We start from the raw sequence: 288,358 nt of genomic DNA on the forward strand, positions 1-288,358 counted from the left end.
ATATATATATATATATATATATATATATATATATATATATATATATATATATATATATATATATATATATATATATAAACCTTCAAATATATGAAGGGACTTCATAAAATAGAAAAGCATTTTTCACAAAAAAATAAATGCCAAAACAAGGGGTCACAATCTAAAGTTAAAAGGTAGCAGGTTCAGGAGAAATTTATGGAAGAATTTTTTTACAGGGTGGTGGATTCATGGAATAAACTTTCATTTGAGGTGGTCAACACAAAGACTGTATGGACATGCATAAGGCTATCCTAAGGTAAAAGTAACATGTAATATGGGTAGACTTGATGGGCCTTTTTGGTTCTTATCTACCGTCAAATTCTATGTTTATATATATATATGTATATATATATATATATATACATATATATATTTATATATATTTATCTACAGTGTTATGTATAATCATGTTAAGTAAGAGCATAGAAATCACCTACAGAGGGTTATTAGAATAAATATTACACAACAAAAGAAACAGGATGTAAGACTGCTAAACCCTTTGTTTTTATTAAATTATTATTACTTTTCCCTGTAATCTTCATCTTTGTGTACTGTTTTATGATTTGCTCCAGGTTTGTTTGCTTTAAAACTGTTTTTTAGACAGGGAACAGGAAACAAATTCCAATGCCAGGAAGTCTTTTTCACTGCCTTGGAATAAGATGTACTCTCACTTCTGAGAAACTTGTCTCTAAGTACAGATAATGAGTAATTTGCTCTTACTTAATGTTACATGTTTGCAACTCTCCGTTTTGCTATTATGTTGGAATAGGAAAGTAAACTTAATAAAATTGCATTTCATAACAATCTGTCATTGCTAAGACAAAAGTACACTAATGATAGTGACAGGTTTAGGTGTGATTTTTTTTTTAGCGCTTATTAGTTCATTAATTATGATTATGATTTAATTCCTTAAGATAGTTAATGACAGAGAAATATGAAATGCGCAGCCAAAGAGATATTCAACTAAAAGATGGCTGTGCATCATGCAGGTGAAAGAATACTATTTCATTTTGTTAAAATATGTTTTGCATATAAAATATCAAAGATGTTTAACTGGTATTGAAACTAGAATTTTGATGCACAACTTACTTGAGTCAGCTTCTCAATGGCTAGTAGATACAACACAGGACTATTAGGGGTATAATTATTAATGTGCGAGAGTACATGATACAATGTAGCGTATCATGTCCGACGCACATCAATAAATACCGACAGCATACGCTGTCTGCATTTATCATTGCACCAGCAGTTCGGTGCAATGACCGCTGCTTCATAACTTCTTTAGACCGCTGCCTCATAACTTCAGACCGCTGCTTCATAACTTTAGACCGCTGCTTCATAACTTCTTTTTCCGGCGAGTTTAGCACATCAATTTCACAAGAAAAACTCAAAATTTGTTATTTGGAAATAGCCTGTTAATATGCAACAAATAAAAAAATAACTGACAAAATAAATGATCCAACTGCAATTATACAAAGCTATTAACTGTAAATTGTGTATGTGAAAAGCAAAAAAAAACCAAAAAACAACAACAAAAAAAATAATTAATTAAACAATATTAAAGCAATATTTGGCCTTAATTTACGTTTGATTTGCCTTCAAAGATTATGCATGGTTTTTATATAAACCAGACACTATATTATATATTATATATTGTTAATTTTCAACAGTCATTATATTACTAATTACCTATATGTATTTACTATTGTTACCTTGTCCATTTCTAGACTGAATATTTTGTACTGGGAGCGAACATAATTTGATACAAATCAATAAATTTGAATCCAGATATTACAACTGCTTTGTATTTTTGGTTTTAAAAAAAATAATAATACAACAACACATTTATAGATCTGAGTTACATCAGAGGGTTACACATCAGTCTATCACTAGACAACACATTAGTATAACTGAGAAGGCATTCAACTCATGCCACAGTCAGGAAAATATAATAAATGATAATAATAATAAAAATCCTTGTGTTAAGATCTAGTGTACATTACATAGATGTTGTTTTTCTGAACTGATTTTTGTATGTGCATTCTGTGTATTCCTGTAGGTTGTATCTTAAGAGTGAGATTAAACTTTTGAGGAATACAAAATAAAGTCAACAACAAATGAACTTCCATGTAGTCAAATATAAACCATGTTGTTTCTATTAGCCATGGCTCATAGTAACATATAACAACATAATTATATATGATGAGTCATGTGATTGGAAAGAAAGGAGAGAAAAAGTGAAAGTTAATATTAGAAGAAGAAGGGGGAGAGAGAGGGAAGGGTTGGGGAAAAAGGGGGAGAGGAGATGGGTACTAGGGAAAGAAATGAGAGTGGAGAGGAAGACACCTGTGGAAGAGGAAGGGAGGATTAGAGGGTCCTATTATATACCTACATCTTTCCTTCAATCATTGGTGTGGGGTTTCCAGAGAGCAAGCATAAACTGATATACTCATATAGTACCGAAATCTCTCTAACTTCTTAGGTTTATCCTTTAGTTTGGGAAGGTTGTGGAAAAGTAGGAGGTTAGGCGATCTGTAAATTGTCATATGTAGTCTGGATTCAATAATCTCTAGTACTGCCCATTGGAAAGATTCTATTAGTTTACACTCCCACCATATATGAAGGAACGATCCCTGTTCACCTGCATCCCCTCCAGCACTTCCCGTCCATTCTTCTATACATTTTTGAAATCTTATCTGGAGTATGATACCACCTAGAAAATTTATTAGATTCTAAGACCCTCGCTGAGATAGAGGCTTTTATATGGTTGTGGAAAATGTTACTCCAATCCTTATCGATAGGCGGGTCCGAGAGTTCTCTGTTCACTGTCTAGTAAAGCTTGAGGAAGTGGCATCGCTGCAAAGTAATAACAGGCGATAAATGATGGATATTAAATGTTTTGGTGACTTAGGAAGTAAACAGAGTGTCTCCAATAATGTTAGAGTTCCAGTTAAGAGACTTAGCATATTTATGTGTATATAGATAATTCCGCAGTTGCAAGTATGAGTACCAAGTGAAAGGAAGACCCATGTCTACCAAGTCTTCTATCGGCTTAAATGTTGTGTCTGTGTGTTATCATTGAAATGCTACTTGTGTTAATTGGGTCTTGTTAATATCAAATTGTTGGAGATTAAAGAAAGAGGTATCGGCATTGTCTATCTGAGGGGAAAGCGGTGATGGGATAGAGGATATATAGGGGTGATCTAAAAGGGTTCTGTCCCATCCTATATAATAAAAGGCCAAGTGTGTTTGTCCAAAGCTGTCATGCGCAGTAGAGACAGCACGAGGACAAACACACCTGGTCTTTGAGTCCCTAGCTGAAGATCTGTGCCGCGGCAGAAGTGGGTGTGACCGGGCGTGGCCGGGCGTGAAGGGGCGTGACCGGCCGTGAAGGGGCATGGCCGGGCGATAGATGGAAGATGGGAGAGAGATAGAGAGAGGGGAGAGAGATAGAGAGAGGGGAGAGAGATAGAGAGAGGGGAGAGAGATAGAGAGAGGGGAGAGAGATAGAGAGGGGGGAGAGAGATAGAGAGGGGGGAGAGAGACAGCAAAAGACAGGGGGGAGAGAGACAGCAAAAGAGAGGGGGGGGGAGAGACAGCAAAAGAGAGGGGGGAGAGAGACAGCAAAAAAGAGGGGGGAGAGAGACAGCAAAAGAGAGGGGGGAGAGAGACAGCAAAAGAGAGAGGGGGAGAGAGACAGCAAAATAGAGAGGGGAGAGAGACAGCAAAAGAGAGAGGGGGAGAGAGACAGTAAAAGAGAGAGGGGGAGAGAGACAGCAAAAGAGAGGGGGAGAGAGACAGCAAAAGAGAGGGGGAGAGAGACAGCAAAAGAGAGGGGGGGGGAGAGCGCAAAAGAGAGGGGGGAGAGAGAGCGCAAAAGAGAGGGGGGAAGAGAGAGCGCAAAAGAGAGGGGGAGAGAGAGTGCAAAAGAAAGGGGGAAGAGAGAGCGCAAAAGAGCGGGGGGAAGAGAGAGCGCAAAAGAGGGGGGAGAGAGAGAGAGCAAAAGAGAGGGGTGGGAAGAGCGCAAAAGAGAGGGGGAGAGAGCACAAAAGAGAGGGGGAGAGACAGCAAAAGAGAGAGGGGGAGAGAGACAGCAAAAGAGAGGGGGGAGAGACAGCAAAATAGAGGGGGGAGAGAGACAGCAAAAGAGAGGGGGGATAGAGACAGCAAAAGAGAGAGGGGGAGAGAGAGCACAAAAGAGAGGGGGGAAGAGAGCGCAAAAGAGGGGGGAGAGAGAGAGCGCAAAAGAGAGGGGGGAGAGAGAGCGCAAAAGAGAGGGGAGAGAGAGGGGGAGAGAGAGCGCAAAAGAGAAGGGGGAGAGAGAGAGAGAGAGAGAGCGCAAAAGAGATGGGGGGAGAGAGAGAGCAAAAGAGAGAGGGAGAGAGAGAGAGCACAAAAGAGAGAGGGAGAGAGAGAGCGCAAAAGAGAGAGGGAGAGAGAGCGCAAAAGAGAGAGGGAGAGAGAGCGCAAAAGAGAGAGGGAGAGAGAGAGCGCAAAAGAGAGGGGGAGAGAGCGCAAAAGAGAGGGAGAGAGAGCGCAAAAGAGAGGGGGAGAGAGAGAGCGCAAAAGAGAGGGGGAGAGAGAGCGCGCAAAAGAGAGGGGGAGAGAGAGAGCACAAAAGAGAGGGGGAGAGAGAGAGAGCAAAAGAGAGGGGGAGAGAGAGAGCACAAAAGAGAGGGGGAGAGAGAGCGCAAAAGAGAGGGGAGAGAGAGCGCAAAAGAGAGGGGAGAGAGAGAGCGCAAAAGAGAGGGGAGAGAGAGAGCGCAAAAGAGAGGGGGAGAGAGAGAGCGCAAAATAGAGGGGGGGAGAGAGAGAGAGCAAAATAGAGGGGGGAGAGAGAGAGCGCAAAATAGAGGGGGGAGAGAGGGAGCGCAAAATAGAGGGGGGAGAGAGGGAGCGCAAAAGAGAGGGGGGAGAGAGAACGCAAAAGAGAGAGGGAGAGAGAGCACAAAAGAGAGGGGGGAAGAGAGAGAGCTCAAAAGAGAGGGGGGAGAGAGAAAGCTCAAAAGAGAGGGGGACAGAGAGAGCAAAAGAGAGGGGGAGGGAGAGAGCGCAAGAGGTGGGACCGCTGTACTGCTAAAAATGGCCCGTGTGAACGGGCTTTAGGACTAGTTGTTTAAATAATTCACAAATGAGTGAATATTTATTTACTGTAGTGGGGCGGGATTTATAGGTAGTCCAGCTAAGGGACCTAAGATTATGATCATGCAGAATTGTTCTGCCCACTTGAACTTTTAAATGGCAAGTTAGTTCAACATCCCCAGTTAAGAGGTTTTATCAATTTTTCTCTCACTTAATTAAGTTTTTGTTTTAAATTATTACAAAAAAAGGTATAGCCATTTCAGTTTATTTATAATTACTTATATTACTCAAACTTTTTATATTATGCATTTAAAGAGAGCAGCATTTATGCAGGTTATTTTATTTATTATTGTTTTACAAAACAACTTTATTAGAAAAAATTTAAAAAATGTATGGATATGCAAGAAAGCAAGGTTAGCTGGCCTGACGCATTTCACGCCCCTAGTGGCGCTTAGTCTTAAGATACATGCTCAGAAGGTGTCAGCTCAAGCTTAAAGGGATGCCCAACCAATCAGTGTTCTGAATCAGACCACGCATGGGAACGCCTCCTTCCAGCATGAAGTGGCATCTGCAAAAGATAAAATAACAATATATAATAAAACAACAATAAAAAATCCTTGTTAATCTGCTGACAGGTGCTTATGTATATAAATAAAGGCAAGCACATAACAGTGAATTTCAAGTACAAATCCATAGAATATTCAACAATTGAATCCACCTAGGACGTTTATGTCTCTAATTCACTAATTATATGGCTGATTATGATAACAAAATTTTAATTTGCAATTTAATTAACATAATGATCTGGAATAGTTTAATGTAATGTTTAAACAGTTTTTAGTACATTCTTCAGTACACAAGAAGCGCTCAATATAGGTTATAGAAAATGAATTATATTGGTGATAAATCAATTTATAAAATAAGAAACATCCCATTCTAGCTTGATACCATTTGGGTGTCTCGTGTCTAGTTTCAAGATCAAAAAAAGTTCTCTTTTGGTAAGAGATTTATGTCTATCCCCCCCCCCCCCCGGGACTCCTGTGAATAATTTCAATGATCTGTGCTCCAAAACTGGGAACACCGGTAAGATGCAGGTCATTGAAATGTTGGGCTATGGCTGAATCTTTGTTGAAGTTCTCTACATCCCTGAGATGCTCTCTAACCCTATCACGAAATTCGTGAGAGGTCTGGCCAACATATTGTTGTTGGCAATGTTTACAGGTTATGAGGTATACTACCCATTTGGTTCTACAACAAAAGTTTTTAAAATTTGAATGTGGTACTAACATAAAGTGCATGATTGTGTATAACTTAAAGGGACAGTCTACACCAAAATTCTTATTGTTTAAAAAGAAAGATAACAACTTTACTACCCAACATTGTTATATTAATATACTTTATAACATTTAAACTTCTAAATTTCTGCCTGTTTCTAAGCTACTATAGACACAACAAGAGAATGGTAATTCATGTGTGCCATATAGATAACGTGCTCTCTCCCATGGAGTTGTGCAGGACACAGCACTAATTGGCTCAAATGGAAGTCAATAAATAATAAATAGCAATGAGATAAGAGGGCAGTCTGCAAGTGTATTAATATAACACTGGGTAATAGGTAATAAAAGGATTATCTAACTTTTAAAACAATGAAAATTAAACTTGCATGATTCAGATAGGACATGCAAATTTAAACAACTTCTTAATTTAATTTTATTATCAAATTAGCTTTGTTCCCTTAGTGGTATTTTTGAAAAGCTAAACCTAGGTAGGTCTTAAACTGATTTCTAAAACCATTGAAAACCGCTTAGCTCAGAGCATGTTGAACGTTTTTCACAGTTAGACAGTACTAGTTCATGTGTGTAATATAGATAACATTGTGCTCACTCCTGTGGAGTTATTTAGGAGTCTGCTTCATGTCTGTCAAAAGCACTGAGATAAGGGGCAGTCTGCAGAGGCTTAGATAAAAAGTTATCACAGAGGTAACAAGTGTATTAAAATAACTGTGTTGGTTATGCAAAACTGGGGAATGGGTAATAAAGGGATTATCTATCTTTTTAAACAATAAAAATTCTGGAGTAGACTGTCTCTTTAAAGTTAGGACTAACATTTAAAGAGACAGTCAAGTCAAAATTAAACTTTTATGATTCAGATAGGGCACTCAATTTTAAACAATTTTCCAATTTACTTTTCATCAATTTCTTTTTGTTCCCTTGATATTCTTAGTTGAAAGCTAAACCCAGGTAGGCTCATATGCTAATTTCTAAGTCCTTGAAGGCTGTCTCTAATCTCAGTGCATTTAGACAGGTTTTCACAGCTAGATGACATTTATGTGTGCCATATAGATAACATTGTGCTCACACCCGTGGAGTTACCTAGGAGTCAGCACTGATTGGCTAAAATGCATGTTTGACAAAAAACTGAAATAAGGGGGAAGTCTGCAGAGGTTTAGATTCAAGGTAATTACAGAGGTAAAAAGTTTATTAATATAAGTGTGTTGGTTATGCAAAACTGGGGAATGGGTAATAAATGGGTAATAAAGGGATTATGCGGTAGATTTATCATAGTGCGAGCGGACATGATACAATGTAGCTGGTGCAATGCCTCCCCCTGCAGATTCGCGGCCGCTAGCAGGGGGTGTCAATCAACCCGATCGTATTCGATCGGGTTAATTTCTGTCCGCGGCCTAGGAGCAGGCGCTGCTTCATAACTTCTGTTTCCGGCGAGCCTGAAGGCTCATGCGGAAACAGGGGCATCAAGCTCCATACAGAGCTTGATAAATCGGGCCCTATCTATCTTTTTAAGCAATAAAAATTCTTGGGTAGATTATCCTTTTTAAACAAGATTTCTCCATAAAAGAGGGTACACACAATGCACAAAAAAATAGGAAAAAGAAAGACCAGTACAATCAGCAAAATGCCTGAAAGACACAATGGCCGAATTGCCCACATTCCAGAAGGGGCTGACATACGCTGACTCCTATGCCTGCAGCATCCAAAAAGCTATACTTCTTTGTTCCCCATTGAAATGAGCTATGATAACTGCCAGGGGCGTATTTAGGTTTTGTGCTGCCCTAGGCACTCAAAATTCTGCTGCCCCCCCACCCCAGGTTTAAGGCCTTTTTTTAGACATAATATTTTTGGGGCAGGGTGTAAAAATGTAAACAAATTATGTCTTTTTAAGTAGATGTTCACCAGGGCTTGCATTCACTCTGGTAACACACACACACACACACACACACACACACACACACATATATATATATATATATATATATATATATATATATATATATATATAGGAACAGACGTTTGCACTCTCAGGTCTTTTTTCAATTTTTATTGTGGAACGTTTTCGGGGTATTATAACCCCATCATCAGCATACAACAGTGATAATAATCAAACATTTTATAGTGTTTTACAACAAAAGTGTACCAATCACAAACCTCACATCTCCCCCAGCTTTCGCGGCGAAATTATCGGCAGTGGAACGCATAATGCGTTCCACCGTCTTGGCTAATACCGGAAGTTCAAAAAACTTCACTTCCGGGTTAGTGCAATTTACGAATTTTGTGCAGTTATTTCACAAATCTCAAAATGAACAAAAAACACACAAAAACCTGTTTAGCTTCCAGGTAATACACATCATGTGTCAGTGTGGAGTGATTAGTGCTTAAAACTAACAATCTTGTTAATATACTCCATTTATCGTGTCAAGCTGTGTGGTGTGTGTATCTATTGTTGTCGCAACCGTTACCATAGAGACAACACTAGACGGCTGCTGAAATACATACATACATGTAAAGTGAATACTACAAACTCTATATATTTAAAATTTGAGATGGGATATAGTAAATCCCTAATCCCCAAGGTGAAACATATCTGAGAAAATTAAAAACAAAATCGAATAGGATTACATTGTTGTGCCATTAGTATTCCCTCCCCAATATTTATAATGTATTAATGGATAATTCCAAACTTCGTTATAGACTTACAAGTGATGGATATGAGCTGGGATAAAGCTGAACTAACTACAAGCACTGGGATAAATGGGAGGGCTAATGTGACGGATTTAAACCTATGTATGCAGTGCACACCTCTGTCCACCTTGGGACCAGGTGTGATATCGCCGTCTATACATTATATCTATATTGTATCTAAGGATAAGTACTTTGTAAGATAGATGATATATATAGACCATATCAATGGCTAAATGTACTCATAAGTTTGACGGCAGATAGGCTACCTAAGAAACTGGACTGGTTATGTCTGTCATTTAATATATTAGTTAGATCGAGTATAGACATGTTATCTGTCCAATATATCTAATAGATGTTAGGTAGCTAATATCCCGATGTAGATTGTGGGGTTAATTCGAGGATATATGCCTAACCCACATCAGGATCGTATGTCTATGATAGAAAGTATGACTCGCACTTAATATCAATTTAATAAATACTTTTCAAGCATAATGAAGAATTGTAAATGTAAGGTAAAGGCTACATGCAGCAATTATTATCGTATATTTTACACAGAGTTCCATATTGCCCAGACTTATTAAGATTTTAGGTGCAGATGTGAGTAATTAACACAGGTAGGCCAGGCTTCCACATCATGTACTGGAATCATAACGATCCCAATCCACAGTGTTGAGAGAACAATGCGGGGAACCCCCCACAACAAGAGGGGACACTGCGAAGTGCAACTCAGAGCCACCATGCCACCCCGGTTGTACCCCAAGTTGGTAGCACACTATACTAGATTTTTAAAGTCTGGCATGGAATTCAAGCCACCAGGTATAATGGTCCCTAAGCGGAACATCCACTGTGCTTCACATTTCAGAAGCTGTTTGTTGCGGTCTCCACCTCGTTCCAACGGAGGTATATGGTCTATCAATATATACCGTATCGAGGAGACCGAATGTCCCACATTCGCGCAATGTCGCGCCACAGGCTGCTCAGAAGTTCCTTCCTTGATGGCGGTCCTTATGGCATGTCGGTGGTTAGCCATCCTTTCGCGTAATGTTCCTGACGTCTTGCCAACATAGAACCTCGAGCATGGGCAAAACAGAAGATACACTACGTGCGTCGTAGAGCATGTTATGGAGTGTCTAATCTTGAAGGACCGATTAGTATGTGGATGGTGGAAAACCTTAGTGCCAATAAGGCCACTGCATGTAGTGCAACCTAAACATCGGTATGATCCCCTGATGTTTCTTTTAGTGCCTGTGTCGTAGCTTGCTTTAGGATCAGTCCTCATTAACAGATCTTTGAGGTTAGTGCCCCTCTTGAAACCCACCATGGGACTTAGGTTATGAGTGAACGTAAGTTTTGGATCTGAAGCCAAAATGGGCCAGTGTTGGCGTAGAATCCTGCCAGTGCCCTTCGTTGTAGGAGTAAATGTGGTCGACATAATCAACTTATCTGTAGTATCACGTCTAGGTTTTGGTTGTATCAGTTCCGCTTGTGTCAAGGTAGATACAGCTTCCACGGATTCTTGAATCACGGCTGCCTTGTACCCTCTCGAGCGGAACCTCTCACCCACTCCAATCAGTTGGGAGACCCCTGTTTCAATGTTAGAATTATTTCTCATAGTTCTAATACATTGTGACTTGACAATACCCTTCAACAATGCCGGGGGATGGCAGCTGTCTGCCCTGAGTAGCGAATTCCGATCAGTGGGCTTATGATACAGTGTAGTCCCCAGTTTATCTGTGTCTTTAAAGACAGTCAAATCAAAAAAATTGATGGATTGTTCATCCACCGTCATTTTGAATTTTACATTGTCTGTGCAGTTATTGTAACGATTGTACCAAGCCTGGAGTCCCTCCATGCCCCCTCGCCATACCAAAAAGATATCATCTATATATCTGTAATAACAGATAATAGATGAGTCAGTATGAGACCATAAGTGCATGTTATCAAAATACGACATATAAATGTTGGCGTAGGCAGGGGCCATGGAGGAACCCATGGCGGTACCGGCCACCTGCAGATAGAATTTCTTTTCAAATCTGAAATAGTTTTTAAATAAACAATATTCAATCAGAGAAGATAGATACTCTATCGGGGGACCATTATAACTAGGGTTGTCAATAAGGTGCTCTTGTACTGCCTTTAATCCCTCATGATGAGGTATAATGGTATACAGACTGTTGACATCCAGACTCACGAGTAAATCGTTATGCTGGATGTCAACAGACCGTATCTTCCTAATGAAATCATTGGTGTCCATGATATAGGAACGTATCCCCTTAACCACTGGTTGCAGCAACACATCCACAAACTGGGCTACAGGCTGTGTTAATGACTCACGTGCCGAAACTATCGGACGGCCCGGTGGATGGTCCAGAGTTTTGTGGATTTTGGGGATAGAGTACAGAATAGGTACTCTGGGAAATTTGGTGGTACAAAATTCCCAAATGTGTTCTGATAGAAAGCCTTGTTCCAATCCCAATGTTAAAATGGTATCTAATTGGGTTTTGTACATGTGAGTGGGGACATTAGTTAATGATTTGTATGTATTCATATCAGATAGTTGATCCAAAATGTCATTTCTATAATCAGTATAGTTAAGTAACACTATGGCCCCGCCCTTATCGGCGGGTTTAATTACAATGGAGGAATCAGCTTGAAGGGTTTGAATAGCCCTCTGTTCATCCCTAGACAAATTGTGTTTCCACAGTGTTTCTGTTTGTTCAGTGTCAAGGTCTTGAGAGACCAATCTTAGAAAAGTTTTAGTACTGGAGCTACAATTAACAGGCTCAAATGTTGTTGGTAACTTGCATTTGAGTTCAACCTGGGTTTTAGTACAGGAAGTTTCTTTATTCTGAAAAAATTTCCTGATTTTAAGGGATCTATTTAGTTTATATAGATCAAATTTCAAATCAAAATCAGAGACGGGTGCACTAGGGACAAAAGAGAGGCCTTTGTTAAGTACTGCCCGCTCACTCACAGTGAGTGTGTGTGTACTGAGATTAATGATTATGTCCTCTGGCGTGGACGTCTTGGGGGCCTGTGTCTGATGCCCCGCCCTCCTAATGTGGGGTCTGTTGTGTCTCCCCCTCCCCGTGATCGTGTAGTTACCCCTAAAAAATGTGTCGGAGTGGATTGTGATCTTGGCTCATATTGAGGATATTGGTTGCGTTGTCTAAATGTACTGGGCGGGGTGAAAAGTGTTCCTGATGAATTCCTATTTGTATCTGTGGAATCCCCCCCACTGGTATCAATAGTATCAAAATGTACTCTCCTATTTCTTTGTCTCCTCCTAGGTTGTTGGCTAGTAGTGGTAGTGAGCCACTTATAGACTTTGCCCTGTGTATAATCATTGTTTACTGTCTCTAATTTTCTATTTTTGAAAACAATTAAATCACTCTGATATTTGTCTATTTGGGTTTTTAACTTGGGTAACCAATTCTCCTGGGGGTCATTAATGAGAGTGGTATTGTGTACTGATTCAAATATTTGTATTTCTACTCTTACCTTGCCTAGAATAATGGTAACCTCCTCTATGACTAGCAATATAAGGTCTAGGGAGCATTTGTTCAATATGAAACACCATTTTTTTCTGAATTCAGGGTTATCTCTTCCAATTGTGGGTATATTGTGCACCCTAAAGCCCCTTGGTATATGGCCTACCCTGTAATAATCTGATAAGTAGCTCCCATGTAGGGCTAGATCTACTTCCCTTTTCTTTAATTTCAGCAAACTGTAGTATAGATTAACAGGAGTCTCACCCACCGATTTAGAGATGGGTGCAAATAGGATCCGATTTGCATCATCTGTGGTATATGAAGCGGTACCTGTCTATGCAGCCATTGCCTGAGTAGTTATGTCTTCCACTTGGATATCCAATTCGGGAGGGGAACTCCCATCCTGCACCAGTTGTGACATCTTGTTGCTGTGGAGGAATGTAACTGAAAGATAATGTTAAAGACAATGGTAAAGTCCCAACTCAGGTAGCTACGAATCAATCAAAGCAAGAAAAGGCACTAACAGTTGTAATCCCCAATGTAGTTAGGAGATGGTAAAGTCCCAGTTCACTTAGCTGTAAGTTAAACTGTTTGGAAGTTTGTATGGAGAAGAGTGATGGCACAAACAAAGGTAATCCCAAAAGAAGTTAGAGATGCAGGATCAACAGGTCAACAGTGGGGGTTGTCGTCTGGTCATACGAACATAATACACATTTTCCAGCTTAACCCACCAATTGCCAACAGCCTGGGTGTAAAGATATGGCAAAATACAGGAACAGACGTTTGCACTCTCAGGTCTTTTTTCAATTTTTATTGTGGAACGTTTTCGGGGTATTATAACCCCATCATCAGCATACAACAGTGATAATAATCAAACATTTTATAGTGTTTTACAACAAAAGTGTACCAATCACAAACCTCACATCTCCCCCAGCTTTCGCGGCGAAATTATCGGCAGTGGAACGCATAATGCGTTCCACCGTCTTGGCTAATACCGGAAGTTCAAAAAACTTCACTTCCAGTTTAGTGCAATTTACGAATTTTGTGCAGTTATTTCACAAATCTCAAAATGAACAAAAAACACACAAAAACCTGCAGTGGCCTTATTGGCACTAAGGTTTTCCACCATCCACATACTAATCGGTCCTTCAAGATTAGACACTCCATAACATGCACTACGACGCACGTAGTGTATCTTCTGTTTTGCCCATGCTCGAGGTTCTATGTTGGCAAGACGTCAGGAACATTACGCGAAAGGATGGCTAACCACCGACATGCCATAAGGACCGCCATCAAGGAAGGAACTTCTGAGCAGCCTGTGGCGCGACATTGCGCGAATGTGGGACATTCGGTCTCCTTGATACGGTATATATTGATAGACCATATACCTCCGTTGGAACGAGGTGGAGACCGCAACAAACAGCTTCTGAAATGTGAAGCACAGTGGATGTTCCACTTAGGGACCATTATACCTGGTGGCTTGAATTCCATGCCAGACTTTAAAAATCTAGTATAGTGTGCTACCAACTTGGGGTACAACCGGGGTGGCATGGTGGCTCTGAGTTGCACTTCGCGGTGTCACCTCTTGTTGTGGGGGGTTCCCCGCATTGTTCTCTCAGCACTGTGGATTGGGATCGTTATGATTCCAGTACATGATGTGGAAGCATGGCCTACCTGTGTTAATTACTCACATCTGCACCTAAAATCTTAATAAGTCTGGGCAATATGGAACTCTGTGTAAAATATACGATAATAATTGCTGCATGTAGCCTTTACCTTACATTTACAATTCTTCATTATGCTTGAAAAGTATTTATTAAATTGATATTAAGTGTGAGTCATACTTTCTATCATAGACATACGATCCTGATGTGGGTTAGGCATATATCCTTGAATGAACCCCATAATCTACATCGGGATATTAGCTACCTAACATCTATTAGATATATTGGACAGATAACATGTCTATACTCGATCTAACTAATATATTAAATGACAGACATAACCAGTCCAGTTTCTTAGGTAGCCTATCTGCCGTCAAACTTATGAGTACATTTAGCCATTGATATGGTCTATATATATCATCTATCTTACAAAGTACTTATCCTTAGATACAATATAGATATAATGTATAGACGGCGATATCACACCTGGTCCCAAGGTGGACAGAGGTGTGCACTGCATACATAGGTTTAAATCCGTCACATTAGCCCTCCCATTTATCCCAGTGCTTGTAGTTAGTTCAGCTTTATCCCAGCTCATATCCATCACTTGTAAGTCTATAACGAAGTTTGGAATTATCCATTAATACATTATAAATATTGGGGAGGGAATACTAATGGCACAACAATGTAATCCTATTCGATTTTGTTTTTAATTTTCTCAGATATGTTTCACCTTGGGGATTAGGGATTTACTATATCCCATCTCAAATTTTAAATATATAGTTTGTAGTATTCACTTTACATGTATGTATGTATTTCAGCAGCCGTCTAGTGTTGTCTCTATGGTAACGGTTGCGACAACAATAGATACATACACCACACAGCTTGACACGATAAATGGAGTATATTAACAAGATTGTTAGTTTTAAGCACTAATCACTCCACACTGACACATGATGTGTATTACCTGGAAGCTAAACAGGTTTTTGTGTGTTTTTTGTTCATTTTGAGATTTGTGAAATAACTGCACAAAATTCGTAAATTGCACTAAACCGGAAGTGAAGTTTTTTGAACTTCCGGTATTAGCCAAGACGGTGGAACGCATTATGCGTTCCACTGCCGATAATTTCGCCGCGAAAGCTGGGGGAGATGTGAGGTTTGTGATTGGTACACTTTTGTTGTAAAACACTATAAAATGTTTGATTATTATCACTGTTGTATGCTGATGATGGGGTTATAATACCCCGAAAACGTTCCACAATAAAAATTGAAAAAAGACCTGAGAGTGCAAACGTCTGTTCCTGTATTTTGCCATATCTTTGCACCCAGGCTGTTGGCAATTGGTGGGTTAAGCTGGAAAATGTGTATTATATATATATATATATATATATAAAGACATTATTTTGCAAGTCAGGTGATTAAAGTGTTTATATCAGAAAAAAATATCCTTCACTGTATAATAGTTTGTCAGTAGGTAGTTGTTTAACCTTAAACATCTTCTTTGGTGATTGACAGTTATTTAAGCAAAATATCTGCTTGGATAAATATGTAATGAATATACAAACTGGCCTTTAAAAGTACTTAAAAAATACAACAGTAGTTATGATAGGTTTAGGAATTGTATCCTAGGGGATAAAGTCACATGATACAATCATAATAAAGTATATACTTGTATTGTTTCTGAATGTATTAAATGCATACGACATATTTTTAGTTGTGTTTTAAGTCACATGGTTGTATAGATTCAGCAATAAATACTTATTCTTTGCAGGTATGACAGATAGACAAACAGTAAATGTATTTAGTGACTAATCCGTTTAAGTATTTTGATGCCTAATGAAGATGTATTGAAGGTTAAAAGGCATATGCTGTTTCACAGTGGTCACAGTGTAGTGCACACTGCACTGTGTAGTCTGTGTGAGTCTCAATCACGCGGTGGAGCCAGGAAGAAAACCGCATTCACTCTCAGTCCAGGCCAGGCTGCGCAAGTGAGCTCCGCCTCCACTGTCACGTCAGGTGCACCCACATACAATCCCGTAGGATAGCAATAGCCGGGCCCTGGTTGATTTAGCCACCTGGCCCTGAGTTCAGTAGAGTGGCCCTAGGGACTCAAAATTCTGCTGCCCCTTAAAAATCTGCTGCGCTAGGCACCGACCTTGTTGGCCTATGCCTTAATACGCCCCTGATAACTGCACATCATTTTCTGAGGGCCCCTGAAACGGATATGACAAATTTTTTTTTTTTTTTTAAAGAACATTAGATTTTACTAAAATGTATAAAAACTATCCAAATTTTGTATTACAAATTATACGGTTTGTTTTGTACTGCAGTAAATGCATTTTCCCTAAACTATTGTCTCTCAAAACTACTTTGCATTTTTATGAAGTGGTTGCAAATTCTTTCTCTAGATTTCGCTTTGCATAATTCAAGACCAATAGCTTTTTAGTTGTATTATGTTTCATTTGGAAACAGCTTTGCTGATTTTATTATCACACATCTTAAAGGGACACTGAACCCAATTTTTTTCCCCATGATTCAGATAGAGCATGCAATTTTAAGCAACTTTCTAATTTACACCTATTATCAATTTTTCTTCGTTCTCTTGCTTTCTTTATTTGAAAAAGAAGGCATCTAAGCTATTTTTTTTAATTCAGAACCATGGAAAGCACTTGTTTATTGGGGGGTGAATTTATCCACCAATCAGCAAGAACAACCCAGTTTGTTCACCAAAAATGGCCCGGCATTTAAACTTACATTTTTACATTTCAAATAAAGATACCAAGAGAATGAAGCCAATTTGATAATAGGAGTCAATTAGAAAGTTGCTTAAAATTGCATGCTCTATCTGAATCACAAAAGAAAAAATGTGGATACAGTGTCCCTTTAAATTAATTTGAAATAGTTCATGTTTTCTATCCAATTATACTGTTTTATTATTATTATTGATTGCATATTATAATTGATTGCATATTTATATATATATATATATATATATATATATATATATATATATATATATATATATATATATATATGTGTGTGATGGTATTTTGGTACAATATATATCTATACCTATATATATATATATATATATTCACAGCAATTAGTGTGTATGCACTCACACTATCTTGTAACAACTGCCAGGGTGCTCTTGTGGATAATGCAAGATTCGTGAAAAAAGCACTAACTGGTCCAGCGACGTCTGTGACAACAAAAAACTTTTATTAATGTTCTGGCCCGAAACGTCACATTAATAAAAGTTTTTTGTTGTCACAGATGTCGCTGAACCAGTGAGTGATTTTTTCACGAATCTTATATATATATATATATATATATATATATATATATGCACACATGATTATATACAGTTGCAATCAAAATTATTCAATCCCCATTGAAAATCAGGTTTATTGTCAAAATTTACAGACGTCCAGCTGTTTGCAATAAATAAATCAAACAAAAGCAATTGAAATAGAGCGACACAACTAATGCTTCAAGTGGTTTCCCCAAATTCAACTTAAAATGCAACTTTAAAAGAATTCTGGAGTCTCATAATTATTCAACCCCATGAATAGAATCCCTCACAACAGCACAAATATGCAAATCAGGTGTTGTCTCTAGCACACCTGATGAAACTAATCAAGGGCTTCATTAGTTGCACCAGGTGTGCTTGAGCTAGAACACATGAAATACCTTAATTGGCTAGGGGTTTGTTGAGTGTCACGTTTAACTGCATGTTAGACATATGGTCCAAAGAATGGTCCAAAAAGTTAAGAGCAGAGATCATCGCCCTTTACAAACAAGTAACAGGATACAAAAAGCTAGTGAAGGCACTGAATGTTCCTAGATACACTGATGGAACAATGTTATGCAGTACATTGGCTATTGTCAGAGCTGCAGGAAGCTCTAACAGTCTCGGCTGTTAAGTTACAGCCAAGAGCTGGAGTTCCTGAGCTCCAGGTATCTGCCGACTTATGGAACCGGAGCACAATCGGTGCTCTGCTTCCATAGCCAGATGCCAGATCGTTACAGACGGTGATCATCTGCTAGTGCCGGCGGGAGGTGTGGGAGGGAATCCGGGAGGCGGGTAGGTGGCCCAGCAGTGATTGGGGGAGGGAGTGGGAGGGCCCTACACTGCAGAAAATAAAGGGAGAAGGAGGGAAAGGGTGCTTCGCAACAGAAAAAATGTGGGGTGTGGGGTTTCCCTAACTAATGATTGTGGGAGGGGGGAACCACTGCACTAAAGAAAATGTAAAAAAAAAAATATATAAAAAATTATTTAAAAAAGGTGTTCAATAGGTACTGGCAGACAGATGGCGGATACTAGCTGGGGGGGGGGGGTTAAAGGGATCAGGGAGGTTCGAGGGTAAGGGGGATTCTACACTGCAGAATTTTTATTTTTTTTCATATTTGCAGACTGCCAGTACCTAAGATGGGGGTGACCAGTGGGGGGTGAGGGAGGAAAGAGGGATCAGGTAGTGATCAGGGGGTGGTAGGTATCAGGTGGCGGTTAATCTTCACACAAAAGCTAAAATTAACCTTACAAACTACCTGCTTAACCCCTTTACTACCGGCAATAATAGAAGTGTGGTGCGCAGCTGCAGTTAGCAGCTTTCTAATTACCAAAAAGCAATGGCAAAGTCATGCATGTCTGCTATTTCTTAACAAAGGGGATCCCAGAGAAGCTTTTAGAATCATTTGTGCCATGATTGAACAAGCAGTATGTAAATAATTTCAGTGAGAAACCCAAAGTTTTTAATAAAGATAAAAAAAAAATTATATGATCGCATTTTGCGATGAAATGGTGGCATGAAATATACCAAAATGGGCCTAGATCAATACCTTCGGTTGTCTACTTAAAAAATATATAGTTTTGACAGGTAAATAGAAAAAAAACAAGGCTCTGTTTCTTTTTAAATGGAGTGATGATAGCAAAAATGTTAAAAAAAATCTTTATTATTTTGGGCAAGTTTTTTTCTGAAAGTCCTGGTAGTGAAGGGGCTAATGCTAGGCTATTTAATACTTTTCATTTCAGATCTTTTTCTGTGAGGTACCTACACAGGTTATAAAAAAAATGTTATTTCATTAAACCAAGTATATCAATCGGCTAGATTACGAGTTTTGCGTTATGAGTAAAAAAGCAGCGTTATGGGTTATAACGCTGCTTTTTCACTACCGCTGCTATTACGAGTCTTGTAGGTACAGCTGTCCCGCACACTTTTTTGGCCGTACCGCAAATGAACTTACGAAATTTGCGTAAAGTCTTTTTTCAATGGGACTTTCATAGCGCCGATATTACAAGCTTTTTTTGGACGCCAAAAAGTGAGCGGTACAGCCTATCCCGCAAGATTCGTAACGCAATCTAAAGTCAGTAGTTATGAGTTTTACGCTACAAAGCTGTAGCATAAAACTCATAACTAAAGTGGTAAAAAGTACACTAACACCCATAAACTACCTATTAACCCCTAAACCGGGGCCCTGCCGAATCGCAAACACTAAAACAAAATTATTAACCCCTAATCTGCCGCTCCCGATATTGCCCCCACTATAATAAACATATTAACCCCTAAAACCCACTAAATTTATTAACCCCTAAACCTAACCCTAACACCCCCTAACTTAAATATAATTCAAATAAATCTAAATAAAAATTACTATCGTTACCTAAATAATTCCTATTTAAAACTCAATACTTACCTATAAAATAAAACCCCTAGCTACAATATAACTAATAGTTTAGGGTTTATTTTTATTTTACTGGCAAGTTTGTATTTATTTTAACTAGGTAGAATAGTAACTAAATAGTTATTAACTATTTACTAGCTACCTAGCTAAAATAAATACAAATTTACCTGTAACATAAAACCTAACCTGAGTTACACTAACACCTAACATTACACAACAATTAAATAAATTACATAAATTAAATACAATTACCTAAATTACAAAAAAAACAAAACACTAAATTACAAAAAATAAAAAACAAATGATCAGATATTTAAACTAATTACACCTAATCTAATAGCTCTATCAAAATAAAAAAATTCCCCCAATCGGAATTAAAGGGGAAAAATTCCTATTTGCTGATGCAATCATTCAATAGGATTGAGCTCGCATTCTATTGGCTGATTGGAACAGCCAATAGAATGCAAGCTCAATCCTATTGGCTGATTGCATCAGCCAATAGGATTGAAGCTGAATCCTATTGGCTGATTGCATCAGCCAATAGGAATTTTTCACCTTTAATTCATTGAGGACTTCTCCCGGCTTCGTTGAGGATGGATGTCCGGTACTCAAAACTGTAAGTGGATCTTCGGGGGTTAGTGTTAGGTTTTTTTAAGGGTTTATTGGGTGGGTTTTATTTTTAGGTTAGGGTTTGGGCAGCAAAAGAGCTAAATGCCCTTTTAAGGGCAATGCCCATCCAAATGCCCTTTCAGGTCAATGGGGAGCTTAGTTTTTTTTTAGTTAGGATTTTATTTGGGGGGTTGTTTGTATTTTTTTTTACAGGTAAAAGAGCTTATTTCTTTGGGGCAATGCCCCGCAAAAGGCCCTTTTAAGGGCTATTGGTAGTTTAGTTTAGGCTAGGGTTTTTTTTTTATTTTGAGGGGGCTTTTTTATTTTGATAGGGCTATTAGATTAGGTGTAATTAGTTTAAATATCTGATCATTTGTTTTTTATTTTGTGTAATTTAGTGGGGTTTTTTTGTAATTTAGGTAATTGTATTTAATTTATGTAATTTATTTAATTGTTGTGTAATGTTAGGTGTTAGTGTAACTCAGGTTAGGTTTTATTTTACAGGTAAATTTGTATTTATTTTAGCTAAGTAGTTAGTAAATAGTTAATAACTATTTAGTAACTATTCTACCTAGGTAAAATAAATACAAACTTGCCTGTAAAATAAAAATAAACCCTAAGCTAGCTATAATGTAACTATTAGTTATATTGTAGCTAGCTTAGGGTTTATTTTATAGGTAAGTATTTAGTTTTAAATAGGAATTATTTAGGTAATGATAGTAGGTTTTATTTAGATTTATTTTAATTATGTTTAAGTTAGGGGGTGTTAGGGTTAGGGTTATACTTAGGTTTAGAGGTTAATAAATTTAGTATATTGGCAGCAACGTTGGGGGTGGCAGATTAGGGGTTAATAAATGTAGGTAGGTGGCGGCAATGTTAGGGGTGGCAGATTAAGGGTTAATAATATTTAACTAGTGTTTGCGATGCAGGAGTGCGGCGGTTTAGGGGTTAATATGTTTATTATAGTGTCAGCGACGTTGGGGGCGGCAGATTGAGGTTAATAAGTGTAGGTAGGTTGCGGCGACATTGGGGACGGGATATTAGGGGTTAATAAATATAATGTAGGTGTCTGCGATGTTGGGGGCAGCAGATTAGGGGTTAATAAGTATAATGTAGGTGTCGGCGATGTCCAGAGCGGCAGATTAGGGGTTAATAAATATAATGTAGGTGTTGGCGATGTCGGGGGGCGGCAGATTAGGGGTTAATTAGTGTAAGATTAGGGGTGTTTAGACTCGGGTTCATGTTAGGGTGTTAGGTGTAAACATAAATTTTGTTTCCCCATAGGAATCAATGGGGCTGCGTTACGGAGCTTTATGCTGCTTTATTGCAGGTGTTAGGCTTTTTTCAGTCGGCTCTCCCCATTGATGTCTATGGGGAAATCGTTCAAGAGCACGTAAAACCAGCTCACAGCTGCCTTAAGCAGCGCTGGTATTGGAGTGCAGTATGGAGCTTAATTTTGCTCTACGCTCACTTCTTGCCTAATAATGCCGGGTTTAGAAAAACCTGTAATACCAGCACTGTAGGTAAGTGAGCTGTGCCAATAACGTGCAAGTTAGCACCTCACCTCTCATAACGCAAAACTCGTAATTTAGCCGAATATTTTTTAATAAGGCACATGATAAACAACACCACTTGAGTAATTTCTTAAAATTTTAAACACACCGGTTATGGTTACACATTTAGCATGAGTTCAACTTCACAAAACACTAGATTCCAGCGTTCTATAGTCATATCATTCAACAGCCGAGCTAACAACGGTACTTGCAACTGACAATAATAAATGCAGATCACTGAAATCAAATATGGGTTTATGGGGTAAGAGTTCATATGTGTGTTTTCCAATTTGACAGAATGCCTTTTGTATCTGACCATGCTGGGTATACTGAGCATGTTTGATCAATAATTTTTTTTTAAAACTTAATATAAAAAAAAAAAAATAATAATAAAAAAATAAAATAAAGAAAACCACATTCATGTTGAATCTTATGATCACAAATACCTGTTTACTGATAGAAATCCTATTTAATAAAATTACATTACTGTAGCTTGTAATCACAAAAATGTGATTATGAAAAAGAAAAAAAAACAAGAATGCAAATGCTGATTAGCATTTTTAGATGATACTATAAAATCAATAGAACAGCACAACACAGAGGCTCTTAAAAAGTTTGCAAAGACAAATGAAACGCGTAGTAGAACACCAGAGAAACATTGAAGCCTCGCGACTGTGACAAGGAGTTTCAAAGTAGACCTGAAAGCCACCAAAGCCGAAAGGATAAAAGAGAGGAACCGGCTATGAGGGTGAGGAGCTCTGAGCAGTCAAGATGGATGTTGATCCATACGGCGCAGACTGGTATTCTGTACGCAAGCATTATTTGACTTCTTGTAAGTGTTTTAAATAGGGTGACCATATTGTCGCTTTAAAAAGGGACACAAATGAAAAATACATGTGTCAGAGTTCTTATAATTGAACTTATTCAAAATAATAGTACATACAGGACACCAGAGTCCTAAGGAGGTGCGCTGGCGTGAGATGAGATATCGAACCAAAGAAAGCGGGCCGCACTCTTGATGGAGGAGGTGGTAATCTGAAAATTCCTATTCGAGGAATAAAAAGGAGACGCCTCATACGGTAATAGTGACTGGACTAGCCAATAATACAGAGGTGTGTTGAAAGTACCCTTCAGGGTTGCTACTCACAAGCGTAACTGCACAACCGGAGTGCCTGGCTGGGCAGTACGGGACCAGCAGAGTCGCCCGTAAGACTCACACAGGATTCCGGAGTTTCGTGCGACAGGTAACGTAGCGGATCAAGCCAATCACAGAGCGGACAACCCAAGGCAGCAGTAAGAGACGTCACAGTGGTTGTGGGAGATCAGATAGGCAGATACAGATCATCCAGTGAAATAAAAATGAAGATCCGAGGAAGTAGAATAAAAAGTGTGTAAACGTTATTGTGAACAACACTAACACAGCAACGCATTTCTCAGAAACAAATATGCCGTTTCATCACGCTGTATGAGAATAGACAACTACTTTCTCAATAAAATAATGCTGACCAATCAGAGGCCGATAACGAACCACACCTTCCTATGTCAGGGTAATAAAATACACCTCTAAAAGGTAAAGACTGCAATAGCCGAAAGTGGTTCAGCAGCGGCCCTAAGACAGGAAGCATTAAACACATAGATAGATAACAATATTCATAAGAACAAATAAGAATAAACTCTAAAAATACATACACATAATAAAAACATAATAAGATCATGGTGGTGTAATGTTAATAAATCTAAAACATTCAATGTCATTCATTGGATAGAAACAATGAAAAAAGAGCATAAAGCACACGTAGAGTACAATGAACAATTAAAAATTAAATGTACCAGTAAATGAAGGTAGACATTTACAACTGTAACATCCATAAATACTAAAATGAACAAACTTGATATAAATGAAACTAGAACAATCTGATATTGCAGATAATAATAAGGGTAATGAACAACCTAAATAATATAAATAAATATTCACAAAGTTGTTCAACTAAAGAATCAGATTAAAAAATTAGAACATCTTGTCCATTTAGTCTACTGCCCATACTGTCTGTTAGAATGTGGCATCTAGTGTTGTCTTTTAGACGTTTTTCTGCAAAATACTTCTGCATTGATCATTTTTGTGTGAAACGATTAAGGTCTACAAATAAAGAGAACATATTGTGCCTGTTGGTAGGGCTAAATGAAAGTCCTTTACCAAGGACTCTAACCTCATCATCTGTTAGTACATGTGAGGATAAATTAAAAATTCCCTTCTTCAGCGTCTGTAATTTTGCCTTTTTGATGGCTCTTCCTCTACACCCTTGTGACCTCATGGTCTTCTTCCCTTTTGTGGGGTTGTCAGGGAGACTACAGCCTTCTAACACTAATAGAGACTTTTCACGACATGAACGTAATTTTGAATCCAGTAATAATTTTAATACTTATTATAGATCTGCACAACCTAATAATATTGGAGCACCACATCATGATAATAATTCACCGTCAGTTTCCAACTCAGGGCCATCAAATGCCAACCAGACCCTAGTGCAGCCTTTTTTAGAGTCAGGTCCATGCCAATCAGCTTGGAAACAGAAAACCATAGCGAGCTATTTGGAGGCTGTAGTCTCCCTGACAACCCCCCAAAAGGGAAAAAGACCATACGGTTACGAGGGTGGAAGAGTTATCAGTACGACTCACTTCAAATCGGTAGATTGTAACAGTTACCTTGATTTTACCAGCAATCATCATCTTCCTTGGAAACAAAACGTCCCCTATGGTCAATTCAGGTGTGTACGCCATAACTGCAGTACACTTGCAGATTACGAAACACAAAGCCTGATCCTTAGGGAACTTTTCGCTGAAAAGAAATATCCCTTTCATATTATTGATGATGGATATTTAAGAGCGAAATCTGACGATAGGGATAATTATTTTTTGTAAAAATAAAAATAACAAAAAGGAAAAAATTGAGTCTGATGAGCTAGAAAAATCCAGTCTTTTCATCACCCAATATAATAGCAATCATGAATTAATAAAAAAATAACATCACAAAACATTGAGGTATTCTTACCAAAGACCCTATTTTGGGTAATATAATAGGTACTAAACCAAAGATTGTCTACAAAAGAGCTCCTAACCTCAAGACCATCTTAGCCCCTAGTAAGATTGTTAGGAACAAAAGAAACCTGACTTGTGCTAGCCCTAAGTCTTCTTTGATTTCTTATTGTAGTTTTGTAGTGTTAGATGTCAAATATGTGATCACATCACACATAATAAAAAAACGTTCAAGTCCAATGTCACGGGTTGCAATTACTCTATTATAGGTCGTATATCTTGTGCCTCTCAATATGTTGTGTACCTCCTATCCTGTTTTTGTGGGGTACAATACATTGGTCGCACCTGTAGAAGACCTAGCATCAGATGGTCTAAACACCAACGCAACATGAGAAATAATCATGAAGACCACAGTGTATCCAGACACTGTAACCTCAAACACAATGGTAACACCAACTGTTTTTCTATTACACCTATAGAATTCATTCCAAAATCACATCTTTATAATTGTTTGTTCAGGCTGAGACAGAGGGAGACCTTATGGATCCATGTGTTAAAGAGTATGCATCCTGGCAGTCTTAATCTTAATATCGACCTGGCAGCTTTCCATTAATTGACTGTGACTGGCATCTTTGGATCCATGTTGGTCTCCCACTGACTCTGCTGCTACTAACTATACTTTAACTAATGTCCATATGAGATTACATATTATATTAGTATCACTTTTGCTGTCACTAATCATACACATTAATTAATATCCATATGATAATATTGTTATCCAATCAATATCCTTTTAATTTCTACAATATTAATAATATCTTATCCTTATGCCACCTATTATCTAATGTAGTAGTCTCTTCCATTATTAGTGGTTATTCTTCTGTATTTGTAGATTATATATTGTTTCTCTGCAATGCCATCTTTTTCAGTGTTGAGTTGTTCTAAACACACACTAGTTGAGCACCCCTAGTGGGTATTGAGCAGCGGACAACAAGTTTAGCGCTTATGGGGCTGTTTAATATAGAGAGTTCTGTTTACAGGGATACATATTTTTATATCTATCTGCCTTACAGTGATATTCCCAGACGACTTTTAGGCCATTTAAATAATTGTTAGTTGTGGGTCCATCTCATAGCTGTTGGGAGTTGGTTAATAGCTTCACAGCAACGTAATTTCTATTGTTGTTAGGAGTTGTACACTAGCCTATCAGCGACCCCATAGAGCTGCAGGCTCCTCCCACTGCCATTAAGAGTTGTCCACTAGCTATCAGCGACCCCATAGAGATTGGTCCCTTTTAGTACAAGTAAGGGTTGTTTTGCTATCTACTGGATAGAGATGATTTAAATGTATTTGTATTATTTAGGTTGTTCATTACCCTTATTATTATCTGCAATATCAGATATTGTTCTAGTTTCATTTATATCAAGTTTGTTCATTTTAGTATTTATGGATGTTACAGTTGTAAATGTCTACCTTCATTTACTGGTACATTTAATTTTTAATTGATAATTGTACTCTATGTGTGCTTTATACTCTTTTTTGATTGTTTGTCTATCAAATGAATGACATTGAATGTTTTAGATTTATTAACATTGCACCACCATGATCTTATTATGTTTTTATTATGTGTATGTATTTTTAGAGTTTATTGTTATTTGTTCTTATGAATATTTTTATCTATCTATCTATGTGTTTAATGCTTCCCGTCTTAGGGCCGCTGCTGAACCACTTTCAACTATTGCAGTCTTTACCTTTTAGAGGTGTATTTTATTACCCTGATGTAGGAAGGTGTGGTTCATTATCGGCCTCTGATTGGTCAGCATTATTTTATTTATTGAGCAAGTAGTTGTCTATTCTCATACAGCCTAATGAAACGGCATTTGTGTTGCTGAGAAACGCGTTGCTGTGTTAGTGTTGTTCACAATCAAGTTTACACACTTTTATTCTACTTGCTCGGATCTTCATTTTTATTTCACTGGATGATCGGTATCTGCCTATCTGATTTCCCTCAACCACTGTGATGTCTCTTACTGCTGCCTTGGGTTGTCCGCTCTGTGATTGGCTTGACCCGCTACGTTACCTGACGCACGAAACTCCGGCATCCTGTGTGAGTCTTACGGGCGACTCTGCTGGTCCCGTACTGCCCAGCCAGGCACTCCGGTTGTGCCGCTACGCTTGTGAGTAGCCACCCTGAAGGGTACTTTCAACACACCTCTGTATTATTGGCTAGTCCAGTTACTATTACCCTATGTGGGGCCTCTTTTTGTTCCCCAAATAGGAATTTTCCAATTTATTCAAAACAATTCTTTAAACAGCCCTGACATATGTATTTTCCATATGTGTCACTTTTTAAAGCGGCAATATGGTCACCCTAATTTTAAGTGACTTGTGTAGTTTTATACCATTAAAAGTTTCCACTTGAATCAGGGTTATGCTGTTCTATTGATCTTACATTGCTATAAAAGACCTAGAACACACTGGGAGAAGGGAACGCCTGCTAGAGGAATTCAGTGACTTTAAACAGAGAACTATTGTGGCTAGACTATTGAAGAGACTCAGACTTTTAAAGATTGTGGTGCCATAAATTTGGGATGTTTGTTTTAAATTGTTATCTCTTATTTGTGAGTGTGCTCATTTATAGCAGATATTGGCGCCCATTTAACAAGCTCCGTAGTGAGCTTCTGGGCACGTGTTTCTGGCGAGCCTTCAGACTCACCAGAAACAGCAGTTATGAAGCAGCGGTCACAAAGACCACTGCTCCATAACCTGTCCGTCTGCTCTGAGCAGGCGGACAGACATCGCCGGAAATCAACCCGATCGAGTACGGGTTGATTTCCGCACTGTCGGATCAGGTCCGGCAGACTTTGTTAAATACAGGCCATTGTATTTTTAGATGTTGCAGTCATGATTTCCATTTTCCTGCAGATCTCGTTAGCTGTAACGAATATCAATATTATCAGTGTATTAAATACATATACATATATAAATGTATGGTAAGGAAAGATCAATCAATAATAGTAAGATGGCGCTCTGCTATAGTATATTTTTCTGGTATATATAAAAAAACGTTTAGTCTTATTAGAAAGAAAACAGTTCTTTGATGGTAATAGGACACAGTTTGTGTTGGTTTCTTGTTGTGGATAGTGTATTAAATAAGGATGTAAAAGTAAGACTTCCTGCTTACTAGATAGGACCTCAATCCATATGAGGTAAGTAGTCTGCTCTATGTGGGTAAAGGTGGTTCAGTCTTTGACCTCCAGAGAGTACTATTTTCTGAGTGCTTTGTCCACGTCTTGTTTAGGTGTGGGGAAGAGATCTTTATAATCAATGGTATCCCTGGACTCTCTGTTGATCTTTCAAGCAATGGTGAGAATCTCAACCGCCTCAGGAGTATGGAGAGTAGTTGGCAGTGTTCCCCAGATTCATGCAAGAATGCAAGAAAGAAAGATACACACATAGCATAATACTGTATAGAATAGTGTAAAAATGTATTATATACAAGAGGTATTATGCTTACATTAATTAACCTCAATCCATAATGAGGTAGGATAAAAAGCTTAGACACATAAATGTTGTACTCCAAACTTGTACCCGTAGGATGAACTGTTGTAGTGCAAAAAAGTGTCTCTAATTTTTAACTCACATAACCCTATATGGGGTTTGGAGCTTACTTGTTCACAAATAAAAAGATTACAAAAGAATGTACAATAAATATACAATAATAATTGCTGCTGTCCCTTATAAATAGATTTCGTGTGACCAGGTGTTAATCTAACAGCGTAGTTGTGCTTCTGGTTTCTGGCTGCAAAGTGTTTGAAGTAAAATACATGCTATATTGTCAAATGACAAGTGTTAAAAAGAAACAGTTTGTGGCTGCCGGTAACAAAGTACCCTGTCCGCCCACTGTGCAAAGATCCTTACGCGTTTCAGAGTTGTCTCAAACTTCTTTGTCAGAGGAGTGTGGAGAAGAAGTTTGAGACAACTTCAAAAACGCATAAGGATCTTTGCAGTGGGCGGACAGGGTCCTTTCTTACCGGCAGCCACAAACTGTTTGTTTTTAACACTTGTCATTTGGCAATATAGCATGTATTTTACTTCAAAAACACTTTGCAGCCAGAAACCAGAAGCGCAACTATGGTTCATTTAGAAGCTGTGAGGGTTTAAATAGGAGCCTGACTGAGGCCTAGGAGAGAGTTACTACCCAGCTAGAGAAGCTGGTGTGTGTGTTTAAAGACTTTTGTTCCTGTGAACTGTTAAGGACATTATTTTGACAAAGCACTTGTGAAATGCTGTGAAGTGCTGGGACATGCTTGAAAGTACTGCCATTTACAAAATGTACTTAACATTGCTGCAGAGGAAGGTTTATCCTGTTTTGAAACTGAACTACCTGTTTGTTGTTGCTATGAAAAATAAAACCCTTTTAAACTACAGTGGACTGTCCTGTGCTGCATGTGTGCCCTAGAAGACTGTTAAAAGTGTTCCTGTTACAATATATATAAATATATATATTTGTGATCTAAAAAAACAAGCACACAAAGAAACTCCTATTAGATATATAGAAGTAAGTTGGGTCTCTAAGAAGCCTCTGACTGAGGCCACGCTCACCTTACGTGCCGGTGACACTGACGCCGACTTTCTCACAATGCTGCATCTCGGTGTGTTGTGTTTCTGGAATTGGGTTCTTGCTGTTTTCTGGGGGTTATTGGAACGCTTTTTTGGGGGCAGACCTTTGCATGTCCAGTATTTGTATTAAGTGGAAACTGCCAGAGTTAGACATCTAGTGTTATCCTCCTCATTTCAAATGAGGTTAGAATCTGTGAGTACCCATTGCTATGGGACTGTTCATTTTATTGTTTTTATTGTGAAATATTAAATGTATTGCACTATGAGGAGTTTCTTTGTGCGCTTGTTTTTTTAGATCACATTTGGGACTCTTTTTTTGGAACCTGATTATTTTTTTTACAAGCAGTCGATTCTCCTTGTGGAAAAAAGACAAAAAGAAAAGGACTCTCTTTCGCAGTCAAGATAAGACTCTTAGTCCTACCTATAATTATTTGATATTGTTCAGTTATATTTTATTTGTATTATTGACGCTGGTATTTTTATTAGCTCCATTTTAAATATATATCTTTATGTCACATAGAAAGTCTAGCACTCATATATATATATATATATATATATATATATATATATATCCTATAATATAAAAGGCCTAGTGTGTTTGTCCGAAGCTGTCATGTGCAGTGGAGACAGCACGAGGACAAACACACCTGGCCTTAGAGTCCATACCTGATCTGCGGTGGGGCGTGAGTGGGGGCGTGGCTGGGCAGGAAGGGGTGTGGTCGGTCGTTAAGGGCGTGGCCTGTCACGGTCGCGCACGCGAGATAGAGGGGAGAGAGATAGAGATGGGGGAGAGATAGAAAAAGGGGGAGAGAACAAAAGAGATGGGAAAGAGCTAAAGATAGGATAAGAGAGGGTAAAGAGCAAGAGAGGGGGGAGAGAGAGCAAAATAGAGGGGGAGAGAGAAAATAAAAGAGGAAAAGAGAGAGAGCAAAAGAGAGGGGAAGAGAGAGAGAGCAAAAGAAAAGGAGGAGAGAGAGCAAAAGAAGAGAGAGGGGAGAGAGAGAGAGAGAGAGAGAGAGAGAGGGGGGGAGAGAGAGAGGGGAAAGAGAGAGGGGGAGAGAGAGAGGGGGGAGAGAGAGAGAGGGGAGAGAGAGAGGGGGGAGAGAGAGATGGGAGGGAGAGAGAAATGTGGGGATAGAGAGGGGGAAAGAAGGGAGAGAGAGAGAAAGAGGGGAGAGAGGGGAGATAGAGGGGGGAGGGAGAGGGGGGGGGAGGGAGAGGGGGGAGAGAGAGGGGGGAGAGGAGGGGGGAGAGAGGGGAGAGAGAGAGGGGGAGAGGAGGGGTGAGAGAGAGGGTGAGAGAGAGAGAGAGGGGAGAGAGAGCGCAGAAGAGAGGGGGGAGAGAGAGAGCACAAAAGAGAGGGGGAGAGAGCGCAAAAGAGAGGGGGGAGAGAGAGCTCAAAAGAGAGGGGGGGACAGAGCGCAAAAGAGAGGGGGGAGAAAGAGCGCAAAAGAGAGGGGAGAGAGAGAGCGCAAAAGAGAGGGGGAGAGAGAGAGCCCAAAAGAGAGGGGGGGAGAGAGAGCGCAAAAGAGACGGGGAGAGCGCAAAAGAGAGGGGGGGGGAGAGAGCGGACTAGTATATATATATATATATATATATATATCTAAAAAATGAATGACATTCCCCCTACTAGCTAATGTGAAAGTTTTAGTACTATTTACATAGATGAAAGCACAATTGTTATGAAAAAAAGCAAAGAAGGCTCTGATTATGAAATTAACAATATCTGTCTGTCTGTATAATATGTATGCCAAAATATACACAATGGATTACTCTGCACAATGTAAAATTTCCGTGTGAGAAATTGCTACTTGGTGTGTGTGAGTGTGTGTTGTTGTGAAACCTGTTTTTTTCAGGCAAAGTGATGTGTATATAAACCTGAGGTTGCCAATGGGTGAAGATATCTTCAGAGAAGCAATTACAGAATTAAGTAAGCTATATTAGCAATGGCAATGTTTGGAGCTGCACTTCTATTTGTAGGACTGATGAGCTGCCATGTTTTGGGTAAGTCGTTATTTTTGTCATAGTCAAAATATTTATTTAACACATTTATTTAGACATAATGTAATTAAGTTTTGTGAAGCACCATAGGTAAATACTAGTCTATAAAAATAATTCCATGAAGGAAATATGCTAGGAAAGCTTGCCGCAATCTCTTTCTGTTCTGCAAGTTATTTTTTATGTGTAAATGAAGAGTTGTTTGTTGCATAAGGGGTTGCAAGGTTTTAAACTTTATATTTAACAGTTTTATAAACCTTTTTATTGTGTTTTTTTCCCTCTTCAACGGTTTCCTATTTTATTTTCTCCTACCTTCATCATTGTGTGTGAGTAATTAAGAGAAGGATTATTTTCATATGTGTGGGTCCTATTTAGCACTATCAGTTTAACAGAATAACTTAACTGAGCTGTCTCAGGAAAGCTTTGTTGCAAATTGTTTCTCTGTTGAGAGTTTCTCTGTGCAAGATAAGAGTTTGAGAATTAAGGGAGATCAAGCATCTAAGGTGTGGAAGTAACCCACTGTAAATATAAACTTTTTCTATTTGTTAGTTTAAACCTTTATAAGCATGTGTGAGAATCTCATTCAGTGCACAGCTTGCCTTATGTTTGATGCACTGGAGCAGCCACTACAGGGATCAAACGTGAAAGGGAATAAGATATGACTGAAAAAGGCTGTTAATGGTTCTAGCAGTAGGGATGGAGTTGATTCAGGCGGTATACACAGAGAAGCATCTGAGTCACAGTTAGAAGGGGAGGTAAAAGTAAGCGCAAGATACAGGTCCGTTTTGAGCTGATACACCCCAATAGATTTGCCAGATTGAGTGAAGATGTTGAGGATATTGGTTCAGGTGTGGCAATGTGAGAGAGGGCTGTTCTGCCTAACAATCTAGTGAATAGTCCTACAGTAACAGAATACAGAGCCATACAAGTCCAGTTAGGAATATTGTGGAGCGTATTGATACATTGTTAGAGGGATCTGGGTCTGATCCAGCAGTCATGGTGCATATTGATACTAATGACAAAGTCAGCGGGAGATGGAGTGTCCAAAAAAATTACTTCAGGGAGTAAGGTAGCAAGGGTAAAGCAACATCCAAGGTAGTATTTTTTTTAAGATATTACCAGTGCCATGTGCTAACCAGGTAGGGCAGAAGGAGCTAAGGGTAGTAAATTCCTGGTGGCCGATTTATTAATGTCTGGCGGACATGATACGCTGTATAGTCTCATGTCCACCAGACATCGTTGAATGCCGACAGCATACGCTGTCAGCATTTAGCGTTACACAAGCAGTTCTAGTGAACTGCTTGTGCAATGCCGCCCCCTGCAGATTTGCCGCCAATCGGCCGCTAGCAGAGGGTGTCAATCAACCAGATTGTAAAGGATCGGGTTGATTGCTGTCCACCGCTCAGAGCAGGCAGACCAGTTAAGGAGCAGCGGTCTTAATGTTATTTACAGTTTTCGAATGTCACATTCAAATTCGAATGTCACATTCGAATTCGAATGTTACATTCGAATATCACATTCAAATTAGAATATTACATTTATAAAACACAATTGTAGACTAGAAACACTATTTTGAATGTCACATTCAAATCGAATATCACATTCGAATCAAATGTCACATTCGAATTCGAATATTACATTTATAAAACACAGTATTAGACTAGAAATACTAATTCGAATTCGAATGTCACATTCAAAACACAGTATTAGACTAGAAATACTATTTCAAATTTGAATGTGACATTCAAATTCGAATGTAGCATTCGAATTCGAATATTACATTTATTAAACACAGTTGTAGACTAGAAATACTATTTCAAATTTGAATGTCACATTCGAATTCGAATGTCACATTCAAATTTGAATATTACATTTCAAAATTGAATGAATACATAGCTAAACATTCTATTATTCGAACGAATATTTTCGAATTTTATTGAAAAATTCTTTTTAGAAACATTCGCCCATCCCTATCTATCTATCTATCTATCTATCTATCTATCTATCTATATATATATATATATATATATATATATATATATTAGAATAAATAGAACATATTATTTTATGTGTAGAATATTGAATTGTGAAATATTAATATTTCATGTCAGGTTATCATGCGAGTAAGCATGGGAGTGCCGCCCACTAGGCCACCAATGATCCCAGGCCTGCAGTACTGGGGATCACCAAAAAGAGTGTTTGATTGGTGATCCCACTGCGATACGAAAAGAGCTTTTCATGCTCCCACAAGTCATAATGCACATAATAAGCTATTCTTCGAAGCGGATAACTACCATGAAATAATTTGGGTCAATGAAACTATCAATACAACTAAGGGGGGAGGATTTTTAAATATGCTAAAAGATAACTTCAAATCACAATTAATAGAGGAGACAACTAGAAATAAAGCTATTCTGGATTTAGTGCTATAAAAAATACAGAACTATTATCAAAAATAGAAGTCAAAGAACATTTAGGTAACAGTGATCGACAAACCCATTTTTTTTAATTAAGTATTAAAATGTGAGAAGGGTTAACAGTGACCGGGGAAAGGCTGAGGTGCTAAACTATTTCTTTTCTTCAGTATACACAAGAGAGGAACCAATGGGGAAGTCACTGAAACAAACTCGAACATACAAGCCCATAACAATAACTGAGTTCTCTCGAGATGACATTAGGAAAAAACGGAATAATATCAAATTAAATAAAGCTCCAGGTCCAAAGGGAAAACACACAAGAGGTCTAAGGGAGCTTAGCTCTGTCATAGCCAAACCTCTGTTCTTTTTTCAAGACTCGTTATTCTCAGGCATAGTAACCCAGGAATGGCATAAAGATAATGTGGTGCCACTTTTTAAAAAGAGAAGCAGGGCTGATACAGGAAACTATAGACCAGTAAGCCTGACATCAGTAGTGGGGAAGTTACTGGAAGGGATTATATTTAAGTCTATGTTCAGGAAAACAAGATTGAGTTTGAATCAGCATGATTTTATGATTAATAGATCATGTCAAAGAAAAATAAAGATAAAGGTGGATCAGGTAATGCAATTTACTTGGATTTTGTGAAGGCTTTTGATACAATGCCACATGAAAGATTATTGTACTGAATTAAGGGACTCAAAATAGCTGAAAATGTTAGCTCATGGATAAATAACAAGAAAATGACTGTAAGCAACATGTTATAGTAAATGGATTATACTCAAATTGGTCAAAAGTAATAAGTGGGGTCCCCCAGGGAACAGTGCTGGGCCCTGTTCTTTTTAATATTTTTTATAAATGACTTGGAAGAAAGATTAAATAGCAACTCTGTTTTGCAGATGATACAAAATTGTGTAAGGTAATTAGGTCAGTGCAAGATGTAATTGCTTTGCAAGGGGATTTACAAAAATGGAGGAATGGGCTTGAAAATGGTAAATTAGATTTAATATTGATAAATGTAAGGTTTTAAATTTTGGACAAAAAAAATATACAGGCTACCTATTGTTTAAATGGGACTAGACTTAGCAAAACAAAGGAGGAAAAGGATTTAGGCATACTTATAGATAACAATCTAAAATGAGTGTTCAATACAAGGCAGCGGCTTCTAAGGCTTATAAGATACTAGCATGTACTAAAAGAGGTATAAATGCAAGGGAAGAAAGCATAATTATGTCACTGTATAAATCCCTGGTAAGACCTCACCTTGAGTAATGAGTGCAGTTCTAGGAAAAAGTTCAGAGAAGGGCCACAAAACTAATAAGGGAAATAAAGGATTTAAACTATGAAGAGAGGTTGGCTAATTTTTACTCTAGAAAAAGGGTGCTTGAGAGGTCATATGATTAATTTATATAAATGTATACAGAGTTGGCAGAGGTGCTGTTTATTCCAAGGTAGTTGTTGTGACACAAGGTCACATTTTAAGGTTAGAGGAAAGGCGATTTAATTTCCATCAATCTAAATGTTTTTTTCACGGCAATAGCAATCAAATTGTGGAACACCTTGCCTAAGGAGGTAGTAACTGCCAATACCTTAGATAAATCTAAAAATGGCTTATTTATATTTCTGGCTAAAAACAAAATTCAGGGATATGTATAGGTTGAACTGTTTTCTGTCAGCTTCATCTACTAAGCTGCTATGTATAGAGAGCTTAAAAGAGTCTGTCAAAGTATTATTCTTTATTTTTTGTACAGAGAGTTTTGTGAAAAAATATTTTTCTTATACCTGAACTCCATTTAAGCATTTAGAGAAAAAAAACATTTGCTGTTGAGGGCAGATCCTGAATGTTTTTTGAGAATAATTTCTCATTGATGGCAATTCATGAAAATAGTTAGTTACATAATAACTTGTGGAGTGGATTCTACAAAAACATATGAAAACACTTTGTCTAGGGAGGTGATTTTATTTCTATTTTTAGAAAAGAAAAACCCTTGGAGGTGGTTCTAGAAAACCACATTAAAGGTTAAGGAGACAAATCATTCCCTAGGAATCATTCCATGAAGGTAAATCACATATTCTATGGAGAGATCCCACTGTGGCAGATTATAGAAATATAAGTACTTAGGTTAAACCAACTGATAGAAATAGAATAATATATGTTTGTTATGAACCATTTACATTTTTAGGAAGTTTGAGCCAGCAGAAAGATAGTAAAAGACCATTTGGGGTCTATTTATTATTGTGTGGATGGACATGATACAATGTAGCGTATCATGTCCGCCGCACATCGATAAATGCCGACAGCATATGCTGTCGGCATTTATCATCGCACCAGTAGTTCTTGTGAGCTGCTGGTGCAATGCCGCCCCCTGCAGATTTGCGGAGGGGGTGTCAATTAACCCGATCGCATGAGATCGGGTTGATTTCTGTCCGACGCCTCAGAGCAGGTGGACGAGTTATGGAGCAGCGGTCTTTAGACATGGGGCATCGACCTCCGTATGGAGCTTGATAAATTTAACCCTTTAAATCAACCTTTGTGAAACTACCATGTGACCCCTCATTTTAAAGATGGCAATATCCTTTTCCTAAACTGGGGGAGTCAGTTGGCCCTGTTTTTATGTGAAAATTGCGGTTTAAAGATGAAGGGACTTTAGTCAGAAATAAACCCAAACAAGCCAAAAACATTGGCTTCTCTAAATAGTATGTGATCTATGTAAAAAGTGCTATTTAACACATTATATACTAAATTTAAAGTAATTAAAGAAGGAGAATGATAAAACAGTGTTCCTTTTTCTGAAACTATCCAATGTGAATGAGAAGATATTTCTTTAAAATAATCGATAACAAGACCCTTTATTTTCACATTGTTTTTTTGTTTTTTTTTAAATTGTAAATATTCAATCCACTACTAAATAATTTCAGAGAACTTAAAGGACCAGTCAACACAGTAGATTTGCATAATCAATAAATGCAAGATAACAAGACAATGCAATAGCACTTAGTCTGAACTTCAAATGAGTAGTAGATTTTTTTCTGACAATTTTAAAAGTTATGTTTTTTTCCACTCCCCCTGTACCATGTGACAGCCATTAGCCAATCACAAATGCATACACATACCATGTGACAGCCATCAGCCATTTACAAATGCATACACACTTATTCTTGCACATGCTCAGTAGGAGCTGGTGACTCAAAAAGTTTAAATATAAAAAGACTGTGCACATTTTGTTAATGGAAGTGAATTGGAAAGTTGTTTAAAATGGCATGCTCTATCTGAATAATGAAAGTTTGATTTTGATTGAGTGTCCCTTTAAATAGATAACTAAATTAATTAACACAATGTTTAAACCTTATATGATTATTGAAATTTCAGCAGTCACCAGTGTTTATATGGCATATATTTTATCAATAATTTAGAAAAGAAAAACTGAATTTCATGCAGCCACGGATAGAAAATATGTTATTGATAGATGGAAATGAAAGAGACGTTTTGCATTAACCAATAGAAACATTTCCTTTTTTTACCATGTGACCTGCCAAATCAGCTTACCAAACTATGATGTTTAAATGGATATTTATTTTACTAGCAATATTACATTTCATAAATCGATTTTCTTTTTTTTATCTTGATTGCAGCAGTAAATGCTATATACTACAGAAAAATTGTGCTATTTTTCTTACTCACTAACTATTGTAAATTTAAATGCCAAAGATTTAATCTCTTCTAAGATAATAAGTTTAAGGCTATGCAAGTTGGAGACTTTATTAACCATAAATAATTAGGAGGAAATATATTTTTATTAAGAAACTGACAGAAATTATCTACAGCAATACTGTTTTTGTTAAAATATAGTGTTAAAGCATTTTTTTATGTTCTTTTATTTATTTTACTAGCAATATACTTTACATTTCATAAATACATTTTCTTTTTTTATCTTGATTGCAGCAGTCAATTCTATTTACTACAGAAAATGAAATTGCTAACTATTGTAGATGTAACTATTGTAGATTTAAATGCTAAGGGCTCGATCCGATAAAAATCGTCGCCCGCAAAAGCTGGCGACGCCAATATTTGCGCTGGTTTGGTATCCTATATACGGCGTAACCTAGAAGTTACACGCGTATATTTCTGCTGTCGCCCGTAGTTTTTTGGGCCATAGGCAGGTATACCAAACCAGCGCAGTTTGGTATCCAATATACAGCGTAAGGACTTACGTGGCGAAAATGGAGAAATCTTACTCCATTTTCACCTCGCCACAAAAAGCAGCCGTAAGAAGCCATACGCTGACTATTGGAGCCCCGTAACTTAACGCATGCGCAATGTCTATCTACCTGTCAACCGCGATCCCCCGCCGCAATCCCTAATAAAGTGTTTAACCCCTAAACCGCCGCTCACGGACCCCACCGCCATCTACATAAACTAACCCCCTACTGTGAGCCCCTAAAACCGCCACCATCTAACTGATCTATCCCCTAATGTGAACCCCTAAAACCGCCGCCATCTACCTGATCTATCCCCTAATGTGAACCCCTTACACCGCCGCCATCTACCTTATCTATCCCCTAATCTGACCCCTTACACCGCCGCCACCTATATAAAAATTATTAACCCCTAATCTAATCCCCCTATACCGCCGCCAGCTATATTAATATTATTAACCCCTAATCTAATCCCCCTAAAATAATTATCTCTATTACCAGCCCTTAAAAGGGCCTTTTGCTGGGCTTTGCCCCAAAGTAAACAGCTCTTTTGCCCTATAACCTGCCCTCCCTACACCGCCGCCACCTATATTAATAGTATTAACCCCTAATGTAAGCCCCTTACACCGCCGCCATCTATATTAAAATTATTAACCCCTAATTTAATCTACCTACCCCGCCGCCAGCTATATTATCTATATTAACCCTAAGTATATTATAGTTAATATAGTTATTACATTATATATATTAACTATATTAACCCTAATTATATTAGGGTTAATATAGTTACTATATTATTTATATTAACTATATTAACTCTATCTAACCCTAACACCCCTTACTTAATTCTTATTAAATAAATCTAATTCATATTATAAACTAAAATATTCCTATTTAAATCTAAATACTTACCTATAAAATAAACCCTAAGATAGCTACAATATAATTAATAATTACATTATAGCTACGTTAGGGTTTATATTTATTTTACAGGTAAATTGTTAATTATTTTAACTAGGTATAATAACTATTAAATAGTTATTAACTATTTAATAGCTACCTAGTTAAAATAATTACCCAATTACCTGTAAAATAAATCCTAACCTAAGTTACAAATACACCTACACTATCAATAAATTAAATAAACTACAAATATCTATCTAAAAATACAATTAAATAAACTAAACTAAATTACCAAAAAAAAAACAACACTAAATTACAAAAAATTAAAAAAAAAGATTACAAGATTTTTAAGCTAATTACACCTATTCTAAGCCCCCTAATAAAATAATAAAGCCCCCCAAAATAAAAAAATTCCCTACCCTATTCTAAATTAAAAAAAGTTCAAAGCTCTTTTACCTTACCAGCCCTTAAAAGGGCCTTTAGCGGGGCATGCCCCAAAGAAAACTGCTCTTTTGCCTGAAAAAAAAACACAATACCACCCCCCAACATTACAACCCACCACCCACATATCCCTAATCTAACCCAAACCCCCCTTAAATAAACCTAACACTACCCCCCTGAAGATCTCCCTACCTTATCTTCACCACGTCGGGCCGAACTCCTCATCCGATCCGGGCGATGTCTATCCAAGCGGCAAAGAAGAGGTCTTCATCCCGGCGATGTCTTTATCCAAGCGGCAAAGAAGAAGTCTTCATCCCGGCGATGTCTTTATCCAAGCGGCAGCAAAGTCTTCTTCCATCCGGCAGCATCTTCCATCAAGCGGCATCTTCAATCTTCTTTCTTCGCTCCACTGACGCGGAGCATCCACCCCGGCCGACGACTGAACGACGAATGAGGTACCTTTAAATGACGTCATCCAAGATGGCGTCCGTCGAATTCCGATTGGCTGATATGATTCTATCAGCCAATCGGAATTAAGGTAGAAAAATCTGATTGGCTGATTGAATCAGCCAATCAGATTCAAGTTCAATCGGATTGGCTGAACCAATCAGCCAATCAGATTGAGCTTGCGTTCTATTGGCTGTTACGATCAGCCAATAGAACGCAAGCTCAATCTGATTGGCTGATTCAATCAGCCAATCAGATTTTTCTACCTTAATTCCGATTGGCTGATAGAATCCTATCAGCCAATCGGAATTCGACGGACGCCATCTTGGATGACGTCATTTAAAGGTACCTCATTCGTCGTTCAGTCGTCGGCCGGGGTGGATGCTCCGCGTCGGTGGAGCGAAGAAAGAAGATTGAAGATGCCGCTTGATGGAAGATGCTGCCGGATAGAAGAAGACTTTGCTGCCGCTTGGATAAAGACATCGCCGGGATGAAGACTTCTTCTTTGTCGCTTGGATAAAGACATCGCCGGGATAAAGACCTCTTCTTTGCCGCTTGGATAGACATCGCCCGGATCGGATGAGGAGTTCGGCCCGGCGTGGTGAAGATAAGGTAGGGAGATCTTCAGGGGGGTAGTGTTAGGTTTATTTAAGGGGGGTTTGGGTTAGATTAGGGGTATGTGGGTGGTGGGTTGTAATGTTGGGGGGTGGTATTGTGTTTTTTTTTTCAGGCAAAAGAGCAGTTTTCTTTGGGGCATGCCCCGCTAAAGGCCCTTTTAAGGGCTGGTAAGGTAAAAGAGCTTTGAACTTTTTTTAATTTAGAATAGGGTAGGGAATTTTTTTTATTTTGGGGGGCTTTATTATTTTATTAGGGGGCTTAAAATAGGTGTAATTAGCTTAAAAATCTTGTAATCTTTTTTTTATTTTTTGTAATTTAGTGTTTTGTTTTTTTTTGGTAATTTAGTTTAGTTTATTTAATTGTATTTTTAGATAGATATTTGTAGTTTATTTAATTTATTGATAGTGTAGGTGTATTTGTAACTTAGGTTAGGATTTATTTTACAGGTAATTGGGTAATTATTTTAACTAGGTAGCTATTAAATAGTTAATAACTATTTAATAGCTATTATACCTAGTTAAAATAATTAACAATTTACCTGTAAAATAAATATAAACCCTAACATAGCTATAATGTAATTATTAATTATATTGTAGCTATCTTAGGGTTTATTTTATAGGTAAGTATTTAGATTTAAATAGGAATATTTTAATTAATAATATAATATTAATTAGATTTATTTTAATAAGAATTTAGTTTGGGATGTTAGAGTTAGATAGGGTTATTATACTTAATATATAAATAATATAATAACAATATTAACCCTAATATAATTAGGGTTAATATAGTTAATATATATAATATAATAACTATATTAACCCTAGTTTAGTATTTTAGGGGTTAAATAATTTAATATAGATGGCGGCGGGGTAGGGGGATTAAATTAGGGGTTAATAATTTTTAAAATAGATGGTGGCGGGGTAGGGGCTCACTTTAGCGGGTAGGTAAGGTAGATGGCGGCGGGGTAGGGGCTCACTTTAGGGGGTTATAGATTTAATATAACTGGCGGCGGGGTCCGGGAGCGGCGGTTTAGGGGTTAATAACTTTATTAGGTAGCGGCGGGGTCCAGGAGCGGCGGTTTAGGGGTTAATAATTTTTTTATTGTTAGGATAGTGAGGGGGATAGCGGATAGAGGGTTAGACGTGTCGGGCTATGTTAGGGAGGTGTGTTAGACGTGTCGGGCTATGTTAGGGAGGCGTGTTAGACAGTGCGGGTGATTTAGACTTTAGTCAGGTTTTGTAGGCGCCGGCAGTTTCTAACGTGGAGTAAGTCACTGGCGACGCCAGAAATTTGTACTTGCGCAGATTTCTGGACATCGCTGGTTTATCCGACTTAGGGCATGCTAGCAACTGACGGCGCCGTATATTGGATAGCTCGAGATGCGAGCTGAAACTGCGGGCGACGCGGGTTCCCTCGCTTGCGCCTCAAACTACGCCGTATATCGGATCGCGCCCTAAGGATTTAATCTCTTCTAAGGTAATTAGTTTAGGATTTTCTTCTCTGATGCCCATAAGCTATGCAAGTTAGAAAATTTATTAACCATAAATAATTAGAAGGAAATATATTTTTATTAAGAAACTGACAGAAATAATCTACAGCAATACTGTTTTTGTTAAAATATAGTGTTAAAGCATTTAAATCTGCCAAGTCTTTTGTCCAGCAAATTACACCTGTGGAAGAAACCTGGCAATATTAAAATATTGTGTTATTTCTACATAGACAATTAAACATTTAATTATGACTCACTTTTGTTAGTTTATTAACAAAATACGTTTCCTCATAGGAAGGCAATAAAATCCTAAGTGCAGTCATAAATTTTGCTTGGCAGTCAAGTGCACAAAATATAATAAAATAAATAGTAGATTGTAAAGATAGAACACTTGAACTGGATTCTTTCCAGTGAAGTTGCCTAAAGGCAGCCCCCTATTATGTTCTATAACAAATTCATCCCGGAAGGCACCTATAAAACTATTATGTAAGCATTGTGCATTGTTCTGTACAATATCTATTCTACAAATATTGTTATTGTTTTCTTTTGTTTGTAATACTTATTTACATGGATTAAAGATGTGTAAATAAGGATACAGTGCTTACTCTTTCTAATCCTCAAAAATAAAGCCATGGGCCCCTGCTATTTGATAGTAACTCCAAACTTTCCAACATGCATTTATTAGTGTTTAAACATTGCAAATATTCCCTGTAGCATTTGCAAATGATCCTGCTGTACACACATTCTTCTACAAGTAATTGCCAAAAATGCACTTAAAGGGACATGAAACCCATTTTTTTTTTCATGATTTAGAAAGAACATGCAATTTTAAACAACTTTCTAATTACTTACTAATTACTTCTGTTATCTATTTTGCGTCATTCTCTTGATATCCTTTGTTGAAAAGCATATCTAGATAGGCTCAGTAGCTGCTGATTTGTGGAAAACACCGCAATTTCCCTGTGTTTTTAAGGCGTTCTTTCTGTGTGTATGTGAAACATTAAATCATTTTTAAATAGTTCCTATTAAAGATTAAATTTTAATTATATATACTCTTCCCCTGCCTCATTTCCCCTACCTCTATCTATCCAACTAGGCCTGAAAGGAATGTGAGTGCTTCATATATGTACATTTGTGTCAGTCCACGACTGATTCATCTTTGAGCTGCTGATTTGTGGCTGCACATAGATGCCTCATGTGATTGGCTCACCAATGTGCATTGCTATTTCTTCAGCAAAGGTTATCTAAAGAATGAAGCAAATTAGATAATAGAAGTAAGTTGGAATGTTGTTTAAAATTGTATTCTCTATCTGAATCATGAAAGAAAACTTTTGGGTTTAGTGTCCCTTTAATATAATACTTTATTATAGATTTAAGCTGGCAGCAAGAAACTATATTTATAAATACCACCCCTCTAAAACCTTGTGTATATATATATATATATATTTTTTTTTTAGAAAAACAAACAAACACTTTTTGGTGAGATAACATGATTTTTTTTCCAGTATTGGGGTGATTAAAAAGTCCAAGAAAAAATATTATGGTAAAGAATGGCATGGAACTGCACAAATATTATTAAAACTATAATTGAAATCCTTATAAATAAAAGTTAAATTAAATATTTTTTTAATTTGTTATATAGAGATTTCAACAGAAACCACCTGAAAAAATGATTATGGATTTGAATTCCAGGTCTATAGTTTGTATTCTTGGTTTGAGAGGCCAAGATATACTTTCAAAAATAATATAATACCCTTAATTTACTGTATATGTGACTATGATTTTCCAGGGGCTCCATTAATATAATGCAATACAATAAAAAGAAGTTGAGAAAAAAATAAAAATCTTACTATTTTAAGTGAGAAGTGTGGTTGTGGAAGTAAAACTCTGAGTTCTATGTCCCTTTCATTTTGACTCTTATATGCTTTTTTTTGGTGACAGCATATCTAGGTAGGTTTAGAACTGTGAACGTGTCTTGAGCAATATATGGCAGTATTTTTTCCCCAACAATGTTGCAACAATGTTATCCCTATAGTACTAAAGCTACATACTTTCTTCTGGGCCTACTTCAGTATGCTGTCTTATAAATGAACCAAATAACAACAAAGGATACCAAAAGAAAGAGGTTGATATATAATAATAGAAATATATATATATATATATATATATATATATATATATATATATATATATATAATTCCAAAAGTAGACAATGGCAACAGCACTTTTCTTTAAAACACTTCTTCTTTATTAAAGTAACATTAGGATAAAAACACAGCGACGTTTCGAGCCTTCGCTGTGTTTTTATCCTAATGTTACTTTAATAAAGAAGAAGTGTTTTAAAGAAAAGTGCTGTTGCCATTGTCTACTTTTGGAATTATATGGGAGCATGGCAGGCCTCCCAGGCAAACGTACACTGCAAAGGTAAACCTGCTAGAAGCTATACCCAGTGAAGGGTTTCCCAAGAAAGTGCTGGACTTACTATTACATTTGGTTATATATATATATATATATATAAACCGAGATCAAAAGAAAAGGCACTCCATAAATAATAGCAGCTCCCAGGGTGCACTTCAAAAAATATCAAAAAATCTCCAGCATAAAAAGGCACTCACTGGTTAGGTAAAACATAACATTTAATTAGTTACATTTAAAAGACATGACGTTTCGGAAGCATTTCGCCCCCTTTATCAAATGTATGATACAGCTTGAAAGTGTTACAAAAGCAGTATATCCCCTCATTAATCCCATCACCTTATATACCCATGTGTTGTTCCATTAGACGCCGAGCCACAAGTGCGGCCCGTGTGCCATGCCAGGCGGAAGTGACGTCATCAGCGTGAGTTACGCTCAGACGTCCGTTGCCTAGGGGATATACAGACGCGGTGAGAACGGCCAATAGCATGGCTCAGATACCTGTTAGTAAATAAAAATATAACCATCAGTTTAGGTGCCGCATTAGATCTGTATATACCCGGTGGCGCATAATGGACACAAACATTAAAAACATATACGATTTACAATGTAAAATTAAGAATTTAAAACAGATCAATCGATCCAACTATACAAATGGAGGACAGAAACAGGATATGAATAGGTTGACGTGTACTCTGTCATCAAATAACAATTATTGCTGGAATTAAAGCTAGCATGTCTAATATAGCATATACAACATATTCAGCTATGAGACAATAAATATGCATAGCTGCTCCACTAGTACACATCCACAATAGTCATGTATCCCAAAGTATGGCAGAAACCTTGATACCAAAGGACATGTATCAGAGACCTATAGGACATATCAATTTGAGGCATACAGTAAGCACGGTTATAGGCATCAGGTCAGTGTCAGAAGTCCAAAGTCACATTAATGGGACATTTAAGATTCCATATAAAATGGTGAAAAATCCAGCATGGTGTTCAACCCCTTCGGTGCCAGGGTATCCAGCATGTAAATCCACCTGGTCTCCAGTCTGAGCAGTCGATTGCCCCTATTGCCCCCCCTTGTCAATGGTGGCACATGGTCTATAAGCATAGTTCTAAGACTTGAGACACTATGCTTACAACGGGCAAAGTGGCGCGCAACTGGCTGATCGGAGTTACCCTTATCGAGGGCATCTCTAATCGCACAGCGGTGATTGGCCATCCGTTCCCGAAAAGTAGTGACCGTTTTGCCTATATAAACAAGGGAGCATGGGCAAATCAACATGTAAATTACATAAGTGCTCATACACGACAGTCTATAGTTGATTTTATATCGCTTGTTGGTATGTGGGTGTTGGAATGTTTCTCCTTTCAACATGCTGTCACAGGTTACACAGTCCCCACATTTAAAGCAACCCTTCTTATTTGATTTCAACCAGGTGGTCCCTTCATAACACCTAATGGGGTCAGTTTTAACCAATAGGTCTCTCAAATTTTTTGCTCGACGATACACAACCCTAGGGGGCTGTTTATGCAAAAATGGTAATGTTTTATCAGTGTTAATCAAGTCCCAGTGTTTGGAAACCATATTTTTTACATCTTGGTGCATAGGATCAAAGGTGGTGATAAAATTTAGACTCTCATCTGGTATGGTATTGTTCTTCATAGTGACTACTGCACCCTCTGAGCGTTTCACCACTTTCTCCTTAATCTCCTTAACCAGCTCATCATCATATCCGCGTGCAATTAGCTTATTTGACATCTCGTCCAATTGTGTCTCTCTATAGCATGCCTCGGTATTGTTGCGTAGGACTCGAGTGAGCTGAGAGGCGATTATCCCATTTTTTTGATGTGTTGGGTGGTAGCTATGAGCTTCCAATAGGGAGTTTCTGTCCGTAGGCTTGGTATATAAAGATGTACCAAATCTACAGACCCCTTCACTGGTCACTTTGAAGATGTTGAGGTCCAAAAAATGGACCAAATCAACATCATATTCCATTTTAAATTTGATTGGAAGTGTCAAGCTATTAAGTCCATCCACCCAAGATCTCAAACTGTCAGCAGTGCCCCGCCAGATAAGGAAAACATCATCTATATATCTGGTGTAATATGCCACCTCTACCATGTCCTGGGGTCGCATAACAAACCGTTCGTACCAGGACATGTACAGGTTGGCATATGTAGGGGCCATATTAGACCCCATAGCGGTCCCTGAGATCTGCAGGTAAAAATCCTTTTCAAATTTAAAATAATTTTTCTCCAAACAAATTTGTAAGAGTTCCAAAAGAAACTCAATGGGGGGGCCATCATAATGCTGGGATCCCACCACCATAGACCTGACAGCCTGCACACCTCCCACATGAGGAATGGAGGTATACAGACTGTCAACATCCTGGTAACCAGGATGTCGCCAACCTGTAACTGATCAAATGTGGTGAGAACTTTAATGAGACTAGGTGAATCTTTCAAATATGCAAAAGTATCCTTTACCACTGGCTGTAAGTGATGATCAATGTATTTAGCAATATTTGAAAACAATGAACCCCTAGCAGAAACAATTGGTCTGCCAGGGGGATTAATTAGTGTCTTATGAACCTTGGGCAACAAATACAGAACTGGTGTTATTGGAAAATCAACCGTAAGGAATGCTACTTCATTCTCATTCAGAATGCAGGCTTCACCTGCAGATCTCAGGGACTGATCAACTAGTTTTTTAAACATTATGGTAGGATTACCTCTAAGGCGTGTGTATACATTCTTGTCAGCAAGTTGGCGTTTGGCTTCTTGACGGTAATCGTCATAATTCATAATGACGATTCCGCCACCTTTATCCGCAGGACGTATGATGATAGTTTGATCATCACTGAGGTCCTTGATAGCCCTGACTTCTTTAGGTGTCAAATTGGGAAAGTGGGGTTTATCATTATCCTTATCGATATCATGGCAAATCATACGGGTATATCCTTTAATAGAAGAGTGTGTGGTGGCAGGTTCAAAAGTGGATTTAGGTCTAAACGTATGTTCAGTGGGATTGTCCAGTACTCTATCTTTGAAAAAATCTTTCAATTTCAACTTCCTCTGTAGATTGTGAACATCAACAATCTTATGAAATTTGTCATGGTTAGGAGTTGGTATGAAGGACAGACCACGATTGAGTACACTATGTTCAATCTCAGTGAGACGCCTATCACTGAGGTTGAACACAATGTCTATTTCCTCTTGTAATTTCGCTTTTTTGTTGTACCCACCCCTTCTGATATGGGGTCTCTTATTTCTCTGTCTACATTTGGCATCAGTGGTGGTTTTGCGGCTGCTCTGGTCATAACCCCAGAAAAAGAAGCCGTATTAGACTTGGGGGCCTGTGTGATGTTTACATCATCAACTGCGTCCCCTTCAGAGGAATCCCCACCACTGGTGTCAATAGTACCAGCGATATTTTTTGGTTTAATGTATCTGCGTCTAGTTCTAGGTGCATCCTGATCCTTGCCATAGAGCCATCTATAGACCCGTTTTTCTCTGTAATCACACTCCACAGAAGCCAGTTTTCTATTTTTAAAGGAAATAAGATCATTCTTGTATTTTTTGACTTGTGTGTCCAGCTTGGTGACCCAATCCTGAGTTTTGTCATCAACCATGGTCTCATAACCACGAGATTCAATGATCTCAATCTCTACTTTCATTTTGTTCTCTAGCCTGGTAACCTCTTCAATAACCAATAAAACCAAATCGTATGAACATTTATTGAGTATTGAGCACCATTTGCGACAGAACTCAGGATTGGATCGCCCAATAGTGGGAATATTTTTCACCCTAAAACCCCTGGGGATCTGTTTACCTCTATAGTAGTTAGATAGGTATACTGCATGTAAGTGGAAGTCAATCTCCCTTTTTTTTAGATTAAGTAGTTTATGGTACACATTAATGGGGGTATCAAACACTGGGACTTGATTAACACTGATAAAACATTACCATTTTTGCATAAACAGCCCCCTAGGGTTGTGTATCGTCGAGCAAAAAATTTGAGAGACCTATTGGTTAAAACTGACCCCATTAGGTGTTATGAAGGGACCACCTGGTTGAAATCAAATAAGAAGGGTTGCTTTAAATGTGGGGACTGTGTAACCTGTGACAGCATGTTGAAAGGAGAAACATTCCAACACCCACATACCAACAAGCGATATAAAATCAACTATAGACTGTCGTGTATGAGCACTTATGTAATTTACATGTTGATTTGCCCATGCTCCCTTGTTTATATAGGCAAAACGGTCACTACTTTTCGGGAACGGATGGCCAATCACCGCTGTGCGATTAGAGATGCCCTCGATAAGGGTAACTCCGATCAGCCAGTTGCGCGCCACTTTGCCCGTTGTAAGCATAGTGTCTCAAGTCTTAGAACTATGCTTATAGACCATGTGCCACCATTGACAAGGGGGGGCAATAGGGGCAATCGACTGCTCAGACTGGAGACCAGGTGGATTTACATGCTGGATACCCTGGCACCGAAGGGGTTGAACACCATGCTGGATTTTTCACCATTTTATATGGAATCTTAAATGTCCCATTAATGTGACTTTGGACTTCTGACACTGACCTGATGCCTATAACCGTGCTTACTGTATGCCTCAAATTGATATGTCCTATAGGTCTCTGATACATGTCCTTTGGTATCAAGGTTTCTGCCATACTTTGGGATACATGACTATTGTGGATGTGTACTAGTGGAGCAGCTATGCATATTTATTGTCTCATAGCTGAATATGTTGTATATGCTATATTAGACATGCTAGCTTTAATTCCAGCAATAATTGTTATTTGATGACAGAGTACACGTCAACCTATTCATATCCTGTTTCTGTCCTCCATTTGTATAGTTGGATCGATTGATCTGTTTAAAATTCTTAATTTTACATTGTAAATCGTATATGTTTTTAATGTTTGTGTCCATTATGCGCCACCGGGTATATACAGATCTAATGCGGCACCTAAACTGATGGTTATATTTTTATTTACTAACAGGTATCTGAGCCATGCTATTGGCCGTTCTCACCGCGTCTGTATATCCCCTAGGCAACGGACGTCTGAGCGTAACTCACGCTGATGACGTCACTTCCGCCTGGCATGGCACACGGGCCGCACTTGTGGCTCGGCGTCTAATGGAACAACACATGGGTATATAAGATGATGGGATTAATGAGGGGATATACTGCTTTTGTAACACTTTCAAGCTGTATCATACATTTGATAAAGGGGGCGAAATGCTTCCGAAACGTCATGTCTTTTAAATGTAACTAATTAAATGTTATGTTTTACCTAACCAGTGAGTGCCTTTTTATGCTGGAGATTTTTTTATATATATATATATATATATATATATATATATAAGCATCAATATTAGGTAAAGCACTCCAGTAACCTTTTAACTGTTCAGTGCCCAGGGTGCTCAGTAACAGTTCATATATGCATCAAAAACAAAACTGCACTCGCTGAGTCTTAAATGACAAGATATTTAATATAACGTTTCGGGGTCTCCCCCTTTGTCAAATATACAAACAAACACCCACATAAAGTGAACTTACCCCTCTTATGTACATACGAACAGACAAGGTGTGAGCACGACGCTGCCGACAGCGTCCGGAAGTGTCTCCTCCCCACCGGGGTTACGCTACGTCACTCACGTAGTCATAGCAACCAGACGCCTGTTCGGCAGCGTCTGCCTATACAAGAAAATAAAATTGAACAAGTTATGGCTTAGCAATTTAGTACACAGTGATAGCACCATATTATGCATTCTATAATAAGTTTTTGTCATATACATTTTTATTCTAAGGAATCCTATATGCCTCTATATTTCCTTATTGGCCGTTATGTACTACCTGCAGTAACAATTATTTTTATATATACTTCAAAGATATACTTAAGAATCAGATTCTCTAAGGGGGAATGATTTACCAATAACATTATACAAACATATTGTTATATATTGTTATTGTTCTTAACGAGTACTCCCAGGAAAAAGGATGGGCTAACAAGATGTTCCAATTTAATATTATAAAGAACCCTAAAATGACATATATCTATATCCATTTGTACTGATATGGAGATAGGAAGCAATGCCAGTCTAGGTTGACGTTAAGACCTTGTGGGATCATCGTGCCTAAAGTGTGGATCCACCTAGCTTCACGTTGGAGCAACAGCTTCGCTCTATCTCCTCCTCGTGTGAGTGGTGGTATATGGTCTATTATAATATATTTAAGGTCTTTGATGGTATGTTTTGCCTGCGCAAAATGCCTTGCCACCGGCTGTTCCGAATCTCTTTTCTCTATAGCTTTCTTGATTGCAGATCGGTGGTTGGCCATTCTGGTCCTGAGGTCATCTACCGTCTTCCCAACATAAAAAAGACCACAAATGCAATGTAAAAGATAGATGACAAATTTAGTGGTACAGGTTACTCTGAATTTTATGGGAAATTTTCTTGTTCGGTAGGGATGATTGAATGTACTTCCAGTAGTCAACCCATTGCAGGTTGTACAGCCCAAACACCTAAAGCAGCCTGGTTTATTGCGTAGCCACGTATCCTTTGTGTAACAGTTCCTTGGGTCTGTTTTTATCAATTTATCCCTTAGAGATTGGGCTCTCCGATAACCCACTCTTTTGAAAGGGTAGATCTTTGTCTGACGATAATAGTGTCCAATTTTCTCTGAGTTCTTGCACAAAATCATTTTTACCCAGGGTAAATGTAGTAATAAAAGTCATTTTCTCATCCTCTTTGGAGTATTCTTTAGTTACCAAGGTATCTTGTTGAGTCAAGTGGGAGACTTTTTCTTTGCATTCCTTAAGTATATCCTTTTGATAACCTCTCAATCTGAATTTTTCTTCCATCTCCATAAGTTGTTTAGTTTTCAGCAGTGGATCTGTGTTGTTTCTTATAGTTCTTCTGTATTGTGATACTGGTAATGCTCTTTTTAAACTCTGTGGATGACAACTTGTTGCGTGGAGTATTGAGTTCTTACCAGTATCTTTTGAATAGAGTGTCGTGCAGATCTTACCCTCCTTCTTATATATCCGTAGATCCAAAAAATCCACTGTGTTCTTACTAAACGTTAGTTTGAATTTAACTGTAGGATGCACTCTATTTAGTTCCTCTGTCCATTGTAGCAATTCAGTTTCTGATCCTTGCCAAAGAAGAAACAGATCGTCTATATATCTGCGGAATAAAGTTATTCTTGTATCTTTAAAGAGATCTGTTAATTTCGTTTCTAGTTCAGCCATAAACAAATTTGCATAACATGGGGCCACATTGGACCCCATGGCTGTTCCTGCAATTTGTAAGTAGAAGTCCTTTTCGAAACGAAAGTAGTTGTATTCCAAACAGACTCTAAGGAGCTCAGTAAGTGCATCAATGTTAGGTCCTACATACGGGTGTTCTTGCAGGTGATTTCTCACTGCTCTTATCCCTTCCTCATGAGGTATCACCGTATAGAGAGATGTAACATCCAGGGTCACTAACAGAAGATCTTCGTCAACTTCTGGTTGTTGGAGTAAAAGTTGGATCATACTTGTAGAAGGAAAGATGTTGTGTTGCGTACCAGGGGTTGTATGATCTTGTCTGTTCGTATGTACATAAGTGGGGTAAGTTCACTTTATGTGGGTGTTTGTTTGTATATTTGACAAAGGGGGAGACCCCGAAACGTTATATTAAATATTTTGTCATTTAAGACCCAGCGAGTGCAGTTTTGTTTTTGATGCATATATATATATATATATATATATATATTTAATTGTACACTCTGTCTGAATAATGGAAGTTTAATTTTGACTACCATGTTTAATTTTTCAGAAAAATACCATAAATAATTAGTAATAGAATGAGCATGAGAAAAAGATCTGAAGAAAGGTGTCAAGATAGTCAATGGGGTCTATTTATCAAAGTGTCAACTGAAAATACGCTTGAATTCCGCGTCATATTTGTCGCAAGATAGATCCGCCGTAGTTATCAAAGCATCAAGAACGGCAAATGTTGAAATTTATGACGTAAATTACGATCCCGCAATCTCAATCCAACGCAGATCGATGCTTGCGCCATTACAGATGTTTCTAATTCACATTCGACTCTATTTGACACTTTTCCCAATTTATCAAACATTTAACAGGTACGCTCACGTGTATTTCGATGCAGCGTACCTATTTTTCAATCCGCCACCCTTGAGGTCGCGGATGCCATAGAACTCAATGGGAGTCTGAAAACACAGGAAGCTTATGTTCGATGCTGGACAAGAATGAAGTATGTTACATAATAAAAGTAAATAAGAAACTCTATTAAAATTGTATACCCTTTTAAAATCAAACAATATTGCTCCACATTTGGCGCACTTGTAGATATAGGGATAAAATTGAAAAATGCATTACTACTTATGGATTATGCTACAAATTTGTCTCTCATTACAAAGCAAGGGGACAATATTTCTACAAATTTGTTGAAAAGTTTTGCCCCAAACTTGTCGCACTAATAGATATAGAGATAAAAATGAAATAAACAACAACATAATATAGCTAACTTCCTTTTAATTTTTTGTGTGAAAAATCTATGTGCACCATGTTTAAGCCATGTAATACTAGTCCCACTCTCCACTTCGCACCAATTATGACGCAAACTCCTGAACAACCCACACACTAGTGAATTTTTCAACCACTTTTGATTGGAATGTGCATAATCACATGATTTATGACATCAGCCAATCTGATTGAAATATACATTTTAAACTATCACTAACGAATCAAATTGCTCGATACTTGTGTCATTGATCACTCATCAGAACTTGTAAGTGCCTTTTGTTACATTGTGTATTATACTTTGAAAGTATGTATATGTGAAATTAGTATTAAAGTGAAAGTCAATCCTAGCGTTTTATTTGATTTAATTGATCGCTGTTTTTACCTGGTACAGCAGCCCACGGCTAAAAAGATTTTTGGCTAAGAGGTGACGTTTTCACCTCTTAGCCAATAGCCGTGCGGTAAATCCGGCTCCCATGGGCGCCAAGCCGGATTTACCGCACGGCTATTGGCTAAAAAGTGAATACGTCACCTCTTAGCCAAAAAACATTTTATCAGGTAAAAACGGTGATCGATTGAATCAAATAAAGGAGCTTTCTACAAGAAGTATTGTATACTTCATGAATGGAAGTCCCCTTTTATTTGTTTTAAAACGCTAGGATTGACTTTCACTTTAAAGATAAACATTAATGCTGACATTAGGACACACAGTGTAATATTTTAGACAATGATTTTAAAATTCGAGAGATGTTTGATTCAATATAATCTTAAAATGATAGCTCAAAGAGATAGCCCACCTAACATAAACTGTCATGATTCAGATACAGCAGAAATTAATATCACCTCTTTACTGTCATGCAATTTTCAGTGTATTTCTTCCTTCTCTTGAATTTCTTTTTCAGTAAGAAATGTCATCTTATATGCCAGTCCATTTTATAAAAACCTGTGTAGGGGTGGTTTTTAAAACTAGATTGCAATCACAAGGGGTTACACAGGTACAGAGAGAAAACTGGCCCAGCACTTAAAATATCCATTGATTGCAAATAAATACATATGATACCCTGATTACATGTTATATTTGCAATTATTCCTGCTCAGAATAATAATATATTTACACTATATACATATAGTGATATAAATAAACACAGAGATACGACAGACAACATTGTTTACAACAAAAAAAGGAATTTAGGGACATGTAAATATGTTTGCAAAAGATAACAAACACACACACATATACTGTATATATATTTATATATATATATATATATATATATACACACACACACAAGTATGTGCAAAGATATATGTACAAATTCTAGCATTAATAATCATTTATAAAAAAATATGAGATAAAAGCATATCATGACTTCTAGAAATACAAATACACATTAATTTATGTGAAAGTATCATATACTATTTTTTTGTATAACAAATAAATATAAAAATAACTTTCTATGAGATATTGTTTGTTGAGGTATTAATGTAGCTATTTCTTAGACATTAACAGTTGATAAATAAAAGATTAACTTTAGAGAAATGTGCTTGTTCATGGACAGTAATGAAATGGTATAAATAAAGTTGGGAAAAAACAGAATAACCGCGACGACTGTTGTAATATTAAGAGCAAAAATATAGCAGATTCCGCACAAAAGATTGGAACAAAGAGCTGTGGGTTGGTAGTAGATAGTAGAGGAGCTATTTTGGGGGCTTATTTTAACTTGCACAACTTGTGATATGTGTGTGTGTGGAGGATATATGTACAAATGCCAGTCTTGGTTTACAGAATGAAAGAAATCACATAAAGTAATGAAAAAAGCGTTTGGGGTTATATTGTTTATCCCTTATTAAACACGCTTTGCTTGTGATAAATGTGAATTCAAGTTCATATTCAAACTGTATCCTGTACTGAGTGTACAAAACATATGGTGAGGTTATCCAATGATATTAGTGCGTGTGCACAGTGACCAAATGACAACAGCACCTGGGGGAAGAATGACTGTTAGTTAACAATAGTCCAATGCTCTTCGCACCCTACTTGACGCGCGTGTTATTGACGTATTTTTTTATAAATAAGAGTATCGTATTCAGATCCGCGTCAGCAATGTCTGGCGAGCGTATTGACGCTGGCGAATGCACTGAGATTGACGCTTTGATAAATAGACCCCAATAAGTGCACAATAAAATAGAGAACTGAAGTCCATACAGTCCTATCATGAAGTAAATTATAAGACTTAACAAGTATAAGTTTTTGTTTCCCTAATCTTATTTCTATAGTCTCAATGCTTGAACTGGCCTTTTGTTATCCACTTTTATTTTAAGTTCTGTTTGTTCAGCAAAACAGTTACCCGCTTGGTGTTCTTAATACGATTAGAAAATATGAGAGAAATGTTCCTTGAATCTAGAATTCTCACAAGTTACTGCAGAGTAGCTTTGAAGGACCATTCAGTACATTGTATTTTGTTATGCATTTGTTCATAATGCAATTATAAAGCTGTGAATTTCAGATTAGATTTTTTTTTCTGCTAAATTTGAATGTTAGTTCAATTTTCATTCCCTCTGCATCATGTGACAGTCATCAGCCAATCATAAAATACATATATGTATATCCTGTTAATTCTTGTACATGCTCAGTAGGAGCTGTTGCCTCAGAAAATGTGCATATAAAAAGACTGTGTACATTTTGATAACTGAAGCAAATTGAAATAGTTTACAACCGCCTGTTCTGATTCATGAAAGTTTACTTTTGACTTCCTTTAAAGGGACATTAAACACTTTGAGATGATAATATAAAATTATATATATATATATATATATATATATATATATATATATATATATATATATATATATATATATATATATATATATATAAGTCTGCAATATATTTATTTTGCTATAATTCCATTCTGACATTTTGAGCTTTTCAGTTCCTGCTAGAAATGGAAGTGCAGAACACTGTTATATTCCAAACAGTCATTGGATGCACCACTCTAGTGATCTATTTATAATTGTCCCTTATTGGCCACAGCAGAGAAGGTAACCTAAGTAACAACATGGCAGCTCCCATTGTTTTATAGACAGTTTATACTTATTTTGGCAATATTTAAACAATTTCAGATTGTACTGTTAACAAAAATAATAAACTTCTGTGTGAATTCTATACCCTTTTTCTTGTCAATGTTTTCATTATTGCTATTTAAATAAAATATTAATATATAATATATGTTTGTCACTTCCAGTCTGCAGGAAATACATCAAACAACTAGGTAAATCTTTTAATTGGCAATGAATTAAGCACATTGTTTACCCAAGTGCTTCAGGCAGAAAAGGGTAAATTTTTCGCAATAACTTTGATGTTACCATAGAACAAACAGTTATTTAGAGCTGTCTGTAAGTGTGTTTTAAAGCTTTTAATAAATTGACCTGTGTTCTTATATATAAAAATGTTATTAAAATTATATATATATATATATATATATATATATATATATATATATATATATATATATATATATATATATATATAGCCAAAAAGAAGAGCACTCCAAAGGTCTTGTACAGTTAATATAGTCACCTTTAATGTGAACGTTTTCGAGTCAGAGACTTCATGTCTGAGGACGGGTTGCTCTGACTCGGAAACGTTCATATTAAAGGTGACTATATTAACGATTCAGGAGTGAACATTGCTCTGAGCAGGCGGACAGACATCACTGCAATTCAACCCGATCGAGTACGATCGGGTTGATTGACACCCCCCTGCTGGTGGGCCATTGGCCTCGAATCTGCAGGGGGCAACGTTGCACCAGCAGCTCTTGTGAGCTGCTGGTGCAATGCTGAATACGGCGAGCGTATTGCTCGCCATATTCAGCAAGGTCTGTCGGACCTGATCCGCATTGTCGGACCAGGTCCGACAGACATTGATAACTAGAGGCCTAAGACTAAGAGAGTGCTCTTTTCTGGACATATATATGTATATATCTTTTGTTTTATTATTAATTAATTTATTTATTTTTCAAGAGGTGTAGTATGTAATACATATTAAAACAATAATGATTTCCATTCAAGATAATGTAAAACAATATCCATTTAGGAATAAAAACATCAGAATAAAGATTCTTAGTACAGGTCTCTAAACAGATAACAAAAAACAATAATATTGCCCTATACATCATTCTTGCTATATCTAATAAATATCACAATAAAATACTCAATAGCTTTATCTCTTCTTTTTTTCCTCTTATATCTACCCCTTCCCTTTAAAGGGACAGTAAACCCAAAAATGTTCTTTCATTATTTAGATAGAGAATACAATTTTTAAAAGGTTTCCATTTTACTTCTATTATCAAATTTGTTTTGTTCTCATGTTATTCTTTGTTGAAGGGATACCTAGGTAGGAAGCATGCACATGCCTGAAGCACTACATGACAGGATATAGTGCTGCCATCTAGTGCTCCTAATAATGTATAACATTGTTGCAAAACTGCTGCCATATAGTGTTGTGGACACGTGCACACTCATGAGCTTACATCCCAGCTTTTCAACAAAGGATAACAAGAATACAAAGAAAATTTGATAACAGAAGTAAATTGGAATAGTAATAACATTTAAAGAACTCCTGAAGGAGTTAAATGTTTCCATTTTTTCAGAATCAAATTACTAGCTATTAAAAGTATGGAGTTGCCCAAGTCAACTTTTTTAGAACGCATACAACGAGGAAATAGAAAGAAAACCTGCTCTATTTTAATATTAACGTCCCATAATAAGTGTTTTTTAAACAATAGTTTACCTTGCTCTAAAACCTTTTTATTCCAGGACAATGCCAGAAATATTGTAATAAGTGCACCTGGGATTACTACATTTATAACAGGATATATGTGCAGCAGTTTTCCACCTAGACATGCATGCTGAAATTATGTTTTGTTGATTAAAGGGACACTCAAGTCAAAATTAAACTTTCATGATTCAGAAAGAGCACACAATTTTAAAAAATCTTCCCAATTGACTTCCATTATCAAATTTTGCATAGCCTTTTTATATGCACATTTTTTTTTTTTTTATTTTTTTTTTTTTTTTTATTGAAGTTCAGGTAAAGGCATACATGTCATGTCATCAATGATACAAAAAAGGAAACAATAGAATAACTGGTAACAAACATACAGACACCATGCGAGTAAAATAAACAGTACATCATAATGACATATTGTGGAATTATACGCAATGCTTGCCTTTCATATCTATATGCCTCCTAGTAAATATTTGAGGCCGCTCTTGGACCTCCCATTCATAAAAGAGTACGATGCTACAGGAGGTACATTCTAATTGCAAGAGACCACTCATGGATCTCATTTGATGAACTTCTATTTTTATTTTTAGTACTATTTTCTATCTGATAACTGTGAAAAAAGGACACAATAAACAAGGTGCAAATACTTATTATATAAAAAACATCAATTGGTAAAAATATGCTTATTAATAACATGGGAGATGACGTGGAGATCCCTACTAGAAGGTGAATGAGAAATGAGGATTAAATTAAATACCCATATAAACCTCAAAAACTAGCTAACCTGCAATAATTTCTCAAAGGCTAGTTATAGGACACTGTTCCCCATGTTATAACTAACAATTAGTAATAGCTTTAGCCTTATAAGCGGGGGGCACATCTGCATATCTGGGAATCCTTATGGCTAAGTGAATAAGAGGGGGAGGTTAAACTGATAGCGTGGTGATCAATGAGGCTAAGTCGCATTAAGTGACTATTCAAGGGTTATTTGTGAGCCGCTGTACCATAGCAGCCCATAAGATATGGGATACCCTGCTCCTAAAACACATATTAATTGCCCTGATTAGGTTGTACTTGATATTCCAGTGATAAGACTGAGAAAACAGGCGTTAAAATATACTGCCAACCGTGTGGGTCAGACTGAACCCCCATTCTATCGGTGTACGTGCTAAGAAAGCTTATGGCTGATACATGGACATAATTAATATGCAAAAGTGCTAGAAAAAGCCAATATATGTAAACCTGTAGTTCTCACAATAACACTATAGCTGCAGGACCAGCCTGCATCAAGAAATAAGGTCACTGTGAGGAGATTTATGTGACATAACATATAGGGAGCTGCAAAATTTTAGTATGGTTCACATTATACACAATACCATAATACAGTAGGCTTAGCGTGGCAACTCACTTATGCTTAACAACAGGCTAAATTGAGGTGCAGAATAAATTAATTTAGAAGAGATAAACAATGTGTATAATACTTAACATAGGCTAAGAGTCCACATGCTAATATTAATTGCGATGCAAAAAACACTTTTTAGTGAGGCATAAGTTTAGTAGAGAAAAACAGTGTGTGCAATACGTAACATAGGCTAAGAGTCCACATACCAATATTAATTGGGATGCAAAAAACATTTTTCCCTTTTTTTGGTGGAACATAAATTTAGAAAAGATAAACAGTGTGTACAATACCCAACATAGGCTAAGAGTCCACACGCTAAGATTCATAAGTTTTTACAGACATAGGGCAGGGAGAAACTGCTTGAGTTAGCGATGTATTTAAAGGACCTCAGACCACAAGCTGCAGAACTAGATCAAACAATTCTATGAAGCCGTCAACCCCAAACTGCCATGCCTGAGAGGTCTGGAGAATAGAGGTCCCGGGTCCCACATGAGGCGATAACGCGAACTCAACCTCGCTAGTGACAGCCGACATTGAGTTGCACCGTGGAGGAATTTGTATGGCCTCAACTTGGCTGGAAAAAGGTATGAGGTTTGCAGGAGTGGGATCCTACTGGCCCAGTCTTGTTTCTGCATTAGGAGCGACTGCCGATTGCCCCCTAAGGGCTCCTGCTCCTGCGGACCATCTGAGCGAGGCTTTTGTATTGCGGCTACATAGATTTGAGGTATAGTGTAAGTGGCTTGTAAAGCAGACGCTTCCACGAACTCCGAATCTGATTCTAGATGCGCTGCTGTTTTCACAGCTTCTGATTCCAGATGCGCTACTGCTTTCACAGCTCCGGACTCCTCATCACCCACTAAAATGCAGGAGATAAGGTGTAAGCGCCGGGGCCCCAAGGCGCCCACACCTCCCCCCTCTATCCTGCAGGGTTTGGGTTGGGTGAGTTTACGGAGCAAGCTATCTCTGTATTCAAATGCCTGGATAAGCTCATCTTCTAAGGCCGCGTGATGGTCCTCAAGTAGATCTCGTAGTTCCGCCAAAAAACTCAGTGGGATCTCCATTTTGTAATTATTACAAAACACAGTAAGCAGAGATAAGGCAAGCAATGATGTTCTCAAACTATGTTGTGTCTTGCCAGTAGAAAAGTTTGCAGTGTCTTGCGGTGCATCACTGCCTCATAACGACAGAGGTATACCAATACCCTGCCGGGGGGTTAGTAAAATGATAGGCCGCAACCTTTAAATCATTCCGGTACTCTGGGTATTCTTGCAAATCCAAAAGTATTAATATGATGTAAAAGAGCTTGCTTTGTTGCATATCCTCAGCTCAAGAGGCATATGTGATGGAGTAGTGAGAGAAGGATTTCACAGAGTTTTGCGCAGCAAGTTATAGGAGCTGATTAATATGCGACCTGTCATGGCCGCCACCCGGAAGTTCCCCATATGCACATTTTTTTGAAGCACCAGCTGCTACTGAGTATGTCCCCAAGTTCACAGGGTATACAAATACTAGTCTGTGATGGGCTGATGTCTGTCACATGATTCAGGAGGCTGGCAAATGGGAGAAAAAATAAATTTGCCAGAAAACAAATCTTACTGCTTTTGTGGAATTTAGATTAAGTGCTATTGCATTGTATTTTTATTATGTACTTGTTAATTATGCAATTATACTGTATTTAGTGGTCCTTTAACTTCAAATTGGACTCTATTATGGCAGCAGATAAAGAAACCTTCTCTGCATTTGCTATAGAGGCTTTAGCATCTACATCCAAACATCCTTCTGCTTGTCAATACATAGGCATTTTGTCTAAGTTAAATGAACATAAAACCCAAATTTTTTCTTTCATGATTTAGATAGAACATGCAATTTTAAACAACTTTTTAATTTACTTCTATTATATAATTTGCTTCATTCTCTTGATATACTTTGCTGAAAAGCATATCTAGATAGGCTTAGTACCTGCTGATTGGTGGCAGCACCTATATCCCTTCTGTGATTGGCTCATCCGTGTGCAATTCTTCTTCTTTAACAAAGGATATATAAGGAATGAAGCAAATTAGATAATATAAGCAAATTGTGATGTTGTTTAAAATTGTATTCTCTATATTAATCATTATTGAAAAAATGTGGGTTTAATGTCCCTTTAATTTTACCATCTATTTCTATCAGTCCATCATTCATACCATTTTGAAATTGAACATGCCCCTAATTTATAAAGTTTAAAACATTTTTTCTCTAAATAAGGCCAACTCCAGTCCCAACCCAATCTAGATTTTAATTCCCAAATAAGATGTCTCAACTGAAGATAAGCAAAGACATCGTTATAGGGGATATAAAACTTCTGCTGTTATTCTTCATATGATTTGATAGTTTAACCCTGGCTCTTTAGAATCTGGGACAAATAGCATAATCCATATTTTTTCCAACTTTCAAAAACTGTTGATTCTAGACCTTACGAAAACAGAAGATTGCCTATAATTATAATATAATCTGGAACAGCATAAATTATCTTTTTCTTAGTACATTTCTGCCAAGCCCAGACAACACTTAGGTCTAGATTTATCAAGCAAAGGCCACCCCTGTCCACCCCAGCTCGCCTCTGGCAGGCAGCAATCCGCTGGCGGAATTCAACATTGCACATGAGCACTATTTTGCGCTCACTTGCAATGCCGCCCCCTACCCGCACCCAGCCAATCACACACCGACAGGAGCTGTCAATCTTCTAGGTCTGACGAGACTGGGGAGATTGAAATTTGAGAAGAGGGTAAGGAAGCAGCGGTTTGATGACCGCTGCTTGTTTAATCCTGAGGTACCTTTGTGAGAACCTGCAGTTGTAGGGGAAGAGAAGGCTTGATAAATCGAGCCCTAATACTAATTTTACATTCAAATGGAATATCACATTTAAAACACAGTATTAGACTAGAAATAATATTTCAAATTCGAATGTGACATTCGAATTCGAATGTAGCATTTGAATTTGAATGTAGCATTCGAATTCGAATATTACATTTATTAAACACAGTTGTACACTAGAAATACTATTTCAAATTTGAATGTCACATTGGAATTCGAATGTCACATTTGAATTCGAATATTACATTTTGAAATTGAATGAATACATAGCTAAACATTCTATTCGAATAAAAATATTTTTGAATTTTATTGAAAAATTGGAAAACGAAAATTCGAAAATAGAATGTTAGAATGTTATATAAACATTCGAAATTCGATTCGAACGAACGAATGTATCAAAATTCATTTTAAATTTCAAATTTTTAGAAACATTCACCCATCCCTATCCAATAGCCTTTCCATATCACCTCCTCTTATAGGCCTTGGAACATGGTCTATTCCTTGGACTTGCAGAAGGAAGTCATCTGAATCGTGTTCCTGACTAAAATATCTGGCTATAGGTGTGGTGCTGTCTGGGTTTCCTATGTCTTTTAAATGTTGAAGTACTCTATCACGTAGGGCATGTTTAGTGCGCCCTACATATTGCTTATTGCATCCCTGGCATGTCAATATGTATATGACATGAGTAGTGTTGCATGTTATGTTAAAACGTAAGAATCTGAAGACAATTACGTACACTACCACAAGTCTTAGTGTAATCCTGACTATAATTGGTAATGAAAGTGGGTCTATCATTACTCCCTTGTGTATGTTGTTTTTTATTATTGTGAAATAAATCATCTCTTTCAAATTAATCTACTCTAGATTTTGCTTCATCTAGAAGGCCGGTATCATATCCACAAGTCTACAGCCTCTGATGTGTGTCTTTTGCATGTAATAGATATTTATTTTTATTTGAACAATTGCGCTTAGTCCTAATAAATTGACCATAACATATTGACTTAATAGTGTGTTTTGGGTGACAAGATGTAGAGTGTAAAATTGTGTTACCTGCTGTGGTCTTTCTGAAAAATTCAGTTTCAATGGAATGTGCACAATTGTGATAAGCGAAGGTAACATCCAAAAAATCTTATTTGGTTTGATTTTCCATCATGGTGAATGTAAGATTAAGGTTATTGCAGTTGACATAATCCAGGAAACCTCAAACATAAAAAAATATGTGTCAACAAATATTCAACTGATAAGTGCAAAAATTGAATAGTGAAAAAATCATACGTGTAAAAATTAGTAAAAAAAACCATAATGCCTCCAAACCTGAATAGAAGTATAAAGTGATGTAACATCTAGAATAACAAATCTGTAGGTGTTACACCAAGCTACAGATTCACTCTGTTTTATAAATGCAGTAGTGTCTCAAATAGTCATACAGACTAGTCACTATAGGCTGCAAAAAAGTATCCACCAAATCCAAGATTCTCTCATTCAGTGATCCGATACTGGCCACAATTGGGAGACCTGGGGGATATTCAAGATCTTTATGCAATTTGGGGAGGTGATGAAATACAGACATATTGGGATTTCTAGGTGTCAAATATCCCGCCACTTTCTCCGATATTACCAGCGGGTCAGAGGGGTCTGACTGTAGTGGTTGGTATACGTCTCTATCCATGAGTTGTCTATTGGCCTCTGCCTTATAGTCACTCCTGTTTAAAACAACCATATCACCACCTTTATCAGACTCCCTGATTACTATGTTTTGATCATTTTTGAGTTCTTGGATTGCTTTCCTTTCTTGTGTAGTTAAAGGGACATAATACTCATATGCTAAATCACTTGAAACTGATGCAGTATAACTGTAAAAAGCTGACAGGAAAATATCACCTGAGCATCTCTATGTAAAAAAAGAAGATATTTTACATCACAATTCCCTCAGCTCAGCAGAGTAAGTTCTGTGTAAAAAGTTATACTCAGCTGTTGCTCAGCTGCAGGTAAAAAAAAATAAAAAATTAAGAAATGAACAGTTGCCAATCAGCATCAGCAGTGCTGAGGTCATGAACTCTTTTACTGTGATATCATGATATTTCACTTAACTCTCATGAGATTTCATAGTAAACTTCCTTAAACTGAATAGGGAAATAAGATGAGTGTGCATGTAAGCTCACTCTCTTAACTGTCCTGGGACAGACATACTGATTTGCTGTTTAGAAGTCCTTTACAATGGGATGTGGCTACTGAGGAATTTTTTAGGTAAAATATCTTTCTTTTTTACATAGATAGAGATGTTCAGGTGATATTTTCTGCTCAGCTTTTTACAGCTATGCTGCATGACTTTCAAGTGTTTCAACTATTGGGTATCATGGCCCTTTAAGTTGATTACGTTTGTACCATCTAGCCTCTCCAGTATTAAGTTTTTTTGTTCTTTTTATTCAATTCAATGAGATTAATTTCTAGGGTCTGCTAAAACACTTGTAAATTTTGACCCCTCGTTTGAATTGGATAAAAAACAGAATTTATGCTTACCTGATAAATTACTTTCTCCAACGGTGTGTCCGGTCCACGGCGTCATCCTTACTTGTGGGATATCTCTTCCCCAACAGGAAATGGCAAAGAGTCCCAGCAAAGCTGGCCATATAGTCCCTCCTAGGCTCCGCCCACCCCAGTCATTCGACCGACGGACAGGAGGAAATATATATAGGAGAAACCATATGGTACCGTGGTGACTGTAGTTAGAGAAAATAATTCATCAGACCTGATTAAAAAACCAGGGCGGGCCGTGGACCGGACACACCGTTGGAGAAAGTAATTTATCAGGTAAGCATAAATTCTGTTTTCTCCAACATTGGTGTGTCCGGTCCACGGCGTCATCCTTACTTGTGGGAACCAATACCAAAGCTTTAGGACACGGATGAAGGGAGGGAGCAAATCAGGTTACCTAAACGGAAGGCACCACAGCTTGCAAAACCTTTCTCCCAAAAATAGCCTCCGAAGAAGCAAAAGTATCAAATTTGTAAAATTTGGCAAAAGTGTGCAGTGAAGACCAAGTCGCTGCCTTACATATCTGGTCAACAGAAGCCTCGTTCTTGAAGGCCCATGTGGAAGCCACAGCCCTAGTGGAGTGAGCTGTGATTCTTTCAGGAGGCTGCCGTCCGGCAGTCTCATAAGCCAATCGGATGATGCTTTTAAGCCAAAAGGAAAGAGAGGTAGAAGTCGCTTTTTGACCTCTCCTTTTACCAGAATAAACAACAAACAAGGAAGAAGTTTGTCTGAAATCTTTTGTAGCCTCTAAATAGAATTTTAGAGCACGGACTACGTCCAAATTGTGTAACAAACGTTCCTTCTTTGAAACTGGATTCGGACATAAAGAAGGAACAACTATCTCCTGGTTAATATTTTTGTTAGAAACAACCTTAGGAAGAAAACCAGGCTTAGTACGCAAAACCACCTTATCTGCATGGAACACCAGATAGGGCGGAGAACACTGCAGAGCAGATAACTCTGAAACTCTTCTAGCAGAAGAAATTGCAACCAAAAACAAAACTTTCCAAGATAGTAACTTAATATCTATGGAATGTAAAGGTTCAAACGGAACCCCTTGAAGAACTGAAAGAACTAGATTTAGACTCCAGGGAGGAGTCAAAGGTCTGTAAACAGGCTTGATCCTAACCAGAGCCTGAACAAATGCTTGAACATCTGGCACAGTTGCCAGTCTTTTGTGTAGTAAGACAGATAAAGCAGAGATCTGTCCCTTTAGAGAACTTGCAGATAATCCTTTCTCCAAACCTTCTTGTAGAAAGGAGAGAATCTTAGGAATGTTTATCTTATTCCATGGGAATCCTTTGGATTCACACCAACAGATATATCTTTTCCATATTTTATGGTAAATCTTTCTAGTTACCGGTTTTCTGGCCTGAACCAGAGTATCTATCACAGAATCTGAAAACCCACGCTTCGATAGAATCAAGCGTTCAATCTCCAAGCCGTCAGCTGGAGGGAGACCAGATTTGGATGTTCGAATGGACCCTGAACAAGAAGATCCTGTCTCAAAGGTAGCTTCCATGGTGGAACCGATGACATATTCACCAGGTCTGCATACCAAGTCCTGCGTGGCCACGCAGGAGCTATGAAGATCACAGAGGCCCTCTCCTGATTGATCCTGGCTACCAGCCTGGGAATGAGAGGAAACGGTGGAAATACATAAGCTAGGTTGAAGGTCCAAGGTGCTACTAGTGCATCTACTAAAGTCGCCTTGGGATCCCTGGATCTGGACCCGTAGCAAGGAACCTTGAAGTTCTGACGAGACGCCATCAGATCCATGTCTGGAATGCCCCATAATTGGGTTATTTGGGCAAATATCTCCGGGTGGAATGTCTGACGACTCAGAAAATCCGCCTCCCAGTTTTCCACACCTGGGATGTGGATCGCAGACAGGTGGCAGGAGTGATCCTCCGCCCATTGAATTATTTTGGTCACTTCTTTCATCGCCAGGGAACTCCTTGTTCCCCCCTGATGATTGATATACGCAACGGTCGTCATGTTGTCTGATTGGAACCTTATGAATCTGGCCTTTGCTAGTTGAGGCCAAGCCCTGAGAGCATTGAATATCGCTCTCAGTTCCAGAATGTTTATCGGGAGAAGAGACTCTTCCCGAGACCATAGACCCTGAGCTTTCAGGGATTCCCAGACCGCGCCCCAGCCCACTAGACTGGCGTCGGTCGTGACAATGACCCACTCTGGTCTGCGGAAGCTCATTCCCTGGGACAGATGGTTCAGGGTCAGCCACCAACGGAGTGAATCTCTGGTCTTCTGATCTACTTGAATCATTGGAGACAAGTCTGTATAATCCCCATTCCACTGTTTGAGCATGCACAGTTGTAATGGTCTTAGATGAATTTGTGCAAAAGGAACTATGTCCATTGCTGCAACCATCAACTCTACTACTTCCATGCACTGCGCTATGGAAGGACGAGGAATAGAATGAAGAGCTTGACAAGAGCTTAGAAGTTTTGATTTTCTGACCTCTGTCAGAAAAATCCTCATTTCTAAGGAATCTATTATTGTTCCCAAGAAGGGAACTCTTGTCGACGGAGACAGAGAACTTTTTTCTATGTTCACCTTCCATCCGTGTGATCTGAGAAAGGCCAGAACGCTGTCTGTATGAGCCTTTGCTTTTGACAGGGACGACGCTTGTATTAGAATGTCGTCCAAGTAAGGTACTACTGCAATGCCCCTCGGTCTTAGAACCGCTAGAAGGGACCCTAGCACCTTTGTGAAAATCCTTGGAGCAGTGGCTAACCCGAATGGGAGGGCCACAAACTGGTAATGCTTGTCCAGAAAAGCGAACCTTAGGAACTGATGATGTTCTTTGTGGATAGGAATATGTAGGTACGCATCCTTTAGATCCACGGTAGTCATAAATTGACTTTCCTGGATAGTGGGTAGAATCGTTCGAATGGTTTCCATCTTGAACGATGGTACCCTGAGAAATTTGTTTAGGATCTTCAAATCCAAAATTGGTCTGAAAGTTCCCTCTTTTTTGGGAACTACGAACAGATTGGAATAAAATCCCATTCCTTGTTCCTTTATTGGAACTGGGTGTATCACTCCCATCTTTAACAGGTCTTCTACACAATGTAAGAATGCCTGTCTCTTTATTTGGTTTGAGGATAAGTGAGACATGTGGAACCTTCCCCTTGGGGGTAGTTCCTTGAATTCCAGGAGATAACCTTGAGAAACTATTTCTAGCGCCCAGGGATCCTGAACATCTCTTGCCCAAGCCTGAGCAAAGAGAGAGAGTCTGCCCCCCACTAGATCCGGTCCCGGATCGGGGGCTACTCCTTCATGCTGTTTTGTTAGCAGCGGCAGGCTTCTTGGCCTGCTTACCTTTGTTCCAGCCTTGCATCGGTTTCCAGGCTGGTTTGGGTTGTGAGGCATTACCCTCTTGCTTAGAGGATGCAGAATTAGAGGCCGGTCCGTTCCTGAAATTGCGAAAGGAACGAAAATTAGACTTATTTTTAGCCTTGAAAGACCTATCTTGTGGAAGGGCGTGGCCCTTTCCCCCAGTGATGTCTGAAATAATCTCTTTCAATTCTGGTCCAAATAGAGTTTTACCTTTGAAAGGGATGTTAAGCAATTTTGTCTTGGATGACACATCCGCTGACCAAGACTTTAGCCAAAGCGCTCTGCGCGCCACGATAGCAAACCCTGAATTTTTCGCCGCTAATCTAGCTAATTGCAAAGCGGCATCTAAAATAAAAGAGTTAGCCAATTTAAGTGCGTGAACTCTGTCCATAACCTCCTCATATGGAGCCTCTCTACTGAGCGACTTTTCTAGTTCCTCGAACCAGAACCACGCTGCTGTAGTGACAGGAACAATGCACGAAATGGGTTGTAGAAGGTAACCTTGCTGTACAAAAATCTTTTTAAGCAAACCTTCCAATTTTTTATCCATAGGATCTTTGAAAGCACAACTATCTTCGATAGGAATAGTAGTGCGTTTGTTTAGAGTAGAAACAGCCCCCTCGATCTTAGGGACTGTCTGCCATAAGTCCTTTCTGGGGTCGACCATAGGAAATAATTTCTTAAATATAGGGGGGGGAACAAAAGGTATGCCGGGCTTTTCCCACTCCTTATTTACTATGTCCGCCACCCGCTTGGGTATAGGAAAAGCGTCGGGGTGCACCGGAACCTCTAGGAACTTGTCCATCTTACATAATTTCTCTGGAATGACCAAGTTGTCACAATCATCCAGAGTAGATAACACCTCCTTAAGCAGTGCGCGGAGATGTTCTAATTTAAATTTAAATGTCACAACATCAGGTTCAGCTTGTTGAGAAATTTTTCCTGAATCTGAAATTTCTCCATCTGACAAAACCTCCCTCATGGCCCCTTCAGATTGGTGTGAGGGTATGACAGAACAATTATCATCAGCGCCCTCCTGCTCTTCAGTGTTTAAAACAGAGCAATCGCGCTTTCTCTGATAAGTAGGCATTTTGGATAAAATATTTGCTATGGAGTTATCCATTACAGCCGTTAATTGTTGCATGGTAATAAGTATTGGCGCACTAGATGTACTAGGGGCCTCCTGCATGGGCAAAACTGGTGTAGACACAGTAGGAGATGATGTAGTATCATGTTTACTCCCCTCATTTGAGGAATCATCTTGGGCAATATCATTATTTGTGGCAGTACTGTCCTTACTTTGTTTGGACGCTATGGCACAATTATCACATAAATTTAAATGGGGAGACACATTGGCTTTCATACATATAGAACATAGCTTATCTGAAGGTACAGACATGTTAAACAGGCTTAAACTTGTCAACAAAGCACAAAAAACGTTTTAAAATAAAACCGTTACTGTCACTTTAAATTTCAAACAGAAAACACTTTATTACTGAATATGTGAAAAAGTATGAAGGAATTGTTCAAAAATTACCAAATTTTCACCACAGTGTCTTAAAGCCTTAATAGTATTGCACACCAAATTTCAGAGCTTTAACCCTTAAAATAACGGAACCGGAGCCGTTTTTCAATTTAACCCCTATACAGTCCCAGCTATAGTCTTTGCTGAGACCAAACCAAGCCCAGAGGGGAATACGATACCAATTGACGCCTTCTAGAAGCTTTTCCAGCAATTTTTAGATCCTCACACATGCATCTGCATGCCCTGCTCTCAAAAAACAACTGCACAGTAATGGCGTGAAAATGAGGCTCAGTCTACAACTAGGAAGGCCCCCTGACTGGAAAAGGTGTCTAACACAGTGCCTGCCGTTTAATAAACGTTCCCCAAGTTTATAAATGCAAATTGTCAGCATAAATATGAATAAAATGCCCAAATAAAGCAATCGATTTAGCCCATAAAAATGTCTACCAGTTTTTTAGCCCATAATAAGCCCTTTATTCTGTTTGTTTGACTAAGAAAATGGCTTACCGGTCCCCATGAGGGGAAATGACAGCCTTCCAGCATTACATTGTCTTGTTAGAAATATGGCTAGTCATACCTTAAGCAGAAAAGTCTGCTAACTGCTTCCCCCAACTGAAGTTACTTCATCTCAACAGTCCTATGTGGAAACAGCAATCGATTTTAGTTACTGTCTGCTAAAATCATCTTCCTCTCACAAACAGAAATCTTCATCCTTTTCTGTTTCAGAGTAAATAGTACATACCAGCACTATTTTAAAATAACAAACACTTGATAGAAGAATAAAAACTAAATTTTAACACCAAAAAACTCTTAACCATCTCCGTGGAGATGTTGCCTGTGCAACGGCAAAGAGAATGACTGGGGTGGGCGGAGCCTAGGAGGGACTATATGGCCAGCTTTGCTGGGACTCTTTGCCATTTCCTGTTGGGGAAGAGATATCCCACAAGTAAGGATGACGCCGTGGACCGGACACACCAATGTTGGAGAAATAACTTTTTTCCTTAGACTTACTCATATCAATGTCCTTTTACATTGGTCCACATCTAGTTGACTGTGTGCAGTCACTCTCCATCAATAAGTCTTGCATATCAACCATAGCAGTTTGGTCATTAAAATTGAGAATTTGCTGCACACAATCAACCTCAGCGGTTTGTGCCTGTGTATCAACATTCTGTTCCTCATTAAAAAACTGTTTTTTCAATGTTAGATCCCTAGCAAACTGGTATTGATGTTTTTTTTTGGACAAATATATATGTGTGTATGTATATATATATATATATATATATACACACACACACACACACACACACACACACACATATATATATATATATATACACACACACAAATATATATATAAATAAATATATATGATGTTATATAGGTATAGATATATACAGATATCTATAGGAATATCTATTTATAAATACTTAGAACATATCCCCTATGTGCAGAACATTGGAATATGACATATTTACAGTAATTACATAGTTTAAAACATGTATTAAATATGTAAATTACATAAATACTGTATGCTTTTACATGTTTTCAGCTACTTAACTACTAAGGGCGCCAATGCACTTATATTTATTTCTATATATGTGTACTTATGTATTTATGTGTGTATATGTGTATATATGCAGTTACAGACATATATACACACATATACACACATAAATACATAAGTACACATATATAGACATAAATATAAGTGCATTGGCGCCCTTAGCAGTTAAGTAGCTGAAAACATGTAAAAGCATACAGTATGTATGCAATTTTCATATTTATATATATAAATACATATGTACACATATAGAGACATGGTAATCATTCTAGCATAAATCGCGATTGGGCTCAAGCGATCGAGTTTACTTTCAACTCGTAATGCCAGTGGTAATCCCAACAAGCTCAAACACCTGCGCTCCACTCGTAATCTGGCCCAAAATATTTAGTCCAATATATCTTTTATTGTTTGGCCACTAGATGGAGATATGCAATATACATTATACAATGTTGATTGAAACATTGGCAATAGATTATATTTTGTTCTAGCAGTCTTGCAAGATTGTATTTTTCAGATTACCCGCCAAACATAAAATGACAATAAGCATCTTGGCTAACAAGGAGGTAAGGTATTTTGTTTTTTTCCATTCAAAGTTTGCTAATGGAGATTTTTCATACATTTTTACTTTAGTAATATCTAATTTTCAAACTGGTTGCACCTGTCAAGGGGAATGAGGCTTCAATTATTGGTTATATAAGTGAATGTACACATTGATTGTGTATTACATTTGCCTGAAGAAATGGCCATATACAGCTCAAAAGGCCAAGAGACACATTGCAAAGAGATTTTTTGCACGTGGAAAAAAATTTTTTAGCCAAATCTTTCATAACAAATATTCAAAAAACGTTTTTTTAATATTCGTTGACCGTGCAATTTGGTAATCTTTTTCTTTTTAAACTAAGCAAATACTGACTATTTGTGGAATATTTATATTATTTTTCGTTAAACTAAAGTAAATGTTCTGTAAACTACAGGTGAAAAAAGTTCACCTGTAGTGTTGAATACTTACCTTTAGCACGCTGAAGAGCCATGCTAATTTGGACCCTTCGTAACAGAGCTTCTGTACGCATTAATAGAAGGCTTAGAACACGCTAAACCTCCCTGGGCATTGTGAAGAAGTGTCAATTAGAGCGGCTCTCCCGTATTTTAAACCCTTTAGGTAATTTTAACCCTTTGAGTGCTAAGCACTTTCCCACCTGGGTGCTAAGCTGATTTAATTAATTTTTTTATTTTGTGAAAAAAAAGTTTTAACTTTTTTTTTATTTTTTTCAGATCCCCATTGGAAAGGTTACACCATTGGAAAGTTTAGGCGATTACCTTTCCAATGGTGGGTCTTGGGGGTCTGTAGCTGAGATACAGGCTTCTAAGCAGCATGCCCCCTTTCCCTATACTTTGTATTGACAAATTGTTAATAAAGTTGCGCGGTGACGTCATCACGCCATTGCGCGGTGACGTCATCACGCCATTGCGCGTGATGTTACCATGCAAAACGGGAAGCCCGGTGATGCCTATCACTCTACAGGCACGATCGCCGGGGTAGGAGCGGGTGGGAGCCCCCAGATCTCCTTCAAGGTGGGAGAGTGCTAGTGACGGCTCTGAGCCGTCATTAGCACCAGAGTGGGAAACTATGTGAAGGGTCAGAGACGTCATTAGCACTCAAAGGGTTAAAGGAACAAAATGAATACTGATTAATTTTGCATGTATGTAAAAGAACCAAAAGGTGGCACTCAGGTAAAAAATTATACCTTTATTTAGGAAGAGCAAAATTTCGGGGGATCTGCCCCTTTCTCAAGCTTGCATGTATGTTATTCATTTTCTTGGTTTATTTATTTGGATATTTGTTTCATGAAAAAGAAACGAATATCTGTGTTTCATTAACTAATCTGCATTCGTAACAAAAAAAATTTCACATGGCTATTTGTACCTAAGTATTTTTATGCAAGGTGCATAATTAAACTTTTTAAATAAATCACTTTTGGTTTTAAAACTTACTTTTGTTGCTAGGTCGGAGGGAGTTTACTGGACAACACAAATAAATGGTGTTTTATTTGGGGTTTGTGAAAATGTTAGTAGAATATCTACTAGTGGGTTTGGAAGGTCTTCTGGTTATCACGGGATGTGGCGCCCCGATTTTTATCGTTTAGAACTGCCCCAATTCAACTAGTTTTTAATTTATATTTATATTTATTTCATTTCCCCAAATAAATGTAATATCAGTATTTACTTTTTTTAGATGTTTTACGATAGTTTTTCTCTTTATCAAGGATGTGATATCACTCACGTTTCATGAGGTCAGTCTAAGAATCATACTGCTGTTTTATTAAAAAAGGGGGCAAAGGGGGGGCGTTTCTGGACAGACTGCACGATCAGACGCTAAAACATGGAGCTCCTGCCATAAAACAGCTAATCTGTCGATTGGAAGTGATTTACTACCGACTGCGGGGCTTGGTACCGGACTACTAAGATAACCGGCGGAGGCGTAACATAAGCTCTGGGAGCCTGTCCACCTGATAAACGAGGGCGGATGGTCACATTCTGAATACATTGCTTTTCAATACATCACCATTATCGATATCATACTAATATTCCCTATCCCCCCACCATGGATGCACAGCTGACTGCCGCTATGGTCATGCTGGTGGGACTTGAGAAACGAATGGAGACCGATTCGATGACCTCATCTGGACGCTACACGACTCAAGCAACAGGAAGTCTGGCAGTGCTCCTGTGGACGAATGTAAGGAGATAGCACAGACCAACATTCAACTTATGCTTCCCTCATCCCATCCTACGAGGAATGACAGTGATGCACCGATTCCTACGGAAAAACCTCCCAGGCTCCAGCGGGTCGATTGCACTGCTGTGGCTCCGAAGACAGGTCTTTTCCCTGCGGGACAGTGCTGCGGACCCCCTATGAAACTTCTCCACAAAATGACACCTTTTAAAAGGGAGGGTAATTTGCAGACCCGATCTAACAGCTTTCAGCCACCTACTCTCATAAGTCACCAGACGCTACTGTGGCTTATACAGATTACCCAGGACTCACTGAACTTTCCTTTAAGCAACATTAAGAGGGGTATCGGCTAATATAGCAGCAATTATTATTGTGATATAGTGTGATGGAGACGTGACTCTCATGGACTAGAAGTTCATACTTGCAATGTTATGTTTTTAAGTTTTTCAGGTGTATTCTATTATCTTAAATATTGTTTAGTTGCATGAGGGTTTACTCGTGGTAAGTTCCTGTTATATTGTGGGGAATATATTGTTAAATTAGTACTAGTTAGATCCTCCATCACATAATCAAGATGGTGCATTATACACTAGAAGGACTCTCCCTCACCACATTGGTGGCTGAGGCCGGGCTGCATGCGGCCGGTGCGGCGCGGCGCAGTCTTGGCTGCGAGTGCCTTTCTCTAATTAATAGTCTACTTTAACTTCTAACTGCTATAACATTCTAAAAGATCATATTCCATATTTAATGTATTAGCCGCTTTCCACTTCTCTTAGAATTATTTATGAACATGTTCCTTTTACCACATGAGCTCACTAAAACCCTTATTCAAAGCAGCCAAGCCCATACCCACTCCCCCAGTACAATATCTCTATATCCTACTGTACCTGAAATCTGTCTCCGCAACTTTATAGCTTTATAAGGGTGAACCCTCTCTATCTGACCGCATAGCCATGACCTCTGACCTCTATTTCATGAAATTAACCCTGCGCAAGTATCGCACTTAAAGGATTCCAAAACTTTGACTTTTTTGTTGTCTAAATTTAATCAAAATCGTATCTATAAACCCTCATTAGCCAAACTTACCCACTTCGAACGGAAAACGAGCGTTAGAAGATGAATAGAATAATATATTACATTTCTAAAAAAACGTCATCAAAGCCAAACCCTGTTTTTGCTGCTGTCAATGCAAAAACTATTAGCCAATCACAGCTCGATTTCTTGCATCTCATTAATGCTTGTATTCGTCACCCGGCGCATGCGCATATTAGCGCTTAGATGCCAGACTTACCCAAAACAAGTTACTGGCAACACGCAGGTTTCATTCATCATTATTCTCCTAATGAAATATCTATGTATTTAAATGCTCGTTAAAGTACGGGTTATTCTCGCAGCGCAGCGTAACAATATTATCATGTCTATTCCTGTGTAACATCTGTTTGGAAATATAGATTCAGACGGTCTGCAGTGTAAATGGAAGGTGACATATGTAATGACGTTTCTAGATGATCGCGCATGCTCATTACTCACAAAGTCGGACATCTTGATAACTCAGGTTATCGTAGACGATTCGTGAAAAAAAAATAAGATTAGATCGGTGGGTTTGGAAATCAATTAAATTTTGGAGCTGCATAACTAGAGTATGGTAAAAATATGAAACACAAAGCTAATTACAAATATGATTAAAATATATGTATTGAAACGTTTAAGTTAAATTTTTTCATCGTTTAGTGTCCCTTTAATATTACGATTTTTATATATCTATATCTTTACAAGCTCTTAGATTGTAGCATTGCACCCTCTTGATACACGTAACACTATTATAAGCCACAGTTTCTGGTTCACAATGTAATCCCATTAGCTACTCATCTATACTCATGGGATTTCATTACCATTGGATTTAGTTGGCAATCACGCCTGTAAGGAATACTTGACAAGCTTTTTTTATATTCATGACAAATCTTTTGTTGGAGTACTTTAAGTTTCCAGTTCATAGAATTCATGATATCTAATATCACATAGCTCATATTTGCCTGATGTGAGTATGTGATTAGGCTGCAAAATTAAGTGAGTTTAACTATACATACTTTACTATGTTCTTAAGTAATAGGTAGCTAGCTCCAACTAATATTGTATAAATACTATGCAACCAGTTCACTATATAATTATACCTAGGAAAATTGTGTTCGGACCTTTGATTTTACTAGTTTCTTGTTTAGCTTTCATATTGCTATGTGCATATAGATCTCTCTATTGCTAGTTGTATTATTCCTCCTTGTTTAATACTTATATTGTATCAGTTACTAATTTGCTCTCTTTATACCCTGAGATCCAAGAGTGACAGTGTACCTTTTAACCTCTAATTACTTGTACTGTTACCATAAAGCCTATAAAGTCAGCCCCGCCCCCCATCAATATCTATAGCAGTGCTTACCCACTGAAAAAATTCCCCCACTAAGTGCCATTAGACCCAATTTGGTCATGGAGAAGACATAAGTGACCAGCTCATTAGTCTTTCACGAAAGCTACCCAAAACTAAAAATGGAGGTTTCAGACACGCATATTTAGTAATCATTTGCTGATATCATTTTAATATGTATCATGAAAATGTCATCACATATGTTATGGCATTTATTGTATGTTTCTTTTTATCTTCTCTGCGCAAAACCTCAATAAAAGATATAAATGAAAAAAAGGGGCAAAAAGCCAACTTGAGGCGAGAAAGGAGCAAAGAAAGAAAAAAAAGGCAACCCCAAAATGTCTCATCTTAAAATAAATATATAGAAAAAAATATTAAAATATTATATAAAAATAGTCTCAGTTTAAAATTATTAAAACAATAAACCATATCACTTGAAACATTTCTGATCCACTAATAATGAGGTTCAACCATTATAAACAACCAGGTTTATAGAGTAGTAAATATAATAAGAATTTTTTCATCCAAGCCTGCACACTTTATTGGAAAAATGTACTGTTTCCTTCAATAAAAATCTTACAGCCTTCCTCTAGTTCAACATTAAGTGTAGCTGGGTATATTACATATGCTCTAAATCCTTTGCTTATTACTTGTGGTTTCTGCTGAGATATCTTGAAATAAGACAATTTTATCCCCCAAATATCAATGGATCTTTTTGTTTTTTTATGATTACTTTTGTATATTTAATTTGTCTTGGAATCCCTTTGGATTTAACTTTGCCATCCCCATTTTGTGTGCACATTCTACCATGATCAATTGATCGGAAGGTTCAATAACTTTAGCCAGATATCCAAAATTTTAATATTCTGTCAAACCAATGTTCCTAATGTTGTTCCTACCCATTGTATCTTCAAGAGTGTTAATCCTCTCCTTTAGTTTAACCAATAAAGAATTTATTCTATTTATTGGCCTTTATAATGCTAGAACTAATTTGTTTGACTTCCATAAAAAGAGCCAATAACTCTTTGCAAATTTGTTCAAACTAAGGTAACATTAGATCAGCTAATTGTTTGGGGATCCACAGTCCCTGGTTAAGGTATCCAGAGAGGATATATATGATGTAAACATCTCCACTGGCAAAATAAAACTTTTCTCAGTATAACTTCATAGTTCATACAGACTGGTTTGTCCACTTTAAACACATATATACAGCTAGAGTAAAAGGACTAAGTCCACTCTCTGGAATAATTTCTTCACCCAGACTCAAGGTCATAAAAAGAAAAGTAAAATTAACCATTATTAGTCATTTAGTTATCAATGATACATTCTAGGCAGAAACTTTAGGGTATAAATGCCCAAAACTGTCATTAATGATATATTATGTGTCCAGAAGTCTGTATTACATAACGCAGACTTAGGCCTCTAGTTATCAAAGTCTGGCGGACCTGATCCGACAGTGCGGATCAGGTCCACCAGATTTCGCTGAATACGGCGAGCAATACGTTCGCCGTATTCAGCATTGCACCAGCAGCTCACAAGAGCTGCTGGTGCAACGCCGCCCCCTGCTGACTCGCGGCCAATCGGCCACCAGCAGGGGGGTGTCAATCAACCCGATCGTACTAGATTGGGTTGATTTGCGGCGATGTGTGTCCGCCTGCTCAGAGCAGGCGGACAGGTTATGGAACAGCGGTCTTTGTGACCGCTGCTTCATAACTGCTGTTTCTGGTGAGCCTACAGGCTCGCCAGAAACACGGGGCATCAAGCTCCATACAGAGCTTGATACATATGCCCCTTAGAGTAGTGTCATTGGGTACAGGGTTAAAAGCACATACTATGCAGACATCTTCACTGGAATTATTATTTCTCATAGCAATACAGCTGGCCATATTTGTTAATTTAAATAATCTATTCCAAGTACTCAATCATGCAAGTAGTAAAACTTCATCTTTTATTAGAGCTCATTTTATGTATATAGTTATTGACAAAATATTCATTAACATCTTCAATACATGATGTCTAAGTATAAATGCAGCAAAATCAAATTAATCTTCTCCAAGGCTCTTAGTCATACATAGTAAAGCCCTTCATATTGAGCTTCTTCACAAAAATAATATAAGGCTGTGTTTTCAAAGCAGACGTTTAGGTGCCTGAAATTTGTTGTAGCTCCACCGGCTGAGCAGTAAACATCAGTAAGCTTGTGACTTTGGGTGTAGAGTCGATTGAATCAGCTTAAGTGTGGAGTCATTGGGCACTGAGACTGTTCAGAAAGCACCATGTCGATAATTGCTACCACCAGTTGACCCACAATGTGACCGGACCTTCCGACAGTGCAAGAGAACACTACATTTGCCCAGTTTACATCATTCAGGCCAAGGGCCTGTACACAGAGGTCCCAAAGTGGGAGAACTTCTAGTGTGCAATTCCCCACTACAACTGCCTACTGGATGTGTGTGTGTGTATAGATAGATAGATAAAGATATATATTGATTTAGAGATAGATAGATTTACAATTTACTTCTACAATTTACTTCTATTGCCAAATTTGTTTCATTATCTTGGCATTCTGTGTTATATAGAAAACCTAAGCAAGCTCATAGGCTCCCAGGAGTGTGCACGTTTTTAGCAATAATAAATTTATCATCAACTTTGCTTTGTTCTTTTGGTATTCTTTGTTGAAATCTAAACCTAGGTATACTTATATGTTAATTTTTATGCTCTTGAAGGCCACCTCTTATCTCAGTGCATTTTGATAGTTTTTTCTTACAGTTAGACAGTGCTAGTTCATGTGTGCCATTTAATTAACAGTGTGCTCACTCCTGTGGAGTTATTTATGAGTTAGCACTATTTGACTAAAATGCAAGTCTGTCAAAAGAGCTTAGATAAAGGGGCAGCTACAAGGTAATCTCACAGGTAAAAAGTATATTAATATAACAGTGTTGGTTATACAAAATTGTGGAATGGGTAATATAGGGATTATCTATCTTTTTAAACAATAAAAATTCTGAAGCAGACTGTCCCTTTAACAAATTATTTTTCTCTCACTATATTTCTTGTTTTAAATTCGGATTTCTCTTTTCTCTTCTTTTAATTCTCGCTGCCATCTGTTTTTCTGTTAAAATGTTTTGCTCTTGTAACCTTATTTCCTCTTTTGTTGGCACTAATTTTCTCAAGCAATAAATGCATCTATTTGACTGATAATCAAAATTCTCTTTATTACAGCACTGCATGTCAACTGGGATTCCAAAGGGGAAAACTATGAGTTTGTCTTTCCACTAAAACTTCATTTCAAACACACAAGCGATAAACAGGTAACTTCTTCAATATAACAACTTCTTTAAAAATGGCAATTTGTTAGTTGTTTTTGTCAGCCTTCTCTCCCCACATACACTATATGGCCAAATGTATGTGGACATCCCTACTAATTATTGATATCAGGGGGGATATTTATCAAAATAATGGTTTGGAAGACAGCACCTCAGTATATGGGGTTTATGGGGCACGGAACCCATGGTCTGCCTTGTCCTGCAGGTACTCCAAATAGACAAAAGATTGTTCCAGCCACCAGTAATTTAAAAGACCTTTATTGTCTCATATTCTTGGGTCTAAGCAAAAAATACAACGTTTCAGGCCTGCTATAGGCCCTTAGTCATGTATACTTAGAATACACAGGTTCATCATTTAAATACCCTACACCTGTTCACTCATTCACCTGTTCTCACGTGACTTCCCATTCTTTTGCAACAGTGCCATCTTGTGGACAACCAGAATATACATTTCTCTTTTAGTTGCAATTGACATTCTGGCTAATCACATGAGAAAAGTTCAAAACAATAAGTAAAACATTTTTTAAAGATAAAACCATATGTACAAATTAAAATAGAAGAGATATTGCACATAATAAGCAGATCAAAGATAAATATTTCACAAATTTTAGTTATATAAACCAATTCATTATAAAATTCTCTTGCTTGATTGGAAAAAATTAAATTTCATTCAGCATAATACAGGTCATTGCCCATGGTATAGATAACAGTATTTCACTACTCCTAAAAAAGGGAAATTCTTTCATGCATCTGTGTTTCACCACTCAGCCCATTAAAGAGGGTAATTAAAAAAAAAATGTTTAAGAAATATTCAAAAAGAAAGGTATGATGTCATACAATACAAGATAATATGAAATGATTGCCATAATATATGTATATATATCCCCCTACTCAGCCCATTAAAAAGTTTTTTTGCGTAAACATATAAACTCCTGAGAATACAATAGAATGTTTACAGAATACAAAAGGAATAGACTCCAATCAAAGTCTTTATTCATTCCTTTAGGTATTAAGCTTTCCAATTTATATATCCAAAACATTTCTCTTGTTTTCAATATATGTTCTCTATCACCTCCCCTTCTTGGTCTATCAATTTGTTCTATTATTTGAAATCTGAGTTGACTAATATTATGACCCATAGAGAGGAAGTGAGAGGAAACAGGAGCCTCTTTGTTTTTACATCTGATGTTGGACTTGTGTTCTGTTATCCTCTCCCTTACCTCTCTACAGGTCTCACCCAAGTAAATTAATCCACATGGACACTTAATAAGGTAGATAAAATAACATGACCTACAAGTTAAATATTTATTTATCTTGTATTTCTTACCATTCATGGGGTGATAAAAATATTTGCCTTTAATCATTGAACTGCAGTTGAATTGCAGTTCAATGATTAAAGGCGAATATTTTCGCGGCGGTTTAGGGGTTAATATGTTTATTATAGTGGCGGCAATGTCCAGAGAGGCAGATTAGGTGTTAATTATAAAAAAGGTGTTTGCGATGCGAGAGGGCCTCGGTTTAGGGGTTAATAGGTAGTTTATGGGTGTTAGTGTACATTGTAACACAGTTATGAGTTTTATGCTACAGATTTGTAACGTAAAACTCATAACTACTGACTTTAGATGGTGGTACGAATCTTGTAGTTATAGGCTGAACCGCTCACTTTTTGGCCTTCCAGGCAAAACTCGTAATACCGGCGCTATGGAAGTCCCATTGAAAAAAGACTTTTTGAAAGGTGCGGTAGTTACGTTGCGTTACGGCCAAAAAAATGTGCGGTACAGCTATACCTGCAAGACTTGTAATAGCAGCAGTAGTGAAAAAGCAGCGTTATGAGGTTTTTTTCACTCACAACGCAAAACTCGTAATCTAGCTGCTAGTTTCTAGCTGTTAATTGGTGGCTGCATATATTTACCAATTGTGATTGGCTCACCCATGTGTTCAGTTAAGAACCAGTAATGCATTGCTGCTCCTTGAACAAATGATACCAAGATAATAAAACAGATTAGATACTAGAAGTAAATTAGAAAGTTGTTTAAAATTGTATTCTCTATCTGAATCATGAAAGAACATTTTAGGTTTCATGTCCCTTTAAGGTGCTTGAAATTAAGATAATGAAAATGATTAGTGGCCAATCATCACATTGAGTGACAATAATTGTGTATTTTCTGTGTAGCCACATTCTTACATTTTGTTTGTTCTGCTCCTCAGAGTAAATATGCAGACGTGTTGCAGTATGAATTAACCATTGATGGAAATCGTTTGGTTATACACGTCGAGAAAACAAAGTGAGTGACCTCTCTATTTATAATTTTATTTTATCCTCATATTGGGATTGTATATTGTCATTCTTTTTATTAAAAAACAGTGAAATAAAATAGATCATTGTATTGCACATCTGCACATTATTACAAATTTAATTGCTCTTTCTAAAGAAAACCAACCGTTTTTACACTGGAGCAGGGCATTTTGGGAGAGGATATGCAAAGCTGCTTTACAAGGCCTCACCTGTTGCTAATAAATAAAAAATGGACCCCCTCATGCAAGTACAGTGCTGCTACAGACAGCTTTAAATGATAGAATGCATGGGCCTCTATTTAACAAAGGTCTTGCGGACCTGATCCGACAGTGCGGATCAGGTCCGCAAGACCTCGCTGAATGCAGAGAGCAATTCGCTCTCCGTATTCAGCATTGCAAAAGCAGCTCACAAGAGCTGCTGGTGCAACGCCGCCCCCTGCAGACTCGCGGCCAATGGGCCGCCAGCAGGGAGGTCAGGTGTCAATCAACCCGATCGTACTCGATCGGGTTGATTTCGCAGAGCAGACGGACAGGTTATGGAGCGGCGGTCTTTGTGACCTCTGCTTCATAATTGCTGTTTCTGGCGAGTCTAAAGAATCGCCAGAAACACGGGCCGTCAAGCTCCTTTCAGAGCTTGATAGATAGGCCCCATGGACTGTACAGAAATAGCAGCGTTGTTCTGGCCCCAGGGAATTTGTTTAAAACGCATTTGAAGTGCAAAAAGAAGGATTTTGAAGCCCATTTGCATATCATTACCCAGAATCCCCCGCTGAAGTGGAAACACTGTTAGCTGAGGTTTTCTGTGGAGAAAGTAATCTGGGTATGCAGATGTACTATGCAATGACCTATATTGTATCATTTTACTCATGGTGTAGTTTTGTTTCCCTAATTTTTCCTCTCATAATAGTACAATTCAAGTGCAGAGAGAGATAAATAACTATGTAAAGTGTTTCAAGAATTCTTCATTTTTAAACAATATTTAAAAAAATGTAATTAAGATTTTTGTACTAAACCCACATTTTTTCTTTCATGATTCAGATAGAGGGCGATTTTAAGCAACTTTCTAATTTATTCCTATTATCAAATTTTCTTCATTCTCTTGCTATCTTTATTTAAAAAGCAGGAATGTAAAGCTTTAGAGCCGGCCTATTTTAGCCCATGGATAGCGCTTGCTTATTGGTGGCTGATATTTACTGACATTTATTTATTGACATCCCTGCTAGCGGCCGGGGACAGTATTGCACCAGCAGTTTACAAGAACTGCTGGTGCAATGATAAATGCCGAGAGCGTAGGCTGTCGGTATTTATCGATGTGCAGCGGACATGATCCACTATATCGGATCATGTCCGCTCACAGCATCATAAAGAGGCCCCTTAGCCACCAATAAGCAAGCATAACCCAGGTTCTGCACCAAAAAAGGGCCTGCTCCTATGCTTTATACTACTGCTTTTTAAATAAAGATAGCAAGATAATGAAAAAAATGTAATAATAGGAGTAAACTAGAAAGTTGCTTAAAATCGCCTGCTTTATCTGAATCATTAAAGAAAAAAATTGGATTTAGTATCCCTTTAATATACAGTATTATGTATATTAAAGGAATTTTATATAGCCCACAATGCCATTTGTTAATTCCATAGTATTATATTAGACTCTTTTGTAAGTAGTGACCTACAGAGATAACGAGAGACTTTTTGCCTATTTGTTAGGAGAAATCACCTTTCAGTCTTCATAGAATTTTACTCTAGCAAACACACATAGGATATAGTTTTGATAAATATCTGCAAATCATATATAAACAATACAAATGTGCAAAAAAAACCACAACTTTTATTTGTTTATAATGCAGATCACTAAGAAATAATGTATTTCTGGAATAATATGAAATTTAAAAAAAACACAAGGGACGAATGTGCCACAGGGGATATATTGGGATTCTTCAATTTCAGTATTTAGAACCCACAAACAGTACAGGTTTTCATTTTAACATAGTAACATAATAGATGAGATTGAAAAAAGACAAAATTCCATCAAGTTTAACCCATACAAATCTTAATTTCTTTACTAAAAGCCCCAGTTGATCTTAATTTAATCTCATTAAAAAGGTGACCCATTTAACACAAGCAATCATATCCCTGCATTCTGTTTCTATCCGGAAATGTATCCAAACCATTTCTAAATATTTCTAAGGTATTGGCATTTACTGCCTCCTCAGGTAATAAGTTCCACAATTTGATTGTCCTTACAGTGAAAAAAGGTTTACGTTGCAGGAGATTAAATCTCCTTTCCTCCAGCCTTAAATTGTGATCTCTTGTTACAATTTTCTTTGGAATAAACAGAGCTTCTACCATCTCTTTATATGGGCCTTGAATATATTTATATAAAGTAATCATGTCACCTCTCAAGCACCTTCTTTTCTAGAGAAATCAAACCCAGTTTGGCTAACCTCTCCTCATATCTTAATTTAAAAGGACAGCACTATATTGCATGTTCTATCATACAGATGGCAGCAATTAATGGGATATAAAATCATTACTTATGTGTAATAAGACAAGCTTGCAATATACTCCAATTATTTATTTTTACCCAGGGGTCAAGTCCTACAACAAAGTGTGGGAACTCACCAAGACTTCCACCCTCCCCCTCACAATAAATATTGTTTTATACACACACACACACTGTATTTGTATGTATATAATCTATACACTTTGTTTAATGAAAGCAAATGAAATCCTTTGAAGGGTTGAATAGTTGCCTGAGAATCCTCCTCTGTCACAGAGTCTCCTATTTCTGCTGAGGGGATCTAAATAACACCTGAGCAAGTCACACAGAAATGTAAGCACCATGTGTTACACACAATGCAGGGTGATCACACAGTAGGGCCGTGGACAGGCTTGTATTTAGTGTATTGTAGGAAGTGTTACTGCCCATTACCAGAATATCTCACTATCCCTCTAAACAGACTGTGCTCCAGCTCCTCCCACCAGCAACCAAAGTGTTTACTGAAGTGTTCTCTGTCTAGAGGGAACTTAGTTCCTCCTGCAAAAATAGTGCATGAACTCCGTTCCCATGCGTTCCTGCTCGATTTGACCCCTGTTTTTACCCCTTTTTATGTAAATCGGCTATGAAAATTGAGGATTTTCTAATTCTGAGAGCTCTAAATGTTCCCTAAGTTCTCTTAAGGCTAACCCTGCTACATCTTTCAATTATTGGCTTTAACAGATAACATCTGCAAAACAGTGTACTTTATGCTAACATTATGACCGTGGTTAGCTTTGTTGCCTGCAGACTAATGCCAAGATTAGCTCCTCCAAATAAAGCAAAAGGTGGGTGGGATTTGGCTTTTGAACAATTAGAGTTAAAAGAAAGTTCAATTTGTTTTCAGATTTAGCTGATATGTTATTCTATAGCAACACAACAGAAATGTCTTGTAAGGTGTTTTACTTAGGGGTCAAGTCCAGTGGGAACGCATGGGAACGGAACTAAGTTCCCCCTGAAAAGAGAACAGAAATGCTTCAGTAAACACTGACGCTTTTGGATGGAGAAGTTAGAGCAAAGTCTGGTTAGACGGATAGTGAGATCCTCTAGTAATGGGCAGTAACAATTCCTGCAATACACTAAATGCAAGCCTGTCAGCTGTCCTGCTGTGTGGCTTGCTCTGGGGTTATTTAGCAGAAACGGGACTATTGCACCAAAAGTGGATGAGACTTTGTAACAGAGGAGAAGTCTTGAGCCCAAAGGCAACCATTCAACCTTTCACTGGTTTCAACTTGCTTTCATTAATCAAAATATATAGATTATATAAATATACTGTAAATACAGTGTGTGTGTATGTATGTAAGTGTGTGTGTATAAACCAATATTTATTGTAAGGGGGGTGGAAGCCTTGGTGAGTTCCCACACTTTTTTGTGTAGGACTTGACCCCTGGTTCAACTGTCCCTTTAAAAACACGTTAGAATGTTTTTGCAGTGAATTAAAAAGATTAAGCTAAACTTGTTAAAATTGATTTTGAAACTATCAGGAAATGTATATTTGTGCACAATTCATCCAGAGGAACATACTGATCAACAGTTCTGTTGCTGAAAAGGGAAACACCTCAAACAGATATTATAGGCAAAACAAACTGTATTACATTTATAAAAGGTTATTTTGGATGCAGCAGAAATTACATTAATACTTCTTTAACATGTTGAACATTTTTAGAAACTTTTTTTGTGTTTTGTGCAGGGACCTGGTATCTGAAAGCTACTCAGAAACCCATTATCTTCCGAATGGTACAGCAGTGACGACATTCCCCAAAAACAAGGTACAGCATATTTTACATGAGGGAGAGTTGTGTCTTTAGTGTATTTGTGTGTGATGAACCCAAATTATAGATAACCAGAAATATAAATACAAAATCAAGAATGGCACCCATTCCTCTAGACATGGCTGGCCAAAAACATTCAGCTAAACATAAAAGGATACCCCAAACGCTCCAGCTGCTACTCTCCAAACCCTACTCCTGCACTACATGACATCACACCCCTGCGCCATATACTTGGAAGCTTTGCTAGTGCTTAGTAAAACTGCTTTGTCATACCATTGCCAATTTAGCCTCCACTCAAATTAGCTGAAATCACAATTGTATGTTGTTTTAAAATGTCCAATATTATATGGTTTCATATTTTATGCCTACTTGCTTCATACAGCGTCATATGACATTGCTATTGGAAATCAAACATCTTTTATTAAATAAAAATACATTTATAAATAAATATAAAGGTATTAGACTGGCACTGAACCCTGCACATTTTAAATAAGAGGCAGTCTCCATATTGAATCTACCACAATACTGAGATTTGTTTAGATTTTTGTCTTCTGTTCCATCTGGTGGTGCAGACTTCACAGGGCTTAGTTCAAGAGACTTCCTACTTTCCAACTTCACCTAAAAAGCAGAAGACCCACAATAGTGCAATACCAGACCTCCCAGCTGTTCCTGTTTGAGCGTGGGGATAGTCCTTAATTCTGAGTTCTGTTCCCTCCATATATCCCAATTTACAACATTTCCCTTAGCTCCTTCCATAGACCATCCAGATATGTCAATGGAAAACCAAAACACCACCACTTATCGTCCAGACAAATACATTATCCTGCCCACTATCCACCCATGACCACGCAACTACCAACATGGCCCCATCGACAAAACAGCAACAGCCCCCTTTCAACAGCTTGAGTGAATACTACAAAGCCACAAATGTTGGGAGGTATGCAATACAACCAATCAAAAGGGGAGCGCTAAAAGGAAAAAATAAGAGAGTCTTCAATGATTTAAGAAACGGTATCCGTAAAAATAATACTTATAACTTGATAAATAAAAAAAATAACCCCAAACTCATTTACAAATTCATACCTCAGGCATCCAAAAAAATAGCAAAAAACAAACAAAACAAACACACCGAGGTACCCCAAGAGCTGCAGACAAAAATGTCCCAAAGAACAATCAGTGTCTTTCTTTAGTTAATCCAATCAACATGAGAAAAACAACAATCGTTAAAGGGATATAAAAGTTTTTTTTTTGTTTATTCTACCAATGCAGAGTTCAATATAGTTTGCAACTTTGCTGAAATACCTTCTTTTATTGCTTTTCTTCAGTTTGCCACAATATTGCATTGAAATACTGCCCCTTTCCCAACCCACCGTTGGATTATTTAACATAGTCCAATCACGGTGGGCAACTTGGATTCTCTGTATTACAGCCCCTCCTTGTCATGTGCACTTACCCAGGCATGCGCAGTGGGATTGTACCTGTGCCACCCATGCACATTTTTCCCACAGCCGCAGCATCAGCATTGATAGCAAAGAGCAGCTGCAAACAGATCTTTTAAGTGGTATGTATTGACGGATCATCCCCTAGATAAATGAACTTTACTTTGTGATTAAATACATTTGTATGAGTAAAGTTATTTATCTAGGGCAGTGTTTCCCAACCGTGGTCCTCACTTGCCCCCAACAGGCCTGGTTTTCATTGTAGCTGAACTAGTGCACAGGTGAAGTAAACAGCTGATCAGTAACCATGGTTACTAACCTGCTCTCACCCATCAGCTGATTATTCCACCTCTGCATTAGTTCAGCTATAATGAAAACCAGTCTGGGTTGGGCATACGTGAGGACCACGTTTGGGAGACAATGATCTAGGGGTTGATCCGCCAATACATACCACTTAAGAGCTCTGTTTGCAGCTGTTCTTCGCTATCACTGCTGATGCTGCGGCTGTTTCTGTTTTCTCTGGGCGTGCGATCAGAGTATGGCTGATTTAGGCGATGACAGATGAAATGTGACAGTGTAAACAGGCTGATACATTGCTGTGCTACATAAAGATTGTGCAGTGAGAGCCAAGATTGCCAGCCAGACCCTTATTAGAATACATGCTGGTTTCAAAGACCTAGCAGGACAATCTTAGGGTATGGATGTGTGCATGCAATACAGGATGAAAAGATATGGGCATGTGTTAATTTTACTTTCAACTTGTAATACGCACACTATTTGATGTGTGCAAAAGGCTAACTTCTAGCGGTGTTTACGTTCCACTTGTAATCTAGTCCTATGTTTGTTAAAGGGACACTGTACCCAAAAATTTCCTTTCATGATTCAGATTGAGCATGACATTTTAAGCAACTTTCTAATTTACTCCTATTATCAAATTTTCTTCTTTCTCTTGGTATCTTTATTTGAAATGCAAGAATGTAAGTTTAGATGCCGGCCCATTTTTGGTGAACAACCTGGGTTGTCCTTGCTGATTGGTGGATAAATTCATCCACCAAAAAAAAAAGTGCTGTCCAGAGTACTGAAACCAAAAAAAAGCTTAGATGCCTTCTTTTTCAAATAATGATAGCAAGAGAACGAAGAAAAATTGATAATAGGAGTAGATTAGAAAGTTGCTTAAAATTGCATGCTCTTTCTGAATTACAAAAGAAAATTTTTGGGTACAGTGTCCCTTTAAAGGGACATTAAGCACTAAACAAATACGAGATAGAATGATGTATTCAAAGAAAAGATTAGCCTGAGAATAACATATAGATGTATTTTTTAACGTTTCATTAGCTGTTTAAATTTTAACAAAATACATGTAAAATTTTACTGTCTATAAAACAATGGGAGCTGCCATGTTGTAATTTAGGCTACCCTCCCTGGTGTGACCAATTAGGGACAGTTATAAATAGATCACCAGAGTGTGCAGCCAATGGTTGTGTGGAATATAACAGTTTTATGCAATTCTATTTCCAACAGGAACTGAAAGCTCACAAGTTCAGAATGGAATTACAGGAAAAGGGGACAAAATAAACAATAAACACATATTGCAGAATTTTTGTCTTATATACAATTTATCATTTTATGTTACAATCTCAAAAGTGTTTAATGTTCCTTTAAATATCATTGGTGAGACAGCTCCAACATAATATATGGGAAGTGTCAGATATATGAAGGATGAATTTTGGACTGTTGTTTTTCTCATGGTTATTGGACAAACTAAGGAAAAACACAGATTCCTCTTTGGGACATTTTTATCTGCAGCTCTTGTGATGACAAACAGCTCCCTCTTGTGGCACCTTGAATTTTATTTTTTTGTTTTAAATAAAAACAAAAAAACACTTTTTTTGGATGCCTGCAGAATGGACGTGTGAGTGGTATGGGGGCATTACTTTTCTAGATAAGTTATACAGTATGTAATGCTTTATTGATATTTATTTTAATTAAATTGCTTTCTGTATTTGATCATTTATTTGCTGGAATTTTTTGCTTAATAGTGAGCTGATTTTTTGCCTGCAACTTATCCCATGCACTTATTTTTTTTGGTTTGGCTTAAAGGGCCATGATACCCACATTTTTTCTTTCATGATTTAGAAAGAGAATGCATTTTTAAACATCTTTCTAATTTACTTCTATTATCTAATTTGTTTTATTCTCTTGATATTCTTTGCTGAAAAGCATATCTAGATATGCTCAGTAGCTGCTGATTGGTTGCTGCACATAGAAGCCTCATGTGATTGGCTCACCCATGTGCATTGCTTTTTCTTAAAATAAGGATATCTATAAAATGAAGCAAAATAAATAATAGAAGTAAATTGTAATGTTGTTTAAATCTGTATGTTCTATCTGAATCATGAAAGAACATTTTTGGGTTTAGTGGCCCTTTAAGCGTGGTGCTGCCACTAATTGTTAATATAATTGTAATATTTTATTGTTTGAATTAAAAATCCCAAAACGGTACCATGAAATAAGGTAGGTTTATAATATAGAAATTGCAGACTGCATATTGTGGGATTAATAATTTTACCTATTGAAATTCATAACACCTAAAAGGGACAGGAAACCCCAAAATTGTATTTCATGTTTTGGATAGAACATACAATTTTAAATAACTTTTCAATTTATTTCTATTATCAAATTTGCTTAATTCTCTTGTTATCCTTTGCTGAAGGAACCACATTGCACTTCTGGCAGCTAGATGAAAAAATCTAGTTAGCCAATCACAAGAGACAAATGCGTGCAGGCACCAATCAGCAACTTGCTCCCACTAGTGCAGAATATGTGCGTATTCTTTCTCAATAAGGGATACAAAAAGAACAAAACACATTTGAAAATAGAAGTGAATTTAAAAGTGTCTTAAAATTACATCTTCTATCTGAATAATGTAAGTTTCATTTTGACTTTCCTATCCCGTTAATAACAATACTAAAATGATAAATCAAAATGCACAGTGCTCAATCCTTTAAAATAAAAATCAACATAATTGTATCTATATAAAGTTATTTAGAATTTCCAGTGTTCTCATTAAAAATATATTGCACACGACATGTCCTAATAAAAAAATGTTCATTTCTTAATTGCTAAAAATCTTTATGTAAAAAAACCCCAAACAAAATAAAATAAAATAAAAGTTTTACCATGAAAACTTCTGCTGGTGCACTAAAAACACATTTTTTTTAAAGGGACATTATAGTGGAAAAATAGCATGCTCTAATTTGCTAGAGCATGTCATTTTAGCACTTAAGACCCTGCAATGCTATGTTTTTAATTCCTGCAAATTGGGTTAAACACATAGTTAAAAGACTAATCAGGAGCTTCAGAGCACCCATTTAGCAGTGGCAATTGTACAGTTGGGTTTTGCAATTACCACTGGGCCCACTAGTCGTGTCCACTAGGAGACAGCATTGTTCTGTACCTCCTGAGTGGCATTTTAACTATGTGTCAGGTGTTAAACACATAACATTGCAGGGTCGCTAGTGTTAAAATGCTCTAATCATTTTTTTCTACTATAATGGACTTTTAGTTGCTACTTATGTTTATAAAAATGATTTAATTACTTTAAATGAATTGAATATTGTGCCATATGGGGGTATATATCTTAAAGACCGCTAGATCAGTTGTAAAGGGACAAGAAAATCACATTTTTTATTTCATGATTCAGATATAGGGTGACCATATTGCCGCTTTAAAATGGGACACATATGAAAAATACATATGTCAGGGTTCTTATAATGGAACATTATTCAAAACATTTCTTTAAACAGCCCGGGCATATGTATTTTTCATATGTGTCCCTTTTTAAAGTGACAATAGGGTCACCCTATTCAGATAGCGCATGCAATTTTAAACAACTTTTCAATGTAATTCTATTATCAGATTTGCTTTGTTCTCTTGGTATCCTTTGTTAAAAGAATACCTAGGTAGGCTCAGGTGCTGAGAGCTAGCTGCTGATTGTTGGCTGCTCATAAATGCCTGTTGTTAATGGCGTAGGGATGTGTAAAGGTAGCTCCCAGTAGTGCCTTGCTGCTTCTTCAATAAAGTAAACCCAGAAAATGAAGCAAAATTGATAATAGAAGTAAATTGGAAAGCTGTTTAACCCCAAAACAATCACGACCTACCCTGTACGCCGCTGGTCGTTAAAGTGACAGTCTACTCCAGAATTGTAATTGTTTAAAAAGATAGATAATGCCTTCATTACACATTCCCCGTTTTTGCATAACTGATACGATTGTATTGATATACTTTTTACCTCTGTAATTCGCTTGTACTTAAGTTTCTAAAGATTGCCCCCTTATCTTAGTTCTTTTGACAGACATGCATTTTAGCCAATCAGTAAATAACTTCACATGAGTGAGCACAATGTTACCTGTATGACACACATGAACTAACGCGATCCAAATGTGAAAAACTATCAAAATGCACTGAGATAAGAAGCGGCCTTCAAGGTCTTAGAAATTAGCATATGAGCCTACCTAGGTTTATCTTTTAACTAAGAATATCAAGAGAACAAAGCAAAATTGATGATAAAAGTAAATTGGAAAGCTGATTAAAATTACATGCGTTATCTGAATCAATAATAGCATGGGTTTTGTCAATAGTGGCAAGACCATGCTATGACACTTTCATACCCTTCTGCAGGATTCCTGAAATGAAATATAATAAAAACAACAAGCCCCATAGGGGTTAAAATTGTATATGTTTCTGAATCATGAAAAAAGAAGTGTTTCATGTCCCTTTAATAAAAATAAGACTGTTTTAGTAGTGATCACTAATTACAATGTTTAAAATCATATATATATAGTGGGATATCTCTTTTTTATTTTAGGATCATTGCTATTATCAAGGACATGTGGTTAATGACAGTGATTCGCTCGTCAGCCTTAGTACTTGCAAGGGAATAAGGTAAGAAACCAACAAAACTGGCAGCCAGGAGATTTTACAGACATTGAATACATTGAGATCATAATATAAAATGTTTAATTATGCATAGTAAAACATTTAATATAATTTAATAAATATTTATTTTGCTTGCATTTACTGTAAAATACTTTGCTTTTGCGTACAAATTGTGCTTGCTCCCTACCGAATGAAAATTCTATCATTTAGGATTCATTTAAAAAATCGTAGATTGCCTTAAAGGGAAAATCTACTCCAGAATTTTTCTTTTTTTAAAAGATAGATAATCCCTAAATTATTACCCATTCCCCAGTTTAACCAACACAGTTATATTAATATATTTTTCACCTCTGTGATTACCTTGTATCTAAGCCTCTTCAGACTGCCTCTTTATTTCAGTTCTTATGACAGACTTGCATTGTAAACAGTCTGTGCTGACTTCTAGGTAATTCCACGGGAGTGAGCACATTGTTATCTATATGACACACATGAACTAGCAATATCTAGCTGTGGATTTTTTTCAAAATGCACTGAGATAAAAGGCGGTCTTCAAGGGCTTAGAAATTAGCATATGAGCCTACGTAGGTTTAGCTTTCAACTAAGAATACCAAGAGAACGAAGCAAAATTGATGATAAAAGTGAATTGGAAAGTTGTTTAAAATGACATGCCCTATCTGATTCATGACTGTCCCTTAATTATGCATAGTAAAACATTTTGCAGTATAAGTTTGAATTGATTTACTGTAAAATACTTTGCTTTTGTGTAAAAAATGTGCTTATTCCACGTTTCATAACAAAGCTGAAAGCTAATTCTGTCAATTAGGATTAATTGAAAATGTTGTAGATTGCCTTAACTAGCTACATACTAGACAGTAATTGCTTAGAGGGCCCATTTTCAGCTAGCGCTAAATGATCAAAAAATAAATATACTCATCAGAATTTAATAGTTTTCCAAATCATTGATAAAAAGACAGTTTTAAAAGCTTTCAACGCATTTATTTTTTGTAATTCAGTATTTAAATGGACATAAAACAAGTTGAGATAGAGACAAAATATAATATGTACTTTAATTACTTTACCTGCAAATTTATACTGCAGTTCCCCACCATTAACCCTTTCTTTTTAGTTTCTGAATTGTAAAGCTCTAATTCCCCCCACACAATTCCTTCTATGGCTGTATCTATATCTATTGTTGTTTTGGTAGAATGCAAAAGTGAATAGGGATTATCTGCTGGAGCATGCCTAGAAGCTGTGAACTCAGTTGAAAAACAATGCCTGTGTCTAAACACTAATAAGGGGGGTGGAGCATGCTGCTCCAGACAGCATGGTTTTGTAACTAATTTTGCTGAGTTTTGAAAGCTATTTTAAAATACTTGCCAGCAATTTTTAAACATTTTTTATACAAACTATGCTTACTTAATTAGCCCTTTTAGGATATGCACAGATCTCAACATGTTTTATGGCACTTTAATTGCTGATATAAATTATGCATATATTACAAAAATGACTAAAATGGTAACAACAATAAAAAGAAGACCCCAAACTTTACTTTCATTGCTGCTTTCCCTTCTCTCTATTCTTATGCCCCCCATGTTTTTTGCTTTCTCTTCAAATGTTTCTGTTTATTCTCACTAATTTCTATTTGGTTTGTAGTCCTTGGTTTCCCCTTTATACTTGCTGCTTGTTTTATAATAATACTAAAATGAAAATGCCAAATTTTGGACACAAATGTATTTTAAAAAAGAGCTTATTCAATTTCCATTTTTTGTTATATTTCACGTTTTACTATTTAAGTACAAACAATTTACAAAATATGGTGACAGATGGATGTTGCTAACTTGAATTGTTTTGTAAATCAAACCAGTACGCACTACGTCCCAGTTTTAAGACATTGTCAAATAAGAATAGGGGGCTGCTTATCCTTAAAATGTTCAAACTTTTAATTGGTCCCCAGTCCAGCCCTGAAGAGCAGATTAAAAAAAAAACAAAATAAATACATGTCATGAAATGACAGGAAACATTAAGAATGATGCTGTTTCCTTTCTGGTCAGGACTGACAGAAGAGTCATTAGCATCCCAGGACTGGTAGGCTCAGAACAGGAAGGTCTTGGGGAATGAGTTGAGAGGACTGGGTGAAGGATTTGGTGGGAACAGAGGCAGCTTGACAGGACAGAGATCCAAATTAGACTAGAGATGCCTAAGGAAACATCATCCAGTAGAAACTGCACTGAATATATTTATATAGTTCCAAAATGATCAATAAGAGGTTAACCCTCTAGCTGTCACCTTTATCCCAACCCTAAAGCTTATGGTTTCTTTTGCAAAATATTGCCCAATGACAATGTTGTCAGCACTACAAATATCACAGCAACAGAAATGTCCTGTAACAATTTTGTTGTGAATGCATTTTTACTGCAGAACTCACAGCTGACATTACCACTAGTGGCAATATTAGACCTCACAGGGCTTCAGGACAAATGCCGATGGGCCCCCATTCAATAATGCTTTTTCTGGCCATTTGCAAAAGCGGAGCCAGCATCCACATAAGAGAAAGAGGATCTGCTCTTCTGTGACTGTGAGCCGTCCTTCGCCCTTTATACCAATATCCTCAAAAATGGGTATAATACCTCACTTGAATGAATAAATAATACAGTCAGAAGCTTTACCAGTGAGCTGAACGTAGTGTGAACTAAAAACACGTTATTATTTATTATTTATCCATTATTTATGGATAAAAGAGAAAAATCTATCTTCTTCTCAAATCTGTAAATTAAGTGTGATGCAGAGTAACACATATACACCATCTTTCTCTAGAGTCGCTTGTTCTATATTAAAGGGATAGTCAATGTTAATATCAATGTTACATAATTCTGCAAATAGTGCAGTACCAGTTGAAAAAATCAGGCATGATAAAGATTTAAAATACCCCCAAAACTATACTTACCTTACCGTCCTCACTGTCCTCTTCTGCTGTTCTGTTCTAATCAAAAATGTTTCACTGGCCTGCTGTTTAATCACAGCACGCCTGATCATGACACTAAACTAAATGTAGCACTCTGGGTAAAGCAGCCAACAGCTTTACGCAGCACAGCAGCACACCAGCAGAAAAGGACGGCAAGAAAGGTAAGGTAAGTTTAGGTTTTTTTTTTGGGGGGGGGGGTTAAATCCTTATTGTGCCTGATTTTTTTACTGATGCTGCAAGCTTTATATTACATACTTCTGGACAGTGCAGAATTATGTAACGCTAAATGGTCATAATACCCAAATGTTGAAGCACTTGAAAGTGATGCAGCAGAACTGTAAAAAGTTGAGTAGAAAATATCACCTAAACACCTCTATGTAAAAAACGAACATATTTTACCTTAAAATTTCCTCATTAGCCACATCCCATTGTAAATGGCTTTTCAGCAGTCAATCAGAATTCTAGTCCCGGGACTTGCTATATAGACTGCATCTTGCATGTGCAGGTACAGTCATGTTATTTACCTCCTCATTTTAAGGAAGTTTACTATGAAATCTTGTGAAATTTAAGTAAAGTTAAGTGTGACATCAGTACTGATGAAGCATTGAAGCTGATTAGCTGTTGGATTTTTTTTTCAACCTGCAGTTGACAGTACTTGAAGTATAACTGTTCTCTGAGTACTTACTGCTGTGAGTTGAAGAAATTTTGAGGTAAAATATCTTCCTTTTTTATATAGAGATGTTCAGGTGATATTTTCTAATCAGCTTTTTACTGTTATACTAAATCAATTTCAAGTGATTTAGCATATGAGTATTATATCCCTTTGATATTAACATTGAAGGTTCCTTAATCTTAAGAACAACAGAAGAAATTATATTTATTTCAAGACATAAAACATTGCTATTTGATGAGGAACTAGTAGACATAACACATAGGGGTAGATTTATCAATGTGCGGGTTGGACATGATCCACTTGTGCAATGCCATCCCCTGCACATTCGAGGCCAATCAGCCGGTTACAGGGGGTGTCAATCAACCCGATCGTATCAGATCAGGCTTATTGCTGTCCACCACATCAGAGGTGGTGGGCGAGTTAAGGAGCAGTGGTCTTATAATCGCTGCCGGAAAGTACGGGGGTAGATAGCAGCATCCGCTGCTTGGTATATCTACCCCATGGTATTTAAAGGGACACTCAAGTCAAAATTAAACTTTTATAATCCAGATAGATCACACAATTGGTAGCAAATTTCCAATTCACTTCCATTAACAAAATGTGCACAGTCTTTTTATATGCACCAGCACCTACTGAGCATGTGCAAGGATTCACACAATAAGCATAAATGCCTTTCTGATTGACTAATGGCTGTCACATGATACAGGAGGAGTGGAAATAGATGTAACTTTAAAATTTTCAAAATGGAAGCTACTACTCATTTGAAGTTCAGACTAAGTGCTATTGCATTGTCTTTTTATCATCAAGCATTTGTTGATTATGCAAATCTACTGTATTTACTGGTCCTTTAACATGGTATGAAATAAAAAAATATATTTTTTTATATTTTTGCATGGTATTAGTGCTTTTCCATCATGTGACTTCATTCTTTGAAACACACAATTGTAAAGGAACATTAAAGGGACATTGAACCCAAAAAAAATTCTATCGTGATTCAGATAGAGCATGCAATTTTAAGCAACTTTCTAATGTACTCCTATTATCACATTATTTTCATTCTCTTTGTATATTTATTTGAAATGCAAGAATGTAAGTTTAGATGCCGTCCCATTTTTGGTGAACCCACTGTGTTGTTCTTGCTGATTGGTGGATAAATTCATCTACCAATAAACAAGTGCTTTCCATGGTCTGAACCAAAAAAATAACTTAGATGCCTTCTTTTTCAAATAAAGAAAGCAAGAGAATGAAGAAAAATCGATAATAGGATTAAATTAGAAAGTTGTTTAAAATTGCATGCTCTATCTGAATCATGAAAGAAAAAATGTGGGTTCAGTGTCCCTTTAAAGCCACTATTATACTGTATATGCATAGTATATACCATTGACTAAGTACTGCATTCTAAATGGTAATGTTTTAAAAACAATAACATTGTAATTTGTTTGCAAAATTTACAGTTTTTTTCCTCCATTTGTACATTACATATGTGTATAAAATATGCATACTGTGTACCGTGAAAATCAGAATCATCAATCAGTATTTTTTCTTGTTTTGCAGTGGGGCTATCCATACTCGAGGACGCAGGTATCTGATTGAGCCTCTTAACCAAACAGATCATGAGGCGCATGTTGTATTTGAATCCAAGGAGGATGCCAACAAAACATGCGGAGTGACAGGTTCTCCCTGGAAAGATAAAAGACCTTTCTTCAGACCACGTGCCGGTACTGATCCAGAGGTGAGACTGATAAAGGATGATAGACAGATTGAGATATCATACAAGAGTTAGTAGGAAAATACTCTGTGTGCTTTTTGGTTAAAACAGTTCCAGACCCCTCTCCAATTTTCCTGGAGACTGTTCTAGACCAGGAAGCTTGGGTTTGAGTCATTGAGATACATAGCATACTTACAGTAACTCAGGGGTGGATTCACTTGGGGTCTGGGTTGAGTCGACATCGAATGGATGGGCAGGGGTGTGAGGGACGTGGGCAGAATTGGCTGTTACATTGGTGGGTATAGGTAGAACAAGGGGAATCTATAAACAGTCACAAAAATGAAAACCTGTTGCAAGCAATAATTATTGGTAATGAAGGAATCCTCTGACCCCTTTCAACAGACCACCACTGTTATATTAATCCTAAAACTGACCTTATTTTACTGCATTAACACTTAGGGACAGTCTACACCAGATTTTTTTATTGTTTTAAAAGATAGATAATCCCTTTATTACCCATTTCCCAGTATTGCATAACCAACACTGTAGTGTAGGCGTCGTGGGTGTTATAGCCACTCTTCTAAATAAGCTCCTCAATAGCTTTATGGAATAAAAGTATAGAAGAATGAAGAGGGCGCTATGCAGCAAACACAACAATAAAGTATTAAAAAAGTATATTTCAGAGAGATAATAATATATAATATATTTAATTAATGTTAAATTATCAATCACAAAGTAATGATTAAACAATTCAATGTATCAAATTTGGTATACCACAATAGTTTAAGTGACGTCTCCCTATAATAAAAAATGGATGATCAAATACGATAATACGTGTCCATTAAAAATTATCTGAGAGAATCATTTGTTGTGTAACCACCTCTGTATATGATATGTAGAAAGTCAGAAATGATGTTACCATAAAACAATGATAGCCTATAGATGGAGCAACAGTGGTGAACTTGATTGCTCGTTTGGCCACTCCAGCAGTGTTTAACTGTGATCTGTTACAGTATTCCTTATTATAGTTTAAAAGTTCCAATGCTTTCCAAAGAGAAAATATAGTACTGCTTATATTACCTGATCCTGGATCTCTTTTTTCTTTACTGTTTGCCTTACGCTCACATGAAGAGGATCTATAGTTTCCCAAGCCGTATTCCACACTTTGTGTGAACCTGGTGAAACTCCCTGCTTCTCAGTGTAGCGGTTTCCTGGCGTGGCAGTTAGTCTCAGAGCCAATCACGTGACATACAATTTTAAATAACTTTTGAGTTTACTTCTATAATCAAATTTGCTTCATTCTCTTGGCATCATTTGTTGAAAGAGCAGCAATACACTACTGGTTTCTAACTGAACACATTAGTGAGCCAATGACAATTGATTTATATATGCAGCCATCAATGAGCAGCTAGAACCTAGGTTCTTTGCTGCTATTGAGCTTACCTAGATAAACCTTACAACAAAGGATAACAAGAGAAGAAAGCAAATTAAATAATAAAAGTAAATTGGAAAGTTGGTTAAAGTTGTATGCTCTGTCTTAATCATGAATATCTAATTATGACTTTACTGTCCCTTTAAGGTGGTATATTAAAATCACATCACTCTCATTTTCATATTCATTTCAGAGCTAGTATACATAAGGATGTTAAATTCATCTATATGTCTCAGATAATAGCAATAATCACAAACAGTGTATAATATGCTGTATAATGATGGAGTTCACATATAAAACAAACTTCAATATAAGATAGGGAAACGTTTATTCACTGATTATTTCAAAGAATAATAGGTGATATAATTAAAAAATACTTTTATAAAAAGTGTATAGTATAAAAAAAAAATATATGATATAAAAATATATATGATCTAAAAATTGTATAATATAAAGAATATATATTAACACAAGACCTAGGGAAACCTGAAGAAAGTTCTCATATCTTTTGGTATAATAAATTTGCCCCATGGCAAAAAAAATGGAAGATAAAATAAAATATAATTTGAATAAAAATGAAAGAGATAGTATTAAAAAATTACAAAGACAAAAATATCATTATAAAACAAGCGGATGGGGGGTGGGCAGAGTGGTAGTCTTCAACACCCCAGCCTACTTGAGAGAAGCTCAGAGGTTACTGAATGACAATACTACATATACTATTTTAAAAAATAACCCTACTGAATTGTATAAGAAAAGATTACTCACTCTACTAGAAAGAACTAAACTTACAGGAATCATCAATATCAAAGAATTTGAATATCTAGCACCCAAATATCCAAAAATTCCAGTGTTTTACTTCCTTCCAAAGATTCATAAGTCCCTGATAGATCCACCAGGAAGACTCATTATATCGGGGATTGGATCCCTCAGCGCAAATCTATCGCAATATGTGGATAGATTCCGTCAGACTTCTAAAAAAAGAATTGCCCTCCTATTTGAAAGACTCAATGAGAGTAATTCAACTGACAGATAACATCAACTATGAAGGATCTCTAATTCTAACCACCTGCGATGTAACATCACTCTATACGAACATCTCACACAATCTAGCAATAGAATATTTTTTGAGTAAAGATGAGAATTTAGATCCACAACATAAACAATTCATAGTGGATAGCGTAAGATTAATTCTAACTTATAACTACTTCTCTTTCAACAACACTTTCGACAATCAAATAAAGGGCACTGCTATGGGGACTAGGTTCACCCCAAGCTATGCAAACCTTTTTATGGGCAAGTGGGAAAAAGAATTCCTTGAATCTTGCAAGCTTGGGGTGAACCTGGTCCTTTATAAAAGATATATAGATGATATTCTCATCTTATGGAAAGGTGATGAATCCTTACTAAAAACTTTTGTTACCCTAATGAATAACAAGGATTTAGGGATACGCCTAACCCAGTGATGAAAATATTGTTTACTTAGACTTAGAAATTAAAATAGAAAATGGGGATATCCATGGGGATAGTTGTCACTTAAGAAAATGGAAGGACAACATACTATACGGGCAGACACAGAGAATCCAGAAGAATTGCACTAAACTAACGGACTATGACGATCAAGTTAAAATACTGGAGAGGAAATTCAATGAAAGGGGGTACAAAACAGAAGTCATACAAACTGCAATCAAAAACGCTAGGGAAACAAACTTCTAGAACCTAAGGCTAAAACTGGTGGAGGCAGTATAGAGACGAAATGTATAGTTACCCCATTTATAACTAACTTTAATAGGGACCATAAGTCAATTAACAAAATCCTCAGAAAACACTGGCATATGATGCAAGGGGATACGTATATAGGAGAGAAGATCACACTATACTAGGGTGACCATATTGCCGCTTTAAAAAGGGACACATATGAAAAATACATATGTCAGGACTGTTTTCAGGGCTGTTTAAAGAAATGTTTTGTATAAGAACCCTGCCATATGTATTTTTCATATGTGTCCCTTTTTAAAGCGGCAATTTGGTCAGCCTACACTATACCCAAGAATGATCTATAAAAAGGCAAACAATCTCAAAAATATGCTTGCACCAAGTGAGTTTAGACAAGCAAACAAAACTTCTATAAGTATTAGTCTACATGGTGATAAAATTAATGGTTTCTTCCCCTGTTATACCTGTAAAGCTTGTCAACATGCAAATACGGTTAAGACATTTATTGCAACACAAACAAAAGAGGAGTTTGAGATCAAAAAGACGATTAGATGTACAGACAAAGGTGTGATCTACATAACTGAATGCTTGTGTAAAAAACAATATTTGGGAGAAACTACACAAACTCTCAGAAAAAGGATTGGGTAACACTGTTGCTGTATTAAAATGGGAAATATGATACATACATTTACAAACATTTTAGGGAAGTCCATAATAACAACCCTAATGATATCAAATTCTGGGGAGTCTGTAAACTGACACCCAATTGGAGAGGAGGAAGCCTAGAAGAAAGATTATTATACAGAGAGGCAGAGTTAATATACAGAATATAAGCCCTACAACCTAGAGGATTAAACTCTGAGCTATAAGTAGGTCACTTCCTCTGAAATACATGCAATATACCTGTTAAAAAAAACGTTATAAAGGCTGTAGAAAGGGAGATTTTTAGATTTACAGATGCTCTTTGTTTCGTGTTTTATATGTCAAATTTATGTTATTAAAGATATAGGGGCAAGTGTATTATATCAATCCTAGTATAGGTTGCGCAAAAATAAATACATTTAAAGGGTCAGTAAACCTTAAAAAAAATGTTATATAATTCTGCACATAGTGCAGAATTATATAACATTACATTAGCCAAACGTTTTAAATCATAATATTGCCTTTTTATTTTTAAAAAATATCGCCGTTTTACAGACCTGCTCTCTGGGCTCTGCTGAGCGGGTCTGTTGTTTTTACTGAGCGCATCGGGCCAGCTGTATAGTCACAGCCCGGCCCGACCGCGCCATTAGACACAATGCAGCTCGCTCCTGCTCTGACAGCGGGAGCGAGCTCCATTGTGTCTAATGGCGCGGTCGGGCCGGGCTGTGACTATACAGCTGGCCCGATGCGCTCAGTAAAAACAACAGACCCGCTCAGCAGAGCCCAGAGAGCGGGTCTGTAAAACGGCGATATGTTTTAAAAATAAAAAGGGAATATTATGATTTAAAACGTTTGGCTAATGTAATGTTATATAATTCTGCACTATGTGCAGAATTATATAACATTTTTTTTAAGGTTTACTGTCCCTTTAAAAAAAAAATGCCACCATTGGTTAACATTTTAACAATCTACTTAATACAAGATTATGTTTTATTTTTTAGCCCGAGACAGAGATGTCCGCAGCCTCAGAGGAGGCGTACAAGTCAAGGAGCAGCGGTCGGAATCTTGTTTCAGACGAGCCTGAAGGCTCGTGCGGAAACGGGGGTATACGGCCCCATTCGGGCCGTGATAAACCGGCCTTTATGCATTCAATTGCGCTCCACTTGTTATTTAGCCCACTGTTACAACATTGGTTAAAGGGGCATAAAACCCCAACATTTTATTTCAGGATTCAGATAGAACATACAATTTTAAACAACTTTCCAATTTACTTCTGTTATTAAATTTTCTTCGTTTTCTTGTTATCCTTTGTTAATAATAAAAAATGTAAGTACAGGAGGGTTAAGTTGTCTGCATTACTATATTGCAGCTGTTTTGCAACAATGTAATACTTTAGCAAGAGCGCTAGATGGTAGCACTATTTCCTGCCATGTAGTTCTCCAGACATGTGCACGCTACCTATCTAGATATCTCTTCAACAAAGAATAACATGAGAATTATGCAAATTTGATAACAGAAATAAATTGGAAACTTTTTTAAAACGTATTCTCTATCTGAATCATGAAAGAAAAAAATTGGGTTTCATGTCCCTTTAAAGGGACAGTCTAAACCAGAATTCTTATTGTTTAAAAATATAGATAATCTCTTTATTACCCATTCCCCAGTTTTGCATAACCAACACAGTTATATTAATCTATGTTTTACCTCTGTGATTACCTTGTATCTAAGCTTCTGCAGACTGCCCCCTTATCGCAGTGCTTTTGGCAGACATACAGTTTAGCCAATCAGTGCAGACTAATAAATAACTCCACAGGAGTGAGCACAATGCTATCTATATGACACACATGAACTAGTACTATCTAACTGTGAAAAACTTTCAAATTGCTCTGAGCTAAGAGGCAGTTTTCAACGGTTTAGAAATCAGTTTAAGCCTAGCTAGGATTATCTTTTCAAAAATACCACCAAGGGAACAAAGCAAATTTGATGATAAAAGTAAATTGGAAAGTTGTTAAAAATTGCATGCCCTATCTGAATCATGTAAGTTTAATTTTGACTAGACTGTCCCTTTAAATATAATAGAAGTGCATAATAAAAAGACAATGCAGTAACATTTTTAATTTTTAATAACAGTAGAATTTTCTGACACATTTATTTTTTCTTTCATTTGCTGGCCCATCAGCCAATCACAGACTAGTATATGTTTACACTATGAACTTTTGCACATTATCAGTAGAAGATGGTGCCTCACAATGTGTGCATATAAAAAGATTGTGCACATTTATACAGTGGATTTGTTTTTTAATTATATGCTAGATCTGAATCATGAAAATGTAATGTTGAATTTAGTGTCTGAGGATTTAATAATGTCTAGACATAAAAAAGCAAATATTATTATTATAATTGGAAAATTTATGAAATATGTCGTTTTTAAAAATTTGACAATAGAAGTAAATTGGAAGGCCTCATAAAACTTCACTCTCTTTCGGAATCATGAAAGTTTAATTTTTAATTTAGTGCCCGTTTAAGATGCAGATTACTAGTGGAGCAGTATTTAACGCTCCTGCTCGCACACTAGCTCCGCTAGAAGTAAGCTTTTTGCACACGCCAGGTAGCGTTCGTATTAACTGTTAGCGCTTCACTCGTAACCTGGCCCTAAGTGTGTTCAGCGTTCCTTGACATTACATTTTGTATAGGGCAGTATTGCGGCCTTAATATTTCTGGAGTAAATAAAACATTTTCAGTACTACAAAGTATTGCTAATTTGCATCGTCTTATTACAATTTCACGCATAAAACCTCTTAAGATACATATTTATAGAACAACCTTATACAGTACTACTTTAGTGCTTACTGCTTAGTATTTGAATTCCTACCAACTATAGCACCCTCTAGTGTATATTTAAGAAATTGCATATGCACTTTTTTGTATAATGTATAAGGTTCTTTACTTTTATATTGGAGTTTTCTTTATGTTGGTTTAAAGGGACAGTCAACGCAGAAAATGTTATTGTTTAAAAAGATAGATAATCCCTTTATTACCCATTCCTCAGTGTTGCATAGCCAACACAGTTATATTATTACACTTTTTATCTTTGTGATTACCTTGTATATAAGTCTCTTCTGACAGCCCCCTGATCACATCACTTTATTTATTGACTTGCATTTAAGCAAATTAGTGCTGTGTTGTTAGAATCCACGGGCGTGAGCTCAACGTTATCTATATGGCTCGCATGAACTAGCGCTCCCCTGTTGTGAAAAGCTAATATAAAGCATGTGATCAAGGGGCTTTCTTAAGTGACAGAAACAGTAATTTGGAGGCTTAAAGGTTATAAAGTATATTAATATAACCAGGATTTTTTTTTGCAAAGCTGGGGAATGGGTAGTAAGGCATTATCTATCTTTTTAAACAATAATAATTTTTGTGTTGACTGTCCCTTATTTTTTTCTTTTTCTTTTTTCAAAAGAATCTTGAGCTAATTTCCACAACAAAACAATTATTCTGGGCATATGGGCCTGACAACTGTAATAATTAAAAAAAAAATAGTGTTACTTTATATAGTATTAATTATCAATTCAGAAAAAAAGCATTACTATTGTTTTTATCATGGAGCTGCACATCTAATTATCCATTCATCTCACATGTTAGATACTGTGACACAGTAATTAGAGTCTGTTCTCTAGATACTAGATTAGCCCTTTAACACTGCTTTAGAGTGATAGCCCAGAAAAAATGGTCTACAATGTCTATTTAAAAGAGGGGCAAATGTGTTAGTTTAAGCTTGTAAAAAAATGTATGTTTCTGTCATAAATAAAGCAACTTTTTCTATTAAGGCTTGCAGAAAGGTGTAATTTCCTTAAAGGGACAGTAAACACCAGAATTTTTGTTGTTTGAAAAGGTAGATAATCCCTTTATTACCCATTCCCCAATTCTGCATAACCAACACAGTTATAATAATACACATTTTACCTCTGTGATTACCTTGTATCTATGCCTCTGCAAACTGCCCCCTTATTTCAGTTCTTTTGACAGACTTGCATTTTTAGCCAATCAGTGCTGGCTTCTAGGATCTTCACGTGCCTGAGCTCAATGTTATCTATATGAAACACATGAACTAACGCCACCTAGTGGTGAAAACTGTTAAAATGCTTTCACATTAGAGGCAGTCTTCAAGGCCTAAGAAATTAGCACATAGACCTAGATTTAGCTTTCAAATAAGAATAACAAAAGAACAAAGCAAAATTGGTAATAAAAGTAAATTGGAAAGTTTTTTAAAATTACATGTCCTATTTAAATCATGAAATATTTTTTTTTACTTTACTGTCCCTTTAATATACAGTGAGAATTAACTAGAAATAAACAAATAATACTACCATGTTAGATTCAGATGTATACTACTTTTATTTGATCTTTTTTTCACAACTTTTATGATTCAGATAGAGCATGCAATTTTAAACAACTTTCCAATTTACTTTTATCAGCACATTTGCTTTGTTCTTTTGGTATTCTTAGTTGAAAGCTAAACATATGCTAATTTCTAAGCTCTTGAATGTCGCCTCTTATCTCAGTGCGTTTTGACAGTTTTTCACAGATAGACAGCGCTCGTTCACGTGTGCCATATAGATAAAAATTGTGCTCGCTCCCATGGAGTTAATTATGAGTCAGCACTAATTGGCTAAAATGCAAGTCTGCGAAAAGAACTGAAATAAGGGGCAGTCTGCAGAGACTTAGATACAAGGTAATCACAGAGGTAAAAAGTATATTAATATAACTGTGTTGGTTATGCAAAACTGGGGAATGGGTAATAAAGGGATTAACTATCTTTTTAAACAATAACATTCTGGAGTAGACTGTAGGATTGGATTGTGCCTCATAAGATGATCTGAAAACTGATAAACAATGGGTTAAATAAAGGTTGTTTTATTAAACACTGGAGTGTATAAGTCCATAACTCTTACCTTTTTTTATTGTCTATAGAAAGAAGCATTTTTAAAGGCAAAGAAATACATACAGCTCCTTGTGGTGGCAGATCTCTCATTTGTAAGTGCGTGTTTTATGTATTATATAAAAAAGTTTTTTATGTGTTTTCATTTTTTATTATTTTGCTAAAATCTGTTTTTTTATTTCACTGGGAGCCGACACCCTGCAACATTCTGCACAGCAATTGATTGATATTCATTTATATCTGTCCATTATTGGCCCCACATCCCTAGACTGCAAAATAATGCAGATTATGCTAACAAAACTATAGCTTAAAGGAATAGTCTAGTCAAAATAAAACTTTCATGGCTCAGATAGAACATGCAATTTTAAGCAACTTTCTAATTTACTCCTATTATCAATTTTTCTTCGTTCTCTTGGTATCTTTATTTAAAAAAGCAAGAATGTAAGCATAGGAGCCAGCTCATTTTTGGTTCAGCACCTGGGTAGCACTTTCTGATTGGTGTTTAAATGTAGTCACCAATCAGCAAGCGCTACCCAGGTGCTGGCTCGGCTCCAAAGCTTACATTTAAATAAAGATACCAAGAGAACAAAGAAAAATTGATAATATTAGTAAATTAGAAAGTTGCTTAAAATTGCCTGCTCTATCTGAATTATGAAAGTTTAATTTTGACTAGGCTATTCCTTTAAATTATTTTAAAACATTTATTTTGTATGCAGATCTTTTGCAAAGCAATGTTTAATTTCTGATATATACTATGTATATCCCATAAGATACATAATTAATTTATATGTTAAAGAGCTGTTAAACAGTCTGTTTCATTGTTGTAATTAAAAAAGCACTAAGTAGTGTTTTATACGTAATAAAGATCATTGCAATATGTACTTTCATAATTTTAAATCGATTTTACCTTTTGTTTCTTCATTTTTTTTACACTACATTTGTACAGTTTCCATTACTTCCTGTCACAGCCCTAAAAAGGGGAGGAAGCCTCTGCAGGAAAGTTTATCTATCTAGATTTCATAAATCTTCTGTAGTGACATGAACTGGTTTACTATAAAGTGAATAGTCTAGATCTCTGTTTCTCACACCTGTTCTCAGACCTCCCTAACAGGGCAGATTTTGAGGATATCTGAACTGGAGCACAGATTAAATAATCAGCTGATTAGTAAACATGGTTATTTCCCTGCTCTCATCCTAGGTAATCCTGAAAATCTGGCCTGTTGGGGAGGGCTGTGGACAGGTTTGAAAACCAGTGGTCTCTAGATAACAGGGAGTCAGATTTGCTCATGTTTAGATGAGTCAGAATGTAACCTAAGTTGCCAATATTTTAGCTCTATGATCACTCTGAGGGCAGGGGCTACACTGAGAATTTCTAAGTGCTTATTTTGCAATACAACAAGTACGTTGTTTGCTGTTTTTTATGCAATCTGTTTCTTTTTATGTTTTATTTAACATATTGTATTTGTTTTTACAAAAATAACAGTGTAATATCCATCTAAACACAGTATTAGCACAGTGAACCATCACATAGGGTTAGGGTGGAAAGCACAGTTGCAACATTAAATTATAGGAATAAGAATAAAAATTAGCAAGTATATAATAACTATTTCATTTCTAGCTGTGATTAATTTAAAATTATGTTTATTTATTGGACCAAGATTTTATTGCTTTTTAAAGATTTTTTAATAATAATAATAATAATCAGGCATGCGTTGTAGATTTTATTAAATGACCATTAAAAACAGTAGCATTACATAGCATTACATAATCAATACATGTATAATAAAAAGACAATGCAATAGCACTTAGTTAGAAATTCAAATGAGAAGTAGGGGTAGATTTATAAAATGTCGGGTGGACATGATCCACTGTAGCGGATCATATCCGCCCGTCATCTCTAAATGCCAACAGAGTATGCTTGTGCAATGCCGCCCCCTGCACATTCACGGCCAATCGGGTGCTAGCAAGAGGTGTCAATCATCCCAATCGTATCTGATCGGGGTGATTGTTGTCCGCCACCTCAGAAGTAGAGAATGAGTTAAGGAGCAGAGGTCCTTTAGTGTCTATGTATAGTTTTTTTTTTACTTCCTTTTGTGTAACAATTCTTAAAAAGCTGCATTCACATTGGGTAAACAAATGAATACCTATGAGAAATTAACTTTTATATGGGTTTCTGAACTTGTAAGCAGCAAATGGAAAAGAAAGACATGGCATTTAACGCAATATTGCCTTATGTGCTTAAATTATGTATTTTACTTTTTTTTATAATATTAAATCTGACATTAAACCAAGAAAATTTTGTGTGGACTTATAACTTTTCTATATTCAAAAATGCAAATCTTTCAGCTGCATAAAAGGACCTTTATTTACATATATAACATAGGGTCCAAAATAGTTAGATAATGGTCTCAATATACTGAGCAGCGCAAGCTACTTTTTAGCGTTGCAGTGCTGCCTTGCCCATGTGAGCCTGCTTCCCACAATGTAAGAAGCAGCGGGCACCAGACCCTGCTTCTTACACTCTCCGCCACCTCTGCTGGGGGTGATTGACAGCCAGTTTGTAATGATCAAGCCAGTTTGTAATGATACTTCCGGGCAGCGGAGAGAGAAGGACCACTGCTCATTCGATGTGAAGCCGTGTAGACCGGTTCTCAAATTGGGGCCCAATGTTTTAGGAGTAACAGAGGTCCTTAATCATGATCAGAGGCATGATTAAGAGCATGGGTTAGGCCTCAGTTAATTCAGCAGACTTTGAGGAAAATGAGATCTGTCTCATGAAACAGTAATGTACGCATCTACATAAAAATTATATGAAGTGGTCTGTGTATTGTATCCCGCTAAAACTATCTACTATACTATATGTTTTTCTTTTTCATTTCAGTACAAGAAATACAGCCAAAATATTGAAAATGTCAAAAAGAGAATCTTTGAAATTATTAATTACGTTAACACGGTGAGTTTATAATCAAATCTAATCTGGTTTTTGGATATGACCAACTTTAAGAGTGATTTTTAAAATATCTATTGCTCTAGGCAGATTACGTAAAGTAAAAAAAAAAGAAAAAAAAAAAAAGAAGATAATAATAAAGTTAGGAGGGAGAAGTATAAAATGAGGTCTTAACCGTAACTACTGTACCCTTGATACTTTGATTTGAGGTCAACATTTTTGCCCTCCCAAATTTTATGGTGTAGAACTCCCCCTGTTGAATATTTCGATTTAGAAGACATTTCACAAGGTTTGTCTATGAGGAGACCTTATGAGAATTTGGTGAGACTACTTTACAGTGATGGATGAGGTTTGTAGTATAAGGCAATTCCATAGGTGCATTCTAATGCTTGACATTGTGCTTTTTCAGGCGTATAAAGCAATAAATACTTTTGTGGCCTTGATTGGAGTGGAAATATGGACTACTGCAGATCAGATTCAAGTGGTCAGCTCAGTTACGACAACTCTTGAAAATTTCTCTTCCTGGAGGAAAACAAATCTTCTTCCGAGAAAGCCACATGACAATGCCCAGCTGTTAACGTATAATTCTCTTTCTATTGGTGCTTATATTCTAGGTGGTGATTGGATAAAGTAGATGAAAAGACTGCATGTTTTTTTCTCATTGGTCTAAGTCTAGAGCAGTCTTATTATGCATGTGATGGGGATGGAATGCAATGTTGTAATCATATATCTTTCCATTCATTTGCATTATGTTCATTTTGTTTCTCAGGAATATGGATTTTGAGGGAACGACCGTTGGATATGCTTATATCGCCGCCTTGTGCAGTGATGATTATTCCGCCGGTGTAATCCAGGTGAGAATAGCAATAGATAATTCCTATATCAGAACTCCTAAATGTCCCAAATATTAAAAGGACACTCAGGTCAAATTACATTTTCATGATTCAGATACAGCATGTAATTTTAAACAACTTTCCAATTTACTTCCATTAAAAAAAAAAGTGCACAGTCTTTTATATTTACACATTTTGAGTCACTAGCTCCTACTGAGCATGTGCAAGAATACACAGACTATACGTGTATGCATTTGACATTGGCTGATTTCTATCACATGGTACATGGGGAGTGGAAATTTACATATCTTTAAAATTTGTTAGAAAAAAATCTACTACTCATTTGAAATTCAGAGTAAATTCTATTTTTTTGTCTTGCATTTGTTGATTATGCAAATCTACTCTGTTTACTGGTCCTTTAAATATTGTCAAGGTCTGGAAGGTCCACTAAATTGTCCTTCCCAAAACTTTATGTATAATCCTTTTTCTATAAATATCACAGTTTCCAAAGTGAAAACTCAACTCTGAACACAGCCACCTTGACTCTGGTCATGGTATGTCCAATCCACTCTTGGCATACTCAAACCCAGCCACAGAAATCATATTAATTTGCCTCCACTGGTTATGACTCTGCCCACAAAATATACATAACGCTACCCACAAGTTACCCTCAATTAGGGCCTGATGATCTAAAACTCTCCACTCTGGTGAGATTATCTACAAAGCCTCTTCAGTATTGTGAGGTCCCTCAAAGAGTTCTAGAAAGTCTAAAGAAATTTTAGCTTAAGAACTGTTGATCTACCTATGCAGTGTTCTCTATGTGAAAAGGAAACACATTAATAACAATATACTGCTCAATAAAGCCCTCAAACAGTTTGGGCCAGATTACGAGTGGAGCGCAAACGCTTGCATGCAAGCAATAAGGGGTTTATTACGGGTGTTTACACACGTCTGAGTTACCGCTGGTATTACAAGTTGAAAGCTAGAGCGCAATCGCGATTTACGCTAGATTGATTACAGCGTCTTCAGAGCTCTGGTTAACTGTTTCGCAAAACAAAAAAGTGTCACAAAACACATCAAAATACATTACAAAGTACACTTACACTCATATTAACACCATTTACTAAAACATTTTCTTTTACAAAGATATGACGAGTCCACGGATTTCATCCTTGTGGGATTTTTCCTCCTGCTGACAGGAAGTGGCAAAGAGCACCACAGCAGAGCTGTATATATAGCTCCTCCCTTCGGTCCCAACCCAGTCATTCTCTTTGCCTATGTTAGTACTAGGAAGAGGTAAAGTGAGGTGATAGTTGTATTTTCTTCAATCAAGAATTTTTTATTTTTAAATGGTGCCAGTGAGTACTTTTTTTTCTCAGGGGGAATTTGTCAAGTGAAAACAACTTAATTCCTGTCCTGATGTCAATGATCTTAGCTGATATTCCTAAGATCCATGTTGGTTCCCACGACTCAGCTTGAGGTAGTGTAAGAAAATCTTCAGTGTGGAGACTGATGCTTTGTTACAAGCAACATTAAGGTATGTGTAGTCTTTTGTTTCTGGGGAGACTTGATGTAACAGAGCAGACTGACATTTTCCCTATATGGGGAAGGGTAAGCGGTATACACTAATAAAAGGAAAATGGTGTGCCTGAAATCCCTTGTTTTATTTGTTAACATACAAATACCTATGGGCTTATTGGGGCTAGACGCTGGGAGTTGCGGTTGGCTTTTTGAGCAGTTTAATGGTTGCAGATGCAGTGCTTTTAGGCTGAATTTTGTGCACCGACATGTTTTAACGTTTTTTTGCTACGACCCATGCAGGCCTTAGTTAAATTTAGATAACACCCATGGTGGGAGGGGCTTCTTTTTGCGCGCTCAGATGCGCAGCAGTTTCCTGATCGTGTAGTAGCAGAGACCAGGGCTCTGGTCAGGCCTAAGCTGTATCGATACTACCGGAGGATAGCAAGTGTATTCCGGGGGCAGGTAGGCGCCACAGTAGAGCTGTGGCGTGGTGCAGAGGCAATTTTTTTGTTAATATATAAAAAAATGTTATAAAGTGCTTCTTTCATGCTTATGCAGGTGGATGCAATACTTTAAGGCATTTTGGGCACGTTAAAAGTAATATTATCTGTCCCCAACAACTTTTTGCACATTTCAGAAAAATAGTTGCGCTTTAAAATTTAAAGGCGCAGTACGTTTTTCTTTGATTTTACTCTTTACATACTATTTGTATTAGTGCTCAATATTATTAGCTGAAAACGACTATTGTTAATATTGCTAGTCTGTTCAACATGTCTGACTCTGAGGATGAAACTCCTTGCTCTATGTGTTTAAATGCTACTGTTGAACCCCCTCTAGTTTTGTGTTCTTCGTGCACTGAGAGGGCTGTACAATGCAAAGCACAAATCTTATGTAAAGAAGATGTGTCTAAGGATGATTCTCAGTCTGAGGAGAATCAGGGTATTCCACCAAATTCTTTAACGCCCACCCAAGCGACGCCGGGTTCCTCAACCGCATCTAATTCATTTACTCTGCAGGATATGGCTGCAGTTATGTCAAATACCCTTACAGAGGTTTTATCTAAACTGCCTGTGTTACAGGGCAAACGTAGCAGGTCAGAGGTCCATGAGAAAGCTATGACCTCTGATGCTTTAGTAGCTATTTCCAATGTACCCTCTCAGGGATCTGATTTGGGGGTCAGGGAACCTCTGTCTGAGGAGGAACTCTCCGATTCGGGAAGTGTGTTGCCTCAGAAAGATACGGACACAATGTCCTTTACATTTAAGCTTGAACACCTCCGTATATTTCTTCGGGAGATTTTAGCGACTCTGGATGACTGTGACTCTATTGTGATTCCGCCAGAGAAATTGTGTAATTGTGTAAGGTTCCTACTTACTCTGATGTTTTTCCGGTTCCTAAAAGAATTTCGGAAATTATTACATGGGAGTGGGAAAGACCGGGTATCCCGTTCTCACCTTCCCCTAATTTTAAGAAGTTGTATCCTATCCTTGATACCATTCGGGACTCTTGGCAAACAGTCCCTAAGGTAGAGGGAGCTATATCTACCCTGGCTAAGCGTACAACTATCCAAATAGAAGACAGTTGTGCTTTCAAAGACCCTATGGATAAGAAATTGGAGGGTCTCCTAAAGAAAATGTTTATTCAACAGGGTTTCCTCTTACAACCTACGGCCTGCATTGTACCAGTTACTACTGCAGCGGCTTTTTGGTTTGATGCATTAGAGGAGTCTCTCAAGACTAAGACTCCCTTAGAGGAGATCTTAGATAAAATTAAAGCTCTTAGGCTAGCTAATTCCTTTATTACAGATACCGCCTTTCAGATTGCCAAATTGGCGGCTAAAAATGCTGGGTTTGCCATTTTAGCGCGTAGAGCATTTTGGTTAAAATCTTGGTGTGCGGATGTGTCATCTAAGTCAAAGCTTTTGGCTATTCCTTTCAAGGGAAAAACCCTATTTGGGCCTGACCTGAAAGAAATCATTTCTGACATTACGGGAGGTAAGGGTCATCTCTTACCTCAGGATAGAACTTCTAAACTGAGGGGTAAACAGAATAATTTTCGTTCCTTTCGGAATTTTAAGGAAGTCCCCTCTTCTTTCGCCAAGCAAGAAGGGAATTTTGGTCAGACCAAGGCCGTCTGGAGACCCAACCAGGCTTGGAACAAAGGTAAACAACCCAAGAAGCCCGCTGCTGCTACCAAGACTGCATGAAGGGGCGGCCCCCGATCCGGGATCGGATCTAGTAGGGGGCAGGCTGTCTCTCTTTGCCCAGGCTTTGGTAAGAGATGTGCAGGATCCTTGGACACTGGAAATCGTGTCCCAAGGGTATCAGCTGGAATTAAAAAATTCTCTCCCAAGCGGGATGTTTCTTCTTTCACGATTGTCTGTAGACCGGATAAAGAGAGAGGCGTTCTTATGCTGTGTAAAAGACCTCTCTACTATGGGAGTAACTAGGTTGGGGCGCAGTCTGGAATTCCATGAAGGCTCAGGGTGTGTGGACTCAGCCGGAGTCTCTACTTCCAATCAATATTCTAGAGTTGAGAGCAATATTCATTCGCTTTCAGTCGGACAACCACGACTGTGGCTTACATCAATCATCAAGGGGGAACAAGGAGTCCCTTAGCGATGACAGAAGTATCGAGGATAATTCAGTGGGTGGAGGCTCACTCTTGTTATCTGTCAGCAATATACATCCCAGGAGTAGACAACTGGGAAGCGGACTTTTTAAGCAGACAGACGTTTTATCCGGGGAGTGGGAACTCCATCCGGAGATCTTTGCCACTCTGATTCTTAGATGGGGCACACCAGAATTGGATCTGATGGCGTCTCGTCAGAATGCCAAGCTCCTGAGATACGGATCCAGGTCGAGGGATCCTCAGGCCAAACTGATAGATGCCTTGGCAGTGCCTTGGATGTTCAACCTAACATATGTGTTTCCACCGTTTGCTCTCCTTCCCCGGGTGATTGCTCGAATCAAACAGGAGAGGGTTTCGGTAATTCTAATCGCGCCTGTGTGGCCTTGCAGGACTTGATATGCCGATCTAGTGGACATGTCCTCTCTACCACCATGGAGGCTTCCATTGAGGCAGGACCTGCTCATTCAGGGACCTTTTCAACATCCAAATCTAGTTTCTCTGCAACTCACTGCGTGGAGATTGAACGCTTGATTTTATCTAAGCGCGGGTTCTCTGACTCGGTCATTGATACTTTGATTCACTGTCACTAGAAAGATCTATCATAAGATATGGTGTAAATATCTTTATTGGTGTGAGTCCAATGGCTACTCATGGAGTAGAATTCCTAGAATTCTGTCTTTTCTCCAAGAGGGATAGGAGAACGGGTTATCAGCAAGTTCCTTAAAGGGACACATTTCTGCCTTGTCAATTTTATTACACAAACGTTTGGCAGATGTTCCAGATGTCCAATCATTTTGTCAGGCTCTGACCAGAATCAAGCCTGTGTTAAGACCAATTGCTCCACCCTAGAGTTTGAATTTAGTTCTTAATGTTCTTCAAGGGGTTCCGTTTGAACCCATGCATTCCCTAGATATTAAGTTATTATCTTGGAAAGTTTTGTTTTTGGTTGCTATTTCTTCTGCTCGTAGAGTTTCTGAGCTTTCAGCGTTACAATGGGACTCGCCTTATCTTATCTTTCATTCTGATAAGGTGGTTCTACGTACTAAACCTTGGTTCCTTCCTAAGGTTGTTTCAAATAAGAATATTAATCAGGAAATTGTGGTTCCTTCATTATGTCCTAATCCTTCTTCTAAGAAAGAGCGTCTGTTGCATAACTTCGACGTAGTCCGTGCCCTGAAGTTTTACTTGCAGGCGACTAAAGAATTTAGTTAATCTTTTTCTGCTGGACAGCAGCCTCCTGAAAGAATTATGGCTCATTCTACTAGGGCTGTGGCTTCCTCATGGGCATTTAAAAACGATGCTTCTGTTGAACAGATTTGCAAGGCTGCGACTTGGTCGTCTCTTCACACTTTTTCCAAATTTTCCAAATTTTATACTTTTGCTTCTTCTGAGGCTGGTTTTGGGAGAAAGGTTCTTTAAGCAGTGGTGCCTTCAGTTTAGGTTCCTATCTTGTCCCTTCCTTTCATCCGTGTCCTATAGCTTTGGTATTGGTATCCCACAAGTAAGGATGAAATCCGTGGACTCGTCATATCTTTGTAAAAGAAAAGGAAATTTATACTTACCTGATAAATTTATTTCTTTTATGACATGACGAGTCCACGGCCCACCCTGTCATTTTTAAGACAGGTATATATTTATTTTTTATTAAACTTTAGTCACCTCTGCACCTTTAGCTTTTCCTTTCTCTTCCTAACTTCGGTCGAATGACTGGGTTGGGAGGGAAGGGAGGAGCTATATATACAGCTCTGCTGTGGTGCTCTTTGCCACTTCCTGTCAGTAGGAGGATAAATCCCACAAGTAAGGATGAAATCCGTGGACTTGTCATATCGTAAAAGAAAGAAATTTATCAGGTAAGCATAAATTTCCTTTTTTAAAAAAAATATTGCACACAAAACTTATAAAGGCTCAAAGATATGAGATCTCAGACAAAGGGCTTTAACATAGATATACATACATATACATATCTAAATATATATACAGTGTATATATATATATATATATATATATATATATATATATATATATTTACATATGGATTTATATGTGTATTTATTTGTATTTACAGACATATATACACATATAATACAAAAGTGCACACATAACATATATATATAAGTTAATTGGAGCTATTTGCAGTTAAGTAGATGAAAACATACTTATGAAATATTCATAGGTTTTAACTATCTATTTACTGTAAATAATTCACATTCCAATTTTCTGTAAATAGCAGAATATGTTCTAAGTATTTCTAAATAGATATTCCTATAAATATCTGTATATATCTACACCTATATATACTCATATATATATATATATATATATATATATATATAGCTATAGATATATATTGTACCAAAATACCATCAAATATATGTAGAAATATTTATCAATAAATAGAACACATTCTGTTATGTGAAGAACATTGGAATGTGAAATATTCATACTTTCATGTAGGGTTAGCTCACACAAGAATATCCGTTCGGGTTTGAGAGCGAGTAGGGTGTTGTTTTTTTCCACTTTTTTTCTCCATTAACTTCTAGGGGTAATACATGAACACACACACAATATTCTAAGTTCAGCTTTTTGCGCTCATCGGGTTAGTGCATACCCGATGCACGCAAAAAGCTTACTTCTAGTGCAGTTAACGATCGAGTGTAACATTAATTAGCATTCCACTTGTAATCTGGCCCTTTGTGTGATGTCTACATTCCGGCAAATTTTTGATCATCACATGATGGTGTATGGAAAATGTTGGAAGGTATTATTGAGATATCGATACATAAATCTAGATGTATATATATATATATATATATATTTGTATTTTATGTATATATGCATGCATATACTGTGTGTGTGTTTGTGTGTGTATGTGTATTTGTGTATGCATGTGTGTGTATGTCTGTGTGTGTATGTGTGTGTGTGTGTATATGTGTATGTGTGTGTTTGTGTGTATATGTGTGTGTGTATATATGTGTGTTTGTATGCATGTGTGTGTGTATGTGTGTGTGTATATGTGTGTTTGTCTGTGTATGTGTGTGTATGTGTGTTTGTATGCATGTGTGTGTGTATATGTGTGTTTGTCTGTGTATGTGTGTGTGTGTATATGTGTGTTTGTATGCATGTGTGTGTGTATTTGTGTGTTTGTGTGTGTGTATATGTGTGTTTGTCTGTGTATGTGTGTGTGTATATGTGTGTTTGTATGCATGTGTGTGTGTATGTGTGTGTTTGTGTGTGTGTATATGTGTGTTTGTATGCATGTGTGTGTGTATGTATGTGTATGTGTGTGTATATGTGTGTGTTTGTGTGTGTGTATATGTGTGTTTGTCTGTGTATGTGTGTGTGTGTGGGATTGTGTAAGTAAGTATTACCAACAATGATTATCCCTACTTCAGAAAGATGACTAAATTACAGTTATTTTGTATTCTGTAAATCAAAGCCTTCTAACTTCAGTTCTTAATTTATTTTCTCACAAATTTTGCACATGAGCTGGGATGTGTGTGTGTATATGTGTGTGTATGTGTGTATACATGTGTGTTTATGTCTGTGTGTAAATATGTGTGTGTATACATGTGTGTTTGTGTATACATGTGTGTTTATGTCTGTGTGTGTATATGTCTTTGTGTGTGTATATGTGTGTATATGTGTGTGTGTATGTGTGTATACATGTGTGTGTATGTCTGTGTGTGTTAAATGTGTTTGTGTGTGTATACATGTGTGTGTATATGTCTGTGTGTGTATATGTGTGTTTGTGTGTGTGTATACATGTGTATATGTCTGTGTGTGTATATGTGTTTGTGTGTGTATATGTGTGTATATGTGTGTATACATGTATGTGTATGTTTGTGTGTGTATACATGTGTGTGTATGTCTGTGTGTGTATATGTGTGTTTGTGTGTGTGTATGTGTGTATACATGTGTATGTGTATGTGTGTGATTGTGTGTGTGTATATGTGTGTTTGCGTGTGTGTGTGTGTAAATGTGTGTTTGTGTATGTGTGTATGCATGTGTGTATATGTCTGTGTGTATGTGTGTATGCATGTGTGTTTGTGTGTGTATATGTGTGTTTGTATGCATGTGTGTGTGTGTATATGTGTGTATGTGTGTGTTTGTATGCATGTGTGTGTTTGTATGTGTGTGTATATGTGTGTTTGCATGCATGTGTGTGTATATGTGTGCTTGTGTGTGTGTATATGTGTGTTTGTGTGTGTATATGTGTGTTTGTATGCATGTGTGTGTGTATATGTGTGTGTGTATATGTGTGTTTGTATGCATGTGTGTGTGTATATGTGTGTTTGTGTGTGTATATGTGTGTTTGTATGCATGTGTGTTTGTATGCATGTGTGTGTGTGTGTGTTTGTATGTGTGTGTGTGTGTGTATATGTGTGTGTGTTTGTATGTGTGTGTTTGTATGTGTGTGTATGCATGTGTGTATGTGTGTGTGTGTTTGTATGTGTGTGTATGCATGTGTGTGTGTATGTGTGTGTGTGTGTGTATGCATGTGTATGTGTGTATGTGTGTGTGTGAATGTGTGTGTATGTGTGTGTGTATGTGTGTGTATGCATGTGTGTGTGTGTGTATGTGTGTGTATGCATGTGTGTATGCATGTGTGTGTGTATGCATGTGTGTGTGTATGTGTGTGTGTATGTGTGTGTATGCATGTGTGTGTGTATGTCTGTGTATGCATGTGTTTGTGTGTATGCATGTGTGTGTGTGTATGCATATGTGTGTATGTGTGTGTGTGTATGTGTGTGTGTGTGTGTACAGGGAGTGCAGAATTATTAGGCAAGTTGTATTTTTTATTATTAATTTTATTATTGAACAACAACCATGTTCTCAGTGAACCCAAAAATCTCATTAATATCAAAGCTGAATAGTTTTGGAAGTAGTTTTTAGTTTGTTTTTAGTTATAGCTATTTTAGGGGGATATCTGTGTGTGCAGGTGACTATTACTGTGCATAATTATTAGGCAACTTAACAAAAAACAAATATATACCCATTTCAATTATTTATTTTTACCAGTGAAACCAATATAACATCTCAACATTCACAAATATACATTTCTGACATTCAAAAACAAAACAAAAACAAATCAGTGACCAATATAGCCACCTTTCTTTGCAAGGACACTCAAAAGCCTGCCATCCATGGATTCTGTCAGTGTTTTGATCTGTTCACCATCAACATTGCGTGCAGCAGCAATCACAGCCTCCCAGACACTGTTCAGAGAGGTGTACTGTTTTCCCTCCTTGTAAATCTCACATTTGATGATGGACCACAGGTTCTCAATGTGGTTCAGATCAGGTGAACAAGGAGGCCATGTCAATAGATTTTCTTCTTTTATACCCTTTCTTGCCAGCCACGCTGTGGAGTACTTGGACGCGTGTGATGGAGCATTGTCCTGCATGAAAATCATGTTTTTCTTGAAGGATGCAGACTTCTTCCTGTACCACTGCTTGAAGAAGGTGTCTTCCAGAAACTGGCAGTAGGACTGGGAGTTGAGCTTGACTCCATCCTCAACCCGAAAAGGTCCCGCAAGCTCATATTTGATGATACCAGCCCAAACCAGTACTCCACCTTGCTGGCGTCTGAGTCAGACTGGAGCTCTCTGCCCTTTACCAATCCAGCCACGGGCCCATCCATCTGGCCCATCAAGACTCACTCTCATTTCATCAGTCCATAAAACCTTAGAAAAATCAGTCTTGAGATATTTCTTGGCCCAGTCTTGACGTTTCAGCTTTTGTGTCTTGTTCAGTGGTGGTTGTCTTTCAGCCTTTCTTACCTTGGCCATGTCTCTGAGTATTGCACACCTTGTGCTTTTGGGCACTCCAGTGATGTTGCAGCTCTGAAATATGGCCAAACTGGTGGCAAGTGGCATCTTGGCAGCTGCACGCTTGACTTTTCTCAGTTCATGGGCAGTTATTTTGCGCCTTGGTTTTTCCACACGCTTCTTGCGACCCTGTTGACTATTTTGAATGAAACGCTTGATTGTTCGATGATCACGCTTCAGAAGCTTTGCAATTTTAAGAGTGCTGCATCCCTCTGCAAGATATCTCACTATTTTTGACTTTTCTGAGCCTGTCAAGTCCTTCTTTTGACCCATTTTGCCAAAGGAAAGGAAGTTGCCTAATAATTATGCACACCTGATATAGGGTGTTGATGTCATTAGACCACACCCCTTCTCATTACAGAGATGCACATCACCTAATATGCTTAATTGGTAGTAGGCTTTCGAGCCTATACAGCTTGGAGTAAGACAACATGCATAAAGAGGATGATGTGGTCAAAATACTCATTTGCCTAATAATTCTGCACTCCCTGTATGTGTATGTGTGTATGTGTGTGTGTGTGTGCGTATGTGTGTATGTGTGTGTGTATGTGTGTGTATGCATGTGTGTATGTGTATATGTGTGTGTGAGTAAGTATTACCAACAATGATTATCCCTACTTTAGAAAGATGACTAAAATTACAGTTATTTTGTATTCTGTAAATCAAAGCCTTCTAACTTCAGTTCTTATTTTATTTTCTCATCTCTCTTCTCTTAGGATTCTGCTACTTCTGCTATGTTAGTTGCAATAACCTTTGCACATGAACTGGGACACAACCTGGGGATGGAACATGATACCAGCGATTGCACCTGCTCTGCTAGTACTTGCATCATGTCGGTCTCTGTCAGGTGAGCACAAGATCATCACGTGATCAATCATACAGTGTGATTATTTAGTCTTATTAAACAGTCTATTTATTAGGATCTAACTTTCCAAAGCACATGGGGAAGGTAGAACTGGTTATGCAAATTTACATCTTTTATTAAATGGACATTAAACACTATGGGGTAGATTTATTAAGCAGCGGATGCTGCTTCCTACCTCCTTTGATGAAGGTCCGGCAGAAACTGAAGTTAAAGGGACACTGAACCCAAATTTTTTATTTCATGATTCAGATAGAGCATGACATTTTAAGCAACTTTCTAATTTACTCCTATTATCCAATTTTCTTTATTATCTTTCGCCTAGATTTAGAGTTCTGCGTTAGCCGTCCAAACCAGCGTTAGGGGGTCCTAACGCTGGTTTTTACCGCCGGTATTTAGAGTCAGTCATGAAAGGGTCTAACGCTCACTTTCCAGCCGCGACTTTTCCATACCGCAGATCCCCCTACGCCAATTGCATATCCTATCTTTTCAATGGGATCTTTCTAACGCCGGTATTTAGAGTCTTGGCTAAAGTGAGCGTTAGAAATCTAACGACAAGACTACAGCCGCAGAGAAAAGCCAGGAGTTAAGAGCTTTCTGGGCTAACGCCAGTTCATAAAGCTCTTAACTACTGTGCTCTAAAGTACACTAACACCCATAAACTACCTATGTACCCCTAAACCGAGACCCCCCCCACATCGCCGCCACTCTATTAAATTTTTTTAACCCCTAATCTGCTGACCGCACACTGCCGCCACCTACATTATTCCTATGTACCCCTAATCTGCTGCCCCTAACATCGCCGACCCCTATATTATATTTATTAACCCCTAATCTGCCCCCCACCAACGTCACCGCTACCTACCTACAATTATTAACCCCTAATCTGCCGACCGGACCTCACCGATACTATAATAAAGTTATTAACCCCTAATCCGCCTCACTCCCGCCTCAAAAACCCTATAATAAATAGCATTAACCCCTAATCTGCCCTCCCTAACATCGCCGACACCTAACTTCAAGTATTAACCCTTAATCTGCCGACCGGACCTCGCCGCTACTCTAATAAATGTATTAACCCCTAAAGCTAAGTCTAACCCTAACCCTAACACCCCCCTAAATTAAATTTTATTTAAATCTAACTAAATAAAATCAATCTTATTAAATAAATTATTCCTATTTAAAGCTAAATACTTACCAGTAAAATAAACCCTAATATAGCTACAATATAAATAATAATTATATTGTAGCTATTTTAGGATTAATATTTATTTTACAGGCAACTTTTTATTTATTTTAACCAGGTACAATAGCTATTAAATAGTTAATAACTATTTAATAGCTACCTAGTTAAAATAATAACAAAATTACCTGTAAATTAAATCCTAACCTAAGTTACAATTAAACCTAACACTACACTATCAATAAATAAATTAAATAAACTATCTACAATTATCTACAATTATATCAACTAAACTAAATTACAAAAAAACAAACACTAAATTACACAAAACCCCCCCCACTAAATTACAAAAAATAAAAAAAGATTACAAGAATTTTAAACTAACTACACCTACTCTAAGCCCCCTAAAAAAATAACAAAGCCCCCCAAAATAAAAAAATGCCCTACCCTATTCTAAAATAAAAATGGTAAAGCTCTTTTACCTTACCAGCCCTTAAAAGGGCTGGTAAGGTAAAAGACCTAACACTAAGCCCCTGAAGATCTTCCTACCTTGTCTTCACCACGCCGGGTATCACCGATCCGTCCAGAAGAGGGTCCGAAGTCTTCCTCCTATCCAGCAAGAAGAGCTCCTCCAGAGGGTCCAAAGTGTTCATCATATCCGGGCAGAAGAGGACATCCGGACCGGCAGACATCTTCATCCAAGTGGCATCTTCTATCTTCTTCCATCCGGCGCGGAGCGGGACCATCTTCAAGCAGCCGACGGAGAGCCATCCTTCTTCACCGATGGACTAACGACGAATGAAGGTTCCTTTAAGGGACGTCATCCAAGATGGCGTCCCTCGAATTCCGATTGGCTGATAGGATTCTATCAGCCAATTGGAATTAAGGTAGGAAAAATCTGATTGGCTGATTGAATCAGCCAATCAGATTCAAGTTCAATTGGATTGGCTGATCCAATCAGCCAATCAGATTGAGCTCACATTCTATTGGCTGTTCCGATCAGCCAATAGAATACAAGCTCAATCTGATTGGCTGCCGGTCCGGATGTCCTCTTCTGCCCAGATAGGATGAAGACTTTGGACCCTCTGGAGGAGCTCTTCTTGGCAGATAGGAGGAAGACTTCGGACCCTCTTCTGGACGGATCGGTGATACCCGGCGTGGTGAAGACAAGGTAGGAAGATCTTCAGGGGCATAATCTTCAGGAGCAGAATTCTTTGGGGCATGCCCCGCAAAAGGCCATTTTAAGGGCTGGTAAGGTAAAAGAGCTTTACAATTTTTATTTTAGAATAGGGTAGGGCATTTTTTTATTTTGGGGGGCTTAGAGTAGGTGTAATTAGTTTAAAATTCTTGTAATCTTTTTTTATTTTTTGTAATTTAGTGTTTGTTTGTTTTTGTAATTTAGTGGGTTTTTTTGTTGGTAATTTAGTTTAGTTGATATAATTGTAGATAGTTTATTTAATTAATTTATTGATAGTGTAGTGTTAGGTTTAATTGTAACTTAGGTTAGGATTTATTTTACAGGTAATTTTGTAATTATTTTATCTAGGTAGCTATTAAATAGTTATTAACTATTTAATAGCTATTGTACCTGGTTAAAATAAATACAAAGTTGCCTGTAAAATAAATATTAATCCTAAAATAGCTACAATATAATTATTATTTATATTGTAGCTATATTAGGGTTTATTTTACAGGTAAATATTTAGCTTTAAATAGGATTAATTTATTTAATAAGATTGATTTTATTTCGTTAGATTAAAATTATATTTAATTTAGGGGGGTGTTAGGGTTAGGGTTAGACTTAGCTTTAGGGGTTAATACATTTATTAGAGTAGCGGTGAGGTCCGGTCGGCAGATTAGGGGTCAATAATTGTAGGTAGGTGGCGGCGACGTTGGGGGCGGCAGATTAGGGGTTAATAAATATAATATAGGGGTCGGCGGTGTTAGAGGCAGCAGATTAGGGGTACATAGGGATAACGTAGGTTGCGGCGGTGTCCGGAGCGGCAGATTAGGGGTTAATAGTGTAATGCAGGTGTCAGCGATAGCGGGGGCAGCAGATTAGGGGTTAATAAGTGTAAGGTTAGGGGTGTTTAGACTCGGGATTCATGTTAGGGTGTTAGGTGCAGACATAGGAAGTGTTTCCCCATAGGAAACAATGGGGCTGCGTTAGGAGCTGAACGCTGCTTTTTTGCAGGTGTTAGGTTTTTTTTTCAGCTCAAACTGCCCCATTGTTTCCTATGGGGGAATCGTGCACGAGCACGTTTTTGAAGCTGGCCGCATCCGTAAGCACCGCTGGTATTTAGAGTTGCAGTGGCAGCAAATTAGGCTCTACGCTCCCTTTTTGGAGCCTAACGCAGCCCTTCTGTGAACTCTAAATACCAGTGGTATTTAAAAGGTGTGGGGGAAAAAATACACGCGTAGCTAACGCACCCCTTTGGCCGCAGAACTCTAAATCTAGCCGTTTATATCTTTATTTGAAATGCAGGAATCTAAGTTTTAGATGACTGCTCATTTTTAGTGAACAACCTGGGTTGTCCTTGCTGATTGGTGGATACATTTATCCACTAATCAAAAAGTGCTGTCCAGAGAAAGTTGCTTAAAATTGCATGCTCTATCTGAATCACAGAAGATAAAATTTGGGTTCAGTGTCCCTTTAAGAAGCATAGGACCGCTTCTCCTTAACTTCTCCTCCACCTTTTAGGTGGCGGACTGAAATCATCCCGATCCAATGCGATTGGGATGATTGACGCCCCCTGTTTGTGGCTGATTGGCCGCCGGTGAGCAGGGGGCGGCATTGCACAAGCATTTCACCAGAAATATGAGGTGCTGTGGAGTTCTTGTTTGTTGGAGTTTGTTGGAGTTTCTAGGGATTAACAGTCCCCCGTTTTTTCCACGTGCACCTGAAATTCTACCTGGGTGCTGTACAGTTTTTTTGGATGCAATCACCAGAAAGCGAGGTCAAGCGGATATGATTTGCTCAACCTTTATTAAATTTACCCCCATCATTTAAATTACAAGTGGAGCAAAATTGATAGCTCAGTGTGCATTATCTTTTTGCTTGAACTTGCACAAAGAACAACCCACAATCTTGTATTACAGGTGGATGGTTAGGTTACATATTTCAACCAAAGCTGCTGTTAAGTGTGCATGTTATCCTTTTAATGGATAATGCAGGGATCACTGTTAGCGCGCTCGCTACGTTTGTATTACTAGCGGTGAGTTAAGTGTTGAGCTTTAGCACAATCCTAAATACAGCCGTAAAACTTTGTTTCATGGAAATAGGTGATATTCAATTTAGGAAACAGAGGTGCTATCTAGCACATCCTTTTAGTCAGTAATTTCTGACTTATATGTAAACGTAAAAAAATTCTATTATGCATATGCAGTGTTCTCTCCAGGGCCTATTTAGGGCCAGATTACAAGTGGTGCGCGAAGTTATTTTTTTTAACTTGCACGCTAACTGTATATTATAATTTGAAAGTAAAAAGTAATATCGTGTGCAAAAGCCCAACGTGCTAATTTCAAGACTTCAGATACCAAGACCATGCTTACATCTTCTCCTCTTTGACTTCTATGGAACACACTAAAAAAAACTAACACCACATCAACTGTGCTAAACCCGAAGTGTGATAGTGATACTTTACATTCCTATGTTCTTTACATTGAAGACATTTTTTTTTGCAATATATATATATATATATATATATAAAAAAACTATTATTTTTTGTAAAATATATATCTATACCTATATATCTATATGAATAAATACACACATAGATATATATTGTACATAAATATAAATAACATTTCCTTCTAAGTGAAGAACATAGGAATGTGAAATATTTCTATTACAAACACATGAAACCATATTAAAATGAATAAAAATGATATTGCATATTTCAAGATATTTGACTGGAAAGGGCTCAAATACGCCTATGGGGGATATTTATGAAGTCGTCAACCACAAATACGCTGGAATTCCGCAGCGTAATTGTTTCTAGCTTGATCCAACCTAGTTATCAAAGCCTACAGACAGGCAAAATTTGAAATCTGTGACGTAACATATGATCCGTCGCTCTCAATTCGACACAGATCGATGCTTACATCATTACAGATGTTCCGAATACACATTCGGCACTATTTGACACTTTTTCAAAGTTATTAAATAGTTAACAAGTATGCTCGCGGCTATTCCGGCCCAGCGTACCTGGTTTTCAATCCGCCACCCTGGAGGCCGCGGATGCCATAGGAATCGATAGGAATCTGAAAGCAGCGAAACCTTATGTTCAATGCTGCCAGAAATCCCATTGATTCATATGGTTAAAACCCATTACTTTTACACCTAACACCCTAACATAAGCCACAAGTCTTAACACCCCTAATCTGCCGCCCCAACATCGCTGCCACCTACATAATGTTATTAACCCCTATTTCACTGCTCCCCGACCCCGCCGCCACCTAAATAAATGTATTAACCCCTATCCCGTCGCTGCCGGACCCCACCGCCACCTAAATAAATGTATTAACCCCTATTCCGCCACTCCCGGACCCCGTCGCCACCTAAATAAATGTATTAACCCCTATCCCGCCGCTCCCGGACCCCACCGCTGGCCTCCCACATTACTACCACTAACTAAACCTATTAACCCCTAAACTGCCAGCCCCCTTACATCGCCATAAACTAAATTAAGCTATATACCCCTAAATCTAACAAGCAGCTAACTTTAAATTAAAATTACCACATCCCTATCTTAAAATAAATTTAAACTTACCTGTAGAATTAAAATAAACTATTTTTAAACTATTAATTAACATTAACATAACTAACTATTATACTACACTTAAATTAAACTACCAATTAAATTAACTAAATTACATATTAAAAAAAACCTAACCCTACTCAAATTATTTAAATCTACTATTAAACCTTATAAAAAAAATTACTAAATTAAAAAAAAAAAAAACGCTGTTACAAAAAATAAAAAACACTAAATTACGAAAAAAAACAAACCCCATTATCAAAAATAAAAAAGAATTACACCTAATCTAATAGCCCTATAAAAATAAAAAAAGCCCCCCAAAATAAAAAACCTAGCCTACACTAAACTACCAATGGCCTTTTAAAGGGCCTTTTGTGGGGCATTGCCCCAAAGAAATCAGCTCTTTTACCTGTAAAAAAAATACAAACACCCCCCAACAGTAAAACCCACCACCCCCACAACCAACCCCCCAAATAAAAACCCTATCTAAAATTACCTAAGCTCCCTATTGCCCTGAAAAGGGCATTTGTATGGGCATTTAGCTATTTTACTGCCCAGACCCTACTCTAAAAATAGGATGAGAGCTTAATCATATTGGCTGATTGGAACAGCCAATAGGATTTTAGCAGCTCTAATCCTATTGGCTGATTGGAACCTTTCAGCCCATAGGAATGCAAGGGACGCCATCTTGGATGACGTCACTTGCATTTAAGTTCTAGTTCACGGCGGTGACCGTATTGTAGAGGAGCTCCGTGCCGGATGTCTTCAGGATGGACCCGCTCCGCGCCGGATGGATGAAGATAGAAGATACCGTCTGGATGAAGATGGAAGAGGCCGCCCGAATGAAGACTTCTTGCCGTCCGGATAAAGACTTCTTGCCGGCAGGATGGATCCTTCAAGCGGGGGGTTAGTGTTAGATTTATTTAAGGGCTTTTTGGGTGGGTTTTATTTTTAGAGTAGGGTCTGGGCAGTAAAAGAGCTAAATGCCCTTTTAAGGGCAATGCACATACAAATGCCCCTGTCAGGGCAATGGGGAGCTTAGGTTATTTTAGATAGGGTTTTTATTTGTGGGGGTTGGTTGTAGGGGTGGTGGGTTTCACTGTTGGGTGGTGTTTCTATTTTTTTTTACAGGTAAAAGAGCTGATTTCTTTGGGGCAATGCCCCACAAAAGGCCCTTTTAAGGGCCATTGATAGTTTAGTGTAGGCTAGGGTTTTTCTTTTATTTTGGAGGGGGCTTTTTTATTTTGATAGGGCTATTAGATTAGATGTAATTGTTTTTTATTTTTGATAATGTGGGTTTTGTTTCTCGTAATTTGTAACTTAGGGTTTATTTTTTTTTGTAATTTAGTAATTTTTTATAAGGTTTAATAGTAGATTTAAATAATTTGAGTAGGGTTAAAGGTTTTTTAATATGTAATTTAGTTAATTTAATTGGTTTAATTTAAGTGTAGTATAATAGTTAGGGTAGGTTAATTAATAGTTTAAAAATAGTTTATTTTAATTCTACAGGTAAGTTTAAATTTATTTTAAGATAGGGATGTGGTAATTTTTATTTTAATTTAGGGGGTTGTTAGGTTTAGGGGTTAATAGCTTAATTTAGTTTATGGCCAGGTGGGGGGCTGCTGTCTAGGAATTAATAGGTTTAGTTAGTGGTAGTGATGTGGGAGGCCAGAGGTTTAGGGGTTAATACGTTTATTTAGTGGCGGCGGGGTCCGAGAGCGGTGGGATAGGGGTTAATACATTTATTTAGGTGGTGGCAGGGTCCGGTAGCGGCGGGATAGGGGTTAATACATTTATTTAGGTGGCGGCAGGGTCCAGGAGCGGCGGGATTGGGGTTAATACATTTATTTAGGTGGCGGCGGGGTCCGGGAGCGGCGGGATAGGGGTTAATACATTTATTTAGGTGGCGGCAGGGTCCGGGAGCGGCGGGATAGGGGTTAATACATTTATTTAGGTGGTGGCGGGGTCCAGGAGTAGTGGGATAGGGGTTAATACATTTATTTAGGTGGAGGCAGGGTCCGGGAGCGGCAGGATAGGGGTTAATAACTTTATTAAGGTGGCAGCGGGGTCCGGGAGCGGCGGGATAGGGGTTAAACATTTTAGTATAGTGGCAGTGTTTAGTGACAGGGTATAAATAAAGTTGGTAAAAATACGAATAGACACAAGATCGATGACTGCTATTTAACAAAAGGAAAGAAAAATGAAATGATGGCACTACTAGAGATTGTGTATTGGGGAAGGGCTTGTAATACTGCTCAATTAGCCTTATAAATTATAATATGAGCCCTTAGGTGCTGTGTATAAGCGAACACTTAAGTAATTACAACTAGATTGTTGTAAAGAAAGGGTACACAAATAGCACTCTATTCCCCTAGGTGTGTTATAACTGTGTGGAGAATTTACAACAGATTTAATTAAAATTACAACTTTAATAGATATATTTTAAAAATGGGTGCTTTAAAATCAACATGTGATACAAGACTGGCTTATATAAAGAGAGCCCTGGGGACGTCTCACCAGATTGGCGTGATATGATATAATGTCAGTGAATTGTAGTATTACTCAGGAGACCTTTTATTATTGGCTCCTACATTGTCATTATTAAATTACAAAGACAATTATTTTGGGTCTGAGCTATGTTGGATTGCAGTCGAATGGGTTACTTTTATCATATATGGGAATTAAATAATAACTGCATGAGAAACAAATCTTGTCTGTTATTCCAAATAAATACAAGTTAGTATTTATTAAACTATTCCCAATACAATATAGTGTATTGTAGCAGTCTTTTGTAATCTCAATATCTTATAGAAGCAATGGACCTTATCTATTGTTTCAAGCAACTGTAAGTTTATTATATATCAGTTTATTAAATTAAACTGTTAAACAAAACAGTGTAATATGTTATGATAGTCCGTGGACTGCAATGGATTTTATCACCTATAACTAAGTTGCTGTATATTCTTACACTATCACTTGAGACTTCAGATTGTTTGCTGCCAGCTTTGTAGTGATTTCGTCACATTACATTCAAAAAAGTTGCAACCCAAGTTGATGAAAGGATCAGAGATATATATTTATAGTACTAGTAACCAGTATAAAGGTAAAAAGTAGTGATACATCAACACTATATAAACGGAACCAGTGAGACTGTCAGTCACTGTCCGTTAGTTATGTTTATTGCTCAGCGTGTCAGCTCAGATATCAATTATTACCAGTCTAGATCTACATTGAAACCATTAATATTAAAGGGTCCCATATGCCCTTTTTCCCTAATATGTTTCGCCGGCAACTCCGGCTTTTTCAAATCCAATCTTTTTACATCCCAAGCAGACCTCCAGGCCAACCTCGGCTCAATTTCAGACCACAAAATCACTAAACCCGGAAAAAGTTCCAACAATCTCCTAGCATCCCTCTTCATTGCGATATAAACCCCAGATTGTTACCCCCAACATGAATTAACAATATATCATGAGGGTGGAACAAACGAGAATACTCTACCACTCTCACCAACAACTGGTCCCACCTCATGCCTCTCAAACCTAGCCATCGGATGCTGACCTCCCCATCTGTTCCCCACACTACTTAACTGCAGCCGCCTTCCTCACCCAGAATATGTATGAGTGGGCCATTAGCCAACAGTGAACCGGACCTGTGTAAACAAAAGGGGACAACAACCACCACATTAACAGCTAAACCAGGGCTGGTCTAATATATGTCATATAACGCTTAGAAAACCACCTTCCAATTCTCTTGACCCCCCCTATCCTAAAAGAGTGTGTCCCAAACTCCCTTGGCTCCAAGCCTATCATTCCAACACACTTCCTAAAAGCTGCCCTGAACTGAAATTGTGACAAGGACGTCCCTTCCATGTGAATGAACAAGGGACCCAGCCTCTGAGGCCTCACTTCTGTGTAATCTATAAACCCCTGAACAGGGCAACATGCCCCCCCCCATGGCCCTCAACGTTATCTGACAACCTCTCCCTGTCTGATCAGTTTTTGACTTTCTCAGCCAAATCGTCAGCGCATCTCCACACACTTACACGTCCGCCATGTGGATCCCACCCTTATCTCTTCTATTCTTCCCCACCAGCTCCGAAACTCTGAAAGCCCCAAAAAGGCAATCACAAAAACCAACCTAAACAGTTTCAACTCGAACTCTGAAGAACAAATATCCTGTAATTTCCTTACTATCCTCATTAGTACAGCAAAAACCACAGGTCTTCTGCTGTCTTGTGAATTCCTCCCTCTACATAAACTCCTCGCCGCCAACCTGACCATACAACGTTTGGACAGATCTTCTAGCCCCATGAGTTGAAACAGAAACGCCAATGCAGCTAGTCTCCTCTTGACCGTGGATTTCGAAACCCCTATTTGTTTCCATTCCTCCATCCAGTCCAGGATGGCCCTCACTCTGTCCTCTGCCGATTGGACCACACCCCCAACCCTGTAAGAACTTAAACCACAACTCCCATACCTGACTGTATGACCTCCAAGTTCCCAGAGCTACCGCTCCCCTCACCATGTTCAGCCTGCTACGAATGCTCTCTCCCATAGCGACTCTGGACATTGTTCCCCAAACTCCTCCGCCAGGCACCAAAACGATCCCACTGCAAACGGGAAAGAGCATCAGCCACATTGTTCTCCTTACCTGGCACATGTACAGCACGAAAAAGAACATTACATTTTAAACATTTCAAGACAAACAAACGCAATAAATGAACTACCAGCAAGGAAGAAGCCAACAGGCGGTTAAGAGCCGACACCACACCCATGTTATCCGAATGAAAAATAACTCTCTTATCCATCAATATGTGCGGCCATACTTCCAAAGCCACTACCAATGGGAACAACTCCAGGTATACCAGATTTTTTGTCAACTCTTCCTATACCCAAAGTTCTGGCCATTGTCCCACACACCACTTACCCTGCAGATAGGTCCCAAATCCTGTTGCTCCCACCGCATCTGTATACAAATAGAGCTCTGCCTCTGCCAACACCACTTCTTAAACCAATGCCTTCCCATCAAATTCTTTTAAAAACTGTTTCCAAATCACCAGGTCTTCCTTGAGTTCTGCCCTAAGCCGTATCCTATGAGACGGTTCTTTTGCTCCTGCCGTCGCTAGAGACAGCTTTCTCATGAAGATCCTTCCCACCGGGATAATCTTACACACAAAATTGTACTTGCTAATTAAGGACTGCAGCTCTTTCAACCTGAGCTTTGGCTTCCCCAATGCACTCTCAATTGCCGCAAGTAGATCTCCCACTTTATCTGCCGGTGGACTACACTCCATCCGGATCGTATCAAGTTGAATCCCCAAAAAACTCAGGCATGTGGAGGGGCCCATCATCTTTTCCGCCGCCTCCAGAATCCCAAATCTGTCTGCCACCTGCATGAACGTCCTCATCAGCTGTTCACAATCCCTGGACCCCTCCGGGCCCTGGACAAAAAATCATCTAAATAGTGAACGACTGAGTCCACCCCAGACAGTTGTCGAACTACCCACTTCACAAACAAGCTGAATTTCTCGAAATATGCACAGGAGATAGAGCAGCCCATCGGCAAACAGGTCTATGAAATACGACCCGTCAAAAAACAACCCAGCAAGTGATGACACCGTGGGTGTACTGGCAACAACATAAAGGCTGCCTCCACATCTACTTTTGCGATTCTTGCACCCAACCCCGCCGCTCGAACTAGATCTACTGCCCTGTCAAATGATGCATATCAGACTGCTGCCATCTCTGGATCAATCCCATCATTGCCCGAACCCCCTTTTGGGTAAGATAAGTGATGGATCATCCTAAATTTCCCCACTACCATTTTTGGCACAACACCCGAAGGGGAATGTCATGCATATACCTTTAAGGAGATCACCTGGTTACATCCTGCCTATAAAGCCTCACCTTTCCCATAATTCATTGCTTGGTGATTTGAATCCTGGCTAGTTAACACTAGCTGCTCTTTTGCCCAGCCGTTCCTGAATTGAGGATTATCCTTTTGTGTCTTTTTCTCTCCTTGCGGATACAACAACTTATAACTTGCTAATACTGTGAGTATCGTGGGACTTCCACTCAGAAGGCTAATTTAAAACAAACTGCATAATTTTACAAATAAGTGTAATAACGAGCTACTGGGATCATTCTAATCTTGTTGCACTGTTACCTGTCTAACGTCATTAAAGCCAACCCCCTGGTTCAGCTTCACGGCTTCAGTTGCCGCTACCACTGTTGTTTCAGTCTCACTATTTTCTTTCAGTGTAGAACCGGATCTACTTTTCTGTGTTTGCGGTCACGCAGCCCGCTCCCTTCACTCTCTCTCAGACCAGCATTGGAGCATAACGTTCCTCTCAATCCCTCTTGATCCGATCAAGTCTTCAAGTAATTAAATATTAGTAAAAGTAAGTACCGGTCTTACAGTTATTCCTTGCAGTCTGGTATATATATATATATACAATTGTATTGGACTTAAGTATATGTGTACACATTGGTTTAACAGTAATAGAAATCCTTTCCACTCATACTTAACTATACAGTGTATCTTACCTTTGTAACAATTGTTGCTGTTGACTAGTGTGTTGCCAGAAGTGATTAATCGCCTAATTCATAAAACACTTCTAAAACCCTATTTATATATTAACTGCTTGCTTCGCAATTCTGGATTATTTCAGTGATATTTCAGAGCTGAATCAAGCTACAAAAAACATAACAAGAAGGCATGGATATGTTATGTTAATTATGTTTCCTTGTATCTCTCCTCTGCAAAAATAGATCCAATACTGCTGTTTAGCATTACAAGGAAACCCTCAAATTATCCATCGGGATCTCCCAAAATGGACCTGCCATCCTCCACAACGCCACTTCCTTCCCCAATTTACTCCTTACCACCTCTGGGAACAACCTTGCCGATTTTAGAGTCCCCTTTGCCCTAAAACCCTCTTTCTCGTCAAACGGTATCCAAAACCCCAAACTAAAACCAGTAAGCAACAGCTCTGCATCCATCCTTCCTCTCTTCCCCCTAGCGTACTGTCTTAACCATGGTACCATCTCTGCGACCTTCACTGGGGTCCGTTCCCTTTGCAACCACGTCCCCTGGCTTAGCCGACACCCTCCCCCTCTTAAAGCATTTCGAGAAGGCGTGCGCTCCCCTACAACCTGAGCATTCGTGCTTATACTTACATGCCCCCCCCCGAATCTACACTGTCCATCATTGAACTGGAAGCATAAGCCTTTTCTGAGTGCCACCACTGCTGTTGATCTGGCCCCTCCGCCGCTTGCTCCAACTGAGGCACGAAAGGACTGCCCGCCTCTGAGCGGAGTCATCATCTCCAGCCAGATACCCATGTCCCGATCATCCCACTTCATGTCCGGCCTCACTGCTATCCTCTGGCGGAACTGTTCGTCGTACCTCCACCACGCCATCCCTCCGTACGTCCGATACGCAGCCGATAATAATAATAATAATGGCGATCCTTGATCTGGGAACTTTTCCGCTGTCACACTGGCTAAGATACAAAATGCCTGTGACCAATTCCCAAATGTTTTCGGCATATTTTTGTATCTTTTCTTGCGCTCTTCCTCCTCCTTCTTTCCTTGCTCCCCTTTTGGGTCTTCTTTTATCTCCACAAACTGCTCCAGGGGAAGTAGCGAGAAAATCTCCAAGAATTCCCGCTTCCAAATCTTCTCCTTAGTTTCTTAAGTTAAATGTATGCCCAGCGGCCCAATCGTGCACAAACATGGTCTACTCATCGCAACTTCCGCCACTTCAATGGATCCTCCCACAGTGTTCGCCACCATACTCCCTGGCGCGCCTTACGCTCCCACCTGCTGACTCTAAACACCTGTTACACCCCCTCCGCTGCCATGCTTTTCTACCTGCTCTACCAAGTCCTTCAACCCCTTTAACAATGTTGCCACCCCGATAGAGCCTTGACCCACATTGTTCGTGTTACAAACAGAGGATACTGCAGCCACCCCAGCTACCTCACCTGTGCTGATAGGCGCCGTAACTGGTCCCGTGCTGCTGGCTTCCTGGCTCCTGCATCCTTCCACTACCAGCCTCCTAGTCCTTTCAGCCGACCACCTCTGCCCTCTCCCTGTGTCTTCTCCATGCCGACCTGATGACCTCGCCCTGGGCTTTGATCTCCCCTTGTTGGTGTTGCTATCTCTCCTAGGCGACCTTTCCAACCTGCCCCATGTGGGCGAAGCTTGCGGAACCCTCCTTCTCCTGTTATCCACTGGGGCTCGGGACCTGCCCCGCCGTCTCTCCACTCTGGCCCCGCTATCTCTACGGCTTCCATATCTGCAGCTGTGTCTTGGTCCAGCCTGCGAAGAGAACATATTTTCAAGGCCAGTCCTACCAGACCACCCTGATCCAGTCCTGCCTCCGCTGACCCCAGTCCATTGTCCCCCGCCTCCTTCTTGACTAGGACCTCTCCCTTCTCTCTCACCACCAGTGGCACCAGGGGACATAATTTGTAACAGCTGGGCCAACATACTCATGTCGCCTACCTGGTCCACCGCTACTGCTCCTGATTCCTCAGCGGCTCCTTGCTGTTCATCCTCAAACTCGTTAAAAGAGTCTCCCAAGAAATTCATGTCCATGTCCATTTTATTTTACTCCAGCTCCCTTAAAGGCGACCCCTGCCCAACAGGTCTGCCATCACTGCTCCCGGCTATAACTCTGTTTTCTGATGAAGCTGGGGAGGTATGCAAACACAATCTCCATTAATTACCCCACATTTGATCCATATAACCCACGCCCCCCCAGGACACCATAACCCGGGCAAAAGAAGGAAGGGGGGGAAGAGGGGCAGCCACAAACCGGCAACTTTTTATTTTGGGTACCTGCTACTCCTTTGCCTATAGGGAGGCATCCACAACCCACTCCTTCTAACCTCTCCCTTACCCCAGGCTTGGATGACTGGTCAGCCTGTGCTTTCAAGGCCCTCCCCACCGACCTCCCCCACACCCCACCACCTCCCATCACCTAACATGCGATGCGCCTTACCGGTCCCTACCCCTTTGTTTGCCCACCTTCCCTGGGGCCAAATTGTGCTTATCCCGCACCCCTCCGCACTTCTTTTTTTTTTAACCCACTTCATGCTTGTCTGCACGCACCATCCTAACTACTTCTGGGGCCACTTCGTGCTTATCCCTCACGCCCTTTAAAACCCAGTATGCCCTCCTTTTTTTACTTTTTTACTTATTTAGGCCTCTGCCCGCCCCCCCCCCCCTCTGAACCCTCCGTGGCCCTGCAGCTTTCGCTACCCTTCCCCCCACCCTGACCGACTAGCGCTCCCCTGGCCCCATCCTTCTCCCCCAGTCCCCGCTCGTAGGCCCCCAGACCCTTCCCACATTACCTCTCATTACACCACCACACTGCCCTGCTTACCACCACACTGCCCCCACTCCAGGCCTCTACATACCTGCCACCGCAGCCCTTGTCCTCCGTCCTCTGCCTCCCGACCGCCGGGTGATGACATCAGTCCTCCGGCCGCCATCGGCCATCTCCTCAGCTCTCGTCGCCTCCTCCGCTGCTCCCGGCCTCTGCCGCTGTATTCTGTTCTCTCAGGCGGCTCCATCCCTTCCGCCTTAAGCTGCTTGCTAACCCAGTCTGTGCCCCTGGCTTGAGCAAGGGCCATGACTGCTGCCAACAGGTCCTCAAGAGCTGCCATGCTGCAAGGTATGTGGCAGAAAAACAAGCTTCTTTTCCCACAGACCTTGCAGACTAATTTCGGCGCTCTTTACAGGACCCTCCCCTAACTTAAATAACACTCCTAAGGCCCCTCCTACCTTAAACTCCTAGCCACTCCAAATCTTCCTTCAGACCTACACTAGGGTCAAATGCCCCTCTTGAGTAGGCACTCTTCCAGGGCTCCCTTTCACCCTTAATCATGCTCATTCACATACGGTGGTGGTATTGTATAAGAATTTTTGTAGAATGGGTAATGACATGGTTAATGAGAAGGGTTTATAGGAAGAAATGAACACACATGGTTGTGCATTTCTTAAGGAGACAGGGATATTATAAGGTGCTCATGATATTGATACAAATTCCTAAAGATGTATATATGTAAGAAAACCCAAGGCTTATTCTTGCACTCCTTTATAGATTTTTTTATCTGTTTGTATCTTTTTTACTTCATATTTTACCATATATTACTTAAAGGGGCATGAAACCCAAAAAATTTCTTTCATGATTTTAAACAACTTTCCAATTTACTTATGAACTTTACTTCATTCTCTTCTTGGTATCCTTTGTTTAAGGAACAGCAATGCACTACTGGAAAAACCAATGAAAAGAGCATTTCTGTGTATTCGCCAATCAGCTGCCTGCTCCCAGACATGCATTGCTGCTCCTCAGTCTACCTATGTATGCTTTTCAACTAAGGATTCCAAAAGAATGAAACAAATTAGTAATTTGAAAAGTTGTTTAAAAGTGCATGCCCTGTCTGAATCATGAAAAAAAAAATATTTTGGGTTTCATTTCCCTTTAAACAAACCATCAAGATCTTCTACTTTATTTAAATCTCATCCATCAGTGAAAATAAATATTATAATAAGGTAGTGTTTTACCATTTGTTCATATGTATGCACTCATTGTAATGAGGCGGCTTATAATTCTTGAAGTGCTCTAATATGTCCTCTCAGACCAAAGTTCCTCACCTAAATGTTTGACAAGTTTGCAGTTGTGGTATACCTTATATTATTGTATGATGTTATAGTGTTTTATTTAATTTATTTAATCATGAGGTATTTTTTTTACCATTTATTCGTATGTATGACTATGCACTTATGTTGTAATGAGGAGGCTTATTCTTAGATCGCTCCCATATTGTCCTCTCAGATCAAACTTGTCAAACTTATCAATGAGGAATTTTTAAGTTGAAATGTATATCATACTGCATTTATGCTGATTTCATAGTTTGTCTCAGGTAGCCAAAAAGTCACTTCTCTTATACTTATTTAAAACTGGGTCTCCTCTACTGTAAGATTGATACTCTCTAAATGTATTTTGCTGTGGCCTAATATGTTTTGACTTTAACAGCAACTATTGTGTCATTGTACAATGTTTAATATTATTGAATTTTGCTTAGAAACCTCTAGATGCTGTTAAAACATTCCATGATGCTAAAAGTGATGGGCTTTAAAGCCTTTAGGACAGCAGGGAACATCCTAAGGCCTCTATTTAACAAGGTCTGGCGGACCTTATCCGACAGTGTGGATCAGGTCCGCCAGACCTCGCTGAATACGGAGAGCAATACGCTCTCCGTATTCAGCTTTACACCAGCAGCTCACAAGAGCTGCTGATGCAACGCTGCCCCCAGCAGACTCGCGGCCAATGGGCCGCCAGCAGGGGGTGTCAATCAACCCGATCATACTCGATCGGGTTGATTTCCAGCGATGTCTGTCCGCCTGCTCAGAGCAGACGGACAGGTTATGGAGCAGCGGTCTTTGTGACCGCTGCTGCATAACTGCTGTTTTTGGCGAGTCTGAAGACTCGCCAGAAACACAGGCCGTCAAGCTCCTTTCGGAGCTTGATAGATAGGCCCCTAAATGTTGTAGTGTCCTGCTCCCCTCCTTGGATTACCTTCATTGGATCTTACTTGGGGATGTGCCTAGAAATTCAGGCAGTCCCTCACGAGCCAATCAGGGCTGTTTTGAGTCAACATATATAGCGGTCCTTTTTTACATCAAGGTGGAAACTGTTTTTTTTTAAGTTTTACCTTTGAGATTGGGGATGCAATAACAATGACTAGGTGTGCCTAGAACTTCCTAGACTCATCACTGCCAATCACCAGTAAAAGAAAACAATAGAATACATTAAAATTTAAAACACTGTTACACACAATACAGGTGTCCACCCCCAGATTTCATACATTTCAAGCAGGGTTGCCAAATGTCCAGTATTTAACTGGACAATCCATTATTTCAATTGGCTGTAGAATAAAATATATTTAAAAAAAAATACTGGGCACCTAATTCATGAGGTCCAGCCTGAGACATGAGTTTGGAATACAGTGCTATTAGTCATTTGTCCTTATTGGTTCTCAGATTAAATATATGAGGGCTTTAGGCAATGGGGATAGATCTCTGATCATGACCCTGGTATTTTTGTGGAAGAGAGCTTGCAAACATAAGTACAATTAATATTTTTATTTAACTTTCCTATTGGATCTATTAATTTATATTTACTTTTCTAACTCTGCTCTCTCTATACAGCTCCACTACCCCACTGAAGTTCAGTTCCTGCAGTCTCAAGAATTATGAGCAGTTTCAAATGACACAAATGCCTATGTGTATGAGAGATGTTCCCCAGCTAAGCTCTATCCAGGCCCCACCTGTGTGTGGCAATATGTTTACCGAACAGGGGGAAGATTGTGACTGTGGAACAGCTGCGGTAATTGTCTCTTCTTTTCATGTGTTCATGGATATCTTTACCAAGACTGTCTCAGACTAACAAGTCAAATATGGCTGAGCTTCAGTCAGCATTTAATCTTAAAGGGACAAACAACCCAATTTTTTTCTTTCATGATTCATACAGTGCGCTGGTTTTCAAACATCTCCTCAGGCCTCCCCAACAGGCCAGATTTCAGGATTACCTTGGATAAAAGCGGGTAAAATAACCATGTTTATTAATCAGCGGATTATTTCACCTGTGCTCGAGTTCAGATATACTCAAAATGTGGCCTATTAGGGAGGCCTGGGTACAGGTTTGAAAACCAGTGATATAGAACATACAATTATAAGGAAGGATTTTGTTCTCTTGGCATCCTTTTTTGAAAAGCAGGTAGGTATGCTCAGGGGCATGCACATGTCTGGAGCACTATATGGAAGCAGTTTTTTCAAGAATGATTTTTTTTACATTGTGGAAACATTGATGACATCCAATGTTCAAAAGCATTCTTGCAAAACTGATCCCATATAGTTCCCCAAACCCATTCATGCCACCTACCTAGGTATTCTCTTTAACAAAGAATATCACAAGAACAACATGACAATTTAATAATAGAAGCGAATGTGACACTTTATTTAAATTGTACGTTCTTTCTGAATAACTAAAAATAAAAATGGGTTTCATGTCCCTTTAAAATTGTAAAAAAAAAGTGCCACACCAGAAACTTATATATTAATTTGAAGTACAAACGAAGAGCTGGCAGAACTTTGGAAAGGATATGATACCACTGGGGACTAGGGTTGCCACCTTTTTTGAATAAAATAAATGAGACTAAGGAATGAACAAATTTCATGTATGAAATCGTCAAATTATACAGTAGTTACTGGAAAAAAAACAACACTTTATTTTACAATTTGATACAGTTTGGTACAACAAAATTCTTCATACAAATCATCTTCATTCACACAGTCTAACTTAAAGGGACATACTCACATAAATCACTTGAAACTGATGCAGTATAACTGTAAAAAGCTGACAGGAAAATATCACCTGAGCATCTCTATTTAAAAAAAGAAAATATTTTACCTCACAACTTCCTCAGCTCAGCAGAGTAAGTTCTGTGTAAAAAGTTATAATTCAGCTGCTGCCCAGCTGCAGGTAAAAAAAATAAAAAAAATAAGGAAGAAATGAACAGCAGCCAATCAGCATCAGCAGTGCTGAGGTCATAAACTCTTTTACTGTGATCTCATGAGATTTCACTTAACTCTCATGAGATTTCATAGTAAGCTTTCTTAAACTGAATAGGGAAATAAGATGAGTGTGCACGTAAACTCACTCCCTTAGCTGTCCCGGGACAGACATACTGATTTGCTGCTTAGAAGTGGTTTACAAATGGGATGTGGCTACTGAGGAATTTTTGAGGTAAAATATCTTTCTTTTTTACATAGAGATGGTCAGGTGATATTTTCTAGTCAGCTTTTTACAGCTATGCTGCATCACTTTCAAGTGTTTCAAGATTTAGGTATCATGGCCCTTTAATACATTAAACAACTTTCTGCAGATCCGTAAATTCCATTTCTCATTACATTAAACTGTCAAAAACATCAAAAATTTTAACTAAATAAGGGAACAATAGTACAATATTAAATATGTTTGAAATTAAGATATTACATGTACAAACTAAGGAAGAAAAATGTCCTAAGAGTGTATGTATATATATGTGTGTGTATATATATATATATATATATATATATATATATATATATTGATATATAAAAAAACATTTAATTATATTTTATTTAATTATGTGTCCCAGTATCCCACAAAAAAGAGTACACCCCTCACATTTTTGTAAATATTTTATTATATCTTTTCATGTGACAACACTGAAGAAATGACACTTTGCTACAATGTAAAGTAGTAAGCGTACAGCCTGTATAACAGTGTAAATTTGATGTCCCCTCAAAATAACTCAACATACAGCCATTAATGTCTAAAGCTGTTGGCAACAAAAGTGAATACACCCCTAAGTGGAAATGTCCAAATTGGGCCCAAAGTGTCAATATTTTATGTGGCCACCATCATTTTCTAGCACTGCCTTAACCCTCTTGGGCATGGAGTTCACCAGAGCTTCACAGGTTGCCACTGGAGTCCTCTTCCACTCCTCTATGACGACATCACGGAGCTGGTTGATGTTAGAGACCTTGCGCTACCCCACATTCCGTTTGAGGATGCCCCACAGATGTTCAATAGTGTTTAGGTCTGGAGACATGCTTGGCTAGTCCATCACCTTTACCCTCAGTGTTTGGGGTCGTTATCATGTTGGAATACTGCCCTGCAGCCCAGTCTCCAAAGGGAGGGAATCATGCTCTGCTTCAGTATGTCACAGTACATGTTGGCATTCATGGTTCCCTCAATGAACTGTAGCTCCCCAGTGCCGGCAGCACTCATGCAGGCACAGACCATGACACTCCCACCACCATGCTTGACTGTAGGCAAGACACACTTGTCTTTGTACTCCTCACCTGGTTGCCGCCACACGCTTGACACCATCTGAACCAAATAAGTTTATCTTGGTCTCATCGGACAACAGGACATGTTTCCAGTAATCCATGTCCTTAGTCTGCTTGTCTTCAGAAAACTGTTTGCGGGCTTTCTTGTGCATCCTCTTTAGAAGAGGCTTCCTTCTGGGATGACAGCCATGCAGACCAGTTTGATGCAGTATGCGGCGTATGGTCTGAGCACTGACAGGCTGACCCCTCATCCCTTCAACCTCTGCAGCAATGCTGGCAGCACTCATATGTCTATTTCCCAAAGACAACCTCTGGATATGACGCTGAACACGTGCACTTAACTTCTTTGGTGGAACCTGTCCTGTGAAACTGCTGTATGGTCTTGCCCACCATGCTGCAGCTCAGTTTCAGGGTCTTGGCAATCTTCTTATACCCTAGGCCATCTTTATCTAGAGCAACAATTCTTTTTTTCAGATCCTCAGAGAGTTCTTTGCCATGAGGTGCCATGTTGAACTTCCAGTGACCAGTATGAGAGAGTGTGAGAGCGATAACACCAAATTTAACACACCTGCTCCCCATTCACACCCGAGACCTTGTAACACTAACGAGTCACATGACACCAGGGAGGGAAAATTGCTAATTGGGCCCAATTTGGACATTTCCACTTAGGAGTGTACTCAATTTTGTTGCCAACGGTTTAAACATTAATGGCTGTGTGTTGAGTTATTTGGAGGGGACAGCAAATTTACACTGGTATACAGGCTGTACACTCACTACTTTACATTGTAGCAAAGTGTCATTTCTTTATTGTTGTCACATGAAAAGATATAATAAAATATTTACAAAAATGTAAGGGGTGTACTCACTTTTGTGGGATACTGTATATATATCCCTGGAAATAATGGAGGGTTGGCAACCATACTGGGGGCTGCTGATAATGTAATCCAGAGCTAGAAGTAGCTTCTGTAATCCAGGATTTTCCTTTAAATATATTGTCTTAATTAAAGAAATCCAAACATAACACAAATTTATTTTAACCCTTTAAGGACACAGCTTTCAGTTTGCTCAATTGTTTTATGACGGAAAAATTCCGTCATATGTCCTTAAGAGGTTAAATATTTTAAAAACACACCCAATGACCCTCCGTCACACACATCCACACAAACACATATTCACACAAATATATATATAAATGCAGCAGAGGTAAAGCACTCCAGGTAGAAGGTTATAAGGTTTATTGCACCTGTAGTGCCCAGGGTGCGCTCCAAATAGTAATACAGTATCAGGAAAAAGAAGACACTCACTGGGCAGTGAGTGCCTTCTTTTTCCTGATACTATATATATATATATATATATATATATATATATATATATATATATATATATATACTCACCCCCACACACACATATATATACATACTATATATCAGCAATTAATTACTGGTTCAGATAGAGCATACTATTTAAAAAAAACATTCTAATTTACTTCTATTATCAAATTGTCTTTGTTCTTTTGGTATCTTTTGTTGAAAAGCAGATATGTAAACTCAGGAGCTTGAATGTGTCTACAGCACTATATGGCAGCATTTTTGAAAGAATGTTATCCATTTGCCAGATCACTAGAGGGCAGCACTATTCCCTGCCGCGTAGTGCTCCAGATGCCTACCTATGTATCTCTTCAACAAAAAATATCATGGGAACAAAGCAAATTTGATAATAGAAGTCAATTGGAAACTTTCTTAAAATTGTATGTTCTGTCTGAATCACAACATGTTGTGTTTCATATCATATACATTTAACTTACATGGAAAATTTTTGTTGACCAATATACAAAAGAAATGCAAACATATCCATTTGAAAGTATATGATTTTAATACAGAGGACTTTGTTTTACAGGAATGCACAAATACATGTTGTGACGCTGCCACCTGCAAACTTAAAGCAACTGCCAAGTGTGCAGAGGGCGAATGCTGTAAAGCTTGTCAGGTGAGTGCGCAACCTGCTGTCATGCGCCGTATACAATACCTTCATCACATGGTGCCATTCTGCAGTCTGCCTTCTACACAAGTAACAGAGACATGAATGTCAGAATTAAAATGATTAAGGTAGAATGTACAATTTAAAAAAGAAACTTGACTTTTTGTCTATCAAAGTGAACTATTTCTCTTTGTATTCGTTGTTGAAGCTTAGCTTCTTTCCATGGGCGCAGTGATCTAAAGATCTCTGTTCTGGCGAGATTATCTAAGAAGTCTTGTTAGTACTGCGAGGTCCCACAAAGAGTTTTAGAAATGCAAATTTTAGCTTGGGAACTGTTTATGTTACTATGCAGGTTTCTGGATGTGAAGAAATTACATCTATATTAGAATATAAGGGCTCAAAGATTTGACATGATATCTCTCTATACTGAATAGTTTTTGATCATCGGGCCCCATAAGAGCATACTAAGCTGCCTCAGAAGCATGTGTGTGTATCGAGTCCTAGGGGCCGATTTACCATTGCCCGAATGGTGCCTAATGCACCTGTTTCCGTGCGAGCCTTCAGGCTCGCCGGAAACAGGAGTTAAGAAGCAGTGGTCTTAAAACCGCTGCTCCTTAACTCGTACGCCTCCTCTGAGGCGGCGGACATCAATCCGCCCGATCCCATACAATCGGGTTGATTGACACCCCCTGCTAGTGGACAATTGGCTGCGAATCTACATGCACACCAGAACTGCTTGTGCAATGTTAAATGCAGACAGCGTATGCTGCCGGCATTCAGCGATGTGGGCGGACATGATCCGCTACAGCGGATCATGTCCGTCCGACAGATAATAAATCAGCCCCCTAGATAATAAATCAGCCCCCTAGAGTGTAGTAGCTTGATCTGGTAAACAAAGCTAATAAAGGAGATTGATCACAAACTGAGAGTTCATCTATCTTTGTTTAGGAGACAATCACGCATTGTGCAAAGTAATAGTAAGTGAAGGTAGTGCTGTACAGTGTTTATAAAAAGTCTACACATCCTTATGAAATTGCAAGTTTCTAAAATGTAAAGACAGAAATAACAACAATGTAAATGTCAGACTTTTTTCCATTTGTAATGTGATCTTCCAACCAACAAAAATTCAGAGAGACAAAAACAGTTCATAATTAGGAAGATTTTAAATAATAATAAAAAAAAACCTATAATATCCTGATTGCATAATCCTTGGAAGTATGAACACTAAAAGAGTATTATTGGCACTGTGAACATGTAGTTAGAGGAAAGCACTGAATACAATATTAAGGACCAGTGCTACCCTGTTAATTAACATTCAAAGAAAGCAAGGCAAAGATAGGGTTTGTAGCACTCACCCTCTAGCTATTATATAATATTAAAATTAAACTTTTAATTATTAATGAATAAAATATGTACAGGAGCAAAAACGCCTGTTACCACGTCCCACCACACAAACATTCATTCATATGGTTCCACACCTCCCTGTTTCCTGGCCGGTAACTGCATACACCAGCATCAGGTGACAAAGGTGTGAGAACCAGCAATTAACACAAACAAACGCGTTTCGGCTTTCTCAATGTAACTGTTATTTACTGAATATTGACAAACCGAGCCTTTCTTAGACTGACCTTAAATACCCTATGGTTAACATCACAGCCTATCGCATAACAAAACGTCACACCTCTCTAATCTGCTCCTAATTGGTTCTCTGCATAAGATATTAAGAGTAAAGATGTGCAATTAGCACTGACAATTTTTTTTCCTATATGTACTTATACAATCATTTGCAAGTACGATACTTCATTTGAATAATATCACTCATACATATGCAATTACTTTGCTTGGTAAGCCTAGCACCTATTGAATTACGGAAAACACACACTCCCACCCGGGAACTAATGGCAGAGAGGAGGGCGTATTAGTGTGCCGATCAACCTATTAGGAGCAGATTAGAGAGGTGTGACGTTTTGTTATGCGATAGGCTGTGATGTTAACCATAGGGTATTTAAGGTCAGTCTAAGAAAGGCTCGGTTTGTCAATATTCAGTAAATAACAGTTACATTGAGAAAGGCGTTTTATACGCCGATACGCGTTTGTGTTAATTACTGGTTCTCACACCTTTGTCACCTGATGCCGGTGTATGCAGTTACTGGCCAGGAAACAGGGAGGTGTGGAACCATATGAATGAATGTTTGTGTGGTGGGACGTTGTAACAGGCGTTTTTGTTCCTGTACCTATTTTATTCATTAATAATTAAAAGTTAAATTTTAATATTATATAATAGCTAGAGGGTGAGTGCTACAAACCCTATCTTTGCCTTGCTTTCTTTAAGTAGGTTTTTTCTTTGAATGATAATCCTTGGAAGATCACATTACAGATAGAAACATTCTGACATTTACATTGTTGTTATTTCTGTCTTTACATTTAAAAAACCTGCAATTGCAAAAGGGTGTATAGACTTTGTATATCTACTGTATGTGTCCCCTGCTTTCATTCAACACTACCTGCTGCGGCTTAGGCTCCCTCTACAGGTTAATTGTATACTCCTGCTAATCACAATACTGCCACCAAATGCTTAAGACATATTAATAATCATGAGCGTACCTTAGCATGCTTTCATGAAAAGGCTATATGTTTCAACAAAGTATACTGATATAGATATAGCAACAAATTGGATTATAAAAGTACACTGAATTTTTTAACTGCACCTTCTGTCTGAATAATGACAATTTAATCTTAGCATTTATGTCATGTTGATGCTGTTAGCTTTGAAGGGGATTAGTTATGAACTATATATTTGATGGGGAGATATAGAATAAGATTGCTGTGAAAAAGGCATGTGTCTGATTCTTTATAATTGTACATAAATTGTGACATATGAATACAATTTAGAATTGTATTTCTGCATACAATTATAAAGAATCAGACACATATGCCTTTTTTACAGCAATCGTATTCCATAAGGAGAGAGGTTAACTTTTGACCAATCACGCAATTTTCTTGCATACTATTATAAAAGGCTGGTACCTTACTTTTCTTATCCTGGCTATCTGTGGAGGTGATGTATCTTATTTACGTTAATGATAATGATTTCAATTTACACCCCATCCAGTGTATTTATAGAATTATTTTCTTATAGTGATTAACGGGTCATGGCTTATTGCAAAATGTCTGTAAAGTACAGGGAATATTTTAATATGCTTTTATCAAGACCCAATGCCACAAAAAAATGTAGTCATCTAATGTCAGGGTATCCATCAACAACATAATAATATAATCAATTATACAGTAATATGACTGATGTAACTGGCTGCTAATTTGTTTATGCACTCTATTTAGAGAGTTGTAGTGAGAACAGTTGCAGAAAACATCACAATTTTGAAGGTCCCTGGGTACAAAACACAATGAACCTTAGGTAATAAATCAGAAGACAGGCAAAAGTAGGATCAGACTAAAAATTACCCTCTACACATGAGGAGCAGTCTGACACTTAGGTGTTGTAAGTTTAAAGGACCAGTAAATACAGCAGATTTGTTTAATCAACAAATGCATTATACAAAGATAAGATAATACAATAGCACTTAGTTTTGAGTATTATATATTTTTTTTTCTAACAAATTTCAAAGTTATGTCTATTTTCCCTCCCACTGTACCATGTGACAGCCATAAGCCAATCACAAATGCATATACTGTATGTATATTCTGTGAATTCTTGCACATGCTCAGTAGGAGTTGGGGACTCAAAAAGTGTAAATATAAAAAGACTTATGCACATTTTTTTAATAGAAGCAAATTGGAAAGTTGTTTATAATTGCATGCTCTATCTAATTTAATTTGACCTGAGTGTCCCTTTAACAAATGTGGAGAGTATAATGAGGTATTTACCTCATTATTTAGTTATTAAATACCAGTCAACCCTAAATGAGAGTGGAAAGAATGACCAGAGGTTATTACAATAGTGCAACTATTCTTCTTGTAGATGAGGGGACAGATAAGGAGCTATGTGTATTTACATTTCCGAGCAATTACTAGTTTAGTGATCATACAAATGATGATTATTATTATTATGCTCTGTCCATGGGTAACAAAGATAAAAGGACAGTACAATATGAGACACCAGACAAAATTTAACAAACAAATACAGGGGGAACTGAGAGCCCTGTTCCTGTGGGAACTTACAATCTAAATGGGTAGGAGGGTGAGAAACAGGAGGTGGGGACTGCAAAGGTGGGAATGATGTTAGAGTGGAGTTAGATGAGAGCAACTATTAGGCAAGTGGAATTCATTAGTTACTGATTTGGTGATAGGAATAAACAAGAAGGTCTTTAGGGAGCGTTTAAAGGAGGAGAGGTTGGGGGAAAGTCTGACAGCTCGAGGAAGTGCATTCCAGAGGGTTGGTGCCGCACGGAAGAAGTCCTGTAGTCTAGCATGGGAGGAGGTGATGGTAGAAGAGGCAAGGAGTAGATCGTTGTTCGATCTTAGGGGACGGGCTGGAGTATATTTGTTGATGAGTGAGGACAGGTAGGGGGGTCTGCATTGGCAAGGGCTTTGTGGGTCAGAGTAAGAATTTTGATTTTAATTCTGCTGTGAATGGGGAGCCAGTGAAGGGACTCACAGAGGGGTGCAGTGGATACAGAACGTCGGGAGAGGAGGATTAGCCTAGCAGAGGCATTTAGGATGGATTGAAGGGGAGAGAGGTTATTACAGTAGTCAAACCGGGAAATTACTAGAGAATGGATTAGCTGTTTAGTAGTTTCAGCACTCAGAAAAGGACGAATTTTGGAGATATTGCGTAGGTGGTTGCGACAGGATGAAGAAAGCAATTGGATGTGAGGTATGAAGGACAGATTGGAGTCAAGTTTAACTCCTAGGCAGTGGACTTGGGTGATGGGGAGATAGTGGTGTCACCAACAGTGATTGTAAAGTGAGAAACTGGAGTAGAATTAGATGGGGGGATTAGAAAAAGCTCAGTCTTGGAAAAGTTGATTTTTAGGTGGTTAGAGGCCATTCAGGAAGAAATGCCAGGTAAGCAGTCGCTGATGTGGGAAGGGACAGAAGGAGAGAGTGCAGGGGTGGATAGGTAGATCTGAGTATCATCAGCATAGATGTGATAGTTGAAGCCATGGCTACTGATAAGTTTACCCAGTGAGGAAGTATAAATAGAGAAGAGTAGAGGGCCTAGAACAGAGCCTTGAGGTACTCCAACAGACAGAGGCAATGAAGAGGAGGAGTGCCAGCAAATGAGACAGATAATGACTTATTAGGGAGATAAGAGTGGATCCAGGAGAGGGCAATATCACAGAGCCCAAGGGAGCTGAGAGTCCGTAGGAGGAGGGGATGGTCAACAGTATCAAAGGCAGCAGACAGGTCAAGTAAGATAAGTATAGAATAGCGGCCATTGTTTTTAGCTGAAAGAAGATTGTTAATAACCTTGGGAGAGTTTTTTGAGGATGGGGTTGATCTTTGCATGTTTGAAGGATGATGGAAATGAACCAGTAGTAAGGGATCGGTTGAATATGTGAGTAAGAGCTGGGGTGAGGGTAGAAGACAGAGAAGGTATTAGTATTAGTATTATTAGTAGTATTATTAGAATGATAACAATCAAGTCCACAGTCTTTAGTCAATGGTTTGTTAATGATGCAGAAAGACTTTAATCTCAAATTTAAGTGAAATATGATCTGAAACATTCAAATATATGAAGTGACTAACCTTCACATTTATGAAGGAACTTAATGAAGTGGAAGCGGAATGCATTTTCCACTAAAAAAGGGGTTACAATCTTAAATTAGAGGGTAGCAGATTCAGGAGAAATGTGAGGAAACATCTTTTTTACAGGAAGGAAGGTGGATTCATGGAATAAACTTCCAATAGATGTAGTAAACATAGGGACTGTAAAATATTTCAAAAATGCCTGGGACATGCATAAGGCTATCCTGAGAAAAAAGTAACGTACTGGGCTAGATAAAAAAGTGACGCACTAATTGTTGCAAGCATGCGAAAAGAGGTTTATTGTGGCTCTTTGTGGGCATCGGAAGTAGCGTGCCTATTACAGGTTGAATGTAAACGCGTTTGCTTGAGTGGAATTGAATTTATATACATTTGTATAAATTAAATATATATAAGTGCCAAGTCCGGATTCATCAAAACAACTTGACCAATGTTCATACAACTGCCAGGGTGCACTTTAACAATATTAATTATAATAGTTCTCAGCCAGGCACTCCCCGGTCATTACTAATAAATACTTTAATGAACGAAAGTGCCTGGCGGAGAACTATTTATATATATATATATATATATATATATATATATATATAAGAAACTGAGGAACAACAATTTCCCTATTAATGTTGTTAGAATTCACACCTTTAGGCAAAAATTTAAATTAAGTCAGCAAAACAGCTTTATCTTGATGGAAAATCAAATAAGAAGACTCACAAGAGAGAGCAGACAATTCAGAAACTCTTCAAGCAGAAGAGATAGCCAAAAGAAATAACACTTTCCAAGAAAGTAATTTAATATCCAGAGAATGTCTCGGCTCAAAAGGAGAAGCCTGTAAAATCTTCAAACCCAAATTGAGACTCCAAGGAGGAAAAATAGATTTAATAACAGGTTTGATATGAATCAAAGCCTGAACAAAGCAATGAATATCAGGAAGTTTAGCACTCTTTCTATTAAATAAGACTGAAAGAGCAGAAATGTATCCTTTCAAAGTATTTGTAGACAAACCCTTATCCAAACCATCCTGAAAAAACTGTAAAATCCTAGGAATTCTAAAAGAATGGCAAGAATATTTATGAGTGGAACACCATGAAATATAGGTTTTCCAAACCCGATGATAAATTTTCCTTGAAACAGACTTACGAGCCTGTATTATAGTGCTAATCACTGAGTCAGAGAAACCTCTATGACTAAGCACTAAGCGTTCAATTTCCATGCCTTCAAATTTAGAGATCCCGATGGAAAAACGGCGCTTGAGACAGAAGGTCTGGCCTTAAAGGAAGTGGCCAAGGCTGGCAACTGGACATCCGGACAAGATCCGCATACCAAAACCTGTTAGGCCATGCTAGTGCTATCAGAAACACATGAGATTGTTCCATTATGATCTTGGAGATCACCCTTGGAAGAAGAAACAGAGGTGGAAAAATATAAGCAGGTTGGTAAAACCAAGGAACTGCTAAGGCATCCACCATCTCTGCCTGAGGATCCCTGGACCTGGAAAGGTATCTGGGAAGCTTCTTGTTTAGATAGGAGGCCATCAGATCTATTTCTGGAAGACCCCACATCTGTACAAGATGAAAAAACACATCTGGATGGAGAGACCACTCCCATGGATGTAACGTCTGATGGCTGAGATAATCCGCTTCCCAATTGTCTAAACCTGGTATATGAATTGCAGAAATTTGACAAGAGTTGGATTCTGCCTAAGAAAGTAAGATACTTCCTTCATTGCTGAAGGACTACAAGTCCTTCCTTGATGATCGACATATGCCACTGTTGTGATATTGTCTGTTTGAAAACAAATGTAAAGTTCTCTCTTCAATAGAGGCCATGCCTCAAGAGCTTTGAAATTAGCATGGAGTTCTAAAATATTGATTGGCAACCTCGCCTCTTGAATATACCAATCCCCTTGTGCTGAGTATAATCCCTGCACCATTGGTGCAACATGCAAAGCTGTAGAGGCCTCGTATGAAAACTAGCAAAGGGGATTGTGTCCGATGCTGCAGTCATGAGACCTAAAACTTCCATGCACATAGCCACTGAAGGTTATGATAGAGACTGAAGGTTTAGACAAGCTAAAACTAACTTCATTTGCCTCTTGTCTGTCAGAGTCATGGACACTGAATCTATCTGGAAACCTAAAAAGGTGACCCTTGTCTGAGGAATCAAGAAACTCTTTTGTAAATTGATCCTCCAACCATGTTCTTGAAGAAACCACACTATGTAACAATATGTACAAGTTGTTGTAGGATTTGAATAAATACTGATAGAATAATTCCTATTCCTATTTCAGAATGACACTTTATATGTAGTGCAGGGTTCCTTTCCTGTAAAACATTTAATAAAGCGTATATTTTAAGAACCACAACTGTAGAAATAAGTTACTCTTAGAGAAAAATATATTGTGTGTGGTAGATATCATACTTCAACAAATGTTAAGAGAGAACAGTGTGAAGTTGGATATCTTCCTTAATTTAGGTATGCTTCTCAAAGTAATCTATAGCTGATGGGCGCAGCATACACAGCAGATTACTTAAAAGGTACACTTACCAATTCTAAGAATAATAAGGAACAAAAAATAGTAAGCTTACTGTGTTTCAGTTGAAAGGAAAGTCAGGAATGGTTCAGAACTAAGTTGCACAAAAGTCCCAGAGTTCACACTACGGTATAAGGTAGTAATAAGTTTTAAATAACATTTAACTCCTCATAAGGTACCTTATGAGGAGTTAAATGCAGCAGATGAGCTAGCTTATAAGACTCACCCGGTCCGTAGTAAACAGGATGGCGTGTGACGTCACAGCACAAGGTTGCAGCAGGAAGTAGCAGGAAAATCCCTGAAGTGTGCAAAGGATCTGTCTAGGATTGACAGCTGGAGGTTGCTAACGAAGTCAGCAAGAGTGAGGCTCAGGTTACAGGCTCCAAGGAGGAAAATACCAAGCACTGTGAGATAACTGGAATGAGTAAAAAAAGGGAAAGGCGAATGACAGTCTTAAAGGCACAGTAAACTATAGTAAGTTGTTATATCCTGAAAGGAGAGACAAATATATGACACACTAGTTGTTTCGAGTGAGATTCTGCTAAATGAAAATATTGAGCTAGTACCAATATATCGTCCAAATAAGGATACACCGCAATACCCTGCTCTCTGATTACAAAAAGAAGGGCACCAAGAACCTTCACAAAGATTCTTGGAGCTGTTGCTAGGCCAAACGGAAGAGCGACAAATTGGTAATGCTTGTCTAGAAAAGAGAATCTCAGAAATAAATAGTGGTCTGGATGAATCGGAATGTGAAGATAAGCGTCCTGTAAGTCTATTGTGGACATGAAATGCCCTTGCTGAACAAAAGGCAGAATAGTCCTTATAGTCACCATCTTGAAAGTTAGGACTCTTACAAACTGATTTAAAAATTTCAGATCCAGAATTGGTCTTAATGAATCTTCTTTCTTTGGGACAATGAATAGATTTAAATAAAAAACCAAACCACGTTCCTGCAGAGGAACTGGAACAATCACCCCTGAAGACTCTAGGGCCTCTATTTAACAAGCTCAGTACGTAGCTTGTGGGCCCCTGTTTCTGGCGAGTCTGGAATCTCGCCAGAAACAGCAGTTATGAAGCAGCGGTCACAGGGTTTGTTGGAACATGAGAGAGAAAGAATCTTCCCATGGGAGGTCTTATTCTGAAACCTATTCGGTACCCCTGAGAAACAATATTCTGAATCCAATGATTTTGAACAGATACTTTCCAAATGTGTTGAAATAATTTTAGTCTGCCCCCACCAGTTGAACTGTTTTGAGGGTCGTACCTTCATGCAGTCTTAGGGACTGTATTTTGTTTTTTATAAGGCTTGGATTTATTCCAATTCAGAGATGGTCTCCAATTAGAGCCAGAGGCCTTAGGGGAAGGAGAGGTATTTTGTTCTCTATTCTGACTAAAGGAACGAAAACGATTGGGAGCTTTAAATTTACCCTTAGATTTCTTATCTTGGGGCAGAAAAACTCCCTTTCCCCCGGTGATAGTGGAAATAATAGAATCCAATTAAGAACCAAATAAATTACTACCCTGAAATGATAAAGATAGTGATCTAGATTTAGACACCATATCAGCATTCCAAGATTTAAGCCATAAAGCTCTTCTAGTAGGAATAGCTAAAGACATAGATTTGATATCAATCTTAATGACATCAAATATAGCATCACAAATTAAATGATTGGCATGCTGAAGTAAAAGAGCAATGCTAGACAACTCAGGATCTATTAACTGTTGAGCTAAACTGTCCAACCAAAAAGTTGAAGCAGCAGCAACATCAGCCATAGAAATAGAAGGTGTAAAAATATAGCCAGTATGTAAATTAGCTTTTCTAAGATAGGATTCAATCTTCCTATCTAAAGGATCCTTAAAGGAAGTACTATCTTCCACAGGAATAGTAGTACGTTTGGCAAAAGTAGAAATAGCCCCATCAAACTTAGGGACTTTTTCTCAAAACTCTAAATTAGCCACAGGTAAAGGATATAGCTTTTTAAACTTAGAAGAAGGATTAAAAGAAGCACCAAGTTTAGACCATTCAATAGTAAACATATGAGAGATAGCATCTGGAATAGGAAAAACTTTATGAGTAACCTCAGACGTTTTAAAACAGAATTCAAACGTTTGCTATTCTTGTTATCAAGAGGATTAGATTCCTCAATACCCAAAGTAATCAATACTTCCTTTAATAAAGAACGAATATATTCAATCTTAAAAAGAAAGGTTGACTTATCAATTTCAGTCTCTAAAGCAGGATCCTCTGAGCCAGAGAAATCCTCATCAGCAGAAGATACTTCAGTATGCTGTCGATCAGTACAAGCTTCATCAGATTTATGAGAAGTTAGGAGAGACCTTTTACGTTTATTTGAAGGCGAAATAGCAGTTATAGCCTTCTCTATGGCTGCAGAAATATAATCTATTATATCTACAGGACTATCATGTACATTAGACTGTGAAGGTTTAACACTAGATGTATTTGTACTTATAGAAGCATTATCAGCATTTAATATTTTTTCATAACAAGTGCCACATATTTGAGCTGAAGAAGTAAGATCAGCTAATTTACAACATACACACTTAGCTTTGGTAGATTTGTGTTCAGGCAGCTTAGTTCCTACAGTAACATCAGAGGCAGGATCAGTCTGAGACATCTTGCAAAATGTAACAAAAAAGAAAAAATAACATTTAAACAAAATATTCAATTTCCTCAAAATAACAGTTTCAGGAATTGGAAAAAAATTATTATGATAAAATTCTTTTAGACAAAAGTAAGATAAAAAACAAGCAACAATGGATCAAATGAGAGCAAAAGAGGCAGAGGCTTAATATAACAAATCTTTGCACCAAAAAAAGGCGCAAATGCAGTCAAAAAAAACTTTTGGCGCCAAAGCTTAATAAATGAAATGACGCGACTCAGGCGCAACTTCGTGCCAAAACATTTTGCGTCAAGAAAGTCGCTAGAAATGACGTGACTCGAGTCACGGCAAATGCGACTTTGTGGCTAAAAACTTTTGCGCCAAAAAATGTTGCAATAAAAAGTGATAATCTGCGTCATTGCGAGCCTAGCCCACGAAAATTTGAAAGAAAAAGACTCCAAGTTACAACTAACTGGAACCCCAGGTAAGCCAAAAACTCCCATAAACATAATTTCCATGATGAAACTGTTAGACTGCAAAGGGAAATACACAGACCTGACTCATGGCAAATATATACAATATACATTTAAAACTTTATTGGATAAAGTGCCAAACATAGCTGAGAGTGTCTTAAAAAATTATATATACTTACCAGAAGACACCATCCACATATAGCAGACAGCCAAACCAGTACTGAAATATATCAGCAGAGGTAATGGTAGAGGAGTATAATGTCGATCTGTAAAGGGAGGCAGCAGATGAATCCTTGTGACCGATTACAGAGAGCCTTAGAATAGATTTCCCATAGGTGAAAACATAGGGGCATATCTATCCATATGGAGCTTGAAGCCTCGTGTTACTGGCGAGTCTTCAGGCTCGCCAAAAACACCAGTTATGAAGCAGCGGTCTAAAGACTGCTGCTCCATAACCTGTCCGCCTGCTCTGAGGAGGCGGACAGACTTTGCTGCAATTCAACCCGATCAAAAACGATCGGGTTGATTGACACCCCCCTGCTACGAATATGTATATAAGAATGAATAGAACATATTCTGCTATGTGAAGAACATTGGAATGTGAAATATTTATATTTCATGTTGCGTTACCACAATTGGGAAAACGCAATTGGGTTTGCATAACTTATTGGGTGTTATGTTTTTCCTATTTGTGGCGCTTCATTGAAGTCCATTTGGGAATACTTTAATGCGTTTGCATGATTCAAAGTTTGGCTTTTTGCACGCATCAGGTTATTGCTTGTGCGAAAACGTTTTACTTTCAACTTGCAATATGTTCCCTACCCGACGCTCTCAAAAAGCTTACTTCTAGTAGAGTTAATACACAAGCTGGAGCGTTAAAGAGCTCTTTACTTGTAATCTAGACCAATATGGGCTGACTTGATGGGACTTTTTGGTTCTTATCTACTATAAAATTCTAAGATTGAATGTAACAATTGTCATGTTGCTATGTTACATGTATATAAATGAGAATAGCCAATTGGTGGTCAACCATCTACAAAACCTTGCCATGTTTAATCTTGGCAATCATGCCATACCACCATTTACATCCTCCTAGTCTATTAGCTATCAGCTGTTCTAAACCAGTTAAGTCAATAGCTCTGCAAGTTCCCTTGGGTTAAAAAAAATAATTTAAATGACAATTATTGTTGTCCTTTCTAACAGATTGAAAAAGCTGGAGTTGTGTGCAGAGCCAGCAAAGATGATTGTGATCTTTCTGATTTGTGTAATGGAAGCTCACCTTTATGTCCTGACCGCTTCAAGATGAATGGCTACTCTTGCAAGACTAACCAGGGGTACTGCTACAATGGAAAGTGTCAGAACCACCTAAGTCAATGTGTAGCACTATGGGGAACCGGTAAGTGTCAGACTGTATAATTTGAACAATATTTTATAAACAATAATTTTAGCTGGACCCGATGAATATTTTGAGCTTTGTTGTTTAATATATAGCTAATCAATTAAAAGTATCTGCTGTGTTGCTATGTTCTAAATATTTCTGGGGCTAGAGCCCATGGAAAAACCCAGTGACTCCTAAGCAGATTCCAGCCTTCTTTGGTTAATCACTGGAAAGTGGCCTTCATTCCAATCCATCATAATGCCATTGTATGCTTAGGTTATTTTTTTTAGCTTTTTATCATAAGTCATCTTATCTCAAACCATTAGAAAAGCTGCTGTTTAAATTAGTCAAAAAAAAAAAATCTTAAAAGGATATAACAGGAACAACTAATTAAACACACAAAAACTTTAAGATACAAGTTTTTCAAATGATTTTCCAGGGGATTTCATAGACCTTCATAGAAGCAAGTATAGCAAGCCAAAGAGAGAGTAAAACATATTGGCTAATTTGCTGAATATTGACAATTATCGCTTAATCTGTTTGAATAAAAGTTTTTATTTTGTTATCCATATCAAGTAATTTTCTAATTAACATTTTTAAACATCCAAACAATTGATTGGAATCACAAGTAAGTATTCTGATAATTATATTTTAGTACAATTTTCGTAGTATAAATTAAATGCATCATTTGCGCTATTTTTTTATTTTTTTTAAATAAAACCAGGAAATAACTGCGTTTAATAAAATGTGAGCGTAAGAGGCACAAAAACAGTAACATTTATAAAAGCAAATCAAACTGTCAAGAAAACGACTTGAGACAATTGAGACAAAACAAAATGATTTTTTGGCCGATTTTATATATATATATATATATATATATATATATATATATATATATATATATATATATATATATATATATATATATATATATATATATATATATATATGTATATATATAATTTGTTTTTTTATTTTTTTTCTTCAAATTGAAACAGTGAGTTTAAGGAATATGACAAGATGGAATGGCTCAATGTATATATATATATATATATATATATATATATATATATATATATATATATATATATATATTTATAGATATTGTGACAGAGTATATGGGAAGGAAGTAAATGGTGTATACTTAGGACCCGGAGTTTTGCAGTTTCTACCCTATAGCCCCAGGGAGAGCTACTGATTATTTATTTGCCTTATGTTTCTATGTGTGCATTTGGGTTCCCTGGGGTGGAGTAGTTAGAAGAGCAGGGTGTCCAATTCTCCATCCCACTAACAGGTACAATGTGAGAAGTCAGTTCATGTTTTCCACTAAACTGAGTTAGAGTAATTAAGGTGAATAGGTTCACCTGATACTCGTTTGTTTTCTTTAAAGGGACACAAAACCCACATTTTTTTCTTTCATGATTTGGATAGAGCAGGGGTTGCCAACCTTTCGGACCTCAGGGACCACTAAACTTACAATTTTTAATCCTGTGGACCACTAACATAAATTTAAAAAAAAAGGTACAAACCTCTATTATGTGTGTGTATGTGTGTGTATGTGTGTGTGTATATATATATATATATATATGCTTAGAGGAATATGGCTACACCTCACTGACGAGGCCCAATGAAGGCCGAAACGATCATCTGGGGTTGCTGTGTTCCTTGTTCATAGTGGAATTGCCTGGTATTTCGGCGCTGGACTGACCGTAATAGGCGGGATCAGACTGATATACTACAGGAAAGTTTTACTCTGTGAAAAGCATTACTGGGCTAAAAAGCTGCACCCAGGTGGTAAATCGCCATAGAACAGGCTAACAATGGTATTGAGCCAGTTATTCGTTCCTGTGAGTGCACTTCTCTGTGTATGTATATATATATATATATATATATATATGTATATACACACACACATTTACATATATATATATATATACATATATATACACACATACTTGACATAACTAGTATAACCATAGCTAAGTTTACATTATGTATATATTTACACATATTTAAGAATTATTTTTTCGAATTAACTAACTGAATGACAGAACTGAGAGAATACTTCCAAACGACAGATGAAGGGTGAGTGCCAACTTTTGAGCTGGAAACAAAGAGGCAGAAAGTAGGAAAAAAAAGAATTATGTTTAACAGGACCATAAGACTTCCAAGTTACCTCCCCAGTTAGGAATTATTCAAAACCACTTATGATCATAGACAGACATTAGAGTCATAAATTAAATTTATATCAGAAAGCTCTCAATATGGAAATGAGCTAACGACTGATGTTATTGGCAATTACTATAATACTGGTTGGATATGGCTGATCTGCTGGATGGCAATTACTGGAATTCAGATGGAATGGCTTTGTATATGCACATATTAAGACTAATTTATATGTACAGTATATGTTCATATACATATATATTTATATTTGCTGCCCATGTCTGTGCAAATTACCCCCTTCGCTGCGCTAGTGAGACACGGCATAAAAACGAGGCTCCCATTGGAGCCTATGGAAGCGTGCTCTATTGAACACAAAGCTTCCATACAATGCAAATGCAAGGTCACATTTGGGCCACTTAAAATACCAGTGCACAATTGCGTGTGCTGATATTATGAGTAGAATATTGTGCTCACAAAAGCACAATTTTCCACTCTTAATCTGGCCCAAAGTGTATAAAAGGGTTGTATACAAAGAAAGCGGGTCTCAAGCGAAATTTGAAATCCAATGCACCTTTATTGTGAGCAAGCATAGAAAGTAAAATAATAGGACATAAAAACTACTGTATAAAAGGGTTCCCTATTCCAGAAGGCTGTGCAATCTCGGGAATATTCTTTGGCATGTGCACATTAACAAGCGTGGTCTGTTACTGTGGTCTAACAATGTCGTATACCTTATCCCATTAACTGTTTAAATATTTTTTAATAATAAAGCTATATTTTACAGTATGTAAATAGAATTACTTTATTTTAATATATTATACATGTGTTTGGTTATGCTTTTTATTCTAGCCTTAACACTTTACTTCAGTCTCCAGGTACACTACATTTTTCTCTTGAGCTCAAGAAAAAGCTCACCACTTGTAATATGATCAATGATAGCACACCCTGCGCTATCCATTGAAATTATAGGGTGTGCTAAAAAAAATATCCCTCCCCTTATAATCTAGGACAAGTAATGTAATACAAATTAATTTAATTAAAGTGATGGTAAACTCAAGCTTATGAAGTTTAATACTTTGGAAGTACTCCTCGATATGTGCACAGTGATGCCTGAATTTTTGTTAGATAAAACTTTTTTCAATTATAATATTACTTTTTAAAGCCGCTCCATTACCTGTGCCCTGGCCGCCTCTGTCTAAAAATTTCTGTAATCTCAATTTGACAGAAAGTTGTATCGTTACTGACAGGAAGATTACCTGTTCACTATAAGCAGTGGTAAGATTGGAGCTAAAACTACATTTGTACAGTTGTAATTCTGGCGATTCTGTTTGAAATCACCAGCATGGAAGCGTACATATACTAGACTGACATAGAGCGTATGGTGCAGTCCCTATTGGACGATGCACCTGTCTGTCAAATTGAGATTACAGAAATTTTCAGACAGAGGCGGCCGGGGCACAGGTAATGGAGCAGATTTAAAAAGTAATATTTTCATTGAAAAAAGTTTTTTTTTTTAAAAATTCAGGCATCACTGTGCACATATCGAGGAGTACTTCCAAAGTATTAAACTTCATAAGCTTGAGTTTACCATCACTTTAAGACAGTTATAGGCATAATCAGATTTCTGATTTGTTACACAGGGGAATGTATATCCCATTAAAGTATTTCCCATGAAGGGGTAAACGTTATGTCGTTATTTTACCTTTTTCTAATGGGGACTCACTATATTAGAAAACATGAGGTTGACTTTGTATGTCTAGATATTAATTGGTTTCCTTTTGTAGCATGACTTCATCTGGAGATTTTGTGGATGTCAATGTCATTATATTATTCCATTTTCTATTCTTTTTCCAGTATTGATGTAATTTATTCTTGTATTTACATGTCATGCTAATTATTGCCTAATTGTCATGTAGTGTATTTCACCTCAATAAAAAAATATTATATAATTTTTTTTTATATATTTCCCATGAATAAATAAATAAAACAAAACATTTTGTAAATATGTTTTAATTCAGAGTTTATTTTTCGGGCGACCATATTGCCGCTTTAAAAAGAGACAGGGTTCTTATACAAAACATTCCTTAAAACAGCCCTGACATATGTATTTTTCATATGTGTCCCTTTTTAAATCGGCAATATGGTCACCCTAATTTGACAGCAATATTTTGGTGGTCCGTTAGAAAGGTGGATTTCCCAGACTCTAATCCTTTATTTCTCTTTAGCATCTACGGTAGGCACAGATTCCTGTTTTCAAGTAAATACGTATGGTATGGAGTACGGATATTGCACGAAGTCTGATGGCAAATTCATTGCGTGTGCACAGAAGTGAGTATTCTGAATGTAGAACAAATGCATGGTCCCATAGTGTTTGGTTTCTAGTTAATGTAAACATACCTCATAATTGCATATAAAATCAACAAATAGATTTGGGTAGCGCTGGGTTTCCATTAGGGATGGGCGAATGTGTAAATTTTCGAATTTCGAATGTTATTAATGAAATTCGAATTATAAATCCGAATGTTGATAAGAACGAATATTCTTAAAAATTCTATAATCGAATGCTATTTACAGTTTTCGAATGTCACTTTCGAATTCGAATGTTTATAATTATATTGAATGTCCACATTCGAAATTTCGAATTTAACATTCTATTTAGCAAATACTATTCAGAAGTTCAATAGTTCATGTGGTAGGGAGGGAATCTAGTAAATTGATACATAATAGATACAAATATATAATTTCAAATGTTTCTATATAGAATATTGCATAATTCGAATATTACATTTAAAGAAAGCATTAGAAATACTATTACAAACATATAAATTTGAATTTTTCGAATTCGAATATTGCATAATTCGATTATTACATTTAAAGAAAGCATTAGAAATACTATTACAAATATAAATTCAAATTTTTCGAAAAGAATATTTTCGAATGTAATCATAAAATTCGAAACCGAACATTCGAAAATCGAATGTTAGAATGTTATGTATACATTAGAAATTTGATTAGAACGAACAAATGTGTTAAAATTCTTTTTGTTTTTCGAATGTTGCGAAACATTCGCCCATCCCTAGTTTCCATATAAACCAAACTGACCTCCTTAGAGGGGCAGTACACACCAGTTTTCATTTAACTGCATGTAATAGACATTACTATAAAGAAGAATATGCAAAGATACGGATATAAAAATCCAGTGTAAAGCCTTTTATAAACTTACTTAGAAGCTCCCTGTTTAGCACTGTTAATACAATTAGCCTGGTACTCCCCTCCCCTGCATATGAAAAGACAGATTATAAAAACAGAAGCAGCCTAAAGTCTGTATACATCGGTATACATCTAAAACTTTGGGGCTTGGTTGGGAGTCTGAAAATCAGCACAATGTTATTAAAAATAAGCAAAGCTATAAATGTTTACAAAAACACTACCAGGTGTGCTATATAAATATTTATGCAAAGAAAAATCTAATGTACAATTTCCCTTTAAAGAGACATAACATTGCAATTAGAAAAGTATCTAGTTTTTCTTTTCTTTTTGCCCTATGGATTAACTGTGACTATGGTTTAAATCCCCCCAAAGGGCTAAACACAGTTAAAAGTGGTAATACACTGCCAATCCTGAACTGAACATAGATGGTGATTGCCGGTTACATTCACATGATGTCCCTGATTGACTAAGCAGCCATGCTCAGCTCTGGCCAGTTGTGTATTGATGTTCAGGAGATACATTATAGAATTTTCTTACTGTTTATGTCTCCTTAAAGGGACATTCCAGCCCAATTTAAAATGCACATGGGTGCATTTCAGTTTTGAATTGAAGCATTTTTGTAATATACATCTATTAGCAAAAATGCTTCTAATAAAAGCTATAGCTGTTTCAAAGGTATATTTAAGTATGCACCGTGCACCAGCATTTTAAACACAGCACTTACTCAGAGTGCCCAAAATGCTTGAATCATCTTGTAATGACAATTTGTTAATGGCTCAAATGATACAAGCCCCACTTGTGTTCTGAGCAGCTGCAGTATTTAAAACACTGGTTCACTGGGAATATCTAGGTATGTTTCACATGCACGTGCAGAGAAAAATGCTCACACTAAAACAGTAATAACTTTTACCAGAAGCATTTTTGCCAGTACATGTATATTGCAAATATGTTTCTATTCAAAGATGTAATTCATCTATGTTCATTTAAATTTTGACTGGAATGTCCCTTTAAGCTGTTCATGACAGCCTATTCATTAGGGATGTGCGAATGTTTCGCAACATTCAAAAAAATGAAACAAATTTTAACACGTTCATTCATTCGTTTCGAATTTCGAATGTGTGTACAACATTCTAACTTTTGTTTCATGTATTCGCATTATGCAATATTCGAATTTGAAAAATTCAAATTTATATATTTGTAATAGTATTTCTAATGCTTTCTTTAAATATAATATTCACATTATGCAATTTTCAAATTTGAAAAATTCAAATTTATATACTGTATATTTGCAATAGTATTTCTATACTTTCTTTAAATGTAATATTGGAATTATGTAATATTCGAAATAGAAACATTCAAATTTATATATTTGTATTTATGGACATTCAATCTAATTATGATCATTCAAATTCAAAAGTGACATTCGAGAACTGTAAATAGCATTCGATTATAGAATTTTGAGAATATTCGTTCTTATCAACATTCTATTATATAAATAGAATTTCTACAATAACATTCGTTCTAACATTCAAATTCGAATATACACACATTCGCCCATCCCTAATATTCAGTGATGGATTTCTACAAAATGGGGCATCGCCTCCTGATTGCTAGTGTTCAGGGCAGGCAAAAGGAAGCAATACATTTAATCTAATATAGCATCAAAGATTAGAACAAAAAATAATTAACACTACAGATTAGAGCAAAGATTAGACTGTTCTCTGATTTTGTATAAGGTAATGATAACCGCCTAGGTACAATTTGCATGTGTAAACTCATAAATTGCTGACTTTGTATTGTGTTTAAATAATCTGTTCATGTGTTTCATAGAGATGTGAAGTGTGGAGTGTTGTTTTGCATTGGTGGCACTGAAAAACCAACAATTTCTGCTAGTTACATTACGTATGGGACCTGCAGAGGTGTCATAGGTTCTAAAGGAATGGTCCAGAACGGGACTAGATGTGGAGATGGACTGGTGAGTACATGGTTATTGTTTATTAAGTCCTGTAGATCTAGGTTACTATAATGATCTGGAAGATTCTATCAAACATAAAGATGTTTACCGTTGTCTCTCAAATCCCAAACAGTTAGTCAAAAGTGATTTGTTTGTCTGACCTAGTGTGTGACTCCTGTTATGTATTTTCCAGATTATACGTTATGTGTATTTGGCTCATAATACAGCTACAATCCCATAACATTAAACCATGTTGCTAGTTTATTCCATAATTGATGATCAGCAATATAGTCAATAAACTATATAATGTTATGTTCTTATATTCAAGTTCCTACATACCTAAGATCCTAATTGTCCGGACATACTCAGTACTTTGCAAATATTTAAGGTGCTTGGGGATTATTAACAATAATTCCTGTAGGTATTGAATCTACAATGTCTTACTGAATATTGTTTTTAAATCCTCTATAAAGAAACTCTCTACTACCCTCTCAATCGTATGAGTTTAGCAATATGTATGGTTAATGAATTAACAGTCCCAAAACCAGTTTATATATTATTTAGCATATGGTTAATGAAGTAGGAATCTCTACTTAAATTCCCCAACCTATAGGATATATTGGGGTTTACTTTGACCTTGCATTTTAAGTTATGTTTTATTTAATACAAATAGCTAAAAATAACTATTTACTATAAAAAGTCAAATAAAAAAAGGAAGCTAGCAAGTAATTAGCTTGCAATAGGACCATAAAAGTCCATATAGTTATGCAGAAAGACGATATCCTCTTTTAATTTTATCTCTACCCTTTCTACTATAGGCTAAGCCTCTCTGGAAGTGTTAAAGATATTTTTGAGTGCATGTTGACATCACTGGCACATATAATTCACCAGTTTTATGCTATGTAATTTAAGTTTTATGGCCTTTTCCAGAATTCTATAATTAAGTAATTGCAGGACTTGAATGTCTGCTTCTGATTTGCAATTCTATACGTAGGCCTTGATCACAATCTATTGGTTGAGGTCTTTTCTACTCTTTTACTCTCTGAAAAAGCTACATTTTGATTCAAGGTGATCACAATTGCGTGTTTTTGGAACTCAAGTTCACAAAGGTGCATACCAGTTTACAAGTTCAATAATGTAGGCCCAAGCACTTTGAAACACACTCTCCTTACCTGGCATACAGGTGCATCCCCTATAAAAACCCGCTCACTAAGGCGTGGTCTCCTTGGCAGATACAATGTTGCAAGGAAGTTGGTTCACTCTTTACATTTTCATTAATGTTAAAATCCATTATAAGAAGACATTATAAGTCATTTCAATAGAAATCTGTAATCATCATCTTGTTCTAAGATCACCCAAAATGGAAATTGTTATTTCTTCTAAAGATGTGGTGAGTCCACGGGTTCATCTAAATTGTTTTTGGGAATACCACTCCTCGCCAGCAGAAGGAGGCAAAGAGCACCACAGCATCACTTCCCTACCCATAAACCCCAGTCATTCTCTTTGCCTCTAAGTGCATGGAGGAGGTGAAGTTTAGTGTGTAATTAAATAGTGTTTTCTGTGAAGATTGAAACTTCAAGCAAGCTACAGGGTATAGCCTTATTCTATGTTAGTCTTTGTGGTTGAGCTGTGGTGGCTTTAAAGCGGTGGGGAACTTGCAAAACAGTACTTGCTGTGTTTCTCCACTTATGCTGCCCAGACCTCAGATATCAAAGTTAGTTACTTTGCTATCTGCACTTGTCCTGGTCTCTGTGAGGAAGAGGTGTCTTCTCATACTAAGTAGCTGTCTTAATGTCGGACAGCTGAGCAGGTAAGTGCGGTCTTCCAGGTGGGAGAGGGGCACTTAAGATACCCTGCTGTGATATGTGTAAGGGACGGTATTAGCTCACCCATGGTGTTAGGGTTCGCTATGACATGTTGCAGGCACAGTGTTTTTGGGAGAGACAGTGTGGAACACTTTGTGTTTTAATTTTTTTAATTTTTGTGTAGGGGTGCTGCGCTGACTTTTATTTTTTCGCTTTATATTCTCCGACGGGCGGTTTTAATTTTAACCACGCTCCATTCTTCCCAGTGCCCGTAGGAGGTTTTCGCGCCTTCCCGATGTCTGCTTATGTCATTGGACCTGCTTGTCTCAGATCTGTTCGCTGCGGAGGCTGTTCGTATATGCGGTGAGGGAGCGCATAGAAGTTAAGGGATCCACTACATGTGGTGGTAAGGGCACCTCAGTATACTGAGGTGCGGAGGGAGGTTAAGTCGGAGGATTACATTTCACTTGCTAAATTTATTTGAATTTTTACAACAAGTTCTGTTTTAGTTTTTTCTCATTTTTCTTAAAGGGACAGCCTAGTCCAAAATAAACTTTTATGATTCAGATAGGGCATGTCATTTTAAACAATTTTCCAATTTACTTTTATCACCAATTTTGCTTTGTTCTCTTGGTATTCTTAGTTAAAAGCTTAACCTAGGAGGTTCATATGCTAATTTCTTAGACCTTGAAGGCCACTTCTTTTCAGAATGCATTTTAACAGTTTTTCACCACTAGAAGGTGTTAGTTCACGTGTTTCATATAGATAACACTGTGCTCATGCACGTGAAGTTATCTAGGAGCAGACACTGATTGGCTAAACTGCAAGTCTGTCAAAAGAACTGAAATAAAGGGGCAATTTGCAGAGGCTTAGATACAACATAATCACAGAGGTTAAAAGTATATTAATATAACTGTGTTGGTTATGCAAAACTGAGGAATGGGTAATAAAGGGGTTATCTATCTTTTTAAACAATGAAAATTCTGGTGTAGACTGTCCCTTTAACAATCTAATGTGATCTTTAACATTAAGGGTTTTGTTGAATAGGGCTAACCGTTTCCGGTTGGCTGGGGAATATTAACCAGATATGTCTGACATGGATCAGGAGTCCACTCAGTTCAATCCTTGTTTATTGTGTTTAGACGCACAAATTGCAGCAACTGTGCAGTTCTGTTCTTCCTCAGCTTTGGCCGAGTATCCCGGATTTCTAGTCTAAAAATTCAGAGAATAGGGTATCTGTTCCTAACACTGAACCTCAGGTTCCTTTAAGATCAGAGGATGAGAGAACTCTCACTCGGAGGGTGAAATTTCAGATTCGGACAGTGTAATGCCCTTTGATAGTGAAGGATCTTCCTTCAGATTTAAGATGGAACACCTTTGTTTACTATTAAGAGGTTTTAGCTACCTTGGATGACTTGGAGACTCAGGCAGTGGTAACGCCTAAGAAGTCCAGGAAGCTTAATAGTCTTTGATGTTCCTTCCTCTTCTGAGGTTTTCCCGGTACCAGATAGGGCTATAGAAATCATAGCCCAGTTGTGGCTTTTACACTGTTACCGGTGTTTAGGAAAATGTTTCGGGTAGAGTCATCTATTAAGGAATCTTGGTCTTCGGTGGCCAAGGTAGAAGTTGCCATTTCTACACTGGCCAAGAGAACTACTATACCTATTGAGTATAGTTGCTCCTTCAAAGATGCAATGGATAAAAAGATGGAGGCTTATTTAAAGAAGATTTATGTACATATTGGTCTCCAATGGCAACCAGTGTTATGTATTCTTACGGCGTCTAGTGCAGTCTCATATTGGTTTGAGGCATCAACGGAATCTCTACAGGAGGAGACACCTCTAGATGAGATCCAGGATAGGATCAGAGTTCTCAAGTTTGCCAATGCCTATATTGCTGACGCAGTCCTTCAGGTCTTTAGACTGGGAGCTAAGGCTTCAAGTTTTGCCAGATTTGGCCAGACAGGCTTTATGTTTAAAGCCTTGGTCAACGGATGTTTTGTCTAAGGTTAAGCTGATGGCTCTTTCTTACAAGGGGAAGACCTTATTTGGACCGGGTTCGGCGGAAATCATTTCTTTCATGTAATTGGCATGAGCCATGAGCTAGTGACATATGGGATATACAATCCTACCAGGAGGGGCAAAGTTTCCCAAACCTCAAAATGCCTATAAATACACCCCTCACCACACCCACAATTCAGTTTTACAAACTTTGCCTCCTATGGAGGTGGTGAAGTAAGTTTGTGCTAAGATTTCTACGTTGATATGCGCTTCTCAGCATTGTTGAAGCCCGATTCCTCTCAGAGTACAGCGAATGTCAGAGGGACATGAAGGGAGTATCACCTATTGAATACGATGATTTCCCTAACGGGGGTCCTTTTTATGGGTTCTCTGTTATCGGTCGTAGAGATTCATCTCCTACCTCCCTTTTCAGATCGACGATATACTTTCAAATTTACCATTACCTCTACTAAAGAACTGTTTTAGTACTGGTTTGGCTATCTGCTATATGTGGATGGGTGTCTTTTTGGTAAGTATGTTTTTATTACTTAAGACACTCTCAGCTATGGTTTGGCACTTTATGCAAATTATATAAAGTTCTAAATATATGTTTTGTACTTATATTTGCCATGAGTCAGGTTCATGTATTTCCTTCTGCAGACTGTCAGTTTCATATTTGGGAATATAAATACTTTAAGAAATTTGTTTCTTACCTGGGGTTTAGTCTTTTTCAATTTTGACTATTTTGCATTTGCGGGTGTTAGGCCCGCGGGTGCGTCAAATGTTAGACTTTATTGCGTCATTTTTGGCGCAAACTTTTTTGGCGCGGGAAATTACGTTTTTTGACGCAACTGCGTCATTTCCGGCATCATACGTGACGTCGAGACCTTTCACACGGCGGCATCATTAGTGATGCAAGTGTGTCATTTCCGGTCATTTTTGGTGCCAAAAAAGCTTACGTTACGTTGTGCGTCATACTTGGCGCCAAATTTTTTTCATTATTTCAATACCCGATTCATGTTTGCCTCCTGCTTTCTTCTCTATCAAGAGGCCTATGCTTTTGCATTTTTTCCCATTCCTGAAACTGTCATTTAAGGAAATAGATAATTTTGCTTTATATGTTGTTTTTTCTTTTACATTGAGCAAGATGTCCCAATCCGAACCTGTCTCTGAAGTTTCTGCTGGAACATTGCTGCCTGACATCGGTTCTACCAAAGCTAAGTGCATTTGTTGCAAAATTGTAGAAATTATTCCACCGAATGTTATTTGTAATAGTTGTCATGATAAACTTTTACATGCAGATAGTGTTTCTATCAGTAATAGTACATTGCCAGTTGCAGTTCCTTCAACTTCTAATGTGCATGATATACCTGCAAATATTAAAGAATTTGTTTCTGAATCTATTATGAAGGCTTTGTCTGCATTTCCACCTTCTAATAAACGTAAAAAGTCTTTTAAAACTTCTCATTTAGCTGATGAAATTTCAAATGACCAACAACATAATAATTCATCCTCTTCTGCTGAGGATCTATCTGAAACAGAAGATCCTTCCTCAGATATTGACACTGACAAATCTACTTATTTATTTAAAATAGAGTATATGCGTTCTTTATTAAAAGAAGTGTTAATTACTTTGGATATTGCGGTAACCAGTCCTATTGACGTTCAGTCTAATAAACGTTTAAATGCTGTTTTTAAACCTCCTGTGGTTTCCCCAGGTGTTTTTCCCATTCCTGAGGCTATTTCTGAAATGATTTCTAGGGAATGGAATAAGCCAGGTACTTCCTTTGTTCCTTCTTCAAGGTTTAAAAGATTGTATCCTTTACCAGCAAAATCTATAGAGTTTTGGGAAAAGATCACCAAAGTTGATGGGGCTATTTCTACTCTTGCTAAACGTACCACTATTCCTATGGAAGATAGCACTTCCTTTAAGGATCCTTTACATAGGAAGCTTGAATCTTATCTAAGGAAGGCCTATTTATATTCAGGTCATCTTCTCAGACCTGCTATTTCTTTGAGTGATGTTGCGGCTGCATTAACTTTCTGGTTGGAAAACTTAGCGCAACATGAATTGGATTCTGACGTATCTAGCATTGTTCGCTTACTGCAACATGCTAATCATTTTATTTGTGATGCCATTTTTGATATTATCAAAATTGATGTTAGATCCATGTCTTTAGCTGTATTAGCTAGAAGAGCTTTGTGGCTTAAATCTTGGAATGCTGATATGACATCTAAATCCAGATTACTATCTCTTTCTTTCCAAGGTAATAATTTATTTGGTTCTCAGTTGGATTCTATTATTTCAACTATCACTGGAGGAAAAGGAGTTTTTTTGCCTCAGGATAAAAAACCTAAGGGTAAATCTAAGGCTTCTAACCGTTTTCGTTCCTTTCGTCAGAATAAGGAACAAAAACTCAATCCTCCTCCCAAGGAATCTGCTTCCAGTTGGAAGCCTTCCTCAAATTGGAATAAATCCAAGCCATTTAGGAAACCAAAGTCTGCCCCTAAGTCCGCATGAAGGTGCGGCCCTCATTCCAGCTCAGCTGGTAGGGGGCAGATTAAGGTTTTTCAAGGATTTTTGGATAAAATCTGTCCAAAATCATTGGATTCAGAGCATTGTCTCTCAAGGGTATCGAATAGGATTGAAAGTAAGACCTCCTGTGAGAAGATTTTTTCTCTCACACATTCCTGTAAATCCAGTAAAAGCTCAGGCTTTTCTGAAGTGTGTTTCAGACCTGGAGTCTTCAGGGGTAATCATGCCAGTTCCTCTTCAGGAACAAGGTTTGGGGTTTTATTTGAACCTATTCATTGTACCAAAGAAAGAAAATTTGTTCAGACCAGTTCTGGATCTAAAAATTTTGAATCGTTATGTAAGAGTACCAACTTTCAAGATGGTGACTATAAGGACTATTCTGCCTTTTGTTCAGCAAGGACATTATATGTCCACAATAGACTTGCAGGATGCATACCTTCATATTCCGATTCATCCAGAACACTATCAGTTTCTGAGATTCTCTTTTCTAGACAAGCATTACCAATTTGTTGCTTTTCCATTTGGCCTAGCAACAGCTCCAAGAATCTTTTCAAAGGTTCTGGGTGCCCTACTATCTGTAATCAGAGAACAGGGTATTGCGGTGTTTCCTTATTTGGACGATATCTTGGTACTAGCTCAGTCTTTACATACTGCAGAATCTCACACAAATCAACTAGTGTTGTTTCTTCAGAAACATGGTTGGAGGATCAATTTACCAAAAATTTTCTTGATTCCTCAGACAATAGTCACCTTTTTAGGTTTCCAGATAGATTCAGTGTTCATGACTCTGTCTCTAACAGACAAGAGACGTTTAAAATTGGTTGCAGCCTGCCAGCGCCTTCAGTCTCAGTCATTCCCTTCAGTGGCTATGTGCATGGAAGTTTTAGGTCTCATGACTGCAACATCGGACGCAATCCCCTTTGCTCGTTTTCACATGAGACCTCTACAGCTTTGTATGCTGAATCAATGGTGCAGGGATTATACAAAGATATCACAATTAATATCCTTGAATCCCAATGTACGACACTCTCTGACATGGTGGATAGATCACCATTGTTTGGTTCAAGGGGCTTCTTTTGTTTGCCCTACCTGGACTGTGATCACAACAGATGCAAGTCTTTCAGGTTGGGGAGCCGTTTGGGGGTCTCTGACAGCACAAGGGGTTTGGAAATCTCAAGAGGCGAGATTACCGATAAATATTTTAGAACTTGCAATTCTCAGGGCTCTTCAGTTCTGGCCTCTACTAAAGAGAGAACCGTTCATTTGTTTTCAGACAGACAATATCACAACTGTGGCTTATGTCAATCATCAAGGTGGGACTCACAGTCCCCAAGCTATGAAAGAAGTATCTCGGATTCTTGCTTGGGCGGAATCCAACTCCTGTCTAATCTCTGTGGTGCATATCCCAGGTGTAGACAATTGGGAGGCGGATTATCTCAGCCGACAGACTTTACATCCAGGGGAGTGGTCTCTCCATCCAGATGTGTTTTCTCAGATTGTTCAGATGTGGGGGCTTCCAGAGATAGATCTCATGGCCTCTCATCTAAACAAGAAACTTCCCAGATACCTGTCCAGGTCCAGGGATGTTCAGGCGGAAGCAGTGGATGCACTGACACTTCCTTGGTGTTATCAACCTGCTTACATCTTCCCGCCTCTAGTTCTTCTTCCAAGAGTGATTTCCAAAATCATCATGGAACAGTCTTTTGTGTTGCTGGTGGCTCCAGCATGGCCACACAGGTTTTGGTATGCAGATCTGGTTCGGATGTCCAGTTGCCCGCCTTGGCCACTTCCGTTACGGCCGGATCTACTATCTCAAGGTCCGTTTTTCCATCAGGATCTCAAATCATTAAATTTGAAGGTATGGACATTGAACGCTTAGTTCTAAGTCATAGAGGTTTCTCTGATTCAGTGATTAATACTATGTTACAAGCTCGTAAATCTGTATCTAGGAAGATTTATTATAGAGTTTGGAAGGCTTACATTTCATGGTGTTCTTCTCATAAATTTTCCTGGCATTCTTTTAGAATTCCTAGAATTTTGCAGTTTCTTCAGGATGGTCTGGATAAGGGTTTGTCTGCAAGTTCCTTGAAAGGACAAATCTCCGCTCTTTCTGTTTTATTTCACAGAAAAATTGCTATACTTCCTGATATACACTGTTTTGTACAGGCTTTAGTTCGTATTAAGCCTGTCATTAAGTCAATTTCTCCTCCTTGGAGTCTTAATTTGGTTCTGAGGGCTTTACAGGCTCCTCCCTTTGAACCTATGCATTCTTTGGACATTAAACTTCTTTCCTGGAAAGTGTTGTTCCTTTTGGCTATCTCTTCTGCTAGAAGAGTTTCTGAGCTATCTGCTCTTTCTTGTGAGTCTCCTTTTCTGATTTTTCATCAGGATAAGGCAGTTTTGCGGACTTCTTTTCAATTTTTACCTAAGGTTGTGAATTCTAACAACATTAGTAGAGAAATTGTTGTCCCTTCTTTATGTCCTAATCCTAAGAATTCTTTGGAGAGATACTTACATTCTTTGGGTGTGGTAAGAGCTTTGAAATATTATGTGGAAGCTACTAAAAATTTCAGGAAGACTTCTAGTCTATTTGTTTTATTTTCTGGTCCTAGGAAAGGTCAGAAAACTTCTGCTGTTTCCTTGGCTTCTTGGTTGAAACTTTTGATTCATCAAGCTTATTTGGAGTCGGGTCAAACCCCGCCTCAGAGAATTACAGCTCATTCTATTAGATCAGTCTCTATTCATGGGCTTTTAAGAATGAAGCTTCAGTCGATCAGATTTGCAAAGCAGCCACTTGGTCCTCTTTGCATACATTTACTAAATTCTACCATTTTGATGTATTTGCTTCTTCGGAAGCAGTTTTTGGTAGAAAAGTTCTTCAGGCAGCTGTTTCAGTTTGATTCTTCTGCTTTTTGATTTAAGTTTTTTTCTTTCAAAAGTGAAAATAAACTTATTTTTGGGTTGTGGATTATTTTCTCAGCGGAATATGGCTGTTTTTGTTTTAGTCCCTCCCTCTCTAGTGACTCTTGAGTGGAAGACCCAACATCTTGGGTATTGATATCCCATATGTAACTAGCTCATGGACTCTTGCCAATTACATGAAAGAAAACATAATTTATGTAAGAACTTACCTGATAAATTCATTTCTTTCATATTGGCAAGAGTCCATGAGGCCCACCCTTTTTATGGTGGTTATGATTTTTTTGTATAAAGCACAATTATTTCCAAATTTCCTTTGTTGATGCTTTCTACTCCTTTCTTTATCGCCCCACTACTTGGCTATTCGTTAAACTGAATTGTGGGTGTGGTGAGGGGTGTATTTATAGGCATTTTGAGGTTTGGGAAACTTTGCCCCTCCTGGTAGGATTGTATATCCCATATGTCACTAGCTCATGGACTCTTGCCAATATGAAAGAAATGAATTTATCAGGTAAGTTCTTACATAAATTATGTTTTCTGATATTACAGGCGGAAAAGGGTCTTTTCTGCCCCAGGATAAGAGGAGCAAGCCAAAGGGATGTCAGAGTAATTTTCGTTCCTTTCGTAACTTTAGAGGAAAGTCATTCTCGTCCTTATCCAAACAGGATAATAACAAGCCATCCTGGAAACCAAACCAGTCCTGGAGTAAGGGAAAGCAGGCCAAGAAGGTTAGGATTCCAATAATTTTGTCTATTCTCCAGGATGGTCTGGAGAGGGGTTTGTCTGTTAGCACCTTGAAGTGTAAAATTTCAGTCTTATCAGTGCTATTACACAAGCGTTTGGCGGATGTGCCAGATGTTCAATCCTTTTGTCTGGCTTTGGTCAGAATTAGGACTGTGTTTAAGGAGCCTTAATCTTTTTCTTAAGGTTTTGCAGCGGCGTCCGTTTGAGCCAATGCATTCTCTTGTATTATGCTTTTATCTTGGAAGGTTTTGTTTCTGTTGTCTATTTCTTCTGGACCGGAGGGTATCTGAAATTTCTGCCTTGCAATTTGATTCTCCTTATCTTATTTTTCATGCAGATATGGCTGTTCCCGCACTAAGTTGGGATTTCTTCCCAAAGTTGTTTCTACTAAGAATATTAATCAGGGAATTGTTGTTCCTTCTCTGTGTCAGAAGCCTTCTTCAGATAAAGGACGTTACATAATTTGGACGTAGTCCGTGCTCTTAAGTTTTATTTGGAGGCAACTAAAGACTTTTGAAAGTCTTCTGCTCTTTTTGTTTGTTTTTCCGGAAATAATAGAGGTCAGAAAGCTTCTGCCTCTACTCTTGCTTTTTGGTTGCAAAGTGTGATTCGCATGGCATATGAGTCTTCTGGGAAGCAACCTCCAGAGAGAATTACGGCTCATTCCACCAGAGCCGTAGCCTCTTCTTGGGCTTTCAAAAATGAAGCTTCTATGAAGCAAATTTTCAAGGCTAAAACTTGGTCTTCTTTACATATCTTTTCTAAATTTTACAGATCTGATACTTTTGCCTCGGCTGAGGCAGCTTTTGGGAGAAATGTTCTTCAAGCGGTGGTGCCTTCTGTTTAGGCATGCTGGTTTTTATCCTTCCCTATTCATCTGTGTCCTCTAGCTTGGATATTGGTTCCCAACAGTAATTAAGATGAACCCATGGACTCCCCACATCTTTAGAAGAAAACAAAATCTATGCTTACCTGATAAATGTATTTCTTCAAGATGTGGTGAGTCCATGGACCCACCCTTTTTTTCGTAGTTTTTTATGGATTTCAGACACTTTTGGTCGAATGACATTGACTGGAGTTTATGGGTAGGGAAGTGATACTTAACAGTTTTTACTGTGGTGCTTTTTGCCTCCTCCTGCTGGCAAGGAGTAGTATTCTCAACAGTAATTAAGATGAACCCATGAACTCACCACATTTTTAAGAAATACATTTATCAGGTAAGCATACATTTTGTTTTAACAAGCAAAAGAAAAAAATATTGTCAAATTCAATACATGTCAAATTTAAATCAACCATTTATAGATAGAAAAATGTTGCACAGTCTGCCAACTTTTACAAAATAAAAGATGCATTCAGATGGTTTGCCAACAGTGCTTATGGAAAAGGATTGCAATAGGTTTCTATGAAAGTTGCATTTGTGTGACCCCAGTACTGGTTGTTTTTTTTTTTTTTTTTTTTTTCAAATCAAATTTATTAAGAATCCATCAAATAACAACCAAGAAAGGAAAATCTCATGATCAAATGGCACGGGATAAATGACAGCAGAAAGGCAAAATATAACATATCATATACATAATACCATCTTATATATAGAAAGAAAAAAAAACAAAAAAAACAGCAGCTTGCTACATAATTTGTACCTTCTTTAAACAAACGAGACATGTTCCTGCTCACCTTATCCCTGAGAATGAAATCTGTTGATTCCTATTTTTTCTATATCTCTTTCTTCCTTTTGATCTAAGTACTCATTAAAATAACCTCCGAACCTTAAATATTTCTCGATATCTGAATACAGCACTCTGCCCTCTTAACAGGGGTGCACAAAAAATAAAACAATAAAAAAAAAAAAAAATCTCTCTCCCCTCTCCCCCCCCCCCCCCCGAAACCTCCACGCCATACCGGGGCCCCCCTCCTCACTTTTATAACCAGTTATGGGGCAACACTTCCTCTACAATCAGCATAATCAACAAAGTCCAGTTCCTTAATGGAGCAATAAACTGCCGCTGAGTTTCGCATGGCCATGATAAAACTATGCCTTTCCACTTCTCAAAGAACCTTCTGAACTGTTTTTCAGCAGCGCGCGTTAAACCATATCTTTCTACTGTCATCTGTAATTTCATGCTGCTTATGAATTCTCCTAATCTAAGGGGGGCTGGTGACTTCCAGATCCTAAAAATTAAGTTCCGTGCGGCCAAAATGGCCGTATTTATAAGTAGCCTGTCCCCTATTGTTCTGGAGTCTTTCCTTAAAAAGAATACATCGCTTGGAAGAATTTCCACTCTTTCCTGTAAAAATCTGTTTAACCAATATTGCACTTTGCGCCAGAACTGCCCAATCTTCGGGCATTCCCAAAGGCAGTGTTTTAACCCAGCCTTCTCAAGATTACACTTTGAACAAATCTCTTTCTGCCCTCCCTGCCGCCATTTGGCAATTCTATAAGGTGTCAGGTAAAAATTGTTCATCAGTTTAAACTGCGATTCCCTCCAGCTTACTAATGATGTTGCTTCTCTGGCCCGGGCAAAACTCTGTATAATTTCCTCCCTATGTATTGGCCCAAAGTTTTTTGTTAATTTTTCTTTTAGATTATCCAAATGTGTTTCCCCTGATACTGCCTGAATTCCCTGATACCAGTAAGATAGTGCGTGTTTACCCGCCTTATATAATTTATGACCTGATTCAATTCCAGGGTCCCAAACCAATCTGTACTTCCGTAGCATTTCAGATAGGAAGCTTCTGACTTGCAAATATGTAAAAAAGTTATTTGTTGGTAAATGAAACTCCCTCGCTATGGCCTCAAAGGTTTGTATTATCCCCCTTTCTCCTGACACTAGCTGAGAAAAATAAACTATCCCTTTTTGCCTCCAATTTTTAAATATCTCGTTATAAAACCCAGGTGTAAAATCTGGGGTCCCAACAATAGGCAGATACTTTGACAATTAAAAATCTTGGCCCCTGAGAGTACAGAATTTTTGCCACGCTTGTACCACACTAGAAAACGTAGTCAGATTGCTTATTTTACTTGGTAATCTGCGGTACGAATGATGTAGGATTGCCTTAAGGTCAAATGGAGCTATTATTGCAGACTCTATCTCATAGTAAGTGACATAGTTTGCCTCTGTAATCCAATCTATCCCGAATTTAATAAGTGCGGCAATGTTATAGTGACTAATACTGGGCAGTGCGAGGCCAGCATATTTCTTACCTTGTGTAAGTTTCTCAAAGGCTATTCTAGGTCTCTTCTCCCCCCAATATGAAGCTATTACATGCTTTTTTATATCTGCCCAAATCTTGTTTAGAGATAAGGAATGGTAAATTTTGCATCAGAAATAATAGCTGAGGGAATACTATTGTCTTTATCAGCATAATTTTTGCCGATAGAGACAAATAGTATATATTCCATCTTTCTAGCCTCTCTTGTAGATTATTGAAAAATTCACCGTAATTTAAGTGGTACCGCTCTATGGGGTTCTTGCTGATTTTAATGCCTAAATAATTAATGCAATCCACTTCTCTAAATGTATGTTGAACATAACTTTGCCTCGTTTTCTTGATCCAAAGTAACTCTGATTTCTTAGAGTTAATTCTGTATCCCGAAAATTGACTAAAGCTCTTAATAATTCCAAGACATTTAGGGATATTTACATTAGTGTCTTGGAGAAATAGAACAATATCGTCCGCGTAGAGTGAAATAGTTACCCTCTGGCCCCCCAGCAGAACTCCAGACATTTCTTGTCTTAACAGGGCGGCCAATGGTTCAAGCGCAATGTCAAATAATAATGGAGATAATGGGCAGCCCTGCCTTGTCCCTCTCTGTAGTGTGATATATTTGGATAATTCTTCATTTACTAGGAGTTGCGATCTAGGCTTACTATAAATTTTGCTAATTACATTTGCTATATTCCCCGTTATACCTAATTTGTTAAGGGCAGTAAATAAGTGGTCCCATATAATTGCGTCAAATGCTTTTTCTGCATCTATGGATAGGATGGCTAAATCCTTTGCTGTCTCTTTCTTAGAATCAAGGTTTCTATTATAAAAATGATCTATCATAACTAGAACCCTGCGCATATTACGAACAGGATTCCGCCCAGGTATGAAACCTGTTTGATCAGTATGTATCAGTTCCCCAATTGTTTTTTTTAATCTGTTAGCTAAAATTGACGTGAAAATTTTATAATCTAAATTAAGTAATGATATGGGGCGATATGACCCCAACTCTACCGGATTTTTACCTTTTTTATGGATTAGGGAAACTATTGAATCTGTAAAATAAGGTGAATCAATTTTATTATGCAAAAAATAATTGTTGTATAGCCTGGCTAATATTCCTGTTACCTCCTCCTTTAATATTTTGTAAAATTCCGCTGGAAGGCCATCGGGACCTGGGGCTTTATTTGCTTTGGTTATCTCTATCGCATTCTTAATTTCTTCTTCAGTAATTTCTTGGTTAATATATTGAAGTGCCCAGTACTGTTATTAACACTGTGTCACCACAGTGCGAGTGTGACTTAAATCAAATAATAAAATAAAAAATATGCCATTTGTAGATACTGGTATCCAGTAGTGACTATAGATTTATGCCCATCATGCCAATATACATATGGCTATCATATAGTTAATCAGTGTTAAGGATGGATTCTGATAACAAAAAGTTAATGTCACACATATAATGAGTTTTTTCCTTGCACAGTGAACAAAAGGCATTATTTAAATAAACCTTTACTGTAATCTTAAGAGGTGTGAATGGGCTATTGTATCAATCCGTTTTTGGTGACCTCCCAGTTTCTATTTCAAGGACAGGTACTCAAAACATGAAAAGGCCTTTTCACTATCTTTTCTGTTAAATAGGCTTTCACGGCTGTGGGCAAAACAAAACAATATTGCATTGTGATCACTAAGCACACTTAACAACCAATTTAGTCAGAAAGCCGTAAGCCATTTTTGGAGAAAATCGCCTATTTATTGTGATCAACTGCTAGGTCTTTTGATATCAGAGAGAAAGGTTTAGTGTAATGGAAAACATTATGCTGTGGTATTTGTCTCTGAATAGTGTATATAAGCATGCAATAGCTTGTAGTTTTTTTGTATTGTATTCTGGGGTATAACTATAAAGTATTTTAAAGCTAAAATGAAAGAGCTAGATTACAGGCAAAGAGCACATTGCAGTCTGCAACATAATAACAACAAACAAAATGGACTCACATACAAAATATAGTGACATGTTCAGATACAGCTGGGGATATATAATGGCAGCTATTCATATCTGGGGGAATTGGTATAACCAATAAGTAATGTAGCAAATATCACAATAAAATCTACATATGATCAAGTCCTTACCATACTAAATTCCAAAACTGAGTTGACCCAGTCTTCAAGACCTCTGTTAGTATCAATAGATAGGTAGAATTTTCTGTAGCTAGCATTGCAACATTTAATTGATGTCCTAATTTCTTTCTAAGGTTTGCAGCAATGGATATTGCATTACTCCTGATAGTGCTTATGCGACAGCTGAATGTTCTACAAAGTGCCCAGCACATTCGGTAAGACCCTGTTTGGTGCATGGTTGTGAAATGAGTAGTGGCATGGGTAAACAGTATCTTTCATGAAACTTCTCTAGATTTGCTGAGGTTGATGTGCATTGTTTTGCTGCCCAAGAGGGGAAAAAAGAAGGGTTAACTGCGCAAAGAAACCCTATTATGTGTAACCCTGTGATGAACAAGAGGGAACTCTCAACCTCTAGCAAATATGTGAAAAAGATAGAATAATATGGAATCTAAAAAAGAGACCATAGAATTCAAAATAACACAAGCGCTATACAGCTTAAAATAGGACTAGTGATAATAAATATTTTGTATACTATTTATTAAATTGTATACACATAACGCCAAACCATGTGTGCAAGTGATACCATCAAGCGTAAACCAAACAAACCAAGAAGTGTACAAAAAATAAATATTTAATATAAAATAATAAAGAAGAAAAACAAAATAGCAAATGCGTTGATCAGACACATAGATACAGTGTAGTATACAAACAGAAACAATGTTACAATATAGAGAGCCGGACTGGAGTACAATGTGAACACGATTTCTTGAAGAGATTCGATGAAGAGATTCGATGCGGCGGTCTTTACATACGCCCAGATTGAGGAAGAAATTCAAACTTCAGTTGGAACTGGAACGAGACGAGAGACCGATAAAACGGCAAACAAGGCAACAGCATAAGGTTATCACTTATACTTACACCGGAGGTCGGTGATTCAATCCTGCTTTTTCAAGCTTGAAAAAGACCCTGTTTACGGGTTGAAACGCGTTGCTCTGCTTTGTTTTTTGTTCCTCTTCGGCTTCCGTAGGTGCAGCTTCACAGTTACCTGTATGCAAAGGTGTTTGACGAAAAAGCATTCTGGTTGGTTTTACTGCTTCCCGCTGTTTGGAGAATCACGCCAGTGTGAGGAACTCACAGGATTGAATCACCGACCTCCGGTGTAAGTATAAGTGATAACCTTATGCTGTTGCCTTGTTTGCCGTTTTATCGGTCTCTCGTCTCGTTCCAGTTCCAACTGAAGTTTGAATTTCTTACTCAATCTGGGCGTATGTAAAGACCGCCGCATTGAATCTCTTCATTGAATCTCTTCAAGAAATCGTGTTCACATTGTACTCCATTCCGGCTCTCTATATTGTAACATTGTTTCTGTTTGTATACTACACTGTATCTATGCGTCTGATCAACGCATTTGCTATTTTGTTTTTCTTCTTTATTATTTTATATTAAATATTTATTTTTGTACACTTCTTGGTTTGTTTGGTTTACGCTTGATGGTATCACTTGCACACATGGTTTGGCGTTATGTGTATACAATTTAATATATAGTATACAATATATTTATTATCACTAGTCCTATTTTAAGCTGTATAGCGCTTGTGTTATTTTGCTGCCCAAGAACACAGCTTCTTTAGTATTGATTACATTTAAGGCTCATTTATAAAGTTTTTACAACTCCAACTGCTGTGGAACCGCTGTGCTTCTGATGACTTCAATTACCACATTGCTGCTGACAGCCGCATAGGTTATTGAAACTGTAACTGAGTATAGTGTAAATACAGATCCTGGATTTGTCTTAGGTCCTGCCAAAGCAACATTGTATTGCCTGTGGGATTAGATTAATTGGTGGGTGATAGTGGCAGCAGGACATCTGAATATCGGTAGCAAGAGTGCATGGTTTTAATGAGGTATTAGTGCCGTGAACCCTCTCCTGCACCTGAGCTTTGGCAGGACCTGAGACAAATCCAGGATCTTTATTTACACTATCCTAAATTAAGCCTAATTACCTAAATTAAAAAATACTAAGTTACAATTAAAAACCTAACATTACTTTTAAAATAAAAAAACTAAGTTTAACAATCTAAACTTACAAAAAATAAAAAAGTCTAACATAAAATAATAAACCAAATGATCAAAAATTAAAAAATTAAACCTAATCCCTATGAAAATAACCCTCCCCCAAAAATAAAAACACCCCCTAATCTAACACTAAACTACCAATAGCCCATAAAAGGGCTTTTTGTAGGGCATTGCCCTATGGTAAACAGCTCTTTTGCATTAAAAAAATCTAAGTCCCCCCTTAACAGTAAACCCCACCCACCCAACCCCCCAAAATAAAAAAAACTAACACTAAAAAAATAAATAAGATCAGTCCCTTTTGGTCCCTTTTGGTTGCAAAATATATAACCTGAATATATTCAGTAAGCCACCCTTCATTTTTAAAAGGAAGTCTTTATTGTCTACTAAAATGATATATTATGACCTGCTTTAAATAAATGGCTTGAGACGGGTGCATCATGATCACCCCAACATTAGATGTATCTTCCTCATTCTTGCTTTGAGCATATCCTGTTAGTCAATAAAGTTTGTCAAACTACTCCTTAACCTCTGGTATTACTTATAAATGTAAAGAGACATTTGTCCTCCAGAAAACTTGTAATCATATATGGCTGAGCCTTTTCTACAATATACCTCAATAACCTATCTAATAGATATATTTAAAAAGATGGAATTATTGGTAGCCATAATATGTCAACCTGGAGGTTTCTTTGTGTTTATGAATTTTGGGAAGAGTAGAAAACCGTTGTTTTAAAATCTTCCTTAATTAAATATGGAAATATCTCTTTGTCCGTTATTCAATATTTGTGAACCCTACTTTTTGGATATACCTCACCATCTGCTTACTGAATCACAATATCATTAATATAGTAACCCCTAACAAGAACCACTTTTGCATCTCCCTAGTTAGCCTGTCTCAAAATTATTTGTTTATTCATAGCCAAAGTTTTTGCTGCTTATCAAGCATCACAGGAACAATTACAATACTTAGTACATTCTCATATTTAACCCTTTCCTTTAATTTCCTGTCGATAACAGTGTTTATACTAGAAGTATTCACCTTAGAGTTAAATTAACACTTTTTTTTTCAAGGTATTGTTTTAAACAACTCAGTTTAGCTATCTGCTCAAATTATATTTGTATTTCAGTAACATGGATTTGTATTCAGTGCAGGATTGGTCAGTGACAGCCTAACACTAGGGTGGGTAAGGAGTATTTATGGATTATTGCTAACAATGACTTGTTCTTCTGCAGGTTTGTGACCATGAGAAGAAATGTGTGTGTGAAGTGGGCTGGGTCCCACCCAACTGTAGCACTGCCGTATGAACCAGTGAGTATATGTTGGAGGAGGTTTTTATTGGCCTATTGCAAAATCTCTTTAATGGTCTAGGTTGATTTATGGTAGTCAGCAAGCTCTGAGAATTATTAAATTGGTCTGATGATAGAATATGTTTTAAAAACATCATTAGGATGCTAAATATATGTACCTCTTGTACTTACACCCACAACTGTTTCTACTGCTTTATCCGATCTTAAGTACATTATATTCTAATGATTATGCTGATTAAACTTTGGGTCCTATTAAAGACTAGATATGATGCCACAAGGTCTTTCTTATGCATTTATTATACAAGCTTTATGCTATCCCAGTTTAATGTGAATATATGCAATGCTTGATAATATCTACAGAGAAATTAGAGCCATTTTCACTTTATCACAGCTTCTTTATTAGTATATAAATGGCACAACATGAACCCTCTTACGCGTTTCATGCCAAAAGCCGCTATGTCAGAGTAATTATACCAATATACAGAATGTTTTAAAAAAGTATATTTACCAATCAGGAGGGTCCTAATGTGAATATATGTGCACAAGTGACAGCAACCAAGAGATATGTTAATCAAAGTCCCCTTCCTGTTTTTCGTTTTTTAGTCTGAAGCTTCACAGAAAATCCTCATCAGTTGCTCTCTAGAAGTTTCGCTCTCAGCTTGGGTTCCTTTCAGAAATGAAGTACGGATTGAATCTAGAAGCTAGCAGTATCTGATTATGATGTTTTTACCATGAAGACTAAATTATACAAATACCTAATAGAAATTAGAATACATCTCATACTTTGTTATAATCTGCCTAAATTCAACTCACTATATTTGTTTTATTTTACTTAAAACTAATAAAAATTATTAATGTTACAAATCAACCTTGATTTTATATTATTTCCCCAACAAAGTGCATTTTAACTTAATGGTTGCAAATGAAAACATGGGCACAGAAAGCAGTTGAGGGGTTTTTGTTTTTACGAGCTGTTGTTAATGTTACAAACTAAAACTGGTATATAATCCAAAGAAAATAAGTTCAATAACAAAGGCAAATTTAGAATATTTGAATACTCTTCTCTAGAATGTCTAAAATTAGTAACTCTCAAGAAAAATGTTTGAGATGTAATATAAATCGAGCAAAATAAATTAATTGTTTATTAGACTGTCCGAGTATCTTGTTTAAAGAAGACATTACATTCAACTCGCTGGAATTGATATTTTATTTTGATGAGAGGAAGTTTGGTACCAGGCGGAGGAGATACTAGGTGAGCGTGCTGTGACGCTAGGTAGAAGCAAAATGCCAAAAGTAGCTAGAGGGAAGAAGCATGGTTTGGATAAATTATAGTTTATAGTTGGCGCTCCTAAGAGACAAAATGTTCCTCAAGAGCTGGTACAAAAGTAGAAATACATGTGATTTATATATGTGTATTAGTTGATTCTTTAAAGAACTAATGTATGAGAGCGAGAAAAAGAGCGAGAAAAATTACTTGGTTTTAGATACAATATATGTGTATAGGTACCTCTGTATAAAAAACGAAGACTAATATTGAAAAGAAATTGTCTTAAAAAATTGTCTTATAAAACAATTTTTTATTTTCATAAAAACTATGATAACGGTGATATATGGTAGTGGTGAATGATAGATAAAACAACATATGTTTTTGTTGATAAAATAGTTAATGCTTTTTTCAATACAAGTATAAAACAATTAAAACTTTTTCGATACAAGATATATTTAGAGGGGACGTCTCCCCTGATATGTTGCCTAAGATATAAATATGCAATATATTAGATAGCACTAGGAAATTGATTATTGTTTCTGAGCTCCTTGTATATGGTGTATAAATACAAGTCTGTGCTTTTGCAAAGTTGATAATTGATGCGTCGATACAATGTGTATACAAAGTAGTCACGTTGACTGCATACGTCAGAGTTATCTACTCACGTGACCTGAATTCGAGCAGCCGTTAGCAATGTTACCAGTGCACTGATTGAAGTGTATTCTATGTTGCCATGATGACCTCTATATTTGGCCGTAGTAGTGGATCTTTAATTATATTCTGTAGATTGCAAGCAACATGCGCTACTCCTCTTTATCCTTAGACAGTCTTTGGAGTATTAATGGAAAACAAACGTAACTCCTCTTTATCCTTAGATAGTCTTTGGAGTTATGTGGATGGTGTAGTGCCCTCTTATTATGGAAACTCTAATTGGATTGAGCTTCTAAAGAGGGGGCTCCTTTTTTGGCGATATATTTATCCTTGGTTTGAACTTTCCAACATGTATCCGATATGTAGAAGAAGCTTCAATTTAAAAACAGTTAGTTCATTCAATTCTACACGTTTCACCCTCACAAGGTCTTTATCAAGATGATAGACTACTATTAGATGTGCTTCTGAAATAGACAGACCTGTTCATTTATTAGTTGATTGATGTGCACTTTTTATTGGATGGCTGATTTTGCCTTTGTTCCCTAAAGGTGGTATATTCCAGTCTTTTCTTTTGTGTGTATTTGAACAGGGTTAAATACTAGACAGAGTTGTATATTAAATACTGTTTGACATTTTGGACCTTATATTATATCTTAAACACATGGTGAACTATGTGTTTACACATATATTTCTAAAATATGACTAATTTACATTTATTCTTAAAATTTGTCACAATACAGTTTTTTCTACTTATTGGATAACAAATTTTACCTTTGTTTTCTAAAGGTGGTATATATTTCAGTCTTTTCTTTTGTGTATATTTAGACGGGGTAAATACTAGACAGAATTGAGTATTAAATACTGTTTCACATTTTAAACCTTATATTATATCTTAAACATATAATGAACTTTGTGTTTACATATATATTTCTAAAATATGACTAATATACATTTATTCTTAACATTTTTCACAACACAGTTTTTTCTACTTATTATCAGTAGATAAAATATAATACAAATTTTTACTTGTTGTTATGTAAAATACAAATTGTGTTTGATTTGTTACGTGTTTTAATGGGTTCTATTTCAATTATAAACCAATGTCCAGGAGAAAATGGTATGAAGGTATATTTTATGATAAATATCTTTATATATATAAACTATAGGACTAATACATATGACTTTCCTATGATCTAATGACATGGGGATCTATGTCATTGTTCTAAACTTTTTGAGGGCTCTTGTTTCACATGAAAGTGTGATATCTAGTTCTGAGTTCAGTCCCTGGGGTTGGAGGGTTTGGAAATTATAGATGTATTCTGCTTCTTTTTTAAGAAGTTCTCCTTCAAAATTGCCCCCTCTCCAATTCTTTTTTAATTTTTGAATACCCCAGAATTTGAAGTCAGAAAGATTACCTTTATGTATATCTTTAAAATGTTGGTATAATAGAGTGTCGGTTTTACCATTTTCGATCGCCCTTATATGTTCTCTCATTCTCTCTCGTAGACTTTTGATAGTCTCTCCAAAATACTGTTTTTTTTACATGTGCATTCAATTATATATATGATTCCTTTATCCTGGCACCTGATAGTGTCTGAAATTTTTCGTGTTATTCCTGAAACGTGATTTAATCTTTTTCTTTTTACAATTGTATTTGCATGACTTGCAAGTGTGACAGGGGAAAAAAATGTTTAGTTTGTTCCCCATTAAGTCATTTTGTGTGGATGTTTCTTTATTTATGTTTTTAAACTCACTTGGAGACAATATAGACTTTAGGTTATTAGCTCTCTTATATACTATTCTGGGATATGGTGTTACCTTGTTACCAATTATGGGGTCATTCTGCACTAGATGCCAGTGCTTTTTCATTATTTTTTTCAAAATGTTATGTTCATCATTGTATAGTGTGATTAATGGTACATTTTATAGTATCATCAGCGACTTGATTTTCTTTTTTCTTGTAATTTAAAGTGTCACTCCTTTCTTTTTTCATTATCTCTTCTTTTGTATTTGTTAGGGATTCTTTCATATATCCCCTCTCTAAACATTTTTGTTCTAAAATTTCTGACTGTTCTAAATAGTCTGATATGTTCGAACAATTATGTCTCAGTCGTAAATATTGGCTTTTTAGTATGTTATTTTTCAATCGCTGCACATGACAGCTTTTTGAATGGATCAGATTTTTTGCATCCACTTCTTTGAAGTGGGTCATTTTTTCCAGTATATTAGATTTTACTTCAATGTCCAAATCTAAGAACGTAATTTTGTCTTTACTGACTGCGTATGTGAAGTGCAGACCTTTCTCGTTTTTATTCATATCCTCTATAAATGAGTGTAGTGAGGTTTCATCTCCTTTCCAAATGATGATCAAGTCATCAATGTAGCGACGAAACAGCACAAGGTTCACGCCCAGCTCATGTTGGGTGATGAAACTTTCTTCCCATAGTCCCATAAAAATGTTGGCATAGCTGTGCGCGAACCTTGTGCCCATTGCTGTTCCCTGTATTTGTTGGTAAAAGACTCCATTGAAGGATTGTTATTTAATATAAAATCTATACTCTCTATTATGAATTCTCTTTGTTGTATATGTATATCACAATTTTTTTCTAAATATTGAGATATGGCTTCTTTGCCTTAATCGTGTTTTATGCAGTTGTATAATGAGGAGACATCGTAATGTGTTTAAGATGTCTGTTGTATCTTTTATATAGGACAGGAGTTTTTGTACATACGGTTGTAGTAATTTATCTATGTATTCTGATGAATTGCTTGTTAAGGAGCCAATCCCCGAAATTATTGGCCTTCCTCGAGGGTTGATCTTGTCCTTGTGGACCTTGGGTAAATAATAAAATATTAGTTTTCTTGGAAATTAAGGGTTTAAAGGGACATTATACACTCATTTTTTCTTTGCATAAATGTTTTGTAGATAATCTATTTATATAGCCCATAACGTTTTTTTTTTTAATTAATGTATAGTTTTGCTTATTTTTAAATAACATTGCTCTGATTTTCAGACTCCTAACCAAGCCCCAAAGTTTTATGTGAATACGCTCGACTACCTACTCCAGCTTGCTCCTGTTTGTGTAAAGGGTCTTTTCATATGCAAAAGAAGGAGGAGGGGGGGGGGTGTCTTATTTACCACTTGCAGTGGGCTTTCCAGCTACCTTTTCAACAGAGCCAAAGTGACAGCTTCTAAGTAAGTTTTTAAACTGTTTTATACTGGATTTTTATTTCAGTATCTGTGCATATTATTCTTTATAGTAGTGTCTATTACATGCAGTTATATGAAAATGAGTGTATACTGTCCCTTTAAATATAAAAAAAAAATATTAAAAAAAAGTTTAACTATAATACTTCAAAACAGGAAAAAAAGCTCTGAGTTACAAAGAAATAAAAATATAGTAATAAAATCAGCCGACAAAGGTGGAATTTTTATTTTGAGCACAGAACAATATTTGGCTGAAGCACACAGATTATTAAATGACACTCAAACATATAAACCACTAAAATTAGATCCATTCCAAAATTGTGAAAGTAGACTAAAAATCCTTCTTGAGTCAGCAAAAGATAAGGCCATTATTAATAATAGAGTATATAAATATTTAAACCCTAAATTTCCAAGAAACCCAATATTTTATTATTACCCAAGGTCCACAAGGACAAGATCAACACCCCAGGATGGCCAATAATTTTGGGGATTGGCTCCCTAACAAGCAATTTATCAGAATACATAGATAAATTACTACAACTGTATGTACAAAAACTCCCGTCCTATATAAAAGATACAACAGACATCTTAAACACATTACAAATAATTGATGGGAAAGATGAATATCTAATGGCCACATGCAATGTCTCCTCATTAAAACACGATTTAGGCAAAGATGCCATATCTCAATATTTAGAAAAAAACAGTGATATACATATACAACAAAGAGAATTCATAATAGAGAGTATAGATTTTATATTAAATAACTTTTTCTCCTTCAATTGAGTCTTTTACCAACAAATACAGGGAACAGCAATGGGCACAAGGTTTGCGCCCAGCTATGCCAACATTTTTATGGGAATGTGGGAAGAAAGTTTCATCACCCAACATGATCTGTGCGCAAACCTTGTGCTGTTCCGTCGCTACATTGATGACTTGATCATCATTTGGAAAGGAGATGAAACCTCACTACACTCATTTATAGAGGATATGAAAAAAAACGAGAAAGGTCTGCACTTCACATGCGCAGTCAGTAAAGACAAAATTACGTTCTTAGATTTGGACATTGAAGTAAAATCTAATATTCTGGAAAAAAAGACCAACTTCAAAGAAGTGGATACAAATAATCTAATCCATTCAAAAGCTGTCATTTGCAGGGATGGAAAAATAACATACCAAAAAGCCAATATTTACGACTGAGATGTAATTGTTCAAACATATCAGACTATTTAGAACAGTCAGAAATTTTAGAACAAAATTTTTTAGAGAGGAGATATATGAAAGAATCCCTAACAAATACAAAAGGAGAGAAAAAAGAAAGGAGTGACACTTTAAAGTACAAGAAAAAAGAAAATCAAGTCGCTGATGATACTTTAAATGTACCATTAATCACACAATACAATGATGAACATAACATTTTGAAAAAAATAATGAAAAAGCACTGGCATCTAGTGCAGAATTACCCCATAATTGGTAACAAGGTAACACCATATCCCGGAATAGTATATAAGAGAGCTAATAACCTAAAGTCTATATTGTCTCCAAGTGAGTTTAAAAACATAAATAAAGAAACATCCACACAAAATGACTTAATGGTGAACAAATTAAACTTTTTTTCCCCCTGTCACACTTGCAAGTCATGCAAATACAGTTGTAAAAAGAAAGAGATTAAATCACATGTTACAGGAATAACACAAAAAATTTCAGACACTATCAGGTGCCAGGATAAAGGAATCATATATATAACTGAATGCACATGTAAAAAACAGTATTTTGGAGAGACTATCAAAAGTCTACGAGAGAGAATGAGAGAACATATATGGGCGATCGAAAATGGAAAAACCGACACTCTATTATACCAACATTTTAAAGATATACATAAAGGTAATCTTTCTGACTTCAAATTCTGGGGTCTTCAAAAATTAAAAAAGAATTGGAGAGGGGGCAATTTAGAAAGAGAACTTCTTAAAAAAGAAGCAGAATTCATCTATAATTTCCAAACCCTCCAACCCCAGGGACTGAACTCAGAACTAGATATCACACTGTTCATGTGAAACAAGATCCCCATGTCATTAGATTATAAGACAGTCATATGTATTAGTCCTATAGTTTATATATATAAAGATATTTATCATAAAATATACCTTCATACCATTTTCTCCTGGACATTGGTTTATAATTGAAATAGAACCCATTAAAACACGTAACAAATTAAACACAATTTGTATTTCACATAACAACAAGTAAACATTTGTATTATATTTTATCTACTAATAATAAGTAGAAAAAACTGTGTTGTGAAAAATGTTAATGATAAATGTATATTGGTCATATTTTAGAAATATATATGTAAACACAAAGTTCATTATATGTTTAAGATATAATATAAGGTTTAAAATGTGAAACAGTATTTAATACTCAATTCTGTCTAGTATTTACCCCTGTCTAAATATACACAAAAGAAAAGACTGGAATATACCACCTTTAGAAAACAAAGGTAAAATTTGTTATCCAATAAGTAGAAAAAACTGTATTGTGACAAATTTTAAGAATAAATGTATATTAGTCATATTTTAGAAATATATGTGTAAACACATAGTTCACCATGGGGCCCATTTAACAAGCTCCGTAGGGAGCTTGTTGGCCCGTGTTTCTGGCGAGTCTTCAGACTCGCCAGAAACACAAGTTATGGAGCTGCGGTCTAAAGACTACTGCTCCATAACCCTGTCCGCCTGCTCTGAGCAGGCGGACAGGAATCTCCAGAAATCAACCCGATCGAGTACGATCGGGTTGATTGACACCCCCTGCAGTGCTGAATACGGAGAGCGTATTGCTCTCCGCATTCAGCAAGGTCTTGCGAACTTGATCCGCAGTGTTGGATCAGGTCTGCAAGACCTTTCTTAAATAGGGGACCATGTTTTTAAGATATAATATAAGGTCCAAAATGTCAAACAGTATTTAATATACAACTCTGTCTAGTATTTAACCCTGTTCAAATACACACAAAAGAAAAGACTGGAATATACCACCTTTAGGAAACAAAGGCAAAATCAGCCATCCAATAAAAAGTGCACATAAATCAACCAATAAATGAACAGGTCTGGCTATTTAAGAAGCACATCTAACAGTAGTCTATCATCTTGATAAAGCCCTTGTGAATTGAATGAACTGTTTTTAAATTGAAGCTTTTTCTACATATCGGATACATGTTGGAAAGTTCAAACCAAGGATAAATATATCGCCAAAAAAGGAGCCCCCTCTTTAAAAGCTCAATCCAATTAGAGTTTCCATAAAAAGAGGGCAATACACCATCCACATAACTCCAAAGACTATCTAAGGATAAAGAGAAGTTACGTTTGTTTTCCATAAATACTCCAAAGACTGTCTAAGGATAAAGAGGAGTGGCGCATGTTGCTTGCAATCTACAGAATATAATTAAAGATCCACTACTGCGGCCGAATATAGCGGTCACCATGGCAACATTGAATACACTTCAATCAGTGCACTGGTAACATTGCTAACAGCTGCTCGAATTCAGGTCACGTGAGTAGATAACTCTGACGTATGCAGACTACGTGACTACTCTGTGTACACATTGTATCGACGCATCAATTATCAACTTTGCAAAAGCACAGACTTGTATTTATACACCATATACAAGGAGCTCAGAAACAATAATCAATTTTCTATTGCTATCTAATATATTGCATATTTATATCTTAGGCAACATATCAGGGGAGACATCCCCTCTAAATATATTTTGTATCGAAAAAGTTTCAGTTGTTTTATACTTGTGTTTAAAAAAATCAGTAACTATTTTATCAACAAAAACATATGTTGTTTTATTGTTTTATCTATCATTCACCACTACCAGTTAATATATCACCTTTATCATAGTTTTTATGAAAATAAATAATTATTGTTTTTTTAAGACAATTTTTTAAGACAATTTCTTTTCAAAATTAGTCTTCCTTTTATATACAGAGAAACCTATACACATATATTGTATCTAAAACCAAGTCATTTTTCTTGCTCTTTTTCTCACTCTCATACATTAGTTCTTTAAAGAATCAACTAATACACATATATAAATCTCATTTATTTCTACTTTTGTACCAGCTCTTGAAGAACATTTTGTTTCTTAAGAGCGCCAACTATAAACTATAATTTATCGAGGTTATATACTTTCTGCATTTGAGGGGCAGATCTTTTAAGCTTGGCTATATAGGGACATTGTTTATAGCGCTTATATTCGTATTTTTAAAGAAGCATGGTTTGGAAAAGGACCAATGATCTATGGGGCAAATCACAGCAAATTTCCAGTGACAGGGTTTGTAGAGCAGATATGTGAGTCATAGCATGATCATTGTACCTGAAACATTTAGTGAATATAGCTCAGGCATACACAGTGAATATAGTTTGCTTTTCTGATGATATTACATAGGAACTCTTTATGTCATTCTATGTGTAATAAAACTACATACTATTCATGGACCGATCAGAAGAATAATTAATCATCAGCTTGATGGTGAATTAGTCAAATCTAAGAGAACCAGTAATTTTCAAGCCCTATAGTTATAATCTTGGCTAGACAAAAACCTACAAGCCACACTAGTTTTTAAGATCTATGGAATTAAACACTGAGCTTGCCTGGCTGAATAATATAGCTAACCATGTCTACCACCATTCTGTGGGCAGACAAAGGAATTAGCTTGCTGGGCTTCAGCTTTCATTACTAACAAAAGGGGCAAATTCTTTGCTGTATTGTTTATACTATAACATTCTAACAAAGGGTTTCAGTTAAAATGTCCAGGTTATGTGTGTGTAATTGGTTGGAGGAACTATATAAAGAATATAGCATCCTATCATTAGATTTAATAAGCCTTACTTTAAAAATTCCAGCGTTCATGCACCATGCACAGTCAGTGGTTCAGTCAAGTACATGTCATTGGGTTAATAAGTTATATAAAATGAGTAAAGGTGAAGATGGATGGCACTCAAAACACAGTTTACCTCTTTTCCAAGTGGAATAAATTAATTGTGAGGGGTAAAATGGGGATTTAAGACAGTAGGTCTCTCTGAAACCTGGTTTATCTCTTCAATTGCTTAGATGTGCTTGACTAACCATTTTTGTCCTCCGAATAGGGGCTGTGTGCATATAAGGACCCATGTTTGTCATGAAGGGAAATAGCTGATCCAAAGCTGTTTTCTGCAGTCCTGTGATCATTGGTGATTTAGTGGGCAGCATATTTAGGACTTCATTGGCAGTGTTGGTGATGCTGCCACAAACATATGGTGACACCACAAAGGGTGGCTCCAGAATAACTGCAATGGAGCTGGATAGGATGTAAAGTTAGTCAACCCCCTCAATCTCAGCTTCCTTAGTAGCTAGAAAAGTCAAGATCCCTCATTTAAAGGAGAATTATCTGCACTTTCAAATGGTGGTGGTCTTGAAAAGCAGAAAGGCTTCCACAATTATAAAAAAATAACCCTAATAAATTGAAACATAAAAACATGGGCTTTAACGGGGGAGCAGATCTTTAAGGACAAATATAAAATGTTTATAGACCCTCGTGTTTATTTTATACTGCACAAGTCCCTTTTTAAAAAAAATAATGTACATTTTGTCTGATTTGCTAGTTGATCAATGAAATAACAGGGATCACCTGAAATAAAAATTTGGATTACCTTGATAACAATTTAGTAAGGTGATCACAGCAGCAAATGGTCGCCGGCTATTGTCAATGTAACTTACTAAAAACTTAACTTTTTTTTAATTTTTTAATTTCTGTTGTAGCTTTCTCACTTGCCATGATATATTAATTTAATAATGGCATATTCGGAATGTACTGGGCCTGCTGAAAAAAAAACCCAATATATAATTTGTGTGAAACGCTCACTGAAATATGACTTACAATAGTATTTATATTTAAGCAGCAATAAAAAGCAAAAAAAATCAGCTTAACACAGGGGAAGGGAAAAGTCTTAGCAGTGAAGGGGATAAAAAAGGAAGGACATCATATTCCATGGTTAGGTTAGATGTTGATCGCCGTTTTTCATTTGTTTAAAATATTGTTAATGATGTACAGTTTACAGCTCTCTATATGGTCTCTGCTTATGGTAGCTGGATTTAGGGGAACAACCAACTTTTGTGACTTTATCACAATCCTATGCTCTCCAAATGTTTTATTTTTTATTACAAATCAATGATCTTTGGCTAATTAGGGTGCATACATGACACCTCCATGCATCACTGGACACCAGCTGTGAGAAATATGTGGTTGATTACAATCCTTTAGTAAAGTTTATCTAATGTTTCCTTTCTACAAAAAACATCATTAAAGGGACAGTGTACACCAATTTTCATATAACTGCATGTAATAGACACTACTATAAAGAATAATATGCACAGATACTGATATAAAAATCCAGTATTAAACCTTTTAAAAACTTACTTAGAAGCTACCAGTTTAGCTCTATTGAAAATGATAGCTGGAATACCCACTGAAGCTGGAGTAGGTATACATCAGTATATTTCTAAAACTTTAAGCTTGGTTAGGAGTCTGAATATCAGCGCAGTGTTATTTAAAAATAAGCAAAACTATACATTTAAAAAAACAAAAAACTGTATAGGCTATATAAATGGATCATCTACAAAACATTTATGCAAAGAAAAATCTTGTGTACAATGTCCCTTTAAATCTATGGGTTGTTATTTTTTTGCAGGAAAATAATTCCATAAGCTTTCAGAAAGGATGGTAATCGATTTCTCACTGCAGCTATAATAAGATTAATTATTAAATTATGTGTTTAAGGAAAGCTGTAAAAGTTTGATCAAAAATATTTATACTAATATATTTTAAAAGTTCATAAAATCACTTATTGGTAAGCATTTAAAGGATTTAATATTTAGAAACATAATTCAAAGGTTTGCTTAGAAATTTTTCAGGTGCCAGGTTTTATTATACATATGAAAAATCAAAAACAAGAAATGCGTCGCCACATAGCATAATCCTATATACTGTATAACAATACTCTAAATTATAGTAACAACACTCACTCAAAAATGTGTTGCAATTATCAAGCCATAGAGAGTGTCAGTTCTGAACTGAACCCAGTGGCTGAGTAGTGACAAGAAGCATTACACTGTCCTAACTCTCTGGACTAACCCAGGATGTGACTACCAAAGTAGCAGTTTAAGTTAAATAGACAAACAGAGCAAATTAAGGTTAGTGTTAGAGTGAGGAGAGGTTGGCTGGACATTGTTCCCAAGGCAGAAGGCTGATCAGGAGTCAGGCAGGGATCTGATAACTCACGGGCAAAGGTGGTACAAATCCAGCAGTCAGGAGAGTAGTCAAGGTCAAACAGAGGTCTGGTAACTCAGGGGCAGTTGTAGTACAAATCCATCAGACAGGAAGGTAGTCAAGGTCAAGAAGAGATCTGGTATCTCACAGGAAGTTGCGGTACAAATCCAGCAGGCACGATGGTAATCAACGTCAAGCAGAGTTTTGGTAACTCACGGGCAATAACAGTTCTAAGTAGACGTGCTGAAATTTGCACACAATGATAGCGAGTTCGACAACCTAGTAACCGAGGCACCATCGTTACTAGATGTGCTTACCTAAGCCGACTGTGCTAATCTGAAGGATAACAGCAATAAACAGAATCAATAATCCTCTGCTGCTCCTGAGTCCTGGTGTGTGCTCACCAATAGAACAGAAGAGTAGCTGTTCAGACCTCAGCTAGATGGTTGCTGTAAAGAGCATTTTGATAACTTGCACTGAATAATTGGTGCCAATTAAAATTGGTTGTCTTTAAATAGTTATAAAGTTATATAAAAAAAACAAGCACTTGTAATCACACATGTACAACAACCCTGTGGCAGCCGTCCTGGAATCTGTATGTGTGACACATCAAAGTCATCCCATGATTGGGGGAAATATCTAACATAGTCATGATGAGTTAACACTGTCTACACATGGGGGCCGATTTATCAAGGGCCGAATGGCACCTGATGCCCCTGTTTCCGTGCAGGCCTTCAGGCTCGCCGGCAACAGCAGTTATGAAGCAGCGGTCTTAGGACCGCTGCTCCTTAACTGGTCTGCTGCCTCTGAGGCTGCGGACATCAATCCACCCAATCCTAAACGATCGGGTTGATTGACGCCCCCTGCTAGCGGCCGCAAATCTGCAGGGTGCGTCATTGCACTGTGTATTGACAAATGCTAATAAAACAATTTCAAAATAAAGTAATGATGATATGGGCCTGTGACCAAGGGGAGACTGTAGGAGATACAAAGTGAGTGTGCTGTGACATTAGGTAGAAAAGAAGTGCCAAAAGTATCTAGACAGAAGAAGTTTGGTTTGGAAAAGGACCAGTCATCCAAGGCGCAACTTGCAGCAAAATTCCAGTGGACAAAGTTTGTAGAGCATCTATGTGATCATTGTACCTGAAAAATTTTAGTAAAAATAGTTCAGGCATACACAGTTAATATAATCTGCTTTTCTGATGATATTAAATAGTTATTAATGGAACTCATTATGTCATCCTATGTGTAATACAACTACATAATATTCATGGAATGATCAGAAGAATAATTAATCATCAGCTTAAAGGTCAAATAGTCAAATGAAAGGGAATCAGCAATTTTAAGCCCCATGGTTATCATCTTGACTACTGATTAGTTATACAAAAACCTACAAGCCAGTCTGGTGTCTAAGGTCTATTCAATTTAACACTGATCTTGCCTGGCTGCATAATATAGCTAACCACATTCACTACCGTTCCACAGGCAAGCAAAGGAAGTGGTTTACTGGGCTTTGGCTTTTATAACTGTTTGTTGTATTGTTTGTACAAGATATAACACTCTAATATAGGGTACCAGTAAAATTTCCATGTTATGTTTGTGTTGGAGCATCTATATAATAAACATAGCATAGCATCCTAGCAATGTTCATGCACCATGCACAGTCAGTGGATCAGTCCTGTACTTGTCATTGGGACAATAATTCATATAAAGTGAGCATATGTGAAGAGGGATGGTGCCCAAAGCACAGTTTATCTCTTTTCCAAGTAGAATAACTGAATAGTAAAAGGTAAAAGGGGGATTCAAGTCAGTAGGTCTATCTAAACACCTGGTTTATCTCTTTTAATGCTTAGATGTGCATGACGACCCAATGTTGTCCTGTGAATAGTGGCATGTGTGCATATGATGATCCATGTTTGTAATGAAGGGAGATAGCTGATTTAAAGCAGTTTTCTGCAATCCATTGCATTACAAAGAGGGTATCATTGGTGGTTTAATGGACGGCACATCGAAGACTTCATTGGGAGCGGCAGTGATGCTGTCACAAACAAATCTCAATATATATTAATCTCAGCTTCCTTAGCAACTACAAAAATCAAGATCCCTCATGTATAGAATTAAACTCTCTTTTTTTTTTTTTTATCAATTTTTATTGAAGTCAACAAGTGTAACATAAGAGATACGTCCCAAAACAATAACAGATAGTGAGGTATACAATACTATTACAGTGATATTGCAGCGTCCACTAATACAGGTTATGCCTACCTACAATACATTTGTGAGAATAAGTAGTGGTATGCATAGGCAGTTATTATCAAAGTAATGAGGCCATATTTGGCTAGAGAGATGGAAGAGCGATGAGGTCAACTAAGAGAACATGTAGAAGGGGCATTATGAACCCATTTATCTAAAGTGTTAGTAAGAATTCGGGCTATCTATAGTGAGACTTCAGTTTTGTAATATACTATCATAGAAAGAGTAAAAATAAAAATGATCCCCACATTTTAGATTTAGATTAGGTTATCTATTCAAGTAGAATTAGGAGGGGGGTGGCTCCATGGTTTTTTTTTGGGGGGAAGGGGAATTCAGTGGGTGAGAGCCGCTCTAAATAAAATAAGGGGGCGAGTGGGAGGGCGGGGCCAGCTAGATTGTCAAGTAAATACTTTTGGGCATCTGAGCTTTCGAGTACAATATACACCCTGTTCCAAATTATTATGCCAATGATATCTTTCTCATTTACCTAAATAATTTATGTAAACAACAGTCAGCATAATTCTCATATTATCAACTATTAAGAGTACATTCAAATTTTATTGAACAAACCTCCTAATGATAACAGTATTTTTTTTCAAAATAAAAAACTTACAATGCACTGTTCCAAATTATTATGCACAGTAAGTTTCAAAACACTTTATAGGTTGTAAAGAACTGAAAATTGTCATTTGTTGTGTTTGCAGCATATTTACTGAAATCCAAAGCTATTTCAAACAAACTTTGAACAACATATTAACTTTTTAAACATTTTAACAGGTCACGTTACATTTTAACATAGGACCCCTTATTTGATAGCAGCTTCACAAGTCTTGCATCCATTGAACTTGTGAGTTTTTGGACAGTTTCTGCTTGAATTTGTTTGCAAGATGTCAGAATAGCCTCCCAGAGCTGCTTTTTGGATGTAAACTGCCTCCCAACCTCATAGATCTTTTGCTTGAGGATGCTCCAAAGGTTCTCAATAGGATTGAGGTCAGGGGAAGATGGAGTCCACACCATGACTTTCTCTCCTTTTATCCCCATAGCAGCCATTGATGCAGAGGTATTCTTTGCAGCATGAGATGGTGCATTGTCATGCATGAAGATGATTTTATTACGGAAAGCATACCAGGGAAGGAAGTGGTCAGTCAGGAACTCCACATACTTTGCAGAGGTCATCTTTACACCTTCGGGGACCCTAAAGGGGCTGACCAGCCCTCTTCCCATGATTCTGGCCCAAAACATGACTCCACCACCGCCTTGCTGAAGTTGCAGCCTTGTTGGAACAGGGTGGCCGTCCACTAACCATCCACTACTCCATCCATCTGGACCATCCAGGGTTGCACGGCACTCATCAGTGAACAGGACTGTTTGAAAATTAGTCTTCATGTATTTTTCTGCCCAATGCAGCCGTTTCTGCTTGTGAGCATTGTTTAGTGGTGGCCGAATGGAAGGTTTATGTACAGTTGCAAGACTCTGGAGGACTCTACACCTTGATGTCCGTGGGACTCCAGAGGCACCAGCAGCTTGAAATATCTGTTTGCTGCTATGTAATGGTATTTTAGCAGCTGCTCTCTTGATCTGATGCATGGATCTGGCAGAAATCTTCCTCAATGTGCCTTTATTTGCACGAACCCGTCTGTGCTCTGGATCAGCCACAAATCTCTTAATAGTGCGATGATCACGCTTAAGTTTTTGTGAAATATCTAATGTTTTCATACCTTGTCCAAGGCATTGAACTATTTCACTCTTTTCGGCAGCAGAGAGATCCTTTTTCTTCCCCATATTGCTTGAAAATGGTGCTCTGCTTAATAATGTGGAACACCCTCCTTTAGTAGTTTTTCCTTTAATTGGGCTCACCTGGCAATCTAATTATCACAGGTGTCGGAGATTGTTTTCAGTGATCAAAAGAGCCCTGAGACACAATTCCATCCATGAGTTAAACTGAAAAAAAAAATGTAATCTTTGTGACACTGAAATAGAATTTGCATAATAATTTGGAACAGGGTGTAAATAAGGATATCTCCTGTTTATGCCACGAGTAGAGGTATAAAACTGAGATATGCTTTGGTTTCTATCACAGTATAAGTACTCAGGCAACATATTATATATTAATTTAGTAATTAGTAGTTTTTGGCTATATAAGATGCAATGAAGCCTAATACCATAGGATAGGCTGGATGCCGTCTACAGTTGATATTTACCTTTGCGGTATCATTAGGGATATAATCGCACCATCAGGATGTATAAGTAAATAGAATTGAGGGAGCTAATGTGTCCTCAAATTGTACCTACAACTCTGTCCCGGTTGCTGGCAGAGCGCAGATATTAAAAGCTAAAAAATAGGGCTCTCTCATATGTATATTCCATAGATAAATCAAAAAACAAGAGTCTGGACTAAGTCTAACCCTCTTAGCCTCTCTAAATAAGACTGATATCTCCCTACTCAGTCCAATAAAGAATACAAAAACTTGGGTGTAAGAGAGGCGCTGTATGAACAGCTGAGAGAACCAACAATAGCTAAAAAAGTTTAAATAAAAATATCTCAATATGTATAATACAGTGTATCGTAAAATTAGATATATATCAATATGTATAATAAACAAACATAGAAAGGGATGATATAAGCTAGTTTAATAAAAAACAATAATAAATAACAATAGTAAGTTGTGGCCACAACTAAATAAAATGATGAAGAAAAATTAGCAGCATAGATTTACAATTCACAAATCAAAACGCTATTAATTAACTATGACGGTTCAGCGATGTAATATCACTTAGATAAGGTGCAATACTAAGCCTCCTGTAAGTAAATAAAACTGAAATAGTTGGCTTGTAATTTCTCCGATAATGTCCGTATGTGATTTAAAACTGGTGAGTTAGGGTATCCTTTGTGAATGAAATAGTCCCATTGAAAGTGTGTAGGCAAATTCCTATTGCGTGTACTGAGTTGAGCTTCGTGAGTTGAAGTGAGTGAGAGACAGGACAATCAGCTGTTTTGCCGTACTGTGTTAAAGTGCAAGTGATAGATAGTTCTTTGTTAAGTGAACTGGTAGACACGTGAATTTCTTTGAATTAACTTCTTTGCAAAAAAGTGACAAATTTTCTTATTTAAGAATATTTTATCAATGTGATATTTATAAAATGTTCAATGTGAATCTTCAGCTGTATGACAGGCTTATTAGCTGCGCTCCCCGGCCAGCGTATGTGTGTAAATGCGTGGCGGAAGTACTCACAGCTGCTTCACTGTCTTGTAACAGCACTGAATCCTTTCTAGTTGCCGTTCGGCTGTTCCGTTGAAAGAATGGACAATGGTCTCCTTGATCTTCCTGGATCCTCCTGGATCTTTCCTGGGTACTATCGATAGATGATGGGTGACAATGGAAAGTGTAAACAGACTCCACAGCTTCCTATCTACGCGTTTCAGCACTATGAGTGCCTTTATCAAGAATGTTTTCGTGGAGTCAGAATGTTCCTTTTAAATGGTTCTCATAACCCGTATGTAAGACCCGTATGTTAGTAATGGGTCCTAGAGGTTCTCGGCTTTAGATATATTGTATCAAAGTGTTTTACAGAGTATCCAGTACCAAGCAAAGTAGTCTATCTGCAGAGTACATGTTTCCTGTCTAGAGTGGAGCTCTACTCTGCAGATAGACTACTTTGCTTGGTACTGGATACTCTGTAAAACACTTTGATACAATATATCTAAAGCCGAGAACCTCTAGGACCCATTACTAACATACGGGTCTTACATACGGGTTATGAGAACCATTTAAAAGGAACATTCTGACTCCACGAAAACATTCTTGATAAAGGCACTCATAGTGCTGAAACGCGTAGATAGGAAGCTGTGGAGTCTGTTTACACTTTCCATTGTCACCCATCATCTATCGATAGTACCCAGGAAAGATCCAGGAGGATCCAGGAAGATCAAGGAGACCATTGTCCATTCTTTCAACGGAACAGCCGAACGGCAACTAGAAAGGATTCAGTGCTGTTACAAGACAGTGAAGCAGCTGTGAGTACTTCCGCCACGCATTTACACACATACGCTGGCCGGGGAGCGCAGCTAATAAGCCTGTCATACAGCTGAAGATTCACATTGAACATTTTATAAATATCACATTGATAAAATATTCTTAAATAAGAAAATGTGTCACTTTTTTGCAAAGAAGTTAATTCAAAGAAATTCACGTGTCTACCAGTTCACTTAACAAAGAACTATCTATCACTTGCACTTTAACACAGTACGGCAAAACAGCTGATTGCCCTGTCTCTCACTCACTTCAACTCACGAAGCTCAACTCAGTACACGCAATAGGAATTTGCCTACACACTTTCAATGGGACTATTTCATTCACAAAGGATACCCTAACTCACCAGTTTTAAATCACATACGGACATTATCGGAGAAATTACAAGCCAACTATTTCAGTTTTATTTACTTACAGGAGGCTTAGTATTGCACCTTATCTAAGTGATATTACATCGCTGAACCGTCATAGTTAATTAATAGCGTTTTGATTTGTGAATTGTAAATCTATGCTGCTAATTTTTCTTCATCATTTTATTTAGTTGTGGCCACAACTTACTATTGTTATTTATTATTGTTTTTTATTAAACTAGCTTATATCATCCCTTTCTATGTTTGTTTATTATACATATTGATATATATCTAATTTTACGATACACTGTATTATACATATTGAGATATTTTTATTTAAACTTTTTTAGCTATTGTTGGTTCTCTCAGCTGTTCATACAGCGCCTCTCTTACACCCAAGTTTTTATATTCCATAGATAGCTATGGCTATAAGAGTCCAGACATCCATGAGCGAGTAATTGCTATACTATTAATCAGTCCTACCTTAGGTGAGCCGAACAAAATATTTGGATGAGCCAGTGTTAAAACTGATCTAGGTAGAATAAACAGTTATATACATATATATATATATATATGATGTAGTGACAGTGGGTAAGTGGGTAAGGTTTTCCTTCTCCATATAAATAAGGTTACACTTGCATCCCACTGTAATGTGAAGGTACCTGAGTAGGTCTAGGGAACAATACTGTTAGCTTGAATTGCAATGTGAGTCCTAGTATATCACTTTGTGCATTGTAATAAGGCTAACCATACAAGTACTGTAAGCATTATGGAAATTTAGAAAGATAGGAATCAGTTATAGCACACCCTAAACAGCCAGAACATATATTATGTAACAACCAATCCTAAACATTAAATAAGAAATGTAGTTATTTCACAAAGATATAGCAAAATAAACCCTATTAGTCACTTTATATAAACATCTCACAGAATATATAACTAAACACTAAGCAATACTTAAACATTTGGTGGGCATCAAAAACCTCTATGTCTAAGGAGAGATTACAACTGTAAGGATTAACAGTTGTGGTGTTACCTAGCAGATAATGGCAAAGAGGTTCAAGGTTAGACTTCCAGGAGCCCAAAAGAATAAGGCTGTTCTTCTTTGTGTTAAGTTATATTATGTTGTAACATCTAACTAGGGTTGCGTTAATAAGTACTATCTCCCATGGTCAGCCATGTATAAAGATATATGCTTACATAAGGCTGAGTGTCATCTAAACTATGAAATTCACTCCACATAAGAGAGATAATCTTTAGGTACCATCATATGTAGGGGCATACATATATTAACATTTAAATAAAACATATCTAGAAAAGTTCTAATGATGTGAAACCATAATATTTGAGCAGAGTAAAAGCAAGTATAGTATGACGTGATATGAAGCCTGTGGGCTGCTGCACTGAATTACTGCGCATAACTTCATTATGATTAACTCTACTGGCACATAGAGGGGCAAAATTTCTGAGGTAGAATGTAAGCTTAGGAGGGAAACACAGAAATTTAGCATAAGCCCTATACCTTGGTATACCTTAGCGGACTTGTGGGCACATGGACATTTGGGGTCAAATACTGTATATGTAAAAGAGCAGGTTACAGATATAATCTAACCCATGCGCCCCCCAGCAGGGACAGAGAGGTACATAGCACTTATATTCAGTAGTAGTAACATAATAGTAACCCAAACCTAATATCTATACCTTGGGAAAGAAAACTGATCAATAGTAATCAGCATGTCTATACAATAACTAATATACCAGGGATTCTGATTAGAAACACATAATATATACTTATGAAATAACTAAGATGGAACAAACAAACTTCAATTATAATTTGAAGGTCCTATTATAAGGTTGTTAACTTTGGGCAGAGAGCATCCTATCCAACTCCAGCTTTTTGTGCGCTAGTCTCATTGATCAAAGGTAAGCCCTTGCTGTGCAAAAGTTCCATTGAGTGAGAATCTGGCAGAGAATATCCTGAGTTACCCTAACAGCACACCAGAATGCCGGGCACTATACTACCAGGATCTGCAGAGAACGATTCCATCCCCACATACCTAATCCAGGGAACAGAAGTAGGATCAAATGGTGTGTTGCTGTGAGCCATTTGCAACATAGTGGGTATCTCCTGATGTATAATTAAATCCAATGTCATCTCAGATAGAGCTTTTTGAGAGTGTTTAATGGCAGATTGACCAATGGTGAACATAGTATTTAGTTGTTCCTCTTTTATCTCCTTTTGTTCGTCGGGATGTAGAGCTTCTCCTGGCACTAGGTTTCGGGTGGCTACAGTCTTTTTTTTTTCTTCAAATATTTATTTATATCTCCAAAAAATACAATGAAATAAATATCCATCTTTATATGCCACGCAGGGTCAGATGTAAATAGATAAAATACACAAGAAACAAAAAATTTCTTTTTCACACAAAATTATAACAAGAAAAAGAAAACAACCTGACGTGACCAATTTTTCCAGCATATTGGAGTTTTTCTTGTATTTTTTTTCATCAAAAATACCACTCAATCTATCACACTCTCAAAATATCTCTAAAAAAAAAAAGTATAATAAAATAAATTTTCACCTTTATATACCACGCAGGGTCAGATGTGAGAAAAAAAAAAAAAAAGGGGGAAACCCAATTCTCTCTCCATTTCTTGGTTCTTAGCCCTGTTTCTTAGTTCTTACCCCTGTCCTTTAATTCCAGTTCTCTCTACATTTCTTAGTTCTTAGCCCTATCCTTTGATTTACCTTATCCTTCCCTATAATTAGTTATCCATGAATGTGGAAAAAGATCAAGGGCCACTAGATCCATAAAGGCATTTGAAGACAAAAATGGGATAAGGATAGCCTTTTGTATAGCTAGAGGGTAGGATTTAATGATTGGTAACCATCCACCTAAAAACAATTTTATTATTTTTTCTGAAGTGGCTTTCAAATGAAATGATTCGTATATAATTTGAGTTTGAATCTCCTTCAGAATTTGGGAAAATCCAGGAGTTGAAGTAGATTTCCAATTTTTAACTATTTGAGACCTAACAGCTAAAATGATAGTGTTCAAGGTATTTGTATAAAAAACCCTATTATTACCAATATCTAGCCAAAATATATCATTAAGTGATAATGAAATTGTTGTCCTATAATGTAGATTAAACCAATATTCTATCTTACGCCAAAGTTGTATAATTTTAGGGCAGTACCAAAACATATGTAGGGTATCTGCTTTAGTATTCTTGCAACGGGGACAAGTCCCGTTGCTAGTAGGATAAAATTTGGCTAATCTTATAGGGGATAAATAAAAATTATTAATAAGTTTTAGATGAGATTCTCTCCAGCTCCTGGGAATTTCACATTTCTTAAGGTTTACCATACTTTGTTTAATTTTTTCAACATCTATTAAAGGGAAAGCTTGACTCCAGGATGATATCAGTTTATCTAGGAAAATTAACGTTTGTTTAGAGAGCATAATATCATACATGAGAGAAATAGAAGGGTTCCCTGTCGCAAAATTTTGAATAAATATATTGAGATCCGACCAAGCATTTAATCTATTCAAATCCCATTTTCGAGTATTAATAAAATGACGCACCTGTAAATAAGCAAAAAAATTAGATCTAGCTAACTGGAATTGCTGAGATAAATTTGCAAACGATATTATTTGTCCATCTTGTGGAAGAATCTAACAAATATATTTAAGATCTTTTCCAGCCCATTCTCTAAACACTATTTGATCAAGGCCTGGAGGAAATTGTGGATTTCCCAGAATGGGTAAGAATCCAGAAAAAATGTAAAATCTATTCCCAACATTTCTGCCAGGCTACAACAACATTTCTAATAGAAATTAGGGAGGCTAAGTTAATTGGTAGTAGTTGTGAAGGGCAATGTAATATTGCTTTTAAAGAAAAAGGACAAACCATATGAGTCTCCATCTCAAGAGATGAGACCAGCTCTTTTTCTGTAATCCAATCCACCGCCATTTTAATTAGACAAGCCCAGTTATATAATTTAACATTAGGAAAGGCGAGACCAACTGCCTCAAATTTTTGCATGAGTCTGTCCAAGGAAATACGCGGTTTCCTGTTGTCCCAAATAAATTTGGAACAGCAGAAATAAAATTTTTGCAAATCCTTAGTAAAAATAAAAAGAGGAAGGTTCTGAAGGGGATAAAGTAATCGCGGAAAAATAATTGTCTTAATTAGGTTAGTACGAGCCGTAATAGATAATCGGAATACCGACCATAATTCTAGATCCATTTTAATCTTCTGAAAAAGGGGTGTAAAATCTAACCGATACCAATTTTTCGGATTTTTATGTAGAACTATACCTAAATACGTAATCGCTTCCACCTCTTTAAATGGATGCTCTAGAAGACTGTTTCTGGATTTATTAACCCACATGAGCTCGCTTTTGTTAAAGTTGATTTTATAACTCGCGAATGAACTGAACTCATCCAAGCATTGCAGTGCTGTGGGAATTGCATAGGATGTATTCTTTAGAAATAGAAGTAAATCATCTGCATAAAGCAAAATCCTTAGAGTGTAAGAGCCCATACTGATTCCCTCCAATACACTTCTCAAACGGATAGCTAGGGGTTCCAGGGCCAGATTAAATAATAGGGGCGATAAGGGACACCCCTGTCTTGTTCCCCGCTCCAGAATAATTTTTTGAGAGAGAAGCCCGTTAACAATAAGAAAAGAAATTGGATTTGTATAAATTTTCCGAATGAACTGAGGAAATTGATTCCTAAAACCGAATTTCTCTAATACTCTAAATAAGTGGCCCCAGGAAATGGCATCAAATGCCTTCTCGGCGTCTAAAGTGAGAATTGCGTAATCATCTACAAGATTTTTTTTTCCCCTTATGTTTTAGATAGTTATAATAGTCCAGAAAAGTAACTACTTTGCGGATATTCTTGGTAGAAATCCTAGACTTCATAAAACCAGTTTGGTCCGTGTGAATAATATTGCCCAGAAATAAGGAAAGCCTGTCTGCTAAAATAGCCATTAAGATCTTGTAATCTGTATTTAGGACAGATATAGGCCTATATGAAGCCGGTTCTTCAGGGTTTTTACCTTTCTTAAGAATTAAAGTGATATTGGCAGTGGAAAAGTAAGAGGAGATAGGGTCATCCGTATAGAAATACTTATTAAACAATTTTTCCAGTATATTCTGTAGAATTCTGCCGGAAGGCAATCTGGGCCAGGAGCCTTATTTAATCGCATCTTATTTATAATTTTTCCAATTTCCTCAGCTGTTATTGGGGCATTAAGTAATGTCAATTTGTCCTTTTGAATCTGGGGCAGGTTTATTTTAGACCAGAATCTGTCTTGAACATATGTGTTAATATCCTGTCTAGAGTATAACTTCTGATAAAAAGAGAAAAACACTCTATTAATCTCTTTTGTATCTGTGTAACGAGAATCATTTTCTTTAATAACCGGTATATAATTCTTCTTTTTCCTATTTCTAATTAATTTAGCTAAATGTTTAGTTGAGTCACTGTAAAGACCTCTAAAATGTACATTAATTTTAGCTTCTTCATTTTGAGATCTTTGTTCTAAGAAAACATCTCTCTCTCTTCTGGCTTCCTGGTATTTATTCCAACTATTTGGAGAATGGTCCTCAAAAAATCTTCTGTATGTATTTCTAACTCTATTGGATAACTGGATTTCTTGCATCTTAGACTTCTTTTTTTATTTATTAGATAGCTCTTGATTTCCCCTCTCAGAACTGCCTTGGCAGCTTCCCAGAAGATCTCAATTTTATTAAAGTAAGAGATGTTGTACGTACAATAATCTTTCCATTTTTGTTTAAGCCAGTTAACAAATCTAGGATTATTCAGAAGATACCGAGGGAAAAATAAAGATTGCGTTTTTTCTGTATGAGTGATTACAGAGGGGAGAGTTAAATATATTATTGCATGATCGGATATCAATATATCATCAATTCCTGTAGTTATTTGCACAATCGATAAAGATTCAGATATTAAAAAGAAATCAATTCTAGAAAAGGTTCTATGAGCTCTCGATTTACAAGTAAAGGTCAAGGAATCAGGATTTTTAACTCTCCAAATATCTACTAATTTAAGTTTTGAACAAAAAGTCCTAAAATATTTGGCCATTTTTTATATTCTTTGGCTTCTTTGTGATAGAACCTATCTAATTCAGGAATTAATGTAACATTAAAATCGCCTGCTAATATTAAATTCTCCCCAATAAAGGGAAAGATTTTAAATTTTATTTTCTCCCAGAAACTTCTACTATTTTTATTTGGGCCGTATACATTACATAAAATATATGGAATCTAGTCAATCTGAATCTGGAGTATAATATACCTGGCCTCTGGATCTTTATCTATATGTAAAATTTTATACTCTAATTCTTTATGTAACAGAAACGCCACTCCACATTTCCTATCTATACTTGCTGCAGCTATAATCTCACCTACCCATTTAATTTTAAGTTTTGCAGTTTCTGCATCATTAAGATGGGTTTCCTGAATATAAACAATATCAGGTTTTTTTTTTGCAAGAGTTTTTAATATAAGTTTTCGTTTCATAGGGGAGGTTATTCCTCCAACATTCCATGACAATATATTTACTCCAGTCATTTAAAAGAAGAACATATCTTCAAATTTAAAAATACTCTTAATCATTTCTGGGTTATTTACTGTCAACAGATCACTCCTGATCATATTAACAATATCCTTAAAAAAAAATGCCTTCAAAGAGAGAGAAGAGGGGGGAGAAACCCCCCCCCCCAAAAAAAAACACACAACTTGACACATCCAGGAATCCACATCCATACAACACACCTCCTGGCAAACCTTAATGCATTTCTCATATAACATTTTTAAATTGCTAATTTAGAAGTAACAAATTCTTTAATTTCTGGAATCTCCTGAAATGTGTATGTTATACCCTTGTCCTCTACTATAACCTTAGCTGGATAAACCATTCAAGCCTTAAATCCATTATTTATTAACTGAGTGCAGTATGGGGCCATCGACTTCCTCTTCAAGGACGTCTCATTGGAGAAGTCCTGAAAGAGTAAGATCTTATTGTTGCCAAGCAAGATAGGGCCATTCTTTCTTTTTTTTTTTTTTTTTTTATATTTATTTTTATTGAGGAAGAAAAACAGGGAAGAAAAATGAAAGCACTACATCGCTGCTGCACATACAGCCAGCAAGAACATATGATAAAAATACAAATAATCATTAGGGTTACAGCAGTGTAAGACATTCAAATTATAGTAGTGCACATATAATAAAACATTTCTAAATCAACCTCAGCTTTTTTTTTAACTTTGACAAGTAATATTAACCATCCATGGAACTAAAGAAAAACTTGCGAGATATATTATGCAGTGTAGGATGTAATGAATTCTATGTAGAATAGTAGGATGTGATGCAAACTCCCCTAGTAATTGTTGGGATCAATATAATAGCTTTCGAACTGACAAGTAAAGGTATGTTTAGGCTTTGTTCAATTCTCTATGCTCTGTGTGGTTTTTAATGAGGTCCCTAAAAAAATTATTTAAAAGTGAGGGCTTAGATGAGAAGGGCTAATGATCAGACCTGCTGATCTGAGTAGAGAAGATAGATCCTAATATATAACGTAATGAAAAAGAGAGTAAGAGCTAGGGGAGCAGAAAGAGTTGCGGTATAGGCAAGAGAAACCGCACTGTTAGTTCTCCTATTGTCGGGAGACTCTTTACTTTGGGGGGAGGTTGTAAAATAGACGTGGCAACTAGTAGGGGTAATAAGAAAGCAAGAGCTAACTTATAATTAGGGTATAAAAGGACTTACATGGGAGTGAGCTTAACTATGTGACATACGTTTGAAGAGAAAGAAGCACAAAACTAGTTATATAGGGCTAAAGAAAAAGAACAAACTCTTGCAAGTCCCTCACAAACAAAGGATGCTGTTGGGTCTGTTGTGCTATATCCGTGTATATTTGGATGAAATTATGACATATGTACATTCGGGAAATAGTAGGAGACTGAAGTTTCCTTAAAATGGGTTAATGTTGCTTCAGAATAAAAAGAAAGGATTTGGCTTTTATCTCTATGACTGCTAAATTGTCATTATCTATTCTAAAACCATATATGTTGGTGTAGTTATGTCATGTCTGCATACAGATTGATAGAATCAAGCTATGTGTAGCTTCAAGATGTAATCTAGGACTATATTTCCCTCTCGACATGATAGCGTAGTTTCAGTGTGAAGTTAGGAGACCTGCTGTCAGGGTACGGGCCCTATACCCCACAACAGGAGCCTGTTTAAACAATGCAATAGTGTTAGCGTGAGAGGCAGTACTTAGAACACCTAGCAGGATAGCCGCTCTCTGAACAAGCCATAATTCCCATAGTAGAGTTTTCAGCAATAAAGTAGGAGTTAATAATCCTAAGTATACCTAAATAAAGTAGGATATAGGAGAACATGATATGGCTCTATATGCTCTGTAACACAACTGACCTCAGGGGTTGGTCTAAATGGAACTTACACTATACGTTTTGTGAAGGTATATTTGACAAACATTCAGTGGAGAGAGCTTGCACAAAAATAATGTAACTATAACTGAGTACAGTAGTAAATAAGACTATGCATTATTCATATAAACAGGAATAACAAACACGTGACAGCCATGGGGCTCAATAAACAGTAAGTACTTTAGCAACATAAGAAGCAGAGTAAAAATAAAATAAGAGAAAAAAAATTGCAACATGACTCACAGCTTTGAGTTAGAGAAAAAAGTCACATATAGGGCACAGAAAAAAGGATATATTAAGTGCGCTTAATAGGGTTAAATCAGTTCGTTGGAGACTAATATAACATTTTACTTGTGGTGGTATTAGCTGTACTCCACAAAGAACAGTATGCAAAAATAATAACCCATGCTTATTCTGAGGAGTTCCGTTGACTAAGTCGGAGCCCATCGCGCTGCAGAAATAAAAGCAACAAAGAGAGGCCTCCAGGGTCCCATCGCGTTGTCAATAGCGTGCGCCCCAGTACCAACCAGTAATGGCCCGTATACAGTGAACTCCAACTTCGGTGTGGCCGGTAGTCCCGCCATGGTATGGAAGCACTTCTCTGCCCACAAGACCAAAATTCAAAAGCTCTCATCTGACCTGATCCAATGCGGAGGGCAGGTAGAGTCCGGAAGGGAAAGATGTCCAAGATCCAAGGATCATGTCTTATTGCTAACTTGCCAGGTAGCGCGGTGTGTTCGCGATTGCCACTGTGAAGACCTCCGGGGCGATAGATAACCGGGCTTGTATAATTAGGCGTAGTATCATCTGACTTCTTTGAGCATGCCAACCAGGGCTTAGACAGCGCTCCCTCTGAGCATAGGCATTTCAAGTAAGGTTCCTCGATCCATTTTATCTCCAGCTGGCTTTCATCTTCCTCAACCGATCCCCCCACAGGCTTAATTGCGCTAGTAACAACAGCGGCCGCCACAGGACACATGATAGTCACCATTGTATGCAGTGCATCAATTTTTTTTATGTTCTCACCCATGCTCGCATAGTGCGGGTTGTTTAGGTCAGTTTGTGTCTTCTCTGCGAAGCTTTCAATCAGGGTCAGAACCTGGCGGTAAAAGTCCTCCATGGCTGAATATTTAATGTCGGGGCCTACTCAGAGCGGGCTGTAACTGTAGGATCCACAATCTCGGCCAACATATGCTGTCCAAAGTTCGGAAACTCCTCAAATGGGTTCCGTATAGAGTGTGCTGCTCAATGGAGGTCTTAAATTTAGTATTAAGCTGAATTTTATTGCTTTTATCCCCAAGTAAAATTATGTTCCTCTGGAGCTCATGAAATGTGCGACTGTTCTCTGTAGTGGCTAGCTCCGCCCCCAGGGCCGTTCTTTCTAAAGAGTTTCAATAGTTCAATTTTGTCTTGGAATTTTAGTACCTTAAAAATACACATTCTATTCTTAATTAGATTATCAGATTGCATTCTCTTTGGCCCTACTCTATGTGCTCTTTCTACAATTAATGGTAAATGCTCTGCTGGCATTCCTAGTACTTGGGTAACTCTACAGAGGTAAATCTAATTAGGTCCTCGTATTCTACAGTTTCTGGCAGACGCACAATACGTATGTTATTGCGCCTGGAGCGATCTTCCAGATCCTCCAGGCGCAATTGCATATTATGAATTGCGGCATTCCGTATAGTTACTTCTTGTGTATTTACACGATCTTCAAGATCCAAAATTCTATTTTCTGCTTCACCAATTCTGGCAGAAAACTTTTTTCAAAGTGACAAATTTTTCCATATATTAAGTGCAAGTCAAATAGGCCTAGATTTAGAGTTCGGCGTTATCCGTAAAAACCAGCGTTAGAGGCTCCTAACGCGGGTTTCTTACGCACTCCGGTATTTAGAGTTTATTTACCGCCACTCAAAATACACCTAACGCTCACCTTTCTACCGCCACCTCAGACCCAGTAGTAAACATATACCGCAAAAAAAAACATCCACGAATCACAAAACAAATATTACACAAAGTACACTTACACTCATACAAACACAACACTATCTTTATTTTTCTTATTTTTTTTTTTTTCATTAAAATACAAAGGATTAAAGTTGCGAGATCTCGGGTGTTTGAAAAAAATCCACACAAATCCATTTTCCCATTGACTTACATAGACACACGGGAAAAGACCCTCATATACCTACATCTAACTAATAACATTATCACAAACATACACTCATCGATGCATACAAACAATATACACCACATGACATACACAAAATATTTATTTATTACAAAAAGAACACGATTTAGCGACTTTTTCACACAAGATCATGACGTCACTCACTTTACGAGGAAAACCAGTCTTAGAAAAAAAAATTAGAAATATTTGGAGCCTCCATTGACTTCTATTGGGAAGACGTGCTCGTGCACGCGAAACCCTCATTTCCCTAACGCACGCAAATAGCGTAGACTGAAAAACTCCAAATACCAGCGCTAGAAAATACATGATTTCATGCGTTAGACCTAGCGATGATAAATAGATCAAGAAATGACTATTTCCCTATGGTGGACTTAAGGTTTTTAATATTAAATATTCACCACACCATAAATATTTTTAACACTTTTAGATTACATCAACTACAAATCCCCATCACTAGTAACACATTATTATTTCAATAAAATTACATTTACAATTAAAATAAAATTCAATACACATTTCTGGATTCACAAACACTACACAATGGGAAACATCTCTCATTTACCTTTATTATTGCATTTCAGTTATTCAACTCATATGCTTGCAGCAACTGCATATCTACATAGGCTTAACACATAATCACTCATGGATGCACATACATTACGTTTAACATTCACTCATACATGTGCATTCAAATGATGGGGGACAAACACATTACATTCTCTACAGGAATCACAAAACACAACATATGGATTTGACTGTACTTGTAACATCATGATTCCATCACCAGAAACCATTAGGAATTACGTACAAGAAGAACATCATTACACCAGATTACAGATGTCACTTTATGGGAAGGAACAACAATGCCAGACCGCTATATACAAGTCAGCATATGTGGGACACAATCACAATATATACGTACTACATGTACATAACACGTATCCCCCATCACGCAACCACAAAGCACACATTTAGATTTTATTCAGCACACAATAACAATGTAGCACAATACAACAACACAATGAGGATTTCACAACTACATAGGCAGGTTAATAATATCATGACGTCATTACAAGATTCAACCATACACATCACAGATTCACCACTGTACCGCCCCTTTAGGAACTTTAACACTCAATACTACAATACAACATATACGTAAACCACACTTTTGAACAGCATTATTATGGAGATTTCAATGGGACAATTAAGAAATATTGTCAGATCGCAAATCAATTATATATACAATACTACAGATGGCAGCCGGAAGTTATTCAGTATTCGTGCAATTTTTATGGGACGCATACAATATTGTCAGATATAAAATCACTTATATATATAATACTACAGATGACATCCGGAAGTTATTCAGTATTAGTGCCATTTGAAAGGGACGCATACAATATTGACAGCTCAGCAATCACTTATATATACAATACTACAGATGACAGCCGGAAGTTATTCAGTATTAGTGCGATTTGAATGGGACGCATACAATATTGACATCTCGGCAATCACTTATATACACAATACTACAGATGACAGCCGGAAGTTATTCAGTATTAGTGCCATTTGAAAGGGACGCATACAATATTGACAGCTCGGCAATCACTTATATATTCAATACTACAGATGGCAGACGGGAAGTTCGGAATTATTATTGCGATTTAAAAGGGACGCATACAATATTGACAGCTCGGAAATCACTTATATATACAATACTACAGATGGCAGCCGGAAGTTATTCAGCATTAGTGCAATTTTAAAGGGACGCATACAATATTGACAGATCGACAATCACTTATATACAATACTACAGATGGCAGATGTTACTTTATCGTTTACAAACAATATTGCATCAACATTGATCGATCACATTCGATGCACATTATACACAACTATGCACTTTCATTCATGTTAGCCTGGACGTGTGCTTGTTACTATAAGATCGCGTTTAAGAAATATTGATTACGCATATGATCAAACATTACAAACATGCACTGTATGTGTGATATTGGACACTTTCACATTGAGAATCATTGTTTTAAACTAACATTTCAGCAAACAACCAAAAAACGCCCACTGTGAAAGCATTCGCGCCGCTCACATACAAACAAGTGAATACAATTAGCAATCATTACAAACTCACTACCATTGGACTAATTGTACTATAAATCCCCCAAACAACATGGCCAATGCATCACTTGTGATCCACATCAGATCAAGTGCATACCTTGTTACGCTGTTTTGAAAGATGGATGACGATGACATGGTAGACGCTGCTGGTGGTGCTATTGGCGAACTAGCTGTTGGTCGAATCAGGCAGCCTCGGCGGCTCAGACTGAGACGAAGGGGTCGTCTGGTTCGAGGTCCTCGTGTCTACAGGGTGAGACCCACCTTGGAAAACATGAGTGACTTTGAGGTTTTTGATAAGTATCGGCTCGATCGCGAACAGCTCATTGGCCTTTACGAGCTTCTTAAACCTCATTTGGAGCCACGTATACAAATAAGGACTGCTGTTCCCCCCATGAGTAAGATGCTAAGCTGTCTATACGTCCTGGCCTCAGGGAGTTTTCAATCCGGAGAACTGTACATGCATGGCCTGGCTCAAGGTACATTCTCTGGGGTGTTTGATAACTTTCTGAACGCCATGGTACGTATCAGTAAGCAATACATAGGATTCCCACAGAATGATGGTGATTGGAGGCGCCTGAAGCGGGAATTCTTTGATATTGCTCAATTGCCCAATGTCTTGGGAGCCATTGATTGTACCCACATTGCGCTGCGTGCTCCAATTGATGACTTGCCCTTCAGAAATCGCAAACATTTTCATAGCCTCAACGTGCAGTATGTTTGTGACGCACGGATGAGGATTATGCATGTGTATGCGAATTTTGGAGGGGCTTGTCATGATGCCCGCATCCTCTCTCTGTCGTCCCTGTGGAGACAGTTTGAGGAAAGACAAATGCCCCCTGGTTATCTCGTTGGTGAGTATTTGTGCTCAACATGGTTAATTATTTTGACAATTGCCCCTGTATTTTTTAACTGTTAGCGTCATGTTCAGCTATAGGATTAAATTTAACCATTAGTTATTTACCGACGCTAATGTCTAGTTTTATTGAAAAGCAGATATGTAGCATGTCTTACCTTAAGTGTTCAGATAGAGAATGCAATGTAACCATGTAGTTAGCATTTTACACAAGGTTTGGTTTAGTCAAAATACGCATATGTAGCATGTCTTAGATGAAATGGCAAGATATTATCTCATGCAATTTAACCCTGTCATTGTCTTTTTCCGCTAATGTCTAGTTTTATTGAAAAGCAGATATGTAGCATGTCTTACCTTAAGTGTTCAGATAGAGAATGCAATGTAACCATGTAGTTAGCATTTTACACAAGGTTTGGTTTAGTCAAAATACGCATATGTAGCATGTCTTAGATGAAATGGCAAGATATTATCTCATGCAATTTAACCCTGTCATTGTCTTTTTCCGCTAATGTCTAGTTTTATTGAAATGCAGATATGTAGCATGTCTTACCTTAAGTGTTCAGATAGAGAATGCAATGTAACCATGTAGTTAGCATTTTACACAAGGTTTGGTTTAGGAGAAATACGCATATGTAGCATGTCTTAGATGAAAAGGCAAGATATTATCTCATGCAATTTAACCCTGTCATTGTCTATTTCTGCTAATGTCTATTTGTATTGAAATGCAGATATGTAGCATGTCTTACCTTAAGTGTTCAGATAGAGAATGCAATGTAACCATGTAGTTAGCATTTTACACAAGGTTTGGTTTAGGAGAAATACGCATATGTAGCATGTCTTAGATGAAAAGGCAAGATATTATCTCATGCAATTTAACCCTGTCATTGTCTATTTCTGCTAATGTCTATTTTTATTGAAATGCAGATATGTAGCATGTCTTACCTTAAGTGTTCAGATAGAGAATGCAATGTAACCATGTAGTTAGCATTTTACACAAGGTTTGGTTTAGGAGAAATACGCATATGTAGCATGTCTTAGATGAAAAGGCAAGATATTATCTCATGCAATTTAACCCTGTCATTGTCTATTTCTGCTAATGTCTATTTTTATTGAAATGCAGATATGTAGCATGTCTTACCTTAAGTGTTCATATAGAGAATGCTATGTAACCATGTAGTTAGCATTTTACACAAGGTTTGGTTTAGTCAAAATACGCATATGTAGCATGTCTTAGATGAAAAGGCAAGATATTATCTCATGCAATTTAACCCTGTCATTGTCTTTTTCTGCTAATGTCTATTTTTATTGAAATGCAGATATGTAGCATGTCTTACCTTAAGTGTTCAGATAGAGAATGCAATGTAACCATGTAGTTAGCATTTTACACAAGGTTTGGTTTAGGAGAAATACGCATATGTAGCATGTCTTAGATGAAATGGCAAGATACAGATTTATATATAAATTTATTTTTTTTATTTTATCTTTCTGACAACTTTTAATATGGATTATGGTTTTTAAAAAATATATTTATACAACAATATACTAGTTTAAGTATTCTGTTTGAATTATGTTCTGTTCTAAATTTATAGGTGATTCTGGGTACATGAGCCGGCCTTGGCTCATTACCCCCTTGCGTAGCCCAACTGATGTGTCTGAGGAGCGCTACAATAGGGCTCATAAGAGAACCAGGGCGGTGGTTGAAAGGATGTTCGGGCTCCTGAAGATGAGATTCAGGTGCCTGGACCGTTCTGGAGGAGCACTCCAGTACAACCCAAAGAAGGTGGCTAAGATCGTTGTAGCCTGTAGCGTCCTGCATAATATTGCACAGCGGGCTGGGATGCTGCAGGCCGTCCCGGTGGACAGAGACCTCCTCAGAGATGAGGAGGATGATCCTGTTCTAGAGGGGGAATTCCAGGACGAGGGACTTGATGTCAGAGCAGACGTCATCAACCGCCACTTTAGACGGTAAATAATAGAAGTTACACTGGAGTATTTTCAATAGATGTGAACTCTAGGGAAATGACAAGTAGAGAATTGTGCAAACATGTTAGTATTGATCAAATGTTAGAATAATCTTTATTTCTCATAATATAGGTGATGCTCTGGGCATTGGGTCCTATAGCGAGTCTTTGCCACCTGGTTTTTAAAGAGGACATCAGATGGTAAGTAGAAATGTATGGACTGTTGCTGGCATGATTTGTACACAAATACATCATATGGCATACATTTTAAAAAATATAACTTTGTTTACACATTACTTAAAATGTACATAATCAGAAAGGGATACTCTAGAATGACTATGGTTCAATGTCACACAGAGGTTTGTTCTGCTCAATATGACTCATCTTCACACTTGATAGAAAATAACACAGGTTCATACACAGGCTTAGTAAGCTAGTGATAGATATTTATTATGAAATGGGGGTGGGAGAGGGGTACAGAACTGATTCACACACTTGTATGAAATCTTTATATATAATTTCTTACATTAGGGAGATGACTTAATCTAAAGACTGAAAGGGAACAATTTGAAGCCTGACAGTGAAGATTTCCAAGACTGACAGTGGGGAAAAAGCCAAGATTGAAATTGAAGTATACCAATGGGATCATGTCTGGCATTATATTTCAATTCTGCTGACCTTGAAAACCATACAAATACATGTTCACATGGTAAGTGCAAACTATTTGATAGAATAAGGCTGTGGAGACATCCTATTGGAGACACTTAGATGATTTTCTATTTTGTAGATGGTATTTCCCAGTCCTCTATTTAATGAACTGATGAATAAGACACCTATTGAAGATCAACTGTTTACCCCTGAATTGACTTTCAAAGACCATGCATTGTCCAGGTTGGTGTACCAATGCATGCTAGTGAAGACTGTAGAATATTAGTAGCTTACATACATTAGTCATATTTATTTCTTAATTAGATATTTAGGGATCACAATCAGACACTTAGATGATTGTACTTTTTTAGATGGTATTTCCCAGTCCTCTATTTAATGAACTGATGAATAAGACACCTATTGAAGATCAACTGTTTACCCCTGAATTGACTTTCAAAGACCATGCATTGTCCAGGTTGGTGTACCAATGCATGCTAGTGAAGACTGTAGAATATTAGTAGCTTACATACATTAGTCATATTTAGTTCTTAATTAGATATTTAGGGATCACAATCAGACACTTAGATGATTGTACTTTTTTAGATGGTATTTCCCAGTCCTCTATTTAATGAACTGATGAATAAGACACCTATTGAAGATCAACTGTTTACCCCTGAATTGACTTTCAAAGACCATGCATTGTCCAGGTTGGTGTACCAATGCATGCTAGTGAAGACTGTAGAATATTAGTAGCTTACATACATTAGTCATATTTATTTCTTAATTAGATATTTAGGGATCACAATCAGACACTTAGATGATTGTACTTTTTTAGATGGTATTTCCCAGTCCTCTATTTAATGAACTGATGAATAAGACACCTATTGAAGATCAACTGTTTACCCCTGAATTGACTTTCAAAGACCATGCATTGTCCAGGTTGGTGTACCAATGCATGCTAGTGAAGACTGTAGAATATTAGTAGCTTACATACATTAGTCATATTTAGTTCTTAATGAGATATTTAGGGATCACAATCAGAAAAAGGAATACATATTATAGTTGATATAGAGGTATTTGAATGGACATGAAATATTACATTTATGTTCAGCATACATATATTGTTTACATGTGATATACATTATTATGTATAATTTTAATTTTTGATATTTAAATATAATTTTTAATCAACAATATAATGGTGTATGGATTTCATTAATTTAAAATCAATGTAATGATTATCTTTAAAAAATGTTGATCAAAGTTAGAGCATAGACACCATATGATTTTAAATGTATTTTATGAATATTTTACAACGTGTGTATTAACTTTGTTCCATTTTTATTATTTTTCATTTCAGATTGGCATCTGATGACTTCCTGGAATATTTAATTATTTTAAATTAAATATATGTTTATTTTTAACATATTCTAATATATATCAATATAATCTGTAAATAAATAAAACTTAGCCAACTACCAGTCATGGGAGTCCATTTGACAAGCACATGCATAAGAGAAAATAATGCATTAATAGTAGAAAATAAAAATCTTCAGAGAATATTAAAATATATCTTTTAACATTAATTGGGGAGTCTGATTCTTCAATGCTTTTATATTTAAAAAGTATATATTAAAAATATTTAGGATATGTATTAATATTATGATTGTTTTAACATTTAATAAGGTGAAGTGGTTCAATTACATGAAAGTGACAGTGTTGTTGAATGTAAAAAGAATTGTATAAGATCATGTATCTTCCTTAGGTATCTCAAAACATTATTCGAAAATATTTTACAATTATTACATTTATAAATGGTAGGTCATTTAACTTGATATTTTTAAAAAATTAGTTATTGGATGCCAGGTTAATCTATGTAATTTTCTAGTGGAGTCATTTAACTATACTTAGTAATATTATGTATTTATTACAATCTTACCTCTTGGGTTAGACATCAAATATCTATATAGAATGTAATTTCCCCTTTAGTTTATTTTGTCAATGTTAAATCAAAATACAATATGTTTGGGTCCTTAAAGGGGTCATTCAAAATTTATATTTTGTATACATTGTAACAAATATCATACAAGAATTTAAACATATTTAGAATGTACTATAGAATTACATTCAGTCTTTAAATATACTTGTTAAAATACAAATAAATGCACATATCTTAGTCAATGATATAAGGCATCTATATGCAAACAACAATCAGCATCAAAATAGCCTATGTAGAGATGTATTTAATCCACGAATATATATATAATTACAATATAATGATTGAATAACAAAACATATTAAGTTGGTCAAATATAAGATTATTATACAAAATGCATACATAACATATAGCTTAATGTCCCTCTACGCTGAAGGCTAAAAAAGACCTCATTTAATAAATATATTTCAGTCAGTGTGTAAAACAATCTAGAAGTTAATCTAAATTTGCTTTACTCATATGTTAGACTCATTTAGCAAAAAGAAGGTGCCTAGGTTTATGATATATTAAGCATTATTGTGAAATGTTTATTTAAAGGGACATGAACTCAAAATATACTTAAAGGTAGCCATTTAAAAAAACAATGATTTATACATTCTGAATGAGTATTCTATTTTAATCAACTTTAAAACTTGTCTCATATTATGAATGCTCATTGTGATGTTGCTATCATTACTTTAGAAATAAGACAGTAAATAGCTAATTTATTTGCTTCAGTACTCTGGACAGAACTTGATTGTTTGGAATAATTGATGCAGCAATCGTCAAGGACAACCCAGGTTTTTATTAAACAATTGTCCGTAATATAAAATATCATTATTGATTTGCAAAGAAACATAACAAGATAACTTAACATTTGATAATCGTATTAAATAATAAAGTTGATTAACATTTCATGCTCAATCACCAATGGTAAATTTGTTTGGACAGTGTCCCTTTAAGAGATTTAAAGAGTGTATTTACTTCTCTTCCTATCTTGACATACTTTGCTTGAAAAGCATATCGAGATAGGCTCAGTAGATGAAGATTGGTGGATGCACAGAGATGCCTTATGTGATTGTCTCAACCATGTGCATTTAAATTTCTTCTGTTGAGGATATATAAATACTAAGAGAAAATGATTTACAGTTTAAAGTCTAAACAATCTTCTATCTCTACAGATCATTTGATACAATTGTTTGTTTGTAATGTCTCTTTAAAACTAAATACGCCATTGCACAATAACATATATGAGCACTTCAGAGAAATACAAGCTCGAGGTTTATTTGCGAATAACAAAGCTGTAGTTTAACATTTATAAACAGATTATCCAAGTTACTGACATTCTAACCGGAATTTTAACATTAATAAATATTGCGTGGGAAACGCATCTTCAAACACCAGATTAGCATATTTAAACATTAGTGTAATGTCACGCAATAGCACACAATCAATGTGCATTATAAATACATTTAATAGAGCAATGTCAATACTTCACAATCAATTTATTTAAAGAACAATAAAGACATACAATATTAAATGTGTATTTGTATTAAAGAAACAGACCGTTATTAAACCGAGAAATGTCTACAACATTAATAATGTGACAGGATTAGATTTTAAAGAGTATTTAATCATTAATATTTCACGGATCCCGGATATTAAATCTGCGTCACACATATCCGCATGACAGGCCCATGAGTTACAAATAAGTCTACATGAAAAATGAATTTACAGCACCACCAAGCGGTATGTGTAAGGAAGTTACTAAGATATGAAACATTAAGGAACGGCCAATCAGAGTTCATCACACAAACACAACTTGAGTCAGGATGGTCTCACAGACATTATAACAATATTTCAAACTTTTATCCAATCAGATGTACAGATAAATTGTCCCATGGTGCATCTCATGTTTACTTCACCATATAAAAGTCCATTACACGTTGCCATCTTTGTCAGTTCTCTAATGCCTGCAGGCAGTTTATATTATTATAATATATTTATTGGACAACCCAGCAGGCATGTCAGTTCCCAGGTTCACCAAGGAGGAGAGCGCTGCACTGGTCCACGCCGTCAAGGACTTTTATCCCCAGCTGTTTGGGAACAAGAGGAGCTCGACAGATGCGCCTGTTAAGAAGGCCCTCTGGGAGTCTATCACCAATGCGGTTAGATTGGTGTGTGACGTCCAGAGGACCCAGGATCAGATCATGAGGAGATTCGGAGATATGAGGTTGCGTTTATCGAAAAAAGTCAACCTCATAAGGGACTGGGTACAAGCCCGTAAAAGAGGGGGCCAAAGAAAGGCCCCGCGGAAACTGTACCTACTCCCTTATGAGGTGACTTTATGCGAGCTCCTCAATCTCCGGGTCCCCAAAAGATTTAGATCCTCGCCATCCTCGGCCTCCTCTTCTTCCCTCCCAGCTGCGGGATCTGAAAGTCCTGACGCGGGGGACAGGGCAGATGCTTCTCCGTCCGGTGGCCTGGGAGGAGCCGATAGAGAATCTGAACCAGGTAATTATCCAACTTCATATAATATTTATAATTTTAAAATTCAAAAATGTGTATTTAGTCAGATACTAAACCTATACAGATCTCACAACATACACTACATATGATGTTTAGATATCTGATTTTAGATTATTGACACATGAAATAGGAATGATGTTTCTTGCGCTCTACAGAATATGCGTCACAGAGCGGAAATGTAATTTCGCATCCACGTTAACATGGGTTTGCGGAAAGTGGCATTGCTTTATACATGTTGTTCAAATGACGGATGCGTAATTCCGCTTGGAATCATTGCGCAATGATCGCGAAAATGGCATTTCTCATCCACGTTAACATGGGTTTGCGGAAAGTGGCATTGCTTTATACATGTTGTTCAAATGACGGATGCGTAATTCCGCTTGGAATCATTGCGCAATGATCGCGAAAATGGCATTTCTCATCCACGTTAACATGGGTTTGCGGAAAGTGGCATTGCTTTATACATGTTGTTCAAATGACGGATGCGTAATTCCGCTTGGAATCATTGCGCAATGATCGCGAAAATGGCATTTCTCATCCACGTTAACATGGGTTTGCGGAAAGTGGCATTGCTTTATACATGTTGTTAAAAATTAAATGGAAATTCTTAGATTAGTGAAGAATACAGTATTCTTATTTTAAATATTATATCTAATAAAAAACGAATAATACTAATAAATTATAACATATGGCCATCAATTGATGATTATGTAATAACAAGCAGATATTCTTAAAGATACAGTAAACAACACAACTGATTGAAAATAAGAGTCCAGGATATATTTATCATTAATTTAATTGCGGAAACTATTAACTCATGGGACTACCAAAGGATTAATATTTTTCTATTGATTTGATATTAATGTAAATATTTTAAACATGGCATGATTAGTATTAATGATATGCAATCCTCATTTAATATATTACAGATATGGATGTGGCTGCTGGATCCTCAAGCCAGGGCTTGTCACAGTATGGTATGTCTCATTTTAATTGACATTTGTCTTAGAAACATGGAATGAACATTACATACTAAATACACATTGTTCAATATTTATATGTAATGTCTATTTAATAGATGAAAATTATATAATTATTCGGATATCCTTAAATAACATATTTGATTTTAATTGCATGCTCAATACCATTCATTACATCAACATATGGAGTAGATAATTCATTAACAAACAACAACATTGTGGAATCTATTTAATTTTAGATTAAAGGGATACTGAGCTACAATTATTAATATTGTCTTTCACATACAGTATGCAATATTAATAAACCTAAAATATAATACTATCATCATATGTGACATATTCTATTGCTAAATGTAGTTTAAAATAAAGAAAGTACGTTTATGTGCATCTAAAAATTTGTTGACCAACCTGGGTTTATATTGATGATTGGTGGATACCTTCAACAAACAATATTTATTGAATCCAATATTCCTTATCTGCCTTTAAGATTAATATCGAACAACATTCTAATTATAATAGGAGTCAATGTAAAATCATTTTTTACATTTTGAACATAGAAATCAATTATTTAAATTAATCATGTCAGTGTCCCTTTAAGACAAAATAGATTCATTCATCTTTACATTATTTTTATTAAAAACTATTGATATATAAATCTAATTATCTGTTGGAGTTACTTTATAGATATCTGCATACTCTAACAGCACCATGATTACATATTTGTAATAATCAAGTTTGTTATGTATTGTGATAAATATGTGTTGTGTCCTAAACAAGATTACTGTACATTGAAAAAATGGGTCGATGTGACACATGTTTGTTTAGATTTGTCAACAGATGCTCCTCAATATGTGGTTTGTGTGTATTCTTGTAACTTCTTAAGGACATATGACGGAATTATTCCGTCATAAAACAATTGAGCTAAGTGAAAGCTGTGTCCTTAAAGGGTTAAGAACATTGATCATTGGGTATATTTAGATATGCAATAGCAGCATCTGAGATGAATTTGATGTCTAATGTAGTCTGACATTAAACATATGTTCAATACAGATATGTTTACAGAATCCCCTTGATTCAATCAAGCATTTTCTGGTGTAATGACTGCTCTATTCTTCACATTTTAAAGTTGATTAATGTTAAAATTCTAGACAGATGTGATTTAGTGATATCCAAAATGTGTTTAATAATATATATCTATATCATTCATAGAGAGAGTTGGTGTGGGAAGCCCACAGGAATCCAGCAGTGACATAGAGCCGCCTTTGCGGTCTCCTGGTAAGTCCATGGACTCATTTATATGTAATTGAAGGTGTATTGCTAATCAATATTATGATCATGATTCCGATGAAGCATAACATTATAAAAAAACATAGAATTTATCTTCTGTTTATATATTTATTTTTAATATTGAGCGATTAATAATTTCTACTTTATTAGTCTACACATTTGTTATTCATAAGATGTCTAACATATGTTTTTTTCAATTAGTTTTTTTGACAACAGTCATCAAGTGATACACACATGAGAAATCTTAAATGTTCTATGTACTATGCTTTTATGAATTTAACATTAAGACAAACAATACATTAATATTCTGATTTATTGACAATAACAAATCTATTGTCATTTGTATGCTCCATCAAAATGATGTAAATCATAACTTTGTGTGTGTATATCTTTAATGCAACATTGATGTGCGTATTTGAGCAACAGTAACATATGTTATAATATCTGATCTTAAGGTGTACACAACATGTTATGTTTTACAGAGATTGATGTCACATGTGGGATGGAGGAGGAAGAGGCTGCCTTGGAGTCTGATGGTATGTGAAATATATCTATCATGTTTCCAACATGTTTCTTAGTTTGAAATCATTTTATTGAAGACATTCAAAGTCTACAGCTTTTTCCCTTTAAAAAGGAATATTATTTGTCTGTTCAAATACACTACTGGCCCCTTTCTATATCAGGCAGCATGAAAATCTGCTTGTATATATTTTTTTAAGAATATATAATTCATGCCATCATTATGTCACATGCATATTCCATGCCAAAACACAATAATAAGTTTCACATTGTACAGACAGTCATTGAGATTCATCTGAGTGCCTATATAGATACCATATCCTCATTTCAGAATAGTTTACAGATTCAAACACACTTCGAAGTATATTGAAAACATAATCAATTTGAAATGCGTTGATTTGATGTCAGGATGTATGAGATGTTAATATATTTCTTTTACATTTTCAGATGGATCCACCACTTCTGGTCATCTGGATTCTGCCCCTGCCCAGTCACAGACCCCTCCCCGTGCACACACCCCTGACCATGGCCACACCTCTGCACACACCCAGAGCCCTTCCCATCACCAAACTCATGACCATGCCCCGACCACTGCCAGCCCTTCCCATATTTCATATCCTGTCCCTCCCAAAAAACGCCCATACACCCCCCTTCGCCGCTCTCCCCATATTCTGGCCCGTACAGCTGTCCAGACCCAAACTCCCCACTCCCCAGCTGTACGGCCTACCCTGGAGCAGCAGCTCACCACTCCCCAAGCCATTCCCATCCCTCCCCAAGCCATTCCCATCCCTCCCCAAGCCAATCCCATCCCTCCCCCCTGTTTAAACCTTCATTGTCCTGGGTGTCAGATTGTCCTTCCCAGGCACAGCTGTAAGTATCATTCTAAATACACTTTATAAGATACTTAAAGGTACAGTGAAGTTAAATTTGTTAAATTGTGATTCAAATCCAGCATGCAATGTTAAGCCAATGTATAATAGAATACTCTTATGAATTATTTGTCATTCTCTTGATATATTTATGGAAAACAACTTATTCCTATAATTAGTTTAAACAATAAAATAAATGTGGCCATCATTTCTTTATTGTTGGATGAATGTATCCATCAACCAGCATGCACAAACAAAGTTCATCAACAAATATTGGCTTCCATAAAAACCAACATTCTTGCATTCAAAATATAGCTTGACAATTAAAACATATAATGAATATGTGTAATTTCTAAAGATTTGTCATGTCATGCTCTATCTGAATCAGTCCATTAAATATTTAGGTTCAGTGTCCCTTTAATTGGATATCACTACATATACCAAACACCACTACTTGGATCCAAAATTTTATGTCCAAATGTGGATACATTATCTCTTGTCTAACCCAGTGGGAATTTAATTTCTTCTGGTTGCTATGTTTACACAGCTTGTCCTCAATGCCAAAATGTTTAAGGATAGGTGTGCCTACCACAGTCTAAATTGAATTTTTAAATAGCTGATGTAAGTACAATGTAAATCCTTTAACAAGATTTGATACACTCAAGCTGTATAAGTGGATCATCTAAAACCAATTAAAGGGGACAACATGTTTGAGTAACATGAGCCTTTAATGATTTCTGTCTGTCTGAATAACCTAATTCATGTGTAAAGAATATATGAAAAATAATTTATGTAAATAATTATTTGTCTTTATGATGACAATGTATGTATTAAAATGTTTTATTCTGTTGTGTAATTATCCTTAATATTTAATTTTATTTTATTTTAGGCTGTGACTCAGCATGGCTCATGCTAGAAGGGATAGCAAGAGTAGAGCAGGCCGTGTTGAGGAACGCAGATGTCCTGAGAGGGATGAACAACACCATGCAGGCCCAGCTCCGGGTTCAGGACTTGACTCTGCGTGAAATTATGCAATTACGTTCAAGGCCTGAATCTGGAGCTGGACATGCACAGGACAATGAAGATGATGACCAGTAAGTGGAGGATCTGGATATGCTCCATGGTGGCAGATAATAATCCTCCGTCCACATGTTGAATTAGTATTTATATTGTTGCCATTTGGCCTTTTTATCAGTTTATTGTTGTGCCTGTTGCACTCTTTTACCTTGTCATGTGTCTCCAATGAGGCTATGCTGGCCCTTGGCAACTCTCTTCATGGACTGTGATGCACTGTGTTACCTTGCCATGTGTCTCCAATGGGGCTATGCTGGCCCTTGGCAACTCTCTTCATGGACTGTGATGCACTGTGTTACCTTGTCATGTGTCTCCAATGGGGCTATGCTGGCCCTTGGCAACTCTCTTCATGGACTGTGATGCACTGTGTTACCTTGTCATGTGTCTCCAATGGGGCTATGCTGGCCCTTGGCAACTCTCTTCATGGACTGTGATGCACTGTGTTACCTTGTCATGTGTCTCCAATGGGGCTATGCTGGCCCTTGGCAACTCTCTTCATGGACTGTGATGCACTGTGTTACCTTGTCATGTGTCTCCAATGGGGCTATGCTGGCCCTTGGCAACTCTCTTCATGGACTGTGATGCACTGTGTTACCTTGTCATGTGTCTCCAATGGGGCTATGCTGGCCCTTGGCAACTCTCTTCATGGACTGTGATGCACTGTGTTACCTTGTCATGTGTCTCCAATGGGGCTATGCTGGCCCTTGGCAACTCTCTTCATGGACTGTGATGCACTGTGTTACCTTGCCATGTGTCTCCAATGGGGCTATGCTGGCCCTTGGCAACTCTCTTCATGGACTGTGATGCACTGTGTTACCTTGCCATGTGTCTCCAATGGGGCTATGCTGGCCCTTGGCAACTCTCTTCATGGACTGTGATGCACTGTGTTACCTTGTCATATGGCTCATATATTCCTTATTTTTACAAGATTATTTATAAACGTTGTGTATGTTTTCTTACATACTAATAAAATACATTTTATTTCACAAATCTTTGTCCTCATTCTTCCTGTTATTTTTTGAAAGCTCTAGTTTATGTTGTTTATCCTTAAAGGGACCTAACAAATATATTTGTTATAATGAAATCATATATGTAAGACAATAGTAAATGACTTTAAGATTAACATCTCCAATGTAATCTTATTATTTGTGTTTATATTATTTTCTCTTAGCTCTATCATTGCCTGATTATGATTAGCAGAGTAATTTCTTTATATATGTATATATATTTTTGTATTTGTGTATATATGTATATTTAAATGTTCAGATCCATGTGTGTATTTATAAACTCTGCATGAATTGATGCACCTTTACCAAATGATCTGAGTATTGATACAATGATATAATCCCTGTAAAGTGTTCATTTTATTTAAATAGTATTGACTATGTGTATGCTCTTTTTAAAAACAAAATAATGTCCCTTTAAGTGATGTTGATCACTATTGTAAATGAATGTATTTCCATTTGTAAAGCGTTTTTGTCCTTTTTACAAGAACAAGGACATATAGTTTTATTAATAAACAATCTTATTGTAATGTTGACAGCACCTGTATTTCATTTTCAAATCTATATTATTGTCAAAGTGTAACCAAATCAATCTCTGTGTGTAATGCAAATAATGTAGATGATGAATATTAGTTAACTAATATGTTAACAAAATACATCTCCTCCCATATATGGCTATAGGTAGGCTGACAATAATTAAACTTGAATAAATGACACGTTTAATCAATACATGTATAACTATTGTTATTCAACAACAATCCAAACATATCTTAAAACATCAATGGCATATGTATTTCTCATGTGTATCTTTTAAATGTTAAAGATATACACCATAGCTATAGTTCAAGGGACAGTCAAGTCCGAAAAGATGATTCATGATTTGGTGACATTCCTAGATAGCAATCTACACACATACTAGTTCCTAAAATATAAATACGTTTCTTAGTGATATGCCAAGATGTCACTGAGTCCTTGTATTGTCTGCGTTTTTTCAGCGATCTCGGATGCGCCATGTTGCTTAAGACGTCACCTGCCAGGCTGTCCAATGATTCCTTGTATTGACTGACGTTCTTACGTGATCAGGAATATGCCTTTTATTGTATTGCGTTTTGACACGATCAAGGATGCGCCTTTTTTTTTTGTGCGTTCTTACGTGATCAATAATGTGCCTTTCATTGGATGGCGTTCTTACGTGATCAAGGAAGCGCCATGTTAAGACGGATCATGTAAAGGTAAAAAAACGTGTGATTGGATTGCGTAGTCCCGCAATATTTGTGCACGTTAAAAACGTTTGTGACTGCATGCAATTTTACAAAGCTTGCGAATATGTATTATTTGCATCATGTTACATTGTTGACCCGTAGCTGATAAAGACCAACACATTCTCTTTTGCTGGATGTCTGGTTGAATCAACGAACGAAAGCAAAATGTTTTCATGCATAGGATATTTATAGGCAAGTGCAAATCTCTCCAGTCCATGTTTAATATGTTTGTCAACAATGTTCCTTTTTCTGAAAAATTACTGTTGTGTTTAATGTTGAACATATCTAATTAATAAATATGCGCTATTGTGTTTGAATAAAGTAATCAATATGCATTTATCATATGCTAAATATATGATGCCGACTTCTTCTAAATGTAATTTCGTTGTATATTTTATGAAAGGTTCATTAGACACTCACATTATAAATAAAAATATTTGATTTTGTCTCTAGTTAGATAGTCCATTGTTTAACCAATCGGTTTATTTTGTCTTGTGTTGTAAGAAAATGTAAGTAATTTTCTTACTCCTCGCAAAGCCAATGAGTTTCATGTGAGTACCATCTCCAGCTTTGTCCAGTTTGTGTAAAGGGTCTTTTCATATGTTAATGATGGGGTATTGTGTTGTTTTACGGTTGTAATGGTGGTTCATCTATATTTTCAATATAGCTAACCCTATTTTATTTGCAAGTGTTTGAAGCTTTTTAATATTGATATCAGTATATGTTAATCTTGTTGTTTGTAGTAGTGTCTATTACATACAGTTATGTAAAAAATATAGGATACTGTCCCTTGAATGCAAATGTTGTTTTTTGTATCATGTATGAGATCCACATAGTTTAATCTTCAAATATATTTTTGTTAGCATATTTCCCCCCCCCCACTCCTAAAAGGACTTTAAACCATATTCATTGTTAAAATAAAAATATTTACAATAAAATATTAACACAATAATGTCTCTTAAAGAAAATAGACTTTATTTAACACGTCAATATAAATGTTATTTTAAATTTTTTTTTTGACAAAGTACATGTAGATATACCAACAAGCTTAAAATATGTGTTAGCATATGTAATGTTGTTAAAGGGACAGTTTAGAAAAAAAATTTTTTTAAAATTATTCGAAAAGTCAATTCTGTAATATCAAGGATATCAAATGTTTCTCAACAATTGAACATTTGTCTGGGTTTATTTAAATTTGCTCTCTAAACCTATGAGGTTGGTGTGCTCATTTCTTAAATCTTGAAGAGTGCTTGTAATCATTATACAATTTGAGCACTAGAGGGCATTTGGATAGCATTTGTATATGTAAAACCTTGTGCTCATACAGCATATTATTGACCATGTATTGATCATTGATATCTAAAATGTTGTTATGTCAGAACAACAAATAAGTGGTCATTTTTCATAGTCATAGATACAAGGGTAAGCACATAAGTCACACATGTATTTCTCCATGTTTTGTTGTTTCAAACTTTATAATGCGTAATACAGTGTTTTCTTTGTAATCAATAATTTTCTGACTGTCCCTTTAAGCTGTGTTATTGGCATTCAAACAGTAATATGCCATCAGGGATAATTGTTATGGTAATTTAGTTAGCGATTCGGGAAACAGTTTGGACATCACATCACAGAAACCAATCAATATCATGAACAAGGATAGGTATGTGATGATGTGGTTTTCACACACTTATAACCCACACTCTGCAAAGAATCTTCCTCCATGGACCCGGTCCCATAGAAGTTGATTATATACAGAGTGTGGTCCACAAGTGTATGAAAACCACATCATCACATACCTATCCATTACACAAAAAAAAAAATTTGAAGATGGAAAAAAATACTTACTTCCTCTTCCTTCCCCTCTTCCCACGGGGCTGAGGCTCTGGGAGAGGCAACTGCCGACTCCGAAGAGTCCTCCTTGGAGCTGTTGTGGGAGGAGTGGAAGGAAGAGTACTGGGACGACCAAGGTGAGGAGTAGATGGCTGAGGAGGAGGAGAAGATGGATGAGGAGGAGAAGATGGCTGAGGAGGAGGAGGAGTAGATGGCTGAGGAGGAGGAGGAGTAGATGGCTGAGGAGGAGGATGAGATGGGCCGGCAGGAGGAGATGGCCCAGCAGCAAGAGGCCCAGCAACAAGAGGCCCAGCAACAGGAGGTAGACCAGCATGCGCCTCCCGGAAAAATGTGAACATTTCCTGATGAAGATTAAACATTCTTGTTTGTCCTTCTTGTATTCTATTCAGTATATTGATTATTTCATTTTGGCCTTGAATTATTTGATTCTGCCCATCAAGTATTCTGCGTCGTCCTTCTATGTTTTCTATCCGGGAGGTACGCATCTGGTCTATGTACTCCAGTAGAACCCGCACCTCCGCTATTTCTTCTTGTTGTGCCTGTTGAACCCGTGCACGGCGGGGTGCCCGTGCACGGCGGAGTGCGGGTCTTTGAGGGACATCTGGTTCCGCGGGTTCCGCGGGTTCAGCGGGATCCTCCTGTGCTTCCGGGGCCTCTTCATCATCTCCCGTGCGCTGTTCGTCACGGGGGGCCTCTTCCCTCCGAAGTGGGAATTCCTCACCACCACTCTCATCCCGGGGAGATGCAGGAGGCTGTGCTGCCTCGTCCCCAGACTCTGTATATAAATAAAAAAATAAAAAAAATATATATATATATTAGCATATTTGCAAATCAAGGTTTAAATGACTTAGCTTACGATACAATTACAAATGCAGAATCATTAATCCACTTTGAAATCTAACAAACAATCAATACGATTTCCGCTTTTTCTAAACCGTGTTTGTGATATCTGGTCAATGTGAATGTTTTTGCGTTTGTTTTCAGTCTGTTTAAATGCACACCTAACCTATAGCCTAGATACTGATGTAACCGCAAAGTAATAGAATGCGTGTAAACAGCGTAATAGCATTAATCTGATCCTTAACACATGAAACCCAATGTTTTATCTTTCATGATTTAGAAGCATACATTTAGTATCAACTTTCGAATGTACTTTTCTTATCTAATTAGCTTCATTCTCTGGATATTCTTTGCTGAAAAGCATATCTAAATATGCTTATAAGATGCTGATTGTTAGCTGAATATAGCTGCCTCCTGTGATTGTTTCACCGTGTGCATGGCTATTTCTTCATTAAAATATATCTCAAGAATGAATCAAATTAGGTAATATAAGTACATTTGAATGTTTTGTCAAATTGTATTCGCTACCTCAATCATGAAAGTAAATGTTTGCGTATAGTGTCCATTGAAATACATTCGTATGTGAAATTATTGTTCAATGAGCTTACCGTCAGATGAGAGTGGCAGGTTCCCGGTATCGATTCCTCCGATACCGACTACTTCCACCTCGGAGATGCTGGGCCGCAACATTTCCTCCCATCTGCAGTACTCCATTTCAAGGGCAGGGCCGCCACCGGTCCCTGCGGCATGTCGGGCCTCCAGGCTTAACTTTTTTTTAAGTTCAAGTTTACAGTCCCGGTACCGATGTTTGATAGAATCCATATCCCGGTTCCGGCCACCCACTGCATTGACTGCATTCCTAATCTCGTTCCAGAGCCTCCTCCTGTCAGTCGGGGTAGTCTTCTGGTGCTGCAGCATCCTATGCCTGGCCATATAGGCCTCTACGAGGGCCTCCTTCTCCTCCATCGTAAACCTCGCCTCCCTAGTCGCCTTGGCCTTCCCCTGTGACGATGCCCTCTGTTTCCCGGACTGTGAAGCCCTACTCTGACCGCCACTGGGCCCAGCCACTTGGTCATCTTGAACCAAGTGGCTGGGTCCACCCACCGCTTCCACCCCCGCTTCCTGCCCCCCTTCCTGCCCTGTTCCTCTCCCCCTCCCTCTACTCCCCCCTCTACCTGTCCCCTGCCTGGCCTCCATCTCCTCCCTAAACTAAACCCCAAATAATCAAACAAAAAGTGAGTGTGATGAAATGAAAGGGGGTCAAAATAAAGAACTAAAAAGACAAAAAAGGTGCTTAAAGTGTGAGGGATGTAAACAAAACAAAGAGGGTAAGGAGTATTTAAATAAACGAAAAGAATAAGACTAAAAGGAGGATATGTAAACTAAATGTAACTAGGGGATGGGTATGGGATGGGTATGGGGTATGGGATAAGAGTAAATGGGATGAAAGGGAATGGGACTACAAGGAATGGGGTATGGAGTGTAGTATGAGGGGGTAGGGGGTATGGAGTGTATGTAGTGTTATTGATAAGTGTATGTATGTATTGAATGTGTTTGCGTGTAAATGTGTTAAGTGTACAGATAAATCACTCGCTCGCTAACTCACACTACTTCTAATTCTCAATAACAAACACTCCCACTAACGCTCACTAACTACCACTAACTGACGCTCACACTAACAACTATCACTAATAACTCCCACTAACTCACTCACGCTCCCACTAACAGACTCTCTCCCACTCCCACTAACTCCCACTAACTCACTCACTCTCTCACGCTAACACTACCAACTGACTCTCTCACGCTAACACTACCAACTGACTCTCTCACGCTAACACTACCAACTGACTCTCTCACGCTAACACTAACTCACTCTCAAAAAATCTCAAACTCTCTATTCTTAAATCTCAAAAGACCCACCAGCAACACAGTCAAAGAAGCCATGCTTGTGTGGTGCTTATATACCCTGTGTAAATGTTTAATGATGTCCCAATTTCCATTGTAATTAGTGTTCAGGTGTGCTTTATTAGCAATTAATATTATTGCAATGTGTATTAGGTGTGTTAATTTGCGCATGCTCATTTAGAGTTGGTATTTGTGGAATGTGTAGAATGCGATGATGTCATAGTGTTCGTTTTCGCTTTCATTGTCCAAAAGTATTCTTTTTAAATGTGAATTTGCGATGGTGTGTTCTTCGTGAAGTGTTGTATATGTATGTTTTTCATAATATATAATGATATTGAATGCGATTTTGTTTCTAGTGTATGTATATATTTTTTAATCCTTGTTGTTATTGTGCGATTTTCCGCATCTTAAAGTATATGCGTATTCCCCGTATAAATAGTATTAAAACTTCCCCCGCTTGTGAATGTGTAATGCTTGTGTGCTTTGTTGATTGATTGTTGTTGTGACATTTGCGGCGTGTTATTGTTGTGCATGATGTGGTATGCGTCATATGACCGAGCTGTGCGTATTCTCGCGAGATCGAGTGTTAGGTGAAAAAAGGCAATTTATTTGATTTCCCATTGATCTCTATGGGAGACTGTCTAACGCGGGCAGGATTACGCGTGTGACATACACGCGTTAGGAGCATCGTTAGATGGTCTTATATTAACTCTAAATACCGGAGTCAAACAATGACGTGCGTTAGACATAAACACGCGTGGCGTTAACAGCCCATCTACCGCCGAACTCTAAATCTAGCCGATAGTGATTAAAAAAACGTGCACAATATTATAAGAGTCACACCGTAGCGTCAACTCATTAAACACAAGATGAATATGTGTATATAAAAAGAAAAAAAAAAAACGTGAGTGAAAACCTTTTTTTTTTTTTGAATGTATGTGTAATGTATCCCTTACCTAGGGACAAGAAACAAAAAGAGAAAAACGGTGAAATAGGCCTGACAAAGCAATGTTCAACACGCAATTTTCTAGTGGAAGGGAAACTCTCCCCTTATAGGCTGTATTTCTAATGTATAGAAACGACTAAAAAAAAACAAAGCAAAATCAGAGTGGACCCAGAATATACTATTAGATTTTCAATTCCTCTTTCCCTTTAAGTAAAGAACCTTAGTATATATACAATTGTTTTAAATTCTAGAGAGCAGCAGCAAAAAATATATTAAATAAACAGGTCAGCCAAAAAAAAAAGCAAAACTTTGCCCTTATATATTAATAGGGTAAGAAAAGGCATTTAAACTGTATATAGCAATCTGAGAACAAAAGGCATGAAATCACAAGCATAAATCAAGGCCAAATAATAGGCTTTAAAAGGAACAAGCAAGTATTCTTAAAGCCTTTGACAACATTGTATCTTATTTTCCTTAATTAGTGCCCAAAAAAGTTCTGTCTCTTTTTCAAAAGTTCTCTTTAATAAAGAGAAAAGAAGTTAGATCCCAGTAGATGGATTCAGCACTGTTTTTATCTCCAGGCTTCTGAAGTATATAATGTCCAGAAAGAACAGGGGGAACTCACAGTTACTTTGTATAGGGGTATTATAGGTATTATACCTCTTTAAGTAGCCCAAAAAATAGCCACAATTTCTCAAGAGCGTAACAATTTAACCCCTAGGTGTACCAGTTGCCATACCGTAGTACATGCAGGAAACAAGAGAAACAAAGAGAAATGAGGCTTATAGTTGAAACTGGAGCCTCTGCTGATCTTACCGAGGTCCGGCGCTAGTATTCTGATATTAGCATTGCACCTTCTCACCCTCACGGCATGTAGGAGCCAGGCCCTTCGCACTGCTACAACCACCTCTTCCCTGGTGCAGTCGGTCCGACCATCACGGATCCCTCCGCGAGGCGATGTTCCACCTCACCAGCAGCGGCGTTATGCCAGTTTCCTGTCAGCTGACTCCGGAAGCTGTCCTCAGTGTTTGAGTCCTCTCCTCTGCACGGAAACTGTTCTCGTCTCAACAGTACCGGGGACCCCGCTGGTCAGGTAAGGCTCACTGGAGTATAGCTCTGAGTTCAGTTGGAGTGCCTTCGGGTCTGTGCTTCTGCTAGGGCTTCCACAAACTCATTCATTCATCCTCAGCCATAGAAAGACTTCCAGCTCACAGCCGAAGTAGTTTGCTGAGCGCACCACCACACGAAAGAAAACCCCATATAGTCTCAGGGTTAAGTGGTGAATTAGCTGGGGAGAAGGTTTCAGCGATGAACAGTCACCGCACAAACACGGAGCATGCTGTATCCAAGCTCCACCCCAAACGGAAGTCTCTTTTTCACTCAAGCACATTTTTGGGCAGAGAGCGTCCTATCCAACTCCAGCTTTTTGTGCGCTAGTCTCATTGATCAAAGGTAAGCCCTTGCTGTGCAAAAGTTCCATTGAGTGAGAATCTGGAAGAGAATATCCTGAGTTACCCTAACAGCACACCAGAATGCCGGGCACTATACCACCAGGATCTGCAGAGAACGATTCCATCCCCACATACCTAATCCAGGGAACAGAAGTAGGATCAAATGGTGTGTTGCTGTGAGCCATTTGCAACATAGTGGGTATCTCCTGATGTATAATTAAATCCAATGTCATCTCAGATAGGGCTTTTTGAGAGTGTTTAATGGCAGATAGACCAATGGTGAACATAGTATTTAGTTGTTCCTCTTTTATCTCCTTTTGTTCGTCGGGATGTAGAGCTTCTACTGGCACTAGGTTTCGGGCGGCTGCGGTCTTGGTCGTCGCAGTGCAAATATGTAGGATAGGCTCCAGGTCTGTAGCATGTGATATGTCCTCATAATCTCCTCTCCATAGGAGCAGAGTTAGGTCTTCAAAATATCCCTTCTTGTTGCTCCAGCTTAACAAGAAGGGATATAATCAAATTAAATTCCTCCATAGGAAGGTAAGCCATGATGTGTGTATATACCTCAAAGTTGTGGGGTAGAAGTGACTTTCATGGTAGGCCGCTCCTATAGTCTTGTCAGCCAAAATCTGGGCCACAATCTTTTGCGCACTTTTAATTGTGTACTGTTACTGAGGCACCAGAAACTCACTCAGATTAAGTTGTGCAGCGTTTCTGTCACTCTATCCTGTCCAGAGGTGACTATCGTGAGCTTATGCTGTGAATGCTTACCAACCTAACGCACAAAAAGCTACACAAATATCACAACTACATTAATATATTTCCCCATAGACTTTAATGGAGATGTAAAACTGGAAGAAAACACCCAACAAGTCGTGTAAACCCAATCACGCTTTCTCAAGTACGCTAATCCAACATGAAATATTAATATTTCACATTCCAATGTTCTTCACATAGCAGAATATGTTCTATTTATTTATAAATACACATTTCTACATATACAGTATCTGATGTTTGTTGGTAAAATATCTATCTATCTATCTATCTATCTATCTATCTATCTATCTATCTATCTATCTAATTACTGTATATATAGGTATAGATATATACATATACAGTATATATAAATCTACTTATAAATACATTTGGATATATTCCCCTATGTGAAGAACATTGGAATGTGAAATATTTACATTAAATACATAGTTAAAACTTTTAGTAAATTGCATAAATATGATTTTACATGTTTTCAGCTACTTGACTGTGAAGGGCTGAAATGCACTTGTACACAAACACACAGACTCACACACATACCCATATATACTGTATATATATATATATATATATATATATATATATATATATATATATATATATATATATATATATATATATATAAACAGCATGAAGCAGGTGCACTCTCACAAACAATTCTCCAGGTGCCAGGGTGCTAGAGTAGGATAAGGTATAGAGAACAGAAAACAGCACTCTCTGGACTTAAATGCAAATAATTACTTTATTCAATAACGTTTCGGGGAATGCTCCCCTTCATCAGACCAACAATACACAAGTGAATCAAACATTTATACACACAAAAGCCCCTCCCCAGTGAAAAAAACCTCCAAACCTTGTTGCCAAGGCAACCAATTTGCAACACATATCTCCATAAACAGTTACTATTAATAGTTACTTTTAATATCGTTTAGGCATCAATGAATCAATCTATATTTACAAGTTGAAACACATACCCCTAGAGGCCAGACTAGAATGCTCAAAACCCTGGACTGCTAAGATGTGTGCCATCCAAACATATAGTCCATTACATAGTACACCAGTTATAATGTAGCAGAGGGACAACCGGATCTAGAGCCCGTATGTGCAAATACCAAAGTTTAACAGATTCTTGAATATAACAACATAGTAGCATAACCTTCCTGCCTTTTGTACAGTTTAAGCAGTCACATATACATAAACAACCATGACCTCAATACTGCTGCAGGTCCTACATCAATAGCAGGCACTGTGCTGAATCAGGGTGATTTGTCAAAAAACGTAATAACATCGTTCATCAAGCACGAACAACAATCATTGCATGCAACCTACATTAGAACACATGTGTTGCCCAACCTGATGTTGTATACAGCCAGTGTGATGACTAATGTATAACTACCCAATGTACAGGAAGAGGTATCACATAACAATGGATAGCTAGGCCCCCGTGAATGGCAAGTGTCGGCACTGATATGTCAGTAATGCGCATGCATATCTACCTACGCTGTCCTTCCCCCGGTCATTGCAGTGGGCTAACTTGATACGTTAAGAGAGACAAGCCCCTATGTACATCGATAGAACTGATACTCTTGAGTGTGTACTGCCCTAGTGTATGTGGGGACATAATACCCATACCGCTACCTAGCCTAAAAAGGCTAGTACATGACCAAGATATTACTCAAAAGGGGATGCCATAGATATACATAATACGGGGACGGAGAGCAAGACATATACTATACATAGGACCGTATAACATTATAAGCGATACATGCAGGGACCAAACCCAGCAGCGGGTGTCATACAGGTAAGAAACCAAATCTAGTTAATTATATCTATGATTCGAACCCACTCACAGTAGCTAGCACGATGGCTGCAGTTAAAGCTGCCACAGGGATGTATTGTTGGTCTGATGAAGGGGAGCATTCCCCGAAACGTTACCGAATAAAGTAATTATTTGCATTTAAGTCCAGAGAGTGCTGTTTTCTGTTCTCTATACCTTATCCTACTCTATCACCCTGGCACCTGGAGAATTGTTTGTGAGAGTGCACCTGCTTCATGCTGTTTATTTATCCCCCTGGGTGCACCCACCAGCGCTAAACACATTGGATCCTGTTGTACTACCAGACTTCCAGTTGATGTTGAAGGTGCCGAAACACTGTCTATAAGTGACATTGATGCAGCAAGGATACTGTTTGACACCATTCTACCGGAAGATCCAACAGAGAATGCACTGACTATATACAACCAGATTATAAAATTGAAAAGAGAGGTAGATTTGAAACTCCATGGCATTTATCTCTCTGAGTATCACAGAAAGAGACTCATACCAAGGGGCTTTAGAATTAATAATGTGCCCACCATCGGCAGACTGAACCCAGACTTTTGCCGGAAGTGGGTTGCAGTGCTGAACAAATGTTCGCTGGACCTTATCCTACTGGTTGTCGAGGAGGTCAGGAGCCAGCTGCAAAAAGCAAAGGATGACATCAGCAACATGGAAGAAGTCAAGGGGCATATCCTAATGTAGGATAAAACAGAAAATTGGATGGATAAGATTACTACCCAATTGCGTGAATATAACAATGCCCTGGTTGCATTTAAAAATAAAAAACTTGCTTATGTCATGAAAGACTACAAGGAGAAAAAGGTGTATAGATGGACCCTGGGACCAGTTGAAAGGGCGCAATACCAACCCAGGAGACAGAGACGTTACAGGACATATGCCCACCGCCAATTGAATACGGTTGACTCTAGCTCTGGCTCTGATACTGAGTGTACGGGGGACCAACGACAGGAACAAGAGATTCACCACAGCACACAGCCTTTTTAGGGATCACCACCCGCTCCAGGGGCAGAGGCGAAGACAACAAATGAAGGGGCGGGGTATGTAAGAAGACCCCCGCTCCCCCGCAGACAGAGGAGGATGTGACGGTCAACCTCAGCAACCATACTTTGAATGAGCATGAACGGCGAGTGCTGATGAAAGGCCTCTCTTTTGTCCCTACTACCACATCAAACGACTTTACTACATATATCAATAAGATGCGCTTTCAGAGACAACTCAAATTGGGCAATTTTTTTCAAGGAAAAACTATGGATGACACCAGACACCCTTTCAAAAAGCCCAGCTCCTTTGATCCACCTACAACCAATACTAGCATTAGAACGTACACCAGAATCGTCCAACAGAGACTGGGTGAAAGGGACAAGACTCTAACTAGAAACAATGACATCTAGTGTCTGGGAAGCTGTGCACTCTCTGAGAAATGATACCTCTATTGTCATACGCCCAGCGGACAAAGGCGGAGCAGTGGTACTGCAGGACTATCAGGACTATAAAAGGGAGATTGACAGGCAACTGGTGGACACCTCTACCTATAAAGCACTGCCCTGTGACCCCACGGTTACTTACAAATCTCAAATCAACTCCGTGATTGAGCATGCAGCTCAAATGGATTGGATCGACCCTACTACTAAAGACTGGCTGACTACTGATTACCCTGTCAGACCTATATTATACACACTACCTAAGATTCACAAACAGGTGTTACACCCACCAGGACGTCAAATTGTCTCAGCCCGGGGGTCTTTGCTTCAACCCCTGGCAACCTTTGTGGATTCCATACTACAACCTTTGGTATTGAACATGCGGTCATACCTACGTGACTCATCAGCACTAATTACCTACCTATCAAATTGACAGATATACAGCCAGGGAATGTGCTGGCCAGCATGGGTGTTATAAGTCTCTATACCATCATTCCCCATGAAATGGGCATGGAAATAATCACCAAATGCCTGGAGAGATGGCCCTTTGTGGGTCCCCCCACTGGCTTCATTATTGAACTCCTATCCCTGTGCTTAAAACTGAATTACTTTAAGTTCGAGAAGAGGTCCTACCTTCAACTCATGGGCACGGCAATGGGCTCGAATATGGCACCTGCGTTTGCCAATCTCTTCATGGAGCATGTGGAAGAAAACATCTTCAAAGTATACGAAAACAACCAGATACGCTTCTACAAACGCTATATCGACGACATCATCGTAGTCTGGCGGGGTACATTAGAGACTTTCAGTGAATGGGTAGATACCTTGAATAGAGCAGGAGGCCAGGTCCAATTAAAGGAGGTCTCAAGCTACACTGAAGTGGACTTCTTAGACTTGAGAATCTACAAGGAGGGTACCGGGCTTGGCACAACGCTATTTAAGAAAGAAACTGATCGGAATACACTCCTGCACGCTTCCAGTTATCATCCAAGATCGCTTGTAAAAGCCATTCCTAAGGCACAGATGTTAAGGGTGATCCGAAACAATACATCAGAAACTAAACGTGACATCCAACTGAAGGAAATGGAGGACAGATTCTACAATCGAGGGTACAATGGCCAGATAATCAAGGAGGCCAGAACTCAGCTAAATATGAAACTCCCTTGGAGACTACCAGAGAAGAATTAACTTCATTACGGCATACACTCCCAATACCAGGACATTGGGGGCAACCTTGAAGGAGAAATGGGACATCATAGAATCAGATCCATCATTGCCCTATCAGGGGTATGGACCCCCCAGGATTGGGTATGAGGGGAAGAAACTTGAAGGACATCCTAATGAGGACTGACCCGATTAACAGCTACAGTAAAGAGATACAGACCACCAAGAAGGGATCTTATAAATGCCCTAGCTGCGTTACATGCAATGCTATGCTCCAATGCAGACAGTTCAGGCACCCACACACGAATGTGAGCTATAAGATCAAATACTATCTCACCTGTACAACCAAATTCGTGATATACATGTTGAACTGCAGTTGTGGCCTATTTTATATAGGTAAAACCTCGGACGATATTAAGAACAGGAGGGCAAACCACAGAAGTGCCATCCGCAGTGCTATCGACAAAGGGAAAAGTGACCAACCTGTAGCCTGACACTTCATGGAGAAAGGCCACTCCGTGGCTGACCTCAGATTTAAATTGATTGGCCATGTCCCCCCATTACCCAGGGGGGGAGATCGCGGTACACTACTACTTCAGAAAGAGGCTGAATAGATTTATAAATTGGATACTGTTCACCCTAGAGGTTTGAATATGGGGATCGATTGGCCTTGCTGCCTGTGAGCTGATTGGGGTACCCCTTACAAACTACTGTACTCTACTTATTTATCACATTGGGTTTGGGACCCCTTGGATTATGATTGGTTGATCCAATGAGAGGTGATGCTTATTCATGACTCCCATATTCTTGTGGATGTTTGCTGATCTTTCTACATTACATAGTGTTCGGTTATGGGTTATGTATGATCTATAGCGCATCAGTTTAAGGTTAGATGGCGGTCAAGGGGTTTGCCCTAGGTCTAAGTATTTTACACTTTTCTGCATTCTTTTTCCACATACTGTGCAGCTTCTCAGTACGTAAGTCCCGGGATCCCTGTGACAGCTTTAACTGCAGCCATCGTGCTAGCTACTGTGAGTGGGTTCGAATCATAGATATAATGAACTAGATTTGGTTTCTTACCTGTATGACACCTGCTGCTGTGCGTATTACACTGCCCTTACTGACCACCCATACGTCACTCCAGGGGCCCCTAATGGTGTTATGATGTAGTTTGATTGTACCCTGTACTGGGTTTCTATACCGACATACAGCTTACAGTTTTTAGCCTAGTGGATCTATATGTGCTTCCCTGAGTGGCCCTGCCATTTCTTTACTGGTCCCTCATTACTACTATTCTGTCTGGGTTTGGTCCCTGCATGTATACGGTCCTACGTATAGTATATGTCTTGCTCTCCGTCCCCCTTTTACGTATATCTATGGCATCCCCTTTTGAGAAATATCTTGGTCATGTACTAGCCTTATTAGGCTAGGTAGCGGTATTATGTCCCCACATACACTAGTGCAGTACACACTCAAGAGTATCAGTTCTATCGATGTACATAGCGGCTTGTCTCTCTTAACGTATCAAGTTAGCCCACTGGAATTACCGGGGGAGGGACAGCGTAGGTAGATATGCATGCGCATTACTGACATATCAGTGCCAACAATTGCCATTCACGGGGGCCTAGCTATCCACTGTTATGTGATACCTCTTCCTGTACATTGGGTAGGTATACATTAGTCATCACACTGGCTGTATACAACATCGGGTTGGGCAACACTTGTGTTCTAATGTAGGTTGCATGCAATGATTGTTGTTCGTGCTTGATGAACGATGTTATTACGTTTTTTGACAAATCACCCTGATTCAGCACAGTGCCTGCTATTGATGTAGGACCTGCAGCAGTATTGAGGTCATGGTTGTTTATGTATATGTGACTGCTTAAACTGTACAAAAGGCAGGAAGGTTATGCTACTATGTTGTTATATTCAAGAATCTGTTAAACTTTGGTATTTGCACATATGGGCTCTAGATCCGGTTGTCCCTCTGCTACATTATAACTGGTGTACTATGTAATGGACTATATGTTTGGGTGGCACACATCTTAGCAGTCCAGGGTTTTGAACATTCTAGTCTGGCCTCTAGGGGTATTTGTTTCAACTTGTAAATACAGATTGATTCATTGATGCCTAAACGATATTAAAAGTAACTATTAATAGTGTTTATGGAGATATGTGTTGCAAATTGGTTACCTTGGCAACAAGGTTTGGTGGTTTTTTTCACTGGGGGAGGGGCTTTTGTGTGTATAAATGTTTCGTTCACTTGTGTATTGTTGGTCTGATGAAGGGGAGCATTCCCTGAAACGTTACCGAATAAAGTAATTATTTGCATTTAAGTCCAGAGAGTGCTGTTTTCTGTTCTCTCTCTCTCTCTCTTTATATATATATATATATATATATATATATATATATATATATATATATATATATATATATATATACATATATATATATATATATATATATATATATATACATATAAATATTTAAACATGTATATCTCTATGTTAAAGCCCTTTTCATAAGACCTCATATCTTTGAGCCCTTATAACGTTTTATTTTTATCAGACAGTGTTATTATGAATGTAACTGTACTATGCAATGTCATTTTTTATTTTTTTAAATAATTTTTATTGAGGGATATATAATCTTGACATACAAACCTAAGAGAGATAACATCAAATAGTATATACAGTTGTAACATAATTTGTACTGATTTCCAGTATAAAAGTAATCGGTTGTATATCATAATTAGAGTTCCAAATCAAAAGAAAGCCTCATAGTTTTTTGTTTTACAACGCTTTTCCAGTGGCTAGATAGCCTTGAAACAATATATAAACATACTCATCAAATTATACAATAATATCAAAATGAAAGAGTACCTTTGAAAAGAGACAAGCAAACATAGCACAACATATCATAAATGAGCTTTTTGCAGTCGCATGAAAAAAATGATATCAGCAACCTAATTTCTCTGGTGACTGTCTAATAAAGATCCATCTAGTACTAGCTCAACATGTCTAAACCAACAAGGTTTCTTTAAAGTATATAGGGTATTGGGGATAGCCTTGTCATTAAGTGCGAAAAGTACTTGTGATCAAAAGGGGGAGAGGAAAACCCCCCCCAAAAAAAACACACACAAATAATCAGGACCAACTCTAGGTTTATAGATCTGCAGGAGACCCACTAGCAACTCTCAACCCCCCCCCCCCTCCAGACACTGTCTCCATGCTTCCCAACACATACAATGCACTGTGATATTGTTATTGGCTGCAAACACTGCACTTTCCATTGTTTCAAGGTGCGCCATAGTGGACCTGACCTGACTCCATCTTGGGCCCTTAGACAGGAGCCAAGTCCTGGCTATGTTTAATTTAACAGCCATTAAAATGTATATACATAGGTATTTTAGATGTCTAGGCATCTTGCCATAAATCAAATGAAATAATGCTGCAGCTGGGCGATTCACCTCTGTCATTCCCAACTTAGCACAGTAGTACAGTGCCCTATTCCAGAGTAATGTCTTTATGCACTAAAATGGCTGTGCCTCTGGTTTTTTTCGTAAAGGAGGCTACCTCCACCACCGGAAATTGGGGAGTACGGATGGGCACAGGCTCACCTACTCACCAGTGGGTCTCCTGCAGAAAGACAACCTTTGCCTTCAGATACTTTAATGAACAAAATAATAAGCTGCGCTTAGTAGGGGAGTTAATCCCTCTGACATTATGTGATGTACAAACAATAGACATAATGAAGAAGGAGAGAGAAAAAAGGGGGGGGGGGGATATACTATAATCCAAAGAGTGACAAAGGCTATCAAGGGAAAAGGGAAGGGTTAGATATCTATGATTAGTTTTTCGGTATGTACGAGAAAAAAACTCACCTAAAGTCACTGGTACACAATTTACCAGAAATCTATAACAATTTAGGATGGAAAATAATCTGATGAAAATGAATTCTAAGCTTTAATGATTAAATAAGCAAAGAATTAGTGATTGGATAAATAACTGGGTAAATGGATGAATAAATGGGTAAATGAGAAATGGATGAATAAATGAATGAGGGGGGAAACTTGTTGGGCTCCTAAATGGCAAAATATTAGTTATAGCAAATAAAAAATAACAGCAATAAAGGAACCTCGCAATATAGCAAACATAGTTCTAATGGATTAGTGAGTGGGTAGATAAATGGTTGAATGGATGAATAGATGAATAGATGAAAAAATGGATGGATAAATGAATGAATAAATGAATGAATGAGGGGGGAATTCTATTGGGCTCCTGTATGTCAGATTATTAGATATAGCAAATAAAAAACAACAACAATAAAGGAACCCAGTAATATAGCAAACGCAGTTCTTTCCTTTCTCTCCTTCCCTCCCTTTGGACCAGTATGGTAAATGACTAAGTATTAGGTAATAACAGTTGGAAAGGGAGAAAGGGGGGGGGGGCAAGGGAGCAAGGGAAATGATGCCCACACAACCACATAAGCTTCAGATTTATAGTTACAACAATGGTTATGAATGATGGAATAATAGTAAACCCTAATCTTAATCCTGTAAAAAAGACATATTGATTCTTAAAAGGGTACAATTAAAAATATCTTTTTATGCAGAAGGTACATATTCAGATGACAGTAATATAAGAGTTATCATAACCTATCTACCATTGTCTACTCAAGTAGTTTAACACTATTGCTAAACAATAATACAAATCAAAGTAAATAGACAAGTTGGTTTAAATATTAACTTAAATAAACATTTGGAATGAACAAAATTAGTATCAAACAGCAGTCTAAAGGTAATTACAGACATTACAGGTACATTGAAAAAGAATATATCTAGTTTCAATGTTGATTTTGGTAAAGACGGTCTCAAAAAAACACAAACACACACACACCCCCCTCCCACCCCTCTGAGACCTCCACACGTAATCGTACATTATGTTTATGTCCTGTATTTATAAATTTACCTGATTATATTAAAGCAATACAAGCCTTAGATAACCAACTTACTAGGATGCTAAACGCAATGTAATTTTTGATGTGTTTAGTGCTACTTTTTTGTTGTAACAGTAACAGTTATCCAGAGCTCTGAAGTCTCAATACCCCAATGCGCGTTATATTCTAATGCACTCAAGCGAACATGTTTTACTTTCAACTCGTAATACGTGAGCTACTTCTGACGCACGCAAAGAGACGCAATCTACCCCTTTTCGCTTGCATGCAACAGTTAGCACGCCACTTGTAATCTAGCCCTATATATTTTAATGTATTAAGGTTTAAATGTAAACAATGCAAAGAAGAATAAATAAGTACATTATGTTTAAATTTTTACATATGAATCAACAATAACTGTAAATGTTGGGCGATACAGCAATTATCTCTGACAACAATAACATTTTTTGTACTAGAATAATTGGAATAGAAAAGTGGAAAAAACGTCAAAAATACATTTAAAAGTACAGTTACAATCATAACCCTGTATGATAATAATTAAAAAAAAAGGGCTTTAACATAGAGATACATACATATACATATCTTATTTTATAAATATATATATATATATGTGTGTGTGTGTGTTTATAAGTGTACATATGTATTTATATGTGTATATATGTATTTACAGACATACACACATATAAACACATAAATACATATGAACACATATATAGACACACACACACATATATATATATATATATATATATATATATATATATATATATATATATATATATATATATATATATATATATATATATATATATGCATTGGAGCCCTTTGCAGTCAAGTAGATGAACACAAGTAAAAGCATATTTATGCAATATTCATAAAGAGTTTATGTATTTAATGTAAATATTGCAGATTTGTAATTTTTAAATAGATATTCCTATATATCTGTATATATACCTATATTTATATTTGAACAAAATACCATCAGATATAAATATATATAGAGAAATATGTATTTATGAATAAATTTAACATATTCTGCTAAGTGAAGAATATTAATGTTTCATGTGGGTTGAGCACTCTTGAGAAGAAACAATCGGATTGCGCTATAACACTCAATGTAGCTCGCTCCCACTGTCAGACAGAGCAAGAGCAAGCTACATTGAGTGTAATGGCGCGATCGGGCCGGGCTGTGACTAGACAGCTGCCCAGATGCGCTCAGTGAAAAAAACAGACCCGCTCAGTAGATTCTCTTTTTTAATAAAAATGTAACCGCAATATTATGCTGCATAAAGCTAGCACTAATATAATGTTATATAATTCTGCACTATGTGCAGAATTATATAACTTTATTTTCTAGGTTTACTGGCCCTTTAAGGAAGATATTAATAAGATGTGCCACAATTGAGTTATTCACAATAGGACACAGGGAGATGCTACGCATGTTAAACATTTTTTTTTTTAGATTTCACTTTTTGTTAACTTCATTTTGTATATTGAACATAATCATAACAGCGTACACTAAACAACTATTCTTATGCAACCAATAAACTTGGGACAGTATAGCTTTCCAAAGGGATTCAAGGATTTTAAACTACTAGGAACCTCATTAACATTCTTGTTTGCTTCATAAACACCATCGAATATGCAGTCTTTCGTTATGAAGGTTGAAAAGTGTTGGACAAAGCCCATTTTGACCTTCCTGTAAAAAGTTCATCTTAGATTTAGCTTTGATGGAAACACTTTTAAGTCTTTATAATGTTATAATCATGACCATCAGTCAAAAGCTTGGATATGTCTCCAGTGATCTTTTTTTTTTATTTATATCATTTTTATTATATTTCAACAGATTTATACATTTTCATACGATTTGTAAGAAAGGAAAGAGGAAAAAAAACAACAACAAAAAAACAATGAAAAAAACATGAAAAAAGAAATAAGATGAAAATACATCTGAATAATAAACAATCAATAATACCCTTTTTTCACAAGATATTATACCTCTTATAATAATGAACAGAAAAAAAGGAAGCCCTTCTTGTATTTTGCAAACTCTTTCAATCCAAGATAATCTTATTATATGATTTTAATCTAATATTCCTCTATCTTTGTGATTTGTTGTTGAAATATACATTTTTCTATTCTTCTATTTCCTTTTCCCCCTCCTCTCCTACCCTTGTGGTCCTCTTAACAAACAGAAAATCAAGTAAGGCAACCACCACATAACCAAACTCAACTAAACAAGACAAGACAAGACAAAACAAGACAAGACAAAACAAAACAAAACAAAAAAAAGGGGGAGGAAAAAAGGTAATATATTATTACCATAACCCGAGCAGGACTAGTTCAGTATTTCTGAATGGATAGATTAAATTATCAATTTCACTGGCAGAAAAAGATTTAATAAAAACTGACCACTTTCTAAAAAATAAAGCGACATCCCTTTCGTCATTTAGATCAGTGTCTAATTGTTCAAGAATGCATTGTTTTTTGAGACAATTTTTAACCTCTTGGATACTGGGGGTTGCCCTATTTTTAAATTTTTTAAGAATTAGGTATCTTGCTGCTAAAATAGCTGAGTTTACAATTTTAGTGTTTACCGAATGATCCTCTAAGTCCTTCCAAAGAAAAACAATATGTACTGGTAGTAAAGTCAGAGGGGAGATTCCCATTGTCACGAGCCAGTATTGTAGTTTTGACCAGAACTGTTGAATACTTGGACACTCCCAGAACATGTGTATGAGGTTTGCCGATGGTAGGGAACATTTAGGGCATGAGTTGAAGTCTGAGTTCCTGCATCGAACAGCTTTCTCAGGGGTAAAAAAGGTCATAAGTAATAATTTTATGTGTGATTCTCTCCAAGAGGAGGAGAGAGTAATCTTTGTAACCTCAGATAATGAGGATTGGATCAGTCTGATTTCCCCTGGATTTTGTGATAAAGCCACTGCCCAATTAGCCGCTATTTTTTCCAAGTTTAGATTACCTTTTAGGGAACTTAAATCTAGATAGCTAAGGGAAATTGACATAAAACCATTTTTAACTAAAGATAACCATTTTTCTATACTCCCCCATGTCCAGGTCCATCCAAACTTATTTACTAAACTTAAGGCATAATGCCTTACCTGTAAATAGGCAAAGAACTCCTTATGGGAGAGATTGAACTCCTCTCTCAAAGAACCAAAAGTTTTTATACACTTCCTGTCGAAATCTAACAATTGAGAAATTTTATTCAAGCCCAAGACCTCCCATCTTTGAAAAGGGGACATATACAGACCCGCTTGAAATTGAGGATTGCCTACTATCGGCATATAATTAAATACTTCCTGTTCCAATTTAAGGAGTTTACCTACTTTCCACCAAGCCTGTAAAGGATTAAGCATTGTTTTCATTTTTTTCACTTCTTTTGGTAGGAAATTCCTAGTGCAATGAATAACTGCTAACGGGGAATACGGATATAATATATTTTTTTCCAGCTCATTATTGGTGACATAGTCTCTCTCCATCATCCAATCCATGATTAGACGAATCAAGAAGACATAATTATAGAGTTTAATATCTGGCAAAGCTAGCCCCGCATATTTTCTGGGAAGAGATAATTTGCCAGATATATTTTCTCAGAGCAGTATTGAATATCAGAACATCCTTAGTTTTAAGGATCAGAGGGATATTTTGTAAGATATATAGTAATTTTGGGAGGCAAACCATTTTGTATAAAGCGATACGACCAGATAAAGAGAGAGGAAGATTTTGCCAATTTTTTAGATTCTGTTTAATTTTATTCAAAACTGGAAGTATATTAAGATTATACCACATATCTGGATAGGAAGAGATCATGATACCTAGATATCTAAAGGAACCAGTCACCAATTTAAATGGAATATTGACAATAGAGTCTTTAGATTGTTTAATCCAGAGCAACTATAGCCAGAAAAAGCACCAAATTGTTCAATAATTGCTATTAATTTAGGAATATTAATAGAGGTTTTAGAAATGTAAATTAAAATATCATCAGCATACAATGCTATTTTCATCTCTTTCCTACCAATCCTAATACCCTGAAGGTGTTGTCTAATATATATGGCAAACGTTTCGATTGAGATATTAAAGAGTAGAGGAGAGAGAGGGCACCCCTGCCGAGTACCTCTTCTGAGAAAGATATCTAGGGAAGTTAGGCCATTAACTAATAACTTAGTAGAAGCTGTTTTATATAAATTGTTAACAAATTTAAGAAAATTACCCTGTATACCAAATTGTTGAAGAGAATGTAGCAGATGATCAAGATGAACTGAGTCAAAAGCCTTCTCAGTGTCTATTGAAATGATTGCAGAGTCAGGTGTGCCCCCCCTTCCATCTCTTCTTTGTTTTTAAAATAGTCTATGGTGAGAAAAAGTTCCCTTATCTTAGCTGATGAATTTCTTTTAAGTATAAAACCTGCCTGATCCTTATGTATTATATTAGTGAGAAGTATTTGAAGTCTTGATGCTAAAATGGAGGACATTATTTTATAATCCGTATTAAGCAATGCTATAGGCCTATATGATTCCTTTCTATCTGCCTCCTTTCCCTGTTTAAGAATTAAAGTTGTAAATGATGCAGCAAAAGTAGATGGGGGGGTTGTTGCCCTTAATATAGATATCATTGTATAGTAAAGATAAGTGGGGTGCTATTGTTGTAGAAAGTATTTTGTAAAATTCATTAGGAAGGCCATCAGGGCCCGAGGCTTTATTTAGAGAAAGATCTTGAATTGCTCTTAAAATCTCCAACTCAGATATAGGAAGATTAAGAGTTTCAACTAAGTCCGCCAATACAGGATTATAAGTAATTTTATCCCAAAAGGATTCTCGCTTGTGAACATTAGAAGTTTTTAATGAGTATAAGTCTTGGTAGTATTCTGAAAAAGCTTGAATAAGGTCTTCTGGAGATGTTATTGTTTTATCCTCTAACCGTAGTGAATCAATCACTGATGAAGTCTTGTCTCTTTTTACTAGTCTTGCAAGGAGTTTTCCTGTTTTACACCCATGCCTATATAATTTAGCTTGATATTTCAGATCTTTCTGAGAAGTCTTAAGTAAAAGAAAGGAATCTCTTTCCTTTAAAGCTTGGGTATATCGCGCCCATTTATCAGGCATTTTCTCTAGTAAATAAGAGTTATAAGAGTTGGAGATAGATTTCATAATTTCCCTTTCCCTAGTCTTGAATTTTTTTGTCCTACTAATAGTATAGGCTAAAATTTCTCCTCTCAATACAGCCTTAGCGGCTTCCCAAAAGATCATAGGGCGATTAATATATTCTTTATTAAAGGACGTGTATTCTTGGAATTTATTATTTAGCCAATTTTTAAATTTAAGATCAGAAACTAGGTAATTTGGGAAAAAGAATCTAGAATATCTTGGAGTTGGATTGCTCGGATAGAACTCTAGGGAGATCGGAGCATGGTCCGAAATACAGATAGGAAAAATGTTAGCAGCTAGTCTTAGTTTGCATAGTCTATCATCTAGGAGAAACATGTCAATTCGTGAAAGTGACTTATGCGCCTTAGAAAGGCAGGTAAAATCCCTAGCATCTGGGTTTTGCGTCCTCCAAATATCTCTAACTCCAAGATTCTGAGAGAGCTTGAGAAACATTTTAGATTCCAAGCTATCCCTTTTGGTTCTGAGAGAGGAGCCCTTATGCCTTAACCTGTCTAGAGGATATTGCGGAGCCATATTAAAGTCCCCTCCCAGAATTAAAAAAAAACCTTCTGTGTAGAATAATAAATCAGCTTGAAATCTTTCCCAAAAAAGAGGGCAGAAAACATTAGGAGCGTATATATTACAGAATGTATAAATTGCCTTAACTATTTTGATTTTGGCCATTAGGAAACTCCCCTCCGGATCTGTCTTAGTGTGAAGGACTTGGTATTTTATGTTTTTACCTAGCAAGATTGCTACCCCTCCCTTTCTTTGAGTACTGGGTGAAGCAAGAACTTCATTAACCCAGGAACTTTTGAGCTTAAGAACTTCTTCCATTTTTAGGTGGGTTTCCTGTAAAAAGGCAATGTCTTTGTGTATTTTTCTTAGATATGCTATTATTGTTTTGCGTTTGATAGGCGATGTAATGCCCCCAATATTCCAAGAGGCTAGTTTAAAACCATTTATTATGTCTGTCATTTCAAAGAACAAGACTCATGTAACTCATAAATAGAAAAAAAAAAAGAAAAGGGGGAGGGGAAAGGGGATCCACAACAGGACAAAATGAAACAGAACTTAACAAACCACGACATAAAAGAACCAAGATAATAACAAAAATTATGGCCCCTTTGTATATATCAGAACCCTCATGGCAGCCTATATTTCAATTATCATGTAAGAAATAACTACTAGTGTTTATCTACTAAATTTTTTAGTCCCAACCTATTCTGGGGAAACTGTTGCGATATAAACCTTTCTGTGTCCCTGGCTAACTCATACAAATGTGTATTATTATTGATTGTTATCTTCAACTTTGCTGGATAGATAATAGTAGCTTGGTGACCTCTTTTTATTAACTTAGTACATATCGGGGCCAAGTCCCTTCTTTTGGCCGAGGTTTCTGCGGAAAAGTCCTGAAAAAGCATAATTTTAGCTCCCCCAAGGAGTATAGGCTGGTTCTTTTTAAAATATTGTAGTAATAGGAGTTTATCCTGATAGTTAAGGGCTTTGGCAATTACTGGTCTGGGTCTAGGATTTTCATTCTCAATAGTGTGCCGCCCTAGTCTGTGTACTCTCTCTAACACTATTCGTGGATGAGATTGAGGAATTTGTAATAGTTGTGAAAGTGTTATCGTTAGTAATTTATCAAGATCTTCATATTGTTTTTCTTCGGGTATACCAATAATTCTAAAATTATTTCGTCTAGCACGATTCTCAAGGTCTTCCAGTTTTAGCTGGACTTTTGTGAGTTTAGAATTTATAGAATCTAGCTTAGTGTTGTGAGTTATAGTATTGTCTTCTAAATCAGAAATTCTTTGTTCCGCCTCTGCTAGTCTATTTGAAAACTGGCGGAATTCAGTTTTTAGGGCATGTATGTCTTGCTTAATTTCATCTTTGACAGTATCAAATTTGGGTGTTAGAGCTTCAGGGATACTTGTAACTAAGGCTTGCAAGTCTATTAAATCATTTATCTGTGTCATATTTGTGCTCGTGAGAGAGGTGTCAGTTATAATTATTTTTTCTCTGTTCCTTCCAGCCATATTGGAGGGAGGTGTTTTAGTGTGTGTAGTGCAAAATTTGTCCATATATAAGTGAATGTGAAGGGAAAAAACAAAAAAACAAACAAAGGGGGGAACACACAAGGAAGGGGTGAATGTGAGGGAAGTGATTAAATTAGGTGTTTTGTGAAGTAAGTTCTGTGCTGTTAGTAAAAAAAAATTTCCTTTTCCTTTCTTTACTTAGTTTGAGACTTGCAAAAACATTCTTTTTATAACTTTCTTTAGTGTCTACTAACACTGAAATGCCCTGTCAATCTTAAATCTTTTTTTTTTTCTTTTTCTCTTTCTTTAGATATCCACAGAGTACTTAACATATTTCTAGATAAAACGGAACTACTATTTCTACCTTAAACAACACTACAACTCTTTTGATAGTAAGGGTCATCTACAAGTAAACAATAATCACTTTTGTGCACAGTACTTCTTATATTTGTAGACTTGGGCAGATAGTAGGAATAATCTAGTACTATATTTTCCTTGGTAAAATACAAAAGGTACCTATTCAAGACAAGAGGTAAAAATCACAATTCTATTGCATATAAGTTATATTCATCTTTACACAATTATGCTGTTGTTTTTACCAGAAAGGTTATTTTACTACTTTATTTTCTGTAAGGCCCTTATATCCCACTTTAAGGGGGGGGGGGGGACTGGATAACAGACACTCTCTCCTATTACTTTTATCCTCACCCCTTATACCAGATTCAGTTTAAATGAAAGGGGCAGAAATCAGGGAGCCAAAAAAAAAGAAGAAAAAAAAAACCCAATCTTGCAGCAATGGTACTATTTTACAGAGTTATACCACTTTCAGTTTAACTATTTAACTAGATTATATCAAACCAAACAGTTGCCTGCACACATATATTTGTTAAATCTCTAGTTGCATAGAATAGGTAAACAGAGTTTTTCTGAGGCAGTTCTAGCAAACACCAGATGTGTATTATAGAATGGGTAGGGACACCGCTCTGGAGCATAGAAAGAATACCTGTCCCTGGTTTGTGAGGGTTTGGTAAATGTCTTCGCTGGTTCACACTTTATGCAGACTCCTTAGGTAGACTTGCTGACTCGATAGCTCTCCACGCAGCATCGGTGGGGAGAGGAGAGTCAAATGCTGTAATGAGCTGTATGATCGGGCCCCTGGCCCTTTTCTCAAGAAAAAGAGAGCAAACAAACGACCTCCAGCCAGGGCCGCCCGCAGAAGGCTCCCCAGTAACAGCGAAGCAACTCCGCACTTCAGGTAAAGGAAATCCTGCCCAGGCGCCCAGAAAGGAGCAGACCGAAGTCCCCAGCAGGCTTCCCTCTCACTCCGCGCCAGCTAGGCTGTAAGGCTTGTAACAGCTGATTGCGTCTTCCAGTAAGCAGTCTCCGGAACTCAGGGAAGTATCCCTCCGCCAGTCAGGGTGCCGGGCCGTCCAGGAGGGCAAGAAGAAGGTAAGTTAGGAGCCACCCAGTCTGGTGATCCCCCAAATGCAGCCTCAGCAGACCAACTCAAGCCGCCCCCTCCAGACCTCTCAAGCACGGGAGTCCAAGACCACGCCACCATGCCTCAGATTGGCTGTGCAGCTCCAGTATGCCGGTATTTAAACATAGGAGTAGCAGATCCACTGCTCAGATAAATTTACCGATGCTGGCTTATACCTTTATGTTCGGATCTAGGTTTAGAAAAAGAAAAGTCCCTTTCTGCCTGTTGCTCTACCAGGAGAGCTCAGGTCTTTCAGGTAGCTATTTTATTTCCCTTTTTCTCTCTTTGCCAGGCTCAGAATAGGGGTAAAATCTGTACCATATACTTGGATCTCTTGGTGTTTTAAGTTCAGACCATATAACCCATCTGCAAGTTTTTTTTTTTTTTTTTTTAAATTCTTTATTTATATATCCAGCACTGAATAAGGCAACAAATGATATATACAGAAAAATTGTAAAATATGATGACAATAATTGCAACCAAAGACAGCACTGTGTTTTCTTCTATAATCTATTAACATAGCTACTCCAGACATTACTTGTCTTCCCTCTCTTCTCATCTAACTTCTTACATCTAGTTCCCCTATCTGGTAAGGCAACAGATAACAGTATAGCTTGCATAACATATTAGAGCCGATCAAAAGATTTCCAAGAGTCTTTAGTATTTTGTAGTTCTTTGCAATCAGCAAGTCATTGCAGCTCTATTATGAGTGAGTCCTTCATTCGATGTTGGGTTTCATATATCAACAGCTTAATTTCCCCTCCTCCCCATCCATCTCTGCTTCCTATTTTCTCCTGACTTGACCCAGAGCGCCCCCCCAGGGTTCCATTCCTGTCTCTCATCTTTAGTCTCTCTATTGGTTCGGTACCTTGTTAATTGGAAAGTTTAGAAAATGTTCCATTTGCCTCGTAACTGGGCTTCCAGAACGACCTCTGAGTTTTTGAGTGGGTACAGTATTTGTCTCTGATGTGTTAAGTCTAAGGTGTGAATCAAGGGTTCCCATTTGTTGAGGAAATGTTTAGTTCGTTTTATGATGTCACCCTGTGTGTCTACTTGTTCCCGAATCATTTGCTGTTGTAGTTCTAATTTGAGATGTGTTAGTGTTGGCGGATCAGGCTCCATCCACTTCTTGAGGATAAGCTTTCTGGCAAGCAGTATAACATTATGAACAAATGTCATGTGCTTGTTTGTGTCCGATTGTGTGTGGAGGAATATCACCACGTGGATATTTAGGTCTATACTCCCTCCCGTAACTCTCATTGCCCATTTGTGTGCCATGTTCCAGAATCTCGTGAGTTTTGGGCATTGCCAAATCATGTGGAGGATGTTGGGGTTTGGGTGCGTGCATTTTGGGCAAAGTCCCGAAGTCTCAGGACACCATTTGTGGAACATCTTTGGTGTTATGTAAGCATTATGTAGTAGTTTTGTATGTGATTCCCTGATGTCGTTTGATAGTGATGCCTTCCTCACCTTTAAAACACTTTGTTCAATGATTTGGTCCGTAACTGGATTTGGAGTCCAGGTGCTCCATTTATGTTGAATTTGATCTCTCGCAGCCTTATTAGTCAATGTTTGGAGTGCTTTGTATGTATGTGAGATTGAGGTCAGTCCTCCCCTTGTCAGAGTCAGTAGCTTGTATATTTCACAGTTGGTGTCCGGCATGTCACCCGTCCCCAGAATGCTTTGAACGTAGTGTCTTGTCTGTAGGAATGCGAAGTGGTGTTTGTAAGGTAGATTAAATTCTAATTGTAATTCGGCAAACGATTTGACTGATTTTTGGTCTGGCGTCAGGACTTGTCTGATAGTAGTCAGTCCCCTTGTTTCCCATTGTCTGAAAGGCGATGTGGTGAAACCCGCCTGGAAATCTGGATTACCTCGTAGGGGTAAGTATACTGTATTTTTGCATGTTATTTTCAAGGCCCTGCAGATTTTCCGCCATGCTCTTACAGGTTGGAGGAAGATAGTATTGTGCCCTACTGTTCTTTCTAGCTGTGTGTGAGTCATGTGTGGGAGCATTTTTAGTGACCACGGAGCAATAAGTTCTGACTCTAGTGTACCATTTGTGAAGACATTTCTGTCCAAAAGCCAATCCATTACATATTTAGCTAAAGCTGCCCAGTTGTAGTACTCTATATTTGGGAGTGCTAGTCCCCCCATCTCTGGTGTGCACGTCATTTTTTTATGTCCTATTCTATGTCTTTTCCCCTTCCATAAAAAGTGAAGTATGTCTCTATTCAGTGTCTGTAGGTCTTGTTTGTGTAAGAGTTCGGGTAGCATTTGTAGTGCATATAGCAGTTTGGGAAACAGGATCATCTTAATTAGCCCTACTCTTCCCGACAGTGTCAGTGGTAGTGGTGTCCAATTTAGGAGTGTGCGTCTTAGTTCCTTGATTAGTGGTCTGAAGTTAAGTCCATACCACTCTCTGGGGTCTCTAGAGAGAATAATACCTAGATATTTAAACGAGTTAGTAACAATCTTAAAATTATCTTGTAGTGGTTCTGCTGGTGACTCATTCCTTAACCATAACAGCTCTGATTTATCTTTATTTATGCAGTATCCTGAAATTTGACCGAACTCGGTGATGGTGTGCATTAAAATAGGGATATTTCGCCTGGGTTCGCTGGCATATAGGATCATATCATCTGTGAAAAGGGATATGTGGAGAGTTTCTTTGCCTATAGTTAATCCTTCCGTGTTTTTCCTAATTTTGGTTGCTAGTGGTTCAAGGGCCAGGTCAAAAAGGAGCGGAGATAGTGGGCATCCCTGTCTTGTGCCTCTCATTAGCGGGAAAGTGTGTGATGGTTCGCCATTAACTAGAATTGCTGCTCGGGGTTCGTTGTACAGTGCGTAGGTGGCTGTCATAAAGTCGCCCTGAATCCCAAATTTCCCAAGGGTTGTGAAGAGATGGTCCCACAGTATCTTATCAAACGCTTTTTCAGCGTCTACCAGTAATATACAAGCGTCTCCCTCCCTCTGGTCTCCCTCCTGTTTTCCTTCCCCCCAGTAGTGTGACAGAACTAGCTGCAATTTTCTCATGTTCTTAACTGAGGATCTCCCTCTAACAAACCCTGTCTGGTCTTCGTGTAGCAGGTCCGGTAATATCCCCGTCAGTCTGTTGGCTAGAATTTTGGTGAACAGTTTGTAGTCTGAGTTGAGTAGTGAAATTGGTCTATACGAGGATGTCAGTAGTGGGTCTCTGTCTGGTTTGGGGATGACTGTCACATTCGCTTCCGTGAATCTATTTGATAGGTCTGCCCTTCCTTTCATTATGCCATTGAACAGTAAGGTGAGTGTCTCCGCCACCTCCTCCCTGATCATTTTATAGAACTCCCCCGGTAGGCCGTCAGGGCCGGGGGTTTTTTCTAGGGGCAAAGCGTCAATAGCCCTAGTGATCTCTAGGGAGTCCACTGGGCCATTTAAAGTCTGTAACTGTGCCTCAGTTATTTGAGGGAGGGCCAAGTCCTTCCAAAAGTTTTGTTTCAGTTCCTCATCTACTCTCTGTGGGCTATACAGTTTGGAATAGTAGTCTACGAATGTTTTGTGTATATCCTCTTTTTTTGTTAGTATTGTTCCCTGTTTCTGTATGGCTTCTATAGTGTTAGGTTTCCTGGTTAGTTTGGTGATTTTTGCTAGTAATTTACCTGTGCGATTACCATAACGATAGAATTTAGCCTGCATTCAAGTTTGGGCTCTGCCTGCTGTCTGAATAAGATGAGTGTCTCTGAGGGTCTTGATGTCTTTGTAATGTAATCTGCTTTGGTCTGTCGGATGTCTAAGGTATTGATTCCTTGCATTTAGGAGTTGGCGGAGAAGTAGTTCACCTCTCTTTCTGCAAATTTTTTTTATTCTAATTGCATAAGTTGTGATCCCCCCTCTTAGCACCGCTTTTGCCGTTTCCCAAAACAGCGAGATGTCGTTTATGTGTTGTTTGTTAAGATCTTTGTAAGCTAACCACTCTCCCACCAAGTGTTTTCGCAAGTTGAGGTCGTGATACAGATGCGTAGGGAATCTCCACCCACACATCTTTCTCTGAGGGACATCAGTAGTTAGCACTAGTGTCACTGGTGAGTGGTCTGAGATGGTTATGGGATCTATCATAATGTCTCCTATCCTAGAGGATAAGTGACTTGAGACTAGGAAATAGTCTATGCGGGAAAGTGTGGTTTTCGATGGATGTGCACATGTGTAATCTCGAGCCTCAGGGTTTCTTTCTCTCCATACATCTAAAAGACCTAGACTATTTTTAAAGTTTTTAAGTATCAATGTTTCTCTTCTAGATCCTGTCCATGGCTGTTTGGGTTTTGTGTTGCTAGTGGGGTTACGGAATCTGTCTGCAGGTGTCTGAGGCGCTATATTGTAATCCCCACCCACTATAATGGGTAGGTCTGAAAATTGCAAGAGTTTGCTTTGGAGGTGTATTAGAAATTCTCTCTTCTGTGTCTGGGGGCCATATATACCGCAAAGAATCAGGGATAGTGTGTCAATTTTTAGTTTTATAATCAGATATCTACCCTCAACATCAGAGATCACCTGTGAAATGTCGTAGTTCAGTCCCTTTCGAAACAGTATTGCAATCCCTCTCGCTCTTTTGTTTTCATAGGGTGTGAAGAGTACTTCTCCCACCCATCCCTGCTTAAGTTTTTGATGCTCTATTTGCGATAGATGTGTTTCCTCTAGTATGGCTATGTCGGCCTTTTTTGTATTTAACTGTCTCAGAATCGCCTTCCTTTTAATGGGCGATGTTATCCCTCCCACATTCCAGGTGGTGATTTTCATTGTGCTACAGTGGGTGTCTTGTGTGTATGGGTGTCACGAATTGTCTAGGTTGTGAGGTGTGAAGTGTTATGTGTGGGTGTTGCAGTATAGGTTAATAAGCGTTACTTACTGTTTTCTGCAGTGTCCAAAATCTGTCTATTTTCCCCCTGGGGGAGTGCCCTGAGATCTGATGGAGTCTATCTATCACTATGATAAACAATAAGCAATCAGGTTAGTGAGTCTTAACTTTTAAACTTTCAAAACCGTTTCTTGAATTTGTGCAAAAGAGACAAATACATGCAATAAATTTCAACAGTATAACAGACAATAAATAGTAACAGAATTTTCCCGTTTCCCATTCCCCCCCCCCCCCCCACTTGTAAAGGATATAGGTTTTCATGTCCTTTAGTTTTTAAGAGGCTTTACTCTATGCTTTCTGAGGCCTTAAGCAGTGTCTCTGTTTTCAAAAGTCATCTGGCTGAACGTAGTGGCCCTGTTGAATTAACAGTTCTTAGTGTTTAAGGAGCTTTATACTTCTTCTTCTATGATCCTGGCAGCAATTCTCATCTTCCTGAGATAGAGGGACGGTTTTCTTGATCTTGTGGTTGTCGTTGTTCGCTCTCTCTCTGCAAATGTAGCTTGAGCTGCTGTGGTGACTCAAAGAACAGAGGACCATTGGTTGTATGCAGCCGTAGTCTCGCTGGATATAGAAGGGCTGCTGGCCTGCCTTGCTCCATGAGTTGCTTGTAGTAAGGTGTAAATTCTTTTCTTCTGGCTGCTACTGTTGCAGAATAATCTTGGAACAGATATAGTTTTCTGCCTTCAAATTCCAGCGACGGGGCTTTTCTGTAGGCTTGAAGGATTGCTATTTTTGTTTTAAAGTTGAGATACTTTACCATAACTTGTCTCGACTGTTGGGTATTTTCCTCCTGTTTTCTCGGGTCACCAACTCTGTGGGCCCTCTCTACTGTGCATGGAAGACATGACTGAGGAATGTGCAACATCTTTGGCAGGGTGTTTTCTGCAAAGTCTATGAGTTGTGATCCTGGGAGAGACTCTGGGATTCCTACAATCCTTAAGTTGTTTCTTCTTGACCTGTTCTCCAGGTCGTCGATTTTGGCCCATAGCCTATCATTCTGCTGCTGTAGTGTTTGAGTATTGGTCTCAGCTTCTCTATGGCGAGTCTCTCCCTCTGCAACCCTTTGTTCCACTTGAGTTAGTCTGCCATTGAAAGATTTTACTTCTGTTGTAAGTGAATCCATCCCTGTTTGCAACTGTTCAATTTTCGGTAAGAACAGTGCAGAGATCTGTGAGACAATTGGGTGGGTGTCCATAGGAATAGAGTTCGGCATATCCTCTGCCTCTACAGGTGCCTGTGTTGTCTCCACTTGATTCCTTTTCTTATCAGCATTCTTAAGTCTGCTAGCCATTGTTCCTGTCTTTTTGTTATAGGAGTTATAGTATTTTTGCATGCAGCTTTAAAAGTCCCAGCTAATGCTGCCCTATATGGTGTGTTTTTATATTTGTTTCACTACAAATTTGCAGCTTCTGTCTGTTTCCTTTCAGATCATAGATTGATATCAAACTCAAGGCCAGTGATATGCTTGTTAAGCGGTGGGTGAGCGGGGGGGGGGGGGGGCCAGGCCCGAGCCCTCTAGCCCTGCATGATGTGTTAGTTACTGTTGATGTTTGAAAAAGAGATAATGATTCTAGGGGTTTTAGGTTTTAGCCACCAGGACCCTCAATGCAGCCTCTTCAAAGTGTGCCCTAATTCCAGGGCTGTAGTGAAAGCTAGTTTCAAGGGCTAGGTTTTCTTAATGTTTTGGCCTGTCTTTCAACGTCTGAGAGAGCATGCAGCATAAGTGTTTATATGCCCTTTTCCTTGTGTGACTGTTCTCGTTCCCCTCTGTGTCTTATTTTTGCGCCCTGTGGTTCTGCAGTCTATGTGAGTTTATGTGGGGCTCTCCCCCCTGCTGTGCGAGTGTGGTATGCAGAGAATGTATGTCGGCACTGTTCACAGCAGTTTTTCGTCGTTAATCTAGTTCTCACTTCACTCTCGGGTAAGCTGTGGCCTTTATTGTGCTGCGTATCTAATAGTGGAGGTCAGGCAGCAGATTGGCAAAATGGCGGCGTTCCCGCCGTTATCTTGACCTTCCCTCCCGGCCCCTCGGATGCTTTAAAAATTTGTTCAGGGCTCTTACCGGGTACTTGAAGTCTTGGCACTTGTCCCCTGCTTGGTGTTTGGGGGTCGTGTGGAGTCTGTCTCTGTAAGGTAACTTCGCGGCTGCAGCCGCAGCTTGTCCCTACTTCTTCTATCTGGCGGCTTTTGCGGCGGGGGAATCCGATGACTGATTCCTTGCTGAAGTGTCTCCGGGCAGTTGTGGTTTCCCCTGCCAAGGATTTCAGCGTGTTTTAGGGGCACTTGTGAGGTTTTCCACCAAGTTAGGGGCTGTAGGCAGCGGAGCTCCTTTCCCTGCTTCCACCCTCTGTGCCCTCCCACCGGAAGTCCTCCCATCTGCAAGTTTTAAGTGCGGTGGCTTAGCACTTTGGGAGAACCGGTAGCTGATTACAATTTGCTTGAATAAGCCGCCCCAGGACTGAGGTGTTGAGCACGCTTTGCTGCTGCCAATAGCTCATTAGGAGATGTAGAACAGGTGTCGACCTGGCTTTGCACCTGAACTCCTCCTACCAGATCTCAGAGCCATGTTAAACATTTTAAAAATAAGTTTGCTTACATAGTTATCGGTGTGTAAACTGCAGATAGGTTGTTTACTAGTAAAGCGTTCAAGATAGGTTATTATTTAGTTGCAGGATTAATTGTAAATTAAACTGTTGGTTGGATACATAAAATATCAGGAAATTAAACAAATGGCGGAAAGTTATTTTCCATGCTGATAACTTTTAGCCAAACAGTTTCCTAAAGCTTTCAGAAAAAATATTAAAAACACTATGAGGCCGATTTAACAATGTCTGGCAGACATGATACGCTGCAGCGTATCATGTCCACCTGACATCGCTAAATGCGGACAGCATACGCTGTCGGCATTCAGCATTGCACAAGTAGTTCTAGTGAACTGCTTGTGCAATGCCGCCCCTGCAGATTTGTGGCCAATTCGCCACTAGCAAGGCTGTCAATCAACCCGATCGTATTCGATCGGATTGATTGCAGTACGCCGCTCAGAGGTGGCAGCTCCAGTTAAGGAGCAGCAGTCTTAAGACCGCTGCTTCTTAACTCCTATTTCCGGCGAGCCTGAAGGCTCGTGCAGAAACAGGGCGAGTTGGCCCCATTCGTGGCATAATGAATGTTCTTTGGATCATAATACAATCCATAATTAGCATGTGAAAGTGGCATTGATAAAGTCAGTAGCAGACCTATTCAAAAGAGTGCCCTGGTGCAAGATTTTTTGGGGCCCCCCAAAAGTAGTTAAATAGATTCTGCTCAATATAATGATTGTGAGGATAGACAGATGGACCTACAACTTGCACTAATAAAAAGCTCCCCTGCATTAGGATTGTACACTTTCTGCATACGCCTATGTATAGGCTGGCTTTTATGGGGCCCCTGCAGCTTTTGGACCTGGTGCCACTGCATCTGCTGCACCAATGGTAGTTCTGCCCCTGGATAAAGTGTGTAGTTATTAGAAGGGTGTTTAATTTAATTTTTACTCTTTTCTAACACTATATTTTCTTCCATATTTTTCTTTTTCTTTTACCTATCATTTGTTCTGTTGCTCTCTGGTGTAATACAATTGTTCTTTTAGCTTTGATTTTTTTTTTAAAGAATTTTTGACAACTAACAAATTGCAAAAGAGAAAGATTAGTGGGAGAGAAAGCTGAATTTTGTTTTGCAAAAAATAAATAAATAAAAAAAATGATAAATTAAACTAAAAAATACAAATCATATTTATGCTTCATACTCATAACGTGAATCTAATAGGAAAAGATGTCAAGAGCTCTACCAGTGCAGCTATAAAAGGACTGACATCACTACAGCCTATTACTCTTGAAAAAGCCGGGGTGTCACCGGCGAAACGCGTAGAGGTATTGTGGCTGTCCAAAGGATCCGTAGATACAGACGTCAGGTGGCCCAAGGACGTTATCCGATTGGTGTAAAGAACTTTCCCTTTGCCGGGTATCGTTTGAAAATTTCAATTGGACGCCCTGGATCTTCCGCTGTCTTGTGTTCTGGTGAAGCTGTATAGATTTTTTTGTACACTGCTGTGTTTTAACTTTTCTCTAGTAAGTGCATTACTAGCGTGTGTTGTTCCTGAATAAAGTACTCCTACCTTGAATCGGATGTGTGCTTTCTCTTTCTTTTCTGCAACAAATTGCAAAAGAAGAACATTCTTATTGTTGTAGTTAGCAAAATTATGAATAAATTATACACAGGAGAGAAAATAAAGACAAAGGAAAAAGAAAAAAAGGATTGAGAAAACAGAAAAGGAAAGAAAATTGGGACTTTAAGATAGTAATTATATTCCTTTAGTTAGACCAAGAAAAAAAAATGAAAAATACTATAAACTATTATTAACATCAAGAGAATTAATACAATGCCATAATAGTAACTGTGTCTAGCGTGGATCTGAACATTCTACCATAAAATAAAAAACTTACCTGTAAAATTAAATAAAAACCTAATCTTACCTTTAAAAAAAAAAAAAAAAATTACAAAAAAAAATTAAAAAATACATTTTACAAAAATGTTAGGTTTTTGTAATGTTATATTTTTTTTAAAGGTAGTTAGGATTTTGTTTTGTTAATTGGTGTTAGGGGGTTTAGGTATTAGTTTATAGGGTTAACAATTTAGGTAATTTGCAATATGGGGGGATGTTGGTTTAGGGGTACTTTGCGATTTGGGGGATGGAGGTTTAGGGACTAACAGTTTATTTAGGTACTGCAATGTTGGGGATGGCGGTTTAGGGGTTAACAGTTTATTTAGGTACTTTGCTATGTGAATGGATGGCGGTTTAGAGGTTAATAGTTTATGGGTGTAAGTGTACATTGTAATGTATTTTTGATGTGTTTAGTGACACTTTTTAATTTCGGAAAAAACAGTTTACTACAGCTCTGATTGCAGTAAGGATTGAAGCATAAGAGGCGATTGCGCTAGCGCAATCTCGATTTTGCTGAACTTGTAATATCAGTGGATTGAAAATGGATTGCAAAATCAAAAAACCCGTTTGTGCCGCACTTGTAATCTAGCCCTATGTGTGGCTATATGGGATTGTGTGGACACAGTAAAATGGTTGTCACAATAACATGGTGTTACTGACACTGCATGAGTAACACCACATTGTGATTGGCAACCAACAAATATGTGTGGTATGGAAAATAAGTGTAAATATGTATGTGACTGTGTACTGTTTAGCATTCGTTCTTTGTTTTAGGCATTTGTAACCTAAATAGAGAGTACAACAACAACAACTAGAGTTCCTGGGTTGAACATTGCTAATCCTTTAGCAAAGGATATCAAGGGAATGAAGCTAATGTAATAATATAAGAAAATTAGTGTCGTATCTGAAGAATCATAAAAGGAAAGAAAAAAAAAAAGATTTCTTTATGAAACCCAAATATTTTCTTTCATCATTCAGATAGAGCAAACATTTGTAAGCAGCTGTTTATTTTATTTCTATTTCTATCAATTTTGCTTCATTATCTTAGTATCCTTTGTTGAAGGTGCAGCAATGCACTACTTAGAGGGAGCTAGCTGAACACATTGTTAAGCCAATGAAAAAAGGCATAATTGTGCAACCAACAAATATGTTGATATTGATATATTTAAAATGCACAATATGTGCGATTGTCTACTATTTCAATGGATAAATAGGTATTTAAATAATGTGGGCTGGGGTTAGGGGGTCTCTGTGTATCCCCATATGTTTAGGTATCAGTCCTCTAATTTGTACATTTGTATGAACTCTACGTATCAGTATAATTATTATTTGTATTAATATTAATTGTGACGATTATACTATTTGTATTACTGCAATAACACATCATTAACATCCTCTGACAAAGGGGTTTAGTTAAATATATTGAATTTACCATATTGTGCTTGTTTACTGATCTATGGGTATATACTCTACATAATCGTGTATGCAGACTCCCCTTTATCTCCTTAGTTTTGTGAAGTGTATGCCCCTTTAAGTGACACGGCTTTAGTAATTTATATGTTTGTTATTTAAACTCAGGTATCTTTCACAGTAGTATGTCTATGATTAAGGCAGAGGGCTGACGAAATGCGTAAGACACCTATTGCCGTGATCACTTCGTGGATATGATTTGTTTTTATTCTTCTTGAAAATGCTCCTTGAATAAATCTTTATTATTATGTGCTTGGGGGTTCGCTTGTTTTCTGTTTGTATGCTCATTTGAATTTCCCACTGGCTGGAGCCTTTGCACATGGACCTATCATCAAGAAGCTTGGTCTGTGATGTCATCAAGAAGCTTGGTCTGTGATGTCATCATGACACTCCTACCAGACGGTGGTGTTTCCCGCAGGCAAAAAAGTAAGACTGAGGTTTAACACAGACAGCATCCTCATACGAGACAATGGGGAGCATTAAACCGGAGGCAAGAGAGTAGATAACGAGATTCTGTTATTGCGGGGACCCGGACCAAGTGTAAGTGTTACACGGTAAGCAAACTGGTGAACGATCCGCTTAGTTACCCCATTGCTCCAGACAGTATTATGGATGCCTGTAATTTTTTGTCTTCTGGAATGACTGATTGGTTTTGGGTTTTGTAAGCTCACATGCGAACATTTAATATTTATGACCAGTGTGCCTTAAACCATTGTGAGGAGACTACTTGCTTGCTTTGTTTCATCACATACATATACATGTCTAAATATGTCTATATATCATTAATTTTATTGTTTAGTAATGTGTTTTACTGTAAATATTTACTTTCCATTGTTCTTCATATAGGAGAAAATGTTCTTAGTATTTTTAAATAGATATTATAAAGCTGTACCTATATATATTTGTGAAGATTTACAGGGAATAGCTATATATTTTACAAGAAATTAATCAGATACATACAGAAATATATATTTAAAAATAAAAAGAACATTTTCTTCTATGTGAAGAACATTGGAATGTAAAAGATTCATATGTCATGTAAGGTTGGGGGCACTTGGTTAAACAAGTTAGTTTTTTTTTTTTTTTTTTAAATCAGCTCCATTAAAGTCTATACAGTATCTGAAGTTCTGAACTTTGCTCCTGTCAGATTTTGCTCGTGCGCAAACTATTTACTTTCAACTTGTAATACGATACCTATACGTGCGCATGAAAACTTTACTTCCAGCAGTGTTTACGCTCAAGCGGCATCGCTAAATACTGATACACTTGTAATCTAGCCCTCTGACTTTTTTTACAGCTGTACCTTGCACTTTGGTCTATTGTGGACAAGAGAAAGCTGAGGCTTTACATATTTGCAGTTTTTTGTACACGATTTAAAAGTTACATAGCAAATATAAAAAAAGCCTCATGAATAATATAGAGCAATGCAGCCACTGCAAAACAAACAGCTCCTACTTTGCATTCTACACTTCAAACTGTGTCAAAGTGCACAATAAGGCTTGTTAACCCCTTAATGACCGGACCATTTTTCAATTTTCTTACCCTTAATGACAATGGCTATTTTTACATTTCTGCAGTGTTTGTGTTTAGCTGTAATTTCCCTCTTACTCATTTACTGTACCCACACATATTATATACCGTTTTTCTCGCAATTAAATGGACTTTCTAAGGATACCATTATTTTCATCATATCTTATAATTTCCTATAAAAAAAATATAAAATATGAGGAAAAAATTGAAAAAAACACACTTTTTCTAACTTTGACCCCCAAAATCTGTTACACATCTACAATCACCAAAAAACACCTATGCTAAATAGTTTCTAAATTTTGTCCTGAGTTTAGAAATACCCAATGTTTACATGTTCTTTACTTTTTTTGCAAGTTATAGGGCCATAAATACAAGTAGCACTTTGCTATTTCCAAACAACTTTTTTTCAAAATTAGCGCTAGTTACATTGGAACCCTGATATCTGTCAGGAATACCTGAATATCCCTTGACATGTACATATTTTTTTTTAGAAGACAACCCAAAGTATTGATCTAGGCCCATTTTGGTATATTTCATGCCACCATTTCACCGCCAAATGTCATCAAATAAAAAAAAAAGTTCACTTTTTCACAAATTTTGTCACAAACTTTAGGTTTCCCACTGAAATTATTTACAAACAGCTTCTGCAATTAAGGCACAAATGGTTGTAAATGCTTCTTTGGGATCCCCTTTGTTCAGAAATAGCAGACTTATATGGCTTTGGGGTTGCTTTTTGGTAAGTAGAAGGCCGCTAAATGCTGCTGCGCACCACACGTAAATTATGCCCAGCAGTTAAGGGGTTAAATTAGGTAGCTTGTAGGGAGCTTGCAGGGTTAATTTTAGCTTTAGGGTAGAGATCAGCCTCCCACCTGACACATCCCACCCCCTGATCCCTCCCAAACAGTTCTCTTCCCTCCCCCACCCCACAATTGTCCCCGCCATCTTAAGTACTGGCAGAAAGTCTGCCAGTACTAAATAAAAGGAGTTTTTCTTTTTTTTAATAAAAAAAAAATAAAATGTTTTAGCTGTGATGGACTCCTGCCTTAGCCCCAACCTCCATGATCCCCCCCCCCCAGCTCTCTAACCCTCTCCCCTACCTAATTGCCGCCATCTTAAGTACTGGCAGCTGTCTGCCAGTACCCAATTTGCACCCAAAAAAAGTGTTTTTTTAGATCTTTTATTGACATTTTAAATTTTTCTGTAGTGTAGCAGCCCCCCACAATACCCCAACCCCCTCCCCCACCCAGATCCTTATATATTTATTTTTTCCCCCCTCTTCCCTCCTCATTGGTGTCAGTGTGGGTAGCTAATCGCGCACGCGCATGCGCGGCCCCGCACGCTCCCGGCACCCGGCGTGCACATTGCACTTACAGGAGCCGGATGCCGGGTAGCGATGGGCCGCCCACCCGCCTCCCTGTTGCGCTCCCACCCACCAACGAACCGGCACCATCGCTACCGGTGCAGAGAGGGCCACAGAGTGGCTCTCTCTGCATCGGAGTCTTCTGAAAGGGTATTGCAGGATGCCTCCATATGGAGGCATCACTGCAATACCCTGAGAGCTGCTGGAAGCGATTGCGATCGCTTCCAGCACTCTCTTAGACAACTGACGTACCAGGTACGTCTATTGTCATTAACTGTAAGTTAATGCATGACGTACCTGGTACGTCAGTTGTCATTAAGGGGTTAAGAAGAAAATAATATCACTAATCTATGAGCATTGCTTCGGTCACATGGTGTGAGAAAGCTTAAACTCCAAGATGGCGGCGCCCAGTGTGAAGAAGCAGAACTTTACTTACCAGCAATTGTAAAGGGTTTAAATAAAAGAATAACTTTAAAGAGAGCTGAAACACAAGAGGAAAAACAATAACATGGTGACAGTAGCCATTCATCTGTAGTTGTACCAAGCAGTTTAATTTCCCTTTAAAGTATTGAACTTTATTTACAATTATGTTGAAAATAGTCACATACATTCCCCTTCAAGATTTGTAGAGTTGTACACACATTTAAACAATAAAATATTTTCTTCTATCACATAGATCAAAGCTTATGTTTAGGTGTTAAGCATTCAAAACATATGAGGTTGGAAAGTCCATCTTGATGCTGTACATGTGGTACACTGGAACAAGTAAGGTTTTTGAATAATAATTGGCGGCAACTCATCCCACACTGTCCAATTTACAGGCCAAGTTCCATGCTGTTTAAGGAGTTGTACATCTTTTAGGTAGTGGACTGCATAAGGCTCCTTACCCCAATTGTCTTTAGCAGCACAGCTTAAATAGGGAGCCCACAGGATAAGGCCTTACTGAGAACTCAACTATCAGTAAATTAAGGCAGTCATATCTGCAACTATTGTCCTTGCTTGTTGGGGATTTAGTTCCAACACTTTAAGGACATGGGTTGTTGGAAAGGGAGCTTTGACTTGTTTCTTAGAGTTGGAGCTCTTCTTCAAACGGCCATCTTCCAGCATCACTTGGCTCCGCCCCAACATTATTGTTCTTAGTTCTGCACACACTATTAAATTGTGACAGCTTATATTACTGCAAGTCTAGTGCCTGTAAACACACGATTATGTTAAAATAGTGAATTTGCAGCAGTTTTTCAGTGCATTTGATAACAACTGATGTAGATCACAATCTTTTGAAGAAAACAGTTATGTGAGCATCTGGAGTTGAGGGTGGGATAATAGCCCTTTAAAGGGCCATAATACCCAAATGTTTAAACACTTGAAAGTGATGCAGCATAGCTGTAAAAAGCTGACTAGAAAATATCACCTGAACATCTCTATGTAAAAAAGAAAGATATTTTACCTCAAAAAATCCTCAGTAGCCACCTCCCATTGTAAAGGATTTCTAAGCAGCATATTAGTGTGTCTGTCCCGGGACAACTGAAGGGATGAGCATCGTGAACTCTCATATTATTTCACCAATCAGGTAAAGGAAGCTTACTATGAAATCTCATGAGAGTTAATTCAAATCTCATGAGATCATAGTAAGAGTTCATGACCTCAGCACTGCTGATGCTGATTGGCTGCTGTTCATTTCTTCATTTTTTTATTTTTTTTACCTGCAGCTGGGAGCAGCTGAGTATAACTTTTTACACAGAACTTACTCTGCTGAGCTGAGGAGATTGTGAGGTAAAATATCTTCCTTTTTTACATAGAGAGGCTCAGGTGATATTTTCCTGTCAGCTTTTTACAGTTATACTGCATCAGTTTCAAGTGATTTAGCATATGAGTATTATGTCCCTTTAAGCAAACTACATGGAAAAGGAATGGATTTTGGAAAAGTTTTGATTTTGGAATACTTGTATATTTGCATCTGTAAAATTTGACAGTTTAGAGAGGCAATGGGACTAAGGGGCCGATTTATCATGGCCCAAATGGGACCGTATACCCCTGTTTCTGCGCAAGCCATCAGGCTCGCCGGAAACAGGAGTTAAGAAGCAGCGGTCTTAAGATCGCTACTCCTTAACTCGTACGCCTCCTCTGAGGCGGCAGACATCAATCCGCCTGATCGCATACGATTGACACCCCTGCTAGCGGCCATGATCGCTACAGCGGATGATGTCCGCCAGACACATGATAAATCAGCCCCTAAGTGTAAACAACAATACCTTATGTCATTTAGGCAAAATTAATTTATCATAATACAGCTTATACATGTAACCTAAATGTAGCTTTAGATCATTTATAATACTTTTCTAGACATAGTACCAGAAAAAAAATAGTGCAGTATTATAACCAGAAAGGTAATAGTTGTTATTTTAAATATTTATAGACTAGAATTTGCATTTTAGAACACAAAAAAACAAACAAAGATGCAAGAGAATATTGTGACTTACTGATTGGGAAACTTGGTAATTTTTAATAATTTTATTTTTAAAATTATATTAATGAAAAAAATGGACTTCTGAATAATTTTAGATTTTGGATTTGTACCTGTATTCTAGTTCAGTGTAAGTATTTAGTAGTTCATTCAGTATATAGAACACCATTAAACAGATTTGCACAAATGATGATCTGTGTGTTAAATTATCTGGCAAAGGCCTTTGAGACAGATTTGGGAAGGAAGAGACAGACATTTGGTAGGCAAACAGAAAGCAGGATTCAGTAGTCAAAGTAATGCGATAAGTAAGTTAACATTTTGGTGGAGTATGAATGTAGGAAAGGCAATGTCTGCAGACTATAAATCAATAAAATGGGCCACATTTGGCAAGTAGTTGGATAGTAGGGAGTGAAGGAGTATATAGAGTCATTGGGGCCGATTTACTAAAGTGCGGACGGACATGATACGATGTAGTGTATCATGTCCGCCACACATTGATAAACGCCGTCAGCATACATTGTCGGCATTTATCATTGCACAAGCAGTTCTGGTGAACTGCTTTTGCAATGCCGCCCCCTGCAGATTCGCTGCCAATCAGCCACTAGCAGGGGGTGTCAATCAGCCCGGTCGTATAGGATCGTGCGGATTGAAGACCACAGCCTCAGAGGCAGCGGACAAGTTATGGAGCAGCGGTCCTTAGACCGCTGCTTCATAACTGCTGTTCCTGGCGAGCCTGAAGGATAATTTGGCGAGCCTGAAGGATAATTCGGCCCCATTGTATATTGTATAGAGCCAATCTATAGACTCTATCCATCTATCTATCTCTATGTCTGTCTATCTATCTTTCTTTCTATCTATCTATCCATCCATCCATCCTTAAACAACTGTTGTATATATTGAAGCTCCTCTCTCTGACCCATTGACTATGCCATAAATAAAACAATATTTTCTATAAATAAATAATGTTAAAGTGCTCACTATTCTATTAACAAAGCATATACAGTACAGCATCACAATTTATATAGTAAATATTTGCATTAGTATTTAGTATTTGCTATTTAGTTTTTTGGCAGTTTTCATTAGTTTGTTTTATTATCATTGCTTCTCTCTGTAATTTTCATTTTTCCATTAGAATTTGTAATTAGCTCTGGGCATTTATGCAATAAAAACGTTGTTTCTAGGAATATTATGTTCTCATGTTTGTGAGTGCAGAAAACTAGTCACGGACTGTAACTTTATGTTAGGAATTTGCAGGTGGTTTGATATTTTATTGTTCTTTGTTCTATGTTTCTCAACTCGGGATAAAATCAAAAGGTGTTTGTTCTAATGTTTCTGGGCCAAAGTAAATTAATGACAATTATATGTTTAAAGGTTCATACATTGTAAAAACCAATGTGTACTAATGATCCTAAGTGTGTGCATTATGTTCTTTACCAATATAAATAAAATGCTTACAAAATAATTGATTTCAAGATTAAACAGAATTTTTTGAAAAGGCTTTGCACACAGCTAAGAAAATAATGTTAAAAATGGTTAGTGCTTGGAATACACTTTTTATACTGGTGAATAATTTAGTTTTGGCAGGATATTAAGGGGTCTATTTATTATTGTGCGGGACGGACATGATACGATGTAGCGCATTACGTCCGCCGCACATCGATAAATGCTGACAAACATACGCTGTCGGCATTTATCATTGTACCAGCAGTCTTGTGAACTGCTGGAGCAATGCGCCCCCTGCAGATTTGCGGCCAATCAGCTGCTAGCCAGGGGGTGTTAATCAATCCGATCGTATTCGATCGGTTGATTTCTGTCCGCCGACCTCAGAGCAGGCGGACAGGTTATGGAGCAGCGGTCTTTAGACCGCTACTGCTTTATAACTTCTGTTTCCGGAGAGCCTCCAGGAGCTTGATAAATTGACCCCTAAGAGTCCAATTCTCTAATGCTCTCTTGCTCAGGCAAAAATATCTAAAAATAATCAGTCAGTCCTTCACAGGATACTGGAGAAGGACATTTAACCTAGAGGTCTGTGTTTCTTGCTAGGGGAGCACCCTACATTTCTGTATGCAAAGAACAGACACATATATTACAGTATAGAGCTCCATGAAATTAGCAGATTAAAAATCAAATTGAAAGTAAAAATATTAATGAAAGCATTTAAAAAGGTTTAATAGTACACATTCAATTTGCATACACAGTTAAAGGGACATTTTTGAGATGGTAATATAAAATGATAAACTATATAAATAATATAAAAAACTCTGCAATATGCTTACATTATTTATTTTGTCCCCTTTCCTGTAATTCCATGCTGAAATTGTGAGCTTTTCGTTCCTGTTAGAAATGGAAGTGCAGAACATTTTTATATCCCATTCAGTCATTGGCTTCACACTCTAGTGACCTATTTATAACTGCCCCTAATTGGCCACAACAGTGAAATAAACTGTGAATTGTTTTGTACTTTAGCTTAGTTTATTTAATTGTATTTATTTGTAGGTATTTATGTAATTAATTTATTGATAGTGTAGTGTTAGATTTAATTGTAGATAATTGTAGGTATTTTATGTAATTAATTTATTGATAGTGAGTGTTAGTTTAATGTAATTCTAGGTTAGGATTTATTTTACAGGTAATTTTGTAATTATTTTAACTAGGTAGCTATTAAATAGTTATTAACTATTTAATAGCTATTGTACTGGTTAAAATAAATACAAAGTTGCCTGTTAAAAATAAATATTAATCCTAAAATAGCTACAATATAATTATAATTTATATTGTAGCTATATTAGGGTTTATTTTACAGGTAAGTATTTAGCTTTAAATAGGAATAAGTTATTTAATAAGAGTTAATTTATTTCATTAGATTTAAATTATATTTAATTTAGCGGGGTGTTAGGGTTAGACTTAGCTTTAGGGGTTAATACATTTATTAGTGTAGCAGTGAGGTCCAGTCGGGCAGATAGGGTTAATAATTGTAGGTAGGTGGCGGCGACGTTGGGTGCGGCAGATTAGGGGTTAATAAAATAATATAGGGATCAGCGGTGTTAGGGGCAGCAGATTAGGGGTACATAGGGATAACATAGGCGGTGTGCGGTCGGCAGATTAGGGTTAAAAACTTTAATAGAGTGGCGGCGATGTGGGGGGGCCTCGGTTTAGGGGTACATAGGTAGTTTTATGGGTGTTAGTGTACTTTAGAGCTACAGTAGTTAAGAGCTTTATGAAACCGGCGTAGCCCAGAAAGCTCTTAATCCTGACTTTTTTCTGCGGCTGGAGTTTTGTCGTTAGATTTCTAACGCTCACTTCAGCCACGACTCTAAATACCAGCGTTAGAAAGATCCCATTGAAAAGATAGGATACGCAAATGGCGTAGGGGGATCTGCGGTATGGAAAAGTCGCGGCTGGAAAATGAGCGTTAGACCCTTTCCTGACTGACTCTAAATACCAGCGGGCGGTAAAAACCCAGCGTTAGGAGCCTCTACGCTGGTTTTGACGGCTAACGCCAAACTCTAAATCTAGGCGTAAGAGTTAGATTACAAGTGGAGCGGTAATTATTGCTCACACACACTCACTAACGCCACTAGAAATAACCTTGCACGTATTGCAAGTTGTAGGTAACAGGCTTTTGCATACGCTAACCTAACACATGCAAAAAAAAACACACTTACAATATAGCGATTGCATTAATGTATTCCCCCATAGACTTCAATGGAGTGTGAAAGCAGTGAAAAAACTAACACCCCTACTCGTGCACAAATCCAACCACATTTTCTCAAATGCGCTAACCTGACATTAAATATTATTATTCTGACATTACAATGTTTTTCACATAGAAGAATACGTTCTAATTTATTTATAAATACATTTTTCTACATATATCTTATGGGTTTTTGGTAAAAACGGAAACAAATGGAACTTCTCGGCTGTCTCCTGTTGGGCAGAATCACTTCACTAAAAATGAGTTTTCGCCCCAAAACTTACTTATCTCTTCAGATGCCTCTCTATTCACCTACCTAGACATTTACTACTTCAATTCAATGGGGAATGGCTGATTATATCTGGCAGGGATGAGGTTCAAAGGTGCACACAGAACTCTACATATCCAGTCTATGGAGGAGCAGCTTCCCCTTCAGTCACTAGACTTACACATATATCACAGTGGGGAGTTAGGCAACAAGCTACTCCATTCCTTACCATTTATATCTAGTAGACCTCATTTGGGTCCCCTCTCATTGCCGTAGAAGTGCAAGAATTTTCAATTCTGTCATTCTCGAATGCTTGAGTATATGGGATAGAATTTGGCATTATCCAGATGTAACCATCACATCTTTGCCCCTATCCACTTATAAGGAGTTTTCTTAATGGTCTCCTGAATCTCATATTAATTTATGGTCTCGTAAATAGGGATGGCGAATGTGTTTATATTCGAAACCAGAGTTTGTTTGGGAAGACTCAATCTTTTTGGAAAGACTTTTCTTGGCTCCCAGGACCGTCAAAGCCAGCTCAAGTGGAATTACTGCAAAACAACCGTGAGCAGGACGGTAGGAGTGAAGAGTGAAAGAGGAGAAAGAAAACTGTAAGTGTGCACACTTAGAAGATACACTGTGATTAAAGGAAAACGCTGTATGAACATAGGCGAGTGTTTGTATCTTGCCTCTCCCCATACTGAACTCCAGACAGGAGGATTGGGGAGAGAACTCACTGAAATGGCAGCTTGAAAGGGCACTGGAAACAGCTGCTTAGTGGCTCACACAAGAATATTTCAAACACATTTATGAATGAACTTTTTGCCTGATCATTAGAAATTGGCTGCTAAAATATAGCTGAATACAATAGACTTTATCTACCAGTGTATGACACTACATGTCTGCATAAGCAAGTGTTTCAGTAATATAAGTAGCTAATCAGACTGCTGAGTCTTAAATCTGCTAACAAAGCGCTTAGAGATATTAACTTTGTGTAGGGTAACTGAATTTCCAATCCCTGTAATATATGCTTAAAACTACTAGAGAAATTATATTTGTGTTATGGTAACTGAATTTCCAATCCCTGCAATATATGTCTAAGGCTTGTTTTGTACTTATCAGTTGATTCTTATTAACCAGTTAGGTTTTAGAAGTGAACACCGGTGTTTTTAGATAAAGATTGAATGGATTTTTTAGATATATAATGAATGCATTGTTTTAGCATAGGAATTGAACCTTCTAAATGAATGAACCCTCTAAATCGATTGAACTTGCGAATTATTATTGATTATTATTTGTTTTTACTGATTAATAAATCATTGTGGACTTTGCTTTAAACTTGCAATTGTAGTAATTTGCTTTATTATAAATATCCATATTCAGATACACATATTGTCTACTAAGTAATCAGATAGCCTTAATTGGCGCCACTTCCAATCTGTATCTTTTGGAAAGCCTAAACCGATTGCATATGTGGTGATAAATGCAATCAGGAAGTTGGCATATCTGAGATTACCCTATCTCCAGCTCACACCACCTTTGTCTCTAACCAGTATGGATATCGGGACTTACCTTGGCGAATCATCTGTGAACCGCACCGATCAGCTTTCACGGGGCGGACACTGTCTTCTCAGGTGTTCCAGACTGTACTTAAGAGGTGTGTGAGCTGGAGTGGGTTAGTTGGTGACCTTCACTGTGTGCCCTATGATACCCGGCTCTTTTCAGTTATATATACATTGGTTCAACTGTGGCTCTGTGGATAATACCCAATGACTCAAGCAAAGGGACTGTTCTCTGTTTTCTGTGATGTGTTCCTTTCCCAGCAGTATATGGCGGAACAAGAGGACTTAACTTTGTAATGCATATTATATTTCTTATCATTTCCTTATACAAAAACTTTGAGATCAAAAAAGCTTAATCTACTTGTGATAATGTTCATAGATAGGCAATCTGCACTATAGTCAGTCTATTTTACCTTGAAATTTATGCAGCTGAATACATATGACGCAAATACCTTTTGAATGTTTAAATATTTTAATACTACTGGTTAGATAGATTAGAGCCGCAATAGCTGAATTCTAGGTACTTCATTGATAGATGCGGAAAAGTTTTGCTCTAATGTACATATATATAGGTCCAGGATCAGATGACCCCTTATGAATCTGTTATGGGATTCTGGCAAGAACATGCTATAGGTTCTATCAACTTATTGCAGGGACTGCCTGGACCTCTTAATTGAACATAGCGCTAGCTATTAACACTATATTGCTATAGTAGGAAGAAGGACATTTTAAGTCTATGCCTATTTCACACACTCAGCTTGATCTGCTTGCATACGGCCATATCTTACAACATGTCTGATTTTCCCTTAGGTGTTGCACCATATAAACAGTTAAATGTATTGCCTTAATGATTGTAGGTAGGCTGTGTACTGCGGGAGGGGGAAGGGAAAAAAAAAAAAGAAAAAATAATTGTGTTAGAACTGATTCGGTGCCCATATACCTGAACATATAGTTATAGGGTTAGTATGGCTGGCGTGCTCCTTAGGTAATCATGACTACCTTATATTATATCACATTCGTGTACAGTTATTTAATGAGAGTTGTGGTTCCCTGCACAAGTTGTGGCCTAGATTTGATATGCCCAGAAGTCCTGTAGACTTATAAATCTTTTTTTTGCTAGATGACATCAATGGTATATTTGTGAGATTATATGGGATTAATGTGTCAACATGTAGTAACCGCTAATTATATTATGCACTATTTTATATATATCAGGAACGAGTTACTCCTTTTGTTCTTGTTGAGCCCTTGTTTATTTCACTAGTACCTTTTTTATGTAACAGCTTCCAACATTACTGCTATATCCCACACTCTCAGAATTTACTAGAGTTTAAGAATTTAAGTAGCCAAAGTCTTAGTGCGGCAAAGATTAAGTAAACTATTCCCCGCATTATCCCCCCATTTCTCTTTTGGCAGAGTTACGTAGCCTCTGCCCTGCCCAGGGAGCCTTGGTTGCTCTTTGGGCCCTAACCCAGAATATTTAGTTGTGTTTATAGATATTCTCGTTGTTACATATAGTTTATCAGTTGTATTTTTCCTTTACTTCCCCTTTAATCTGAAGATTGTTTCTGTCGAGTTTGTTTTATAGTTTTTTCTGAATGATCTAAATTAAAACTGTTATTTCATGTGCCCTCTTCTAACCTACATAGTGTTTGGACCTACCTGTGGTTCCGGTAGCCATGGATGGCACGATAACTAATCTTCCCTAAACTGATAATTCTACTACAGTAATTGTTACTACAAATGTTTTATGATAATATCAATCTGACCTATACTGCCAGCTGAAGATTCTCCTGGCACAGTGTATGTCACAGCTCACTGTGTCTGATGGTGATTGTCACTGACTAACTTTGGTGCCCTGTTTGTACCTTATATTTGACAGTATATGTGGAATCTAAAGCCTGCCTCTACTGAACACATATTGAATTTGGACTTTTTATTATTAACTGTGTCAACATATCCTCAATGGTTCATTGCTGTTCCTGGTCCCTTGAGCGGGCCTGTTTGTTCGAGGATACTATGAACTTATCAAAAATTGAGGTATCCAGATTAACTTGTCAGGTCGATTTTTTATGTATTGATGTCTTTATAGGATGTTTCACACTGTTTTTCCTCATTCTACATTGGTAAATTGTAACTGTCTGTCCTGACTGTTTGTATATGTTATTCTTTCCTCAACAAAAATAAAAAGTTATAAAAAAAAAATTCGTTTTAAATTTTGAATTTTTAGAAACATTCGCCCATCCCTACTAGTAAAGGTGCTTCTATAGCTTTTGATCTAGCCGACCACAACCAATACATACCACTTCCTTAACTTTTCTCAGAGTCCTCCCACCTAATACTTTTAATCTTTGAGTATACTCACCTTAAATGTTTCCTGTGCACTTAAGTTAAATCTATTAGACACAAAACAATATGGGAGAGGAGGTGGTGCCTGAGATGAAGACTTTATAAACTTTTATCTTTTCATCACAACATTATGGAAGGAGTTACTCCGCCTAATAAAGCTACCCCCTTACTTGCGTGGGAACATATTTTAAAATCAACCATACCCCTCAAAGATTGTCAAAAATCCATTATCCTAATGAAGAAAGCCCTCCATTGTGTTACCCTGTATAAGATGCTATAAAATATTAGAACATTGGTATTACACTCCCCTTAGACTCTTTATTAAATATTATACATATTATAAATTAATAATATCACTTCCCCACTATGTTGGAGGGATTGTGAAGCAGTGGGGGACTTCCTCCATATATGGTGGGCCTGTCATAAACTGAGGATCCTATGGGTTCATAGTTACTCTATTTTAGCTAATTTTCACATTAGGCTCCCTAAAACCCTAGAGGCATTACTACTACATATAGGAGTACAATCGCTTCCTACACTCCAAGACTATCTTTGTGTATATATGCTTACAGCAGTCAAATTGACTATCGCTTGATCATGCAAGAATAGTACTTCCCCAAATTGGGCCAAAGTTCTCAACATTATGATCTACATCCATAGCATGAAAAGGAATGGTTTTTATACCATGGATAACCTCACTTTCTTTGAATTAATCTGGTCGACTGGGTATCTTTATTTCTGACTAATTATATAACTAAATTTATAGTTTTGAAATATAGGCAGACAGAGGAAAGGATTGTGAGGGATACAGTTTTAGGGAGGTGACAGAGAGGGAGAAGGAAGCAATCAAAGGAGAGGACTCGTAGAGTAGGGAAGGGGCAAAACAACCAAGAAGGGTAAAAATTAGCTAAGGAAGGAAAAACACATGAAGAATATATAGGGGCCAATTTATCATAGTGCAAGCAGACATGATACAATGTAGCATATCATGTCCGCCGCACATCGATAAATGCCGACAGCATACGCTGTCGGCATTTATCATTGCACCAGCAGGGGGTGTCAATCAACCTTATCGTATTCGATCTAGTTCTTTACTGTCCGCGGCCTCAGAGCAGGCGAACAAGTTATGGAGCAGCGGTCTTTACACTGCTGCTTCATAACGGAGCTTGATAAATCGGTCTCATAGAGTACCAAATGAGAAATAGGAGCATAGTATATTTATTGACCGGCAGGGAGACGCACCTGACAGTTTTCTTGTGTTCACTTTTTTTTCTCTCTTCTTCCTCCCTTATTTCTCTTTACTCTTTTTTAGTTACTTTCATCAGCCTAATTAATACTGCCATTATAATATCTAGTGAACTCAATTCACTTATCTCAATTATAGTAATTTATCATCCTTCCAATAGACATCAGAAACCTTTACCATTAAGTGTTATGTAAGCACCTTGTTATGCTGTATGAAAACATGTTATCACACTTTATATCTCGCTGTATTACTTGACCTAAATGGGGAGACATGCGAGTCGAAATACCCCCTACTGTATTGTTTCATGTACACATTATAATACCTTTTCTTTTTCATTAATACATTTTTTTGAAAAAAAAGTACATTATTTGGGGGGCAGGTCTGGGTAGCATAATCTGAGGCTGCTGCAGTGAACAAAATATTATTATGATTATCTTCTGAATTTTACAGCATCTGTCTTTGCCAATGCTAGTTTTGGATAGCTGAATGTTTGCTAAATAGAAGGATATAACTTTTGCTGAATTTAAGAACTATCAGTCCAGATCTGGACCTTTGGGACTACTGGCGGCGGCCTATGGAAAGACCTAAAAAAAACCTTGTGCCTCGGGTATAAAGTCACACCAAGACTGCTTCTAAACTGGAGGACTTTTCTTTGGTTTTACATCACCTTCTCAAAGACTTGGAAAAGAAAATGTGTCAGCATCTAGGTGCCCTTATATTGGTGGTCAGGAACCAGGAGTTAGAGAGAGATTTTAATATCTCTGAGGATGTGAGGCCTTGCATTCCCCACACTCAGCTTATGGAGGTACAAACAGTCACACAGGTGTCTTCAGCTATAGAGAACCCACATATTAACACTAGGTGTACAGGCAAGAGACTTGGTGCTCGCATGGGAGGGAGTGCGGCCAGCTCCCTTGTACATGTCGCGGACGTGCTGCAGTGTTTGGAGGTTGCTGGCCCAGGGATTTAGGGACACAAATTTCAGCATACATTGAAAGAGTTGCAGAGATTTCATGGGGTACTCAGTAAGACAGAGACAGTACAACAGTGTTCATTGGCAAACTGGGGTCTGTCTTACCTAACCAGCTGGATTTGATGTGCCTCCTCTTTTCTTTTAGTCTACACCCTATTATACAGGAAAAATCAGACTGTTTTAGACTGTTTTTCCCACACTGCAGAATTTGATGTTGAATGTATAATACACACTTATTGTTATTCATAGTTGTTAAGAATGATAATTGGAGCTTGTTTTTGTCCACTTAAGAGGTCAGATAAACTGAGGTTAGTTTATTTTCTTTTTTGTATAGCAGTAATTGTTTAATGTACAACTAGTTATAGCCCTACACATATTAGTAGCTACATCTGACATATACTGTACACTTTCAGTTACGCTTAGCTGCCTCAATATACAAGAGATTTGCTGATCATTATCGTGCTGCCATTCGTGCCTTTTCAGTAGGCGATCGTGTCAGGGTCTCTACCCGACAGGTGCGTTTATGCCAACCCTTTTCGCTATATTGGTCCTTGTAGTATTCTCAAAAGACTTTCTCCTGTTGCTTACAAAGTGGATGTGCCCAAAGCCTTGCACATCCACCCAGTCTTTCACATCTCACTCCTCAAGCCCTACATCAAGAATAGATATACTCGACTCAGATCTCCTCCTCCACTCTCCATTCATGGTGAGCCATAATATGAAATAGCTAAGATCCTGGACTCCAGGCTTAAACAAAAGCAGCTTCAATATTTGGTACACTGGAAAGGTTACTCTGTGGCAGATCGTTCCTGGATTCCTGCCTGTGATGTTCATGCTCCATCCTTGGTCTCCAGGTTCCATGTTGCTCACCCCATAAAGCCGACTATGGTTCCTGGTGGTAGCCCTTGAGAGGGGGGCTATGTCACGCTCCGGTCTCCCTTCCGGCCGCCGCTCTGATCCATTCTCATGGCTGTTGCCATGGACATAGCGGCTGCTTCAGGCGATGACGTCATTGCCGCACACCATGCTGGTTCCTGATGCCGGTCTGTATCTCACCTGTACCCTCCTTATCGCAAATTAGCGCCTATGTAAGTACCTTTCTCACTTGATTCTGTGCCCAAGTATAGGTTTGACTAGTTCTTTCCAGGGTGCTGTTAACTCTGGAACTGCTGAGACTTATTTGGATTGCCTGTTTGTTGCTAGAACTATGCTTACCACTGACTACTCTCTTGCTTAACCCCTGAACTGCTGAGACTTATTTGGATTGCCTGTTTGTTACCAGATTTCTGATTACCACTGACTACTCTCTTGTTTAACCCCTGAATTGCTGAGATTCATCTGATTGGACTGTCTGCCTGGTATTTGAACTCTGCTTGTCTCTGACCATTCTCTGTCATACCCTTGGTGCCGTGAAGGATTGCCCTGTCTACCGTGAGTACTGCTTACCTCATTTCTGTTTTACTTTGTTCTGGGATATTTCCTTATCTTTCCACTTGACATTGGGATAAGAAAACTACTGGCCAGGATTGGTCTGATAGGGAAATATCCCACGAGCATTACATATAGTTAAAGGTGGTAGACCTGAACTGTGAATTAGTTTCACTACAGAAATTGAATAGTTAAAGGTTTGAGTTAATTTACATTCTTTTGTATTCTGGTTTTTAGTATTGCAATTAGATAACAATTAGATTGTTTGCATAGGTGAGCAATTAGGAGGGACCCCACCCTATCTTTCTGAGGGTATTTAAAGAGATCTGTTTAGCTCTGCTAAACATTTAGCTCTGCTTCTTAGCAAAGAGATCAAACTACAAAAGGATCAAATACATAAGGATATTTGAGTTATTTCAGGAGTTATTCAGGGTTATTCAGGCTTATTCAGTAGTAAATAATACTTATATTTTTCTTATTGTTAAAGTGTTGCATAGTTTAAAATGTCTCAGATACAGTGCAATGGGTGTTTTGCACTTTTTAATCGTTCTACTTTTTGGAGATTTAGGGGCTGTCCTGTTTGTAAGCAGTTTTCCCTGTTAAGGGAGGAAATAGCTAAACTTCAAGCTAAGGTAAGTAACATACCTGTTACCTCTACAAAGCTGCCTCAGAAAGAAGCCCCTCTACCCCAGAGATCAGCAAGGAGAGGCAGATGGATCACTGTAGGCTCTGGAAGAATTAGAACAGTAGACCAGAAGCATTGCCCACAACCTCTGCCATTGCAAAACTCCTATGCTGCTCTTGCCAAATATACTTGTGATGAGGAGATTGCTGTTTCTGAGCCCTCTGAAGCTGTAACAGGTAATTTAAATCTATTGGCACCTGATTCTTCAGGTAACATAACACAGGAAAGAACTGCAGATGTGTTTTTGAGAAAAAGACTGTTAGTGGGTGACTCTATTTTGAGGAATGTGTATTTAGGTGAAAGTAAAGGAGAAACAAGGGAGGTTAGATGTCTTCCAGGAGCTACTGCTCACAGGGATAAGAATCGTATTTTGAGAATTGTTAAGGCAGCAGAAAAGGGAAGTGAGTTAGATGTGATTGTACATTTAGGAACAAATGATCTGGCTAGTAATCATGTTGCTGCTGTTCAGAAAGAGTTTTGTGACCTAGGTAATCATTTAGAGACTGTGGCATCAACTCTATCATTTTCTGCTATTTTACCTGTGTATGGCCAGGAAGCAGGAAAGATGGAGCGGATAACAACATTTAATTCTTGGTTAGATAAGTGGTGCAGGGAACGAGGATTTGGTTTTATTGGCCATTATAGCTCTGTTTGGAAAGATACTAGGTTATTTAGGAGAGATGGCTTGCATTTGGATGCTAAAGGAACAGAGTATCTGGGAGAGGAGTTTAAATACTTTATTAGAAATCATTTAAACTAATAAAGAGGGGTAGCATTAATATATCCACCTGCCCCCCACAGCATGCCAAAACTGTTAGTCCAAGTAACAATTCTAGAAATTCTAGTAGAAAAATTCTTCGTGCCATGAGCACAAATGCTCGCAGCTTAGGAAATAAATTACCTGAACTCATTTCAATAATGAATAGGGACAACTTGGATTTAGTAGCTATAACAGAAACATGGTACAATGATTTGCATGACTGGGACATAGTCATACCTGGATACAGGTTATTTAAAAAGAACAGAGTAGGAAAGAAAGGTGGAGGAGTTGCTTTGTATGTAAATGAAAATATAAAGGTTACTGAAATTGTAGGAACAAATGATGAGGTGGAAAGTATTTGGGTGACTTTGGAAATTGGAGATAAAAATGTTGTTAGAATAGGGGTTGTATATAGGCCTCCATTGCAGGATGAAAAACTGGACAATCTGTTATTAGATGAAATAACCAAAATGACCATGAAGGGTAAGGTTATAGTACTGGGGGACTTTAATTTACCAGATATAGACTGGAAGATTCCTTCTGCCAGATCGGCCTGTATTAGACATGTCTGTAAAAGTAAAAGAAAGCGGAAACCAATTTGGTTTTCCAAAGAAGTAGCACATGCTGTAAAGACAAAAAAGATAGCTTATAAAAATTACAGACACACACAAGCAGATGATGATATGAAAATATGGAGACTCCAACAAAAAAAGACTAAGCAGTTAATTAGGAAGGTTAAAGCTCATGCAGAAGAGAAGATAGCACAGTCAGTAAAACATGGGGACAAAACATTATTTAGATATATCAGTGAAAGAAGAAAAAATAAGGTAGGAATAGTAAAATTGAAATCAGTTGATGGTAGAATAATAGAAGGAGATAAGCAGATTGCAGACTGTCTCAATGATTACTTCTGTTCTGTTTTCACTAAAGATTGTGAAGATACAATGTCTACATTAAGGGATGCTACGCAAAATAGAAACAAGCTTAACAGTAATCTTTTTACAGAGGATGAGGTTTTGTTAGCATTATCAAAAATAAATGTTACAAAGGCAGTGGGTCCTGATAATATTCATCCAAGGGTTTTAAAAGAACTTCGATCAGTGCTAACTGTCCCATTAACTGATCTGTTTAATCAGTCACTATTAACAGGAGCTGTCCCAGATGATTGGAGAATAGCAAATGTAATACCCCTTCATAAAAAGGGCAGTAGAGAAGAATCTGGCAACTACAGGCCAGTTAGTTTAACTTCAGTAGTAGGGAAATTAATGGAAAGCCTCTTAAAAGAAAGAATTATGACTTACATAAAGACAAACAATTTAGAGGACCAAAATCAGCATGGTTTTACTTCAGGGAGATCATGTCAGACTAATCTAATTGACTTCTTTGATTATGTAACAAAAGTATTAGACAAGGGAGGAGCAGTTGATGTAGCATATCTAGATTTCAGCAAAGCATTTGACACCGTCCCACACAATAAACTTATTCACAAACTATATCTCCTTGGTCTAGATTCAAAAATTGTGAACTGGGTGGAATGCTGGCTTAAGGACAGAAAACAAAGTGTCTTAGTAAATGGAGTTCATTCAGCAGAGGGGGCTGTTACTAGTGGTGTTCCTCAGGGGTCAGTTCTGGGGCCTGTTTTGTTTAACATATTTATCTGCGATATCAGCAAAGGGCTACAGGGGAAAGTATGTCTCTTTGCAGATGATACAAAAATTTGCAACAGAGTGGATGTTCCAGGGGGGGTAGACAAAATGAGAAGTGATATACAACAATTGGAGGATTGGACAAATGACTGGGGTCTAAAGTTTAACACAGCAAAGTGTAAAATAATGCATTTAGGGAAGAAAAATCCAAATGTTAATTACAGACTCAATGACACTTTACTGACTGTTACAGACGAGGAACAGGACTTGGGAATTATTATTTCAGATGATTTAAAACTTAGTAAACAATGTAGTAATGCAGCGAGTAAGGCTAGCAGAATGCTTGGATGTATTGGTAGAGGTATTTGCAGCAGAAATAATAAGGTTCTTATGCCACTTTATAGATCATTAGTTAGGCCTCATCTTGAGTATTGTGTGCAGTTCTGGAGGCCATATCTTCAGAAGGAAATTAACAAACTTGAATCTGTGCAAAGGAGGGCTACCAAAATGGTACATGGTCTAAAAAATAAAACTTACCAGGATAGGCTCAATGACCTAAATATGTATAGCTTAGAGGAGAGAAGGGAAAGAGGTGATATGATAGCAACTTTCAAGTACATTAAAGGGTTTAGTAAAACTGAGGCTGTGGGTATTTTACATAAAATGGAAAATTCAAGAACAAGGGGTCATGAGCTCAAGCTAAAGGGTAGTAGATTCAGAAGTAATTTGAGGAAGCACTTCTTTACAGAAAGAGTGATTGATTTATGGAATAAACTTCCTCAAGAGGTAGTAGCAACAAACACTGTGGGGGACTTTAAAAATGCATGGGACAAGCATAGGGCTATCCTACGAACTAGATAAGTTTATACTGTTAGGTAAGGTCGGGCAGACTTGCTGGGCCTATGGCTCTTATCTGCCGTCAATATCTATGTTTCTATATATATATAATCATGTATAAATATACAGTATATATATATATATATATATATATATATATATATATATATATATATATATATAGGTATAGATATATCTTGTACCAAAATAACATCAGATATATGTAGAAATATGTATTTATGAATAAATAGAGCATTTTCTTCTATGTGAAGAACATTGGAATGTGAAATATTAATGTTTTCCTGTTGGGTTAGAGCCCTTGAGAATATGCAATCTTTTTTGATGCAAATATTGTGTTAGTTTTTTCTCCACTTTTTTTTTTTTTGCTCAATTGACTTCCACAGGAGAAAACGTTATCGTACATGATATTCTAAGTTCGGTATTTTACGTGCGAGCGAAAGCAGTTTACTTTCAACTTGTAATATGAGCGCAACCCAAGACACGCAAAAAGCTTACTTCTAGCACTGTTAACACTCCACTGGTAATCTGGCCCAGTGTTACCAATATTATAATAGTGACATTTGATCCAAGTAATAATATAGTTCCTTTTTTTTTCTGATCGAGAATATGGTTAAAAATGCTTCTCTGCCTCTATGCCTACTTAGACTTTCTTTTAGTCCTCTATTAGTTCACCATATACAGTGAGTGCAGAATTATTAGGCAAATGAGTATTTTGACCACATCATCCTCTTTATGCATGTTGTCTTACTCCAAGCTGTATAGGCTCGAAAGCCTACTACCAATTAAGCATATTAGGTGATGTGCATCTCTGTAATGAGAAGGGGTGTGGTCTAATGACATCAACACCCTATATCAGGTGTGCATAATTATTAGGCAACTTCCTTTCCTTTGGCAAAATGGGTCAAAAGAAGGACTTGACAGGCTCAGAAAAGTAAAAAATAGTGAGATATGTTGCAGAGGGATGCAGCACTCTTAAAATTGCAAAGCTTCTG

General features: G+C 37.5%; 1 protein-coding gene across 1 annotated transcript; it reads left to right on the forward strand.

Moving 5' to 3' along the window:
* Positions 1–73,871: 73,871 nt before the first annotated feature.
* LOC128664630 (zinc metalloproteinase-disintegrin-like batroxstatin-2) lies at positions 73,872–183,736 on the forward strand. Its single transcript, XM_053719445.1, has 20 exons — positions 73,872–74,006; positions 81,954–82,030; positions 86,267–86,345; positions 87,107–87,285; positions 95,746–95,853; positions 97,915–98,092; positions 106,833–106,895; positions 109,682–109,753; positions 110,157–110,326; positions 110,517–110,601; positions 121,276–121,406; positions 139,592–139,769; positions 144,176–144,265; positions 156,814–157,006; positions 161,380–161,482; positions 164,195–164,339; positions 179,782–179,862; positions 180,675–180,727; positions 182,957–183,032; positions 183,635–183,736. The coding sequence occupies exons 1-20, from the start codon at positions 73,872–73,874 to the stop codon at positions 183,734–183,736; spliced, it is 2,298 nt and encodes a 765-aa protein (XP_053575420.1).
* Positions 183,737–288,358: the final 104,622 nt, after the last annotated feature.

The sequence above is a fragment of the Bombina bombina genome, chromosome 6, assembly GCF_027579735.1.
Source record: "Bombina bombina isolate aBomBom1 chromosome 6, aBomBom1.pri, whole genome shotgun sequence".
NCBI lineage: Eukaryota > Metazoa > Chordata > Amphibia > Anura > Bombinatoridae > Bombina > Bombina bombina.

What these genes read in the sequence shown, in the direction of transcription:
- LOC128664630 (XM_053719445.1), top strand. Translation starts at nt 73,872, where the DNA reads ATGGATGCACAGCTGACTGCCGCTATGGTCATGCTGGTGGGACTTGAG. An exon ending in TTATTAATTACGTTAACACG is followed by an intron (nt 109,754 to 110,156) that starts GTGAGTTTATAA and finishes GTGCTTTTTCAG; the next exon opens with GCGTATAAAGCAATAAATAC. An exon ending in TTTGACGAAAAAGCATTCTG is followed by an intron (nt 180,728 to 182,956) that starts GTTGGTTTTACT and finishes GTTCTTCTGCAG; the next exon opens with GTTTGTGACCATGAGAAGAA.